This window comes from Rana temporaria, chromosome 4 (genome assembly GCF_905171775.1).
Source record: "Rana temporaria chromosome 4, aRanTem1.1, whole genome shotgun sequence".
Taxonomy (NCBI): domain Eukaryota; kingdom Metazoa; phylum Chordata; class Amphibia; order Anura; family Ranidae; genus Rana; species Rana temporaria.
Genome location: NC_053492.1, coordinates 237,859,464 through 238,145,611, shown reverse-complemented (window position 1 = coordinate 238,145,611; position 286,148 = coordinate 237,859,464). Strand labels below are relative to the sequence as shown.

Here is a 286,148-nt window from a genome sequence, read left to right as displayed (position 1 = left end):
GTCCTGGGGACCCCATCCTCCGTGTGCTGGGCCGTCTCTCCCCATCGCCGCCACGCCAGGGTGCGGGCGGCTGTATGGTTGGAACTCTGTGTAGATCTCACTGATCTATGCGAATCACGTTAGGCCGTAGTCTCGCAAGACTACGGCCCCGAGCCTCACGTCTAGCTCCCCTTGTGGTGGGGAATATCTCCCCTCATCTAACTTCTGTCACTCACACCTAGCTGGTGGGGAATTCCTCCCCTCCCCTGCTTCTGTCACTCCTTCACCTTCAGTTACATTAAACATCAGTTCTTGTTCTGGGAATTTATTCCCCTGTAGTCTATTCTACATATAATGAATATATTAATACATGTAAATAAATAATAAATTTGAATAATTATACGAATGAATAAATTATTGACTTATTAAATAAATATAAATAAATCAATGAACATAAATGTCTATAAATAAATAATTTATACAATCTATATGATTGAATAAATAAATAAATATATAAATATATATAATAAACAAATTTTAAAATATAAACTATTGAACTATACTTTATATATAATTGAATAAATAAATACATATATATATATAAATAAATAAACAAATTATAACAATAATTGAATGAATTATAGAAATTACTATACAAGTTATAGTACATAACTTCCGTATCTTCCTGTGTTGCACGGCCGTGCTGTCCGTAGACAGCTGACTCCTCTCCTGTGGCTGGCGACAGATCCTTTACTCCCTACTGGTGCCACTGAAGTGGTGGACGCAGCCCTGGAAGGCCCTACCTACCTCAGTGCTGCACTGGTTCCTGAGCTGGTCGGTAGGTCCGTCCAGACTACCAGGGCATCGGTTGTTCCAACCCACATGCACCCCTATGTCCGGATCTCCCGGCAAGGATATAACGCCCCTGAGTAGGGCATGGCGTCCCATATGCGCCGTCACATTAATGTGGCCTCCGTCTCCACGGCAGGGGAAGTAATTAACATGCCCCAGGCAGTACCCTCCCAGGACTGCCGACCCATTGACTCCCCGACAGGGGAAGTAAATAACATGCCCCAGGCAGTACCCTCCCAGGACTGCCGACCCTCTGACTCCCCGGCAGGGGAAGTACATAACATGCCCCAGGCAGTACCTTCCCAGGACTGCCGACCCACGGACTCCCCGGCAGGGGAAGTAAATAACATGCCCCAGGCAGTACCCTCCCGGGCCTGCCGACCCACTGCCTTCCCAGACTCCAATCGACCCCCGAGCCTCGGGGAGATGCACATGCAGAGGCAGCGATCCGCTAGACGGACTGAGCCAGACTCCTCGTGGACTCTTCCAGAGTCGTCCGCGGAGTACGAGGCGGCTAACACCTTTGAGTCTGAGGATGAAAATGATGATGATAATGATGATGATTATGTGAGCAGTGGGCACATGGCGCTCCATGACGACGCCAACCCTAGGTCCCAGGGTAAAACCTTATTGGACTCTTGTGGAGTACCATTTTTCGATCAGGAGGTGATTGGCCACCCACACTCCGGTGACTGGGCACCTCTACCTGAGGTGATCCAATAGATCGAATGCTGGACCCGGAGATCGATCGGTACGCTAACCGGACAAGTTGAGGGTGGAATACTCACCCTTCCATTACCAAATATGGTGGTGCTCACTCCAGAGGTGGATCCCATAATCATTCAGTATTCCAGGAAGGGAATAGAGAGGGCCGTTGGGACCTCACAGTACTGGGTCTTAGATCTCTGGACCTATCACCTAACCCTACGCCTTAGTGAGCAGGCTACCGCCTCTGTAAGCCGGTTGACCTAGCACAATGGGATCACGCTAATTGATGATATCTTTAAGACGGTAGGACAAATGGAGTTATATTACCAGGCGTATACCTGGTTCACCATCCCATTCGGTTTTTCAAACCTAAACACCGTCCTAATGGACAACAGGTTGCTAGACCTTGGACCAAACAGCCGATAGTAGAGATGGACCGACTCTCTTTGAACTTCCTCAACAACATCTTCCCGATCAGGAAGAAGAAAGGCGGTTTTTCGTCCGGTGGGAGCTTGAGAAATCTCTCCAACTTACTGCCCTGTGGAACAAGGGTGAGGTTGAACATCTACTTGAACGACCTACTTCTAATGGCTGGTTCCCCTCGCCTAGCGAGCGAACACGCCTCCTGGATGGTCGGATCGCTTCGCGATCTGGGACTCCTCATAGATCACGAACACCTATTATCTCCCCATTTCAGGAGATAGAGTTTTTTTGGGGTTCTTGGTGGACACCAACCGAGCGATCCTTCGGCTACCCATACCCAATTAGCCGCCATCCGCAAAGACATCAGTATCATGCTGGGCAGCAGCAGGTGTCCTTACGTGGACTGACTCGCTTAGTCGGCCTGTTCCCGGTGTCAATCCAGGCCACTCTCCAGCCCCTCTTCACTGTCGAACCCTCCAGAGACTCGAGACTCTACATCTTCGCTAGGGGCTTCGCTATACAAACTAAGTGAAGCCATGGTGGACCTACGGTAGTGGTTACGTCATGCCGTCAAACGGAACGGTGAGACATTTTCAACTCCTCACCGGATTTCGTCATAGGGTCGGATACCAGCCGCCTCGGCTGGGGTGCTCGGTGCAGTCCCTCGTCCTCCGGTAGGACGTGGTCCGCAGAGAACCCTCGGCTGCACATCAACACGTACACCCCTGACGGCCTTTTTTGCCATCGGAAGTCTGTTGCCACGCACGTCCATCTGCTGTGTGCTATTGTGTTCGGACAACGTACCCGCAGTCCGGTACGTCGATCGCTTGGTGGGCCCCTGATCCAGAATCCTAGCGGATCTAGTAAGACTTCGGGCACTTCTGCCTGGAATGCAACATCGTCCCGATTGCGGGATATGCCACAGACTATCCCTATAGGGTGGCAGATTGGATTCTCGTTACCTGACCGATTCCAACGATTGGCGACCGCACCGGTCAGGGTCCCTGATCCTCGCTCACTTCGCGGATCCTTCTCTATGGACCTGTTCGTTCCCCGTATCAACCACCAGTTTCCGCGCTCTTACAACCGGAGGCCGGATCCGGAGGCGCACCATGTGGACGCCCTCCACCAAACGTGGTCACAGGGGACACATTACGCGTTCCCCTGTTCCCGGTGACCCTCAGGGACCTCCTTCACTTAGCGAGCTGGAGGGCATCAGTCGTGCGGTTCACTCCGTGGTGGCCGACGCAGCCATGGTTTCCCCTCCTTCTGAGGATGACGGTGGAACTCCCCAGGTTGTTCCTCATTCCCCCCACCTCCTCGCTGGTCCGAACGGGGATCTGCAACCTCTACTCACGAAGCACATCCTACCTCTCCTCACATGGTTAGTATCGGGGTTCCGGTCGCAGACTACGACCTTTCGGGAACAGCTAGGGATTCCCTGCCTTGGACTGGGCCCCGGGACTAGATCGGCATCTCGATCTACCTGGGGACTCTGGGTTACTTGGTGTGATCAACGACGGGTCGACCCCGTTCAAGCGCCAGGGTCTGTAATAGCCAATTATCTGGCGGACTCTTTGGATCCGTTGGTGTGTCAATTTTGAAGGCGTTAAGTTTAAATCGCCCAATGTACCAGCACACTTGGGATTTTTCCAAGGTCATGATCATGTTCTCGGGCTGGGGGACGTTGACACTCTGTCTTGAGGTTACTGTCTTTCGAGCTTACTGTCTTCTTGTGTCTGATTTCCATCATCGTGGGTCAGACGTCAAGGCTTTGGACATATCCAGGCGTCATTCCTCGCCTCAGAGACTCAAGTCTTTTTCCGTCGTGCGTTGGACCAGACGGTACTTCGATCGGTTTTCTACCCGTTCTTCCCCGCACATCCACAACTGTATGTGGTCCGCTGTCTACAGACTTATATGTCCTTGACAGCCTCGCTGCGATCTTCGCAAGTCTTTCAACTCCTCGTTTCCTACGTTAACCCTCTCTTCCCGGTTTCCTCTGTGACTTACTATAGCGGCGGACTGTTGTCAGCGACCGCTTTTCCGCCAATCCCGCTTTGAACAGGAGGTACACATATCTATGTCAGTGTTGTGGATTATTTTGATTGTTATTGGTCATATGCATTGTTATAGCTTTGAACTTGCATAAGATATGAGCCTCCTGTCTGATGTATAATTCGAGATTTTCCTAGCTTGTGACGGAAAATATTAATTATATGAAGACAGGAGGCGAGTATCTTCCCTCCCAACCCAACCCTGTCACGAGGTTGTCTCTCTCTTGTTCTAGACTGATGAACCACGCACCCTGCAAGTCGGAGGCTGGTACGCCCCGGGAGTTCGTTTTCACTATCCCCGTTGGGATTGCTGTCCGTTTCGATCCATGGGTTTAGTTCACCGCAGATGGAGGTTCCTACTGCATTCCAGATCCGGAGTCGGGATGCTGTTGACTGAATCCGTTGGTCCATGTTCCTGAGGACAACTGACCGGTCGGCTCCGAATGGTTTGGGTTTCCTATAGTCCCCGTTGGGATGAAGTTGGTCCGTGTTGGCCTTGTCCTTTCGTTTCCTCCAGATTCGGATGTTGTGTTCCGGTCGGAAGGTTCCCGGCAGCCGCGGAGATGTCTAATTGGACTTTCGGTTCCTGTTTACACTAATTCGCATGAAGAAAGAGGAATAGGTTACCTCAGACAGTCCCTTATATAGGCTACGGTCTGGGAGGGGCTACACTGGCCCAGGGACTGCTGGGAAGGGTAGTTCTTTGAATTTTTTAAGTTACAATAAATGTTTACTGTATTTCTGCTATGGGCATTATTAAAGAAAGATAATGCATAAGATACTCGCCTCCTGTCTTCATATAATTAATATTTTCCATCACAAGCTAGGAAAATCTCGAATTATGGAAGGGACATGAGAGAGAGACTGGTATACTAATGAGGGCACCTTATGCTCGGTGATGGAAGTTGAATGCTACAGACTTAGTATACATGAGGAAAAATTGTCTGAAATCTATGTCACTGGAATGGTCAGCACCTTTCTGGACCTATACTTTAAGCCCCCCTACCAATATCAAGATTTGACCACACCTGGATTTTGGTGGCGCATACAAAGTGCTTAGCTTCCATTATCTGTTCTGACATTCAATCAGCTTCTAGCTTTTATTTTCAAAGCCTTAAAGTGAATGTGGACATCTTCTCCCTGGGCTTCTTCTGGGTTCCGAACTTTGACCCTCTTGGTTGGTGGAGCTCAGATGACATCATTACAACGCATGCATGGTTATTCATTCATTTTGCCATATGTTAATATTACACAAGCTGTGCAGTGTGAACAGGCAGGTAAAAAACTTGAATGAGGACCCATAGAGGGGAGTTTATTAAAACTAGAGACAGTCCAACTTCACGGCATATGACCTTGATGCAATCCTCCTCACCATACTACCTAGAAGATTATATGTTTTATACATGTCCTTTTGAAATCCTGATCTTAGCATCATTATTCACATTGGAGTGCGATTTTATTTTATTTTTTTCATCAGATTGTACTTTGCAGATTGTAGGAACTGGTGTTATATTTTTTTATTTATCTTTTTTATTTTTTATTTATCTCTCCTAAAGAGACAATGCACCATTGTATTGATTGTATCAATGATCACAATGTGATTTGTCATGCTATGTGACGCTGGAATTATTAGTTGTATATAAAATATTATATTTTGTTTTATGTCCAAATTATACCGGTAATCACATTGTACCATTGACTATCAGAATTCCCTGTTAACCATTTGTTCCACCTGCATGTGGATAGTATTTGGTGAAATCTTGTAATATTTTCTGTGGAGATAAAGAATTTATTTAAAAAAGTGGTGGAGTCAGAATCTGGAACAGCTTTGCATGGTAGTCAATTAGCTTCTAGTTTTAATTTTCAAAGGTTAAAGCGGTAGTAAAGTTTGCTTTGTGATTTTTACCTACAGGTACGTTTATAATAAATCTTACCTGCACGTAAAATGAATATCTCTTAAACGTGCACTGTTTAGGAGATATTTGCTCTTTTGGCAGCCGGTGTCTTCACTGGTGCATGTGCACTGAAGAAATGGCATACCTGTGTTCTTTCAGAGCGCTGTGCTGTGGCCGTGACTTTCGCACACATGGCTTTTCCATTCCAGCTGCTGGGCTTTGTTCTAAGGTAAGTATTTCAGAATGTGCTAGAATGCGGTGCACATACTAGCACAGTATGCCATTGCCTTGCAGTGGATTTTTATTATTATTATTATTATTATACAGGATTTATATAGCTCCAAAAGTTTGCGCAGCACTTTACATCATTAGGACAAACAGTACAGTTACAAGACAATGCAATACAGAACCGAACAAGCTGAATATAGAAGCTGATTGGTTGCCATACACTGTCTGCACCAGTTTCCATTTTTTTGCATTTTTTTTTGTAATCAATTCATCTCCACAGTATGTCTCGTCTGCATAAAAAAATCAATACTCAAAGTTCACAGTGGAAGCACTTAAGTTATTTAAGTTGGATCTCAGCACTCTGCTCTCTACTCCCATTCTGAGGCCATAGTGTACAAAGAACTTCTCCACTAAGATCTTGGCCACCGTTGATGCTTGCTGATCCTTTGAGGGAAACGCTTGGGCATATCTAGTGAAATGGTCAGTCACCACCAGAATATTTCCCTGCCCACTCAGATCAGGCTCCAAGCATAGGAAGTCAATGCACACCAGCTCCATGGGTCCCTGAATCTGAAGATGGTCCTTTGGGGCGGCTTGTGAGGCAAGGTCTTACTCTGAATACATTGAATACAGGATTGCCAGTAACCCTCGACTTTAACCCACAAGCAGGGCCAGTAGAATCTGTTTCTCACTAAATGAAAAGTCCTCTCAGGCCCTAGATGACCATGGTTGTCATGAAGAGCAGTTAGAACAGTCTCTCTGTGTTTTCTGGGTAGGAACAGTTGCCATTTCTCTTCAAAGCCATCAGAGAGGTCCCCTTCGTTAGGCCACCCCTTGATGCAGCTGCAGCCGATCCCACTCTCGATGCAGTAGACAGGCCTCCTTTGGGGAGTCGGTGAGGAGCATGTTGGGGCACTGATTCTCCAGGGCCTTTAAAGCCAAGTTACCTAGGGGGTCTTCCATCTGATCCCTTCTTAGATCCTTCTTCGAAAGTTTTGGCAGACCTTCATCCCCGACTTGGGTTGCATTGCAATAATACTTAGGGACACCAGCAGAGGAAACTCCAATGTCTCCAATGTCTTCAGCCCTGGATCCTCCCCTGGCTTGATGTTAGGCTCCCTGATATAAGGCTTGCACTCCTTCATGTGTCAGCTGGGTCCACTTCGTTGGGGTCACTAGAACCATGAGTGTGTCTGCATCACTGTTCCCTACACCCGGTCGGTACTTCAAGCTGAACGTGAACCCCGATAGGGCAGCTAACCACCTGATTCCTGTGGCATCCAGTTTGGCTGTGGTGAGAAGGTAGGTGAGTGGATTATTATTGTTCTTTATTATGAACTCTGCCCCGTAGAGGTAGTATCCAATTTGTCCACCACAGCCCACTTCAAGGCCAGGAACTCAAGTTTATACGTGGGGTAGTTCCTTTCAGCTGGGGTCAAACTCCGACTCACATAGGCAACAGGGCGTAGGTGACTGTCATGTTCCTGATACAATACCCCCCAGCCCATCTCGACTGCCATCGACATGTAGTTCATAGGACTTGGTAGTATCTGCATAGGCCAGTACTGGGGCGGTTGTCAGGCTCCATTTCAGCTGCTTAAAGGCCTCTTCACACTGGATATTCCACAGACACGATGTGACCCAGGTAGTGGACCAATGGCTGATAAAACTGTCACTTTTCTATGGAGAGCTTTAAACCTTTGTCGTGGAGTCTCTTCAGGACTTTTTCCAGCCAATTCCTCATGTTCTTCCAAAGTCCTACCAAACACTATGATGTCATCCAGGTACACCAACACCTCGATCAGGTTTATGTCACCTACTGTCTTCTCCATCAGCCTTTGGAAGGTGGTCAAGGCCCCAGATAAGCCTTGAGGCATGCAATCAAATTTAAAGAAACCCACTGGGGTAATAAAGGCAGTTCTCTTTATCCTCGGGAGGCACAGGAATTTGGTAATACCCACACTTCAGGTCCAGTACACTGAACTACTTGGCCCCTGACAGCCTCTGCAAAGCATCTTCTATCTAAGGGGGGGGGGGGGGGGGGGGTGTACTGATCAGGTATAGTACTTCTGTTCAGCGTTCTGTAGTCAATACACAGCCTCAGTGACCTGTTCTTCTTCCGTACCACCACTATCAGAGAAGCGTATGGACTCCTGGACTCTCTGATGATCCCTGACCTTTTTAGTTCTGCCAATTGTTCCCGTAGATCTTCCAAGTCCCCTAAAGGTACCCGTCGGACCCTCTCCCTAAACGGCTTGTCCTCTTGTAGGCAAATCTTCTGTGTGGCACTCTTTGCACACCCCACATCGAATTCACTCTTGGAGAATGCGGCCTGCCATCTGTGAAGCTGGGTTTTAACTCTTTCTCTCCATTCTGGAGGGAGAGTAGTGTCCTTCGGGTAGAACTCCTCCACGCAGATCTTATTCTGTTCTTTCCTCATCAAATCAGACGGTGCTACTGGTGTGGCTGTGCTCACTTGACCTAACAACATTCGGGCCGGTATTTTCACAGGTGAGGTGGTCATGTAGCAAACACTCACCGAGACCTTCCCATGATTCCTCTGCAAGGCCTTCAGTGGAACCATTTCAGGAATCATCTCCATTCCCTTGTCTTCCTTCTGTCTGACAGCTGCAATAGACAGAGTCCCACACAAGATATAGCTTAACCAGTGGTAAGATGTTTACTTGGCATAAGTGTAGCACTACCCCCGAAGGAGCTGCTGGTTTGTTTTGGGTATCTGTACTTTGGCTATCAACCCCTCAAACTGGCTCGAACCCTCCCTTGGCACAACTGGAATCAGTGAGAATCGTGGACCCCAATAGATGTTGAAGGGCACAATGTCCTATCACACCACAATAAATTATGTAAACAAATGGTTACCTTGAGTTGTATTGATCCCGCAGGATGACAGATGGACTGCACACAAATTCAGCTTAATGAATGAATGACTTGTATAGCGCAACGCATGCGAACTGAATCGCCTCTGGGCGCTTTTTCCAGCCAGCTTAACCAATGTAACTCTTTACTTGGTAAGATAAAAGCAAAAGGAACAAGGGTAAAACAGTAGTAGATTTCTCGCAGAGCCCTGCGAGAGTCAGAATCAGTGATAATGGATAAATACAAATTAAATTATGATAGCTATGCAGACCTGTGTAAGCACCCAGCAAAGGGATTCCCTCAGTAAGATATCCACACTGAAGTACCTCCTCGCCAAGCCTCACCCAGCTCTCTTTAATAACAGTGCTACACAGTCTAATGGAACAACTACCCAGTTAAAGAGTATGAAACCAGATATCAAACAGTTTACTATAACTAAACAGGCAGTATTTGGATAATACACCTAACTAATGTGGTTCGGTTGATCAGACCAAATCTCAATACGAATTATCCCAAAGTCCGTGCACTTATGCGTTGGCATGCGTTGGCCCGCAAAGGGGCAATTTGTAATCCAGAAAGGGAACAAATAACTGGTGGAAGATGCCTGAACAGTTAAAACACAGTGGTGAGTGTAAACAATCCACCCTCCTGCAGCACAGTCAGTAGGTTTAGGCAGGTGCCCGTTTCACCCAACAAGATTAGGCCTTGTCCTCCTGAAACACTCCGCTTCACAGTCTTTCAGGATGACAGTCTTCAGTTCTCTCACAAGTCACCGTTGTGCTGGGACACCGTCCGATCGCTCCGTCAGGGATGCTCCCTCTGTCGCTGGATGGTGATCCACTCGGGTCTGGGTAGGCCTCAGGCTTCGGCCTACACTCTAGGAGACAAGCCTCACACAGGCCTTCTTCTTGCTTGGAGAGGCGGTCCAGAGAGAGAGAGCCAAGGATGTCCTCCTCCTTAAATTACCTCCCCCAGCAGTCTGTGCGGGGAACAAAGCATTCTGGGGTTGGACAGTTGCTCTCTGGGCATTGTAGTCTGTAACTAAACCAGGGCAATGTAGTCTCTTTCTCCCTGTACTCAATTTCCCAACATTTCTTGTTGTAACAATGCAAAGTAAATAGAAGGTGGCTATATCACAACTTGACCATTGGAGGGAGCCGAGATCCTTCTTGATCAGCAGATGATAGTCTTTAGATCACATAAAATATGATGCCCCACTACATAAGAATAAAACCATGGTTACACAGATAACATTGACTACACACAGCTCCCTGTAAAAGTCGATGGGCCACAACTGGTTTAGGATTTCTGATTTCTATCAGACCCAAATAACTTGACCTGGGGTCAGACCTGAGTGAGTGTAAGGTGGAGGAATCTCCCAATGCAATAACATCAGCACTGGGACACCTCTCCACCAAGTCCCACACAACTCACCCAAACAGCAAAACAACGAAGAAATATAGTTATATCAAACCCATAAATTCACAACTGTATGACTCCCTCTAGAAAACAGTTCAACTTGTTGCGTGTCCGGTCGTAGCACTTCTGAGAATAGAAAAAAACGTGACTGTTCCTTTAAGTGTCAGTTAATCTTCGGCTAGCTCCATTGGTGCACTTATCTATTTGTATTCCATTAAACAGGGTGAAGAGAAAGAATAATCACTTGATGCATACAGTGTAGTGGTAGAATAAACGCTAGTTCTCCCAAGTCGTTGTATCACTCCCGGGGGCAATGTGTCCCTACTTGCGGCGCTGCAGACGCCAGCAAGTACAAGTGGAACTATAGAAACCACGCTCCTGCGACCCAGTTAACTATGCTGGTTGGCAAGTGCCCTCTCACCAAAGGAGGCCTCGCTGGTTTCCTCAGTCTGAAACCTCCCTCCAGTTTTTAGTCTCTCTGCAACATGAGGTCCCTGGTCCTCAGCGCGGCCGCTCACTGGGTACCGGTGGATGGGTGACCCCGGATGCTGTGAAGTGTAGACCGGTCCCTCTCGGGCTAGGTGATCCGCTCTCTCTAACTTTGGGCCCAGGCTTCCTCGGCCTGGGCGCACTCACAGCAGGCCTCTTGCCTGTTGAAAGATGGCATCCCGAGAGAGCGGGCTGAGGCCTCGCTGGTCTTAAATAAGTTATAGCAGTGACATAGTATGAAAGGAAAACACAGAACAGTCAATCAGTTCAACAAGGAGCATGCTGATAGGAGGATACAGCAGAGTAATAGATAACCTGAGCCATCATTGTGCTTTTTCTACTTTCACTGGCCATTCAGGGGGGAGGGGTCGCAGACAGCCTGGGCTCAGAGGAAGTGAGTTAAATAATGATGGATATCAGTCTGATGCTCTCATATAGCAGAAAATAAATACTGCCAGGGAGAGCTCTGGTTTCAAAGTGAGTACTGTAGCAAAAGTACACAGGTCAACAGTGTGTAACATAGTAAGCCTACTATGTGTAGAGGTTGAGGTGTATGTTAAATAACAAAAAGCTCCCACAGAGGCACCATCCCCTAAGAATATGCGACTATGTTTCAAGAAGAAGGTTGAACAGGGTGGGACTTTGTGTGTGTCTCAGAGGAGTAAATAAATATATAAATACTAGAATTATAGAAAAATAAACAACTTTTATTTTTTCTGCCATAGGGCAGTAATACAAAAAAATCAAAGCATGAGATAAAACCAAGTTACAGTTTAGAGCAGGGGTGTCAAACTCTATTTCATCGGGGGCCGCATTAGCATTATGATTTCCCTGAAAAGGGCCGGTTGTATCTGTAAGATTAGATGTCCAGCGCATCCCCTCCCCTTACATTAGATGTCAAGAGCCACCCCACCATCATAAATTCAGTCCCCCCACTCTCCCTTACATCACAGTGCACCCCTTTTCCTTATGCTGCTGCTGGAAAGAAGCTGGATGCATTGCTTAAAAGCAGAAAGTGAGGGTCCGAAAGGAGGACCAGAGGAGGGCTGGAGGTGCGAGGGCCACAGGAAATGGCCTGGAGGGCTGGATTCGGCCCGCGGGCCTTGTGTTTGACACCTGTGGTTTAGAGGTTTCAAATTCAGGGTGTGCGATTTCCAAGCATAGAAGATAGTAGGGCCCTATGCTTGGGAATCGCACACCCTGAATTTGAAAGCTCTAAACTGTAACTTGGTTTTATCTCATGCTTTGATTTTTTTGTATTACTGCCCTATGGCAGAAAAAATAAAAGTTGTTTATTTTTCTATAATTCTAGTATTTATATATTTATTTACTCCTCTGAGGCACACACAAAGTCCCACCCCATTCAACCGTCTTCTTGAAACATAGTCGCATAGTAAGCCTACTAAAAGCAATATACACTTAGTAATAATTCATTGAAAAATTTGCTGCAACATAGCTTTAATGCACCAAAATTGTATGTGATCTTTTAGAGAGAAAAAAATCTTGCTTGCAAAATTTTTTTTTTAGATTGTGGATAAGTTCCACTTTAACTGAATAAGCTGAAGCTAGTGACTGATTGGTTACTGTGCCCTGTTGCTCCAGATTCTGTCTGCTCCAGGAAGGCTTGTTTTTTATTTTCTAAATAGGTTCCTTTAACCACTTGAGACCCGCGCTGTGGACGAAAGTGCCGGGTGGACGTCCCTGGACGTCCTGTTGTTTACATTCCCCGTGCGCGCGGCTGGGAAGCCGATGCGCATGCCTGGCGGTCGCGATGTCCGCCAGGTACCCGTGATCGGCGGTGACAGCAGGGACATGGAGCTCTGTGTGTAAACACAGAGCTCCACGTCCTGTCAGGGAGAGAGGAGACCGATGCTGTGTCCCTTGTACATAGGGACACAGCATCGGTCACCTCTCCCAGTCAGTCCCCCTCCACACACAGTTAGAACACACCCAGTGAATACATTTAACCCCTTCCTCGCCCCCTAGTGTTAACCCCTTCCCTGCCAGTCACATTTATACAGTAATTAGTGCATTTTTATAGCACTGATCGCTGTATAAATGTGAATGGTCCCAAAATTGTGTCAAAAGTGTCCGAAATGTCCACCGCAATATTGCAAGCCTGACAAAAAAATCGCCGCCATTACTAGTAAAAAAAAAAAAAAAAATTATAAATCTATCCCCTATTTTGTAGGCGCTATAACTTTTGCGCAAACCAATCAATATACGCTTATTGCGATTTTTTTTAACAAAAATATGTAGAAGAATATGTTTTGGCCTAAACCGAGGAATTTTTTTTTTTAAATTGGGATATTATTATAACAAAAAGTAAAAAAAAAAATTTTTTTTTTCAAAATGTTTTGTCTTTTTTTGTATATCGCGCAAAAAATAAAAACCGCAGAGGTGATCAAATACCACCAAAAGAAAGCTCTATTTGTGGGGAAAAAAAACAATACCTTTTCACTTACCTTTTCCTTCGATTTCCCTTCTAAATGTTTCTTTGTTTTCTTTGTCTGAATTTCTCACTTCCTGTTCCTCCCCAGTAAGCTGTTCTGGCTGACTAACCACCAGCCAGAACGGCTCGGATGAGGGTGTCAAGTTTACTGAGGAGAAACAGGAAGTGAGAAATTCAGACAAAGAAAAAAAAACATTTAGAAGGGAAATCGAAGGAAAAGGTAAGTGAACCAACAATGCACTAGCTTAAAGGAACCAATTTGGAAAATAAAAAACGAACCTTTACTAAATTCCCCACTGTGTGAATAATATCATAGGATGCTATACCCATATTTAACCAGAAGAGGGCACACAGCCACACCACATGTTATATCACTAATCGTAAATCTTCTTTATGACATTTACAAGGCAGTGCTGATCGGAATAAATAAGAAAGGTTCTGGGGGAAATCGTAAACTTTGAGAAGCTGAAGTTGTTCTGGACCTAGCAGATATTTTTTTAGCATGCAGTAAGAAGTTGTTTACAACAAGTTTTTATTTTTATTTTATTTAGATAGCTGATAGCAGAGCAGTATGCAAAGATTAGGGAATAGGGCATTCATAAATTCGGTCTGATTCTTGCCCCCTAATGGTGGGATCAGTCCTGGCTTAGATCAGTCTTGGCATAGATCAGTCCGGGCATAGATCAGTCTTGGCATAGATCAGTCCTGGCATAGATCAGTCCTGGCTTAGATCAGTCTTGGCATAGATCAGTCCTGGCATAGATCAGTCCTGGCATAGATCATTGTGAATGTCAGTAAAATCCACACACAAGTAGGTGACACATGCAGAGGTGACAAAGCTGTCAGTGGTGTGCTGAGTGTACACATGGCTGGCTGTCATTCTGCACACCTCCAATGTCAGACACGTGCTGGGGGCAGATGGCTACAGCCTTCATCTGCCCCTTTTGTTCCTTTTGCTGCAACATGCCACAATTGGATTTTTTGTCAGCCTAAGGTCATACTGTATGACACTGGATACAGACATCATACCAGCCATGGATCTGTATGATTGTGTGCTTTGAACCAAATCATACCTAATCTCTCTTTCCAAGTTTTTCTTCTTTTTGATCTGATATATAGTAGTAATATATATTTGTTTCAGAAATTGCCCCCCCTCCCTGAAAAGCAATCCTGAGCTGATCACTTTTCAGAGGTGGTTGCATGAAAGTGTGCCGCCTCCTGAATGCCTGTTTTTTTTTATTTTTATATATATTCAAAGGGGGATTAACTGTAACATTAAAATACTGTGCTTCAACCTTGTGGCAAGTGTTTGACATGCAATTGTGGCATGTACCCATTGACTTCAATGGGCATGTTTGGCGAGCGGTACCACATGCTATGTTAAAGCAGAAGCAGCAGCAACGAGAAACGACATGAGTGAGCGCCATGTTGATTCGGAGATAGGGGGTAAAAACGGGGTTCACCCACCTATTTTTTACTACCCCATTGGCATCTGTATGATCTTAGCCTATAAATGCACTATTAAACCATATGTGAAGGTAATACATGAAAAGAACTGATTCTATTGAAATAAAAATTAATCTTCATTAAACAATTATAATTGACTGACTGTATTTTCTTATTTGTGTTTTCTAATTAATTAAACCTGTTTACAGTCTGATCCTATTTGAGGTGACAGGTACTATTAATGTTCTGGTTGTATAAGCCTAAGCATGTTGACTGGATATAAATAAATACAAATATATATAAATAAATAAATTATAAAAAAAAATTATATATATATTGTAAACGTTGGACATTTTTGTCCTTTTCCTAAATCAACCTTTGTAGTTTAATATTTGATATTTATTTATTGTAATAAAAACTATTGTTTAGTAAAAATATATTTAGCAACTTATTTGTATTTTTTAACTTTTTAATTCCACAGCCCCCCTTTTCTGCAGATTTGTTCCGGGGGGGGGGGGGGATGTAACTAATACATATACAAGAGAAGACCTCTATTTAAAAAAAAACGATTTTAGGTGGGTATACAAGCATCAAAGGAAAAGAAACACAGCGTCTCTACTGCTAAACCGTTTAATAAGTCAAAAGTGAAACTACTGGGATAACGTTAAAGGGTTAACAAGGATGACTGATATCCCTTACCAATCCCTGCCTGAAGCTGCTGTACTCTACCGTGGAGAACTGGACAGAGGCATGACAGCTGTATTCAGACTACAGGACTACAGGCACATGATGTGTAAGCACAGCGTCCTGTATCTCCTTTATCAGAAGAAGAAATGAAAACTGATTATGAGTACCGTATTTATCGGCGTATACCGCGCACTTTTTCCCCCTGAAAATCAGGGCAAAATCGTGGGTGCGCGATATACGTCGATACCCGCTTTCCCGCGCCGAGTTTGAATACTGCGCCGGCATATACCGAGCGCAGTACACTCGTGTATAGTCGGGCAGGCTCGGCTCCTCTCGCGCTCACGTCCTGGACGTACAGGACGTGAGCACGAGAGTAGCCGAGCCTGCCCGACTATACACGAGTGTACTGCGCTCGGTATATGCCGGCGCAGTATTCAAACTCGGCGCGGGGATCGAGTGGGGAGGACGCCGCAGAAGGACGCCGGACTCGAAAAAAGAGGACACCCGAAGCCGCAGACGGACGCCGGACCCGACGAGGCCGCCGATGGACGCCGCGCAAGACACCAGGGCCCAGATTCACATATAATTACGTTGCTCCTGGGCAGCGTAACGTATGTGATTTACGTTACACCGCCGCAGGTTTACAGCGTTAGTGCCTGATTCTCAGAACACTTACCTGTAAACTTGCGGCGGTGTATCGTAAAAGCGCTCGGCGCAAGCCTGCCCAATTCAAATGGGGCTGGCACCATTTAAATTAGGCGCGTTCCCCTGCCGAGCGTACTGCGCATGCTCCGTCGGGTAAATTACCCGACATGCATTGCGCTAAATGACGTTGCACCGGCGTCATTTGCTTAGACGTTAACGTAAATGGCGTCCAGCGCCATTCACGGACGTCTTACGCAAACGACGTAGATTTTTTAAATTTCGATGCGGGAATGACGGCCATACTTAATATTGGCTGCGCCTCATAGACCCAGGGGCAACTTTACGCGTTGCGAAGGCTACGGAAACGTCGTAAATTCTCTGCGTCGAGCTCGCGTACGTTCGGGAATTGTCGTCATTTGCTAATTTACATAAGCGAGGGGAAAAACGACGTCGGCGACACCTAGCGGCGGGAAAAAAAATTGCATTTAAGATTTGACAGCGTAAGAGCCTTACGCCTGTCAGATCTAATGGGTATCTATGCATAACTGATTCTAAGAATCAGTCGCATAGATACCCGGGGCCAGATTAGGACTTACGACGGCGCAAATGGTGTTGCGCCGTCGTAACGCCTTTGAGAATCTGGGCCCAAAACTGTAAGTACTAAAATCTTTTTTTACAGGAATGTCGGGTCCACTTTAGGGGTGCGCGCTATACGCGGGAGCAATACCCCGATAAATACGTAAGTGAGTGAGTGAGTAAATTGTATAGCGCTACAAATGCAAACTAAATCACCTCAAGGCGATAATAATAGGGCCAAGTTGCTTAGCGTGGTTAGTTACAAACAGGAACGGGCTGTTTCCTGAGAGAAGTGGAAGGGTAGTCAGGTATTTGATGACTGTAGAAATGAAAGCGGTAGTAAAGACCACTTAGTTATTTTTACCCATGGTAAGCCTATAATAAGACTTACCTGCAGGTAAAATGAATATCTCGGAAACGTGCATCATTTAAGAGATATTCACCCTGGATGCAGCCAGTTACGTCACCGGCACATGCCCTCTGAAGGTTGGGAATACCTTGCCCGACCTTCAGAGCTTCCTGCCGGAACCAAGGGCTCCCGCACGCATGGACAGGAGTGATGTCATCGCGGCTCCAGCCAATCACAGACCCGGAAGATGGGGGAACCTGTCAGCCCTCTCAGCGATGACAGCACAGTGCTGGAGGGCTTTGTTACAAGGAAAGTATTTCTTAATGTGCTAGTATGCAATGTATACTAGCACATTATGCAATTGCCTTACAGGTGTTTTTTTTTTTAGACAGCCATGGTTTACAACTGCTTTAACTTAGACATTCCTTAGAGGCTAAATGAATTAGTAGCCGAATTTCATTTATGCTTATTGCTTAACATTATACTTTAAAGCAAACCTTCACTCTCCTGTTACACATTACATAACCCTAGCCCTCCCATCTCCCCTGTACGAATTTGGATTTTTATTTTTATTTTGGAGGGTGGGGAGGAGGGCAAGTTGCTTTTTCAACAAGTACATGCAGATGCAACTAACACCTCTTTATTTGACCTATGCACCTTACTGTAAAGGCTAGTTATAGATTGGGGTGGTTGCCTTCATATGCACAGCTTATTGACTGAATTGTGCATAGGGACACATTGCATGCTTTCATCTGCCCATAGGCATGCACTCAGGGTGTGCTGGGTGTTCCTGCACACACCCTAATCACCCTGTGAGGTGCAGATCCCCCCTGTTTCCTGGTGTCCCCTGTGTTTCCCCTGCAGTGCTGGCAGCTTCTCTCTTCCACTGGCTGCTGCAGGATGAATGTTTCAGGATGTATGAATAAATGAACAGAGTGAATGATCTGTACCGATCGCTCTTGTGTTCATTCTTAACCGAAGCATAGCAAACTATGTTTACTATGCTTCCGTTTGTGAATAAACAGGAAGCCACTCAGCAAAGAGCACTTCCTATTTGTTCCCTGTTCAGTGCAGCTGAGGCTGAGAACATGTTCTCTATTTTCTCGTTGTTCTATAGGAGAAGGCGGCCCGCCGAGCTCCTCGGCGGCTTCATCCCAGAACTCGACGAGGAACTCGACGTGTTTGGCACGTCGAGTTCCTCGGCCGTGTGTACGGGGCCTCAGGTGCACTTCTCTGCACCTGTGGATTAGTTTAAAAGCAGTCCAGTAACCACTGCAGATCATATATGCCCATATATACACTGTGGGCCAGATTCACAAAGAAGTTACGCTGGCGTATCTATTGAAACGCCGCGTAACTTCTAGGTTGCTCCGGCGTATCTTTGTTTTGTATCCACAAAACAAGATACGCCTGAAGCTGGGCTAGATCCGACTGACATACGTCTTAGTACGCCGTCTGATCTAAGGTGCATATTTACGCTGCCCGCTAGGTGGCGCTTTCGTCGATTTCCGCGTTGAGTATGCAAATTAGCTAGATACGCCAATCCACAAACGTACGTCCGCCCGGCGCATTTTTTTGCGTCGTTTACGTAAGGCTTTTTTCGGCGTATTGTTACCCCTGCTCTATGAGGCGTACGCAATGTTAAGTATGGACGTCGGGCCACGTCGTTTGCGTAAATCGTTCGCGAATAGGGCTTTGCGTAAATTACGTTTACGTCGTCTAGGCATTGAGCGGGCGTAATTTAATTTGAAAATTCGACGTGATACTGAGCATGCGCGCGCATGCGCCGTATGAAAAAAGCGTCAGTTACGTGGGGTTAAGCTTATTTTACATAAAACACGCCCTTTGAATTCTACGCCCTTACGCCGGGAGATTTATGCTACGCCGCCGTAACTTTAGAGGCAAGTGCTTTGTGAATACAGCACTTGCCTCTCAAAGTAGCGGCGGCGTAGCGTAAAAATTATACGCTCTGTGATTTTAGTAATAAACTTACCCAGAGCTTTTTTTCTCAGAAAATAGGTGCAGGAACTCAACCACGACCCCGTTCAAATTCCAAAAACAGTAGAAGGGTCTTAAAGGGGCATTAAATACCAGAATTGCATTACATACAGAGTGCAGAGTTTAGGGGGTTACACACAGAGTGCAGAGCTGTCACTTGTAAACACAGAAACCAGACTTTTGTGTTTACAAGTGATTGTGGTGAGCAGGCACCAAAGGGTCTGAGCCAGAGGTGGTGGAACTGAGTTCCCCCAAGTTCCCCCAGAATAAAAGCCCTGAACTTACCTTTAATAACAGTACTTTATTCTATTTTATTCCATCCCAGAGCAGGAGGCCGCAGGCCACATCCTGGGCCACTGGTTGGGCACCCCTGGTTTAGACCCTTGATATTTCACCAAAGCCCCCCCAATGGAGCTCCTAAATAAAAAAAAAATTATATTTAAAATTAAATTAAAACTACTGACACGGTCCACTGCCCTACTGACACCAATCTCTGCTCTCCTGACACCGCCCACAGATCTGCTGATATACACACGTGGGTGTTTGTACTCTGATGCAATAGGCTGCGCACACCAATACATCTGCCATTGTGCTTTTGCTGCGCATCCAATGTGTCCCTGCGCCTTTAACCACTTCAATACTAAACACTTTTATTCAGTCACGCTTTGAATGACATGTGTGCCGTCATGCAACACTGTTCCCAAATTATTTTTTTAGCACTTTTTTGAGAAAGAGAGAGCTTTTTTTTGGTGGTATTTAATCAACACTTGTTGTTATTTTCTTATATATAAACAACAAAATGCCCACAATTTTGGGAGAAAAAAAAAGAATTTTAGTCTGAGTTTCTGTTATAACATTTTGTTAAAGCGGGAGTTCACCCATAATTTTTTTTTTTACCCTTAGGCCCCGTACTCACGACCAAACATGTCTGCTGAAACTGGTCCGCGGACCAGTTTCAGCGGACATGTTCGTTCGTGTGTAGGCAGTAACGTACAGGATTCCAGCAAACAATCGTCGGCCAGACCGTTTTCCAACGAACAACTGTTTCCTGGTCTTGCTTTAAAACAGTCTGCTGGAATCGTGTCCGTCAGACATGTTCGGTCGTCTGTACACAAAAGCAGCGTACAAAAACCCCGCGCATGCTCAGTCCAAATGAGGAGACGGGAGCGCTCGTTCAGGTAAAACTCGCGTTTGTTTGGGATATGGCACATTCGTCATTAGAAACCTTTTCTTCTAGCAAGAGAACAATGTCTTAAAAAGGCGCACTAAACCACATTTTCTTGCCTCGTTTTATTAATTCTTCTCTTGCTAGAATAACCCCGTTCTCTTGCTGATGCAATTTCAATAGAGTTGTCCCATACTGAAATGTCACATTTCTTGCTTGTGATGTAATCCTTTAATAATGTTTTCTATGCCAGACGTGTGTTTTGGTTGGTGGTCCTCCATAATTTATAGTAGTCATTTTTGTAAAGGAATGTGCATATTTTTTTTTTTTTTTTGTTGTTTCTAGTTATGTCACCATTTAAAATATTTTTTTTTTACATGTTTTTTTTATTTTTTTTTTTTAATTTATTTTTTTTGTGTTTCATTAGAGAATATTAAACCATGTTGGCACACCAAATGTCCCCCCCCCCCCCAAGGAGTGTGTCCTTTGTAAATTACCCATTGTATATTTATTAAAGGTTTGCTGCCTAATAATCCCCACAGTATAACAAACAATAGACATGTTTTCAAATGAAAGCAAAAAGCCTTTTATTCAGGCAAATGTCATCACAAAAAATAAAAAGAACGGCAGCACTAGAATAGATAGCAAACTATATGCAAACTTGCATTTCCAACATGGTGAAGGATAAACTTCCAAGCCTCAGGAGCCAAACACAAAAATATGAAGCAGCAGCACACAAACAAAGGAACCCAAACTGTGGTAGTACAAACAAGATGTCCTTTATGTGGAAGGAAATGGAAGGCAGAAAATCAACGTTTCCTCCTCTTTCCAGCCTTCCCTCCAGGCAGCCTTCCAGCGGATCTAACACGGGGTCTTGCAGGTGGGGTCGATGTGGCAGCAGGAGGATGGTGTTCCGCAAGCCGGGCCGGGTCACATAGCCCAGTCTCTGGGGTCAGCAGGCCCCTCTGCATCCACCAAAGGACCTGGTTCATCAGGGCCTTTGCCAGTCTTCTCTGGTCCTCCTCCCCTTCATTTAAATCATGGGCCAATGAGGCACTGAAGGCCTCTGTGGGGTTGAGGGCGGCCCTCATGATGGCGCTTGCCTCCTGTATCATGCGGAGGCTTGCCTCCTCCACAGGCCTCAACTGCCTCCTTCGGCCTGATGGCCTCACCTGGGGGGGAGAAGACTGGCTGGTGGTGGTTCTCCTGGCCGGGGGGACCTGCTGCAGGCCACTGGGCCCAGCCTCCTCCTGGCTGCCACTGACCCCGGCCTCCTCCTGGCTGCCACTGACCCCGGCCTCCTCCTGGCTGACAGACACCTGAGGATCTGCCACCTCCTGGCTGATCTCTTCTTCCTGTGTGCAAAAAAAAGGACATTTTTTACAATTTCGCTAAATAAAACCACACTCATTTTCATGTTTTTCGTTTAGTATTTTCTGTTCATTATTACTTGAATACACTCTACTTCTGACCCCTGCAGTTGTCATCTCTGACACCTATTTGTCTGAACACCTTTTTTTTTGCTTTTTCCCAGCTTGGCTTTTTTTTGACAATATCTAATCATTAATCCACCAAGAATTATTTACGCAAGAAATATAGAGGAAACTACTATACCTCCTCATCGAAGGGTGGCAGATCTGCATCTCTGTCAGCCAGGCCCTCTTCCTCCGACTCTGCAGGGCTGTGGTCATCTGGGGAAGGTCCGCTGGAAGGTAGCATGGAGGAAAGGTTGGAAGAAAGACTCGACATCGTTTTCCTGCCTTCCATTTCGTCCCGCAAAAAAGCCATCTGTTTATAATACCACAGTTTGGGTTCCTTTGCTTGTCTTGCTGCTGCTCCCGATTTTTTGCTTTTATTAGCTTTGTATGCTCTCCTGTATGTGCTTCTGAGGTTGGCAAGTTTATCCTTCACCATGTTGGCAGTGCATCCTGGCACCCAAGTTTGCATATAGTTTGCTAGCTCTTCTAGTGCTGCCGCTCGTACCTCTTTATTGCAATATAATGCGTGTTTGGAATTCCACAGGATGGGCGTCTCCTGATATTTTTGGAGTAAGGCCTCTATAGCTTCCTTGGTTTGTAGGAGGTCCATTGAATTGTTTGAAAAATTATATTTCTTTTTGAGTCTAGATTCCAAAAACATAAACCACAGAAAAATAAATATTCAAAAGGATCAGCGTTGACCTTGATCTAATATGTGTCTTCAAATTTATTACCTATATCTAATTACAAACACAGTCTCTCTTGTTTAAACAATGATTGGCAGCTCGGCCGCATTGCTTGTACCAAACATTGATTTGCTAGATGCAGAGCCATTGTTAACATTGCAGTAAATATTTTTAATATAGAAAAATAAACAATGCTTACAAATGACAGTATTCATCTAGGCACTCTTTCATGTGTAAATCTCATGCCCCTGACAATGGATGACATAAAAGACACTTCCTAATGACCTCTGTACAACCAACACTTGAACAATACTTTGCCTGATCTGAATACACCATTCAAAAACTTGTCAATGAGGTACAGCATTGTTCACATCTCTATTTTGTGAGGTGTCCAAAAGCATTTGGATACCAAAATAACATTGTGGTACCCCATAGACAGAATAGCTTAAAAAGGGTGCAACCAACAGCCCAAACCCCCATCCCATGTGTCTACATTTTCAAGGCCTCTGCTGATCACATTTTTAATTTCCTTACCTTCCTGTCTCTCGCTCCTCGTTTCTCACGCTCGCCTAATTACCGCGTAAGATGCGTAATCACGGCGTGCACCTTTTAAACACTCCGCGTATTTATTAAACCCCGCCCTCGTCACCTTTGCGAGGCCCCTAATCAATGAGTTTAGGAAATATGGCGTTAACTGTGTATGTTCTGGATGCGCTCGAAGATTCTCCGCGTAACCGACGTAAACACGTTGTTTGCATTCTCTACACTCCGCGTATGTATTAAACGCCGCCCTCTTCTCCGCCCATGGCGTAAGAATTCATCTTTTCCACGCCCATAATCTCTGTGGGAAAGGAAAGATGGCGATGTCACACGAGCGGGCACGATGCTCTCATGCCACAAGTGAAGGGACAGAGGCAGGGACGTCCCGATCAAGGCAAAGAAGATATAAAGCCACTAATATGCGGTTCCAGGAAATGGTGGAGTTAGTTTACATCATGCGAAAGAAGGACTATGATGGTGAATTAGGGCCATACAAGACCCCTAACCGCCGAAAGGCACATATTATGGACAAGGTGGCGAGGAGAATGCAGAGGATGTTTGGGATCACCAGGTCCAAGGAACAGCTGAGGAAACGATGGTCAGACTTAAAATTGAGGGAGCCACATCAGATGAAGAAAATACTTAAAATTCTGCGTAAAAGTAAGTAAATATATATTGGGGTTGGGGGGGGGGGGTGATTGTCTGCAATAATGTGTTGCCATGTATATTTCACCATCTGCCTCCTTGGCCTGCTTGTAATTTTAAAGACATGTTGTCATTTATTTTTTATGACCTAAATACCGACATATTTACAAATAGTGTTCTTAGTAAACAACGTAACATCACATAGTTTCTCAGAAAGGCTCGGTTATTCCAGGAACAACACACCTGGACATGGCTCACTGGCCAAAAACTTTGTTTGTAAACATTGTGTAAATGCTAGTTCTAAAAAATAGAATTAGGAGAATGGGAAAGGCAAACAGGATACATTCTAAAAACAGTGGTAATAAAGCAGATGTTTTCACATCTGCAATGCAGAGCACCTGTGTCTCCCCAAATCAAAAATGGGTTTTGGTAGGGTCTCCCAGAAATACAGTTTAGGGGGGACATCCATGTGTGTCACTTTGCTAAAAAGGGGCAGGATCAGAGCTTGCCATATAGAAGTAATTGCAAAATGTAGGTTTGGTGAAAGATAAAAGTAACTAAATGAAAGCATCTTCTAAGCAATGTGTGTGATTTATGCTCTCCAATATCTGTGTGCTGATGAGTCTACATTTTTTTTGGTTTATTTCAGGGGAAAGAAGTCGCCAGCATTTGGAGGAGGCAGAGAGGGCCAGACAAGGCCAAAATCTTCCATCTCGCCATGTGGAGGAGGAGGAGGATGTGGAAGGAGAAGAGGATGTGGAAGGAGAAGAGGATGTGGAAGGAGAAGAGGATGTGGAAGGAGAGGAGGAAGGAAGAAAGGAGGAAAGAAGAGAGGAGGAAGAAGTAATTTTGGACTTAGAAGTTATAGCAGATGAAGGGCAAGTGGCGGAAGAACAATTTGGCGAATTGAAAGAAGGTGGATTGATGGATGAAGGAGGAGTCCAAGATGATGGGGAAGTGGTGGAAGAAGGAGGAGTGATAGAAGATGATGGGGAGGTGGTGGAAGAAGGAGGAGTGATAGAAGATGTCGAAGAGGTGGAAAGGAGAAGCCCATCAGGTCAGTGTCACCCTAGCTTGATTCCAAAAAACATATGTAGATAGGCCTCATCGAAAAATAATGTTGTAAATGCCATTTTGTATTTTTTTTTTAGGGGAGGAGGATGGTGTGCCAATATTTTCACGTGCAAGTGCTGCTATAATTATTCAGCAGGTAATGGAGTGCAGCACTGAAATGCACAATATGCGTGAAAGGATGGTTGTCATGGAAGAGAATTTAACAAATGTCCTTTTGGAATGCTGCACGGAAATGGACAATATGCGGCAAAGAATGATGGTCATCGAATCGAATTTTAAAAATATTATTGACATGATGGGCCGTGTCAAAGACTGAAACACCCCCCGCCCATCCCCCGCCCCCACAAACATTTTTACAGTTTTAATAATGAATACGCCAAAATTTGAAGATACACACACAGTGTGCCAACATGTGCTATCTGCCATCACAGAATATCTAGTGTCTGTGCTTTGTGGGTCCAACCCCCTCCTCCATCCTCAAGTAGTTGAGAGGAAGGGTTTGCTCCCACAAAACACAGACATTGATCACCCATGATGTCAGATAGCACATGTGGCCATTTGTCTGTTGAACCAATGACATTTGGCGAGTTTGCACTGAATGTGTGTATCTTCAAATTTTGGCGTGTTCCAGTGTGAAAGCACACCATGACTGACTGCTGTTGTGAGTTTTTATATTTTTTGAATTGGATTTTGTTACTTTTTGACCATGTTGAACATTTTGGGATACTATAAAGTTTAGACCATAAAGAATAAACAACGCCAAAAAAATTAAAATATATATATATAGAATTAGAAATCTCTCTAATCACTGAATTTAGTGAAGTCGAGATTTTACTCCAAAATCTCAATAAGAAATTTTCTTTTTGAAAAACACAACAAAAAAAAAAAAATGGTTAAAAAAATAATGGTTTTTGTGCATTAAAAATATGCCAAAAAAAAAAAAAAATAAGGCGGTAAACACCACACCAAAAATAGTCTATATATATATATATATGTAAACAATAAATCTAACTATATTTGATAAACAAAAATGTGAACTTGTTAAAAAATGTATAATCTGCATAATATTTTTGGTTGAATTACCTGAAAAAAAAAAAAAAAAAAAAAAAAATTAAAATTTTTTTGTAGACTCCTAAGTACAAAAGCAGGGAGTAATGACAAAAATATACAAACATTTTTGGGGTCATGAACAAGCAAAAATTAAAAAACTTGACCTCAAAATTTACAAATGGAGTTGCTTCTTATTTCTAGACTCAATACCCTGTTTGTAGATGAGTGAATACTGTGCAAAATGTGGTTAGTTACTAAAAGTGGAGAAATCAATTATGCATTAAAATTGAAGAAGTTAGTTAGAGAACCAGGAAGACAGATAAAAAGAGAAAAAGCATTAATGACAAACAACTGTATAAAGTCCAATGGTCTAATTAGTTTTTATTTGAGAGAATATTCCTTTCTTTGGGGGCCGAATTAGAAAGAAATATGATCTGGCATAGCAATGGCCCCCCGAACCCATGAAGTACTCAACATATTTGTCGCGTACCTCACGAGCTGATTGGGGGGCCAAGCCAGCGCGACCAGTGTCCAGCCCGGGAAGGGGATCTGAGGGTAGTCTTGCCTCAGAACCGATGTCGGGTAGGTACGTCTGGGAGTGCCTGCGTAAAAAGTTGTGCAAAATGCAGCAGGCAAATACAACGGTGTCCAATTTATATTCCGCCAGATGTATCGATGTCCTGAACAGGCGGAACCGGTTGGTGAGTATCCCAAAGGCATTCTCGACTACCCTCCGAGCCCTGGCCAACCGAAAATTAAACACACTCCTCTCTGAGGTGAGGGTCCTCTGGGGAAAAGGCCGCATGAGGTGAGGACCAAGCCCGAAAGCCTCGTCCGCTAGGAACACAAACGGAAGTCCTTCCACATTATCTTCATCTGGTGGCAATGCCAGACCACCAGCTTGGAGACGATCATAGAAATCAGTCCGTGCGAACACTCCCCCATCAGACATCCGGCCGTTCTTCCCCACGTCCACATATAGAAACTCATACTGTGCCGACACCACCGCCATCAACACAATACTATGATAACCCTTGTAATTATAATAGTAGGACCCCGAGCGGGGTGGGGGCACAATGCGGACGTGTTTCCCATCTATTGCTCCACCGCAGTTTGGAAAATCCCACCGCTGGGCAAATTGGGAAGCCACAGACTGCCATTCCTGTGGTGTGGAGGGTAGCTGTGGGGACAAACAAAAAAAGAGATTTAGTACTTTGTAACCAAAACATCCTACAAGCATCCTTGTGACAGTTCACAGTATTAAAATTGCATTAGAAAAATGTGCATGGAGAATTTGGGAAATGAAATATATAGGGCCACTTCATTAAGAGACTCCACAGCCCTCTGATGGGGACAATAAAAGTTTGAAGGGGGGGGGGGACACAAAAACCAAAAAGTCCTGTTGTAAAAAATGGCAAGGTGGGTTTGTCCCTAGGATAGCATGCTGGACAGGTTAATATTGGGTAAGGGACAAATATGCAGGTAGGTCAAGAATAAAACATGTAAAGCTTATATCAACATGCATAGGGAGAAAAGGGAACGTTAGTTAAACACACAGCATATCTGGGAAATTAAAAATTTAGTTAGTTAGCAACATTATTACAGCCAGGAAACTTACCTTAATATACTCCTCATGCATAACTTTGATGATGGCAGCACACGTGTCCGGTATGATGACCCCAAGCGCCTGCGGAGAGATGCCTGTCGAGAACTTGAGGTCCTGCAGGCTCCTCCCAGTCGCCAGGTACCGCAACGTGGCAATAAGCCTCTGCTCGGCCGTGATGGCTTGGCGCATCACAGTGTCCTGCCTCGTGATATAGGGGGACAGAAGTTCCAGCAGACTGTTGAATACGGGGTCCGTCATGCGGAGAAAATTCCTAAAGTCATTAGGATTATTCTCCTGGAGTTCCCTAAGCAGAGGCATATGTGAGAACTGGTCACGCTGGCGCAACCAATTCTTGGTCCAGAAACGCCTCCGCCCCCTGTTTCTGGCCAAAGTACTGGACAAATGAACATATCCAGCAGCCATCCCATAAACAGCACCAACTCGCGAAAATTGACGCTGCTGCTCCATCATGGCTTCAAACCGGCCGGCTGGTCAGTCAAGAACACACTGAAACAGAAAGCACTCGCAAATCCAGCACTACCTGCGACAAACGCGTGACAAACAGATACGAGCGCACAGGATGCAACTGCTAAAGCAGAAACAACCTGCTAGCCTATAGCCGAATGACAACTACGTTACCGCAAGCACACGCACTGAACCCTTGAATACACGCTGTCAAAGCCTGGAGACCGAGAAGCGCGAATCAGCTCTAATCAAACCTTCACTAACACGAGCAAACCCGTAACTAGCAAAAGAGGAACAGAGGGCGGCGCCATTAAGTTTGATCTTCCCCTTTATAGTGACGTTGTACGTAGTTTACGTGCACGCGTTCCGGTACGACGGGAATTTGGTCCGCTGGTGTGTACACGCCAGCGGAACCAAACACAAATCAGCCTTGTACGCCGGAAACTGTCGGGCAGACAGTTTCCAGCGCACAGATCCGGTCGTGAGTACAAGGCCTTAGATTAATGCTCATTTTGTCTAGGAGAATCGGCTAGTACTTACCATTTTAGAGAGCGATCTTCTCCGCCGCTTCCGGGTATGGGTCTTCGGGAGCGGGCGTTCCTATTTTGATTGACAGTCTTTCGACGGTCGCATCCATCGCGTCACGAGTAGCCGAAAGAAGCCGAACGTCGGTGCGGCTCTATACTGCGCACCGACGTTCGGCAACTTTCGGAAAATCATGACGCGATGGATGCGACCAACGGAAGCCTGTCGGAAGACTGTCAATCAAAATAGGAACGCCCAGTCCCGCAGCCCATACCCGGAAGCGGCGGAGAAGATCGCTCTCTAAAACGGTAAGTACAGCTTCGATTTAAAAAAAACTAGCCAATTCCCCTAGACAAAATGAGCATCAATCTAAGGTTAAAAAATGTTAGTTCCGGGTGAACCTCCACTTTAAGTGCATTTCTGAGCAGAGAGAACATTCACCTATTCCCAGGGTTTTGCTCCATCACTGGGCAAACCAATGAGGTCTCAATTTGTAATGTAGCTTAACCTTCTTACAGGAATTCGATTCTGCTATATTTGGTCAGAGAGAGAGAGAGCAATGACTACAGGAAGTACCGTATATACTCGAGTATAGCCTGACTTTCTTATGCTGAAAAAAGCCCCCCTCGGCTTATACTCGAGTGAGGGTCTCCCGCTGTGTCATGCAGTCTTAAAGGGTCACTAAAGGAATTTTTTTTTTTAGCTAAATAGCTTCCTTTACCTTACTGCAGTCCTGGTTTCATGTCTTCATTGTTCGTTTTTGCTTTGATGTTGCTGTAAATCCTCTCTGTTCTGGACACTTCCTGGTTGTCTGTTTCCTGATAACCACAGTACTGGGAGATTTCCCATGGTGGTCACTAATCAAGGAGGTGTGATTACTGTGTGTAAAACGAAACTGGATTGGTGCTGAGGAGTTTTAGACAAAGTATCACTGCTCTCTATTGGCTGACTGCCCTCTAGTGGCTCTCTGTACATCAGAGAACCAGGAAACAACAGCAAAAACGAAACTACACTGCAGGCACATTATATGATTGTTTTGTATCTATTTTTAATCATTTTTAAAAGGAATCAGTTAACTATTATGTCTATATGCCCTGTAAACAGTCATTTCAGCTAAAAATTTTTTTTCCTTTAGTGACCCTTTAACTGTTCGGCGGCCGTCCACTGTAACAAAGCCCTGCCTCCTCCTTGTCCATGATAGACGGAACACTGAACAATGCTGGGAAACTGAATCAGTGTTCCGTCTATCACAATTAAGGAGGAGGCAGGGCTTTGTTACAGTGGACGGCCGCTAAACAGTTAAAACTGCAGTTGCATGACACAGCGGGAGACACCTGCTGTTTGTAATCAAAGGTACATGAGGCTGCAAATGGGCACAGTGAGGCTGCAGATGGGCACTGATGACACAGGTGGGCACAGGGAGGCTGCAGATGGGCACAGTGAGGCCGCAGATGGGCACTGATGATACAGGTGGGCACAGTGAGGCTGCAGATGGGCACAGTGAGGCTGCAGATGGGTATTGTTGACTCTCTTTTCCACTTACAGAGCTAGTTTACTGTTTTTCTTTGAAATAAATATTCAAAAACATTTAACCTACTGATGCCTCAATTAATGTCATTTTATTGGTATCTATTTTTATTTTTGAAATTTAGTAGCTACTTCATTTTCCAACCTAGGCTTATACTTGAGTCAATACGTTTTCCCATTTTTTTGTGGTAAAATTAGGTGCCTCGGCTTATATTCGGGTTGGATTATACGCGCGTATATATGGTATTTTCTTCAGAGAGCCTGTTTCTGGTTAGGTCTGAGAAGCCTCAAAGACAAATGCACCCAAGCGGTCCTTCCATGGTAGGGACAGGTTTCTGTGAGCTGCATTTGGTAACATGTCATCTCATGCCCCGTACAGACGACCAAGTTTTCCAGCGGGAAAACTGCAAGGAGAGCTTTTGGCCAGGAATCCCGGCCGTGTGTATGCTCCCTTTCAGTTTTTATGATGGGAAAACTGCCAAACACGCTGGCAAAAAAAAAGAGAACCAGCTTTTTTTCCCGTCAGGATTCCCGACTGACTTTTTCCCGTCGGAAATCCCGAGCGTGTGTACAGGGCATTAGAGTTTCAAAAGACATTGGTGCTGGAATACCTACCTCTGCGAGGTGCTGTGACTGTAAGAGGATTGAAAGGAGAGCAGGTAGCTATATAATGTCCACCATCATACACTATATTACCAAAAGTATTAGGACACCTGTCTTTACCTTTACAGTCTTAGGCCTCGTACAGACGAGGGGTTATCCGCTGCAAACGGTCCGCTTGTACACACCATCGGATCAAAATCCGCACGGAAAACATCCGCGGTCACGTGTCGCGCCATCGCCGCGACGATGACGCGGCGACGTGCGCGACGCTGGAAGGTAAACACTTCCACGCATGCGTCGAATCATTACGACGCATGCGAGGGATGGGAGCAGACGGACTGATCCGGTGAGTCTGTACAGACGACTGGATCAGTCCGCTGGACTGGATCCCAGCGGATAGATTTTGTAGCATGCTACAAAATTTTTATCCGCTGGGAAATGTCTACTCGGACGTACAGACGACCGGATCTATCTGCTGGAACTGATCCGCAGATCAATCCCAGCGGATAGATCCGGTCGTCTGTACGAGGCCTTAGGGGCAGATCCACAGAGCAAGTACGCCGGCGTATCTACTGATACGCCGGTGTACTTTCAAATTTCCCGTGTCGTATCTTTGTTTTGAATCCTCAAAACAAGATACGACGGCATCTGGGTTAGATCCGACAGGCGTACCTCTTCGGATCTAAGATGCAATTTTTCGGCGTCCGCTGGGTGGCGTTCACGTCGTTTTCCGCGTCGAGTATGCAAATGAGCTATTTCCGACGATCCACGAACGTACGAGCGGCCGTCGCATTTTTTTTACGTCGTCTCTAGTCGCCTTTTTTCAGCATATAGTTACAGCTGCTGTTTTGTGGCGTATAGTTAAACCTGCTATGTTAAGTATGGCCGTCGTTCCCGCGTTTAATTAGAATTTTTTTTTTTAGTTTGCGTAAGTCGTCCGTGAATCGGGATGGACGTAATTTACGTCCACGTCAAAACAATGACGTCCTTGCGACGTCATTTAGCGCAATGCACGGCGGGTAATTTAGGGACGGCGCATTCGCAGTTCGTTTGGCGCGGGGACGCGCTTCATTTAAATGAAACACGCCCCCCTACTCACCAATTTGAATTAGGCGATGTTACGCCGCGAGAGATAGACAACACCGCCGTAACTTACGGCGCAAAATCTTTATGGATTCGAACCAAACTGCAGTAAGGTACGGCGGCGTAGCGTATCTCAGATACGGTGCGCCGGGGCAGATCTTTGTGGATCTGCCCCTTAGTTCGTAGGGTTCAATATTGAGTTGGCCCCCCCTTTGCAGCTATAACAGCTTCAACTCTTCTGGGAAAGCGGTCCACAAGGTTTAGGAGTGCATCTATGGGAATGTTTGGCCATTATTCCACTATTGCACCATTCGATGCATTAAGGTGAAAAACCTTCTGTGCTGCAGCTCCCCCTGAGCTCCTTATTGGACTATCCTTATCTCTCTGCTGACATTTCTGTACCTAACTGTAAGTGATACTATTTTTTTAATAAATATCCATACGATATCACGCCATGTGAGTTCTCTTTCCTCCCCTTATACTTTGGATTTACTGCATCTCCTGTTCCAACATCGGCTGAGACGCTCCATTGCTGCTCACTGTGTATGTTCCTTATGCTCTGACTGATCCTGATGGATCCTATGCTCTGGTAAGGGTCAGTGTGTGTACTGGTGGTGGTTTTTATGTTCACACTGTCTGTTACCAGTCACAGGGTGATACACTTAGGTGTATATTTCAACACAGATTTACACTATATGAGTTTTCTTTTTTTTCTGGTTACTTTAATTATGGATTTATGACCTCGGGAGGGACCTTCTACACAGACTAGTCCTTTCTTCAATACACTCAGCGATTCCAGCTTGACTAGGTCCGTTGGGACCTTCGTTTGTGGTAAGGGTCAGCAAGTTGCATTTATCCACATTGGAGCCAGATCCTATTTATCGCCTGGGGCGTCACGCTCCTATTTTTGTTTTTCACTTGGACTATTGATCGTTTGACTAATTGACTTTATTCACATGTACTACAGTATCTTGATTGACATTTTCACAACAGCCTTTTGTCATTTGGAGGCCTTCAATTATTATTGTTGTAAGCGCTACTCCACATTTTTTTGTATAAGATTTTATGTTAGTATAACATTTTTGAGTTAGCAGCTTGTTCACTATTCGTATTTAATTTTATTGGTAAGCGCACTTTTTCCCTTTTTTCACAGATTAATAGCAGCAGGAGGCTGTATGTGTCAATGGACCTAGCATCGGGACTCGGGAGATAGCACGCATGGAACGCAGCTTTCTGTGGGGGCATCTGATGAATAGGAGGGGCTTGGAGCATCAAAGAGGGGACCCAGAAGAGGAGGATCGGACTGCTCTGTACAAAAGCATTGCACAGAGCAGGTAAGTATAGATACGTTTGTTATTTTAATCCTCCCCAAAAATGGAAACACCAGAAGCCTAATACAGTTGAAACAGCACCTGAAGTCCTCTGGTGTGCAGAAATACAAATAAATATGGCAACCACTCAGATCCATGTCTTCTCCACACAGAGACACCAGTTCAACATATAGTATCTTATTAGTACTGGCCTGGAGGGGGGGGGGCTATGCCTGCTTCCCCCCTCCCTGCCCAGTCCCCTCCTGGTGTCATGGCATGGCCCTAAAGCAGTGCTTGTGCAACTCCATTTGGGGCCTTGCCCAACAGGTTGTGCTAATGGAGTTTAAACCATGAGACTATGCAGTTTTTTTCTGGTGGCACATGGGCAAACTTGTTTTTGTTTTTTCTTTTACTACCTACGTTATTATACTTTTCTTAAAGATAACAAGTAGACTTAACCATTTAATATTTTATTATAAATAATATCTTACAACATAGAAAAAGTACAAATTAAATAAATACGTATATATATATATATTTACATTCAAGGCAGAAAGTGCTTGCTGACGATCAGCTGCATAGATTGTGTTGGCATCTACACATGTCGGCATAGTTCTACAGTGGAAGACTTCTATGTTCCAGCAGTGGGAGAAGACTATTCCAACAACTCATAGAACATTATATTACAATCAATGTACATTTGTTTTCCCACCACTGTCTGTTTTAAGACATTAGTAGAGGTCTATAATTCAGGCATATGTGCTTAGATGGCATAGCCGCCACACATGGATCCATCGTAATACAGGATGACAGCATTTGTGACATTCATAGATCAGATATTTACTAAAATAAACATCCATCATTTTTGCAATAACACAGAATAAATAGGAGGCTATTATTTCAGTAAAGGACAGCAAAGAGTCTTGGTATATTACAAAGAGTTTATGGAGATGTATTTAATCAGATTTCTTTTATAGTAGTAATCTCATGACTTAATGAGTGGAAAGTAAAACAATGCAAAAATGAGACAGCTTTCGGGCAGTGTTGCGGTCAAATAATGATGGCCTTGACCAGGTATCATGGCAACTGTCAGGCCCCGTACACACGACAGAGGAACTCGACGTGCTTGGCACGTCGAGTTCCTCGTCGAGTTTTGGGATGAAGCCGCCGAGGAGCTCGGCGGGCCGGCTTCTCCCATAGAAGAACGAGGACAACGAGAAAATAGAGAACATGTTCTCTATTTTCTCGTCGAGTTCCTCGGCGGCTCCATCGAGCCAAAACTGTACAGACGACAGAGATTCTCGGCAGAATCCGGGTTTTGACCGAGTTTCTCGGTGAATTCTGCCGAGAATCTCTGTCGTGTGTACGAGGCCTCAGAGTATCTGTTTTATAGATTCATCCATCATTAATAACTTGAAAATAGAAATAAAAGTATGCATATGTCGTAGCCCTCAGGACATTAGCTGTCAAACTCTGCTTAAAACATATACTGTCAAATGTGATAATTAGGCCTTAAAAAGGAAATAGGCGACAGAGTTTACATGCCCCGGGCATCTGTATCTCTTGCTGGTCTAACTGTTACATAACAGACCATCCCACTAATTGAAATCCCCTTGGTGCCAGTAATCTGGAGAGTTGTTGTTAAGATTTGTGGATTTTGGTATTCCCAATCACCCCCTTTGTTGTCTCTCACAAAGAGAGAGAGAGAAATGGGAAGGAAAATGCATAGCACAGATCACTCAACCGTCAAATACAAACTCATGCTGAGGTAGATATGGTTACTTCATGGAATCTACTGTAGATGCAGTGCATTTTATAATACTACGATTAAAGGCTCATTCTTCCTTTACTACTCAAGCCATCACTGACCCAGAGGAAGAACACACACATCAGGTGTCTTAACATCTCAACATGCTTTTTTTTTTTAGGTCAGTGATTCACATGGTAATGAAGGGAAGATAGATATCACAACCCTAAAGTGTGCACCTTTCAAAATAAGTCCACAATGGCATTGGCCATAATTCTGTCTTGAAATTTGCATTTATGGAAAACTGAGTGGACTTTCTGATTTAGCACTGCTACAAGTGTTTATGGATAGTGATTCACTGCTTACATAAGGTTGATGCTTGGCGTTCTCCTTTAAACCTACGTCCACCATCCTCTGTATAGTATCATCTTGGTTTTTATACGCTCCCAAAACTATTTACATTGTTTACTATTTACATTACTCAGGTACTTCATTAGGGGCCCATTAACACTTGCGGAGTGTGTTAATGCACGTGTGTTAACGTTCCTTATGAGTAGCATTGTGGCAGTCCATTGAAATCAATGCGCTTCTGACACACAACATCCCAGTTATTGAACAGGTCACAATATGTTTGAACTATGCACTATGGCAGGGATCTGCAATTAGCGGACCTCCAGCTGTTGCCAAACTACAAGTCCCATGAGGCATAGCGAGACTGACAGCATCAAGCATGACACCCAGAGGCAGAGGCATGATGGGACTTGTAGTTTGGCAACAGCTGGAGGTCCGCTAATTGCTTATCCCTGCACTATGGTGTGTTACCATGTGATGCAGCTTTAGCATAAATGAAACAAAGTGTTGACACATGTAATTGTTGTGCATTGTAGTAAAGCGCCACAATGCATAGACATACATCTGCCCTGAGACTTGAAGTATAATGGCCTGCAAGGACCAGAACTGCATCCCTGATTACAATATCCTGTAGCTTATAACATTATAAATTGAATAGGTTTAATTATCAAATTCTTCATCCTCGCTGCTGCTGTCTGATTCTTCATACAAGGAGATGGTAGCCTGAACTGGGAAGTTCTTCAGCAGTTCCTCTGCCTCCTGGTACAGAAAATCATAACACTTTGACTTGGGCCAGAACAACCTGGAAGGTAAGACATACAGAAAAAATGTTATATAGCCTGTATATGAAAAAGGGAAAGAACATTCGGGAACTAATATCATCATAATTAAATATATATTGTAACACATTTATTAACAAATTAGTGGAAAGTGCATCAATCCAAAGCAACCAGATTTTAAGGAAGCCTGGTTGAAATTTGGGTCCTTGCTGGTTTCTCCACCCCAAATGCGCTCACCCGTGTCTTTAGGGAAGAATGGTCAAACATTGCCATAGACCATGGGTCTTCAAACTGCGGCCCTCCAGATGTTTAGGAACTACAATTCCCATCATGCCTAGTCATGTCTTTGAATGTCAGTGTGTTACAATGCCTCATGGGATGTGTAGTTCTACAGCAGCTGGAGGGCCGTAGTTTGAGGATCCCTGCGGCATAGACACAGGCCTCATACACACGTCCGAGAATCTCGTCAGGAAAAATCCGTCCCTCACGAGACTCTTAGCAAGAAACTCTTGCCGCCGGAGTGTACTGACTTTCATTTCAAAAGAACCGCGGTTCTCTTGAAAGGAAAGAATGCGGTGACGTCATCGCGTATGACGAGCATGCGCTCGTCACATTTGATGCCGTCGCCGCCATCTTGCTTCACCCTACCTATGCCGTGGAAGATACTGCGCATGCGTTGAAGTTATTTCAAGCATGCGCGGGTTTCCACAGCGACAGGTAAGTATACACACTCTTGGGTTTCTCGTCGGGAAACAGGCCGACAAGAATCTTAACGAGAAAAAAAAGAGAGCAGGTTCTCTTTTTTTTCTCGTTGAGATTCTGGCCAGATTTCCAGAAGAGAAACCTGAATGCCTCGTACACACGAACGGGAATTTTGGCAAGAAGCAGTTTTCTTGCTGTTTTTTGCCGAGAAACCCGAGGCCGCACTCCTAAACCTTGTGGACAGCCTTCCCAGAAGACTTAAAGTTGTTATAGCTGCACAGGGTGGGCCAACTCAATATTGAACACTACGAACTAAGACTGGGATGCCATTAAAGTTCATGTGCGTGTAAACGCAGGTGTCCCAATACTTTAGGTAATATAGTGTATATACATAATTATGCTGTCCTATTCGTCTTACTGCCCCCCCCCCCCCCAAATTGTTCAGTAAACTCCCACTGTAAATTGACTCAAACCTTACAGAGGGCTACAGACCTGCTCCCATGTGAAATAGCTTGATTCTAAAAATGTTCCACAAGGCAACACTGCGCAAGGAAAAAGAGTTGTGTGCTTAGCCATACCAGGAAGTACTGAATATTTCTTAAAGCAACTAAAGGCAACATTTTTTTGTTGTTGTTGTGGATGAAGTGGAGAGGAATTAGAACACAGATTAGGTTTTTTACTGAAGTCTGTGATTCACCCTATTTGTCTTGTTTACTATTATAATCAAACGTGAAAGTAAAAGAAAATCCCAAATTTTGGGTTGACATCAAAACACTAACAGAAAGGGAAATCTTCCAATGGAGAGTTCTGGCAACCTTGGCGACACACTGGGATTCCCTCACTTTGGAGGAATTTCATCTCACTTCCAGTGTTGGCTATGTTACAGGAAGTGAAAGGAAATCTCCCCAATGGGCTATAACCCTCCCTTACTCTATCCAAAATGAAAAATATTGTTTTGCCTTTAGTAACACTTTAAAGCTAACCATACTTTATATGTTACGTATTTGTGTTATCATTTAAATCAGTTTGAAGGTTGCCCCAATTTGATAAAACAACTGTCACTTATAAATGCATGTACTTACTTAACAGGATGCTGAAAAGCTGGCAGTTTTGCTTTTTCAGTGATGGCTCCCTGATTTGAACTGTGTGACTAAAATATAAGATAACAATTCTTAGATCACAAGGAAATAAAGGAGTGACCCATAACATAGTAAATAAAATATTATTATTTACAAAAACAAATTGTTTACAATGAAAATTGAGAATGATAAATCTGCACATAGTAAGGGAGAAGTAAATACCTTAAAGAGACCACTTCCTGTTTCTTTTCTGGTAAAAAGCCTAGGCTTATGACATCATGCACAGCCTCTCTCTCACTCTTGTGAGAGTTTGCCAGGAAGGGGGTGGGGGGTAGTCATAAAAGGGCCAATAAAAGCTGCGGAGCTGGAGGTGTGCCTCTGTGTCTGTGTAAATACAGGAAGTGAACAGGCCGCAGATTCAGCTGCCCACAGTTGCAGCCAGACTCAGTGGAGGGATATTTCTGCAGCATATTTGGCAAGTACAGAATCACAATATATATATATATATATATATATATATATATATATATATATATATATATATATATATATATATATATATTATGCAAAGTGGTTGGAGGGAAGCTTCAGAATGGAAAAGATTTTTTTTATAACAAATTAAGTGAGCAGAATGCAGTTCCTCTTTAATGCTTTTGCTGCCAATTTTACTTTTTTATACTTCAATGGGAAATTGTTACTTTGTCAGGGAGGGGGCCAAAACAGGCACCTGCACAGCTAATTTTAACTGCTTTATCAAGAACATGCTGACATTTTCACAGTGTATGGCCAGCTTAAAGTGGAACTAAAGTTCCGCTGTCACAAACAGCAAGCAGGCACACTGTCTACAGGCATGCCCCACTTTTAAGTACACAATGGGGCTTGTATTGCAGAAGAGAGATGCAATGGCGCTTCTGTAATAAAATGTACCTAGCTGACTGCTTTTTGTCTTCTCTGGAATGTAAACTGAGCTGTGCATGTGCAGCTCAATTTACACCACTGGCCCAGAGTGACATCACCTTGCAGCAGCCAATGAAGATGAAGGAAGACTGGCACACAGCAGGAGGATGCCAGGGCCATTGAGGGATGGGACCATTGAAGCAAAGACAAGTTTAGTCAGTGCCGTCGCTATGGGGGTGCGGACCGCATCAAGTAGGAAGGGATATCCAAGCACGTTGGTGTCACCTCCATCCATGACAGCGTACAGAGCCACCATCACTTACAGGAGACAGTTTGGGGTGAGCACCACGACTGTGCGCTACCGGGCCGAAACTAGGCTCCTCCTGCAGGGCACTGTGGTAGGCTAGACAGGAAAAAGTCTGATAGGGGGAGAGGGTGTGTGTGTGTGACACCCTGTTTTACCGCACCAGGTGACACCAACCCTAGTGACGCCACTGAAGCTAGTTCCACTTTAAGGCTGTATAATTGTGTTAGAAGCAAGAAATAAGCAATTCTATAAACTAAAACAAAAGGTAAAAGCACTGATAATGATATGGTCTGTATAGAGGCCTCAGAGATATTGCCATTACAAACCTCTTTAATACAATAATACATAGGAGCACCACTTTTTTGGGTAGTTACCTGCGGTATATTGTTAGAGGTTTGCTGGGCAGGCGTTGAGGTCACAGGGGTTTCATACCAGGGTCTCCACATCCTCTCACACCTGGAAAATACACAAAGGGCTCTTAGTGTGACCACATACAGAAGACAGCAAGCAGATTAAGTACTTCTTAAAGGGACTTCTTAAAAATTGCAGGTAAAGGCACAGAAAATCTTTCACATGCTTAAATGTCCCTTTCAATTTGTTAGAAAATGTGACAGGACACTTCACACTGCCATATGTGAACTGTTGGGAGTGTCAATACAATGTTAATGACATCCCCACTTCAGTTCCCATATCGCAGAACGAACTGACAGTTTGGACAAGAATCGGATTGCATAGGTGTTAACACCCATGCAATCCGATTCTGGTGCGGACCAAAAAAAGGGTCCTGTACGAGTTTGGTCCAAATGTGATGCAAAATCAGCCATGCAATCTGTATAGATGAAATCGCATCGCACAGACATAGTTTGTGATGTGCAGTGCGAATCACATGCGATCTTGCACAGCGCACCAGTGTGAACCCAGACTGAATGGATTGTTTACATGTACTTTTAATGTAGCTGCTGGGGGAGAAGGGAAAGGGAATAGTGTAGATTTAGGCGACAGCTCAAGGTCTGCTGACATCACATCTAAGATAGCAGTGCCCGGCAGCAGTCTCTGGGCTATTGGATGTCTACAGGATATTACAGGAAAATAACATGCACAACGTGACTGGTCTGGCAGCAGGGTGAGAAAATCAGGTCCTGCAAGATCCCTTCAGGCTGACCACTTGCAGGCAAAGCTATGTAAAACATAAAAAATAAGTGCCTATTCTGTTTAATAACAGATCTGCACATGCTCAGTTGCTCTCCCATTTTTAGGCCCTGCCCAGTTTGTAGAAGCCGATCTGCCCTAAAGTGGAATTAAACCCTCCTATCCTTTACAACCAAGGAAGATGCTTCTGTATGATCTGTAACTGCCATGGTGCTGCACATGTGATCAGTTAGAACTCCAGCCATTTGATGGTGTGACAGTTTGGTTGAGTACACAAGCAAATGTGACAGTTAGCAATCCCAGCATTCCAGGAATGTAACCATTTTTTAAAACAAATAAATTAATGGGTTTAGTTTCACTTTATGATTTACTGCTGTTCAGGGGTTCTGGGCTTCAGCAAAATGGAAGCCTCCAGCAAGAAGAATCAGGGGCAGTGCTGGGGGAAATTTACAGCACAAACTAATTTTGGTGGCATAATTATGTGGAATGTATGTTCCTTCCTAAAGAACATCATTTTTTATCAGGTTGTTATGAGTAAAGTTCAGCTTTAAAGTGGGGGTTCACCCTAAAATACAACTTTCTACCATGCCATTCAGCATACTAGCGTGAGCTACAGTATGCCTTTATTTTTTGCGCTGTACTCACAGTTTAATCGATTAGTTTCATTTCAGACTCCCCGCGGGGAGTAGGCATTCCTATGAAGAGGGGAACATGATTGACGGCCGGCTATGGCGCGTCACGCTTCCCGAAAATAGCCGGAGTAGGACTCGGCTCTTCACGGCGCTATACGACGCCTGCGCACAGACTAGGAGCTGACTGCGCAGGCGCCGTGAAGAGCCAAGTCCTATTTCGGCTATTTTCGGGAAGCGTGACGCGCCATAGCCGGCTGTGAATCATGTTCCCCTCTTCATAGGAACGCCTACTCCCCGCGGGAGTCTGAAACGTAACTAACGGATTAAACTGTGAGTACAGCTAAAAAAAATAAAATAAAGGCATACTGTAGCTCACGCTAGTATGCTGATGGCATGGTAGACAAAAAACATTTTTTTTTTAGGGTGTAGGGTGAACCCCCGCTTTAAGGGGAAATACAGAGGTTACTATTGCTGATCCTAACTTCTGAACATACTACTTCCCTGGCTGTGATGTAGATTTTAGTATTTTCCAAGTCACTAATTCAGAACAAGAATGCTGAATAGGTACCCTTACTTTGCTCTGGTTTTCAGGTCAAAGTACTGAGGCCAGAAACAGCCAGGCAACATACATTTTCAAAAGTGGATTAGAAATGGCAGCTCCTTTATTAATCACACATTCAATTTCCTATAAGCAGCTCACAGACATAAAGCTTGTCACACACGCTACAATCTAGTTATGCAATCTCATTTAAATCCACCAACAACTGTGTAGTACAAGGGCCTGCCTGATTGGATACAAATTGATCGGATAGATTAGGCAACCCCTGAAAATACATATGTGTAGAAAAGCTAAAGCTGATTTTACAAAGACTGCATACTCATATTGTAATATTTACAAATGTTACAATTTGACGGTACAATCTTGCAATTAGCTTTAGGCCCCTTTCACGCGATCGGCCCGCTCCGATCCGCCTGTCTGTTTTTCAGGCAGATCCAAGCAGGGCACCCATTAACTTCTATTGGCAGGCGGATGTCAGCAGATATGTGTCCACTGACAGCCGCTTGCCATCTGTTCCGACAAGATCCACTCAAAACGCACGGATGGCGGTATGTTCACCAACCGTCCAGCGGCTTGAATTGGATGAAAACGGACCGCCTGATCTCCCCATAGAGAACAGCAGGGCTCTGACAGGTCCATCCCTGCACAGTGAGCAGACACAGACCTGTCACCCGCCTGCTCAGCAGAGATCAACGGAGCAATCTCCCACTGAGCTAGCGGAGTCCGTCCAACAGATCCACCCTGTGTGAAAGGTGCCTTAGATCTACTAAAACTAAAATGTACTAAGATCCACCTAAAATATCCTGTCTATTTATATTTGATCAGGCACTACCTGGGTGTTGGTAGATCTAACTGAGATTACACAATCAGATTGTAGTGTGTGTGGTGACCCTAACAAGGGAACACAACACACAGCTATTGTAGACACTTAACAGTCATTTTAAATACAATTTTACAAAAAAAAAAGAACTAAAGCTGTACAAATCATAGCATTTTTGTTAGATTTTTTTTCTAATTGTGCAATGACAGCTGAATGCTAACTATTGGTGTTATGGGTTACACAACATCATCACATAACAAATACTTCTACATCACACTGATGTCTCTATACACAATAATAATCAAAGTAGCTGAACTGTCCATGCATTTCAGTCTATACAGTATAACAATAGGGTGTAGGACAGACCTGGCAGCATGAGAAGTGTGCTGGGCTCTCCTCTGATGAGATTCCATTGTGATCCTGTCTGAGTGTATTCCTTCTCCTCCAATGCTGTGTCTGTATAGTGTCCCAGCTCCTGTCATTATATCCTGGCTAGGAGGCCACGCCCCCTCGTGCAGGGGGAGACACCGAGGTGTCAGTGCAGCCAGAGAGTACACATGGCCAGGTGTCAATGTACACACATGGGGATCAGGAGGACACGTGCTGGGGCAGATGGCTGGGAGAGAGCTGCCCCCCTCCTCCTCCTTCACTACAACTGACACTGATCAGATCACAATTACAGCACTCTCTGCTATCTGATCTCATTGCATCTTTTCTACATTGGATCTGAATTCTATATTGTCTACAACTCTACATACTTTATTTCCCTGAAGTTCAAGCTCTTTCTATATTATAGTTGAGTATCGCAATTAAACTCTTTCTATATTATAGTTGAGTATCGCAATTATGTTTATTATAATTAGGATATATCTTATGTATATATAATATATATATATAGTAGTGTGACAATTGAATTCCCAATGTTCTGAAGTGCCCGCACATGCGCAGGACGGAGCCGAACTCCAGCTGAGTTGCCGATCAGCTGGAGTGTGACGTGAGCAGGGCGCAAACGCACATCGTAGGAGGTATCTCTCGATGAGAGAGCCCAATTGGAACCTATACAAACAGCAGGGGGAGACCATAGGGCCAGATTCACAGACAATTACGTTACTCCGCGGCGGCGTAACGTATCCCATTTACGTTACACCGCCGCAGGTTTACAGCGTAAGTGCCTGATTCACAAAGCTCTTACCTGTAAACTTGCGGCGGTGTAACGTAAATGCGCTCGGCGCCTAATTCAAATGGGGCGGGCACCATTTAAATTAGGCGCGTTCCCACGCCGAACGTTCTGCGCATGCTCCGTTAGGAAATTTCCCGACGTGCATTGCGCGAAATTACGGCGCCCCGAAGTTTTTTTAAATGCGACGTGCGTTACGGCGTTTCGTATTCCCGGACGTCTTACGCAAAAAAATAATAATTCGAAATTCGACGCGGGAACGACGGCCATACTTTAACATGGCTGATCTAAAGATAAGCCATGTTAAAGCAGGTGTAACTTTGCGACGGGTAAAAACGACTAGCGACGACGTACAGGATTGCGACGAACGTGCGGATCTTCGTGGATCGCCGTAACTAGTCATTTGCATATTCTATGCCGACCGCAATGAAATCGCCACCTAGCGGCCGGCCTAGAATTGCATCCTGTCGGATCTTAGGGCTATCTATGGGTAACTGATTCTATGAATCAGTCGCATAGTTAGGACGGGCGGATCACAGAGATACGACGGTGTATCAGGAGATACGCCGTTGTATCTCTTCTGTGAATCTGGCCCATAGTTCTCACATTGTGGCTCGCCACTAGCCGCCCTCCGGCAACAGCGATGCACAATCTGTATATCGGTATATATACACAAAATAAAAAATCTTTATTGATGTGCGCTGATGAGGCTGCAATAATGGGCACGGATAGGCTGCACTGATGGGCTTTGATAGGCTGCACTGATAGGCACTTCTTTTAAAGTTGGACCTCATTATTGTCCAAATCCTATTTTTTATTTCTGCATTCATATCTAGACAGGGAACTGCCTCCACTATTCTTAACCTTTGTGTTTATATTTTAAGGCACAATTTAATTATAGAACTTATTTTAACCACTAGCTGACCAGCCGCAGTCGTTATATGGTGGCAGTTTGACTCCCCTGCGTAAATCGGCGTAGCTGTACGTCAGCTCGCACAGGCGCAATAACAGGCGCGAGCGTGCCCACGGGTCGGGGGCTGACTCAATGTCCACCGGCGACCCGCGATCACCTAGTACAGAGGCAGGATGAGTATCTGCCTTTGTAAACAAGGCAGATCCCCATTCTGACAGGAGAGATGACAGAGATCTACTGTCCCCAGTAATCGGGAACAGCGATGTCTGTCATGTCCCTGCCAGCCCATCCCCCCTACAGTTAGAACACACCTAGGGAACACAGTTCACCCCTTGATCGCCCCCCCTACAGTTAACCCCTTCCCTTCCAGTGTCATTTTTACATTAATCACTGCATTTTTATAGCACTAATCAATGTAATAATGTCACTGGTCCTCAAAAGTGTAATTTGGAGTCAGATTTGTCCGCCACAATGTCGCAGTCCTGCTAAAAATCGCAGAACGTCACCATTACCAGTAAAAACAATAAAAAATTAATTAAAGTCCCTAAATCTATTCCATAGTTTGTAGACATTTTGCACAAACCAATCAATATATGCCTATTGTGTTTTTTTTTAATCAAAAATATGTAGAAGAATATATATCGGCCTAAACTGATGAATACATGATTTTTTTTCATTTTTTTGGGGGGGGGATATGTATAATAGCAAGAAGTAAAAAAGACCACCAATAGTATTCCTGCAGTTTTTTTTAACTGCACTTAAAGCGGTTGTTGACCGCAGCTGGGTTTCTTTTTTCTTTCTTCTGGGTTTGCGCACTTCAGCTGTGTGATTGGCCGGAGCCGCGATGATGTCACTCCCGTGCACGGGAACCCTCGCTTCCGGCATGAAGCTCTGAAGTTTCAGCAATGTATACTGGACCTTCAGAGCGCATGCGCCGGTGACGTAACTTGCTGCATTTAGGATGAACATTTCCTAAATGGTGCAAGCTTAGGAGATATTCATTTTACCTACAGGGAAGCCTTATTATAGGCTTACCTGTAGGTAAAAATGACCAAGCTGGGTTTACAACCATTTTAAGGTGAAAGGTTCATTTAGGTGAGCTTTGAGCCCTATATAAGGTATTATTAAAATGAGTACTTTTAACAGCAAGGAGAAGAAGTTGGAGAGAAATAAGTGCTTAATTTGAAAGTAAAAAAAAATAATTCTGATGATTGTAGTTGAGAACGCTGACATGGGGTGGAAAAGGAAGGATCCAGTTAGGGCCTGCTAAGTGATGCAGTCTAGATTGACCAAGTTACAGAAAGAGTTTGAAGAGGTATAAACCAAGTAGAATAGTGGATTCCATACAAAAGATAAGATAGGGCAGTAAGGTGAGAGAAGGCCTGTGTGCTGATTAATGTGGTCCTATAGGGTAAGAGAATGTAAGTGCCCGGGCTTTGTGACCGTCCCATGTACTTCCTGGGCCAGCCAGAGGAGATTAGTGATTGCTAGGGATGAGCTTCGAGTTCGAGTCACACTCATGTTCGACTCGAACATTGCCTGTTTGCCGAACAGCGAACAATTTGGGGTGTTCGAAAAGCTACGGAACACCCTGTAAAAGTCTATAGGAGAAATCTAAAGTGCTCATTTTAAAGGCTTTTATGCAAGTTATTGTCATAAAAAGTGTTTGGGGACCTGGGTTCTGCCCCAGGGGACATGTTTTAAAAACGGAAGTTTTTTCGGGAGCAGAGATTTAAACCACTTAAGCCTCGGACCAAAATGCAGGTAAAGGACCAGGCCCCTTTTTGCGATTCGGGACTGCGTGGCTTTAACTGACAATTGCGCGGTCGTGCGACGTGGCTTCCAAACAAAATTGGCGTCCTTTTTTTCCCACAAATAGAGCTTTCTTTTGGTGGTATTTGATCACCTCTGCGGTTTTTATTTTTTGTGCTATAAACAAAAATAGAGCGACAAGTTTTTTTACTTTTTGCTATAATAAATATCCCCCAAATATATATATAAAAAAAAATTTCCTCAGTTTAGACCGATACGTATTCTTCTACATATTTTTGGTAAAAAAAACGCAATAAGCGTTTATCGGTTGATTTGCACAAAATTTATAGTGTTTACAAAATACGGTTAGTTTTATTGCATTTTTATTATTTTTTTTTTTTTTTACTACTAATGGCGGCGATCAGCGATTTTTTTCGTGACTGCGACATTATGGCGGACACTTCGCACAATTTTTACACATTTTTGGGACCATTGTCATTTTTACAGCAAAAAATGCATTTAAAATGCATTCTTTATTGTGGAAATGACAGTTGCAGTTTGGGAGTTAACCACAGGGGGCGCTGAAGGGGTTATGTTTCATCTAGTGTGTGTTTACAACTGTAGGGGGTGTGGCTGTAGGAGTGACATCATCGATTGTGTCTCCCTATAAAGGGGATGACACGATCGATGCAGCCGCCACAGTGAAGCATGGGGAAGCCGTGTTTACACGCTGCTCTCCCCGTTCTTCAGTTCGGGGGACCGATCGCGGGACCCCAGCGGCGATCGGGTCCGTGTGTCTCGCGGTCCCGGAGCTTCGGACCGGGTCGCGGTCGGGTAGATGTAAAGGACGTGCCGGTACGTCCATCTGCCCAGCCGTGCCATTCTGCCGACGTATATTGTCGTGCGGCGGTCGTTAAGTGGTTAATACAAACAATAAAAGTGAAATATTCCTTTAAATTCGTACCTAGGGGGTGTGTAAAGTATGCCTGTAAAGCAGCGCTTTAAAACCACTCGCGGCTATAATGAATTGTCGGCTCCCGGCAATACAGAGAAAAGGCATTGAAAGTCATTGAGAAAAAAAAAATGCGTGGGGGTCCCCCCAAATCCAATTACCAGGTCCTTCAGGTCTGGTACGGATATTAAGGGGAACTCCACCTCCAATTTTAAAAAGTAGGTTTTCCGTTACATCAGAGGGGGGCGGGTCACCCGTCACGTCACTGGGAAAGCCTGGGTTTTCCCTTGCTTCAGAGGGTGACGGGTTCACGTGACGGGTGGCCCCGCCCTCACCTACATAAGAGCTGTCACTGGCTGAAGCCGCATCATTCTTATTGCTGGATCCTGGACCTGGATGAAGAGGAGATCTTCTCATCACTGGACCCCGGAGAGGAGTTTACCCATTGCAGGATACCAACAGCGTTGGAGCGGAGAACGAGAGTGGATTACCATCGCTGGAATCTTTTTTTAATTTTTATTTTTAATAAAAGGACTTTCCCAACAGTGTCTGTGGTTTTTTTTACAATTGTTACACTTTCTTTGTGAAATGGTAGGGGTACCCCATTACCAATTCACATAGGGGGTGCCGGGATCTGGGGGTCCCCTTTGTTAAAGGGGTCTTCCTGATTCCGATAAGCCCCTCGCCTGCAGACCCCCACAACCACCGGGCAAGGGTTGTGGGGATGAGGCCCCTGTCCCCATCAACATGGGGACATGGTGCTTTGAGGGGTCACAGATCCCCAAAGCATCCTCCCAATGTTGAGGGCATGTGGCCTGGTACGGTTCAGGAGGGGGGGGGGCGCTCTCTCATCCCCCCCTCTTTTCCTGCGGCCTGCCAGGTTGCGTGCTCGGATTAAGGGTCTGGTATGGATTTTTGGGGGGAACTCCACGCCATTTTTTTTTAACTTGGGGTGGAGTTCCCCTTAAAATCCATACCAGACCTGAAGGGCCTGGTAATTGAATTTGGGGGGACCCCCACGCATTTTTTTTTTTTTATCAATGACTTTTCCATGTATTGCTGGGAGCCGACAATTCATTATAGCTGCGAGTGGTTTTAAATTACTTTTTTTCCTTCAGAAATTACACTTTGTGCAGGGACAGTTCTAAGCACGGGAAACAAGTGCTACTTCACAGGCATACTATACACCCCCCAGGTACGAAATTTAAAGGAATATTTTACTTTTATTGTTTCACTTTAAGCATTATTAAAATCACTGCTCACTTTTTTTTGCATTGATACATGTCCCCTGGGGCAGGACCCAGGTCCCCAAACACTTTTTAGGACAATAACTTGCATATTAGCACTTTAGATTTCAAACGTTCAAGTCCCATAGACTTTAACAGGGTTGCACTGGTGGCACCGCTCCAAAAGTCCTGCCAGCAGCGGTGAGAGGAGAGGTGTGTTTATGGCACCTAAAAATAGTGGCACTATACCGCCACCGCACCTCCCGCCCTGGTGTGAAAGGGGTCTAAGTCCCCTTTCACACTTATACGACTCGTACCGCGATTTTGGACGGTAAAATCGTATGACAAGTCATTCTTCATGATTTTCAATGACTACCATTCAGACTGGCACGACTTTAAGTCGTGTCGACTTCAAAGTAGTTCCTGCATTGCTTTTTTTCTGAAGTCAGCTCAAAGTCGGATTCCGTATTAACAGATCTGAATTTGGCATGCGACTTGTACATGACTTGTGCATGAGGGGGAACTGCATGCCAATTTTTTTGAAAAAAAAAACAACAACATGGGTTCCCCCTTCATGAGCATACCGGGCCCTTCGGTCTGGTATGGATTTTAAGGGAAATCCATACCAGACCCTTATCCGAGCACCAGCGTGGCCGGTCAGGAAAGGGGGTGGGGACAAGCGAGCGCCCCCCCCCCTCCTGAGCCGTACCAGGCCACATGCCCTCAACATGGGGGGGTGGGTGCTTTGGGGTAGGGGGGCCCTGCACCCCCCACCCCAAAGCACCTTGCCCCCATGTTGTTGAGGACAAGGTCCCCTTCCCGACAACCCTGCCCGTTGGTTGTCAGGGTCTGCGGGCAGGGGGCTTATCGGAGTCTGAGAGCCCCCTTTAATAAGGGGGCCCCCAGATCCCGGCCCCCCACCCTATGTGAATGAGTATGGGGTTACATCGTACCCCTACCCATTCACCTGGAGGAAAAGTGTCAAAAAAATAAACACACTACACAGGTTTTTAAAATCATTTATTGGTCAGCTCTGGGTGTCTTCTTCCGACTTCTCCGCTCTCCAGGGGTCTTCTTCTGACTTTGGGGGTCTTCTCTTTTTAAAAGAGGGTATAGATCACAGTAGAAGTAGTGTTAAAGGTTCTAATTATCAACCTATTTTTATTTTTATCTTCTTCCATGCCTGGGGTATGGCTTAGCAATATTTCCCTTTTAGAGGATTTTTCCTGATTATAATCCAATTTAAGTGTATTCATTGGATAGTTTTTCTCAAAATCTTCCATTCTGGAGTAGTTGTGTCTTGCCCTGATAAATTGTCCAATTGAGATACCAGTCAAAGAAAACTTGTGTGATGACTGTCATAATGTTATGTAGTAGTAGATTTATAATATACACTTATTACAAAAGTATTGTGACGCCTACCTTTACATACACATGAACTTTAATGGCATCCCAGTCTTAGTCCGTAAGGTTCAATATTGAGTTGGCCCACACTTTGCAGCTATAACAGCTTCAACTCTTCTAGGAAGGCTGTCCACAAGGTTTAGGAGTGTTTTTATGGAAATATTTGACCTTCCTTGCAGAAGCACATTTGACAAGTGACAAGGGCAAAAAGATACATAGGAATATGGAGGCAGGATCTTCAGATTTTCCCTTCACCGCATTCCTTACCTTTCTGAACACAACTTTTGACTAGGGTAAATAAAATGAGTCAAAATATTCAAAAGGTATACAAACATTTTTAAGAAATTTTTTAGACAAACCCTCAACACGAAATGGAAAGTGCCATTTCCTTTCTAAGTATTACATGTATACTTACTTTATAATAGTTACACTGTTTGCTAGAAATTAGCATCTACATTTTATTTATTATTAGAAATTGATTTTAGAATGTGCATGGTTAATGTATTCTTCGAAAATAGGCAACATAGTGTGGTGTAGTGTCCTTATGGAAAGGGTGTGACCTTGTATTCTCCAAACTGTTTTTTACAGCATAGCATGGCTATGTCCAATAGTCTACGGGGATGAAAATTGCTCGATTCCCCCATCAACACAGTCAGTGTTGATGGGGGAATCTCTCCTATGTAGCCATTGTGTTCTCCCAGCAGGGGGGAGGGCAAGAAGCCATCCCTGCAGGGAGAACACAATGATTAATCACATGCTAGAAATCAGGCATGCTGGTTGTACCCAAGGTGATCGATGGATTGACTTTGGTACAATCAGCCTGCCCATAGATGGATTGAATCTTGGCTGAACTGGCCGAGATTTGAACCATCTGTGGTCAGCTTAAGAGAAAGATGAAAGATAAAGCTTAGTCCATGAAATCTTTGGCTACTGAAATATAGTATGGGACCATATGTGGACCAGACAGTATTTGTATATAGCACTTTATCTGTGAATGGAATTAGCGATATCTATGTTCTTGTCCCTTTAGGAACAAAGTAATCGCGTAAAACGTTAAAATCCTCTTTTTAAAGAGGACATGTAGTAGCAGAGAAAAAGTACACAACTTTGCACCTCCTCATCCTCATTATAAATTTATAGAATATAAAAATGTATAGAATATAAGTATAAGCCTCAGACTCAAACATTCGTGGCTTTTTTTTTTCTCTTGAATTTTTTTCGAAAATGTCAAAGAAAATAGGCACTTGCGCAAACGCAAGGTTCACTCAATAAATCAGGGCCTCCCCATCTTTTTAAATACACATCTAACCACAGTGTTCTGCACTGCAGGGAATGACTTTGCTTTTCTCCTGGATGTTCCTATCTTGGGGAACTCTGAGTACCCTGAATCTCTTCAGATGACACTCCAGCACAGTTTGGGAATGTCTTCTTGTGAGATTTGGGATTCTCATCATTCCCTGTATCTCACCAGAAAAACTAGGACATCACCCTCTCCTAGGTGCCAGAAGTCAGGGGGTAAAGTAAGTATATTTTCTATCTTTTTTTTTCTATCACATGTAGATTTTGGTATTAGTATTATACAGTGATTTTAGTAAGGGGTTGGGGTCTTGATCTAATCTGCTTTTAGTACAATGTGCACATTAAAACAGAAAGCAATCATATGCCACCATTTCTATCATAAATAGCCATAAGGTGGCTGGTTATCTTGTCTCCCTGAACACTGCTGCAGTTTACATGTATTTTTCGAATAAATAGTTTTATGATTAAAAGAAAAAATCTAAAATATTGCGCCAATCCTCTAAATATACAAAAAAAAAAAGCTGCCAAACACAACAGACAGACTAGTTTTGTAGAAAAATAAAATAATAAAAGTGTGGCGCTGTAAGGCCTCGTACACACGATAGGATAGCCAGAGGACAACGGTCTGAAGGACCGTTTTCATCGGTCAAAACCAATCGTGTGTGGGCCCCATAGGGTATTTAACCTTCGGTTAAAAAAATAGGAACTTGCTTTAAAATGTTAGTATTGTATGCAAAAGCATCGGTTAAAAACCCACGCATGCTCAGAATCAAGTCGACGCATGCTTGGAAGCATTGAACTTCGTTTTTTTCAGCACGTCGTTGTGTTTTACGTCACCGCGTTCTGACACGATCGGTTATTTAACCTATGGTGTGTAGGCGTGATGGACCATCAGTCAGCTTCATCGGTTAACCTAAGACAACGGTCCTCCAGACCGTTGTCCTCTGGCTATCCTTACGTGTGTACGAGGCCTTACATTAACAAAACAGATTATAGCGCACACATGCAAAAATGACATTTATCCTGCAAGGCTAGTTACAGTAACAGCGCCACAGTTTTATGATTGTAGCCATTATTTAGTATAAACCAATTATTGGCCACAGGAGGGAATGATCTGCACGGCTGAACACAAATAGGCAATAATCTGCCCCACCCCCTTGTTTTTTGGACAATACTAAACTTCTAATGTTCGCTAGTATTACCGTTTTACAAACTCATTTGAATGATTTCATCCCTTAAGTATATTTAAACCCAAAACTTTGTTTATAGTTTTAAATCTGAAAGATTTACCCCCACCTTTATGACCAGGCCATTTTTTGGGATGCGGCACTGCGTTACTTTAAATGACAATTGCGCGGTCATGCCATGCAGTACCCAAGTAAAATGTATGTAATTTTTTCCCCACAAATAAAGATTTTTTAATGCATTTTTTTTTGCGCTATAAACAAAGAAAAGGCAGATTTTTTACTTTCTGCTATAAAACTTATCCAAAAAAGTTATCACATGTCTTCATAAATTTAAGCCAATATGAAATCTTCTATATATTTTTGGTAAAAAAAAAAATCAAACATTATAGTGTCTACATTCTAGGTTAGATATTGATGGAATTTTCATTTCTTTCTTTTTTATATACTAGTAATGGTGGTGATCAGCGACTTATAGTGGGACTGCAATACTGCGGCAGACAATCAGACAATCAGACACTAACTGACACTTTGCGGGAACCAGTGACACTAATACAGTAATCAGTGCTAAAAATAGGCACTGTCACTGTACCGATGACACTGGCTGGAAAGGGGTTAAACATCTAGGGCGAACAAATAGTTAACTGTTTGCCTAGCCAGTGTCATCCCTTCCCCCCTGTGAGAACAAGGATCTGCTGTGTTTACATGGGCAGATCTCCAATCTGTGTGTTTTACCGATGATTGGCATGTGCTGGCGGACATCCAGTGCCCGACACCCGCAGATCGGCTTCTGCTGTTATTACTCACAGCATAAGTGGCCAGCTGCCAGTTTCTGCGCGCCCCTTGTAGGCAAAAGTGCAGAATCACATATATATACATGATCCTGCACTGGGGGGCCGTCCTGTAGCAGTAAATCTGCTATAGGGTGGTCTGGAAGTGGATGGAGTAGGGCACAGTTAAAATCTCTGACAGTTAGTTTTGCCATCTGTGTCCCATTTTGGAGAACTATTTTTGCTATCTCTCATAAGGATAACAGAAAGTAGAAGGAAATCTTTCTAAAACAAGGGAATTACTTTCACCATTGTCACTGAAAGCCCCAATAGAAAGATTTTCTATTCTGGTGTTCTGATGAAAATTCTGAATTTGTGTTTTCCATCACAATGGTCAACAGGACACATACAGAGGATGAATCTCACTATCCGAGACAACCTTTTGTATTACTTGGGTTCTTGAATTGTATTTTAACTGTATTGTCTCACATTGTATTGTAAAGTGTTGTGCAGGCTGTTGTAAATCCTGTATACTGATAATGATAACGTGTTTGTATTATGTACAGAACTAAAGAATTTTTTTTTTTACATTAGATACATTTTATTCAGTGATTATCATTTGTATTTTCTCCAGACAGAAATTTCAGTTTGTATTATGGCATCTGATTGTAAACTTGCTGTGACTCTAGCACATATGTCTGGCATAAGATGCTACTACTGTGGCGTCTTATAACTGTCTTATTGGCATTCCCTGTGATGTTAAATGGGCAGACATTCTGCAGGATGGGGTGAATCTTGGTATCAAATTTCTAAAGAGGACCCAAGTAATGGAACCTTGCTATGAAAAACCCTTTGAAGGGACACTAAATGACTCTTCATATAGTGACGCTGCTGTAATTAACACTTCTTTGAGGATTCTTCAAACTTGACATTGCCGGCAAAGTACTTCACAGATCTACCAAACCTGAAAACCCCCTTGAGGACACTGTGGAAGACTTTTATGTCAGAGATTTCAACTTAAAGTGAAGCTGCAAGGCAAAATTGTTGGTTGGTGAAACACAGAAGAAATTATTTAATTTTTAGATGCTGCCAATGCTGAGTGATCAGCAATGAAACGTTATCTGTTTCAAGGCCTTTATTTAAATTCTCAAAAGCAAACCATCGGCTGCATATAAGCTTCATGGATTCAAACAGGGCTTTGTTCTTGAACACTGCAAATAATTATATGATATTGACCACACCAAGAACACATTTGGGATAATAAAGTGTTTGAGATACTTTTCTGATGGTATGTCCCTTTAAAACATCCTGCAATTAAAGCGGAAGTAAATTCATCCATAAAACAGTTACATTTGCGGCACAACCAATTGGTTGTGCTCTCAACCAAACTGTCAAATCATCCAATGGCTGGTGTCATAACTGATCACATGTGCAGCATCATGGCAGTTGTAGATAAAACAGAGGCCAAGATGGCAGCTTCCATGGCTAAAAAAGATACAAGAGTTTACTTACACGCGCTCGGTTTTCTCGGCGGCAAAAATTCCACAGAGAAAACTGAGGGGAAAGCCAAGAACCCGGCAAGAAAACTGCCATGGAGCTTTGGCCGGGAATCCCGGCCGTGTGTATGCTCCATCGGCACTGCCTCGCAGTCTTTCTCATAGGTAAGTAGTAGATCTGGCAGAAAAAAAAACCGCTGGGTTCTCTATTTTCCCGACAGGATTCCCGGCTGTTTTCCTGATGGGAAAACTGCGGGGAAGCATACACACGTCCGGTTTTCCTGGCCAAAAGCTCTCCTGGCAGTTTTCCTGTGGGGAAAACCGGTCATGTGTACGAGGCTTAATTCAGTAAAACTGTGACTGTGGTTTAAGGATTTCTTACAGAGACAGGCTAGATTTCTCAGAGTTGGGCCACCGATTAATGTAAAATGATAATAAAAGTAGTAGCGTAGATATATGCAAAAATAAAAATGGTAGATATATTTAAATAAAGTATTCATATTTTTAGATTTTAGTTGAACAGTTTTAAGCTATACGGCCCTGAAAACTACTAGAAGCGTTTAATAGTTGGATAGGCTTGCTTCCACCATAACTCACAGACGAACATGTGGTGAGTTGACAAGTTTGCAATACTTCGCATTTTTTATTGTGTTGTTTGAATGGAAAACTGCAATTCAATACACCCAAATACAGCAAATATGGATGAATAAATATACCTGCAAGGCTAAAGTGCTAAAGTATCTACAAGAAAGCAATGAAGCACATCCCACATTTGTCTAAATAAAGTTGTATTGCTGTTGTGTACAGATACTAAAGCTACCAATCCATCCAACTGACACCTGGCCCTCAAATCTTACATGTAAGGGACAGGCATGGTTGGATGGGATGGCAGCTATCTTATCCATACACAAGGAGAATACACATGTAAATGCTGACACAAATTTGATCTACAAACATTGAGCACAGTGATTAAAGCCTGTCATAGATGGAGCGATTTCCTTTCCTGCAACCATGGGTGTTGATAGGAGGTCTCCCTCCCATGTAGTGGGGGGGGGGGTGAAGGGTTGGGGAGCCGTCCTCACCAGGAGAACACAGTGATTACTGCTATTGGCTATAATAGCTGCTAGCAATAATCATATTTAATATCTGACCCAAATTGATCATTCAGCCTGCACATACATGGTTTGAATCTTGGCTGGTCCCTGCCGAACTGCCCGAGATTCAAACTGTCTATAGACGGCTTTATTGATTAGCACTTCTGCTTTGCAGCATTGGGGTCCTCAGTTCAAGTCCTGATCAGGAAACTGTCTCCGTTGAGTTTGTATGTTCTTCCTGTGCTTCCATGGGTTTTGCTTCCATGGGGTTTCCTTCCGCATTTCAAAGACATGTAGGTTGATTGGTTCCTGTCTAAAATTGGTCCTAATGTGATCTGCCCCAACAGCAAGCAGATAAAATATCTTTGAGCCCACATGGAGAAAAGCGCTATAGAAATATGACAATAGTTAATGTAGCGCTACCCCTCCAGGAGCCGCTGATTGTTTTGGGATCTACTCTCTTTACTTGGCTCACCCCTATTTAACTGGCTCGAACCCTCCCTTGAAACATCAAAAGTCTGGTGAGTGTATTGGAAGCCTCTGCTTGGCTGGGGTCACAATAGCAGGGGCATGCAACATGCAATGACAATGTAACAACAATATTACCTGCTTTTAGGGATGGTCCCTCCAGACGAGAATAATACATTTCACACAGTCGTTATATTTAAACCAAAGAGAATGAGTTTACTTTATGTAGACTAGGAAGAGCAAACATAGGTTTAAACCACAAGCAAACAACAGTTATGCAATGACACAATATGATTCTGCAAGGGCACTTGCGGGAATCAGTAAGTAATAATAATGACAAGATCTAAGCTAAAGAATGGTACCATTCAGCTAAGCTAATGTAGGCAGTCTATGCTCGCGTGCTCCCTCTAGCGGGCGATTCTGCAGAACAGCTGAAGAACGTCTCGAGACTAAAGTCCATGTTGCGGCCGGTTGGTGCACATTAGGTTTATAATCCGCAAGTGGCAAACGATAAAAGAACGTTAACTAGACAAAGTATCTTGAACAACGACGTGGGTGAACTGATCGCTCGTCAGCTTCAGTCACTTCTGCATAAACAACTATGAAATAGAGAGGGCCTCTAAGTTTCAGCTAGAGGCCAAACACGTGTCTCCGGCTTGTAGGGCGGCACTAAGTTAATCGTCAGAAAGGGAGGATTTGAGGATGAGCATGTGCTCTCTCACCCGACAGGCCCGATCCGCCCGATTGAGTTCTTCTCAAAAGGATACATTGGTAGATCACTACTCCCCAGCAAAAGGTCTCGGCATCAGGTTCCCCACAGTTTCAGACGTCAGCTGGGTGGTCTCTCCGGTCTCCTGGAACACGAGCTGGGTATGGTGGTCTTGCTTCCTTCTGGATGGCTGGTCTCTCGGGGAAGTTAGGCCCAGACTTAGGCCTAGCAGTACGGCGGTGCTGTCCTCCACAGTTTCCATAGATTTGTATGAGCTGTCTGCATGCAGCACTGGGCAGTTCCAACCGCATAAACAAATAGCCAATTCACAGTGAATAGGCCTAAAGCCCTGTACACACGATCGGATATCTGATGGAATCTAATCCGATGGATTTTTTCGTCGGATATCCGATGAAGCTGACTTTCATCAGTCTTGCCTACACACCATCAGTCAAAAATCCAACCGTGCCAAAACGTGGTGACGTAAAACACAATGACATGCTGAGAAAAATTAAGTTCAATGCTTCCGAGCATGCGTCGACTTGATTCTGAGCATGCATAGATTTTTGACCGATGGACTTCCACACAGACGATAGTTTTTTTCTATTAGTTTTGTATCCATAGAAAAAATGTAAAACATGTTCTATTTTTTTTCACCGATGGAAAACAAACCGATAGGGTCCACACATGATCGGTTTGTCCGATAAACGGTCCATCGGTCCATTTTCATCAGACAAACCGATCGTGTGTACAGGGCTTTAGTGTTCAAGTGAATCTGTCTTATACTATGTTTGAGGCACCATAGCAGGTGTAGGCAACCTCGGTCCTCCAGCTGTTTTGAAACTACAAGTCCCATGAGACATTGCAAGACCCTGACAATCACAGGCATGACTCCTAGAGGCAGAGGTATGATGGGATTTGTAGTTTTACCACAGCTGGAGTGCGGAGGTTGCCTACCCCTGCACATGGGTGTCCGCAGAACTTTTTTCAGGGGGGGGGGCATCATTTTAAGGTCACCCATGCTCTGCGCCCTTTTGACAACATCATTAAGGGGAGGGGCTTAGCCGCAACTCGCAAGTATTTATTTTTAAATGGAAAATGGCAGACTTTATTCCAGGCATGTGCTATGTACAGGGTGCAGATTTTTTGCGTAGTATGCACATTGCATGCACTTTGTTCATGGTATATGATATCAATGTATGATTTATATTAACATGTCATGATTAATACTATAGCACGTTATATCACATTGATGCGAGCGTGGTTTGAATTATTATCATTTTTTTCTTCTGTTGATACACGCTGCAGGCTTGAGCGGCTGTGTGGATAACCCGCCCCGCCCCCTCCTCTGTTGTATATGCAGAGCTGGGAGAGCAAGAAGGGTTTCTAGTGTGCTGACTCCTGATGCTAGAGGCCAGCGCTGGAGGCGGCAGAAGCTCTGGATGATGAAAAGCCTTGCCATCTGCTGCCCACAATGCAATCTTCCTTCCTGTGCCAGGTGCTGGTACATGGAGAGTATCCCAGCGCCTGGCACCCGCTGACAGTCTGCACGCTGTGCTCAGGTGATTAGGGTGTGCCTGGGCACAACTCGTGCGTATGACTATGGAGGACACCTTGCTGATCCCTGATTCCAGGGGGGGCACTTGCCCCCCGTTGCCCCTACCTGCGGACTCCCATGCCCCGGCACTATAGAGACAAAATACTGATGCTAATAATGCTATAAAACCACCCAGGTTAGCAAAATGCATTCACAAATCAAAGAGGTTATCTTCCTTTCTGTTTGCTGTTTTAAAAGCACCAAGTACAGACAAGGATAAGGGCTGGTGCTACTATGTCAAAAGTACTACACATGAGTTGCTTCCCTGGGTGTAGTAGGGATACAGTAAAGAAGTGGAATTATTACCAATGGGGAGGGTACCATTTAATATATTGCTATAATTCTAATTGTATCATTGTGCTGATTTTCCAGTACAGGAACTGAAAATCAACACTAGTGTTAGTAATAGCTAAACCTTGGATGTGCCAAATGCAATGCTATGTTGTCTATGCATTTAAAATTTGTAGGGTCCTGATGAAATTGGCTGTGTGTCATTTGCAATATATCAAATATTAAATCTTGCTGTTCCGGGCTCCCGCGCGCCGTACCCCCTGACCCCTTCCATGCTTACCACCCTGCGGGCGTGGCGGACAGGACTGGCCATTGAAAAGTGCAAACCCTCCGAGGTTTCCCCCAATGCCCCTATCTGGCTGAACTCTACCTTGAACCACTTTTATAAGCTCTTAGACCCCATTGCGTGGACGAGGTGCGGTATCAAACTGATCTCGCACATCGTCTCGCAAAATAAACTGATACCCTTCGCAGAGCTCTTATCCACATTTAATTTACCCCCACATTATTTTTTCAGGTACCACCAACTGTCACATGCGTTCTCGACACAGTTCCCGCTGTCGTCCTGCATCGTGGCCCAGTCGGAGTTGGAGAGAACACTTAGATTTTCTTGTGAGGCGAAGCCCACTTCGCATTTGTACTCATACCTGATCTTTGTCTCTCTCCCTCCCCTGGACGGGCTGCGATCCAGGTGGCAGGGTGACATTCCTACGTTAGACACAGATGACTGGGATGATGTATGGGACCTTCGCTTCCGCACGCTGGTCTCTATTCGGGACAGGCTGGTGCAATTTAAGATTGTCCATAGGGCATATTTCACCCCGCACAGACTCCACAGGATGAACCCTGCGCATTCCCCGGAGTGTTGGAGATGTAGCGCCTCCCCTGGCGACTTCTCTCATATTTTCTGGCGATGCCCCGCAGTGAAACAGTATTGGGAAGCGGTGCTGGAAATGACTAATAAGATTGCGGCAGTTCAACTGCCCTTGGCAATGGAAATCTGTCTCCTGGGTATTATTGAACACATTGTTCCGACCTCTGCTAAACGCACATTGATCAGCCTGCTTCTTTTCTATGCACGTAAGAATATTGCCATGCACTGGAAGAAATCCACGCCCCCCTCCCTGGTGCAGTGGAGGCGTCTGGTGAACACTAGCCTTCCCCTGTATAGGGAAACGTATATTAACCGGGGCTGCCCGCAGAAGTACGACAAAGTCTGGCGCGCTTGGCTGGCGGAGTCCGAAACTGCTGGCTGATTATACCATGTAAATGCTATGTCTGTCTTGTGGCCTGTGTCCTGTTATTGGTTTATGCCGAGCTGGTGTGCCGGCACACTGAGGTTATGTCATGTTTGTGATTAGATGCTCCCCTGCCCCCCCATTCCTGTGCACTTGCCAACGGAAGCACACTGTTACACTATACTGCGCCACGTATTCTTATCTATACAATGTATGCATTTGAGCTGTGTTTTTACGTCTTGTCTGATGTGTTTTTCTTTTTGTATTGTTTGAAAACTTTAATAAAAATAATTTGAAAAAAAATATATTAAATCTTAGTAACCAATGTTATCTATAGTTTGGTCAAATGTTTGCCTTTGTATCCTATGGTACTTATATACTTATATTACTTCATATAAGGTCAGTACGGGTTCACAACCTCAGTTAACAATTCCAAGTACATATTTTTCCCACTGGTCCTACCATGCCATGTGAATTGCTCATCTTTCTAACTGTCAGTTTTCATGGGAAACCATTTTGCAAGTGTTGCATTTGCTGTCTCTGTGCTTACACTTTGCTACTTGTCACGTAATAGTGTGAAAAGTGCTGGGAGTCACAATGAAAAAAATTAAGTATATTACAGTGCTTTGGCCAGATTTGGCAAACATTCACACTCTATGCAGATCTCTAAGCAAATAATAAAATGGGAATGCAGGTCAGGACCAATCCTCTAGGTGTTAATGTAAATAGCACAGCTTAATCTGTTCTTGCTAGCACTCCATACTGGTGACAAACAGGCGAGTGTTAATGACACCTTAAGCCTGAGAATAAGGACTAATGCACTCTAGGAGCACACTTTCACACTTCACAATATGAAACAATAAAACATTCTGCATACATGGTTCATTTTTGTGATCTTTCAATTCCTTGCAGATAAACAGTCATTGTTATTCTATTTGTAGCAACCTAGTCATGCAAATATAGAATTACTCAGTTGGCAGCAAAATATATATGCAGTACTTTTTTTTTTTTCAAACCTAAGGCCCCATACACACGAGAGGATTTATCCGTGAATACGGTCCAGCGGACCGTTTCCGCTGATAAATCCTCTTGAGGATTTCAGCGGATTTCCATGCGATGGAGTGTACACACCATCGCATTGAAATCCGCGCCGAAATCCTCTGGCGATGACGTGTCGCGCCGTTGCCGCGATTATGACGCGGTGACGTGCGCGACGCTGTCATATAAGGAATTCCACGCATGCGTCGAATCATTACGACGCATGCGGGGGATCCCTTCGGACGGATGGATCCGGTGAGTCTATACAGACCAGCGGAGCCATCCGTTGGGATGGATTCCAGCGGATAGATTTATTTAGCATGTCAGCAAATATTTATCTGCTGGAATCCATCCCAGGGGATAGGATCTATCCGCTGAAACCCATTCGCTGGGATTTTTCAGCGGATGGATTCTATCGTGTGTATGGGGCCTTAGAATATGTCATTTAGAATAAACAAAATAATATAGAAAACAAAAAATGACCGTAAATTATTTCTTTTGGATTAATTAAAGGTAAACTCTAAAATTAAAATAAGATTAGGACATTTAACAGTTTTCCACATCCAAGGACAGAGCAGTTTCTCTATACTATGCAGTTTTCTGCAGGACACATCATTTAATAAAAGAGCCAAAACTGATGATTTTCCACAACAATTAAAATCTTAGCAGAAGTATTTACACTTCCCAAGGCTATTGAAAGTTACAATAAAAATTGGGCTGCTGTTGGGCTTTTAAAGTGGTTGTAAACCCAAGGAAAAAAACCTGCGATACAAAGGCATATTGAGCTAGTGGCATAGCCTACTAGCTCATTATGAAATACTTACCTTAGATCGAAGTCCCCGCAGCAGTCCCGGCACACCGTTGTGACCGGCGTCATGTAGCCGCACGGTAGCCACCGGAAATGGCACAGCAGCTGAAGAAGCGGCACGAGTGAGCTGTTTCTTCATTGCGCATGTGCCGATGACGTCAGCACATGCTGATACAGTGAATATCTCCTAAACGGTGCAAGTTTAGGAGATATTTACGGTACCAACAGGTAAGTCTTATTATAAGCTTACCTGTAGGTAAAAGTGTTGTGTAAGGGTTTACAACCACTTTAAGGAACCTGCAGTTAGGAACCCAGTGCTGATATCTCCTTCTGAACATGTTACTGTCTGTCATGCAGAGTCAGTATTCTCTTCTGAGCCACTGGGGTTCATTTACATTTAAATAGGCTATTCACTTTGCAAGGGAATTTTTCCCAGAGCTTAGTGAATGTCGTGAAATTTCACTTTGTGAAGAATACCCTATCACACAACCCAGCGCAAGGAGAAAGCAAATAGCATTTTTTGCTTACACATGATTGGATGATAGAAGTCAGCAAAACTTCACTTCAAAGAGAAGTTTGGGATTTTCTTTTTCTTTTTAAGATACAGTGAAGGCAGCATTGGTCTGATGCTGCATCTGTCGCCTTCCGACTGAGAACTGAGTGATCAAAGACAGCTATTCACTCGGTTTTTAATGCTCCTTGAGCAGACATCTAGGGACTGTCAGTCTCCCTCTCTCTACTCTGCCCCCCACAGAGCGCTGGGCTTTGGAGGGGATGGGAGCAGCTGGCTCAGGCTCTCTGCAGCTCACTGAGAGGCTGAATCAAGTGCTGGTCCAGGGTCCTGGATGGATCCCGACCATGTAGTCGCAATCTTTTCCCAGACTGGACTAGCTCTGTGATATCAGCCGACAGCGGGCTTCAGCCCACTGTTGGCTGAAAACAGATCACAGGAGTACAGAATGTACCGCACTCCTGTGAACCACAGCCAAATGAGCTTTGACTGTACTTCTCCTTTCAGCCACTAAACTCTGGGGAATATATCTTGAAAGGTGCAACTTCCCTTGCAAAGTTAACAGCCTATTCGCCCTTAGGCTGCATTCACACCTTGGCGTATTTACGCCCGACGCTCGTGCCGCTGGAGGGGTGATTTTACATTCTTGTCTATGGAGATGGTTCACATCTCACGCCGTACGCCTGCCGCCGTACGCCTGCCGCCTGAAAACAAGTCCCGGACCCTTTTTTTCAGGCAGGTTTCGGTGTTCGGCATAGACAACAATGTGTTGTATAAAAAAAAAGGTTTAAAATGACCCGTTTTGTCGCAGCAAATCGCGGTACAATACGCCGCAATTTGTCGCAGCAAAATAGGCTGCGTTATAGTGTGAATGCAGCCTTAGTATATCAACCCTGCTGACCTAAAACAAGTATGCACATCAGATTTTAATGTGGATCAACATGCTAGTCCCAGATCAGTGAGTCACACAAGAGGGATTTTTTAGAAGGTCTAAAGACAGCAATAAAAAAACTTGAAGGGTATATTTATCCTTCCGAAACCCATACAAAACTAGAAAAATATATTTTTTTATGAGTTGCAAAGCAAATCGGTCAAATAATAAATCCTACAAGGCTTTTTTCAGAAAACAAATCAAATAAAGGGTGTTTCAAATTATTACTATTATTATCATACAGGATTTATATAGCTATACAGTTTGTGTAGCCCTTTACCAAACAAATATAGGTGTACAGTTACAATAAAATTCAAGACAAGAGGGTTAGGAGGCTCACTCATTATTAAAACAAGAAGTGATAAATGTCATAATTAAAATAATAAAGGATATTTGTCATAATGTTTGTTATTACTGTAAAGCGCCCCCAGCCTCAGGAATAAACTGCTATCCTTGTCAGTATGTTGTAGACTTTGGAAGTTGTTGCTAAATATTCACGATGGCTGTGATCACTGTGAATTTACATTGTAATTATAAGCCTGACACCAATAGGCGCAACAAGAATCATACTGCTTTTTCTAATTAAAGATTGGCAGATTAGGCACTTTTACACCCAGTCTGGCTGATAATTGGACTTTATATGGATAGATTAACTGGAAAACATAACAATGAAGAAAGATTTGAGGATCCATAAATATTTAACATGGCCTTGTTTACACCTATGATATAGGTATAGGGTGCTGTAGTCTTTTAGGGTGTATAGGGTGTTTAGCCAGATGACGCAATTGTTAATAGATGCGGATTGTAAGATTGTATTTATGTGGCACAGAAACTTTCCGTTGACTTAAGAGGGTGGTTGGATATGCAGACCTTATTCTACATAAGACAAAAACTATGACAGAGTGGGGCACAAGTCTGCAAGTTTGACTCAGAAATGAAAATGGGTGAACGTATGTGCTACTCAGTGTGTGGTTAAGGATGTGCGTATTATCCAAAAAGTATATAATAAACCAAAATTTGTACAGTGATCAATAGAATAAAGCTGCCAACTCCATGTAGTGTCACCACGTACATCAACAGTATCAGCAGCATCATTAATATATTATTATAAGCTTGACTCTGTGGCCCAGATTCTCAAAGGGCTTACGATGGCGCAACGCAATGTACGCTGTCGTAAGTCCTAATCTGGGCCGTCGTATCTATGCGACTGATTCTTAGAATCAGTTACGCATAGATAACCATTAGATCCGACAGGCGTAAGGCTCTTACGCTGTCGGATCTTAAATGCAATTTTTTTTTTCACCGCTAGGTGTCGCCTCCGTCGTTTTCCCCGTCGAGTATGCAAATTAGCAAAATATGCAAATTCCTGAACGTACGCGCGGTCGACGCAGTGAAGATACAATGTTTACGTTAGATTTGCGACGCGTAAAGTTGCCCCTGCTATATGAGGGGCTACCAATGTTAAGTATGGCAGTCGTTTCCGCGTCGAAATTTAAAAATTTACGTTGTTTGCGTAAGTCGTCCGTGAATGGGGCTGGACGCCATTTACGTTCACGTCGAAACCAATGACGTCCTTGCGACGTCATTTAGCGCAATGCACGTCGGGAAATTTTAGGGACGGCGCATGCGCAGTACGTTCGGCGCGGGAACGTGCCTAATTTAAAGGCTCCACGCCCCCTACCCGGATCATTTGAATTAGGCGGGCTTGCGCCGCCGCAACTTTACAGGCAAGTTCTTTGTGAATAAAGCACTTGCCTGTAAAACTTGCGGCAGCGTAACGTAAATGACATACGTTACGCCGCCGCAGTTTTACGCCCATCTACGAGAATCTGGGTCTGAGTTTTCAGTTTAGGTGTATGAAGAGGGGAGAGGGAAAACAGTTGACAATAGTTTGTCACTGGCAGCGACAATAGTGATCCAGCAGATTGGCTGGATTGGTTTGATCGATTTTTTTTTTCCTCCTGAGCATCATCACACAGCACTCCACAGACATCAGGTTACCAATGACTGGTATAGTATGTCTTGTCATGGCCTAATAGGACCAATTCTCACCTCCACAAGGTATTGACATTCCTTCAGACATGGTAAACAGCAGGTTCAATTCTTTGAGCAAACACAGATTAGCACTAATCACAATTTAGTGCTGTGCATTCACACTTCTTAATTAAGAGCCAAACCCAAGATAAATAAAAACAAGATAAAATGAGCAAACTTATTAACACACATCAGGGTCATTAGTGAAAATAAAAGCTAGTAGGGGTAAAAAATACAAATTCATAAGATACAGATTTAAAACAATTCAGACACATGGCAAGGTGTCATCTACAAAAAACAAGAATGCTTGATAACAAAAATAGTTGTGTCTTTGTTTTGTGAAGATTAGCAGTAAATGTTTGTAACGCAATTTCCATATCTAAATGAATAATTGGTTGCTCTGGAAAAAAACTAAATGTTTCTGTAGCTTAATGTAGAACTCCTTTAACCCGGCCACATTAGTCAATTTCCTGTATTAAAAATGACTGGAAGGATTTGCCCCCTTAAAGGGGTTGTAAAGGTAAAACATGTTTTCACTAAATAGCTTCCTTTACCTTAGTGCAGTCCTCTTTGACTTACCTCCTTCCATTTTGCTTTTAAATGTCCTTATTTCTTCTGAGAAATCCTCACTTCCTGTTCTTCTGTCTGTAACTAAACACAGTAATGCGACACTTACTCCCTGGTGGGGAGAAAGCCTCTTGAGGGGGGAGGGGGCGAGCAGGAGTGTCAGGACGCCCACTAACACACAGCTCATTTCTCTATCTGCAAAGTAGATGTAGTGTCCTGACACTCCTGCTTGTCCCCTCAAGAGGCTTTCTCCACACCAGGGAGAAAGTGTCGCATTACTGTGTTTAGTTACAGACAGAAAAACAGGAAGTGAGGATTTCTCAGAAGAAATAAGGACATTTAAAAGCAAAATGGAAGGATGAGGTATGTGAACGAGGACTGCACAAAGGTAAAGGTAGCTATTTAGGGGGAAACAAATGTACCTTTACAACCCCTTTAATGACCAGGCCATTTTTTGCGATACAGCACTGCGTCACTTTAACTGACAATGGCGCAATCGCGCAAAACTGTACTAAAACACAACATTTATGTTTTTTTTTTTAGATGTAGTGTCCTGACCCTCCTGCTCGCCCCCTCAAGAGGCTTTCTCCACACCAGGGAGAAAGTGTCGCATTACTGTGTTTAGTTACAGACATAAAAACAGGAAGTGAGGATTTCTCAGAAGAAATAAGGACATGTAAAAGCAAAATGGAAGGATGAGGTAAGCGAACAAGGACTGCACTAAGGTAAAGGAAGCTATTTAGGGGGGGGGAAATGTACCTTTACAACCCCTTTAATGACCAGGCCATTTTTTGCGATACAGCACTGCGTCACTTTAACTGACAATGACGCGATCGCGCAAAACTGTACCAAAACACAACATTTATGTTTTTTTTCCCCCCACAAATAGAGCTTTATTTTGGTGGTATTTGATCACCTCTTTGCGGTTTTAATTTTTGCGCTATAAACAAAAAAAGAGCGACAATTTAAAAAAAATGTATAAAAATAAAACAATATTTTTTTACCTTTTGCTATAATAAATATCCCCTCCAAAAAAATAAAAAAAATTCTTCTTCAGTTTTGGCCAATATGTATTCTGCTACATATTTTTGGTAAAAAAAAATCACAATAAGCGTATATTGATTAGTTTGCACACAAGTTATCACGTCTACAAAATAGGGGATATATTTATGGCATTTTTATTATTATCGTTTTTTTTTACTAGTAATGGCGGTGATCTGTGATTTTTAGAGGGACTGCGACATTGCACCGGACAGATCGGACACTTTTGACACTTTTTAGGGACAATTGACATACAGGTGGTTCTCAAAAAATTAGCATATTGTGATAAAGTTCATTATTTTCTGTAATGTACTGATAAACATTAGACTTTCATATATTTTAGATTCATTACACACAACTGAAGTAGTTCAAGCCTTTTTATTGTTTTAATATTGATGATTTTGGCATAAAGCCCAAAATTCCTATCTCAAAAAATTAGCATATCATGAAAAGGTTCTCTAAACAAGCTCTTAACCTAATCATCTGAATCAACTAATTAACTCTAAACACCTGCAAAAGATTCCTGAGGCTTTTAAAAACTCCCAGCCTGGTTCATTACTCCAAACCGCAATCATGGGTAAGACTGCCAACCTGACTGCTGTCCAGAAGGCCATCATTGACACCCTCAAGCAAGAGGGTAAGACACAGAAAGAAATTTCTGAACGAATAGGCTGTTCCCAGAGTGCTGTATCAAGGCACCTCAGTGGGAAGTCTGTGGGAAGGAAAAAGTGTGGCAGAAAACACTGCACAACGAGAAGAGGTGACCGGACCCTGAGGAAGATTGTGGAGAAGGACCGATTCCAGACCTTGGGGGACCTGCGGAAGCAGTGGACTGAGTCTGGAGTAGAAACATCCAGAGCCACCGTGTACATGCGTGTGCAGGAAATGGGCTACAGGTGCCGCATTCCCCAGGTCAAGCCACTTTTGAACCAGAAACAGCGGCAGAAGCGCCTGACCTGGGCTACAGAGAAGCAACACTGGACTGTGGTCCAAAGTACTTTTTTCGGATGAAAGCAAATTTTGCATGTCATTCGGTAATCAAGGTGCCAGAGTCTGGAGGAAGACTGGGGAGAGGGAAATGCCAAAATGCCTGAAGTCCAGTGTCAAGTACCCACAGTCAGTGATGGTCTGGGGTGCCATGTCAGCTGCTGGTGTTGGTCCACTGTGTTTTATCAAGGGCAGGGTGAATGCAGCTAGCTATCAGGAGATTTTGGAGCACTTCATGCTTCCATCTGCTGAAAAGCTTTATGGAGATGACGATTTCATTTTTCAGCACGACCTGGCACCTGCTTACAGTGCCAAAACCACTGGTAAATGGTTTACTGACCATGGTATTACTGTGCTCAATTGGCCTGCCAACTCTCCTGACCTGAACCCCATAGAGAATCTGTGGGATATTGGGAAGAGAAAGTTGAGAGACGCAAGACCCAACACTCTGAATGAGCTTAAGGCCGCTACCGAAGCATCCTGGGCCTCCATAACACCTCAGCAGTGCCACAGGCTGATTGCCTCCATGCCACGCCGCATTGAAGCAGTCATTTCTGCAAAAGGATTCCCGACCAAGTATTGAGTGCATAACTGAACATAATTATTTGAAGGTTGCCTTTTTTTTTAATTAAAAACACTTTTCTTTTATTAGTCGGGTGAAATATGCTAATTTTTTGAGATAGGAATTTTGGGTTTTCATGAGCTGTATGCCAAAATCATCAATATTAAAACAATAAAAAGGCTTGAACTACTTCAGTTGTGTGTAATGAATCTAAAATATATGAAAGTCTAATGTTTATCAGTACACTACAGAAAATAATGAACTTTATCACAATATGCTAATTTTTTGAGAACTACCTGTATATACAGCGTTCAGAGCTAAAAATAGCCACTGAATACTGTGTAAATGTCACTGGAACTGCAGATCTCACTCTACTCCCCTGACAGAACGGAGATCTGTTTGTTTACACTGACAGATCCCCGTTCTGCCTGTCTCTGGAGAAATCGTGGGCGGCCGGCAGACATCGAGTCTGCTGGACCCGCTGGTTGGCTCCCCCACTAGCGAATGGGTGTGTGCGCACGGCCGGAGGCAGATCACTGTGTACGCGCCTGACGTACAATGATGACAATTTACCCAGGGAAGCCAACCTGTCGCAGTACAACTGCAGTGGCTGATTCGTAACTAGTTAATAGCAGTTTTTTTGGTCTAGTAACAACACCTTAAATTATAAGCATAGTGGCTTTTGGTCAATTCTATTTACCATTTTTGTAAGTTGGTTTGCAAAGCATACTATGTTTCCTGATAAGCCCAGCAGAGCCATATGCTTGTGGACAGACCATGTAAACAGTTCTACCTGTGCTAATAGAGAGGCAATGCCTTCTATCAATTATGTGATGTCATCTTGCTGCTTTCTTTTTCTGCTCTGGGTGCAGGAGGTAAATGCAAACATGCACTTTAGAATTTTAGGCTAAAAGCTTCATTTGCAGGGTATTAAGTGTACTGTGAATTTATATGTAGAAAACGAAAACATTATGGACTCATATGTGATTGGTCTCAATGGGAATAATTTATACAGTATATTCAATGTTTTTTATTTTATTACAGCAAATGTTTAAAAGACAGACAAATGTAACATTATATAAATGTGCACCATGGGATTTTAGGATTATTGGCTTCTTGGGTATTTTGCAATATAAAGGGAACAGATGTGCAGGTAGGTGTTTGTGCTTTGTAATAAATGTACTGTGCAATCAAGGGGGCCAAGTTTTAAAAACACTACACAGCTTTTAACATTGGTTCGTTTTGAGGTGTTAGCCTAGAAACCAAAATAACCACACTTACTTTTAAATGTTCCTGTAGAGTAAAGTGCAGACAACTAGGAATGAGATGAGGTCCTTCAAGAAACAATGGGCCAAATTCACAACCAGCGGGCGCAACTTAACTTTTCCGATTTAAGTTACACCGCCGCAAATTTTCTGCCTAAGTGCCCGATCCACAAAGCACTTACCTGGAAATTTGCAGCGGTGTAACTTAAATCCGTCCGGCGCAAGGCGGGCCCAATCGAATGGGGCGAGTCCCATTTAAATTAGGCGCGCTCCCGCGCCGGACATACTGCGCATGCTCCGTGGGGTAAATTACCCGACGTGCATTGTGCTAACTGACGTCACACCAACGTCATTTGCTTAGACATTAACGTAAATGGCGTCCAGCGCCATTCACGAAAGTCTTACGCAAACGACGTTGATGTTTAAATTTCGACGCGGGAATGACGGCCATACTTACCATGGCTTAAGAGAACTAGGGCTAAGCCCTAGTTTTACGCGGCGTAACTCGACGGAAACAACGTAGATTTAGATCGACGGGCCGTTCGGGACGTTCGGGGATCGCCGTAAGTCTTCATTTGCATATTCTACGCCGGCCGCAATGGCTTCGCCACCTAGCGGGCGGCCTAGAATTGCATCCTTAAGATCCGACAGTGTAATTCAATTACACCTGTCGGATCTTAGGGCTAGCTATGCGTAACTGATTCTATGAATCAGTCGCATAGTTAGAAACAGAGATACGACGGCGTATCAGTAGATACGCCGTCGTATCTCGTTTGTGAATCTGGCCCAATATTCCCTACTATAATCCTATCATGTGTAACCTGAGTGAGGTCTATGTTGTGTTTAGTTAGGCATTTGTAGTTTAAGTTGTACTGTTAGTTATATCTTGTTATGCATGTGGCTACGTGCAACGGTTGGCCGGGGTATGCCCCAATGGCCCTGTTTTGTACCTCAGTAGTAAAAAAGTTTTAATAAAGAGAATCCCCCACCCCCCCAAAAAAAAATTGGTTCTTTTTAAATGCCATACCTGTAGGTGAATGGTCGGCTTCCCCACAGCCTGGCTAAACAACTGTTATTCAGCATCTGGAACACACCATATGTTAGGGGTGCCCCAAGCATTACATAAATGAGAGCTCTCCCTCTTTCGAGACCTGCACATGTGCAGTGCTCCCCGTGCTGCTACTGTAGCTGGGATCAGTGCTACTGTGATAGGAGACTGGGGGGGGGGGGGGGGAAAGCAGCCTGCACATGCACATCTCTTGAAAGAGGGAGATCCAAGGCAGGATGGGGCAGATCATGTAAATTATAGTTTTTTGGCCAGGCGGCGGGGAAAAAAGCTGGCCTACAAGTATGGCATTTAAACTAAGCACCAATTTTGTAAGCTGCACAGTGTTCTAAAAACTACTAGGGATCCCCTCCCCCCCCCCGTATTTTTTTTTGTTTTCCCTTCCCCCCTCTTTCTTTACTTTTTCTCTTGCTCTCCCTTGTTGCTTGGCCTTTGGGCCATATTTATTCTTTCAGAATTTTTTATAAAATAGTGTTAACAGTCAAAAACTGTGTGGATGCAGAGACTTCCTAGGCCCTGAAGCCCACTGTTGGATCTGCAACTATATGTTTATCTCATTTATGATATTGTGATATTTGTGCATGTGGTCTCGTTCGTGAAGGTACTCCACTCCACTATTGAGGTTTCTATATTACTGTATGCCTTACCTAAATAAAGAATTGGGGGGAGGGAGGGAACCACTAGGGAATCTTGACTTTTCAATTCAGATTTTATTGGAAATGTTCAAATTTATATAACAAAAATAACTTTATCCACATCCTATGGGTAATTATAACAAATATGCCACATTATAATAATATCTAAAACATAAGACATATAAACATATACCAACGCACTGCAGGGCTCCCTACAAAAAGGGAGAGAGAGAGGGGAGGAAATAAATAAATAAATAAAAACATGGTGATACTCTAGACCATTCAGATTTATAAACCCTAATAAGAATATCCCTTCATCCAATTAAATTAAATATATAATTTCCTACTCCCTATCTTCAACTCCCACAGTGGTGTTAGATATATCACACAAAACAAAAAATAGTTTTTATAATAATATTCTAAACAAATAAATTAAACTACCAGAAGTAGCTACTCAAACCATAATTGCCTCACTCAACCCAACTCTGAACCAGTTTCATGTCCTACCTCCAACCTATATACAGATTCCGTAGTTCAAGGGATTCCCTTAGTATCTTCCAAGGGAGACAAATTTGGCAACATGTTATGTTCATAAGTGTCCAATTCTTGCGACAGAAGAATCTATATCCTTTTACTATGATCCATCTTTGAAACCCACTCAATCAACAATGTAGCATACACCGACTGCCAATGGCGTGGTATAACCACTCTTGCAGCTGTCAACCAGTGTCTCAAAAGGACTTTTTTAATGCTTTTATATGAGCCTGGTAGGATGGATAGCAAAGTAATTTGTGGCGTGTTGGTAATAGTTACCTCAGTTGCACGAGTATGAAGCTGGAGTATCATATCCCAAAAATTATACAGGACATTCCCACCAAATATGCAATAGTGAACCTTTGGCAGAATGGCAGGACCAACACAGGTCTGAGACATTTGGATGAATCCGGTGGAGCAACAATGGGCATCTATACCAACGAGAGAGAAGCTTGAAATTTGTCTCATGTGCCTTAGTTGCTAACGACATACTGGGCCAGATTCACAAAAGAGATACGATGGCGTATCTTCTGATACGCCGTTGTATCTCTGTGATCCGCCTGTCGTAACTATGCGGCTGATTCATAGAATCAGTTACGCATAGATAGCCCTAAGATCCGACAGGTGTAATTGACTTACACCGTTGGATCTTAGGATGCAATTCTAGGCCGGCCGCTAGGTGGCCATTCCATTGCGGTCGTCGTAGAATATGCAAATGACTACTTACGGCGATTCACGAACGTACGCTTTACCCTTCACTCTAAATTTACGTTGTTTCCGTCGAGATACGCCACGTAAAACTAAGGCTGCCCTCTAGGTGGCCTAGCCAATGTTAAGTATGGCCGTCGTTCCCGCGTCGAAATTTTAAAATTCACGTCGTTTGCGTAAGTCGTCCGTGAATGGCGCTGGACGCCATTTACGCTAATGTCGAAACCAATGACGTCCTTGCGACGTCATTTAGCGCAATGCACGTCGGGTAATTTGCCGGATGGAGCATGCGCAGTACGTTCGGCGCGGGAACGCGCCTAATTTAAATGATGCCCGCCCCATTTGAATTAAGCGGGCTTGCGCCGAGCGGATTTACGTTACACCGCCGCAAGTTTACAGGTAAGAGCTTTGTGAATCAGGCACTTACGCTGTAAACCTGCGGCGGTGTAACGTAAATGGCATACGTTACACCGCCGCAACGTAACGTATTTGTACCTGAATTTGGCCCACTATTTGTAAGGATAAACGCTTTTTCCCATTCCTCTGATTTAATTTGGACACTCAAGTCCATATTCCACTTATTTGTAAACTCCGGGAGACATAGAGACATAAAAATAAGAACCCTATACACTGTAGACAAAATGTGTTCTGGTACAGTTTCTTGTAACAGAAGAGACTCAACAGTATCTGGCTCTCTATTAAACACATCCATGGAAGGGAAGGGAAGGAAGGAAGAAAAGACGATAATTGCCGAAATTCTAGCCAGTGTTGAATTGATTGCTGCTGTATAGAAATCAAATTTGATAGCAGTGGAAGATCTCCCTGACAAAGAATTTGAGATATTCGACGATTTGACTCCTTACTCCAGGTGTGGCCAACCAGTGGCCCAGGGGCCACATGTGGCCCGCGGAGCTCTCTGATGTGGCCCGCGACCTCCTGCTCTGGAATGGCGGGTTGACAAGCAAAGATCGCAGGTTGCCGACCCACCATACCACAGCATCAGTGTTGTGATAGGAAGCTGGTGGTAGAGGAAGAAAGCGGCTGCGGAGCAGAGCCCCATAAGCCAATGCTTCCTCTACCTCGCCGGCTTTTGCCACAGGCGGAGTCTATAGCAAAGTTCAGCTAACTCGCAGGATAGACATAGCTGCACTCGCGGTATGGGTAAACCACAACACATCAGTATGAAAGCAGTCTTAGGACCTTTTCACACGATCAGCCTGACCAAATAGGACCCTCAATTCACCTCTACAGAGCGACAGACGTCTGTTTATGCCTGCATACCTCCATCCGAAAAACATTTGCCCCCTTCCATCTGGATGGATCGGAGGGCCTATAGAGTAGCCGTGACTTGTCATCCGTCCAATCCGCTCATTGTGGCCCGCGACTGGTTACCAAGTTGCTTAAGTGGCCCCCGCTCTTCAAAAGGTTGGGCACCCCTGCCTTACTCCATACCAAAACAATCTTGACTGCATGGGACATTTTATTACAAAAGTGAACTAACCCTTTAAGCTTTAGAGAAAATTTTAATTGGAGATAAACTCAAATTTGCATGCAGCCGTGCATAAACTCACCAACATGGGGACAAGGTGGGGACAAGGTGCTTTGGGGTGGGGGGTGCATAGCCCCCCTGCCCCAAAGCACCCACCTACCCCCATGTTGAGGGAATGTGGCTTGCTATGATTCAGGAGGGGGGTGCTCGCTCCCCCCCCCATTCTGACCTGCCAGGCTGCATGCTCGGATAAGGGTCTGATATGGATTTTGGGGACCTCACACTCATTTTTAAAAAAATATATATATATATTTTGACGTGGAGTTCCCCTTAAAATGTGAATAAAATGTAGCTCTAACCCAGGATCTCCAGTGGACACTCCAAAGGACCTTGTGGTACTCCGACGATTCCAAAGCAGCCGGTGGAATGAAGAACCCCTCTCAGACTTAAATCTCACAACAGTATATGGAAAAAAGGAGAGCGAGGCTCCAATAGAGTAGGTCAAAACAATGGGTAGGTCTATTAAAACCAACAAACATTAATGATAAAAGTGATCACATATAAAAAAACAGTAATACGAGGAGTGATGAACCTAACCCTACGCGTTTTGTCCTCAAGGACATCTACAGGGCCTGGTATGGACTGGGGATAGGGGAGACCCTACGTAATTTTTTTTTATATATATTTTTTTCATCTATATTACAGGGAGCCAGCAATACATTACAGCCACGAGAAAGTTTAAATGAAATGTTTTCCTTTAGAAATGTCATTATTGCATGATCTAGACATCGCACAGATGTGCCACTTTACAGGTAGACCAAGGGGATCCCCCAGACACGATATTTAAAGGAATATTTCATTTTTATTGTTTCACTTTGAGCATCATTATAATCCCTGCTCTTATAAAAAAGATTATTTTAAAAACGTTTTGTTCCCTAGGGCAGTACCCAGGTCCCCATACACCTTTTTTGGCAATAACTTGCATATAAGCCTTTAAAATTAGGACTTTGGATTTTTCATGTTTGTGTCCCATAGACTTTAATGGCATTCAACATCTTCGCTAGAAGTTTTTTCTCCCTGCAATAGGCAAATGCCTATTAGACAATGCCACATCAGCATGGGCACAGATGTTTCCATAATATTAATGCCTCAAATGCAAAACATTATTGTATAGAATTAAAAGAATCAAACATTAGTAAATGTAGTTTCTATGTGCTCAACTCGGTAGCCTAGTGATCTGCACTCCTGCCTTGGGTTCAAATCAAACACATGGTATCACCTACTGAAAGCTTGCATTGTACTCGGCAGCAAAAGCCTAATAGCCAAAACCATGTTAGGTTGGTTGATTTCATAATATTAACTCTTCAAATGCATGCAATGGTATGTAAGTATTCAATAATACTATGGTGTGAAATTCCAAAAATCACACACTAGTTGACATGCAAGGTGTTAGTTTATATATTATTATTTTGTATTTCCTTGTGCACTGGAAAAATCAACACAGCTACTTTAGGTGGGTGGTAGGTTGACTGGGATTTGAACTCATAACCTGAGTGCTTTGTAAACATCAGTGCACACCACCAAGCCAATGTGACTGTCACTAAATGCAGAGCGACCATTACTTCCCATTTTTCTTACCGTGTTTCCCCGAAAATAAGACCAGGTCTTATATTAATTTTGGCCACAAAAAAAAAAATCACACTAGGGCTTATTCTCAGGGGATGTCTTATTTATTTACAGTATGTACAATAATCTACATTTATTCAAATACAGTCATGTCATCATGACGATCTTAGAGTGGTTGTAACCCCAAAAAGAAAAAAATATTTCCTGATCCTTTAAACCATGATAGCCAGCAGAGTGACCCGCCGTATCTCTTCTTCTCCACTGACGTCGGAAAGGAGACGATCTCCAGCCGGTCACGTGAGCGCCCAGTGGCGCTGTAAGTAAGGTATTTTCCAAAACAAAGTTAGAAAAGGAGACACACTGCACATTATATAATCTTTTTACCAATCAGATTACATGTTTTTACGACGACTTTAACTAGGGCTTATTTTCGGGGCAGGGCTTTTATTGCAGCCATCCCCAAAAATAACGTTAGGTCTTATTTACGGGGTAGGGCTTATTTTTGGGGAAACAGGGTAGTAAATCAACCCCTCTGTGATGATTGAGGATACCCTGTTTTGTTTGCTGTCACGTATGAAATTAAATAACAGTATATTAAAAAGAAATAATGAAGGATAAAATCCATTTACCTAAACCAATGCATTACCATATGCTATCTGTATTTTTAACTGCAAAGCGTTGCTTGTTTTCAGCAGAGAAAGAAATTTGGTCTCCTGCCCTGCCAGACAGGGCCGTGCTGCATGGAAGAGCTGGATAGACAGAAATGCAAATCCTTTTGCAGGTAAAACAGCTCCTCTAAATGCATTTCATCTGTGTATTTTGTGGAGTTCAGCTTTAGGAGGGCTGCATGTAGCAAAAAACAAAACAAAACAAAAACTCCCTTTTGCTTTTTAAGGGAACAAACTGTAACATTAGATCACCATGCAAAGAAATGGAAAGTTTTGGGAGACAAGTAACAGATCAGCGATCCCCTGACACCACATGATAGGAAACATGTTGATGGAAGAGATAAGGAAACAATAAATCAGTTCCTTCAATCAAAATAGCAGTAAGGTATTATACTGTGTTGGACACTGATAAGAGAAGGACAATGTGACATTAAACTGGCACCTATTATTATACAACACAGTACATGCAAATAAGTAACAATGTTTTAACATTGCTAAGGAAATGAATCCTGTACTTATATGTATATCATAACATTCTACCACCATGCTCTATAACTTTTTAAAGCTTGTAGCTAAATTATTCCCTGTTTGTTAAAGCGTGTTATCATGTTTGCAGCCAAACAGAGATCATCAACTTTTTATTTGTTACGTTTTCACTTACCTTACTTTACAGAACATTTTTTAAATTGCTGCTTACCTTTTTACTTGCTAGACATATTTAGTTTGCCCCTTTTATATTGGGGATGTAGGAGCTATGGGCCAAATCCACAAAGACCCGGCGTAACGGCGAAATTCTAATTTAAGTTACACTGCCTTAAAATTTCTACCTAAGGGCCAAATCCACAAAAGGGATACGACGGCGTAACTGCTGTTACTCCGTCGTATCCCTGTTCCTAACTATGGAACTGATCCACAGAATCAGTTTTCCATAGTTAGGGAGAAGATCTGGCATGTGTAATTGAATTACACTGCCGGATCTTAGGATGCAGTACCGCATCCGCCGCTGGGGGCATTTCGTGTCGAAATGCCACCTCGGGTATGCAAATTAGCACTTACGGAGATCCACAAAGCTTTTCAGCTTCGTTTTTTTCTCCGTAAGTATTAAGTTGCATACGCAAAATTAGGGCTGCTTTTACAAGGTGTAAAGTTAGTACACCATGTAAAAGCAGACCCTTCTGTCTAGCGACGCGTTTTTTTTTCGAATTTGAATATTTTTTTTCGCGGCCGTATCTTTTTTTTTTCCCGACGCAACTAGAAATTTCTAGGTAAGTGCTTTGTGGATCGGGCACTTAGGTAGAAATTTTAAGGCAGTGTAACTTAAATTAGAATTTCGCCGTTACGCCGGGTCTTTGTGGATTTGGCCCTAAGTGCCCGATCCACAAAGCACTTACCTAGAAATTTCTGGCCGTGTAACTTAAATTCCGCCGGCGCAAGGCGTTCCTCATTTCATGGGGGCGATTCCCATTTAAATAAGGCGCGCTCCCGCGCCGGCCGTACTGCACATGCTCGTGACGTCATTTTCCCGACGTGCATAGCGCGAAATTACGTTACGCCGGGCTTTGTGGATTGCGACGGGTCATTAAAGTTGTGTCGGGAAAAAAAAAAGATACGTCGCGAAAATAAAAATTCAAATTCGAAAAAAAACGCTAATTTGCATACCCGAGGCGGCATTTCGACACGAAATGCCCCCAGCGGCGGATGCGGTACTGCATCCTAAGATCCGGCAGTGTAATTCAATTACACATGCCAGATCTTCTCCCTAACTATGGAAAACTGATTCTGTGGATCAGTTCCATAGTTAGGAACAGGGATACGACGGAGTAACAGCAGTTACGCCGTCGTATCCCTTTTGTGGATTTGGCCCTATGTTTACCATAGTTAAGGTAGAACTAAAGGCAAACATTTTTCTCAGTTTGGATAAAGTAAGGGAGGAATATACTGTAACTTCGGGCAGTTTTTATTGTCCCATAGCCAAAACAAGAAGTGAGAGGAAATCCTCCAAAGTGAGGGAACGCCTGGCTGTCACTAGGGTCATCAGAATTAGTGTCCCCATAGAATGATTTCTCATCTATTTCTCTTCTGGTGACAACCAGGACAAATAGAGAAGGTGAATTTCCCCAACAGGGACAAAGGCAGTAATACAAATTTGACATTGGTTCTAATTCCTCTCCAAAAAAAAAACCTACAACTAAAAAAAAGTGTACAAAAAAACGTGCATGTGAACAAACACAAAAAAATGCTTTAGTCCTAACCGCCTGTAGCGCAAGTCTTTTGACGAGGACATGGGTTTACATTAGGGTTGTCCCGATACCACTTTTTTAGGACCGAGTACAAGTACCGATACTTTTTTTCAAGTAGTCGCCGATACCGAATACCGATACTTTTTTTTAATGTCATGTGACCGTTTTCAAACCACAATACAGACCAAAGATATTTTCTTTAGAATTATGAAGAACTGGTACATCATGGTGTGGGGCTGTTTTTTAGCATACGGTACTGGAAAACTACATATCATTGAAGGAGTGATCACTGTCAGTGCAGCTCATCGGTGCCAGTGCCCAAAAGTGCAGCTAGCCAGTGCCACCTATCAGTGCAGATCAGTGCCCATTAGTGCATCAGTGCAGGGAGGCAGCTTATTAGTGCATCTCATCAGTGCCACCCAATCAATGCCAGTGCCACCTATCAGTGCCATCCAATGGTGCCATCCAATTTGTGTTCGATGTCACAAAAAATAAATAAAAAAAAAGTATTCTATTTTGGTATCGGGAGTATTTGCGCGAGTACGAGTACTAGCGCAAATACTCGGTATCGGTCCCGATACCGATACTGGTATCGGTATCTGGACAACCCTAGTTTACATGATCTGCCTAGTCATAAGGCCTGGCAGCTGAAGCCATCGTCAAATACTAGGTCAGGGGAGCTCCCCTGAAGAGACCCCCCCAGAAGTAGGGGAGGAAGGAACCTGAGGCCTACACATCCTCCCCCTGGACGTCAGTGATCCAGTGAAGAAAACACACTCAAAAGGGAAGAAGTGACAAACATGGGAGAAAAAAATAAAAAATAAATAAAGTGGCCGTTCCAAATAGTGCATTGGCCGGGCCCTGGTGCCTGGTAAGCAAAAAGCATCCCGGACTTAAGCCAGAAGGCCCAACCCTGAAGGCCCAGTGCAGAAAAAGTGTTTGGATCTGTGTCCATGTGCTATTTTCACACAGTGGGTTCCCCCACCCATAGTGTTACTAAGAGCACCTTTGGGCGACCACTACCAGAGGGCACAGACACTGCGGACGCTCTGCCTTCTCAGCCCATGGCCAGACAAGGTAAGCTGCTCAAACCAGGAGGTACTAAGCCCTTCCAGCTTTCCCAGGGAGAATTTTTTTTAAAGCCCCCAATTACGTTTGGGTTTCAATTCCTGCCAGTACTAACCTCCCAGGCCCCCATTAGTCTAACAGGGTTGCATAGTCACCACTGGTATGGGTCAGAATGATAACACAGCGCCCCCACTAGAACACTGATAAGATCAGATACTACACTTGATCTTAGCCAAAAGGCTGAGAATCTTGAAAAAAAAAACACCTCTAGATTACTTAATGTGCATGGACACTATAGGATAACATGAGTTGCTTCTACAGGCAAAATGCTAAACCCCTCTAGGGGCAGCGTTTTTTTAAACTAGTGTTAATGGAGCCTGGATTTTGGAAACTTGTCAGCCAATTGTGAATCTGCAGAGTTTGAAACCTGACAGGCGGTATAATTTAGTTACCCTTTTATTTAATGGATAACTACATTTTTTTCTTTAATACACTGTTTCAATCGTATTTTTATTTTCATTTTTATATTTCATCATTTCCAATAAAAAATTTAAAACAGGTTTAGTCCTCATGTAAAAATGCACTATAAATCATAACATACTTTAACCACTTAAGGACCCCTTCACGCCGATACACAACGGCAGAATGGCATGGCTGGGCACAATCACGTACCTGTACGTGTCTCTTTAAGCCCAGCCGCGGCACGCTCGAGACCCGGTCCTAAGCTCCGTGACCGCGCCCGCGGGACCCGTGGACCCGATCACCGCCGGTGTCCCGCGATCGGTCACCGGAGCTGAAGAACGGGGAGAGGTGTGTGTAAACACACCTTCCCTGTTCTTCACTGTGGCAGTGTCATTGATCGTCTGTTCCCTGATATAGGGAAAGACGATCAATGACATCAGACGTCCAGCCCCACCCCCCTACAGTTAGAAACACATATGAGGTCACACTTAACCCCTACAGTGCCCCCTAGTGGTTAACTCCTAAACTGCAATTGTCATTTTCACAGTAAACAATGCATTTTTATAGTACTTTTTGCTGTGAAAATGCCAATGGTCCCAAAAAGGTGTCAAAATTGTCTGATGTGTCCGCCATAATGTCGCAGTCACGAAAAAAATCGCTGATCGCCGCCATTAGTAGTAAAGAATTAAATAATAAAAATGCAATAAAACTATCCCCTATTTTGTAAACGCTATAAATTTTGCGCAAACCAATCGATAAACGCTTATTGCGATTTTTTTTACCAAAAATATGTAGAAGAATACGTATCGGCCTAAACTGAGGGAAAAAAACGTTTTTTTTTATATATTTTTGGATATTTTTTAGAGCAAGTAGTAAAGAAATATTGTTTTTTTTTTCAAAATTGTCGCTCTATTTTTGTTTATAGCGCAAAAAAAAAAAAACGCAGGAGGTGATCAAATACTACCAAAATTATAGAATTATATACATGGTTCCACCCACTGTCCTAAAAAAGGCAATTAACTTTATCTGGATTTAGTTTTGCCCAAACTGACAGATTATCTTTATTATTTATAATTTCCTATATTGTCTTGGCAGAGTTTATTATCTGTGTGAATTGTGGTCTGTGAATTGAGATGATGGCACTAAATCAATCATAATCTTGATAATAATATTAATAATAATACAGTAACATTAATTGAATGTACAGAGAGATTTCAGCTATGAAGCCTATGCTCTCCACACTACATAAAAAAAAAATGTTTAATTGGAGTATAACGGTATCCACTGGTTTGTAATGTACCTGTTGCAAAGCTTATGATTCCTGGACCCTGCAAATCTCAATTTCTCGCCACTGGGATTTTTTGAAATGGTGTAGTCATTTAGCACTTTTTTTTTTCTACCAGAGGAACGACGCAACGATTGAGATGTCTTAGGGCACAATTATATTAGGGCAAGCAATATTCCCTTGGATAGAAATGTATGCAAGTGCCTATTGTGAATGGATTACATCAAATTCATGCATATTATAAAGGGGAGGGGCCATAAATCTGCATCTCACAGGAACTTAGTTATTGCTAGTTAAATATGTGTTTCTAATATATATATATATATATATATATATATATATATATATATATTTAAACAAGGGTCTACTTCAATCAGCTGTACTAAATTGCCTTTAAATTCGATAGTAATTGCTGCCATCTAGTGGCTTTCTTGGATTGGTACAAGTATTTAAAAAAAAAAAAAAATTGTGAATTTTTGATGTCAGTAGTTTCATTTATTTGAAGGCAGCTTTGAGAAGGCTCCCCAATTTTGTTTTTGCACTTCACGTTTTTGGAAAAAAGCAGAAACACAGGACAAAGGAATTATTTTTTAACACAAATAATAAAATATTAGGGGCATAATCTCCATTAGATTACAGAAATATTGAATATGAGGACCTACCTAAACAATCCAATCAAGCATAACCTTGCAATACCCAAGTGATAGTAGATGTACAAGAAATTGTACAATCAGTGCAGCTGAGCTTCCTCCCTTACCCCGCAGCTGGCACGTAGCAAGGAGGGCAGAACCTGAGGATTCACAGACACTAGTTTCCCATCACATCCACTCCCCTTATTATTGACAGAAGGCAGTGGGTGAGTCCATAGCCAATAGAAAGCCTACTATTGTCTATAGAATCAGCTTGCTACCTGCTGTCAATCACAAGGAGAGAGTGGACATGATAGGAAACTAGTTCCTGTGAACCCTCATCAGGCTTCACCCACTGTCAGTTTCACCAGTTGCTAGGAGGCTGTAAGCTGTAAAATCAACAGTATCCTTAAAGCGGAGGTTCACCCAAAAATCCACTTTTTGACATTAGCTGTAGCATACTGCTAACATCTGCAGTATGCTGTTTTTTTTTTTTTTTTACTTGTACTTATCGTTATATGAGCCCTTGTTTTCCGGCTCTGAGCGGGGAATCCTGCGGGGAATGGGCGTTTCTAAGCGAAGAGGAGTTGATTGACGGCTGCTAAGGCGCGTCTTGGCCTCTGTTTAATCTTCAACTGCCATGATGCTGCACATGTGATCAGTTATGACACCAGCCATTGGATGGTTTGACAGTTTGGTTGAGAGCACAACCAATGTGACAGTAACTGCTTTTTCAAACTGTTAAATTGATGGGTGAACCCCCGCTTTAAGATGTATATAAATCCAAAACAAAATGCAATGTATTGCAGCTTACCAATTCTTAGACATTGTGGTGATAATCATTTCCTTTCCCAGGCTTTTTTCCCTCAAAAAGGTTTTTCCAAGAAAAGTAACTAAAGACTAAAATGAATACTAAAGAGGTAATGTAGATATATCTAAATGTACAACTTTAAATGACAACAGTACAAGGGTACATGAAAACCACCTGACCCCAATAATGGACCGGTTCCATCAACATTCTCCAAGAATATACTGTATGTTAGGGATGAGCCGAACACCCCCCAGTTCGGTTTGCATCAGAACCTTCGAACGGACCGAATGTTCGAGCGAACTTTAGAACCCCACTAAATTCTACGGGACTCCAAAGTTCGAAATCAAAAGTGCTAATTTTAAAGGCTAATATGCAAGTTATTGTCCTAAAAAGGGTTTGGGGACCTGAGTCCTGCCGAAGGGAACATGTATCAATGCAATTTTTTTTTTTAAAAACTGCCATTTTTTTCGGGAGCAGTGATTTTAATGATGCTTAAAGTGAAAAAAAAAGTGAAATATTCCTTTAAATATCGTACCTGTTGGGTGTCTATAGTATGCCTGTGAAGTGGCACGTGTTTAGAACTGTCCCTGCTCAAAATGACATTACTATAAGAAAAAAGTAATTTAAATGTGCTTGCGGCTTTAATGTAATGTCTGGTCCCTGCAATATGGATGAAAATCATTGAGAAAAATAGCATGGGTTTCCCCCCCTCCCCCCAGGTCATTACCAGCCCCTTTAGCCCTATATACTTTGAACAGCAGTATACAGGCGGTGCAAACAAGACAGGGACTGTAGGTTTGTTGTTAAGTAGAATCCGATTGTAATTTTGAACTGGTACTTTTTAAAAGTGTAGCTCCAGCCACAAAATTTATTTTTAAGCTTTTTGGAAAACATAGAGAAGGGTTATCAACCCTGTAACATTTGTTTTGCTGTCTGTGCACCTGTTCAGAAGTTTTCACCTCACTTTCTGTCCCAATGACAATTTATTTTTTTAAATTAGTTTTTTTTTAGTGAAACAAGGATTGGTGATAAAGCATCAGTGGAGAGGAGACACCTCTTATGCCTCGTACACATGGGCAAACATGTATGATGAAAACGGTCCGCCGGACCGTTTTCAGCGGACATGCCCGCCCGGAGATTTCTGCATGATGGCTGTACACACCATCATACAGAAATGAGAGACAATCCGCACGGACAGACAGCGAGGTGACGCATGCGAGGGATGGCGGCCGCTCGGACATGTACGGTAAGTCTGTACAGACGACCGAACATGTCCGACGGACAGGATTCCAGCGGGCATGTTTCTAAGCAAGTTTAGAAACATTTGCCCGCTCGAAAACGGTCTGGCGGGCAAACGTACGCTGGAATCCTGTCCGATCGGCCGTACACACGACCGAACATGTCTGCTGAAACTGGTCCGCGGACCAGTTTCAGCAGACATGTTCGGTCGTGTGTACGGGGCCTTACAGGAGAGAATTTCCCTTCCTAGGGGTAGATTTCCTCTTACGTCCTTTTGTCTCCTTCCGTTTGCAAGTAGGAGTCGTTTGTAAGTTGGATGTTTGAAAGTAGGGGCCTGCCGTATATACTCTGCAGAAATTTGGGCCTTAGGGGTTGGTGTTGCCACAACACTGTAAGCCCTCAGGCCCCATACACACCATAGAATCTATCCGCAGATAAATCCCATCAAATGGGTTTGAGCGGATAGATCCTATGGTGTGCACACGCCAGCGGATCTTTATCCGCGGATATATCTCCCCTGGGATGGATTCCAGCAGATCGGATATTCGCTGACATGCTGAAGAAATCCATCTGCTGGAATCCATCCCAACGGATGGATCTACTCGTCTGTACAGACTCACCGGATCCATCCGTCCAAAGGGATTCCCCGCACGCGTCGTAATGATTTGACGCATGCGTGGAATTCCTTATATGACAGCGTCGCGCCCGCCGCCGCGTCATAATCGCGGCGACGGTGCGACACGTCATCGCCAGAGGATTTCCGCGTGGATTTCAATGCGATGGGGAGTACACTCCATCGCATAGAAATCTGCGGAAATCTTTGAGAGGATTTATCCGTGGAAACGGTCCGCTGGACCGTATCCGCGGATAAATTCTCTCGTGTGTATGGGGCCTCACAGTTAGTCTTGGTGGGCGCTGGAACGCCCTGCTGTGAACTATTATATGACGAATTGTAATTACATGCCATTGTTGAACAGTGGTAGAAAAATTGGGCCTTTGGTGGTGGTGCTGGTGCCACAACACTGTAAGTTCTGACAGTTAGGCTGCATTCACACCTGAGCGTTTTGTAGCCTGAAGCCTGAAGCTATAAAATGCTAGAGGGGAAAAAATACATTATTCTCAATGGAGATGGTTCACATCTCCACTCTAAAACGCCTGAAGCCGAACGCCTGAAGCTCAAACAAGTTCTGGACCCTTTTTTGTCGGGCTGATTTTGAACGTTTGTATTCCCATAGAAACTAATGGAAACGCTTGATTTAAGCGTCTAGCGCGACAACGAGCGTTTCTACGGGCGTTTTGTCGCTTTAATCTGTTCTGTGAAATAGAACATTCACCCAGGAACAACTGGAAGTCCCTGCCTGTATTTTTATGAGAAAACCAGCAATTGTATTTAGGTTAGCTTTTGGTGCACACTGTGCAAAGGACACTAAAACAAAATACTGGAGGTCCCTACCTGTATTTGTATGACAACACCAGCAATTGTATTCAGGTAGCTTTAGGTGCACACTGTGCAAAGGACACAGTACACTAAGTGAAAATACTTGCAGATCCCTGCCTGTGGTATTAGTATGAGAACACCAGCAATTGTATTCAGGTAAGCTTTAGGTGCACACTGTGCAAAGGACACTAAATACAATAATGGAAGTCCCTGCCTGTATTTTTATGAGAAAACCAGCAATTGTATTCAGGTAAGCTTTAGGTGCACACTGTGCAAAGGACATAGTACACTAAGTGAAAATACTGAAGCTAGCACAATCATCTGCCTGCCTGTCAGTATATTATGAAGAGAATAACAGGAACGGTTCTAGCTAAACTGAATACAGTGTATAAATATATATACACAACACCTGGGATGCATATATATCCTCTACACACTTTAACTGCAGTTAACTGACTCTCCCGCCTGTCTGCTCTATCTAATTCAAATGAAATGACACTGTCTTTCTCTCTCTCTCTATCTCTCAGCACGCCGGAACACACTACACAAGGCCGACTTCCAGACGGCCTTATATAGTGTGGGGCGTGTACTAAATCTCCTAAGACATAATTGACCAAAGCCAATTTTTAGGAATGTCTGTGGAACTTTTAAGAGTTAACAAAAATAGTAGCTAGCTAGTCGCAGGTGTTGCAATTTTTATTGAATTCATTCCTTTAAACCTTTGTCTTTATAGTAAAACTCTGGGGCCAACATTGAGAGACATGATTTGGTTGTTGCATGGTTGGTTATTCCACCATGGCATTGTAATAATCCTCCACTATATAGCTCATTGTACTGTAGATGAAAGCTGTGTTGACATTTTCTTGTGTCCTAAAGTCCATGGTGTACCAGGATCTGATTTACACAGTTTTGAATAGAGGATGTATGATAAGTTTTTATATGGAAGCTGTCATTAGGGCTACCACCTCATCCCTTTAAAACCAAACACATATGAATAAGGCTGGGTTCACACTTGTCCGACAAACGGTCCTACATTGGGAGCCTCATGTAGCATGACGTGTGAAAATCAATGTTTCCCTATGAGAGCCGTCTTAACTGGTCCTACACAAGTCGGTCCGACTTTGAAAACGCTCCCTGTACTACTTTTGGTCTTACATTGATCCTACTTCAGCCCATTGAATATCATTGAAGTCGGACCAAAGTAGTATCCTGTTCATGAAAGTAGGATGGATGTAGGACCAATGTAGCAGAGCAAAGTAGGATGAAAGTAGTGTAGTAGTGTGAACCCAGCCTCACACAGGTTCTGAGGCTGATTAGGTGGTAATTAAACTCACCTGGTGCCTCATCTGCATTCAATTAGCCTCAGAACCTGTGTAATTCATGTGTGTTTGGGTTTAAAGGGACGTATATCTACATATACAATATATATACTGTATATATTGCAGTGTCATTTTAATGAATACAAACATACAATAACAATTAAATGTCACATATATTGTAAGAGCCGGTTCACACTGGGGCGACCTGTCAGGCGACTCAGCCGCCTGACAAGTCGCAGTCCACAGTAGTCAATGGAACCGTTCTAATAGGAGCGACGCAAGTCACTCCGACTTAGAAAAAGGTTCCTGTACGACTTTGGGGGCGACTCGGGGGGACTTGCATTGACTTCAATACTGAAGTCATTTTGCAAGTTGCCTCTCAAGTCGAATTGAGATCGCCTTGCCGAGTCGCCCCTAAAGTTGTGCCGCCTGTGTGTGAACCGGCTCTTAAGAAACATTGGAAAAATAATGTATTTTACAATAAAGTAATACATTTATGTGTATGAATATTGAAGTAATTGTCCAAACAACAAATATACTATTATTTCCGAATTCATTCAAAAGTAGTGAAAATGTTTGTCACTGTTGATCAGACAACATAATATAGTGCATGATATTGTCAGGTTCAACATTTTAATTTGTTCACACAGCAGGTCTTATCTACAATAAGGTTAGTAGGTAATCTAAGACTACAGCTATAACCACAGGCAAATGTGCACACAGATATTAACAGACACAGAAAATAGTGAGTTGAACATGAATCAGGCTATTGACATTCTCCAGCTATCTGTATTCTACAATATAACTGAAAAAGCAAACAGTACATATGAGATATACTCATACCTTAAAAAAAATAATAATAATAAATATATATATATATACATATATACACACACATATATACACACATATATATATATATATATATATATATATATATATATATATATATATATATATATATATATATATATATATATACACACACACACACATATATACATACACACAAGTGCATCTCATAAACTTAAAATATCATCAAACGCAAAATTTTTATATAGATGCGTTACACACAGAGTGATATATTTCAAGCATTTCTTTCTTTCCATTTTAATGATTATGGCTTCCAGCTAGTGAAAACCCCAAATTCTGTATCTCAAAAAATTAGAATATTACATAAGACCAATAAAAAAATAATAATATAGAAATGGGGCTTACTGAAAATCAAGTCCATGTACAGTATAGTATGCACTCAATATTAGGTCGGGCTCCTTTTGCATGAATTATTGCATCAATGCGGAGTGGCATGCAGTTGATCAGCCTGTGGCCCTGCTGAGGTGTTATGGAAGCCCAGGTTGCTTTGATAGCGGCCTTCAGCTCGTCTGCATTGTTGGATTGTTGCATTGTTGCAGTGTCTCTCATCTTCCTCTTGACAATACCCTACAGATTCTCTATAGGGTTTAGGTCAGGCGAGTTTGCTGGCCAATCAAGCACCGTGATACCATGATCATTAAACCAGGTATTGGTACTTTTGGAAGTGTGGGCAGGTGCCAATCCTGCTGGAAAATGAAATCAGCATCTCTGAAAAACTGGACAGTAGAGAAAAGCATGAAGTGCTCTAGAATTTCCTGGTAGAGGGCTGTGCTGACTTTGGACTTAATAAAACACAGTGGACCAACACCAGCAGATGACATGGCTCCCCAAATCATCACAGACTGTGAAAAATGTTGCATTTCATTTGGAAATCAAAGTCCCAGAGTCTGGAGGAAGAGTGGAGAGGCACAGAAACTAAATTGCATGAGGTTCAGTGTGAAGTTTACACAGTCAGTGATGATTTGGGGAGCCATGTCATCTGCTGGTGTTGGTCCACTTTGTTTTATCAAGTCCAAAGTCAGCACATTTGTTTAATAATCTTCTTGTATAGTCAGCTTAGACTTTCCCTTAAAATGAAAGTTGTGCTTATCCACCTCCTGCTCTTCTATTCTAACAAAATGGGTGTTTTTTTTTTTTCTGGGATTGGGTATCTTTTTCAGACCAGTACCCACTCTCACTTCCACAATTCTCATCTAGACAAAAATTACATCAGCTTAGCCCCCCACCTGCCTAAAACCTCCTGGGACACATTACATGTCTGCGGGACCAGTTTGAAAGTGCTCCGCAGTGGTGGGCCAGCTGTGAAACATTAGGAAGTCAAAGTTCCTCTTTAAGGCACTTCCGAGCATATGCATGGTCTATGTGGCTTGTATGTTCCCTTGTCTGTCAACTTCATTGAGTACAAATGTCTTTCCTGGTATTCAGATGCTGGGATGGACTCACAAAGATGGAAAAAGAACCTGGTCTGAAAAGTTTCTCCCATACTGCAACAAACAGGTAATGGTCTGAGGATTACCCAACACACACACACACAAACAGGAGGGGCCAATCCCCGTCAGTAGCCTTTAAGAGAACACATTTGACATGTTTGAACTAGTTGCTATAGAGACTTTTCGCAATACAAGCTGCCAAAAGTTTGCAATTGTGGCCCTTTAAGGTTTAATTTATAGGGCCCGATACTGAGATACACACTGGAAGACTTCAGCTGCCATTGAGTGGATTTGGACTTCTGGTGTGTCTCTGACTCCAAATCTGCTCACAAAGCATTATTTGCTTTATATGTCCCTCCCCAGAACACATTGACCCGCCATTGGCTGCGAGCGCTGATTGGATGCTGATTTTCCAGCATGCTCATTCGACAGAAGCTAGTTGCGAGACCAACTTCTGTGGAATGAGAAGTTGTAAACACGGACTAAATGTGGGATGGTATCTTTTGACTTGCCTGGGTACTGTCCAATATTCGGCTCATGTGTACCAGCCCTAAGGGGGTGAACACATTAGGGCACCAGCAGGGGTCATTTAGCGGTATTAGTAGGGTAGGAAAGCATTGTCAGGTGGTGGGTTGTGATGGTGATGGGAATGTCATTATGACTGACTCTGGATTTACATTGCTGGATGACATGATTGACATTAGATTTAAATTGGGGGACATTGCTCATGCTGAGGGTGTCTTTATTTACTTTTAATTCTGGGGTAGGTATCTGGGATATCTGGGGGCCTTCTAATTATAAAAGGGGCTTCCAGAATCCTATAATTAACCCCCCACCAACTGGTTTGACTTGGCAATGTGGCTTCACATTTATTTGCAAATGTATGCAACAGTAATCTCTGTTTTTAATTCAAATTGTTGGAACAGTATAGATTTCCATTTAATAACTAAATGTAGGCTTTATGTAGCACCCTCTAGTAGTGCTAGGTTGTTCGTGTGGCTGTCACTGTAGGAAAATTTAAGTTTGTCTCAGGGCTAATCCTGAGCTATGAATCTGGGTCAGGGTTTAGTGACTCAGGGCTGGGTGACTCATCTTAGCAGCTTTTCTGGTACCTCCCCCTGTTTTCTGGGCATTGGAGAATTTTCTAGACATGGATGGAGGTTAGGTGAAGCTGCTTATGAATGCCTCATCCAATCCCCAGTAAAGGGCTGGCAGGGGGCAGGCCACCTCATAAATAGGCATGAGTCATGCCAGGAGGGGCAGTCAGGTGGAAGATGGAGATGGAGTGCTGAGGAGGCTGTAAGTGGCCCTTGATGGTGCCCCCTAGTTTGGGCTGTGACATCGGGCTGGGGCTCGGGTGCTGGAAGGATCCTGCCAAAACACATAGTGGAAGCCCTTTCTGGAGGCAAGGAAGCAAGGAGGGAGAACAGCAAGTGCAGGTCAGCAAATCTGGAAGATCTCCTGACAGTCACCCGAGTGGGCTGGTAAACGTCAGTCTGGAGGACTGTGGGGAGAAGTTAGCCTGGAGAGCTAGTGAAAGAGGCAGCTGCAGCCAGGTGGGTTAGCAGTGCCTGAAAAGGCCACAGGAGTGATGCAGGCTGGACAATGAAATTCTGCTACACAACTAAGGGCCTCGGATACCCTCATGGAATGGGCCATTGCTTTAATCTGACTGAGTGACTGTTAGATATTCACAGTATTCCAGCTGGGTTCTGCAAGCAATTGTGTGCAAGAAGAAGAAGAGGAGCTGTATAGAGAGACTGTATATAGGAAGTTGTCCCTGAAGTTGTTGAAATCAAGTGGGCATCCCATAACTTCCCATCCCTATCCAAGTTATTATCCTCAATAAATAACCACAAAAAAAATCGAAGTCACAGACTGTTCTCTGCCCAAAGTGTGCCTTTGAATATTCGGTGTGCTTGGCTGTGCAGGGTGGGGGATCCCAATCTACTGGTGGCTCGTTAGGGGGTTCGCTACATTTGGGGGCTTGTCTGGGATATTGCCCATGGCAACCTGCACAGCCATTGCACCTACAACTCCAGAAACCATAGTTCATCGAGCCAGAGGACTGTGCTTCAGGATCACTGTGAGGGTTATAACCGGGGAGAGAGACTTATGTGCTCTGCCTTTGTGTGACTGTGTGCCCAAACCAAGTGCAGTTGTCCATAGCAACCAGCAGAAGTTGCTGTGAAGTCAGTATTGCACCTCATACGAAGTTGACCCAAACTGAGGCTGAGACGGAAGCTTGTGTTACAAATCTGCTACTCTACTCAGTAAGAACTGTGCTGTCGCTGTCAGGGGATTACAAAATGTCCAGCGATCTGCATAAATCTGGAAAAAGTGACTGTATGCTACAATGTCCTGCTGAGAACAGTAAAGAGTGCACCAACATATCTGCTGTTGCCCATGGTGATCCGGGTAAGACAGCGGTTATCTGCAGGAGGGGGTCTATCAGTTGCCCAACCACGGCTGTTAAGGACTGTCCTAACCCTGCTCAAAACAGTCAGATGTGTGTTACAGACTTGCTGTTGCTCAGGGCAACCACAGTAAACACCTGCCACCATCTGCTCCCAGTTGATCGGGCACAGTTGTTGCCGAGCGGCATGTCCTGACAAGTTCTGCAAATTTAAGTGTACACGTATCAACCACCAGCATACTGTCCATGCCTGCAAACCTCAAGTCAGCCAAGCAGGGGTTTTAGCCAAGCAGGGGTTTCTGCAGAGCATGCAGGAACAGGTCTGCTTATCAGAGCTATGGGCACCAGCCAGCCTGGAAGCTTGGGGGCTGAGCCACACCCCAGAGAAGACCCAGTGGGCTCTGATTGCGGAGAGAGAGGAGCAAGATGGAGGATGGTGCGTGTGTGTACCCAGCGCTGACCTGGTTGTCTGACATACGGGAGGTGACATTGGTGGACACCGGTATCTGGTTGGAGCATCCAGGGTGTCGCCCTTGGATTGGTCGAGGGGACAGAGAGGCTGTGCTTTATCTGTCCTGGCTGCAGGAGGCCTACCACAGTAGTCAGTGCTTAGATCTAGTGTGGGCACTGCGAGGAGTTGCTTACCAAGCTGATGCCGAGCGAGCATTAGCTCATCTACAGAGTGGATCTGCAATCAGGTCTCTGCCAGGAATAGCCGCAGAAGTCCTGGAAGAGCAGGGTAACTCCCTGCAAAGGCAAGAGACATCAGGGAGGAAATCTGGAAATCTGCATTGGCCTGCAGCCTGGTCAGGGAGCTGGTAGCTGTAAGTACTGCCCAGAAGGTGCCAGACACTGTCCATGAAATTCTGGCTGCGCCTGTACACCCTGTCAACCCCACCTGGAAGAAACCAGTGCTAGAGGGCAGCTCGTCTTCAGGTAAGCCAGTGTGGAGCGGCAGCGGTAGGGTCATAGATAGGGGGTCGCCCAGACTGCAGGCGGAATTTGGGACCCTAGAAGAGTGATTAACCCATAGTAGCTTGGAGGAGTGGAAGTGGGGAAACTCCCAGGAAAATGTGGAAGTGCTGTGTGAGGAGATGGGTGTGCCAGACTCAGCTGAAGGGACCAGCGGAGCCGTGCAGATCCCAGTCTGTGTGAAGCAGAAATTCCAAAACAGACAATCTACCACCAAGACCAGAGCTACTGCATACAGACAATAGGTAGCGAGGTCACCCAAAGCCTTTGTTCTCCCTGGAAAAGGCAAGCCTCGGAAACTGCCAAGGTTTTCAAGATTCCAGCGGGAGGTGCAGTGAAGAAGAGCTCTGGAGTGGGGTCTGGACTACTCCTGTGTCCCCCCAGACATGATGGACGTCACTCTCGGGCATAGTGGGAGGATGACATGGAGTGGGAATATATGCACATCCCCAAAACATTGCAAGGATCTGATAGTGAGGAGGCTTTAATCTTGGCAAGAATGGTGGCTGGGAAGAACCATCTACAAAGAATAACTCTTGGAGAATAACCTTCTTGATCGCGTTCAGTCTGATTTTCCGCCCTGAACGCTCTATGGAAAATGCTCTTCTAAAACCTGCAAATGATTTGCTAACAGCTAAATCCAATGAACACACTATTCTGTTATCCTACTCCTGGAAATTTCTGTTGCCTTCAACACAGTGAACCACCCCCTCCTCCTCAAAAAACTCCACACCTTCGGTCTCTGTGACTGTACTCTTTGCTGGTTATCATCCTATTTATCCAACTGCACCTTTAGCATTACATCCAATTCTACTTCCTCCTCCCTTTCTCTCTTGGGGTCCCCCGAGGGTCCCCCAAGGCATGTGGGTCCCCCACGTGCCTCTTCCCCTGATTTCTCTGCCAAGATTGATAGCACTACTATCAGCCCGTCCCCTCATGCCAAAGTTCTAGGTATAATCCTGGACTCTGAATTATCCTTTCAGCCCCACGTCCAAACACTGTCCAAATCTTGCCGCCTCAACCTCCGCAAAATATGCCCCTTCCTAACCAATGACACCGCAAAGCTCTTAGTTCACTACCATGTCATCTTTTGTCTCAACCACTGCAACTCCCTCCTCACGGGATTACCTTTACATAGGCTATCCCCCTTCAGTCTATCATGAATGCTGCTGCAGGGCTCATCCACCCCTCCAACTGCCAACTGAGTCTCAAAATACCAACCTACTTGTTCCCTTTGTTCCTCCCAGGACCTCCTGCTCTCTAGTTCCCTTATTACCTCCTCTCATGCTCGCCTCCAGGACTTTTCCAGAGGCTCTCCTATCCTCCCTCCTAGATTGTAAACTCTAACGAGCAGGGCCCTTTGATTCCTCTTGTATTGAATAGTTTTGTAACTGTACTGTCTGCCCTCATGTTGGCGCTATATAAATCCTATATAATAATAATAATAATTTATTTTCCAGCTTTGAAAGCAAACCAGTGTTTATAGCCTACCCAATAAAACTTCAAAACACTTAATGACCTGATAAACACAAATAATGTGACAAATTTTAGCACATCTAAATGCTATGATTTTCTGATATAATGAAATGTCGATCACAGATCAATCCCTTTTCTACATAGAAAGGTATACAACATTACATTCATAAGAAGACTTGAGAAGAAGATCACCTTACGCTTTTTAATTTAGGAAGATCAGAACAGAAACAAAAACATGATGATGGCCAAAGGAAACATTTCAACAATGAGCAAACTATGGACTAATGCCAAAATAGAGGTCAAGAACAAACATCAAAATCAAGTAAGAAGAAGAGGCATTTCCTTAAGAGCAGAAAAACCCCTCTGTTATAGAAATTTGAAAAGGAAACCACCTTTCACCTGCAGTTCCCACAAGCTTAAAAATAACTTTAACAATTCCAAATATATAAAAAAAAAATATCTAAAGTGCTCCGTGTACTCGAGGGGCTATCACACTTCAGGCATGAATACTCAGAAGTGCTAAATGCCAATGTATATGACTTGGTTAGGATCTCACTGGCTAGAGTGATTGCTTAAGCTGGCCATACACTAGAAGATTTCCAAACAAACGTTTGTACAAACATTCTTATGAAAATTCTTCTTAGTACATTTGCTGATGTGAGGAACATTGGTCAAAAGTGCTTTATATGTTTTGGAGTGAGTGGCCTTTCCCGATTAATGCGAACCGCCGCAGGTGTGTACGTTAGGTTAACAACACCCTGAAATCGGTTGGCAAAACACAGTGCGATTTTTAGAATCATATGAAATGGGTGTGAACACCCATGCGATCAGATTCTGGTGCGGCAAAAAAAAGTCCTGCACGATTTTGGTTCAGATGCGGTGCGATCTGAGGCATACAGAATGAACATCTCAAATCGCACTGCTGCAGAGTCGCATATTGCACCGCATCCAGTGTGAACTGGGCCTTAACATTTCTGATGAAATTCTACTGATGTACTGTATGTATGACCCTAAAATTATGAATATGGTACAAAGCATTGTAAATCAATTTACAAATTAAATAAATGTTTGTTTGTTTTTCAATTTTTAATGTGGCACTAAAACAATTATTGAACAAAATAACAAAAAAAATTAAAATTGACATAGTTAAATTACATGTTAACTACTTGCCGACCAGCCGCCGCAGTTCTACGGCGGCATGTCGGCTCCCCTGCGCGAGAGCCCGTAGCTCTATGTCGGCTCTGGAAGCGGGCACTAGGGGCACGCGCCCCCCGCTCGTCCCTGACTCCCGTTTGCGTGCCCGGCGGGCGCGATCGCCGCCGGGCACCTGCGATTGCTTGTTACAGAGCGAGGATCAGGAGCTGTGTGTGTAAACACACAGCTCCCGGTCATGTCAGGGGAGAAATGTCTGACCGTCTGTTAATACAATGTATGAACAGCGATCATTCATTTCCCCTAGTGAGGCCACCCTCCCTACAGTTAGAACACACCCAGGGGAAAAAATTAACCCCTTCCCCGCCCCCTAGTGTTAACCCTTTCCCTGCCAGTGGCATTTTTATAGTAATCCAATACATTTTTATAGCACTGATCGCTATAAAAATGCCAATTGTCCCAAAAATGTGTCAAAAGTGTCCGAAGTGTCCGCCATAATGTCGCAGTACCGAAAAAAATTTGATGATCGCCGCCATTACTAGTAAAAAAAAAAAATATTAATAAAAATGCCATAAAACTACCCCCTATTTTGTAAACGCTATAACTTTTGCGCAAACCAATCAATAAACGTTTATTGCAATTTTTTTTAATGAAAAATATGTAGAAGAATACGTATCGGCCTAAACAAAGGAAAAAAAATAGTTTTTTTATATATTTTTGGGGGATATTTATTATAGCAAAAAGTAAAAAATATATATATTTTTTTAAATTGTCACTCTATTTTTGTTTATAGCGCAAAAACTAAAAACCGCAGAGGTGATCAAATACCACCAAAAGAAAGCTCTATTTGTGGGAAAAAAAATGCCAATTTTGTTTGGAAGCCACGTTGCACGACCGCGCAATTGTCAGTTAAAGCGACGCAGTGCCGAATCGCAAAAAGTGCTCTGGTCTTTGACCAGCAATATGGTCCGGGGGTTAAGTGGTTAATGGTTGTTTAAATAGAAATAAACAAAAATAAATCTATAAATAAACAAAAAAATCAGTAGGAAAAAAAACATGCTAAAGAGAGTGAGTTATTTAAAGCAGAGTTCCAGCCTGGGGAAAAAAGGGACACTTAGGCCTTGTACACACGATCAGTCTAAACAAAACGACGTGCTGAAAAAAACGAAGTTCAATGCTTCCAAGCATGCGTCGACTTGATTCTGAGCATGTGCGGGTTTTGAATCGATGCTTTTACGTACTAACCATCGGTTAGGCGTCCATCAGTTCAATTTTAAAGCAAGTTCTACATTTTTGGACAGAAGGATAACTGACTGATGGGGCCCACACACGGTCGGTTTGGACCAATGAAACTGAACTTCAGTCCGTTCTCATCGGTTTAGACTGATCGTGTGTACAGGGCTTTACCTGTCTAGGGAGTCCGCGATGTCGGCACCCCAAGCCGATCCATCCTTCAGGTTTCACAGCCGGTTTCTTACTGCGCATGTGAGAGTCACACAGGCCTTTCTGAATGGTCCCGTTGTCTTTTGGGACACACACAGGTCCAAACCGGGGGAAAGAGGAGGGCACGATGCGATCGTGGAAATGACGAACCTCGCCGCAGCGACATAGGACAGAAGTCCAGAAGAAAAAGCCACAAGAAGAGAATTTGTCAGGCCCCAAGATTATGGTGTATGTCGTCATGGTACGTTATTTGCACAAGCTCCCTGCCCCTTTGAGGAAGGTGGTCAGCCATGGGGACCCTAAGTCTGCAAACCAGCTGGTGGACCTGGTGGAGAGATATATGGCTGCTGAGGACTTGTTGAACCCATCCGTGCTCCAGCCCAATGTCTCCAGGGGTGAAAAAATGCCCGGAGGATCTGGTAAGATGGTTCAAGGGCTCAGGGGAAAAACTGTGGCTACAGATAATGAGACTATGGGCTCAGGACCTGGAGACTGGCCAAATAGGTCAGGGAGGTCTCTGAAGCCGTTTAGAGGACTGGGTACAGAACACAAAATTTGTTATTGCTGCCATGTGGTCATATTGCTGTTAACTGTTCCCTAAATGAGGAACCAATGCAATGTGATAATGCTTATTTGAGAAAATGCATGTCTCTTTTTTGCACAGGTGGCGTGTACTGCATCATGTTAGGGATGCATGGAAAAGAGTGTTTGTGATTTCAGTTGATGGAAAGCCAGTCACTGCTCTGATATATTCTGGTAGTGTTGTGACATTAGTTAAAGCGGAGTTCCGGCCACAATTTCACTTTTTAAATATAAATACCCCTGTAATACACAAGCTTAATGTATTCTAGTAAAGTTAGTCTGTAAACTAAGGTCCGTTTTGTTAGGTTGTTACAGCATTTAGACATTTTATAAAATAGAAATTGACTGGGGCCATCTTAAGTGTGGGCATCATGAAGCCAGACTGTATGGACTTCCTGGATTTCAGCCTTGCAGATCTCGCACATGCTCAGTGCTGCACAAGCAGTGTAATAGGTTTCAGATCAGGTTTCAGCACCTGTACTGTCCAAGTCACATGATTCTTCGAGACTGGGGAGTGCACAGACTCCTGGAAAGTTACACCCACTACATTCCCAGGAGTCTGTGCGGTGTAGGTTAGGAAGCTTAAGCACCTAGGTGCAGGAAGAGGGAAGATTAACTATTCTGCCTAGCAACAACACTTTGAAGGCATCTAAAAAAAAAAAAAAATTTCTTAAAGGACTAATGACATTTTTTTAAAACTACTGATGGAATGTTATATTTATGGGTGGAACTCCACTTTAAAGGTGATTGTGTAAATCCTGCAAAGTTACACCCTAGCACTATTGGGGTTATACACACACGTGACTACCAGACCACTATGGTTGAGGTTGATACCCCTTGGGGCACGGTGAAACATTCAGTGGGGGTGCTACCCTCACTGCTTCATGAAGCCCTAGTGGGGAGAGATTTTCCACAGTTTTGGAGTTTGTGGGAAAATAAAAAGTGTCAGGAGGACAGAGCACCCCTGCTGATGAAACACTGGAACTCACTCCAGACCCTTTTGATTGCAAGATTGAAGGGGAAACTGTTGGTGTGTTATTTGGGGGGTAGATCCTTTTTCTGTAATGGCTGTGGAGCAGGAGGTGCTGGAATCCTACCCCCAGCTTGAGGATAATGAACAAGAAATTATCTCTGACTCTAAAGCCCTGTACACACGACCGGGATTCCTGGCGGTATAAAGTCCACTGGGAATCCTGACGGGAAAACCGAGAACCTACTCGGTAAGTTTCCCCATGTACACAAGGTCGGGTTTGCCGTCGGGAAAACTGTGGGGAGAGCTTTGGCCGGGAATCCTGGCTGTGTGTATGCTCCCTCACAATGTTTAACCACAGGAAAACTGCCTGGTTTAAAACCGCCGGGAATCCCAGCGGTAAAAAATAGAGCAAGTTCTCTATTTTCCTGCCGGGATTCCCAGCAGTTTTCCTGTTGGGAAAACTGCGAGGAAGCATACACATGGCCAGTTTTCCCGGCCAAAAGCTCTGGCTCTGGCAGGAAAACCGGTTGTGTGTACGAAGCTTCATAGTGAGAGTGGGCAGTGGTGCCTGACTTAGAAGTCAGGAAAGATGATTTTTGGATGGAACAACTAAGGCCCCGTACACACGAGAGGATCTATCCGCTGGAATTGATCTGCGGAACAGTTCCAGCGGATAGATCCGCTGGTGTGTACAACCCAGCGGATCTTTTTCCGCTGATTTTTTTCGGGCCAACCGATTTCCAGCAGATAAAAATTTCTTAGCATGCTAAGAAATCTATCCGCTGGAATCGGCTTCAGCGGATCGATCCGGTGGTCTGTACAGACTCACCGGATCGATCCGTCCGATTCCCTCCCTCGCATGCGTCGTAATGATTCGACGCATTCGTGGAATTCCTTATATGACAGCGTCGCGCACGTCATCATCGCGGCGACGGCGCAACACGTCATCGCGATGGGATTTCGGCGCGGATTTCGATCCGATGGTGAGTACACTCCATCGGATCCAAATCCGCGGAAATCCTCGAGAGGATTTATCCGCAGATACGGTCCGGCGGACCGTATCCGCGGATCAATCCTCTCGTCTGTACCCGGCATAAGGCTTCGTACACACGACCGAACATGTCTGCTGAAACTGGTCCGCTGACCAGTTTCAGCAGACATGTTCGGTCGTGTGTACGGCCGACCGGACAGGTTTCCAGCGGACATTTGTCCAGCCGACCGTTTTCCGGCGGACACATGTTTCTTAGCATGCTAAGAAACATGTCCGCTGGAAGCCTGTCCGTCGGACATGTTCGGTCGTCTGTACAGACTCACCGTACATGTCCGATCGGCCGCCATCCCTCGCATTCGTCTAAGTGATTAGACGCATGCATGGAAGCATTGAACTTCCATGGCCACGCACGTCGCCGCGTCATCGTCGCTGTGACGGCACGGACACGTCACCGCGGATCGTGTACGCGCGGATTTCTGTCTGATGGTGTGTACAACCATCAGACAGAAATCTCCGGGCGGACATGTCCGCTGAAAACGGTCCGGCGGACCGTTTTCAGCAGACACTCCGTCCGTCTGTACGAGGCCTAAGAGACACCGCACTCAATACAGCAAGGGAAAACAATGATGGATGGGGAACCTGCTAAACCTAATGTAGTGGTGTCTTTTCCCTACATGGCTCTTAAAAATAACTTGCTGTATCAGGTGGTAAAGCAAGGGAAGGATTAGGTAAAGCAGCTAATGGTTCCCAAACCCTATTGCCAGATGGTATTAGGTTAAGCCTATGGTCATGTAACATGCGCTCCCAGCGCGGTAATGTGTTCCACGCTGGAACGCATGCGGCGACCGCGCGATGATGTCATCGCCCAGGGCCTCATGCGTTCCAGCTTGGAACGCGGAAGTGCGCCACGCCTCACTGCTGCACTGGAATCAGTGCTTATGCACTGCACCTGTTTCCTGCCTATAAAGGCATTCAGGTTACATTTAAAGTCCGTTCTATTATTGCCGGCCGTAGCCGGCTTGGCTACCTTTTAACCACAGCTACTACTCTTCCTAAACGGGAAACCATGCCTTGCCTGGATCTGCGCTGTCAACCTCACAAGAGTTTCTGCGGACACCGCAAGATATCCCCCACCAGGAGACCCTCCATAGAAGAATACCTAAACTACGGAACTCCATTGCTGCTAAACTACAACAAGACTCATCTTCTGCAAACGGATAAGTAGCCATTGTTTCACTTGTAGTGCCTTTAGATTAATCTACTACATATATTGCTTCTAATCAGTTGCTGTATCGAACTCTGTCTTACTAAGTACTAGCATACTGCTTGAGATTGTCTGTTGTGTTCTCGGCTACTTGTTGTGGAGTATCTTAAAGGGACATACACTCTCAAATTACCTGAGCTATACAGTGCCTTGCGAAAGTATTCGGCCCCCTTGAAATTTGCGACCTTTTGCCACATTTCAGGCTTCAAACATAAAGATATAAAACTGTAATTTTTTGAAGAATCAACAACAAGTGGGACACAATCATGAAGTGGAACGAAATTTATTGTATATTTCAAAATGTAACAAATAAAAAACTGAAAAATTGGGTGTGCAAAATTATTCAGCCCCCTTAAGTTAATACTTTGTAGCGCCACCTTTTGCTGCGATTACAGCTGTAAGTCGCTTGGGGTATGTCGCTATCAGTTTTGCACATCGAGAGACTGAAATTTTTGCCCATTCCTCCTTGCAAAACCGCTCAAGCTCAGTGAGGTTGGATGGAGAGCGTTTGTGAACAGCAGTTTTCAGTTCTTTCCACAGATTCTCGATTGGATTCAGGTCTGGACTTTGACTTGGTCATTCTAACACCTGGATATGTTTATTTGTGAATCATTCCATTGTAGATTTTGCTTTATGTTTTGGATCATTGTCTTGTTGGAAGACAAATCTCCGTCCCAGTCTCAGGTTTTCTTCCAGAATGGTCCTGTATTTGGCTCCATCCATCTTCCCATCAATTTTAACCATCTTCCCTGTCCCTGCTGAAGAAAGGCAGGCCCAATCCATGATGCTGCCACCACCATGTTTGACAGTGGGGATGGTGTGTTCAGGGTGATGAGCTGTGTTGCTTTTATGCCAAACATAACGTTTTGCATTGTTGCCAAAAAGTTCGATTTTGGTTTCATCTGACCAGAGCACCTTCTTCCACATGTTTGGTGTGTCTCCCAGGTGGCTTGTGGCAAACTTTAAACGACACTTTTTATGGATATCTTTAAAAAATGGCTTTCTTCTTGCCACTCTTCCATAAAGGCCAGATTTGTGCAGTATACGACTGATTGTTGTCCTATGGACAGAGTCTCCCACCTCAGCTGTAGATCTCTGCAGTTCATCCAGAGTGATCATGGGCCTCTTGGCTGCATCTCTGATCAGTCTTCTCCTTGTATGAGCTGAAAGTTTAGAGGAACGGCCAGGTCTTCGTAGATTTGCAGTGGTCTGATACTCCTTCCATTTCAATATTATCACTTGCACAGTGCTCCTTGGGATGTTTTAAGGCTGCATTTTGGGGAGAGACGCAAGGCTGCATTTTGGGGAGAGACGCAAGGCTACATTTTGGGGAGAGACACACAAGGCTGCATTTTGGGGAGAGACGCAAGGCTGCATTTTGAGGGAGAGACGCAAGGCTGCATTTTGGGGAGTGACGCAAGGCTGCATTTTGGGGAGAGACGCAAGGCTGCATTTTGGGGAGTGACGCAAGGCTGCATTTTGGGGGAGACACAAGGCTGCATTTTGGGGGAGACACAAGGCTGCATTTTGGGGACACATGGCTGCATTTTGAAAAAAGTATCGGTATTCGGTATCGGCGAGTACATGAAAAAAGTATCGGTATTCGGTATCGGCGAGTACATGAAAAAAAGTATCGGTACTTGTACTCGGTCCTAAAAAAGTGGTATCGGGACAACCCTACTTACAGGCCCAAGCCCTACTAACTCAGAGTTGAAGTCTACTTTGAAAGAAGTATAATTAGCTATTACCAAGTGTAACTCCTCAGTGGACCAGCTTAAAATTCAGATTGGGGTGAATTAGAGAAACCAAAGCCCTGCTACACCAAGATCTAAAGATAATCAGAGAGATAACTATGGCTATAAAGAGCAGAGTGGGTGATGTTAAGGACAGACTGGTTCCCCTTGTAAACTATTCCTCCTCTGCATTTTTGTTGGCGAGGGTGAATGCCCTTAAAAATTATAAACCGTATGAGACAGAATAATACTGTAGCTGGATAATTGGCCTGCCTAAACGTGCAGAGGGCAGTAACTTTGCCAGCTAAACACTCTGTTTAACATTATATTTCGGGAGCTCCAGAGTTAGGGACAGCCGAGTAGAGTGGGTTACAAGGCATGGTGGGTGTAATGCAAGGTAGATTGATGGGCGCCAGGTACTTCTTGAATGCAAAGAGATTTATTGTCTCTTAAACAGAACTGTGGGGGAGAGGGTTAGGGCCAGGACACCCTTTAGTGGATGCAATGTTAATTGGCAGACTCTGAAGCCTCGAACACACGATCAGTCCATTCCGATAAAAACGGTCTGAAGGACAGTTGTCTTAGGTTAACCTATGAAGCTGATTGATGGTCCGTCGTGCCTACACACCATAGGTTAAATCAGGGCTGGACTGGGACAAAAATTTGGCCCTGGACTTTATCCAGACTGGCCCACTTTGACAGGTCTCTCCCAGGTCAACTCATACCCCCCCCCCCCCCCGGGCCACCCAAGCCCCCTCTCCCCCTTCACTAGCCACTAGCCATTCTACTTTATTAGAGTAGAACGGCTGGTACTGGTACTCTTATAGGCAGTACCAGTGGGGAAGCTAGACATTTTTTCACCCGGGGCAAAGAATCAGTTCAGTGCCCCCCCTTATGGGACAAGATTAGGCAGAAGTGAGAAACTCCCAGGCCATAGCTGTTGAGTCAGCTGTCTGTCCTCTCCCCCATGCTCCTCTATTGTCCCCCCTGCTCCTCTGGTCCTCCCTCTGCTTCTCTGTTCCCCCCCTAGGTGAGCGCTGCGGGGAGGGAGAGGAGGTGAGCGCTGCGGAAAGGGAGAGACAGAGGAGCGGAGAGAGGAGGCGGTCCGCTGTCACTGAAGCTGGCCCACTGAGCCATCGGCCCACCGGGAAACTCCCTGTAGTCCCAATGGCCAGTCCATCCCTGGGTTAAATAACCGATCGTGTCAGAACGCGGTGATGTAAAACACAACGACGTGCTGAAAAAACGAAGTTCAATGCTTCCAAGCATGCGTCGACTTGATTCTGAGCATGCGCAGGTTTTTAACCGATGGTTTGGCATACTAACGATCGGTTTTGACCTATCGGTTACCATCCATAGGTTAAATTTTAAAGCAAGTTGCCATTTTTTTAACCTAAGGTTAAATAACCTATGGGGCCTACACACGATCGGTTTGGACTGATGAAAACGGTCCTTCCAACGTTTTCATCGGTTTAACCTATCGTGTGTACGAGCCTTGAGACTTCTATAGATAGACAGCCATGCAGGGAAAGGCATCCAGCTAGACACCACCTCTGCATGAGTAGGGCCTCTATCTCCTATGACAAAAATCTTGTAACAGTTTCTAACACGGTTGCAATGAACTCCTCCACTTCTACAATCTCCTATTGTAGAACTAGCCACTAGACACTGGATCTCCTGAGCTCTTCCAATCTTCTTATTCAATATCTTCCTCAAGTGTCACCCCCGCCATCCCTGTTGGGTCTCTAGCTTGGCACTCACAGATAATCCTAAAGCGTCACCCCGCTGACCTGCTTGGTCCCCGGCTTGGCACACAATAATGCTCCGCAAGCATCACCTCCACTAGCTGGGTCCCTAGCTTGGCACCTGCTGAAGTTTTCCCAATTATTCACTACCCCCAGCTGATGAGAATGCTGTTCAGGTACTTGCTTTAGCTACTCACAGTGGTCTGCAAACCACAGTCCAAACGCTACGCTGCTCTCTTGCTTCTGGATAGGCCCTCAGACAGCCTAGCAGCCAGATGTCCCCGGGATAGGCCCAAGGCTTATGGCCTAGCAGCATTACATCACACGTCCACCCAGACAGCTGTCCAGATGGCACAGAACCCAGATCACCTGACTCCACCCAAATAAATAGGCTTTCCCAGCAGGGCAAGGGACCCAAGAAAATTCCTGCCCATTGCCTGGGACACCCCATTCATTCCTAATCTGTCCTTGCAATGCCCTTGTCTTATCTAATGACACCAGATACCTGGCCATCCAGTGACAGAAGAGAGAAGTTCTCTTTTTTCCGATGGAAAAAAATTCTATCAAAAATTGTATTCGTCTGTATGGAACTTCCGATTGTGTGTACACGGCATAAGGCTAAAAGAATAAGTTCACCTTTTAAAATAATAAATAAAATAAATGCACAGCTTTTTGCACATACATTTTTTTAGCATTTATTACATCTTTACTAGGAGCCTGCAAAAAAACACGCATGCTCAGTATCAAGTCGACGCATGCTCGGAAGCATTGAACTTCATTATTCTTAGCTCATCGTAGTGTTGTACATCACCGCTTTCTTGATGGTTGGAATTTGGTGTGACAGTGTGTATGCAAGACAGCTTGAACGGAATTCCGTCGGAAAAATCTGTCAAAGTTTGTCCCAACGGAAATTCTGATCCTGTGTACAGGGCATAAGGCCCCGTACACACGAGAGGATCCATCCGCTGGAATTGATCCACGGACCGGCTCCAGCGGATAGATCCCCTGGTGTGTACAATCCAGCGGATCTGTTTCCGCATAGTTTTATCCCCTGGGATGGATTTCAAGCGGATACAAATTTGAAGACATGCTTTAAAATCTATCCGCTTGAATCCATCCCAACAGATTGATCCGCTGGTCTGTACAGACTCACCGGATCAATCCGTCCGAATGGATCCCCCGCATGCGTCGTAATGATTCGACGCATGCGTGGAATTCCTTATATGACAGCGTCGCGCACGTCGCCGCGTCATCATCGCGGCGACGGCGTGACACGTCATCGCGATGGGATTTCGGCGCGGACTTCGATCCGATGGTGAGTACACTCCATCGGATCCAAATCCGCGGAAATCCTCGAGAGGATTTATCCGCGGAAACGGTCCGGTGGACCGTATCCGCGGATAAATCCTCTCGTGTGTACTAGGTCTAAGGCTTATTTTCATTTTGAGTATCATTTTTGGTAGATTGAAGGGCATGCTGGCGACTGGACTTGTATTCTCTTTTACTTGCTTTTCCTCATTTTACATTTGATGCTATCTACATGGTGTATGAACGTAATGGTTATAGATTAACATGACATACAGTAAAGTGCTTTAGTATGCCAGTCCAGTTCTGTGTTTTGTTAACTAAACAAACTATTTGCAAACTTCTTCAAGATATGTTGTATCAGGAAGTCTGTATTGTGTGTATGTTATGGAACATTTAATAATGTTTGATAAAAAAAATCCGCTTTTTGGAAATATCATAATTGAAGGATTATAATATGACAAAGTATTAATTCAGAAAGATATGGGCAGATATTTGACTTATATCAGAAAAATAGTTCCTGAAGATTGGGATTGGATCACAGAAGTGTAATGAGAGACAGTTCTATTCGTATTCCAAAAAATACTGTAACTATCTGTTATGCCTGAATGGATGTGTTGAAGAACAATACATGTTGAAGTGAAAGCAGAGCACCACCCAAAAAGGGAAGCTCCGCTGGTTTGCAACCTCCCCCCTCCACTGCCACATTTGACACTTTTGGGGGGGGGAGCAGGTATCTGGTTTTGACTTCACTTCCAGCTCAGAGCGTCGCAGCGTAATGAGCCAGAAGGTTGGCCCCCCTCCATAGGTGTGCACAGCCTATTGTATTAGGGTGTGCACCCCAAAGCTCAACATACTACCGATCACTCACCATGTTCATTCAGAAAGGGAAGGGGCTGATAAATACATATTTACCAGCCCCTTGCCTCACTCATCCTAAAAATCCCTGCAGCAACAGCCGGCAAGAGAGGAAAGGAGGGAAGCCGGTAGTGCTGCGGAGGGGGGAGCCTGGGCAGTAGGGGGAATCTGTGCTGCACCGGGTGATTAGGGTGTGCCTGGGCACACCTGGCACACCCTGTGCGCACGCCTATGCCCCCCTCCTTCCCCCACATCACAGGTCCCAGAAAACTATGGTACCATTTACAAGGCTCAGCGTGACGCATGCACAGTGGGAAACAGGTTGATCTCCTATCTGTCTGTGAAATGGCCCTGCCAGAATGCATTAGGCAAGAAAAAGGGGAACCAATTTATCACAACAATAACAGCAGTAACTGAGGTAGATATGGTAAATAGCAAAAATGTGCTATATGTAGACATAAAAACAAACACCATAACATGATATGCCGACATTAAAGTCGCTTATAATTATAGTCCCAATAAAGTGATCATGCTCAAAATTATGAAATCCGTGTTTCTTTGGTGCTCAGACAAGGTGCCCCCACATAGATGTGAACTCACCCCTCAATACGGACCAACTATCTCTAGTATGGTCAGATGCCCCTGCAGATTTTCTTTAAGCTGACAATTCCTGGGATGGATGTGCCTCATACAAATAAATATGACAGAAGAAACTTCATTGCGCAATACCGTTTTAAAAGGTTTATTAAAATCTAAAATCAAAGTATTCAACTCACATGAAAGAGTGCCTGTGGCCTGGCCCCCGGTGTGAATAGCAGGTGATTATTCGGGAAATCAGCCCATAAACAATGGCTGCTGGTGGGCGGAAGTGTGTCACGTGTTTTCATTGGAAGTGGTTAAACCATGGAAAGTCTATGGAACTAAAAAACAGAATAAAGTCCCTGGCCCTCTTAGATAGAATGCACAGACGTGAACTACCTCCGTAGGAAACCATGTTACATGGACTGTAGTGCGTTTCTGCAAAACTGAAAATGCACTAAAAAAAGCATAGGTGTGAACCAGGCCTAAATCAGTCACATGGCACAAGGGGCGTGGCTTGCATAAGTCAGTGTCATCGTTCAGGTGTGCTTAGAGCTGAATGAAGTCTAATTAGAACCCTGCATACTTGATTCCGATTGAAGGCTCTGAACAGTGAAGCCATTCCTTCAGCATTGTTAACTGGACAGCAAACCTTTTCAGGATGAGAGGTCAGTAATGGCAGCCAACATCGTTTTTAAGTATCGGTTTCCTTTAAAGAGGCGATAGCATTGCTGATTAACCACTTTCCCAGTCTGGCAATGGTGACATTCATTTAAATAAAGTGGTGTATACATTGTTTCAACCTGTTACACAGCCCTGCTTGGATGAATAGTGAAACACCTTCAATGTTACAAAACAAGTCCAATTTAATGTGATTTACTACTACAACCCTGTAAGAGTTCCTCACGTGACAGAATCATATTAAACACTTAAATTATATGTGCATAAAATATTATTTTCTTAGGGTCCTTTCACACAAGCTTTCAGTCTGGATAAGTCTCCATTTTTCTTTTACTTAACTACAGTGTATGTTTATGAGCAGGCAGATTTAAACAGACGTCCGTCCATCTGCTTACATCTGAGACCATTTAAGTCCAATGGAAAAAAATGGGAGAGGTTTCTGTCCTCTTCATTTGGCGGATGTAAACAGATGTGAATGAACGCTCTCTATGTTCCTTTTTATGTAAATTTTTGGGCAAGAAGCAGTGTTTTATACTATTGTCCACCTGGGACTTCTTCTCTCCCACCCCTGGGGTTTGCGGTTAAAAGCGCCCAGCTGAAACACGCTGCTTAAACAGCGCTAAAGCGTCACTTGTACCAGTGTGAAAGGGGTCTTAGGGCCCATGCACACAGGACGTTTTTACAGCTGCTGTTTGGGGCATCTGATGTTTTTAACTGCTTCTAAATGCCCCTTAATGTTAGCCTATGTGTCAATGCACATGGAGGCATATGCTTTTAGGGGCAGAAGAAAAAAAGAGAGCCTGTGCGTCCAGGAGCAGTAAAAACGTTTTTAGGCCTTTTTTATGTTATAGGGAGTGTTTTTACGGAATAAACGCTATTCAAAAACGCAGCCGACGCTGCTTTTTCCTGGCAGCAACGCTGGCACTTTTTTTAAATGTCGTGTGCATGAGGCCTTGTGGTGGCTCAAATTCTGTCTGATTCCTGCCGAATTGGTCAGCATTAAAGCCGAGGGTGGCCCTGCAAGCACCCTTTTGGCTCAACAAAAGCCAATTTGAAAGTCAACTGGGAAAATATGGTTGACCTAACAGTAAGGCTAGGTTCATACTACAGCGGACAGCTATCTGTTAGCTGCGGTAGGGGGCAGTGTGTATCATATGTCTGCCTTCTTCGTTTGTGTGTGATTTTTTATTTTTTTTTGTACAAACTTTGTGTGAAGTTTACAAAACGTACATTGCTCTATAGTGCCATACTATGCGTCATGGTGCACCGCAATGAAAATGTCTGCATTTTATCACAGTATGCTGCCGTGCAGCCTTAAATGGTTTGTAAAGGAATTTTTTTTTTATCTTAATAGCTTCCTTTACCTTAATGCAGTGCTGTTTTCATGTCCTCATTGTTCGTTTTTGCTGTAATTCTTTTCTGATCTCCACACTTGCTGGTTGTCTGTTTCCTGATAACCACAGTGCTGGGAGCTTTCTCTCTGTGGTCACTAATCAAGGAGGTGTGATTACTGTGTGTCTAAAACCCCTCAGCACCAATCAGTTTCGTTTTCCAAACCATCACTGCCCTGTATTGGCTCTGTGGCTCTGTACATCACAGAAGCAGGAAATGGCATGCAAAAACGAAACTGAAACTACAGGTACATTATGTGATTGATTTTTATCTATTTTTAATCATTTTTAAAAGGAATCAGTTAACTATTACGTCTCTATACCCTGTAAATAGTCATTTCAGCAAAACAAATTTTTTCCTTTACAACTCCTTTAAGCTGGGTTCACACTAACGTATTTATGTATTGCAACACAGTGGGTTGCAAGAAAAAAAACTGACCGTTCCAGTCGGAACCGCTGTACTAACCATGTGAGGTTAGTTCAGCAATCTCCCCCGCTGGGCTGTTTTGTTCTGACGGGGGGATAGCCACCCACCAGAACACTCCGCTCAGAACTCTCTGCCATTGGCTGAGAGCGCTAATCGGGAGTTGGTCGGCTGCTGGTTTTCCAGCAAGCACGTCTGACAGAAGCCAGCCAAATGGCCACCTTCTGTTGGACGGGCCGAATATGTGTGCGTGTGTGTGTGTGTGTTTTTTTTTTGTTTTGTTTTTTTACCACTAGTTGTCTACCAACATTCAGCCTGTGTGTATGGGGCTTTAGGTTACCGTATTTATCGGCGCATATCACGCACAGAGGCATTGCTGGGGGGGGTGCAGGGGGTGCGGTCCGCACCGGGTGACACCCGCTAGAGGGGTGACACCATCCCATGTGTTGTCAGCTAAAAAAAAAAAAACATGCCCAGCCTGCCCTGTGCCACCCATGCCTGCCCTGTACCACCCCAGCCTGCCCTGTATCACCCAGCCTGCCCTATACCACCCCAGCCTGCCCTGTACCCCCCCCCCCCCAACAGCCCTGTACCACCCCAAACTTTCCCATGCTACCCCAACTTGCCCTGTGCCACCCCAATCTGCCCTGTACCACCCCAATCTACCCTGTACCACCCTAACTTGCACTATACCACCCTAACTTGCCCTATACCACCCCAAACTACCCTATATCACCCCAACATGCCCTATACCACCTTAACCTGTCCTATACCACCCCACTACACCAACCTGCCACTATACCACTCTATACTACCCTAACCTGCCACTATACTGCCCTATACTATCATTTACAGGGGCTGGTTTGGGGTGTGCCCCGTGCCCTGCCTGCTTGGTGCTGGGCAGCCTAGACAGAGGGGGGGGGGGTAACGCCATGTTTTACCGCACCGGGTGACACCAACCCTAGTGACGCCACTGATCACGCACAGGCATATAACACGCACCCTAACTTTAAGAGGGAAGTTTCAGGAAAAAAACGTTCCACAGACCCCTGCATATAACACGCAGGCACAGTTTACCCTCTATTTTCAGGGTAAAAAAGTGAGTGTTATACGTCAATAAATACAGTACATTGCAGTATGAATGGGAAACATAGGCAGTGCCGATCCTGACCTCCCTGGGGCCCTAAGCAAAATGACATGGCACATTAAAAATGAGAAGCAGGGGGCACTGATGACCGTGACATGTCACATTAAAGAAAGTTGAGAAGCGGGGGAGGGGGTGTTCTGCTGTCGGAAATGACTCAGCCAGCGAGTTTAGAAGCTGGGTGAGGGGGCGAAAATGACTTCTCACCAGACGGGGCCTCTAGTAATTTGGGGGGCCCTTTGCAGCTTTGCGGGGCCCTAAGCGCCTTGCATAGTGAGCCTATAGGGAGGATCGGCCCTGAACAAAGGAAATAATTGTTTCCTGTGTGTCCTTACTGTGATTAGACGTTTTACAATGCAATAAAATGTGTGAATTGGCCATAACTGTATTCTATTGGTGGAGTCGCTGTATGCAGGTAGCTGCTGAATACAATATCTGCTAGTGGAGATTCCTCCATCCACTGCATTTAGCATGGATCAGGGAGCCGATAGAGAAAATTGATCTGTGTATGCCTAGCATTAGGCTACAGGAGACATTTAATAATAATCCTACAGACTGAATGTCAGCCTTTCTTCTTGGAGTGTATGGTAATTGCATAGTCTTGCATGGCAATAATTAGAAAACCTAGCCAGTTTTGGTTAAAATAAAAATCATTAACTGTCTGCATGGCTTTCATCTCCCACCCATAAGAAGTGAAAGAGTTAAGAGTTTGTGTGTGCCGCAAGGGGTTAATCTAAGGCTGCATCACCTGATTAGAAGAAACCATTGGGCAGAGCAGGGAGATTGTGCTAAGGATCAGCTCCTTTTCTACTAGTAAAGCTGCTAGAGAGCCTGCACTTGCCAGCTGACTCCATTCCACCTTCAGGACATGTGTCAGCTCCAAGGACACAATAAAGGAAAGGGAAGAGGAAAGGGAGCCAGTGTGATCAGCAGGCAGAGGACATCCCTTGGGGTGACACACTGGGTAGGATCCATTGGGATATGACACTGGGGATGCACACAGACTGATCAGATGCCACAAATAGACCTGAGTGCACAAGGAATAGTCAGCAGCATTTGTTGTGTGCTCTGCTTACTGTTATATGTCTGCATTTCTTTCCATTCATATTAAAGCACCCCCCCCCCTTATAGCTGTCACTTGGAGGTCTGTAGCTCCACCCACATTTAAATGGACTGTTGTCAATGTGATGCTGCACACCTAAGATCTATGCACATATTTGCAACTAAATTGTACTGTGCAATAGTAATGGAGATGGTATAAGAGTGAGACACCCTTCAGCAGGTCTGGGGGTGATATGGGGGGTACCCTAATAGAAGGTGATCACACCCCCACCCCCTGGATTGGGGGAGGGAAGAAGCTTTAGTCTCTCCCTTCTCCAGCATCACTTCTTAGGAGGAAGACGGTGAGGGAGTGACAGCAGAGAATAACCCGCAGAGGCACACACAGGTCTGAGCACTGATGATCCTGGCACCCCAATTCCATGTGATCACTCCCATGCATTGTATGGAGCTGTCATGGCAGCAGTGTATGGCGATCCTCTATGTGCTGGGCTATGTGCAGCCATCAGATCAGGCAGCATTTTGTCCCTTTAATAATTTACAAGAGAGATGTGAGAGTGCAGGTGGGGGGTGGGGCGGTGATATTCTAATCCCAGGCTGCCAGGGAGGATAACAGGAGGGAGGGGGAGGAGGAGGATGGGTTGTATTCTGAGGGACCAGACCTCGCTGCTGCTACTGCCACCACTGCTCATCTGAAGGAAAGGGGGATTGCTTCATCGGAAGGCTGACCAGGTGCCTTATTCCCCTCTATATTCTGCAGCATGTGTGTGGGGAGAGGAGGGCTCTCTGGTTCGCAGTAACTAGGATACCAGCATTAGGGGGGGAGGATGATAATGAGGAGGGGGAGGGGGGCTCCTTCTGCACCATCCATGTCACTGCTGGAAATGGATGGGAACATGTCGGTGTAGCTGCAGGGTGCTGTCATCAGATTAGGGGGGCTTGCCATTGTACTGATCAGTGTTGTGGATGTCTCTTGTCACAGGAGAGAAGATGTCGGGACAGACGCTGACAGATCGCATTGCGGCCGCACAGTACAGTGTCACAGGATCGGCCGTGGCCAGGGCAGTATGCAAGGCGACCACTCATGAGGTCATGGGGCCAAAGAAGAAGCACCTGGACTGTAAGCATGCACCTACCTACGTAATCTATCCTGTCCTATCTATGTGTGTGTATAGATCATCTGCATCTATAGATCTTCCCCTAGGTCTAGAATAATGGATGAGATCATTCCCAGTATAGATCACCACCCCCCCCCCCCCCCCCATATATCCAGTCTAATTGATCTTTCCCAATGTCCAATATAATAGATCACCCCCCATGTCCAGAATTATAGATGTCAAGTACAATAGATCTTCCCTGATGTCCAGTATAATCACCCCTATGTCCTCTATAATGTCCAATATCGTGATCATCCCTGATGTCCAGTATAATGGATCCTCCCCTATGTCCTCTATAATGTCCAATATCGTGATGTCCAGTATTATAGATCCTCCCCTATGTCCTCTATAATGTCCAATATCGTGATCATCCCTGATGTCCAGTATAATGGATCTTCCCCTATGTCCTCTATAATGTCCAATATCGTGATCATCCCTGATGTCCAGTATAATGGATCTTCCCCTATGTCCTCTATAATGTCCAATATCGTGATGTCCAGTATTATAGATCCTCCCCTATGTCCTCTATAATGTCCAATATCGTGATCATCCCTGATGTCCAGTATAATGGATCCTCCCCTATGTCCTCTATAATGTCCAATATCGTGATCATCCTTGATGTCCAGTATTATAGATCCTCCCCTATGTCCTCTATAATGTCCAATATCGTGATCATCCCTGATGTCCAGTATAATGGATCTTCCCCTATGTCCTCTATAATGTCCAATATAATAGATCATCCCTGATGTCCAGTATTATAGATCCTCCCCTATGTCCTCTATAATGTCCAATATCGTGATCATCCCTGATGTCCAGTATAATGGATCTTCCCCTATGTCCTCTATAATGTCCAATATAATAGATCATCCCTGATGTCCAGTATTATAGATCCTCCCCTATGTCCTCTATAATGTCCAATATCGTGATCATCCCTGATGTCCAGTATAATAGATCCTCCCCTATGTCCACTATAATGTCCAATATCGTGATCCTCCCTGATGTCCAGTATAATGGATCCTCCCTGATGTCCAGTATAATGGATCCTCCCTGATGTCCAGTATAATGGATCCTCCCTGATGTCCAGTATAATGGATCCTCCCCGATGTCCAGTATAATGGATCCTCCCCTATGTCCTCTATAATGTCCAGTATAATCACCCCCATGTCCTCTATAAAAGATGTCCAGTACAATGTATCATGCCCTATGTCCTCTATAATTTTTTGTGTAATCACCCCCGATGTCCTGTATAATGGACCATCCCCCTATGTCCTCTATAAAATGTGTCCAGTCTAATGTATCATCCCCTCTATAATGTCCAGTATAATAGATCCTCCCCTATCCTCTATAATGTCCTGTATAATCGTTCTCTATAAAATGTGTCAAGTCTAATGTATCATCCCCTATGTCCACTATAATAGACCATCCTATATGCCCTCTATAATGTCCAGTATAATCGTCCCCTATGTCACTCCAGTGTTCAGTATAACAGACCACCCCCTATGTCCTCTATACTGTTCATCCCCTATGCTGTCTAGTAGAATCATCCCCTATAATGTTCAGTATATTAGACCATTCCCTATGTCCACTACCATGGTGACGGCCATGCGTGGGCTTCAATCTGCCAGCCTGCTATTTTTATAAATATCTATTCATTCACATTCCAAAATATTTGTGTAAAATCTGTCCTTGTTGATGCTCTCCTTTTCCTAGGCCTGCATAGGTTAACAGTAAGCACAGAGGGGGGATGATGATGATGACTGTTTAACTGCAAGGCCTTTTTTGTGTAAATGGTATTGACATGGCATGTGCAATGGAGGAAAATAGCATCCATTCTACCTTGGCTTATTAAATTAACGTGACGCTGATTTATTCATTCATCATGTTGTTATTATTAGTGATGTTGATCCTTGTAAAAGATTTAATTTGGTAGATGCATTCTTTAACCAGGATTTTTTTTTTTTGCTTTTGTGAATTAAACTAGCTGCATGCATTTTGCGCTGCTGGTTGTAATTTTTTTTTTTTTTTCCCCTGGTTTTGTTTCTTCTGACCTTCCTGTAACCTTCTATGTATTAAAGAAATGCTGATCAGAAGATCGGCTGGTAGCATTAATGTATAGGAGCTGGTCTGCCACACCCCTGGTTCCTCTATAATGTTTGTCTTTTTTTTACTGCTTGATTCCATTTCACATCCCGGGCTTCAATCTGTATTGAGCCCTCAATCCATTGTCCAGCGGCCTTATGTGTTGTAGGCATGGATGTGATGTGTTCTACCTAGGGGTGAATATTCTCTTCTATGATGTGATTCAATATACTGTATATACATTGAGTGTGTATGTAAATATAGACTATAGTCTGCGTGTGTATTCTGAAATGGCTGTATAAATAAGGGAGATATGTGTAATTGTTGAGCAGACATTGCATGGCAATTCTCAAGTGACCTATCTGACAAGTGGTTTAAGCTGATGCTTTAGATTTTTCAATGAGAAGCTGTGAAATTAAAAAATGAGAAGCCAGGCATGAATGAATAACCACAATCTCTTGCTAGGCTAAATGATTAAAAAAAAAAAAAAAGCAAAAAAGTGCGAATTTGGGGGGAGCTGCATTGCCTATGGCAGTTAACATTGCTCACAAAGCAAGCTGTACTTTTTAGTTTGGTGAATTGGCATATGAGAAAATATCTAATGCAGACAGGCCTTGACTTTGTTGCTTGGTTGTAGAGCAGGGGTCTCAAACTGGTGGCCCTCCAGCTCTTGCAAAACTACAAGTCCCATAATTGCCTCAGCCCGTGGGAGTCCATGCTTGTATCTGTCAGCCTTGCAATGCCTCATGGGACTTGTAGTTTAGCAACAGCTGGAGGGCCTCCAGTTTGAGACCCCTGTTGTAGAGGGTATACATGTGTGGGTGTTCATCCTGTTACTAAGGCAGTGGATGAAGCTGACCTGCGATTTTCATGTGGTTCACTGAGCACAGAGGCTGCCATTGATGACCACCCTCTGAAAATGCTAGTTGCCTGGTAGCATCTGTACTTTTCTCACTAGATCTCACACCAAACTGTGTGTAGAATTTTTGTATTATAGGGCTTATTCACAACATAAAAAAATAGAATTCTGTACAAGTGTTTGCATACAGCTCATAAAACAATGAGAGGCAACAATTGTATGCTGGTAAATGCATATTCCAGCGTTTTCATGCATACTGTGACGGCTGTCCACCCCTTGACACCAGTGTACATCCAGAGCTGCTTATCCATTCCTGTACACATTTAAACCCTGGAATGTGTTTTTTTTTTTGAGAAGGCTAATTTCCGTGGTCGAAGAGGGCCTTACACCATAATAAATGCATATTTCTGTGTCCAGTGGTTACAGGTGTTGGCGTACAGCCACCTATACAGATCAGTGACAGGCCGCAGCTGCACACCAATAAACTCGCATTTTAGCGTCTGCAGTGATGGCTGCGATTTTCCAGGTCCTGCTCAGATTCTTTGCGCAGCTTCCCCTCTACACACTTTCCACAAAGGAATGCTCATTCACCACTGCCGGCATTTATAGAACTCGTGGTTTTTTGATGAATACAAGGCATTCTCTGCTTGAACAAGGTGGAGATCATGACATTGCCACTCCACCTCTGGACCTCTTTTAATCAGAGAACACCTTGTATTAACTGGAAATAAGAGCATTCTGTGAATGGCAGCAATCCTGAGTGAGAATTCGCTGTGGTCAGTGTGCAGAGGTGAAGCTGCTTGCACACAACCTGGAAGTAGTGCCAACTACTACAGTCATTTTTCAGCTTCTCCAGTGAGTGTAAGTAATGCATACTTTTTGCCAAGCTGGACTAATGTAAATACACAATACAAATATAATTCCTTGAGTTCAGCTTTAAAGTACTATGTTTCTGCTGAGTAGTTTTGCATATGGATTAATGTTGTAGAGAATTACTCACTGGAATCTATTATGAAATATGTTTTGTATTGTTCAATCGGAGAGCTATAAATTGACTCCAAAGCCACGGACATCAGCAAAAGTATCCTAGTTGCAAGGATAAAAAAATGCATATGTAATATCAACTATCTGATGGTTGCTATTTGCATGAACATATGCAGGCATCACAGTGAGACATTTGGGACACCAAATCATCCCCAGGAACTAGCATTCTGCAAAGGAGAAGCCAGCCTACATAATTCTCACGACAGGTGGACGGGCATGTTATGGGTTAGTAGCAGATAATGGAATTTTGAATCAAGATGCATGCTTGTCACAATCTCACTGCTCCTGTTTTCTATTACTTTGCTTTATAGCCATGTGTATGCGCTTCCTCAGTTATGAGAGCAAGTATCAATTTGTAATTCAATTCTGGCTACTTTGTTTCAGAGACCCCTGTGTAAAATATAAACTAAAATGGATTGGTCACATGCGACATAAGGTCAGAGTTTGAGAGCTGAAACAATGGAGGAATCGCCTACGGCTTTTAAATAAACAGGTCCAGGCAAAAACAACTTAAAGGGGGTTGTAAACCTTCCTGTTTTTTTCACCTTCATGCATCCTATGCGTCTTAGCTCTTCATTGGATAGATCGATAGCAGCACATCCATTGGCTCCCACTGCTGTCAATTAAATCCAATGACGTGGGCACTAGGGTCGAGTCTGCCTTGCTTTGTAAATTTGGGGTTGGGATACATACTTTATTTCTTCCTATGAAGTGGAGAGGGAATGGGCTGTAGGTGATGTAAATGTTAGAGTAGAAGGTGTGGGCTTAAAGTGTCTCCCTTCCTGCTCTTAATTAAAGTGGTACTAAAAGGTTTGAATAAAAAAAATAACAAACATGGCTTGCTTATCTCCACTGTGCAGCTCGTTTTGCACAGAGTGGCCCCAAATGCAGTCTTCTGGGGTCCCTCGGCAGTTGTCTTGGCCCCTCCCCACATCAGATAACCCCCTCTGTGAAGCTCTCTCCCAAGGGGTTTACCTTGCGGGCGTGCTTTTGAGTCCAGCATTTGCATCCATAGACCTGAATGTCAGACTCGACCCCCGGCACCCGTGTCATTGGAATTGATTGACAGCAGTGGGAGCCAATGGCTGCGCTGCTATCAATCTATCCAATGAAGAGCCGGGAAGCACAGGCCGAGATTCATAGCGTTCTCGACGCAGGACTTTCAAGGGCTCAGGTAAGTATAGGATGCATTAAAGCGGAGGTTCACCGTTAGAGAGCACATTTTCCCCTTAGATTAATGCCTGTTTTGTCTAGGGGAATCGGCTATTGGTTTTAAAATATGATCCGTACTTACCCGTTTACGAGATGCATCCTCTCCGTCGCTTCCGGGTATGGGCTGCGGGAATGGGCGTTCCTTCTTGATTGACAGTCTTCCGAGAGGCTTCCGACGGTCGCATCCTTTGCGTCACGATTTTCCGAAAGAAGCCGAACGTCGGTGCGCAGGCGCAGTATAGAGCCGCACCGACGTTCGGCTTCTTTCGGCTACGAGTGACGCGATGGATGCGACCGTCGGAAGACTGCCAATCAAGAAGGAACGCCCGCTCCCGAAGACCCATACCCGGAAGCGACGGAAAAAGATGCATCTCGAAAACGGGTAAGTACGGATCATATTTTAAAACAAATAGCCGATTCCCCTAGACCAAACAAGCAGGAATCTAAGGGGAAAAGGGCAACAATTAAATAAATGGGTGAACTCCCGCTTTTAAGGTGAAAAAACAGGAAGGTTTACAACCCCCTTTAAGTTGTTTTTACCTTGACCTGTTTATTTAAAACCCGTAGGCGATTCCTCCATTGCTTCAGCTCTCAAACTCTGACCTTATGTCGCATGTGACCAATGCATTTTAGTTTATATTTTACACAGGGGTCTCTGAAACAAAGTAGCCAGAATTGAGTTATGATTACAAATTGATACTTGCTCTCATAACTGAGGAAGCGCACACATATGGCTATAAAGCAAGGTAATAGAAAACAGGAGCAGTGAGATTGTGACAAACATGCATCTTGATTCAAAAATTCCATTATTTGCCAATAACCCATAACATGCCCGTCCACCTGTCGTGAGAATTATGTAGGCTGGCTTCTCCTTTGCAGAGTGCTAGTTCCTGGGGATGATTTGGCGTCCCTGACCTGCAGCAAGTGTAGCGAAGGAACAACACCTTTCTGGCATTCTTCTGCTGCATGCTTTTGGAGGTCTGTGACTTGATTTGGCATTGTTGGAAGGGTTGGCCAAAACGGTGGTAAATCCAGTTCAATGTTTCTAAATGTACAATAATGCATCTGGGGGTAAGGGGAATCCCTTGAGTGAGTACAACATTGTAGGTACAGTATTGGCAAGCACTACAGAGGCAAAAGATTTGGGGTAATTATTACAAAGTGTGACTAGACCGTGGAGAAAGTCAGTAGATCCTATATCTAGGATGTATCACTAGAGGGGTCACCAGTCGGAGGTCCTGATCCTCTATATTGATCTATAGTTATTACTAGAGGGGTAACCAGCAGGAGGAAGGAGGTCCCGATTCCCCCGGTGTAATGCCCCATAGAACTACTGTCTTGATAAATGTTTTATTTTTTTGGCTTCCCTGTAACCAGGGAGAGCACTATTTGATTAGATAGATCTGATATTGGCTCATACCCTGGGACATAGTGGGAGGGAGGATATGACCTCAGCCTGCATTTTTAAAGTGGAAGTAAAGTCCTACTGGTAAGCCTATAATAAGGCTTGCCTGTAGGTACTGTGAATATCTCCTAAACGTGCACTGTTTAGGAGATATTCACACAGAATGTGGTGCATACTAGCACATTATGGCATAAATCTGCAGGGGGTCCATTTTTTTTTCTCGAGGTAGTTTACTACCGGTTTTAATATCTCCCCAGCCAATCCCTGGTCAATATGGCAAGTGACCAGCAGGGAGCTGAGTGGGGTATAAATGTAGAAGAGTAGAAGTCTGTCTGGAACTGCAAGCAATTTTATTAAAATAAAATTGTGGGGTTCCAGTTATGGTTTGGCTGGGGAACCTCTTCTATTTACCTGGAACATTCTATAAAAACTTCTAAGAAAGATCCAGGACACAGGCTGCTGGAGCACAGAAGTTGACTGACCCTGCACATGGCTTCACTGAGATTCGGGAACGGCGAGTACCAGCCCTCCTGGACCTAAAGACTTTCCATTGCTTTTCTAAGAGATCAACAGCTTCTACTTTGTGCATTCCTGTTGACGGATTCCCGTTTGGTACTGTTCAGCCATATACTTCAGACTGTTGGGAAATTGGCAGTTGCTGTTTGTACTCTCAGGATTACATTCCTGTTAAGGGATCCCTGTTTTGTACTGTTTATCTTTACACTGCAAAGGGGGTGCCTCCACCCTGAAGTCTTGGTGCAGAGTAGTGTTCTCATTTTTCACATTTGTAACTGGAGTATCCCTATGTTCACCCTACCCTATCCAAGTTCTACCCAAAATATAAAACCAAAAAAAGACATGTACAGCCTGTTCTCTGACTCAAGTGATTGGAAAATGTGTGCCTATTGGGGAATAGAACCTGGGATCAAATCGCCAGACCTGTCTTGTCTGTGGGCTACACCTATATAGATCTTTAGTGAGACCTAATTTGGAATACTGTGTCTTCACTTGCATAAAGATATTTAAAATATAAACTATCCAATGGCTGGCGTTATAACTGATACATAACTGATCACATGTGCAGCATCATGTCAGTTGAATAATAAATGGAGGCCAAGATGGCAGCTTCCTTGACTGAAAACGATAGGAGGGTTTAAATCCACTTTAACTTGCTGCATGCTTGTTCTGGGTTAGTGACTGAGAACACACTGTAGTCAAACAATGGATCTGTCCAGTGACAATGTCGAGCTGGTAATAATTGGTGACTGGTATAAGGATGTGGGTGTTTTTTTTTTTTTTTTCAAAGTTTTATGTATTAAGGATGGGAGATGTGGTGCTGGATCTCTTTTTTTTTTAATAATATAGCAGTCCATTATTCTCACATCCCAACTCAATTCATGGGAGTCTACTTGCTTTGGTTAGGCAAAGTCCAAGTTAAAGATGTTTGAGCGCCACACCAATGGTGGTGGAGACAGATGACAAAGGCCCACCACTTATTTGCATCTGGTATTAGGTGCTAGATCATTTTTTGCTGAGCCATCAATCTGGATGTACACCAGTGATTGAATAACTAGTGTTGATTAAACCACATTGAGTCCAAGCATTCCCAGCTTATAGAGTTCTTAAGCATTGACGAAGGGTTAGTGTTTAGGCCTGTGACATGTGTTGGTAGTTTTATATTGTTGTTACCCTGATATAAAGTTAATAAATCCTCTCTATTACCATTGCTGTAACACTTTTACTATGTTCCCAACTCTTGAATGTTTTTAATGTAGACATTTTACTATTTTTAGATTAGCTACCTGCGACCGTTCTCCGCAGTCAGACTGTCTTTATTTTCTGCCACTATAAGGCTTCATGTACACTACACTTGAGTTTAGGAGCTTTTGTCATTTTCTTGCCGAAAGCTCCTAAACACCACTCCATAAAAGTATGTATGTGTATATGTATGTGTGTGTGTGTGTGTGTGTGTGTGTATATGTATATATATATAATATATATATATATATATATATATATATATATTCAGCCCTCAAAATTTCCACTCGCCTACTAGCATTTGGCGAGTGGATTTAAGCTGGGGGCGAGTGATGACAGGGCTGCATGACCAATCTCCCTCCAATCTGTGCCTACACTTAGAGTCCAGATGAGATTGGCCGCCGAAGAGGAAAGGTGCATGCTCGGGAAAAGTAGTCTGGTGAGCCGCGCACAGGCAGAGCAGTACACAGGTGCTCTACTTACAATTCTCATTAAGCCATGGGACCTAACAATATGACCTCTCTGAGCCTGCCCCCCCTCCCCGACCAATGTAGCTGGAGAGCAGAAAGTAATGAGTGAGGTGGAGGATTGCAAAAATTACCACTCCGGTGCAGCGCTCACTGAAAGTTGCCCTGACTTGAGAGCGGCAGCCTTCCAGTTTGTACAGTTTTCTTCTCCTTGTGCTCTATGTAAGTGTTCAGCCTGAGCACTGTGAACAGACTGGTCTCAATGTGTGCTGTGCGCTGTCAGTGTGCGTTGTGCTATGGTGTCAATGGCTGTGCAGTTGTGTGGATCTCAGCGCTGGATTGTACTTCCTCCCGCTGTGCTGCAGCTCCTCTCCTCTCTGCCAGCCTGAATAAAAGGGGGAAGTGGGGACATGCAAGCGTGGAGCTGCACACACAGGCTCCTGATGAGATGAATGGGAGAGAGAGAGAGAGGATGGATGGGAGAGGAGACAGCAAGAGAATGGGGAAGAGACCCAGTTCTAGTGCCCTGTCCCTCTGATCTGCCCCCAGTGCCCTGTCCCTCTGGTCTGCCCCCAGTGCCCTGTCCCTCTGGTCTGCCCCCAGTGCCCTGTCCCATTTTGTTAAAGTTGTTGTTGGTAATATTTAATTTTGTAACTTGATTCTGCATAAAACATTGTCATTCCATGAGATAATCTATGAGGGCGTGTTTATAGGTGCAATTAGGCGCAGGGCAGTGTATGAATTAGGTGGGGCAACTGATGGCGAGTAACTCTTGAGGCCTGGCTAGTAGCTCAGGACATGAAATTTTGAGCCCTGTATATATTTATTAAAGGCAAATAGACTCTGCACTACAAATGCACTTGTAAGTGCAATAGCTGTAGATCTGAGGGGGACATGCAAGGGAAATAAAAACAGCGTTTTTGCTTGCACATGATTTAGATGTTAGAAATCACTTGTAGTGCACAGTGGATTTGCCTTTAGTAAATAAACCCCTATGTGTCTATGTACACATAGGCTTTTAGGATAGTTTAGGACACAGGTGTCAAATGCAAGGCCCACGGGCCGAATCGGCCCTCCAGACCATTTCATATGGCCCTCGCACCTCTCCTGCAGCTGCAGGAGAGCTCCAGACCCCTACTTTTTGCTTTCAAGCAATGCATCCAGCTTCTTCCCAGCAGTAGCATAAGAAAAGGGGGTGCACTGTGATGTAAGGGAGAGTAGGGGACTCAACTTCTGATGGTGGGGTGGCTCTTGACATCTAATGTAAGGGGAGGGGATTCTCTGGACATCGAATCGACCCTTTTGAGGACAATCATAATGCTGATGCGGCGCACAATGAAATTGAGTTTGACACCCCTGGTTTAGGAGCTGCTGCGGTTATGGAAAGTTCAACCTCCCTCTCCTGAAAGTGGAACAATCATGTTCAGGATAAGATGGGTCATTTTATAGAAACCTGGCGGCCATGGACGACCTTTACTTGCACACCCCAGTATGCTGATTGTTTGTTTTCTTGTTTTAGTCTTTAAGCCTTATAAGGGTGGGCCTGTCTGGATTGGTTATTTCTGGGGGGACTGGGGGAAGGTGTTGAAAGTTGTTAAGTTCCTTAGCTAGTTCGAGTTTTTGTTTTTGTTTTCTTTTTTTCTTGGGAACCCTAAGTGATGGGGGTCAGGGGAAAGGTTTTAGTAGAGAAGAAAAGGTGTAATAAAGGAAGAATTTAAGCAGCGATATAAAAGTAATGCATCTCAGGTTAAGAGTAGTTGTAATATTCACTACACTAGTAGGCATACTGTGTGGCCTTACAATTTTTAATTTGATTTTTTTATGTATTCTATATGGGATGCTGCTGGTTTAACTGGTTTGATTATATTTTTTTTATATCCAAAATGTGAGTGAATAGCTTGTATAGCGCTACAATTGCGAACTGAATCGCCTAAAGGCGCTTGGCATCCATTTTCCTTCTGTTTATCCCTCAGAATAGGTGGGTCTTGAGTTTTTTCCTGAAGGCCAGGTGATCAATTTCTGTTCGGATGTTAGTTGGTAATGCGTTCCACAGTCGAGGTCCTTGGACTGCAAATCGATGTTCTCCTTTGGTCTTTGTAGCGGGCTTTGGGGATTTGTAGTAATTTTTGGTTAGTTGACTGAAGAACTCAATTGGGGTTTTGGGGTTTTATGTTCTCACTTAAATATTGGGGCGCGCTTCCGTGTACACATTTGTGCATTGGGCATAGGGCCTTGAATGTGACTCAGTCCTTTACGGGCAGCCAATGGAGGGAACTCAGGGACAGGGTGATCGATTCCCAGGGTTTTTTCCCTGTTACCAGTCGTGCCGCTGTGTTCTGGACGACTTGGAGACGGGCAAGCTGGTATTTTGGGAGTCCCAGGTATAGGGAATTTGCATAATCTAACCTGGAGTTAATAATTGTCCCTACCACTACCGCTGTATCTTTTTTCGGGATGAAGGGAACAACTCTTTGTAGGAGACGTAGAAGGTGGTGGGATCCACTAACTACTGATCCTATTTGTGCATCCATTGTCATGTCAAAGTCAAAAAATTACGGGAGCTGCGGTGGCTCAACGCGATTGGCACTGCGCTGACAAGCCATTCACCTCTGCAGCTAGGGGTTCAGATCCCGGTCTTGGCTACATGTGAATTGAGTTTGGTGGTCTCAGCCCGGCTCCCGGTGGGTGTGCTATGCGAGGTAAGCCTGCGCTTAGTACGCCCACCCCCCTCCCACAAAAACCACCACACCTACACACGCACTCGAAATTGGGTTAACATGCACGCACTTTGACCACGCGGCCTCTAAAAGAGAGGCGAAGGACTAACGGGGCTGGTTGAGCGGGCTAGATCCTCTCACTCCCTTATAGGGAGTCCCTCTGCCCCGTTGGGCTTCAAAGCGGAGCAGGTAGGGCTGGCTGTGTGGGAGGACCCCCTCACACACCCGCCATTGCCACCTGGGGCATGGAGAAAGGTGGCAGATTGCCTCTGGGGGAGGCCTGCCTACTCCCAACTCCTGCAGTCCGGCTCCTCTCTCGAGTACACGCACAAAAATACACTTTAAAAAAAAAAAAAAAATGTGAAAAATGACTCAGAGACTTTTGACTATGGTGCTCGGGGTGATGGTTTGTCCCAGAATGGGTGGTGGTGTCCAGGTAGTCCTGGCCAGTTTCTTTCGGTTTGCATGGAGTTGAAGGAGTTCTGTTTTTGCTCCATTGAGTTTGAGGTGACTCTCCGTCATCCAGATGTCTATCTGAGTGAGGCATTGTTCTAATACAGAAAAGTGTTCTAGATCTGTTACTCTGTATCAAAGCCAGTGTGTAAGCTGGTTCAGCTAGCTGGCTGGCCACAATATGGTTCTGTTATTCCAGTATGGGAAAGGGAAAATCTATAAGCAAGTGCTAGGTTCCTCTTTTAGAGAAGCCCCTCCTTAGTAATGTCATGTGAGGCAAAAGGCCTTTTAGCCAACCAAATGTTCTCGGTCATGAGTACTAATACCCCTGGGACTTCTAGTGGCACCTGGGCAAAGTGTAGATAATCTGTAGGTACAGCTGCAGCAGTCCTGTTTCTGGAATGACGTGTAGGGAGTTGTGAGCTGGACACATGGAGCCTAATGGGACAAGTCAGAGCCCCTTTGAGTGAGTACTAATGACTCTGGAAAATAGGAAAGAAAGATAACAAGAGAAGATGGCTAATCAGTGAGGTGCAATACGTGGCTTGGTCTGCAGAAGGACTGCTTTCACATATTGCCTGCTTTGGTATGTCCATTATGTGGGATTGGCGATGTATGCCTAGTGACCCCTGATAGTCTGTCTGTGTCATGTGATTTGTCACTGCCATCTTTGAAGAACATCAGTAAAGTGCAGAAATTATGGTAAGTTGTGTAGACCTTTTATTCTTGTGAATTTAAAGTTCAATTGCTAGGGATGTCATAGGAAGGCCTATGGTAAGGAGTTGGGCACAATATGGAAAAGACTAAAACCCCCACTATCAGCAGGGGGTTGTGCTCCTATACAAGAAGCGGGGTGGGGACATTAGCAGGGTGACACCAACACACAGCCAATAAGAATATACAAGTGGGGTCAGCATAACAAGCATTTTCAGAAGAAGATCTGCAATGACAGCTATCTTATTTCTCTTAGGAAACCTTTTATTGTAGGGAGGGAGGTTGTTTGCTCACGTAAAGCAAACTCCCAACATGTTGCTGACTCATTCGGTACAATCAACTAAAATGTCGTTCTTTATAATTTGACCATTTATCTGTTTGATCCAGAAAATGACATCGACATTGTTACTTGCAGAAATCTAAAGTAGTCTTGCGTTTAGTGTTTCGTATTTAAGGCATGTATCGTAGAAGTATAGCTTATATTGGTTTGTTCAATGGACCATTCCAATTCTAATCTGGAATGTAATACCTACATTACAGTACAGAAGCACCCATAGAGATAAGTGGAATGTGAATCATTGGTGTCAGCGCTGTACGGTTGATAAATGTTTTTAATTTTTGAATAAGAGCATATATACTGCAAGTGTAATTCTAGCAACTGTACTTCAGAATTATGTAGCCCAAATAATTTTTATTGATGTAATTTAATGGACTAAAGGAGAATTTAATTATGAGCATAAATGATGACTTGCTGGCACCTTGGTTGCCATTTCCCTGAAATACATTTTAAAGCAACTAGTGTTTGTTTATCCATAACAAGTTGTTCTTTGGTCTAAGTTGTGTGGGTGTTTTTTTTTTTTATCGCTAGAAAAATTGTATAATCCGGTTGCTATGACAAGAAAAACCTTTCTTTCCTCCTAAATTTATCTTTAACATGATCCTGTGCTTTGCCTCTGCAGGGCAAAATAACGAGTTCTCCTAAAAGCTAGCCCCAAAGAGCTGTACAGACTCCCCTTCCAATTGGTTTGGCCACTAGGATCAATAAGAGGAAGCCCTGAGGATTTTCTCTCTGGGTTTCTGATGCCTTGTACACACGATCGGTTTTCCCGGCGGTAAAAAGTCCGCCAGGAAAACCGAGAACATGCTCCGAAGCTGTTTCCCGGCAGGAAAACTGCCATGAGAGCTTTGTTCTAATTTTTCCCGCCGGGATTCCAGATGGTTTTCCTGTCGGGAAAACTGCGATGGAGCATACACACGGCTGGTTTTCCCGGCCAAATGCTATCATGGCAGTTTTCACGACGGGAAAACCAGTCGTGTGTACAAGGCATGAGCCAAGTATCAGAACGATCATATGGGAAGAAGGCGAGTGAATGAAAGGAACAGGATAACTTTCTTCCACCTTCTTCTCTTTTTTTTTTTTTGCTGCTAAACTAAGTGGCAGCAGAGCTAAGTTGCAATGTGCAGCCGATGGGCCCACAATTAAAGTAAACATTTTTTGTTATCCCTGCATGGGCAAAGCACAAATTCACTTTAGCACTGGGTAAAAAGTTCAACTCAAACGTCGTCCGTTCACCGAACACCCACACTTTCTGTGCGTTCGCGGGATGTTCGCCCTCCGAGCGCACAGTTAATATGATAAGGAGAATGGCCAGGAAATGGGCCACCGCATTAACAAATGAGTCCCGACAGCTGAAAAAAAAAAAAATTCCGGCAATACAAAATCACATCACAAGGGGGCTGGGCCACAAGGTGACAACTCCAGGTGGCCCCACCCCTTACCTCTATAAGAACTGTCAAATGATGGAGCCTGCAGTAAGTACCCAGCCTTCATTGGCAGCTGAATTTTCATTATTTTTTTGGGGTCCGGTTGTGGTGGCGGTTGGGGGTGTGTGTGTGTGTGTGTGTGTGTGTGTGTGTGTGTGTGTGTGTGTATATCACCATGCATACTGGTGTGTGTGTGTGTGTGTGTGTGTGTGTGTGTGTGTGTTTTTTTTTTTTTCTTAAATTCCCGGCATTAGCTTGCAGCCGCAAAGTACATTTTAAATGCGTTTTTTTTTCTTCTTCTTTTCTTTCGAAATTTTATTTTTGCTGCAGCATGTTCTATACATGCTACAGATGTGCCACTTATACAGGCAGACTAAGGGCTCTAAATTTAATGGATTTTTTTTCCCCTTAAGCATCAATAAAATCCCTGTTCCTTTTTATAAACTTTTGTTTTAATAAAATAAAAATTTGCATTGATAAATTTCTCCCAGGGCAGTACCCAGCCCCCCCCCCCCTTTTTTTTTTTGTCCAATAACTTGCACATAAGCCTTCAAAATGGGGAGTTTAGATTTTTCAGGTTTGGGTCCCAAAGACTTCAACGGGCTTCCGTGTTTGGGTCTTCACTTTTTTGCGATGTTTGGCTGTTCTGGTGCGAACCGAACTGGGAAATGTTCATCCCATCTCCTAATTTACTTTAAGACCATAAAAATAAAATTTGTCCTCCCCGTGTGTGTGTGTGTGTGTGTGTGTGTGTGTGTGTTTTTTTTTTAATTTATTTATTTATTTATTTTCTTCCATATTGCGAGAAGCGCAATTTAAAAGCAGGTCTTCTGTGTACATCAGCATCTACAGACTGCAGTTTAGGGACACTGATCTCCTCAGTTTTTTTTTTTTTTTTCTGAAGAAAAAGCCATGGAGAATTTTGCATTTGTGATTCTTTTATTGAATGAGGCTGAAGAAAAACTTGCCAACTCTATGTATAGTCTGTATGTTGTCTCATTAGGTGTCATGCAGTTGTGGGAACATATGGGGGAGGTGAGGATCTCCTTGCAAAAGGTGTTAACAAATCCATACTAGAATATTGTTTTTCCCGGGGGAGGGAATGTTCTTTAGAATGTGGATGTGTAATGCCGCGTACACACCATCACTTTATGTGATGAAAAAAAATGACGTTTTTAAAAACGTCACTTTAATTGACTGTGTGTGGGGGAAAACGTTGTTTTATGTCTTGTAAAAAACGACCAAAAAAAATTGAAGCATGCTTCAATTTTATGTGTCGTTTTTCAAAAGTGCACTTTTTACTTCACAGAAATTGACCGTGTGTAGCAAAAAACGTCGTTTTGTAAGACGTTTTTTCCATCCACGCATGCCCAGAAGCTACTTCAATGGTAAAACGTGGTGGAACGTAACCTCACTTTGCAAGAACATTGTGAGAAAAACGATGGTGTGTAGGCAACTTCGTCTTTGAAAATTGAAGTTTCAAAATCGTCATTTTTTACTTCACAGAAAGTGTCGTTTTTTTTTCATCACATAAAGTGATGGTGTGTACGCGGCATAAGAAATGGTACTTGATCATTTATCTCATGTAGCTTTAAATTAAATATTATTATTATAAAGCTTTTTTTTGGGGGGGGGGGCAAAGGCTAGTGGTCTAGGAGCATAAACCCTGCTTGCTCCATTAGTGCCACTGCCATCTCAGACTTTTGAACCTCAGGGACTGAGAGAGGACCTGTATCATTGGTCTTTTGCATCTAAACTACTTCCCTCCCCATAGAAGTCAGCTTTAGGTTTAATGCACCCATGAAGAACTCTGACATAAAAGCGCGTATTCATTTTCCCCAGCTACGCAAGCCTAAAATTATTATAGGTTTTGAAATGATGAGCATGCAGAGATCTTCGTGATAAATGTGACACCTCCACCAATATGAATAAAGATGGCCGCTCACCTCACAGCATAGACCCTATGATGAGAAAGGGTCAGAACAACCTTCCCTTATGGGTGTAATGGGTGATAAATGTTGAATCCAGATCCCTTCTATGAAGGCAGCGATATCACAAATGGTGACGCTCTCTCAGAAATGGCATGAATCATGTAATACAAAAAGTGATACCATAGTGCTCTCCGATAAAAGAACCATTTATTTAGGTAAAACAATAGAAAACGTACAAACAAAGCACTCGGCCAGTGCTAGCTTGAATGACCTGTAGATAGATCAGCGATGGCCGCAGGTGACATCACGACGCTAACCTGTGTTCCGTACGTGTTCTGTCCCTATATTCGGGGACTTCTTCCGCTGATCTATCTACAGGTCATTCAAGCTAGCACTGGCCGAGTGTTTTGTTTGTGGATGCCCTGGACAAACCTGGTAGAATGTGGGCACCAGTAGATAGCGTGTGTGGCATGTTGCTCAAACTGTCGACCTTAGCCCGCCAAAAATAGTTCTTTGTTTACGTTGCTCCAGTCTGTTACTACCTGGCATTGAGCGAAAATGGCTGCGGCCTTGGCAGAAAAGGAGCTATAATCTTAGAGTATATCTGACCCAACTCCACTACCGTGTAAAAGTAGAGATCAAGCTCCCCCTTCCTATGTGAGCTCACAGAGCAAAGTGCATCCCTGAATATACTGAACGCAAGAACAAAATGCAGGATGGAGAGTTTACAGTTAAGCTTGTGGTCCCTTGTCTTGACTACCACGGAGACATCACTGAAAGCATATGATTTGTTGTCGGCTATATCGTGAGCAGTTATTAAAAGGGAAGCCAAATTGACATCTTTACCATCTAAAATGTCTTAATATTCACTGGTATGAAGTGTGCCGGGGTGACAGAGGGTACCATCACCCTTACCGGGGGCTAAAGGTACAGGAGCTGAAACCGAGGGGGTCCTGGGAACTGCTAATGTCACAGGAGTGGTTTTCCGAAACCTCGACCCTGGTTTGCAACTTATGACAGAAGGTCGCCAATGAGCTCAGGGTGAAGTGAATTTTGTGAGAGGGATGTAGCAACCGTGCATAGTGCGACCTGCTCAGCATTCGTGCCTAGTGCACTGGGGAATAAAAGTCTGAAAAGTTCAGCTTTGCCGGCCAAAACTGGGTACGATATACCCCATGTGCTACAGTTCAACCATGAGTTTGAGGATGGTCCAGGATCTCAGGGAGGGCGTGCTACCATGTTCTGAACCCCTGGCAGGAGAAGGGATGGAGGCAAATTCTTCAATATCCGCAGCCTGCGGCATCACCTATGTAACCAAGAACAAATCTGTATATATTTGCAAATAAATTTGTGGTGCAATGAGTGCACTCACTATGGTGATGGTGGGTCAATTAACGAAATTCATGTTGTATGGAACTGAAAATGTGTCTATCCTTGAGTGTGATAGAGGCTGACTTGCCTGAGGAGTAGCAGGCAAATTAAAAATGTACACTCGGGCCTTGGGTACCTGGAAAAACATGGCAGGCAAGAGATATGAGAGTTGTGATATGTCGTAACGGATGAGGAGACTTGCCATGAACAATTCACTTAATGACTGATCATCTCAATCCGTTGATGCCCTTAAATGTGACGGGGAAGAACTGTAGCGGTGTAACGCCGTGAGAAACAGAAAAAGTGATTTATGTACAACAAAAATTGCCATGTAAGTGATAAAACGAAATTGGTGAAAATAGTATACCAACCTGTATTGACTACACCAAAGTTGAGCATTTGCTATGTAGCAATAAGAACTACAGCAAAGTAAAACGAGAATCTATCAACCAGAAGTAAATGTGAAAGTAATGGCTATTGCTAATTTAACCAGAGTTGCAAGTGCTAGCTGGCATGTTATGCTACCAGATGATATGCTTGAACTCAACAGCAACAACTAAACGAAAATTGTAATAAAATATATATCCCTATAACACCTACCCCTGTGTATATCTGTACCTCTAGGACCTGTAACTAATGGAAACTACCTAAAACTTGCGTGAAACAATCTAATCAAGCTTATTGATGTCATACATTAAAGATGTAACCTGAATTTTATTTGAAAGGCTATCTAACACAAAGAACCCCTAATTAAGCGACCTACAGTCGCGAATTACATAATTTCTCATGTTGTACTTATGTGACTGTGCTGTATTCTGATACCTAAAACCACCCATATAACTAGATGTAAAACGTATATACTGCGGCACATATCGAATAGAGCGAATGTAGCTACGAATATACAACAACATAATGGGATAAGTGAGATGCAGATGCAAAAAGTATGAATCGTAAGTAATTTGAGAAATTAAATCGTACAAATATATCGCTGTGGTGGCTAGGCTAAAACAGTATTTGTGTGGACTTAGACAAAACTATAAATAGTATGGAAAAGGCAGAAGAAAACCCTGCGAAATAAATAAACCTTATAACATACCGATGCTAAAACGAAACCCAGTGGGATGAAAATGTGCCAGGATCGGAATGATTCGTTAGGAGCGACTTATGAAATAATGACACCAGCGACCAATTTGGGGGACAAACTAATTATTCGTAGAACTTGTACTAACTACAGCGGTGTAGGAAAACCTTGTGGTAATGTCAGAGTCCTGACGTTGAGAATCTGGAAACAATAACTTGAAAGGTACGATGAGATAAGTGGATTGAGGGCATGTATTTACGAAGCGAGATCCCTCCTAAAAATTCAGGCTGACCTGCGATCAGACGTCACAATAGATAGATTTTTTGCAAGGCAATGTCACCAAAGCAAAAGCTTTGTTTGGCATAGAAAAATAAATAATATTTAGTAATTACCAAGTTAATACTAAATAAACATGCCCACAATAGAAACATAATGATAGCTCTGGTCCATAGGGTGTATCGGTGTGAAAACAGGTAAACCGAAGGAAACTTTTTTTATAAACTTTTTTAATAAATATATAATATATATATATATATATATATATATATATATATATATATATATATATATATATATATATATATATATATATATATAGGGAGTGCAGAATTATTAGGCAAGTTGTATTTTTGAGGATTAATTTTATTATTGAACAACAACCATGTTCTCAATGAACCCAAAAAACGAATTAATATCAAAGCTGAATATTTTTGGAAGTAGTTTTTAGTTTGTTTTTAGTTTTAGCTATTTTAGGGGATATCTGTGTGTGCAGGTGACTATTACTGTGCATAATTATTAGGCAACTTAACAAAAAAAAATATATACCCATTTCAATTAATTATTTTTACCAGTGAAACCAATATAACATCTCAACATTCACAAATATACATTTCTGACATTCAAAAACAAAACAAAAACAAATCAGTGACCAATATAGCCACCTTTCTTTGCAAGGACACTCAAAGGCCTGCCATCCATGGATTCTGTCAGTGTTTTGATCTGTTCACCATCAACATTGCGTGCAGCAGCAACCACAGCCTCCCAGACACTGTTCAGAGAGGTGTACTGTTTTCCCTCCTTGTAAATCTCACGTTTGATGATGAACCACAGGTTCTCAATGGGGTTCAGATCAGGTGAACAAGGAGGCCATGTCATTAGTTTTTCTTCTTTTATACCCTTTCTTGCCAGCCACGCTGTGGAGTACTTGGACGCGTGTGATGGAGCATTGTCCTGCATGGAAATCATGTTTTTCTTGAAGGATGCAGACTTCTTCCTGTACCACTGCTTGAAGAAGGTGTCTTCCAGAAACTGGCAGGAGGACTGGGAGTTGAGCTTGACTCCATCCTCAACCCGAAAAGGCCCCACAAGCTCATCTTTGATGATACCAGCCCAAACCAGTACTCCACCTCCACCTTGCTGGCGTCTGAGTCGGACTGGAGCTCTCTGCCCTTTACCAATCCAGCCACGGGCCCATCCATCTGGCCCATCAAGACTCACTCTCATTTCATCAGTCCATAAAACCTTAGAAAAATCAGTCTTGAGATATTTCTTGGCCCAGTCTTGACGTTTCAGCTTGTGTGTCTTGTTCAGTGGTGGTCGTCTTTCAGCCTTTCTTACCTTGGCCATGTCTCTGAGTATTGCACACCTTGTGCTTTTGGGCACTCCAGTGATGTTGCAGCTCTGAAATATGGCCAAACTGGTGGCAAGTGGCATCTTGGCAGCTGCACGCTTGACTTTTCTCAGTTCATGGGCAGTTATTTTGCACCTTGGTTTTTCCACACGCTTCTTGCGACCCTGTTGACTATTTTGAATGAAACGCTTGATTGTTCGATGATCACGCTTCAGAAGCTTTGCAATTTTAAGAGTGCTGCATCCCTCTGCAAGATATCTCACTATTTTTGACTTTTCTGAGCCTGTCAAGTCCTTCTTTTGACCCATTTTGCCAAAGGAAAGGAAGTTGACTAATAATTTTGCACACCTGATATAGGGTGTTGATGTCATTAGACCACACACCTTCTCATTACAGAGATGTACATTACCTAATATGCCTAATCGGTAGTAGGCTTTCGAGCCTATACAGCTTGGAGTAAGACAACATGCATAAAGAGGATGATGTGGTCAAAATACTCATTTGCCTAATAATTCTGCACTCCCTGTATATATATATATATATATACCACAGAGGTGATCAAATACCACCAAAAAAAAAGCTCAATTTGTGGGAAAAAGAGGATGTAAATTTTGTTTGGGTGTAACGTCGAACGACCATGCAATTGTCAGTTAAAGTGGCGCAGTGCCGAATCGCAAAAAGTGCTCTGGTCAGGGAGGGGGTAAAATCTTCTGGGGCTGAAGTGGTTAATGACCTGGTTACTCAGGGCTGGCACTCGTGGGTAAGTATCCTTGTTTGTACTGATTTGGGGCATATTTTACACGTTGCTCATATGCTCTGGAAAAATAGCCTGTGCTATAGCTAAAATATTTTAAAAATGCCATACATTTCTGCAACTAACAGTGTGTCGATGACCTTGAATAGACATTGGCTGAACTGTGAAGATTGTTGTGGTAACCCCTAGCGCATTTTGCACAACGGCGTCCTCTAATAATTGCCCCCGCTACCCATTTTCATTTCACTCAGATTAGCAGAGTAAATGTTGTTCTGCGTTTTTATGGAGACAGGTAGTCAGTCATTGCATAGAATGACATTTTGTAAAAATTAAGTTTTGCTTTTTGAAGTAATCCTAATGAGAGTAGCTAAATTGTTACATCTTGTGTTTTACATTTATGCAGAGGAAACTTTGTAACAATCTGGCATATACATTAGTCTGTACAATCTTTTAGATTACCTAATAACTCCATTAAATTTTTATCTGAGCATACTATTGCACATTTTTGATAAGCAAGTAAAATGGTACAGCTAAATGTGTAATGTATAATCTCAAAAAGTAATTCATAATGTGACGTAAATATGTGGTGGCATGGTGCAATGTTTCTGTATCTATAAATCTGGAGTGGATTTATTAATGCGACATGACTGAATTTCATATTGTTTTTCTCCCTCCTTTCTAAAAACAAAATCCAGCCTTCCTTGCTTTATAGGTAGGTTGTGTGGGGTGTTTATTAAGAGGATAGCTCTCACAATTAAATCACTACATGGCACAAAGACCAGGTTAGTTTGGCGTTGTGTCTTTAATAAACCTGCACTAGCATGTTCTCTATAGACCTGTGCCTGATGGCCACATGCCTTCCTTTTGACACTTGGTGGGCAGCCTGAGGCCCCCAGCAGTTAGGCCCCTTTCAGACTGAGGCAGGATCTGCGGTTGCGGTATAACGCCGCTAAATATAGCGGCGCTATACCGCCGTGATTACCACGGGATTCGGCCGCTAGCGGTGCGGTATTAACCCCCGCTAGCGGCCGATAAAGAGTTAATACCGCCCGCAATGCGCCTCTATAGAGGCGCATTGCGGGCGGTATTGCCGCGGTTCCCATTGTTTTCAATGGGAAGGAGCGGTATACATGCCGCTCCTCTCACCGCTCCAAAGATGCTGCTGACAGGAGATTTTTTTGTCTCCCGCCAGCACATCGCCTCAGTGTGAAAGCCCTCGGGCTTTCACATTGAGTCTGCAGTGCAGGAGTTTTTCAGGCGGGATAGCAGCGCTATTTTTAGCGCTTTACCGCCTGAAAAACTCCTCAATGTGAAAGGGGCCTAAGTGTTTTTCTTGCTTAGATAAATGGGGATGGCAAAAGAAAAATTTCCATTTACCTGGTTAAATTAGGTTTATTTCTTTCAGATTTCCTTACTTTTTTCTGAGATCTTTTTTATAATTTTGTGGAAAGTGATACCAAATGAAGTAGGAGTCATGAGTAGGTAGGTGCACATACATACTTTTTTTTGTTCTTTATATCTATTTTTTTTTATGAGTCCTTTGGGAAAATACTACTTTACGCTGAGCCAGATGTATTGTTTCATTCCAATATTGTGTGGATGCGAGCCCAGATGTTGATGCAAATGTCTTATTCCCTAGGAGACTAATATTTCTAATTGGTCCTTTAATTATTGTTCAGGATAACAATGGACTCCACGTCAGAGGTAATTGGTAGCATGTTGCACTCTGAATGACCCTGTTACTATTGTGCATCTTTGTGGCTTGACCTTCTGTTTACAAGGTACGGCAGAGAAATATGTAGGTCTCTTTTAGCAAACATATCCTGGATCAGTTGCAGATTTCTTGATCCTAGACATCGGAGAATGATCAGCTGTACATTCATGATGTGACCAGCAATGTATTTTGCCTAAGCTACTCCATGAACAGGAAGTAAAGGAGAAAAGATAAGGTGAGTGTAGACCAGGGATCCTCAAACTACGGCCCTCCAGCTGTTCCAGAACTACACATCCCATAAGACAGTGAATGTTTTCCAACCTGACCAATTGCTGTGTCACATGAGAATAGTTGTTTCAAGGCTTTTGGAGGTCTGTCCATGGACATTCAATCACTGATAAAGCCAGCCTTAACTGGTAGAATTGGGTTCCTGCCATCCAATATGTATGGCCACATTTGCAGTACAGCACCCACAGTGCTCAAGAGGCTTGTGGGCAGTTCTTAGAAGAATGATTTAATGTAAATGATTGTTTCTACATTAGACGCTACTTTAATTTGCTATAAATTGTACATCTGAAATTGGGCTTTCAGGTACAACAAACATGCACTGTTCTGTACAATTGTTTGACCATTTTAAGATGGTCAAAACAAACCTGGGGAAAAAATTATAATTTTTCCCAACAGAAAATGGCTATAATTTGCAATTCTGAAATTCTAAACCACTGTAAGAAAGATGTATTAACTTGCCTATTTTTAGCCCAGGCTGGGTGATGGAAAGCTTATGGGTGACATCACTGCTCCAGGCTTCACCAGCCATTGTTGCTTGCGCCCTCCCCTCTCTCCAGCAGCCACTGCTGACTGACACAGGCTCAATGCCACTGTTAGAAATCATAGATGTAGCCCCCCCACCTACAAAATGGTGCAGTAGAACGGTGACACAGACTTGATACATCTATGCCCCAAAAATGAAAAACAGTCCCTCCTCTGCTCCCACTTTACAGTCAGGCATTATCCCTTTATAATCCCATTATAATCATCAGCTATAGTATTCTGCTTGTGTTCAATAGAATGTCAGATTGTTATATAGTTTAAACATAAACCTAAGTTTGCAAGTGGTTTAAATACTATACTTAACTGGAGTGCTTATGAATTGGAATTCCAGATGAAACATGAATTCAGTTAAGATGAGAAGTTGTATATGTACTAGTAAAAACATTCCATATGCTTGGCATTGTAGCAGGAAATAAAGTATGTATCCAGCAACATCCTGCTTCTGTATGTTCCTGTTTGGTCTGTACTTTTGATGTAATTCCTTACCAGCAAGAGGCTTAACCCAGATAACGGGGATCTGATTTGTGAATGGTAACAATCCATGTGGACCTTCAAACTTCCTGTTCACTGCCTTTGTGTACCAAACTCTATAGAGCAAGCTGATTATCTTGCATACACAAATGAATAACTTGTATTGTGACTTATCCCTTATTGGGTTCTAAAAGAAAGAGGGAGAGAACTTTTTGTTGATTGTAGTTGATCAGTTTTGGGTCTAGCATCTGGATATTAGCCACTTAACAATCGCTAGCCGTAAATTAACGGCATGGGCTTTGTGTGGTGATATCAGACTGATGCCTGCAGCTACAGACATCATTCAGATATTTCCGGTTTCTGCCGGCGATTCTGCACACCATAGGAATGATCATAGCAGCTTGTCCACCACTTGATCATTCTTACCGGCGGCGAAAAGGGGCGCCCCCCCCCTCCGTCATGTCATATTCCTATTACAAGGGATGTTTACAATAATTAGTAATAGGAATAAAAGTGATCAAAACGTTTTGATTTTTTTAGTGTCAAAATACATTTAAGTAAAATGAACAATAACTTTTTTTTTTTTTTTTAAAGTCCCCCTGTACCTGTGTGCTCGCACGCAGAAGCGAACGCATATATAAGTCCCGCCCACATATGAAAACTGTGTTCAAACCACACATGTGAGGTGTCGCTGTGAACGTTGGAGCGAGAGCAATAATTCTATCCCTAGACCTCCTCTGTAACTATTGGGGTTCTTATACACCCCTTTAGCTCATCACTTTTTTTTTCTACATATTTTTCTGTATGTTTTGTGCTAGCAGCTGCCCCATTCTCACTTAGCAGCGCGGTATTTTTCCCCTCCATCTACAACTCAGAACATGTAACCAGTAAAAAAAAGGTAAAGTGTCGCCTATGGGGATTTTTAAGTACTGAAGTTTGGCGCCTTTCCAAGAGCGTGTGCAATTTTTGAAGCGTGACATGTTGGGTATCTATTTACTCAACGTAATTTCATCTTTCACATTGGGCTAACTTTACTTTTTTTTCTTTACACAAATACCATGCGAGATAAGTTGCAATGACCGCCATTGTATTCTCTAGTGTCTCTGCTAAAAAAACATATATGTCTGGGGGTTCTAAAAAAAAAATAGGATTTTTACATGTAAGAGCGAAGTGTCAGAATTTGCCTGGTTGTCAAGTGGTTAAAAGCGTCTGAAAACTTAATCTTCACTATTGTTCGAATTACAGCAAGATTCATCAGCTTTCTCACAGTCAATCTAAAGTCCCCTTGTGTTTAGTAAGGTTATTTGTGTAGTTTCACTATAGTTACAGATCCCTTTATTGAAAGGGTCTGTCCGGTTTAAAGTAGAACTATAGGTAAGACTTTTTTCATATTGGATAGAGCAGTTTGCCTTTTCAGAAGGGGAAGTCAGCATTGTTGGTCTATGCATTTTGGTCAGCACAGGTTTCCTTTTAATGATTTTGGCACTTCTATTTTTTTAATTCGTTTTTACTGCAAGCTTGCATTTGGTACAGGAGAGATGAGTACAGAGTTTACTGAGCATAGAGACCAAAAGTGTTCTATAAATATTGCGTACATCTGCAAGGGATCGAACACAAGAAAATTTTTTGAATTTTTTTCTTTTTTTTTTATATTGGATAGAGCAAATCGGGGGTTATAACCCATGTATGGTTTATTTTTGTCATCTTTGTCCCATTGGTGAGGTTTATCTTCACTTCCTGTCCCATAGTCAAGCAGGAAGCGAGAGGAAATCCCTGCAAGTTAAGGGAATTTCTTGGAGACTCCCAGGTCACCAGAGCTTGTGTCCACATTGGAAGATTTGCCCTCTATATTTCTTTTCTGGGAACAATCCAACATTTTGGGATTTTCTTTTACTTTCAATGATGATGGTAAACGGGACAAATGGAGAGAGCAAATCTATCTAATGGGGGGCACAGACATCAATAAGAACTGACATATTCTAATCCTTCTCCCCTCCTATCCAAAACTAAAAAATGTTGCCTTTTTAGTTATACATTAAGTCAGACAAAGCTATCCAAAAGGTAGGCAGCTGTTTTTGGCTAACCTATAGCAATCTAATTTATTATGTAATGTTTGTTGTTAAACAAATTTGTGTGTATTATTTTTGCCAAATACCCTGTGTTGTAGTGTCAGAAAAACGGTGGTTGTCTGTTTTTGTGCGTTGGTAGCGCATACTCATTCATTACAACAGACCTACTAGGTGTAAATGGGCCCTCTTAATTTTCCCTTTTAAATAAGGGTTTGTTCTATTTTGTAATTAGTTTTCATAATAAAGGATCTTTTCTCTTATAGAGCAGTGAGTAAGGGCCCTTTCAGACATGCATACCGTATGTCCGCATTTTCATCTATCCGTTGCGGATGAAAACGGGACATATATTGGTCCCTATGTGATTGCGGGTGTCAGCGGATGACCATCCGCTGACACCCGTAATCGTCCACCTCCGCAAAGATCCGATTTTTCGGACGGAAGAAAATCCTATTTTCCTTTCGTCTGGTGGATCGGATGAACACGGACATAGGTCCGTGTTCATCCGATCCCCCATAGGGGAGAGCTGAGGAAAGACAGGACAGTCCCTGCACAGTGTGCGGGGACCGCCCTGTCAGCCGACGGCTCAGCAGGGATTTTACGGAGGATCCCCGCTGAGCTTTTACGGACGCACGGAGCGGATCATTACTGATCCGCCCGTGTGAAAGGGCCCTAAGTGGCTTCCAGGTTAAAGCTTGGTGAATGATGTAAATACATTAGCAAGGGGACTTGGTTAGCAATGTTCTAGTAATGCATTTCCATTTTTTTTTTTTTATCTGAAATTTGAATGCAACATTATCCGTCAGATATGCATTAAAAGTATATTTGGTCTGACCAGTATTTTATTTGACTTCTGACTCTAATAAACAAATAGAATTCTGTAACAGGCAACATCACAAGGTGTCTAACTTTTTTTTTTTGAAGCCCAGATCTGAACTAGGATATCTCTTACATGCTTTCCTAAGCCTACGGTGCTTGTTAATATGCTACATTCAGGCTGTGTTGCATCTGTTGAAAATAAATGCAGGGTCTGCAAGTGCTATGGCCAAGCCTAAAATAAAGTACATGCTTTCATTTATATATTTTTATTTTGGAAAATATACGATTATCCTTACCAATATAGAATAAGAAATATTCTATACCGGAGTCTTTGTGGCCTCATATTTGCTTAAGTTACATCTTTAGCACAAGGTTGCAGACTGGAAGTAATCCTGCATCCCACAACCTAAATCTTAATAAAGTGGTTGCAGTGATAACTGCAGTAAAGATGAATCATTTTCTGGAACTGTTCTCGGGACATTACAGGAGACCTGAAGGAGAACAGAAATTGTCTGTTCCCTTTGCAGGAGGCATTGTTGCTTTTAAATCTCTAGCTAAATAGCTTCATCATGCCTTGTTGAGGAACCCTGTGCTGCAGAGAAAATGTTTTCCTCCCAAAAAGATGCCATGCTGATGGGTAGCTTCAGCAGTTTGCCTTTTCAGAAGGTGAAGTCAGCATTGTCGGTCCATTCATTTTGGTCGGCACAGGTTTCCTTTTAATGATTTTGGTCGGCACAGGTTTCCTTTTAATGATTTTGGCACTTCTATTTTTTTTAATTAGTTTTTACTGCAAGCTTGCATTTGGTACAGGAGAGATGAGTACAGAGTTTGCTGAGCATAGAGACCAAAAGTGTCCTATAAATATTGTGTAAATCTGCAAGGGATCAAACACAAAAAAAATAAAAATCTAGAATTGCAGCTGGCAAGTGTGCATGAGGGCAATATCTAGTCGCAATGCTACAGGTGGTCTCACAAGAACAAGTAGTGTCTACCATAAGCATAGCAGAGAAGGATAAGAAAAACGGGGAGCAAGAGAAGAAGAGGTCAGATATTGGATAACAATCATATAGCAGAAGTAAAACCCAAGTAGCAACGATAAGCCCTTATTTTATGTTGGCGTGTAGCACTAACCCTGAAGGTTCCTTTTGGACTCCGGGCCTCTTTCCCCCTCACAGCCAGGCAAAAGTAACAAGAAATTACTCAAACAGTCAAGGGGTTTTGTTTTTTAATGTTTATTTTGGTAACGTAGAATTTGGATAGGATTTAGGAGTTCAAACTCCAATCGTTTGAGGACATGCTAAAGTCTTTGGCTGCTATAGTCCAAACTGAACTGTGCTGCACAACAGTAGGGAGTAATGGTGCAGCTGTAATGGGATACAAGTCCCAAAAAGTAATGCTGAATAGACAGCGCCTGGCTATATTACACAGCACCTGGCTGCTTTAGGCCCAAATTTAGGGAGGTTCTGGCTGTCTTGCACTTCTCTTAAGCTACCTCTAGTCCCACATTTGTGGGGTATTTCACTGTCCTGTCCTTCTTTTGGGTGTATAGCTGGCTTGTACTCTATCTCTAAGCTCCCCCTTAATCCAGAAGGCTGTGCTGGGCTTTTGCTGAACAGGCTGCTTCTGGCTTGGCTTGAATTTTGCAGCTAAGCCTAGCTGAAACTGTAGCTGAATGATGTCCTGGAGCTCTTTCTCTCCTTCTATCCTTCCCTAGGAGGGCATAGCCCCCAGCACAATGGTCACCTATAGATGGATGGACCCTGGACTCTGCTCCCACACTGCCAGGCTTAAGTATGTTCATTTTTGTATGTTCAGGGACTGGTGGAAGCTCCATGAATATTCCGGCTATAGCCTCTGTCTCTTCTGTCCCTTCACCCACTATGTTCTCGTAATTTCCAGTGAGATCCATAAGACGGGAAGGTAACCGAGCCACAGCCTGTGAAGCACTGCCCAGTCTCCTAAACACAATCAACACATGCTCCATTGCCTACAGGGGAGACAAACTAAATTTACCTACACTAGTAACTGTGAGGGTGCTACAAGAGGAACCTGGAATATTGAGTGATTTTAATCTCGAACCAATAGGCCCATATCTAGGTGTCTGGGGAAAGAACGTGAGATGAGTTCCTCCATTAGACAAATGTCATCTGCTTTGCAAAGCCATTGGGTAATATGTGGAGTAGATTTTTTTTAATTTTTTTGTCCCCTCCCAAAAAAAGGATAAGAGATTTAGCTACATTCCACAGGTGTGGACTTTTATGGACTGTTTTTATATCGGCCAGTTGATGTACTATGAAATACTGTTTAGATTTAACTGTAGAACTTCTGTATCAAAGCTATAAACCGAAGCACTTCACACCAGTATGGTCAAATGAGATGCCGATGACAATACCCACCATCTATGAGCGAGTGAGGCTTCCTCGTCACATTTTCCCTAATATAGAGAGGAATAAGTAGGGAACGTAAGCCAAGATTTTATTTGGTGTGTAGTGCCTTCTGGATAGAAGTTTGCAGTTAAGATCAGCAATTTTTCATAATGAGATGTGCGATAATTGAAGAATTTTGTCTTTCTAATCTGTAATGGCGAGTTGAATGTCTGCCTGATTCCCAGTGAGTGAGGTAATCTTGGTCTGCAAGTCATCATACCCAGGATAGCTCTGTAAAAAAGTGAGGCAGTGGTAGTTTGGAGCGGAACATAGATTCAACAGGGTTTAAATCCCTAAGGAACCTTAGGGGTTGAGGAAGCGAGCCGCCAAAGGGTAAGAAGAAGTGCAGTAAATAAAGCATTAAGGGTGAAGCCTAATGCCAGTCATAAGGAGTATGAAGAATATCCCAAATAGACAAGGAGGATGAAGTTAAAGGCGAAGTAAATGATGGGAGGGCCCTGTGGCAGCGAGGGATCCATGGGATGACCAAAAGATCAACATTACACAAAACAAATTCCAGTTTGAGCCTAGGTTCACACTGGGTACGATTTGAGATGCGATTTCACATGTCAAATCGCATCTCAAATCGGCGGCATTTGCCGGCAATTGTCGGCAATGGCACCGTCCTAATCGGTGCGACGCCGCATCTGCGGTGCTGCACCGATTTCAAAAAGTAGTCCCTGTACTACTTTTTGCGATTTCGGGCCGCGAATTACATTGAACCCTGCACAGATATCTCTTTAATCGCGGCCGAAATTGCGGTAGAATCGATTTTGAATTCGCAGCAGTGTGAACCTAGCCTGACCCACAATTTGGAGCCACTGGCATACTTCCAATTGGCAATTCTGGTTAAGGCAATGGCTTGATTAATATCATTTAACCACTTCAATACAGGGCACTTTCACCCCCTTCCTGCCCAGGTAATTTTTCACAGTTGTCACATTTTGACAATTGCGCAGTCATGCAACACTGTACCCAAATAAAAAATTTTCCCCACAAATATAGCTTTCTATTGATGGTATTTGATTACCTCGGTTTTTATTTCTTGCGCTATAAACAAAAGAGTGAAGTTTGTAATTGGCCAAGCGGCTTTTCTACAAGCTGTCTTCAAACTATAAATAAGCATATGCATTGGCTGCTTTTAATGTGGGTCGATGCGATTCTTTGCAAAAAAATTTGCATGCACCATTTTCTACAATGAAGTGGTAGTGTGTTACCATCCATTGTGGTAAGCTGCAACACGGGTGCATTTGGAAGGTGTGTTAGAGTGGCAATCCTGAATGAATCATACTGAAATGTACATTGCAGTTATGTGTAAATTTATAAACGCAATAGTGTGAATCCAGCCTTAATATTCCAAACCTTGAGAAACCGATTTTTTTTAAATTCCCCTTTTATTAAGTATTGTACAGTATATTGATGCCCTTAGTGTCTCGCAACGTGCAAGACAAAAATATACCATCTTTAAAATCCACTTTTTTTTTGTTTTCAAATTAAAGTTTTATTGTTAACAAATCTACATACCAAGCTCCTTTTTTTTTTTTTGGACAAAAGATTAGTGACCTTGCAGTCTGTGATGTGCATTGAATAATAAAAAAAGTTTTTTTTTATAATAAAGAAAAAAGTATATTCAACTTTTTTTTTTTGCAGTTATAACTTCTTTTTGCAACAGCAATGTAAATTTAAAGTGCCCCTTCACTGAAAAAGGTCCAAATATGACTTTGTCTCTGTGTCTTACTGGAATAATCAAAAGACATTTCAAGGGTCCAAGAACTCTCCCTGCATAAAATTCATTGGATACTCTTTGGATTCTCCACCGGATTTTTTTTTTTGGAATAAAGTAATATCTGGATCGAACAGTGGTGTGTGTATATTTAAATTTTTGTTACATTATACGTCAAGGAGGGTGTAGAAACCACATGCCTGGGAGCCAGATTATGTACCTTAGCATCAAAACTTTAAGATAACCATACTAATAAGATGACCTTTATTGAAAAGGCACCATTTCTCTACTCAACCATGTGAACTTTTTTTATTTTTGGTGGCTCGCACTTAATTCCATAGCTGTATTGTTGCCAAAGGAGTACTTTTTACTTTGAACAAACATGTAGGGTGCAAGTAACGATTATTTTCATAATCTATTAGTTGGCCGATTTTATTGTTTCGATTAATCGGATAATAACCTTAAAAAAAAAAAAAAAATGTTGTGTATAATTTAGTAAATATGAAAAGTGTAAAAGGAAAAAAAATAAAGCAATTTTATTCTTAAATATCTCTATGCAATAGTAAATATTAACAACTTCATGGTTAGGGAGAAAAATCATCCACTGAGAACAGCCATGTACTGTATATACTATTGGAGGGTGAATCAGGTAAATTTCATCAGACTCGAGATAAGATCAAATGTTTTTGTTTTGAAGGGGAATTTTTTTTTTAAATTAAAGACGGTCTTGCCGATTTTTTTATTATTTTTTCAGACAGAACTAATTTATTATATGCTGGCCGTAGAACAACTATTTCTATCTTTAAAAAAAAAAAGATTTAACGATTTTCGAATCATTAGTGGGGTCAAATCGACTTTCGTCTTCGAACACAGTGATGGGAAAGTTCGAAGGGGCAGAATAGAAAACTTATTGGTCAAATTTTCAGGCAGTGTATGTGGATTTCGTTCAATTTTAAAACTGAATGTTAAATGCAAGTGAATTTTTTCAAACAACATCCTTTCATTCAGCGAATGTACAAAGATTTTTCATATGAATTTTCTCATCCGAAAATCGATGCGTATATGGCTAGGTTCACACCTATGCAGTTCGCTTTTTATAATCGTAAATGCACCCAGAAGTAGGGTATATGGGCATTTTAACTAGGCTTTTAACCACTTGCTTACTGGGCACCTATAACCCCTTCCTGCCCAGGTGAAATTTATTTCAGCTTTCTGCACTGTAACGAATGAATGAATGAATGAATGAAAAATTTATATAGCGCGGCACATGCGAACTGAATCGCTTCTGGGCGCTAGTTGTTTGTGTCTCATGCCTTCAGAAAAGCAGGGTTTTGATCTGCCTTCTGAAAGACAGGTGGTTTTGCTCCAACCGAATGCTGGTTGGTAAAGCATTCCAAAGCCTGGGGCCCTGGAAAGCAAGTAACGCTTTGAATAAAAATTGCGCAGCCGTGCAACGTGGCTCCCAAACTTTGTGTCCACAAATAGAGCTTTCTTTTGGTGGTATTTGATCACCTCTGTGGGTTTTTTTATTTTTTGCGCTATAAACAAACATTTAGAAAAAAAACACTATTTAACTTTTTGCTATAATAAATATGCCATTTTTTTTTTATCAGTTTAGGCTGATATGCATTTTTCTACATATTTTTGGTAAACAAATTGCAATAAGCGTATAGTGATTGGTTTGCGCAAAAGCTATAGCGCCTACAAAATAGGGGACAGCGTTATGATTTTTTTTTTATTTATTTATTATTATTTTACTAGTAATGGCGGTTATCTGCGATTTTTTTTTTTTTTTTTTTTTTTTTTTTTTTTTGTGACTGTGATATTACATCAGACACTTTTGACACATTTTTGGGACCATTCACATTTATACAGCGAACAGTGCTATAAATGTGCGCTGATTACGGTATAAATGTGACTGGTAGGGAAGGGGTTAACCCGAGGGGGCGAGGAAGGGGCTAAATGTGTTCCCTAGGAGTGATTCTTGCTGTGGGGGGAGGTGACCGATCTGTGTCCCTATGTACAAAGGACACAGCATCGGTCTCCTCTCCCTGACAGGACGTGGATCTCTGTGTTTACACACAGAGATCCCCATCCTTGGCTGTGTAACTGGCGATCGTGGGAACCTGGCGGACATCGCGGCCACTAGGCATGCCCATCGGCACCTCAGTAACGTGGCAGGCACGCGCGCCTTGCGCCCCCTTGTGGCCGGAGGAGCCGAGGACGTCAATGGACGTCCTCCCGGACCTGAAGATCCACCTTGTGGCCATGAATTGACAATGGCCCGGGTCTCAAGAAGTTAACTAAGATCGACCCCTTACTCCGATCAGTTGAGTCTCATAGCCTCGCTGATCACAGAACGCGCATCCTACAGGGGGCGCGTAGGCCGCTCGAGCACAGGAGGACATCTATTGACTCCCTGGTTTTGTATAATGGCAAGGCTGAATTGACCAGATGTTTCCATAAATTTATTGATGGTGCGGAGGAAGATTTCCATCGCATGGAATAGCGATAGCCTTGCATGCATAATGTAGTATCCCCAAAAGAGTTCTACTTGCTCGACTAGGAGCCAGTGGATCTACAAGCCCCAGCAAACATATTTCTACCCTCAATGTATTCTGAACCGTATTGACTGTCTGACTGTAGTAACCTCATTCCAAAAGTCTCGACCAGGGAACAGCTCCAACAATTCAATGGTATATTTTAAAATGCCAAACGGAAACGAATACCGTATATATTGTGTTTGTTTTGGTTACAGTTTTAATTCTTTCAGTAGGAATTATATATTTATTTGTTATACATAATGTCTAACCGCTTGCTGAGTGCGTATTATAAATTGTCACGAAAAGTAGGCTTTAACACACAGCCACTACGCACGCATGCATACGCACACACACGTGCCCACAATGGCAGAAAGTTGTGTACTGTGTGCGCCCCCAGCATACTGACAGAGTTGTCACCAATGGCTTTGAATCAAGGCTTCTGGTAAGGAGCCAGTGGGATGGGTTTCCAATAATGTGACTGCTGTGAGCCACACAACCTCCTAGGCCAGTGTTTCTCAACTCCAGTCCTCGAGGCGCCCCAACAGGTCATGTTTTCAGGATTTCCCTCAGATGAAACAGCTGTGGTAACTGCTAAGGCAGTGAAACTGAGCAAATCACCTGTGCAAAATATTGGAAAGCCTGAAAACATGACCTTTTGTGGCGCCTTGAGGACTGGAGTTGAGAAACACTGTCCTAGGTAATAAAGTCCACCTTAAAGGGCCACTGGGAGGTGGCTTTAAGGGGTTAATGTTGGAAAGTAAATGATGCTGCTGTCATTGTACTATGGTTTCATTACTCCTAAAGGCCTTGTTTACACTAAAAAATGTGCCAGTAAAGCCACGTTGTGAACACCAAGCAAAAGCACCTCACATTTTTTTTTTTACGCTGACCAGACCACCTATTGCCCTCTATGGAGCGTCAGGTGTCAATGGACATGTGTCCCTAGATGCCCGCTGACATCTGATCCAATCTTGTCCACGAAAAACAGATGTATCGCCCATAGGGGCAAGCAGTTTGTGTCCGCAGTCCTCTGTCTGCTCAGTGGGGATCAGCAGACAGATTCCCTGCTGAGCAGGCAGATCCGCTGGCGGGAACCGCCCATCTGAAAAAGGGCCCTACACACTTTTTAATGTGTGTTACTAATCAACTCAAGTGTAAACAAGCCTGAACAATAAACACATAGATTATTAGTGATCTATTTTCTCTGTCCCTATGTCTTTTCCACATAGGCCATAACATGTCTAATGCCATCTATCTTTCGAAGTCTCATTAAAATTGCACGACAGACCAGTGAGGCTATTGTGCCCTAGTTCATTAAAACTATTCTAGATGACCCATGAGGTCCTAGACTCTTTTCGAACTCTTAAGACGTTTGCATAGTGATAACTTCATAAAACCGATTTTGTGAACAGAAACCTTTTTAACTGCATAAGAACATGTCTAACTAGCATTAGATAATGCTGACTGCTAAAAAAAAAGAAAAAAAAATTCTAAACCATGCTGGGGAGCATTATTTCAACTGAACATTTTTCTCATTCTCTGCATTTTTGTCTAAAAGAGAACCTATTTGATTTCATATTCTGGTCAGATTCTCTTGCCATCTAAACATTTATGCATATTATGTGTAGACTAACATTCTATACCTGTAGCTCTTAAAAATTTCAAGTGAATCTGAGGTGGAAAAATATATTTCTAAAGCACTCCTGATGCTTATTCATTGGGTCTCTTTTTTGGTCTGGTTTAGGTCTGGTGAAGAATGATGCCCATCAAATGGGGCAATAGCTGTCCTAGTATTGTCTATCTATCTGGTATGAGTGATTGAGTGAACCAGCATCTATACATCACTAAAATGATAAATTCTGGATAATGTAAATGTAACTACAGATCATTGTCTGATCTTATGTCCTATTGCAAACCATTATATAACTATAGTCTATGCCCTCTGAAGACACCATGGGAAATGATTTGGATAATGCTTCAGGATGATTTAATATTCTTCCTCTAAAAAAAAAAAAAAAGAATAAGTCCTGGCTTTGAGACTGTCTGTGTGACCAATACTCACGTTACGACTTCCCGAAAGAAGCTCGGGTCGGCTCGGCTCTATTCGGCGCCGGTACGCAGGCGCCGAATAGAGCCGAGCCGACCTGAGCTTCTTTCGGGAAGTCGTGACGCGCTGTATGCGCCGTCGTTTAGCATGTCAATCAATTGGCATGTCAATAGGAACGCCCACTCCCGCGGGATTCCCTACCCGGAAGCCGCGGTGAATTCTAACGATAAACGTTATCTACGGCGACAAAAAAAAAAGGTCAGTGTAATTTTATTTGCAGAACTGGGCTGGATGTAGTGTTAGAAATTTTTTATAGGGTGAACCACCGCTTTAATATGCTCTTAAAGCAAACCCATCTCTCCTCCATGTTCTCTGTTCCTAAAATTTTATCCCAATTTATATATTCTAGCAAGGTTCGTAGTTTAGGGAAGTTGGCTCTTTTGAAATTCAGTGTCTTTTTGTTCCCCTTTTTTCCTATTTGTGTGATTTATACTGAAGCCAATTGACCTACGGTCGCTGTTTCTTAAATTCCCCTGTACAGGGAGTGCAGAATTATTAGGCAAGTTGTATTTTTGAGGATTAATTTTATTATTGAACAACCATGTTCTCAATGAACCCAAAAAACTCATTAATATCAAAGCTGAATATTTTTGGAAGTAGTTTTTAGTTTGTTTTTAGTTTTAGCTATTTTAGGGGGATATCTGTGTGTGCAGGTGACTATTACTGTGCATAATTATTAGGCAACTTAACAAAAAACAAATATATACCCATTTCAATTATTTATTTTTACCAGTGAAACCAATATAACATCTCAACATTCACAAATATACATTTCTGACATTCAAAAACAAAACAAAAACAAATCAGTGACCAATATAGCCACCTTTCTTTGCAAGGACACTCAAAAGCCTGCCATCCATGGATTCTGTCAGTGTTTTGATCTGTTCACCATCAACATTGCGTGCAGCAGCAACCACAGCCTCCCAGACACTGTTCAGAGAGGTGTACTGTTTTCCCTCCTTGTAAATCTCACATTTGATGATGGACCACAGGTTCTCAATGGGGTTCAGATCAGGTGAACAAGGAGGCCATGTCATTAGTTTTTCTTCTTTTATACCCTTTCTTGCCAGCCACGCTGTGGAGTACTTGGACGCGTGTGATGGAGCATTGTCCTGCAGGAAAATCATGTTTTTCTTGAAGGATGCAGACTTCTTCCTGTACCACTGCTTGAAGAAGGTGTCTTCCAGAAACTGGCAGTAGGACTGGGAGTTGAGCTTGACTCCATCCTCAATCCGAAAAGGCCCCACAAGCTCATCTTTGATGATACCAGCCCAAACCAGTACTCCACCTCCACCTTGCTGGCGTCTGAGTCGGACTGGAGCTCTCTGCCCTTTACCAATCCAGCCACGGCCCATCCATCTGGCCCATCAACACTCACTCTCATTTCAGCAGTCCATAAAACCTTAGAAAAATCGGTCTTGAGATATTTCTTGGCCCAGTCTTGACGTTTCAGCTTGTGTGTCTTGTTCAGTGGTGGTCGTCTTTCAGCCTTTCTTACCTTGGCCATGTCTCTGAGTATTACACACCTTGTGCTTTTGGGCACTCCAGTGATGTTGCAGCCAAACTGGTGGCAAGTGGCATCTTGGCAGCTGCACGCTTGACTTTTCTCAGTTCATGGGCAGTTATTTTGCGCCTTTGTTTTTATAAAAGGTTCTTGCGACCCTGTTGACTATTTTGAATGAAACGCTTGATTGTTCGATGATCACGCTTCAGAAGCTTTGCAATTTTAGGAGTGCTGCATCCCTCTGCAAGATATCTCACTATTTTTGACTTTTCTGAGCCTGTCAAGTCCTTCTTTTGACCCATTTTGCCAAAGGAAAAAAGGAAGTTGCCTAATAATTATGCACACCTGATATAGGGTGTTGATGTCATTAGACCACACCCCTTCTCATTACAGAGATGCACATCACCTAATATGCTTAATTGGTAGTAGGCTTTCGAGCCTATACAGCTTGGAGTAAGACAACATGCATAAAGAGGATGATGTGGTCAAAATACTCATTTGCCTAATAATTCTGCACTCCCTGTATTTCCACATCCATGATCAGGTCTGTATTGGCAATCAGTAGATCTAGTAACTCCTTGTTTCTATTTGGTGAGTCTACCATCTGACCCGTGAAATTGTCCTGCAAGACATTTGGGAACTGGTGAGCCTTAGACAAATGCGTGGTTTCCTCCGCCCAATCTGTCTGGATAAGTAAAACCCCCCATTATGATAACATTTCCCATCTTTGCTGCTAATCCAAATTGTGATAGGAGGTCTGTCTCCCCCCCTCAGGTTTGGGGGCCTATAGCATACTCCCAGTATTTTCCCTTTGGTAGCTTCATCCTTTCTCTTGATGTCATCTCTCACATTCGCGGCTGACGCTTTCTAGTAGAATTGGCTGAACATTTGTTATGCTGTCCTATCATAGGGCAGTATAGCCTGAAACATCCTATGTATAAGTGGGCGTGCTTGCATCATTGGCCACGCCTCTGATGATATCCATTTAGGATGAAACCTGTCGGGCTGGCTGATGCAAGCACGCTAAGAGCCGCAGAGTTGTTATGAGCTATGATGTCCTTTTTTACCTGTAAGTAGATTACCAAGAAATCTTACCTTAAGGGCTACACTATTTGCTTTCCTCTTCATATTGGTTTTATGCCCTGTTGACTGCATTACACATCCATCCTTTATGTGAGTTCTGATGATCTTCTGGTACCCGTGTTTTTGGATCAACCCAATTCTGTATACAAAGTTTTGAAGTGTTGCCATTCACTACTGAACCTCTGCATTGTATGATTACATGCTTGTTTTCATGTCTATCTGGTAAGCAGATTGATTGCACTGGGTGTTGGTGTGCTTTTGTCTTTGTGCACCCTGAAGCTTGGTGGAAGTTTTTCATCCTCACTTTCCATTGGAATCCGTTATTTGGACTATCGCATATCTATTACCATTTATCGCGCTGCACTTTGGACTATTATCTCACATTCACTTGTAAATTTTTCTTGATATATAGCATACTCCTCCCCAATTTTTACCCTCTAATTAATTTACTGTAGTGTGCATATGGAATTACAAAAGTTGTTTAGTTTTGATTAATTTTATGAATAAGATGGAGATCAATTCGTTCAACTTTTTTTTTTTTTTTTTCACATGAAACACATTTTTAGGTTCACATACTGTATGAACATAATATAAGCAAGATTGACAGCTACACAGAGGCTTATTTTTTAAGCAGTTTGCAGACCACATTTCTCCCTGCCTCGGATTCCAAAGAGTGTTTTATGCAGATTTCTTAAAGGAAAAACCTTATTTTTTGTCTGAGGACAAGTAGATGCTCCATAATGGTTTCAAAACTAAGTGATACAACTGTTCAAAGTAAACCTATTAACAAGCCTATTTAATGAATCCTATGTATTTGATAAAAAATAAAGCATACATCTCTCCTGCCTCCTAAGGGCACTTTCACACTGGTTCACTTAAAAACTGCCAGTAAAATGCCTATGCATTAATGGAACACTTTTGCAGAGTTTTTAAAAAAACCTGGTACTCAAACTGAAGTGTGTGTGTGTGTGTGTGTGTGTGTGTGTGTGTGTGTGTGTGTGTGTGTTTTTTCTTCACTGCAACAAAAGCACACAGCATTTTTGAGGGGTGTGTTTTTTTTTTTTTTAGCACAAAAGCGATTCGAAAAACTCTGCAGTTTAAAAGCGACCTAAAACCTCGTACATACGATCCAATTGTTGGCCAATTGAGCATCTGACTTTTGTCTTAAGGATGTGTGCCAGGATCTTGTCTTGCATACTAACGGTACACAATTGTTCAACAAACATGAACGTACTACAAGGAATTTCATCTCTTGAGCGCCACCCTTCTGCTAATTTCATGTTTGGTAAAAATTTACTAGCATGTCATCCAACATTTGTTGGCTGAAAGTTGGACAACAATTGTCAAAAGGAGCATACTAATGGTCAGATTTTAGGACAACAGTTTGTCAACAGACAATCCCCTGCCAACAATTGGATCATGTGTATGAGGCTTTAGCTTCCCTGCTGGTCATATAGAGCAGGGATCTCCAAAGTTTCTAAACAAAGGGCCAGTTTACTGTGCTTCACACTTTAGGGGGACCAGACCATGGCCAGTGGGAGGAAATAATGTCCCATCTCTGGTGTTGGAGGAATTAGTGCCCCATTGGTGCAGAAATGATTGACCCATTGTTTTTGTCAGAGGGAGAAATGGTGCCAGAAGGGCTGGACAAAGGCAAGTAAAGGGCCGCAATTTGGAGACCACTGATATAGAGTAAAGTTTTTACTAAAATGCTTATTTATTGCTCTGTTAAGATCTTGCTAGGATGGGTAGACAGTATAAAGACAGTTGGCAAAAAATTGCGCTAGGATACAAAAAGCGGGAGAACAGCTATTGTCCTTAGCAAAATATCAGAGAAATCTTGCATTTTAAGCCTGCCTTAATATCAAGCCTCATGTATCTAGGCCTGTGTTTCTCAACTCCGGTCCTCAGGGCATGCCCCAACAGGACATGTTTTCAGGTTTTCCATTATTTTGCACAGGTGATTCGATCAGTTTCACTGCCTTAGTAATTACCACAGCTGTTTCATCTGAGGGGAATCCTGAAGACTTTGAGCACCTTGAGGCCTGGAGTTGAGAAACGCTGATCTAGGCCATCCCCGTGTGTGCTCTGTCATACAGTGAATAAAGCAGCACCGTTTTTCTTTGTAGTGCCAACTCAAAAATTCCATGTAGCAGATTTAAAAAAACAAATCCGTAAAAGTGAAACTTGCTGCACAAAAGCACCCACTGGGTTTTTAAATTTTTAGAAACCAATATAACTATATACAGTGACTTCACTTGTCCTCCATTTGCCTTTTCAGTTCTTAAACTGCTAGATATGGGGAGAGCGCATAGCTAGACAACTCCGGTGCCAGGTAGCCAACATGCATAAAAGTACAGACAGGTTGTTCCTACTCCCTCCCTCCTCTGGAAGCTGTGCAGAGCTTCACCCGATTTTTGCATGCCCCAGTTTTAGTAAATCAACCCCTTAATGACCATGGGGCTGAATTTAGGCAAAGTTATGTAGTTCTTGGCTTGAGTACATGTTTTTTTATTGCACTAAAACCGCATATGCACTATACATTAGTACCAAATACATATTGTTGATCAAATTTTACTTGGGTATTTTTGACTGGTGGTGACATGTCATGTGACAGAAAACTTTCCACCAATCTTCCAGCTCAAAAAAAAACCAATAGTTTCTAAAGCCAAATAGTGGTGTGAGGCATGTTAAGGAATGGTGTTGCTGATTCACTAGCATTCTGCTGCTCCTGGCAGGATTCTGCTCCACATGCCAGGGAATTGCGTACACTGTGTAAATGGATTCTGTATTATGTAGTTATTGAAGGCTGAGTAATGGATTCAAAGTCTATGCAGAGAGACCCTGCTTGAGCCTTTAGCATTGAAGGGGGATATTGAAAGATAAAAGAAAGATTTAACCAATGTTAACCTTGATAAAACCCCTCAGGTTTCATGCACATTTTCTAATATTTAATGAGCGTGTTTCCACTGAATCACATTTCGGGCTTCTAGTAAATCAGTGGGAAGTCCTGTTGCTTTTTAACAGCACTGAATAATACTTTGTCTTCAAAGTACGTATATGTGTAGTCGGTGGGTGGATGGGGAGTACTGTGTGTAAATTCCTTTTTTATTCAAGCATTAGTGGCATCCTTTTTACCAATATAGCCTAATTCAAGCCAAAGGTGTGTGTTTGTTTTTTGTTTTTTCCCAGTAGGGATGAGGTTCAACATTTTTATATCTCTATCCTTCAGGAGATTTTTCCTCTCTTCTAAACATAAAGTGTAAATACATCAGTAAATGCACTCTTGGGAGTAAAGAGAGGTTAACATTACTGTTGTAATTTTCTTACTATTGTAGTGATCTCCCTCCACACATTGTCTCACTATTACCAGGACAGAAAATAAGCAAAAACAAGCAAATGTCCTTTTTTGAAGAAAGCATAAGAACCACTTTGGGTTTTTATTGCAGTCATGTTCCCACCCTCCCCTTCCACAGATGCATACTTGCCTTGATATGATAATCAAAGTTCAACTGTTTAACTGGTCGCACCTGCTGCATTACAGTCCCGTAGACTTCTATGGGACCAGCTCTGGCCTCAATACGCCACTCCATGTAAGTCTATTTGGCACTAATGCACCGATGCTGCCATAGTGATGCTTTCAGAGCTGGATGTAAACAAACAGGAGAACCATGGCTATTTGATCATGGTAAGTATGCATCCATGGGAAGGTGAGTTGGGTTAGGCCCAGGGAAAGGGGGCAAAAAAAATTGTTTTTAAAGTGCACTTCACCTTTAAACTTGCTTCAATAATTGCTTCAATTTGCAGAATGCCATCCACCTACATTATTTGAGTTCCCTTTATTGGCTTTTCATTCCTATCTATATCTGTAGTTGACTCCTATAGCCATGGGTACTTTTTAGGCACCAAGAGGTATGCATTTGCAATGCCTCTTGAAGATTAATATTTGCAACCAATGTGAAATCTTTAAACTCCTTTTTTTTTTTTATTATTATTTTTTTTTATTGGATTGATGGTGGAATTTTTACCATAAAATTTGTATATGCTGTTCCTGTGAAATGTTCTCATTATTTTGTTCAACTTCACTGTAATCTATCTTTGTTGTTTTTCCAGATTTGATACAAGCTACTAATGAGACAAATGTGAATATTCCTCAGATGGCAGACACATTGTTTGAACGAGCAACAAATAGCAGCTGGGTAGTTGTGTTTAAAGCCTTAATCACAACTCATCATTTAATGGTGCATGGAAACGAGGTAAGTTTCTTGGGTGACAGCTTTGACTAGGAAAAGCTGCTTGTTAAATGCAGTCATAGAACATTGAATGTATTTAAATTAATTTTAACACTGATCAACAAAAATTTACTCCTAAAGGGTAGTGTTTATACATTACAATACATCCTTTTTACAATGACCACAAATAATTACTAATACAGCCATTCGTATAATTAGGTTAATGAAGACCCCTGTGTAGTCAAGGGGTTTTTAAGTGATTGTAATGTAAATACATTTGTGTCTGTAAAGTCCAGTGTCTGTAGGCTAAATGTCTACCAGGGCACTTTTTTTATAATAATTATTTTTTAATAATTCACACTGTGAGCAACCATAAAGCATAGGCTTTCTAACAGAAGCTAGAGACCCAAAGGAGCCCTATTAAAGTTTGAGTGGACGACAATGCTGGACTAGTGCCGCTCGCGGCTGCCTAGTGGTAAGTTACTATGTGGAGGGTATAGAGGGAATTGCTTCCAATAGGTTGTATCCCAATTATAGGTGATGGCTGGTGGACTCCATTTGGGGTCTAGGGCCCATACCTTTCTGGTAACGAAAATGAAAGCGTTACCGCATTGAAGACTTGGGTGATTGGAGATCACGATCTCACTTGATTAATTTTATAGTTTTATTTTAGATAAAAGTAAACCAGTAGCACCAATGCATTTCAGGGGCATTGCTTCCCCCCTTCTTCAGGGCTTGTATATACAGAAAGATATATTGAACAAATTCTATGGACTGGATATGGTTTTTACCAAGTGCAAAGCAAAATATGTGTTTTAAATATAGTTTCAATATAAATTGGAATCTTCAATTAGTCTCTAAAATCATATTGCAAATGGTATATAAAATTAAAACATATCCACATTGAATCTTAAATGATACAAGACAAAAAACATTATTTTTATCTAAAATAAACTACTATAAAATTCATCAAGTGAGACTTGCAATTAAAGTTACATTGACAGTGTATCATTTGTATTAGAAATGCAAACTGTTCATATACCAAAGAATGGCCATACAAACCTCCCCTATGAAAGCAATACATTATTGGTGAGAGTTGGGATGGGTACTGCTTCTTGCCTTTTCCGTGGAGGTAATGGAAGAGTATCACCATAGTGCATCATTGGAACTTTTCTGCTAAATTGGGAAGAATCTTGCAGTAGATTCAGCAAAAGTTTAAGAACAGGCAGTCTAATGTCCTCAGTAAAAGATCTGTCTGTATATGGCCATACTAGGATGCAAGTACTATTTTTGTTTTGTCTTGTGAAACGCATTACATTTTTCCTTTTTCCCTTTTTTTTGGGGGGTCTCGGCGGGCATTATATATATATATATATATATATATATATATATATATATATATATATATATATATATATATATATTTTTTTACAATCTCAATTACATTGTTATGAATATTCATTAAAACATATTAATAAAGCACGATCGTTGCAAAAACGTACCTGATATCATCTTAGGGATCTTGTGGCCATTTCCATCATAGCTGTGGGCATTGAAAAGCCCAGTTCATGTTTATTCCTGTATTTTCCGAGAGAGATGCATGCTGGGATTTTTAGGCACAGTAATGCCCAGTGTCATCATTTCCCAGGAGGCAATGGGGTCTTAGGACGGAAGTTCTACCACCTTGGACTAGGAACCAGGCAGATTACGAAATCTGCCTAGTAATGGCCATATTGAAGTGCGGAAAAAAACGTTTTTTTAAGAATTTGTTATTTTCACATTAAAAGCAAGCTGTTCACAAAGTTTGTTTTTAGGGAGAAACTGCCGTTTTTTTTTTTATGCACATGTTTTATATGCATGTCAAGGTAGGTCTCCTTGAGACATCTGAGGATTTTACTGATGTTACTAATTTTGTTATTACAAACTTGAATGCTTTATGACCTAATGACTTTACCACTTGTACAAGACATTCCTAGTATTTCTGATGTGCCAGGAAGTGAAATCTATCTGGTAGCTTCTCTTAGGTTCTCCCAGCTTTTGCAATGGGTTCCTTCCGTATAATTTAGAAATTGATACTTTTGTAGATACGAGAAGAAGCTGTAGCAAAGGTCTGATAAGATTCATGGCAATGGCTTGATGCATAAAGTTCATGGCGGATCATGGGCAAGACTGAATTGGTCTTTTAAAACTGCAAAGCGCAATTCAGTCTGCTGGCCGATGAGGGAGAACAGGACAATTCCAGCAGTATGCTTTTTGTCTTGGTTAAAGACAGTTACAACAGTTTATTAGATGCCCTTCTTTAGATGCAGTGTTGGTAAAAGTCTGTTTATTGTATAGAGCACATCAAACATTTTGGGTGTTAGCAAATTTAGTAAATGCATTTTTTGAATGTTCTTTTACTTCCATGTTCAACATATAGCACTGTGGGAATATGTACATGTAGTATAGCTTTTTATTTGTGTCCTTAATGCTGGGTACACTTAAAATGAAATGTTCTGTTTTTGTGTCTTAGAGATTCATCCAGTATCTGGCCTCTCGGAACACACTATTTAACCTAAGCAACTTTTTGGACAAAAGTGGATCACACGGTAAGAATGTGTGCTCTTTATTCCGGTCTTAAGTATGTTAACAGTTTGGTTTATTGTGTTCATCCATGCAGGAAATATAACTATTTTACTTTGTAACCTGTTATGAAATTCTACACAGCAGGCTTTTCCTAGGGAAAAATAGAGTCTGGGTGGACACTGTTCTACTTCTCAGAAATATATTTCTGCGGTTATATTCAGCTTGCAGATAAAGAGTAACATTTCTGGATGGTGTTTTAATCTCTACATCTACAAAGGATGTTTTTTTCCTTGACCCCTCTGGAAGGCTCATAGATAACATTTCTTTCAGGGATTCTCTTCTATTACCACACAGCTCACCATTAAAGTCACATACTATATCGGTGGAAGACTAAAATGGGTATACATTAAAAAGTTTATACAGGCTTATTTTACAGTTAACATATGATGGCTGTTATTTTATGTTTTGTACTTTTTTAATGGAGTTAATTCTTAAAAAATTTCAAAATTAGCGTTTTAAAAAATGCAACACTGGGTGAATTTTATTTGAATTTAACATGTCTAACATGGTATTGTGTTGTCTGAGGTATTTTTATGAAGAAGTCAATCACAAAGATTAGCAAAGTAGCATAGGACGTTGTGCTCCTAAAAATGACAGCTTCAGAGTGTCGCTAACAGTTTTTATGAGGTGCATATTGTGGACAATACTAATGCAATATTTATTTAAAGTGAGATGAGCTTCTCTGCCGCTGCATGCAGAAGTACAGGATCTGGCAGAGGAGAGTTCTGTCCACCTCTCTGCTGCAGACTGCTGAGACAAGGTGGGGCAGGAATAAGGGGGGTGGCGCAGCTTCAGGAGAGAAATACGAGGGCCACATGAAATGGCTTGGCCAGCTGGATTCGTCCTGATGGCCTTGTGATTGACTTTTGTCCTTGACTATTCATTAAGCCAATGTAATTCCTGTGAATGTGTCTCTGGCTGCGGGTGCAACTACGGCAAAAGACCCTAGGGACATTATACTGCTGGCTCCTGTGGGAGTAAGTGCTACAAGTGTAAAGCTACTTCTATGGTTTTCCGAATCTATGCTAGTTTACCTCTGACTGATACACCTGAAATGTCTAGCTGATTTTGAAGGTTCATTTGGACTTTCATGTATATGTTTGCAAGAGCATCTCATGAGAAATTATTAGCAATTGTTTTTTAATATTTTTTTTTTACATTTATTAGTCAAATCAAAAATACATAATGTGGATGTTTAGTCTGTTGGACAGTGGCCATAGTGCCTCCTGCCAGCAGTTTCCATTGTTTGCTGGATCCCATTCAGGTCTGCTGATTCATTCTGATGGAGATGGGATAGGAGGAGTCCAGAGGATGATGATGATGATGCATTGACCTACACCATTAACTAGAGCAGATATTTTATTTATTTATTTATTATTTATTGATGTTTAAACCATTTTTGGTTAAAGCCAAATACCAGAAATTAAACAAAGTCTACTCCTTCAGTTATCCCTCCCCCAAGTATTCCCTAATACTTACCTGAGCCCCATATCTATCCAACAATTGTGCATGAAAGTCTCAGCTTTTCGGGAACTCTCCCTCATTGGCTGAGTAAAGGAAAGGTGTGTGTATGTTTTTTTTTTTTAATCACTGTAACCCCTTCACGCTCGTGCTATAGCTGAAAGGCTGCTACAGCGTAGGCTTAGATTGGGACTCAGCTGATCAGAGTAAAGGCCAATACCTTACCACATATATAGCTGTCAGCCAATGACAGATAATCACATGATATAAACAGAAGGCGGTAATTTTTTTCAGTTGCTGACTTCTGCAAGGGGGACATTGGTCCCACTCGGTAAACACAAGTGCAGTGCCCATCAGTACTGCTAACCAGTGCCACCTCTCAGTGACAGCCCATCAGTGGCGCCTCACCAGGGCGCATCAATGAAGTAGAAAAAATTACAAAATTGTATATACTATGAAAACTTTGTTTTATTTTTTTTAAAATGTCAGACTTTTTTTTTTTTCTTTTCATTTTGTTTTAGCAAAAAATAAAAACCCAGTGGTGATTACCACCAAAAGAAAGCTTTGTGTGGGGATAAAAATGTCATATGGGTACAGTGTAGCATGACCGCGCAATTGTTCAAAGATTGACAGCGCTGAAAGCTAAGAATTGGCCTTGGCAGGAAGGGGGTATATGTGCCCAGTAAGCAAGTGGTTATATCACAAAAATGGAAAGACCAATAGTCCAAAATATGACTATGCAGTACAGTAGGCACCAGAGTTTGACCCAGTGAACTCGGTAATCAGCAGTAACACCCCTGGTCTGCCTTGCTCTCTCTACTCAGCAATACAAGTTTGTTCAAGGATTTATGAGGGGGTCTGTCAGCAGAAAATGGCATGGTCACTGAAGTGTTTTTTAGGCAATTCTAAGCAAATCGTGGCCATTAACCCGTATTGCAGATGCACAGGGCTATAGAAAGAACAAAAAGTTTGAGACTGCAGCTGGGCCTAATATTGCAAGAAAAAAGCACATGAGTTTTTTTTATATAAAAGGGGAACTGTAAGGGCAGATTTTGGAAGTGAAAAATTTACTTTTTTGATTTTCAAAGTAACAAAGGCATAAACTGCAGTTTACCCATGACAGCTCCTATAATTTTATCCTGACAGGCTGGCATTAAGCTACAGCAGGTTTTGTGACACCTTTCAGAAGCCCCATACCTACCTGACATTCATTCAGAAAAAAAATCATCAATGCACCCTGGGCTGCAGCAAATTCCCTTGTTTGTTTGGGGGGGGGGGGGGGGTGTTTTAATAAAAATGTTGTGCCGGTGTATGTGATGAGCAACTCTCCTTAAGTGTACATATCTTGTGCCAATTCACATTCCATTATAGTGCTAGATACACAAATCTCCTCCAAAGATTCACAGAAATGAATCAAAATATATTGGAAATGTTGAGCTTTGCTGTCCTTATCCGTATTTGTCCAACCGTTTGTTTTGTTAGATTCCACAAAGAATGAGTTGTGAATAATTCAATACATTTATCAGTCTTTTTGTTTCTTCCTCCAGGTTATGACATGTCAACGTTTATTAGGCGCTACAGTAGATATCTCAATGAAAAAGCCTTCTCCTACAGACAGATGGCATTTGACTTTGCCAGAGTAAAAAAGGGGTAGGATTAATTCCTTGCATTTCAGAATGTCTTGCCAACTCAAGGGAATTGTTTTCAATTCAAAATGGGGGGGGGGGGGGGGACAATATATTGTATGTGTTAATTTTGAATAATTAAGAACCAGTATGAATGCTACATCAGGAAGTTATTTGATATAACCTGCAGCCTTGGCTTTTTTCTAGCTTGTTGTCTGGCAGCACATTTTCTGAAGCTAGAAAACTCACTGCACAGCTAAGCTAATCATTTTATTTTTTGAGAAAACTTGGGTGTAATGGGAAAAAATGCATTTCTACTTCTTGGCAGCCGTCAAAGGGTGCAAAGTAAGGTAGGTCTGTAAACAACCACAACCTATGACATGCCAGGTTCAAGATGCTTACCTAAAACTATGCAGAAAAACAATGTGTGAAATTATGTAAAAATGTTATGTGCCTTTTTGGGTTTGCCTCAAACCCAAAAACCAGACTGTTGCTTTTTTGAGATGCATGTCATGACTTCTGTCTGGGTAGTATCTTTATTTACTGATGCTGCAAATCAAGTATTTCTTTAATTTTATTTTTTCCCACAATGTCATTTAGTAATTCAATTGCGAAGGAAGCAAAGACTGCAGGGTTTCCTTTTTTGTTTTGTTTTATGACTCGGACCTGGTTTTAGTTGTGTCGAGGAGAGAAAGTTACCAATGAATGCTTCATATTTTGAATTGTATTGCTTTGTAGGTACTGCGGGGGCGTGTGTGTGTGTGTGTGTGTGTGTGTGTGTGTGTGTGTGTGTGTGTGTGTTTTTTTTTTTTTTTCCCTTTTTAGTGTAATTTCTAAATTGCAGTGAGATTTTGTTCTAGGGCTATTTCATTTATGCTCCGTCTGGTTTCAGAGCTGAAGGGGTGATGAGGACCATGGTACCAGAAAAGCTACTAAAGGGCATGCCTATACTACAAGGACAGATTGATGCTTTGCTGGAGTTTGACGTAAGTTGAACCTACCCATTTCATATATGATGGTGCCTCCAATAAGAAATAAACTATTAAATATAATTACACTGACCAAATCCCTGAAATTCATGTTCTGTGCAGAAAGTTTGGATTATGGCAATAGAAAAATAAAGATTTATTTTGCAAGTTATTCACTAACCATCACATATAGCAGAAGGATTAATAGTATAACCTAGACCATGGGTCTTCAAACTACGGCCCTCCAGTTGTTCAGGAACTACAATTCCCATCATGCCTAGTCATGTCAGTGAATGTCAGAGTTTTACAATGCCTCATGGGATGTGTAGTTCCACAACAGCTGGAGGGCCATAGTTTGAGGATCCCTGACCTAGACACACAAAATTGATATCCCACGACTAAAGCCAAGACTTGAGCCTAGTACGCAAGGGCCAAATGTCACGACACCGGGCGATTTCAATAAAAGCTATCTGACTTTGTCCCATGTGTATGGCAGGCGGTCGAACAGAAAACCAGGTCCAACAGAAAACCAGTGACTGACTCCCTATCAGAGCTCTCCGCCAATGGCAAAGAGCGCTGACCAGAGTGTTCTGGCACCCCTGTGTTCCAATTTTTATATTGACCCTTTTAGACGACTCCTGCCTTCTAGGTACATTGGGTCTTGTTTCTCTCTCAGCAAATGTGGCATGGTTTTTAGCCCAGACTACATGTCCCAGCATTTAATGTTCTGTACTTGTAAATTGGGAGCACAGTATGTCCACCAGCTCCATCTTGTGATGGAAAGAAGAAACTTTTCTCAGGCAACATTCGTAACAATAAACTTAAAGTAGAATTGTAGGCAAAACTTTTTTGTTATTTATTTTTTGGGATAGTTTAAGGGAGGGTTATAACTCTTGTAAGGTTGTTGTGGTTTTTTTTTCCCCCCCAACTTTGTCCCATTGGGGAGATTTACCTTCACTTCCTGTCCCATAGTCAAAACGGGAAGAGGGGAGATCCCTGCAAGTTAAGGGAATCTCTTGGGGACCCCCGGGTCACCAGAATTGGTGCCCTCATTGAAAGATTTCTCCTCTATTACTTTTCTATGGCTAACCCAAAATTTGGGATTTTCATTTACTTCAATGATGATGGTAAACGGACATATCGAGGGTGTGCATCTCCCTGCAAGGGACACGGACTGCAATAAAAAGTGACAGGTATTCCAATCCATCTCCCCTCTATCTGAAACTGAAAAAAAACACGTTTTTGCCTTTAAGTTGTACTTTAATATTCTGCATTACTTAGTAACAACATGTATGGTCACGATGGCTTTCTCATTTTCAACCTGGTGTGAACATTTTGGGGGAAACCAAATTAAATATATTTTTTGTCTGATTTTTTTTTAACCACTTAACGCCCGCCGCACGACTATTTACATCCACAAAATGTCACGTACAGGCAGATGGGCGTATATATACGTCCCTGCCTTCTAGCGGGTCGGGGGTCCGATCAGGACCCCCTCCACTGCGTGCGGCGGGCGGCTTACCTGCGGGAGCGATCCGTCTTGAGGGGGCGGCTGTTCGTTTCTGTCTGCCCCCTCGTGATCGCTCCCAGCCAATCCCGTGAGCCTCCGCCGTGTCACTTCCTCTGCCTGTGTAATGTAAACACTGGCAGAGGAAGTGATGCAGCTCTCCTTTCGGCGGTATTTTCAATCCGTGGAGAGGAGAGAACACTCACAGTAAGTCGCACCTAACACTACACTGACACCAGTACACATAGGCACATTTAACCCTTTGCGATCACCCCACCCCCTGTCACACTGTCACTAATGGCAGTGATCATATATTTACTGATCACTGCATTTAGTGTCAGTGTGACAGTTACTGTGACAGGCAGTTAGTGTTAGGTTCAGGGTAGCCCCGTACCCCCCCAATAAAGTTTTAACCCCTTGATCACTGCCCTAGTTAACCCTTTCACCCCCTATTACCAGCGTCACTATGCGATCATTTTTCTGATCGCTGTATTAGTGCGACTGTCGCCGCTAGGTAGCTAATTTTTTTTTTATTGCAATTTTTTTTTTTTTTTTTACTAAATACATGTGGCTGAATAAATTTTGGCCTAAATGTTTGACTAAAATTTAGTTTATTCGATTTTTCTTATAACAAAAAGTAATAAATATTGTTTTTTTTTCAAAAATGTCACTCTATTTTTGTTTATAGCGCAAAAAATAAAAATCGCAGAGGCAGTCAAATACCATCAAAAGAAAGCTCTATTTGTGGGAAGAAAAGGACGCAAATTTTGTTTTGGGAGCCACGTTGCACGACCACACAATTGTCTGTTAAAGCGACGCAGTGCCGAATTGTAAAAACGCCTCTGGGCATTTAGCAGCCTATTGGTCCGGGGCTTAAGTGGTTAATGTATACTAAGCTTAAATCTGAAATATCTAATTGCAGGAAAATGTAATCTGAGAGGCAAACCAGTTTATACTTCACAGATACGTTTCTTTCACACTTGCACTCCTGCATTTAGAAAAGCTAAAGCCGCGTACACACGATCAGTCCATTCGATGAGAACGGTCTGATGGACCGTTTTCATCGGTTAACCGATGAAGCTGACTGATGGTCCGTCGCACCTACACACCATCGGTTAAAAAAACGATCGTGTCAGAACGCGGTGACGTAAAACACAACGACGTGCTGAAAAAAATGAAGTTCAATGCTTCCAAGCATGCGTCGACTTGATTCTGAGCATGCATGGATTTTTAACCGATTGTTTTTGCCTACTAACGATCGGTTAAATTTAAAGCAAGTTTTTTTTTTTTTTTTAACCGATGGTTACAGAACCTATGGGGCCCACACATGATCGGTTTTGACCGATGAAAACGGTTCATCAGACCGTTGTCGTCTGTTTTAACCTAGCGTGTGTACGAGGCCTTAGAGGTGTGATTTGTGGGTACTGTTTTACTAAAGTATATTTGCCATAATCGTTTTTAACACACAACACTTTACAAGTCTAAATTGCATTCAGGGATAATATCCACATCCAATTTTATGCTGTATGCCAGTAATCTAGAGAAATCTGCTGAACAGCCTTTGTCTGAGGCTTTCTTTTTTTTTGATGGAGAACAAGAATCTAGAAATAACTACAGAGATTGCAGAAAACTGCAGAGTCGTGAAAATGAACAAACGGCTAAACGATTTCTGACTTGCATCTGGTTAGTATGTTTTTTTAATGCCAATTAAAATGGTTTTAATGCAGATTATGGGTAATCCTATGATTATGAAAGATGTCAGCCAAATCAAGACGGGTTTTAAAGCTCTGACCTCTTGCTGTTATGCTTTGCTACTTTTAACAGTTAAGCACTACTTATAGAACATTACATAGAGACAAGAATTTGTGACAACATGATATTTCCCAAACTTTGATCACTCGGCGTAGACTGAGGACTACCTGTGCTGTGACCTTGTATAAGACACACACAGCTGCATTGTTTTATCACTGCTATAGCTGGATGATATGCCAGTGGAGTTTTATTTCTTGACTAAAATCTGCTTTACAAACTGACTCCTATTGAAACTTCTTTCTATCTACCCCCTTCACTTCAGTAGGAGCACTTTACTTTTTCAGAAAGTTAGCCTACTCCTCTGTTCAAGATGACTATGGACCCTATAGATGCAAATGTATCCAGTGTACTAAAGCAGAAATGTAGATAAATGCTAAGTTCACATAAGTTTGAACTCTTGTACTCAACAAAAATTCTGTTCTAATCCAGACACCTGCCAGACAGCACAGCCAGGTCTCTGACCTTTTTATACGCTGCTGTAATTAAAGTATAACGAAAGGAAAACCTTTTTTCAGTTGTGGATTGTGTATGAGGATTAGAACATCAGTCAGGTTTTTATTGCTGTCTGTGCCGCCATTCAGGAGATTCACCCTCTATTTTTCATGTTTACAGTTATAACTAGAGTTGAGCGGACACCTGGATGTTCGGGTTCGGACCCGAACTTTAAAAAAAAAGTTCGGGTTCGGGAACCCGAACTCCGAACTTCATTGAAGTCAATGGGACACGGACTTTTAGTAAAAAAAAAAATGCGCGGAGGTCCCCCCAAATTCAATAACCAGACCCTTTAGGTCTGGTATGAATATTAAGGGGAACTCCGCCGTCAAAAAAAAATGACGTGGGGTTCCCCCTAAATATCCATAACCAGACCCTTCAGGTCTGGTGTGGATTTTAAGGGGAACTCCAACCCAAATAAAAAAAAATGGCGTGGAATTCCCCCTAAAATCCACACCAGACCCCTTATCCGAGCACGTTGACCTGGCCGGCCGCAGAAAAGAGGGGGGGGGGACAGAGTGCGGCCCCCCCCCTCTCCTGAACCGCACCAGGCCACATGCCCTCAACATTGGGAGGGTGCTTTGGGGTGCCCCCCAAAGCACCTTGTCCACATGTTGATAGGGACAAGGGTCTCATCCCCACAACCCTTGCCCGGTGGTTGTGGGGGTATGCGGGCAGGGGGCTTATCAGAATCTGGAAGACCCCTTAAACAAAGGGGACCCCCAGATCCTGACCCCCCCTGTGTGAAATGGTAAAGGAGGAACAAAGTACACCTACCATTTCACGAAGGAAGTGTAAATAGTAGTTTTCAGAAAAAAAAACACACACACCGTAGAACAAATTACTTTATTAATTAAACCAAATAAAAATCCAGCGGTGAAAATAGACGATCCCTGCTCCAACGCTGTCTCTATCCAGCGCCGGGTGATCTCTCCAGCACCGGGTGATCTCTCCAGCACCGGGCGAAGTCTCCAGCGACGGACGATTGGTCCAGCGATGAGAACATCCATCCATTCAGAGCACAGCTCAGCGAATGACGCGCCAATGCTTAGACGTTTCTTTTATCGGGGAGGCGGGCCACGCATCACGTGACTCCGTCCCCCTCTGGCGCACACTCTGCTACGTCACTGGGACAGCCCAGACAAGGGGCATGTCTGGGCTGTCCCAGTGACGTAGCAGAGTGTGCGTCAGAGGGGGACGGGGTCACGTGACGCGTGGCCCGCCTCCCCTATAAAAGAAACGTCAAAGCATCGGCGCGTCATTCGCTGAGCTGTGCTCTGAATGGATGGATGTTCTCATCGCTGGACCAATCATCCGTTGCTGGAGAGATCACCCGGCGCTGGATAGAGACAATGTTGGAGCAGGGATCGTCTATTTTCACCGCTGGATTTTTATTTGGTTTAATTAATAAAGTAATTTGTTCTACGGTGTGTGTGTGTGTGTTTTTTTCTGAAAACTACTATTTACACTTCCTTCGTGAAATGGTAGGGGTACAGTGTACCCCATTACCATTTCACACAGGGGGGGTCAGGATCTGGGGGTCCCCTTTGTTAAAGGGGTCTTCCAGATTCTGATAAGCCCCTGCCCGCATACCCCCACAACCACCAGGCAAGGGTTGTGGGGATGAGACCCTTGTCCCCATCAACATGGGGACAAGGTGCTTTGGGGGGCACCCCAAAGCACCCTCCCAATGTTGAGGGCATGTGGCCTGGTGCGGTTCAGGAGAGGGGGGGCGCACTCTGTCCCCCCTCTTTTCTGCGGCCGGCCAGGTCAATAAGGGGTCTGGTGTGGATTTTAGGGGGAACTCCACGCCATTTTTTTTTTTTTTACATTTGGGGTGGAGTTCCCCTTAAAATCCACACCAGACCTGAAGGGTCTGGTTATGGATATTTAGGGGGAACCCCACGTAATTTTTTTTTTAAAATTGACGGCGAAGTTCCCCTTAATATCCATACCAGACCTAAAGGGTCTTGTTATTGAATTTGGGGGGACCTCCGCACATTTTTTTTCCCCGAACTCCGAACCCGAACTTTCAGCAATTATTCGGGTTCGGGTCCGGGTTCGGGAAAAACCCAAAGTCCGTACCGAACCCGAACGTTACAGTTGGGGTTCGCTCAACTCTAGTTGTAACCAAAAGTTAAAAAAAATCTCAAAAGGTTGTCTGAGCCAGAACAGCGGAAATCTTCCAATGGAGTCACTAGTTCTGGTGACAACCAGGGAATTTCTCCAATTGCTATTTTGTTTGTCTCTTTCTTTTTTTTTTTAACCATGTCTGAAGTATAGCTAAATTCAAAACTTAGAGAGAGATTAGAACACCGGGGCCCATAGCCACCCCCTAGTGACACCACTGGCCTGTGCCCATGTTGGGGAAATCCACCTTCTCTATACATCCTTTATACAGTTCTAAGCCTCCCTTACTCTATCCAAAATGAAGTAAAATGTTTTTGCCTATAATTCTACTTTAAATTCTTTTAGATTTGTATTGCTTAAAATAACAGCACGCTTCCATAAAATGAATGAAATATTTTATTAATGGCTAGCCCTCGTTACATATGCAGTTGTAGAATGTACTGCTGCACATTTGAAGCATTGAGCTAGTAGTTGTGATTAATAAATACTACATACTGCTGTTCCCAATCAGTAGCAAATTTAACTGCAGGTTGATTATGGAATATGATTGCAAAAATTAAAACAAAAAACAAAATAAAAAAACCTTCAGTTCATGTCTACAGTAAACAAATACTTATGGGTTAGTTGAGACCTAGGATCAGCAAGTCTGTTTTTAAAGAAGGTAATTGATGGGCAACAAAATCCTATGTGATAAATGTTACCAGTATTGTTTTGTGGCATCTTGGAGGACACATCATATATGGAAAAATGATAGCTTTGTAGCAAAATTTGTTTAGTGATGGTATATACTGGTTTGCTTTGTTAACAGGTTCATCCAAATGAACTGACAAATGGAGTTATAAATGCTGGATTTTTGCTTCTTTTTAAAGACCTCATCAAACTTTTTGCTTGTTATAATGATGGCATTATTAATTTATTGGGTGAGTATAGGTCTAGTTTCTTTTGGGATGAGTTTGTGTGTGTGTGTGGTGTGTTTAAAAAAAAAAAAGTATATTCACGTCATGGATATTGGCATGGACTATATATATATATGTGTGTGTGTGTGTGTGTGTATGTATGTATGTATGTATATGTGTGTATATGTATATATATATATATATATATATATATATATATATATATATATATATATATATATATATATATATATATATATATATATATATATATATATACATTTTTTTTTTTAGCAAATCTGCTGCCTTTTTCCTGGAATTGCTATGGTAGTAGTCCTGGCTAGTGGCTTTAGAGGCATGGCCAACAGCAGCAATGCTAATCTTCTTTTCTATACTCCTATTAGATCATTTAACATAACTGCACAGAACACTTTATCTACAGTTGTATTCAAAATTATTCAACCCCCACTGAAATTGATTGTTTTGGCCAGTTTGACATTGATTTTGATCATTCAGTCATCCTGCTTAGAATTAAATCAAAGAGGCACGTGTAGGTCAGACAAATATAACATAACATTTATAATGAAATAACCACAAATGTCTTTTCTGTGCTCACATCATTATCAGTTTTATTCAACCCCCAAGTGACTTTCAATCTTAGTACTTAGTACAACATCCTTTTACAGTTATAACAGCTTTTAAACTTGAAGCATAGCTTGACACAAGTGTCTTGCAGCGATCTACGGGTATCTTCGCCCATTCGTCATGGGCAAAAGCCTCCAGTTCAGTCACATTCTTAGGCTTGCGCACTGCAACTGCTTTCTTTAAGTCCCACCAGAGGTTCTCAATCGGATTTAAGTCTTGTGACTGCGATGGCCACTCCAAAATGTTCCAGCCTTTAATCTGCAACCATGCTCTAGTGGACTTGGAGGTATTCTTGGGATCATTGTCCTGTTGAAAGGTCCAACGTCTCCCAAGCCTCAGGTTTGTGACGGACTGCATCCAATTGTCATCCAATATCTCCTGGTACTGAAGAGAATTCATGGTACCTTGCACACGCTGAAGCTTCCCTGTACCTGCTGAAGCAAAACAGCCCCAAAGCATGATTGACCCCCCGCCATGCTTCACAGTAGGCAATGTGTTCTTTTCATCATAGGCCTTGTTCTTCCTCCTCCAAACATAGCGTTGATCCATGGGCCCAAACAGTTTCATCAGTCCACAGAACACAATCCCAAAACTTCTGTGGTTTGTCCACATGACTTTTGGCATACTGCAGTCGACTCTTCTTATTCTTTGGAGACAGCAAGGGGGTGCGCCTGGGAGTTCTGGCATGGAGGCCTTCATTACGCAGTGTGCGCCGTATTGTCTGAGCAGAAACTTCAGTACCCACATCTGACAAATCTTTTCTCAGTTCCTCAGCAGTCACAAGGGGACTTTTCTCCACTCTACGCTTCAGGTAGCGCACAGCAGTCGAAGTCAGCATCTTCTTTCTGCCACGACCAGGTAGCGTTTCAACAGTGCCCTTTGCCTTGAATTTGCGAATGATGCTTCCTATGGTGTCTCTTGGTATGTTTAACATCTCTGCAATCTTCTTATAGCCATTGCCCTTCCTGTGAAGAGTAATCACCTCTTCTCTTGTCTTCCTGGACCATTCTCTTGACTTCACCATGTTTGTAACCACACCAGTAAATGTCTAGAAGGAGCTGAGTATCAGTCATTTTAAAGCTGCCTAATTAATGCTTATTAGGCTTTATTGCTGCTCCCTGACATCCACAGGTGTTTTCAATACCTGATTGAATACACTTCGATGAACCTCTGTTCTTCAGAGTGGTAGTCTTTAAGGGGTTGAATAATTGTGTAAATGAAGAATTCACAAAATAAACATTTACTACAGTATTACAAAACCAATTGATGTCATTTTAGTTGCATATGGTTCTTTAAGAAGTCCTTGTAGGATTTCATTCTGAATACAATTACAAATGTACACTAAATTCCCTAAAACCCTTTACAGCATTGGGGGGTTGAATAATTTTGACCACAACTGTATATCATGTTAAACCGCTGTTGCCTTTGTTAGTAAGTTGCATAACCAGTTGGATAAACTACTACTGTACCTAAAATATGTTTGCTGTTTTTTTTTTTTTCCCTATGCCAGAGAAATTTTTTGAAATGAAGAAAAGTCAGTGTAAAGATGCTCTAGAAATCTATAAGCGATTTCTGACGAGAATGACAAGGGTTTCAGAATTCATGAAGGTTGCTGAGGTAAGAGGTTTTTCAACACTAGTAATAAACTTACTGTTGAAACCTAATGACATTTCTATTATCAAGTGTTATTTGAAGGAGGATTCCACCTTAATTCAAATTTGTACTCCTCCTATTTTAACCTTATCTTGTCAACAACATAAAGATACTTGACCTGCTGTTGCCTACATGGATTTCATGGGCTAATTTATTTAGTACTAGTATATTTCTATGGAAATCCCACTTTAGGGGCCAATGCACACCACAGTACAATGCAAGTCATGCATTTTTATGAGTTACAAATCCATTTTGAATGGGTTTTTAGTGCATCTTGGCACACCAAAAAATTGTGCTGCCAGTTTTTCAAACCACAGTACACAGACCTTTAAATTGTGTTGCACCATGTGTGTGTCGAAAATCGTAGTGCTCTGCCATAGCTCACATTGTGGTGTAAAATAATTCTAATGGTGTGTATGAACAGTGATACTAGGTCATACGATTGATAAATGAACATGACCAGCAAAGGAAAGATCTAGATCTGCTTTTTGATTTGTGTTGGGTGCACCTATAAGGAATGCTGATGGACCTCTGCAGAAAGAACACAGAGAAAGGGTCCCCCTCTGCAACTGGTTAAGGTTTTCTTCTCGGGCTGTAGCTGTTTCAGAGAGAAAACAAACTGTAGGTGTGTTTTTGATTCGCATGGCCTACGTTTAGCTGCTTAAACCTTCCATTGGGCTTTAAAAGTTGTAGCAGGGGCATAACTACAATTCTTGGGACCTCCTAGCAAAATTGTGGGGTCCTCTGGCTAACTCTGTGACAACAATCAAAGACAGTCAACAGGAGAGCTGTCTTCATAGTCAGTACTAGGGAAGGGCCGAACACCCCGGGTTAAGCTTGCACCAGAACATACGAACAGGCAAAAAGCTTGAGCGAACATGCAAACTTTATTAAAGTCTGAGACACAAACATGAAAAAACAAATGTTCATTGTAAAGGCTTATATGCAAGTTATTGCCATAAAAAGTGTATGGGGACCGGGGTACTGCCCCAGGGAACATGTATCCATGCAAAAAAAGTTTTTAAAACCACAGTTTTTTTCAGGAGCAGTGATTTTTAATAATGCTTAAAGTGAAACAATAAAAATGAAATGTTCCTTTTAAATATCGTGCCTGGGGGGTCCCCTTATTCTGCATGTAGAGTGGCGCATCTCTGCCATGTCCGGAACAGTGACGCAGCAAAATTACATTTCTAAAGGAAAAAATGTAATTTAAACTTGCTCGCGGCTGTAATTTATTGCCGACTCCTGACCATATAGATGAAAAATCAAGGAAAAAATTGGTGTGGGGTTCCCTTCAAAATCCATACCATGCTCTTATCCGAGCAAGCAGCCTGGCGGGGGGGGGCTCAACCATACCAGGTTACTTGCCCTCAACATGTGGAGGCTGCTTTAGGGTCCCCTCAAAGTACCCTGTCCCCATGTTGTTGGGGACAAGGGCCTCATCCCCACAACCCTGGCCCGGTTGAAGTGGGGGTCTGGGGGAGGGGCGTTTATCAGAATCTGGAAGCCCCCAGATCCCCCCCGTGTATATTCACCCCAAAAAAGTGTCAACGTAAACCCCACAATAGACAGTTTGACCATTCCTTTATTTAAAAAAGTGTCTCGCGACGTACATCCATTGTCAATTGCACCTCCCGACGGACCCAAAAAATGGAGAGAAATAAGAAAAAAAACCCTGCCTCCATGTCTTTTGGCTGTGACAACTGTTACCGGCAAGGGCGGGGCCACCCGCTGATGTAAACCAGATCACGTCAGACGGGGTGAGGCCACTCGGTTACGTCACTGGGTGGCCCCACGTCCTTGCCTATATAACAGCTGTCACAGCCCCTTTATAATAGAAACTGCACAGTTAAATTTACTTGAACTCTGTTTTACTATACAGCACAGTATCTGTAGTATTATGCTTTTCTGCATTCACAAATATATGAATATATCCACTTATTTTATTTTAGCAAGTTGGCATTGACAAAGGAGACATTCCTGACCTTACACAGGTAAGCACTTATTTTAAAACGTTGACTGTATAATATACAAAATTACTTGTAATTATTTATACATTTATTGACCATCTCATTCAAATATAAACATTGTTCATTTTTAACAATAGTCATATTTCAGTTCTGTCAACGCGCATTCTGATAACATACAAAAATATTAGTAGTTGACTGTCTGATACTGCTAGTTATGGGCAAATGTAAAATGCCACCTTGTAGCAACATGGAAGGCTTATTCGCACCTATGCATTTTTTTTTTTTTTTATCTTCTGATGTGTTTTTCCATTGGAATAAATGGGAAATTTGCAAAAGTGCTCGTCAATAAGTTGCAATGCCTTTTGTAGGAATCTAAACACGTGTCATAATGCACATCTGTTGACCTGCATCATGACATGATTTAATGCACATTGGCAGGCATCATATTGCATCCAAGGGCATTTGTTTTGATGCGCTTCTCCTTTTTTTTTTAAAGAGAAGTGTAAAAAGTGCCAGAGTCTGAACCAAATTCATCTGGTGCCAAATAGGAAAGTGTTATAACCATATTCTTAGATAATGTCTATGGGTCCCTTGACATTAGATTACAATTGAATAGTTGATTTGATCTGCCTGAAAATATTTTTATTGAAACCTTTTACTTACACACGCATATTTGCGTTGCGGCTGTCTGAAAAATAGACAAGAATTAAACTATTGGACAAACTAAGCTGCAATATTAATTGTTTCTTTTCTTTAAGGATGGTACCATCGATGAACCGGTAACTTTTTTACTTGTGAAATACTTTGCCAACATCTCTTCATGCTAAATCTCTATTCCCTATTGAGATCATGGCTTTTTTCTTTTATTTTTTTTGGAATTGCATATACTCTCCTAATAGTGCCTATGTCTTATTACAATTAAACAAAACGCTGTATAAATATAATACATGATTTAATTAAATGATTTGGTTGAAATGAATGCTGTGGTTTGCTTACAATCATTACACTTTGCACTGTTAGTATTTCCAAAATCTTCTTGATTTAAAGGAGAATTCCATGCATTGGTTTGGGTGTAAATGTCAGTAGTTTTTCGTTGCTCATATAGTTCCATCTTTTTGAATCTCCCAGGCTTGGTACTTTTAGAGCTCATTCTACCTATACAGAGTTAGCAGCAGAAAATGTTCCTGGTGACTTAAAAAATAAAATAAAAAATTATCTGATAAAAAGAATGCAGAGGAATGAATGACGAGGTGCTCATCTTCAAGGACAAGGGCAACTAAGATTTTTGATTGCATCTTTTGTTTACTTTCCACCTAAAGACCAAGGTGGACTTCTCCTTTTAAGAATCTGCTTGTTTTATGTCTTGCTTGACATGCTAGGACCTCAATTTTCCTGGGAGGCTATGGATCTTTTCCCAAGCACTTGTTCTATTCACGGTTTCTGCGTGGCTTTTCAGCAGAGGGAGACTAATCCTTGTGTGCCTTTATGTTTTAGTAAATTTCAAGTATCAGTTGGCTAGAAGCATGTATTTGCATTGTCCATTGTTAAGATAATCTGTTTTTGATTCACAGGCTCCCAGCAGTCTCATGGAAACTCTGGAGCAACATTTAAATACACTGGAAGGAAAGAAAGGCAGCAGGTCAGTACCCATAAAAGGATTTGTAAATAAGAGGTTTACTTATCGTATTGGTTTGTATTTTTTGGCAATGGCTAAATCCCCTTCAGAAAAAAAGATGGGCAGAGTAGGCACCGGCCCCATGACGTTTAAAGGCCCCGGTGGATCAAAATGTGGATTTGGTGCTGAAAAAAAATTACAATGAAAAGTTGCTCACAAAAGGACCCTAGAGCAGTGGTCCCTCAACACCTTTTTGGCACCATATCTGGGATCGGCATTGTGGAATAAAATTATGCCAAGGCCGGGCATGCGTTTTTTAAAGGGCAATTTGTTGGGGCAATGGCTTTTGTTTCGATCCTCATGACACAATGGCTGATGGGGTGTCAAGATGATTCTATTACATTGTAAAATTAAATGGTTCAACTCGCCATAATACAGAATCTGCTACCAGATGCGGTTCGTCACTTGCCACGTCGCCTGCCACCAGCTGTGGATTGTCACCTGATGCAGATTGTCACTAAGGTGTGTGTGCTTTAGTCCACGCAAAACAGAGGCAGGCAGGCCTGGAGTGGTGGGTTCCAAGTGAGGGAGAACAGCGGGGATGCGGGGCAGGCAGTGAGATCTAATCTCTGTTCATCCACCCCACCATTTCAGCCTTCACAGCCCAGCTGCAAACAGACCACGCCTGAGGAGAAACAAATGTTGATGCCCAAGCACAATTTTTTAACTTTTGGCATGTGTAGGCAAAACCTTACATATCACCACTATTTTGTGCATCCATATGGGATTATATCTTATTTTTACCAGGACAAATTGGGCTTTCATTTAGGTGGTAAATGGTAATGGACATCTCTTGATGGTGTAGGTGTTTTTTTTTTTTTTTTTTAACCACTTAAGGACCCGCTCACGACTATATACGTCCTTTTTTTAAAGATGGATATCTCGGTAACGGCAGCAGCTGCTGCCACAACCGAGATATCCATCTTTTCCTGTTAACGATAACGGTGGTCTCCGCGACGGATTAGCTGCAAGATCACCGTTATAGGCTGCGGGAGAGGGCCCCCCCCCTCCCTCCGCCGCTTACCGGAGCCGTCTGCAGCATCAGAGGCGATCGGGTCCTCTCTCCTGCTTGCTGTGGATGCGAGTGAGGGCAAGATGGCCCCCACCCGTCCCCATAGCATAGCAGGGCGGAAGTGACGTCAAAATGTCACTTCCACCCATGCTTCTTAAAGCAATATTTTTGTCATTTTTTCAGAATTGGAAATTACCGATTGTTCGTATGGGACCAGGAACTCTCGTGAGACTCCAGTCCCTGTGCTAGGAGTGCGCTGTGGGGCCTTCTCGTCCACATTAGTGTCTGACCTCACAAATGCGATTATGGAAGAATGGTGAAAGATTCCCATAGACGCACTCCTAAACCTTCTGGACAGCCTTTGAAGAGTTGAAGCGGTTTATAGCTGCAAAGGGTGGTCCGACACAATATTGAATTCTATGGACTAAGACTGGGATGCCAATAGAAGTTCATGTGCGTGTAAAGACAGGTGTCCCTTAATATAGTGTATTAATAGGATACTTTTTAACACATACATGGTACAGCAGGTACATATCAGGAATATAAAATGGGGTGACACACAAGATTGACTTTTTAATCTCCTAGCCTGAAAATGTGTTAACAGAATCATCATACATTTCAGTTGACTTCAGGTAAAACATGTCTCATGCAGTGGCGGCTGCGCCCGTATGGAGCGGCCGCCAATGGTCTCAGGTCATGTTAAAATAGGTTTGTGTATTAGGCCATTTTACTGCTAAAGCTAGTAGGAAAATATCATTCTACCACTATTGTCATGTTAAATTTTTTATATATATATATATATATATATATATATATATATATATATATATATATATATATATATATATATATATATATATATATATATATATATATATATATATAGGCCCGGATCCATGAAGAAGTTACGCTGGCGTATCTATTGATACGCCGCGTATCTTTGTTCTGTATCCACAAAACAAGATACGCCGGAATTGTGCTAAGATCCGGCTGGCGTACGTCTTAGTACGCCATCGGATCTAAGGTGCATATTTATGCTGGCTGCTAGGTGGCGCTTCTGTTAATTTCCGCGTCGAGTATGCAAATTAGCTAGATACGCCAATCCACAAACGTACGTCCGCCTGGCGCATGTTTTTACGTCGTTTACGTAAGGCTTTTTTCGGCGTAACGTTACCCCTGCTCTATGAGGCTTACGCAATGTTAAGTATGGACGTCGGGCCAGCGTCGAATTTTCCATAGTTTGCGTAAAACGTTCGCGAATAGGGCTTTGCGTAGAATTATGTTCACGTCGTCTAGGCATTGAGCGGGCGTAATTTAATTTCAAAATTCGACGTGATACTGAGCATGCGCGCGCATGCGCCGTACGAAAAAAGCGTCGGTTGCGTGGGGTCAAGCTTATTTTACATAAAACGCGCCCCCCTGTTCACCATTTGAATTCCGCGCCCTTACGCTGGGAGATTTACGCTACGCCACCGTAACTTTAGAGGCAAGTGCTTCGTGAATACAGCACTTGCCTCTCAAAGTAGCGGCGGCATAGCGTAACTACGATACGCTACGCCTGCCTAAAATTTGGATGCGCTACGTGGATCTGGCCCATACAGTACAGACCAAAAGTTTGAACACACCTTCTCATTCAAAGAGTTTTCTTTATTTTCATGACTCTGAAAATTGTAGATTCACACTGAAGGCATCAAAACTATGAATTAACTAACATGTGGAATTATACATAACAAAAAAGTGTAAAACAACTTAAAATATATTTCATATTCTAGGTTCTTCAAAGTAGCCACCTTTTGCAGCAGACACATCTCTAGAACTGTTAAGAAGAGACTGTGTGAATCAGGCCTTCATGATAGAATATCTGCTAGGAAACCACTGCTAAAGAAAGGCAACAAGCAGAAGAGACTTGTTTGGGCTAAAGAACACAAGGAATGGACATTAGACCAGTGGAAATCTGTGCTTTGGTCTGATGAGTCCAAACTTGAGATCTTTGGTTCCAATCCCCGTGTTTTTGTGCGACGCAGAAAAGGTGAACGGATGGACTCTACATGCCTGGTTCCCACCGTGAAGCATGGAGGAGGAGGTGTGATGGTATGGGGGTGCTTTGCTGGTGACACTGTTGGGGATTTATTCAAAATTGAAGGCATACTGAACCAGCATGGCTACCACAGCATCTTGCAGCGGCATGCTATTCCATCCGGTTTGCGTTTAGTTGGACCATCATTTATTTTTTAACAGGACAATGACCCCAAACACACCTCCAGGCTGTGTAAGGGCTATGTGACCAAGAAGGAGAGTGATGGGGTGCTGCGCCAGGTGACTACCTCTTGAAGCTCATCAAGAGAATGCCAAGAGTGTGCCAAGCAGTAATCAAAGCAAAAGGTGGCTACTTTGAAGAACCTAGAATATGAAATATATTTTCAGTTGTTTCACACTTTTTTGTTATGTAGAATTCCACATGTGTTAATTCATAGTTTTGATGCCTTCAGTGTAAATCTACAATTTTCATAGTCATGAAAATAAAGAAAACTCTTTGAGAAGGTGTGTCCAAACTTTTGGTCTGTACTGTGTGTGTGTGTGTGTGTGTGTGTGTGTGTATATGTATGTGTGTGTATATATATATATATATATATATATATATATATATATATAATTTTGTATTTATTTTTTTAGCTGTGTACATTTTGCTAATTCTATTTAATGTTTGTTCCCTGTAAAATATGCTGTATTTATAGAGCAGCAATAGACTGTACTAATGGTTTTATTTTATTTCTTGGCATTCTGGATCATCAGTGACGGGTAGGTATATAACTGTAAATGCTTACTTTTCTATAATAGATCTGTTCTAATTTTCTATAAATGGTCAATAAGTGTACCCCTTTTTTGTAAGTGAAACCTTTTATTGGCTGTGTTGTTTTTTTCTCTTTTCTATTATATAATATTGTGTCTATATTATGTATGCTTGTGGGCAACTGGAACTAATGCATTTTTCTGGCTCCGTTTTTTTTTTTTTAATGCCATTAAAAACGATCGTGTGTGGGCTTCAGAGCATTTTTCGGGTTCTGAAAAACAAACAAAAAAAAATTCGTACATGCTCTACTTTTTAACGACATCTTTAACGTTGTTGTTTTTCGAGTTGTAAAAAACGGTCATGTGTGGGCTTTAACGACGTGAAAAATCAGCGCATGCTCAGAAGCAAGTTGAGACGGGAGCGCTCGTTCTGGTAAAACTACCGTTCGTAATGGAGTAAGCACATTCATCACGCTGTAACAGACAGAAAAGTGTGAATCGTCTTTTACTAACACGAAATCGGCTAAAGCTGCCCAAAGGGTGGCGTCATCCGCATGGAACTTTTTCTTTATAGTGCCGTTGTACGTCACTGCGCTTTGCTTGAGCATTTATTTTTTTTCTCAATCGTGTGTAGGCAAGGCCGTTTTAATGATTGGGTTGAAAAAACTTTTTTTCTAGACCCTTAAAAACATTGTTTTTTTACAACCCGAAAAATGATCGTGTGTATGCGGCATAAGAATGAGGTCTTATTACCAGGCAAGATGTGGAGGAATGGAGGTTTTATTCTTATGCCGCGTACACACGACCATTTTTAATGGTCTAGAAAAAAACGTTTTTTTCAACTTGATTCTTGTTAAGCCTACCTTGCCTACACACGATTGTGAAAAAAAATGCTCGAGCAAAGCGCAGTGACGTACAACACATACGACGGCACTATAAAGGGGAAGTTCCATGCGGATGGTGCCACCCTTGGGGCTGCTTTTGCTGATTTCGTGTTAGTAAAAGTTAGTAAAAGTTTGGTGAGAGACGATTCATGCTTTCAGTCTGTTACAGCGTGATGAATGCTCCATTATGAACGCTAGTTTTACCAGAACGAGCGCTCCCGTCTCGTAACTTGCTTCTGAGCATGCGCATTTTTTTCACTTTGTTAAAGCCTACACACTACCATTTTTTACAACGTTAAAAACGACAACGTGAAAAACAACGCAAAAATTTAGAGCTACATTTTTTAATGCCATTTTTAATGTCGCAAAAAATGCTCTGGAGCCCACACACGATCGTTTTTAATGACATAAAAAAATTAAATTTTTCACATCGTGAAAAATTGGTCGTGTGTACATGGAATTATACTCATAAGCTTTACAAAGTCTCTGGGCTCCAGGATCCAGGACAGATCTAAGAATTTTGAGTAAATGGGAAAACATTTTGTTTACTGCACATCCGTCATAAACCCCAGCATTTCACTATGTGTATGTGGGAAACCTAGGTGACCAATTCACCCCTCCCCCACAACCCTGCCAGCCAAAGCACCATGCCAAATGCACTATGCTGAGAAAAAAAGTATATGTGAACTAAAGTACTAGGGAACACTTGCTAATTGTGCTTAAACTATGGGAAATCTAATGCCGCGTACACTCGATCGGAGTAAACCGTGGATTTTTTTCAGACGGAATTTTGGCTCAAACTTGTGTTGCCTACACACGGTCACACAAAATTCCGACCGTCAAGAACACGGCGACGTACAACACTACACTGAGCCGAGAAAAATTAAGTTAAGTGATTCCGAGTGTGCGTCAAATTGATTCCGAACATGCATGTTTTTTTGTGCGTCGGAATTGCATACAGTCCATCGTAATTTCCAACAAGAACTTTTCCCGTCCCAAAATTTGAGAACCAGCTCTCAAATTTTTGCTGTCAGAAATCCCAACAGAAAAAGTCTGATGGGGCCTACACACGGTCGGAATTTCGGACCAAAAGCTCACATCAAACTTTTTTTTGTCGGAATTTCTGATCGTGCATACACGGCATAAGAATCTCTATTGCTTTTTTTTGTATAATAAGTGTTTTATTTTATAAACGAGATACAAAAATAAAATGCACAACAAATACATAATACAGTGGCATTTGGGCAACATCTCATTAACATAGTCCGAGCACAGTTATGCATTACAGTTATGGTGACATCCCACCTACTCCGGACATTCGGTCCACTTGAGCGGGCATCCCCCCCAACAGGTGGGGAGCGGGATGGCCCCGAACCCCCGTCTCTGAACAAAAACTGACGATGTTCCCATAGTGACATCAATACATTCCCTGGAGTCCGCCAAGGGCGCCTTAGGCGGCCCAGTAACAAGCGAAAAAGAGGAACCTTCCAGGGACCCTCCTGAAAGCTCGAGGCAAGGCCGGGTACCGAGGTACCACATGCCTGCCTAACTTTAGCCGTATGCCACAACACAAAGGCAAAACAAAAAAAATGAAATTATTAAAAAATTAACAGGGGACACACAAACTGACACACATTAGACAGACACACAGAGAGAGAAAAGACAAGGGAGTCAGGGTAAGAAGAGGAAACAAGAGAGCAAGGTATAGAAGGAAAGAAGCGGAAGGATCAGCCCCCACCAACGTCCCATGCGGGGTATAGTAGTATTCAGGAGGCCTCCTGATTAGACCGTTGGCGTTGCGCCTGGACGAGTCTCCCAAAGGAGGGGTCTGCCAAAGTGAGCAGGGCCTCCTCTAAGCTGGACGATAAAGGGGCAGTATCGTGGATGTGCGCCCTCCACTCACCCCATGTATTATTGAAGCGCTCCCGGGTGTCCCTACACTCTGCGAGCCAGCTCTCGGCCTCCATGATCTCCCCCACCTTCCCCAACCAGTCCTGTTCGCTAGGGATTTGTGAGCTCTTCCAATAAACTGGGATGAGACGTTTGGCTGCATTGAGGAGATGGGGGAGAGCACTTTTCTTATATCGGGACAGTGAGATGGTAGGAACGTGAAGCAGAAAATGTTGAGGCCGGGCCGGAATATCCAGCCCCAGGCCCTCAGAGATATGCTTATGGACAACATCCCAGAACGGCCGGAGCACCAGGCACTCCCACCAAATGTGTAGGAACGTGCCTTTCTGCCCACATCCCCTCCAGCACACCTCAGAAGCGGTAGGGAAAATCTTTGCTAGCGTAGTGGGGACTCTGTACCATCTTGTTAGTAGCTTATAATTGTTTTCTTGGGTCCTAGAGTCCACAGAGCTTGAGTGGGTCAGTCGGTACAGATGGTGAAGTTGTTCCCCGGTAAAGTCTATGTGTAAGTCTCTCTCCCACTCCCGCACAAAGTGGGGGGTGGGGGAGGGTGATGCCTCCCCCAACAGCCCATATAATGCTGAGATCGCATGAGGCAGGGGGTCCGCAGCGAACCACATGTCCTCAAATTCAGTCAAAGTGGACCTAATCGGAGCTGCCTTATGGCTTTTGGTTATAAAGGTCTCCAGTTGGCGATGTCTCCAGAAATCAAAGGGGTAGCTACCGAATCTCTCTCGCAAAGCGTCGAGAGACAACAAAACGCCCCCCTCCGCAAATTTTGCTATACTACATAGTCCGTCACCTACCCATGTACCCAGAGATGACCTGAGCTCCCCAGGGGCAAACCACGGGAACCCACAAATCGGCGCCAGGGGAGATGTCCTGGGCGCCAAGCCTAAGCTAGTATTCAGCCTATCCCACAGACTCAAGGAGTGTGCCGTCAATGGGGACACCCACTCCGAGAGCCCCCGCTCTTCAGCCGGTACCCAAGGCGCATAGGACAGGTCCCTCCCAGCCATAGTCTTTTCCAGGGGGACCCATAGTTTGAGGGATGTGTGGAATTTCCAATTCAAAATCCGTTGCAAGGCGACCGCTTGGTAATATTGTGGGATGTTCGGTATGCCCAGGCCCCCTCTGATCTTGGCCCGCTGGAGTATGGACATTGCCAATCTGGGTTTTTTGCCCCCCCACACAAATTTAGTAAAAAGGCTACGGAGATCAATGAAAAAGCGCTTCGGTAATCGGATCGGTACCATTTGCAAAAGGAATAGGACGTGTGGCAGTACTACCATTTTTAGAATATTCGTCCTACCTACCCACGTGAAAAGGGCCCTGTCCCACGTCTGGAGGTCCTGTGTGATGGAACTGAGAAGGGGTATATAATTCAGTTTAAATAAAGAGTCATGATGGTTAGTGAGCTGTATCCCTAGATATTTTATAGAGGAGGTGGACCACCTAAAGGGGAAGGAATCTCTCAGGGAGGATATCAAGGTCTGCGGGACAGTGATTGGCAGAATTTCGGATTTTGTAAGGTTTACTTTAAAGTTGGAGACCTCCCCGTATGCAGTTAGTTCCCTCATAAGGCTTGGCAACGAGAAAAAGGGGTCGACAACATGAAAAAGTATGTCGTCTGCGTAAGCAGATAATTTGTGTTCAAGGGAACCCGCCTGCACCCCCCTGATGTCCGGGCACTCCCTAACCTTCTGAAGCAATGGTTCCAAGACCAGAGCAAACAGGAGGGGCGAGAGCGGGCACCCCTGTCTCGTGCCATTCCGAATGGGGAACACCTCAGAGAGGCCGCCGTTTACCTTTACGCGGGCCGTGGGTGAAATATATAGGGCAGATATCCAGCGTAGCATGTGGGGGCCTAGACCTGTCCTCACGAGTACCACGCGGAGAAAGTCCCAGTCCACGCGATCGAATGCCTTCTCCGCGTCGGTGGACAATATCAAATAAGGAGGCATCCGATCCTGTGTGTGCGCCCAATGTATAAGCTGTAGGGCCCTATTGGAATTGTCTCTGGCTTCCCTACCCACCACAAAGCCAGTCTGATCGGCATTTACCAAGTCGGGGATAAGGTGTTTCAGTCGGTTAGCCAGGATTTTAGAGAAAATCTTTAAGTCCGTGTTTAGGAGGGATATTGGCCTGTAGCTCTGAGGTTGGGTGGGGTCCTTGCCCTCTTTAGGGAGCACTGTAATGTGTGCCAACGAAGTCTCCTGCGGGAGGCCGCCAGTCGTCGCCAGGGAGTTAAGGAGGGCACAGAAGGGGGCCTGCAAGGTGTCAAAAAACTTCAGGTAATAGGCCCTAGTGAACCCGTCCGGTCCCGGACTTTTGCCAGAGGGCAATGATTTGATAGTGGCCAGCAGTTCGGCCATGTCAATAGGACGTTCTAAGTCTGTCGCCTGTTCCGAGAGGAGGGAAGGGAGCCCAATCGAAGAGAGGTATTCCTCGATTCTGGCCCGTTTGAGAGTCTCAGCTGCGGGAGAGGAGGCGGAGTTCAAATTATACAGAGACTCATAATAGTCTCGAAACAGCGAGGCGATTTTTGAGGTATGCTGTGTTTGTTCACCCCCAGGGGACAATAATTTGTGCACGTGAGCTAGGAGCCTCTTCTTCCGAAGAGCACGGGCCAGCAACCGGCCGCATTTGTTACCCTGCTCGTAGTAAGTATGGGCCATATATCTCAATTTGCGATTGATTTTGCGATCCAGTAATTTCGCAAAAAGCACTCTGAGCTCAGTAAGACGACTAAGATCTTCGGGACCAGACGTCCTCTTATGACTGAGCTCCGCCCTCCGCAGCGCCTGAAGCACTCGCTGGAAGTCCGCCTGCCTCTCCCTATTAAGCTTAGCACCCATAGCAATAAAGGTGCCACGGACCACTGCCTTGTGACCCTCCCACAGGGTGCCCCCGCTTACCTCCTCGGCGGTGTTTTCCTGAAAATAGTGCGTCAAGGTCTCCTGTACCCCCGCCACTACCCCCAGATCATCTAACAGGTTCTCGTTGAGCTTCCAAGTCCTAACCCTGGAGAGTGCCTGAGATAAAGAAAGCGTGAGGGTCACTGGGGCATGGTCAGATATAGTGATTTGGTCGATAGTTGCCCCCAGGAGAAGGTCCAGTGCGTCCTGATCCACCAAAAGCATGTCAATTCTAGTATACACCTTGTGGACACTAGAATAGTAACTATAGTCCCTTTCCGTAACGTGGAGGGCCCTCCAGCAGTCCACCAACGTGTGGTCCTGAAGTGTCCTCCTAAAGTGTCTTAAAAAAGCATTAGAGTGGGTGGTCTTACCCGACGAAGTATCCAGCATAGGGTCCGGGCTGATGTTAAAGTCCCCCCCCAGAATGAGTCTACCTTCGCGGAAGTCAGCTAGCTGGGCAAGGGTCTGGTCAATAAATGTAAGTTGTTGCACATTGGGGGCGTACAAGGTCGCAAAAGTAAATTTCTGTCCCATAATCAAGCCCTTTAGAAACACATAGCGTCCCTGGGGGTCCGTCTTGTGGTCGATGGGCTGAAATTGGCAATGCTTATGGATAGCGATGGCCACCCCCCTGGACTTGGGTTTTGGGGAATTACTAAGATACCACTGCGGAAACAAATGGGTGGGAAGCTTCGGGAGAGATAAGTCTGTGAAGTGGGTCTCTTGCAAGAACAGCACTTGAGCCCTTAGCCGTTTCACTTCTAACCAGAGCCTGTTGCGCTTATTAGGGGAGCACAGACCCCGTGTGTTATAAGAAACTACCTTAACCGTAGCCATGGGAGAATGAGTGTGGTCGTCCAGGTACCATTCCGAATCCGCAGGGGCTGATGCGCTTCTCTAGAAGAGAGAGAGAGAAAAGAGGGGAAGGAAAGGAGAAAAGAGAAAAGAGATATAGGGATAAAAGGACATTAATGACACAAAATACACAACAAATAAAAAAAAACATTTTCGGGTCCACTAATGCCAAAAGGGCATAAGAGAGTGCGACCCTGTACTGCTTGCCCGGCCCAGGTGGCCCCCAAAAAAATGCGGGGTCACAAAGGTGGGGCAAGGTGCCCTTAACAGGGCATATACCCATAACAGGTGGTCCTAAGTGGGAGTCGTGATCAGACACCGAGAGCCAGGAAGCTCCCGCCCCTCACACACACTAGTAGAAATAAAAAAAATAAAAAAAAAGAGAAAAGCAACATATTCCGGCACTATTCTGCCCAAGAGGGATCCCAGGCATACTAAGGGCACCCAATCCTACAAGCCCAGACCCCAGGGAACCCCAGGCCCATCAACCACCCCGGGCCCGCCCCCCAACCCACAGTCCCACCTCCTCCTCCTCCTCATCTGAATGTACAGTTCCCCATTGGCATTGGATGGGTAAGGCACCGCAACATGGGCCTGGCTGTGGGGCAAGGTCCCGCAAAAAACAAAACGTGCGTAGTTTCAGGACCGAAAAGGAGTAACAGCCACAAACCCCCCCCCCCTCACCCGTGTGCCAACAAAAGAAAAAAATATATATACAACTGAGAAAAAGGGGACCCTCAGTTGGGCCTCTTCATCAAACAGTCTCTGGAGGGTGGTGTTGGGGATATCAGAGTCGGTCAGTGATACCAAAAAAGGGACAAGAAGAACTCCCGGCGGCCGCCGGGGTTCTCCGCCTTCGGATGCGAGAGAATGCGACAGTCCTCAGTCCCCTGCCGGTGATCCTCTTCCAGCCCCAGTAGATGAGGGACGCTTACGACCACGGGAGCTTCGGACCTGCTGCCAGGGCTGGGGTGCTGCCACTGTCGGAATAGCATAAGTCATTCTCCAATCTGTGAAGTCTACCGGCTCTAGCTGTAGCTGCGTCAGGAAACGTGGGAGATCATCTTTATTGCGTAGGATAGCAGACCTGCCACCTCTGCTAGCTTGCAGCCTGAACGGGAACCCCCAGCTATACTTGATATCTGCAGATCTCAAAGATTCCAATAGGGGGGAGAGAGCCCTGCGCTGCATCAGGGTGCGGCGTGATAAATCCTGATAAAAGAAAAGCCTGGCACCATCAAAATCAAAATATGGGGGTTTGCGCATGAGCTGCATGATTCGGTCCTTAACAGTATATCTATGGAGCTTGCATATAATGTCCCGCGGGTTCTCCGCGTCCTGTGACGGGGGTCTGAGGGCCCTGTGAGCTCTGTCAATCTCCACTTTGTCATTCGGGGAGAGGCCCAGCAGTTCCTTAAAAATGCCTTGCAAGGTGGGAACAATATCACTAGCCCCTGTAGCTTCAGGCAAGCCCCTGATACGAATGTTGGACCTGCGGCTGCGGTTTTCGTAATCGTCCAGCTGCGTGATCAAGGCCTCAATTTGAAAATCCTGAGCAGCACATTTATCTCTGAGTAGTGCAATAGTAGGCAAGGCCTCATCTACAACCTGCTCCAGCGTTTCCAGTCTGTTACCAAGCTGAGTAGTATCGGCTTTTAGCTGATCAATGTCCTGTTTAAACGCTTTTTCCACCCTGGTGGCAAAGCGATCCACATCTTCCCGTGTGGGGAGAGATAGCAAGTGCTGCCTCAAGTCCCGGTCGCCCAGCACCTCTGCAGCGTCAGATGCTAGGCCTAATGAGGCCACAGAGCCAGGGGAGTCAGGGGGGGTCGCATCCCTTACCAGATTCGGCGTGTGGATGGGGGATCCTCCGTGCTGCGACTGCGGGGAGAGTCTGGCCGCTTCCTTCCCCTGTTTCTCAGACCCCTTGCTCTTCCCGGGCGCCATCTTGGAGGGCTCGCCGCGTGTTTGTAGGCCGCAGCCGAAATAAGCGCCGATGGACCCGGTTCCGAGCTGTGCGGGAGGCTTGTTTCTGGAGGAGGTCTTCCGGGATCGGGACATGCCGTTCAGGGCCCGTTAGAAGGCGGCGAATCCGCCGGATTGTGCTGTTTAAGCTGCGGTGTGTGAGGAGCTCAGGAGATCAGCGTCCTTACGCATCCATGTCCAAGCCACGCCCCAAGAATCTCTATTGCTTTTGATTGCTAGTCTTTGGCGATTTGGAGTATGATTTGGGGATGTGATCACTGATATGAGGAAGCAGAGCCCTTCCTCTCCTAAGGCCGGCCATACACTGTTCGAATCTGAGTCGGTTCAGCAGGAACTGGACAAGATTTGAACAGGACTGGCGCCGTCCACTGACCTAAAATATAAGAAATGCCATCTTCCAAAGTCATTGAGAGCAGTAAAGACCCAGCAGAGGACTGAATCTTGCCCAATACCAAAACAATTAATTGGAAGTCGGTTTTGGGCAGGGTACTTCTCCACCAAAAACATGTATGCTCATTATTTTACCAGATTTTCTACAAAATGGACTGGAACACTCTCTAGGGTTGATGTTTGAACTGCGTTTAGAATTGATGCATTAAGAAAATGTCCATACAGCCGGAAAAAAAAACCTATGCCCATTCACATACCTTTCACCATTTTCCATATCTTATATTATGTGTAAGTGCTATCAAGGTCTGCACTAAAGATTGATAATTAAGAACCATAGTATATTGGCCAGAACTTCCAGCTCATTTTGGTTTGCTGTGCCATTTCTCTCTTCTACTTATGTAATTGTTGAACGATAGTATGAACTATCTTTAGTAAACTTCTGCCAGTGATTTGTAAAGCCCTGTAGATTTTGCTTAATTGTTTTTGCTTCCAATTGTCCTCCCAGCACTGCTGTGATATTTACTAAAATGGAACTCCAACCAATTTTTCAACTTTTGTGTACTTGTAGTGTGCTTTGGTTAGAACCCCTGTCAGATTTGTATCACTATGTCTCTGTTGGAGTGCTTTCTCCTTGTCTTAAACACAAAATCTGAAGTGTTAACTCCTTTCACCATATCCAAAAATGAAAATAAATTATTTTGCAAGAGCTCTAATTTATTGGTTAACTGTGAAACTCGGTTGTAGTGTTTCATAGCCAACGGTGCGCTCTTTACAACACCAAGAGCTATGTTGCGATATAACTTTTTATTAACAGATCTTGTTTTCTGATTTCAGCTCTGGATCACCCGTGGGCAAGGTAATGATGTTATGCATCATATTATGTAAATGTGTGTGTTTTACATATTTTCCCCTTATCAGCTAAACTGCACAGTGGTTTTGCTATTAATATGCACGACTAGTGGAGTACTACCTAAAAGGTCTTTAAAATGTTCATAAATTACCCGTTATATTTTATTTTGTCCCAGAAAGATGCATTTTTAATATGTGAAAAAAAAAAAAAATATATATATATATATATATATATATATATATATATATATATATATATATACCGGTATTTATTTATATATGTATTTATATATGTGTGTATGTGTGTGTGTGTATATATATATATATATATATATATATATAATATCTCTATCACTACCCCCGGAGGGGATGCCGGTTAGATTTTGGGTTTTGCACTTTACCTCCAAGTTTCTTGTCCAAGGGAAGAAAGTCTATAGAAATTGCAATGTCCACACTAGATGTAAAACCTTCAACTGTTCGGTTTTATTTTTGTTGCATAAAACTTATGAAGAGAGAAGGGGAAGGTTCAGATACATGGTACAGAATGCACAAAGTATTCAAAGTTCCAGTATTGACCACTCACTCCTTAATGGGTATTGCTCACCTGGATAGACCCCTCTCACATGGCCTAGCAGCCAGAATGATGCACTGACAGTATGGAAACAGTCTCTGCCACAGACCGTCTGAGAACAAAAAGATGGCCCAGGATTTAAGTCCCGAAGTTCCTGTCTTACAGTAAAAGAGCCTTTAAGCCGATCCGGTGGACCGTAAGACAAATTAAGTAGTGGATCCCTTTAGTTAACGAGTTTACCAGGCCTATCCCGAGACATCTTCTTGCCTTGCTTGGTCTCCTCCAGGGCAGGTCCTCCCCCGGTTTCCTTCGTTAAAAAGCTTCCCCCACTTGGATGGATAGCTTGAGATTCCTTCTAGAACCATAGGCCCCAGCCAGCATAACTGGTCCTACCGAAATACAGCCTCGGACCAACGTGGTCCCGGGGCTGGAATCACGCACACTCGCCTTGCGCCAGGAAGGCCACGAGGCGAAGGACCCCGAAAAACGCCATCTGCCCCTTAAGTATCCCCTCCCAGGATGCACAGCGGGGCACAACTCCCACTAAGATGCTGCCGAGAAGGGTCACTCAACACACCATGGTTCGCCTGAGTTCCAACACGGGCCTAAGGTGGTAACGTAATTTACAGGCAACAAGGGAAAACTTCCACCGAGCACAACCACAGCCAGAACAGAGGCTAATTTACATAGAATTAGTAAAGTCTGAGCCCAACTATTGGCTCGGCCACCCCCTAAATTTATAGTTGTATTTATTTGTAGACACCCCCTAAACATATTGTACTTGTATGTCTGTGACATTTCTCATTGATCCAGATCATGGTATAGCTAGTAGTAGTTAGTTACTTTTAATTTGTGCTTGTTCTGTAATACTAAATGTTTTCTATCTTATCCAAGCTGAAAATAAGTAACTAGGATAAGCTGTGAAATGTCTTCAACGTTGTAGAACAAGTCCATTTGAATGTGACTAACTACTACTAACTTTACTTCTGTGGAATGTGTAAAGTTTCACCTCTCTGTTCTGAAGAAGTCGTGGTGCATATTTTGTTGTAGCTTTTTATTTTTATTAGTTGATGGCTTGCATTGTTTTATATTACTCCACCATACTAGGGCTACATATTATTCCTTGTTGAAACATGTTGGGCCTGGTTACATATACAATTGGAGCAAAGGAAAAATACAGGTGTACCCAGAGAAACAATAAAGCTTTTTTCTACCAGAATTCGAGATGGGATGTTAAATACCTGTTGACATGTAATAGAATGTGCAATGTGTTTTGTCTCTCTCAAAACAGGGGGAAAAGTGACCCCAAAACATTATGCCATTTATGCGTTGGCCCAATTTTTATGCTATGTACTGTAAATACCCAAAAAATTGCTTGATTTCTACTAAGATCTGTAAATTGGCCTGCTTGAGTCAATATAGAATGACCTTGAAGCGGGGTGTTATTGCATGTATCCGAAGAATTTATGAAATTCATACACCCAAGTGAAAGACTGATTGTTTACAGGTAACATACAAATTTGTTACTGAATTTTGGATGCTTTCATTACAATATAGCCAATGCTCCAGTCATCCTATTTTCCAAGCACTGGTTAGCAGACACAATCTTGTTAGTTTGCTCGTTGACATAAAGATTGTTGCTAGTGCATTCTGAAGTTTGCTAAATTTGCTAAATTGTTGCTTTATAGAAAAGTGACTTCTATTTTATATCTTATCTTTTCTTAGTCTTCACCGGCTACTACAGTCACATCACCAAACACTACACCATCAAAAACTGTAGACACATGCCCGCCTGTTGACCTTTTCTCAACCCCAAGTACAGCATCTCCTATATGGTAAGTCTGTTCCAAATGATTTTGTTTCTCGTATATGTATTTGGTTTATTGGGTCGCCAATGTTTAGTTTCGTTTTATTATGTTATAGCAAAGAATTAAATTTTTTTATAAAGTAATAAAAACCCCTCTCCCCATTTCCCTTAGTTACATTACACTGTTATGGGGTCACTTCCTTTTTCACCCCTTTTGTTCTAGGAGCTTAAATGGCAGAATGTTTTTCCATATAAAAAACAAAGATTTAACCTGTAATTTGATAGCCAATACTTTCAAATTCTGAGTGCCATATATAGCAATGATAGACCTATACTAAAAGGTTCAACTTCACCCTAAAGGGGAGGTTTGACTTTATGCCCCCCCCCCCTCCCCTTAGCTAAAACTAAGATTGAAAAATGCTAATTTAGAGAATGCAAAACATGTATTGCTGATGTTCGTTGACTATATAGTTTGTCTTTTTTACAGTTCAGCTAAACTCTCAAATGATCTTTTGGATCTACAACCAGATTACACCTCCACAGGTGGGGCAGCTGCTCCTGCAGGTGCTAGTGCATGGGGTGGTAAGTTGAATCATGTAAATTTTTTTTTTTTTTTTTTTACTCCATATTGTAATTGATTAGCTATTATGATTAAGCTATGCACTTTTGACATTTTTCTAAAATGTTACTTTTTCCTGTTGGATACAGGATTTGTATTGGAAGCGATGATCTATTTTTAAAATGGCAAAACTTTACAGTGTTTTTTTTTTTATTGTATAGCATTTTGATAAATATTGAGCCCCATCAATGGAAGACAAATTATCCTTAACCACTTCATTACTGGGCACTTAAACCCCCTTCCTGCCCAGACCAATTTTCAGCTTTCAGCGCTGACGCATTTTGAATGACAATTGCGCGGTCATACAACACTGTACCCAAATTATATTTTTAGCATTTTTTTCCCCACAAATAGAGCTTTCTTTTGGTGGTATTTGATTATCTCTGCGATTTTTTATTTTTTTTATTTTTTTTGCGCGATTTTTTTATTTTTTGCGCTATAAACAAAAAAAGAACAATTTTGAAAAAAAGCACAATTTTTTACTTTTTGTTATAGTATCCCAGTTTTTTTTTTTTTTTTTTTTTTTTTTTCCTTAGTTTAGGCCAATACGTATTCTTTTACATATTTTTGTTAAAAAAAACCCGCAATAAGCATATATTGATTGGTTTGCGCAAAAGTTATAGCACCTACAAAATAGGAGATAGATTTATGATTTATTTTTTTATTTTTTACTAGTAATGGCGGAGATCTGCAAATTTTTTTTTTTTTTTTTTTCGTCAGGCCTGCGATATTGCGGCGGACATATCGGACACTTTTGACACTATTTTGGAACCATTCACATTTATACAGCGATCACGATCAGTGCTATAAAAATGCACTGATTACTGTATAAATGTTACTGGCAGGGAAGGGGTTAACACTAGGGGGTGAGGAAGGGGTTAAATATATTCCCTGGGTGTGATTCCTACTGTGTGTGGAGGGGACTGACTGGGGGAGGTGACCGATGCTGTGTCCCTATGTACATGGGACACAGCATCGATCTCTCTCCCTGACAGGACGTGGAGCTCTGTGTTTACACACACGTCCCTGCTGTCACTGCCGATCGCAGGTACATGGCGGAAATCGCGGCCACCAGGCACGCGCATCGGCATCTCAGCGATGCGCCGGGCACAGTTTTTCCCCGCTGCGGGCCCCCAGCGGCAGGCGCGGGGAATGCAAATAAAAGGACGTCCACCCGGCAGTTGAGAGCAGCGCTGTGGACGTCTTTCGTCTACAGCACGGGTCTCAAGTGGTTAAATACATTTTTGTTTATATTCAGTTAGGTTTTTATTTTATTTTTTTATTTTTTATTTGCTGGGTAAGCTACTATTTCATGTAATTTAAAGGAGTAAAGAAAATACATCACGGAATTGATGAGCGCATAATGATATAGACCTATTTCAAACTGGATGAAATGCAACATCTGCGTATTTTACATTTTCTTATGTGCCAGTTGCCAGACTGTCTTGGCATTCTCGTTATGCAAACCCTCTGTCATTTGCCAGCCTGCAGCAGTTGGAGGAAGAACCGAAAGATGGTTTATAAAACGTAGAAAGATGAACTATTACCAGCACTCTGGTGCAAATAATATACTTTTGTTACACATATGTCATGTGTAACCATTGTTTCAGGATCATGCAGGGTCCCGTCCTCAAGGCAATATAGTGACACAGAGGTCACTATATATAACATGTAAGAAAAACGAAATTGCTATGATTGGTCCATTTTCTAGAATGGAGACATGGAATGACTGCCATGTTGGAAATGAGATGGAATGCCAACAGAAAACAAGGCAGATCTGTAACCTTTTCCTTTGCAGTGATAAATCTTTGCATAATAAGCACTCCTAAGCATTTGTTTTCACTAATGAATTGGAGCACAGATTATTTGTTGCAAGAGATAATTGATCAGCAAATATCAGCTTGTCTGTCATAAACATCTTGGTGACAGCAATGCTGTAGTGCTCCTGATTTGTGATAATTAGACCATCTTGGATCTCTCAGGAACACAGAGTGCCTCCGGCAGCATAAATGGGAGAGATCATCCAGTTTGTTGGGACCGTTCTGTAATCTGGCCCATAAATACTTATAAATGTAAAGCATGAAAGTGCTGTTTGTGACAGAAGGTACTCATAAAAACCTGCACGAGTTAGGCACGTTGCCCACAGATGTAATAATTTACTGATGTTTATACTCAGGATCTTATTGACCGATCCTGAGTAAAATGTTCTGTAAAGGTGCATATACACGTGCAGAATTCTCCTTTAGTGCCAGTTAATGCACGTATACATGCGAATAGACGAGTAAATGCGTGTACATTACTGCAAACGTGAAATTTTTGGTTTTACAGCTATGTACTCCTTGCTGGATTACAATTATTCTTATTGGTCTTTACGCAGCTGTGTGCATTGTTCCATAGACAACAATGTTCTATATTAAGATCAGTAAAAAAGTGGCATTTGTACGGCTCGTGTGCAAGAGGCTTTAAGTTGGCCATAGATAAATCAAAATGCGATCAGTATAAGGCTGCTCCCACTCCAAATAGAAGTCTATCTAAAGCCCGGTACACACTAACCGTATTCGATGTGCTAATTGCTGTAAAAGGGACTAGGAGAGGAATGCCACATCCCCAAATAACCAATCTACAGAAAAACCCTCTGGTGGGACTTTTAAGGGCATGAACTCCAAAGAAGTAGGATTTATAGTTGAAGGTCCAACATTTTATTTGTGAATATTAAAAGCCAAAAAATTATAGTGCAGAATTAAAACAATACAATTGAACAAACATATTTGATATAACATAGTTTCATTATGCAGGTATTTTCTCAAAACTCATTGGGTGTTGCTCTGATCTTGGATGTACCATTGACAGAGAACTGTAGTTGTTCATGTTGTATTCATTATGTATGTACTGTAACCGCATCAATTGTTTTAATTCTGCACTACAATTCTTTTGGCTTTTTATATTTACAGATAACATTTTGGACTTTTTTTTTTTTTTCATGCCCTTAAGTCCCACTAGAGCAGTGGTCTCAAAGTACCGGCCCGCGGACCGGTTTTAAATGGCCCGCGGGTGCCGCGGAAGTGTGGATCGAGGTGCATGAAGAGTAGCGCAGGAAGTGTCTGTCATAAGTTCACTTGTCTCTCATGTCACACTGCTACTCCCCGGCGGCCCCTCCTCTCTTCTCGTCCATCCCCATTTGCTTGTGACATTATCTGAGATGGACGAGAAGAGGGGGGGGCTGTCGGGGAGTAGCAGCGTGGCATGAGAGACAAGTGAACAGACGCTTCCTGCGCTACTCTGCCTTTGAAGAAAACGACAAGTAAATGCTGACATGTGCCCTGATGTGTCCTCATGTGCCCTGATGTGTCCTCATGTGCCCTGATGTGTCCTCATGTGCCCTGATGTGTCCTCATGTGCCCTGATGTGTCCTCATGTGCCCTGATGTGTCCTCATGTGCCCTGATGTGTCCTCATGTGCCCTGATGTGTCCTCATGTGCCCTGATGTGTCCTCATGTGCCCTGATGTGTCCTCATGTGCCCTGATGTGTCCTCATGTGCCCTGATGTGTCCTCATGTGCCCTGATGTGTCCTCATGTGCCCTGATGTGTCCTCATGTGCCCTGATGTGTCCTCATGTGCCCTGATGTGCTCTCATGTGCCCTGATGTGCTCTCATGTGCCCTGATGTGCTGGGCCCTGTACCCTGATGTGCCCTGTCCCATGTGCCCTGATGTGCTCTCATGTGCCCCATGTTCTCTGACTGTGCCCTGAGTGTGCCCTGGTGTGCTTGTATGTGCCCTGATATGCCCCATGTGCTCCGATTGTGCCCTGATGTGGCCCATGTACCCTGATGTGCCATGGGGCACATGAGAGCACAACCAGGGAACATGGGGCACACCAGGAACATGGGGCACATGAGAGCACATCAGGGCACATGGCACATCAGGGTACAGGACATGGCACATCAGGGCACAGCGCATATGGCACATCAGGGTACAGGGCACATGAAACGGCACATCAGGGTACAAAGCCCAGCACATCAGGGCACGTGGCACATCAGGGTACATGGCACATGAAACAGCACATCAGGGTACAAAGCCCGGCACATCTGGGTACATGGGGTACCCTGATGTGCTGTTTCATGTGCCCTGTACCCTAATGTGCCATGTGCCCTGTCCTGATGTGCTGTGCCCTGATGTGCCATGTCCTGTACCCTGATGTGCCATGTGCCCTGTCCTGATGTGCTGTGCCCTGATGTGCTCTCATGTGCCCCATGTTCCCTGGTGTGCCCCATGTTCCCTGATTGTGCCCTGATGTGCTCCCATGTGCCCTGGTGTGCCCCATGTGCCCGTATGTGCCATGTGCCCCATGTACCCTGATGTGCCCCATGTACCCTGATGTGCTGGGCTTTGTACCCTGATGTGCTGTTTCATGTGCCCTGTACCCTGATGTGCCCTGTCCTGATGTGCTGTGCCCTGATGTGCCATGTCCTGCACTGTGCCATGTCCTGATATGCCCTGCCCTGATGTGCCGTGCACCCTGATGTGGCCTGTTGTGCTGTACCCCTATGTGCTGTGCTCTGATGTGCCCTGTACCCTGATGTGCTGGGCTTTGTACCCTGATGTGCTGGGCTTTGTACCCTGATGTGCGCTGTGCACTCATGTGTGCTGTGCCCCGTGCCCTGATGTGCTGTACCCTGATGGTGAGTGGTCAGTGTGTAGTGGTCAGTGTGCAGTGTAGTGGTAAGGGTTAATAATGTGTTCGTTGACACCAGTACTGTTGTTTTTGAAGTTTGAAAGTTTGCATGCGGCCCCCTATGGGATATGGAAACTTGTCTTGTGGCCCTCAGGTAATTTGAGTTTGAGACCCCTGCACTAGAGTGTTTGTTTTTCTGTAGATTCACTAACGGTATTATCTAGTGCATCCCACATTGGCACAGCAATCTCCCCCACTTAGCTGTTGTGTTCTGACAGGGGGGTGCCCCCCCCCCCGCCAGTACACTCCGATCAGCGCTTCCTGCTACTGGCTGAGAAAGCTGATTGGGAGGTGGTCGGCTGCTGGCTTTCCAGCGTGCTCTTCTGACAGAAGTTGACAAAATGGCCGCCTTCTGTCGGACAGACTGACACATGGGACGGATGTCGGATCATTTATTTTTTTACTGGCCAAAGTCTTCCAACTTTCAGCCCGTGTGTACCTGGCTTAAAGCGGAAGTAAACCATCCATAAAACTGTTTCGTTTCTGGCACATGCCAGAGAGGCAACGCTCCCATTGGTTGTGCTCTCAACCAAACTGTCAAACCATCCAATGGCTGGTGTCATAACTGATCACATGTGCAGCATCATAGCACTGGTAGATTAAACCGAGGCAAAGATGGTAGCTTCCTTGGCTGAAAACGCTAGGAGTGTTAAAAATAAATTTTAAGGCTAGACTTCTGTTGAACTGGCTTGTTAGAAAAGTTTCTAGATGAGCAGCTGCTGATCAGTGTATCCTAACAGAGGAGTTGTCCCCACTATCGGAATACAATTGCTCAACGAGGAGGACTTTTCCATCCACCTGGTTTGTGGATTGAGGAATTAATCTCCCCTTGCCTGTTAATGGGTTTTGGCCACTGTTGGTCCTAATTTGCCCCCTCACTAATGATTCCAACAGATTTATAATTCCCAAGGCCAGTACACGTGATAAGAAAAATGGACCAACATTTCCATACGAGAACTAATCAATTGATTATCCGATCGTTGGTATAGTGCTTTTGACGGCTGATGCCAACTGTTCGGACGACAATAAACTAAGGTGCAATCTAGAAAAAACGTCCTTGTACGTGAACACAACACACAATAATCACTAAATGTGTACAGTCATCGTATGGCAATAATAGAATAAAAAATACTGTGCCCGACCAAAAACAAAGAATGACCCAAAACAGTACATAGTTACCCTTGCCTTTGTCCAAGAATTGTTGTACAAGTTTAATATAACTTTTGGTTACATCACGATGCGCACATTCGTGAAAAATTGCCCGATCAGTCGTCCAATTTTTGTTCATGGTGTTTACTAGACTTTAGAGCAGACAAAGATATTTACTATCAGCTGACTGCTCAAGACAATCTCTGGAATGATAATGCATGTCATACAACTGAGGAACACATACACAGGGTTATTTACAAAAGGCAAATCCACGTTGCAGTAAATCTGAGGGGGTAGATCTGAAATGAGTGGAACCTCTGCTGATCTTATTATCCAATCATGTGCAAGATAAAATGTTTTTTTTTCTTCCTTGCATGTCCCCCTTGGATCTACAGTGCCTGCACTTTCAAGTGCATTTGTAGGGCAAATTGGATTTTCCTTTAGTAAATGACCACACAGTGTATGTTCTACTACTGCAGCTCGGTTTATTTTCATTGTTGCTATGTTAAGCTACCCATAGACATTGCATAAGATGAACTGGTCATTTTCAGTTGGATTAGGAAAATGGGATGGGGAGGGAGGGGACAACAATCAGTCTGTCGAGTATAGTGTGTTTTGTTTTCTCTTAGGGCCAGTACTACACCATAGAAATGCAGTCCGGATACGTTCCAGATGCTTTTCTGCATGCACGTTTTTGATACAGTCCAGTGCATCCCCCCCCCCTCTTTTTCTTAACCTTAATAAGGACATGTGTGTTCCAGTGCATTTAGGTGTGTTCCAGTTTTTGATGTGCTTTACAGGGTTACAGTGCAGAAAAAAATGCAGCATGTTCTACTTTATTTTTTATTTTTACTGAAACGCACTGCAACTGCAAGCACTGGTGTGAACTATGCAATTGAAAACCATTTAACCTACTTTCCATGTGTTTTTTGATGCAGAAAAAAAAACGCACTGAAATACATGTGGTGTGAACTGGTCCTCAATCTAACAGTTTCTAGCTCACCGACAATTTGTACTGATGAAGGGGGCATGCTGAGCCCCTGAAACATGTTGGCTTTTTGTAAAATATAAAAAGCGGCACTAAAAAAAAAAAAAAATTCCCATGCATTTAATGTGTGAAGGGTGGATTGAAGCAGCACATCTTTCAGAGTGGAGCACGGTCACAAGTGAATTGGAGCACATATTTATATAATTTTCAGAATGTGGGTGAAGTCACATGCATGGTTTATGAACTGTGTAGTTTTGTTTTCATATTGGATTATAGCATATGCACTTTTGAAATGTATATCATTGGTATATGTATATAATATATTTTCTTATAAGGAAATGGCAACTTTTTTTAAGGGTGCTTTTTTTATATTTATTTTACACTTTGGTATTGTTCAATATAGGGAAGCACATTGAATCAGCAGCTGGGGGGGTCATATATAGGGTAAGGCTCTTTTGGGGAGTGCAGTTAATATTAGTTACTGATGTTGGTTGTTTTATCTCGCGCTACCTTAATAATAAAAGTAATTAAAAAATTAATCTTGAATTTTACGACCATTTGTATAGCACTTTTAATAAATCTTCAAACTTTGAATCTTACCCAGGGTTCAATGGTAGAAGAAAGCAGCCTAACCAGAACCTTTGATTTAGACTTGACTTTGCCAATATAGTCCTTCAATATACACTAAAATGCACGTGAAATGCATAGTAACCACATGCTTTTTTGAACAGTAAATGTGTGAACAGGTCCCTATTTAACTAATTTCAATTAACTGCGACACAACCAAAAAGCTGTAATGACATTAACTTTATAAAAGCATTTATTGTATGTAATTTAGTGTTGTGATAGTTAACATTTAAACTGCGTGTATGTTTAGACATCCATTAACATGAATAATCGAATTACTGTGTTTAGTATGTGGTGTAAATCCACTGACATTTTTTTATATCTCTCCCGGGAATATATAAAGGCCAGTTCTTGTACCTGGGGGCACAGTTGTTTTGCATAATCAGTCATTTGGAAGAGAAAAATAAGCGTTTTAAACCAATCTCTAGTATTTCTTCTAAAAAATGTTACTGGTAGAAACTCTACGTAGATATTTACTTGTGCTGTGTTCCAAAAGCAAAAACTTTTTTATGCCGTTATGTACTGAAAATCTTCTTGGATGTTGGTGTACCAAATGTTAGATTTTATGATTTTGAACAGTGATCGATTTGTTGCTTTAATTCGGGCCTGAACTACCACGCTGGCCATTCTGCTGTTAAATAAAAAATTACAAGCCAGAGTGTTTGGTGGGACTTCTTACTCTTCAACACGTTTTCCAGTGCATCTTGGCTTTCACATGTGGCAGAATGCCACTAGAGTTGCAATGGTGAATTTACGACATTAAAATGTTCTCGAACGTTTTCTTTTATGACATTCTTTGCTGTATTTTGAAATATACAGGATATGTTTCTGTTGCTCCAAAAGAATGACTGCTCTTCTTTCCCCATATGCTTCTGTTGTATTTTAAGTTGATGATAACTATCAAGCCAAAAAATGGCGAACCTACAGAAAAAAAAAAATCTGACAAAGTGTGGGAGGGCATGAGAAGCCAATATGTTAACGGAATATGAAAAGCGATGAAACCATTTGTTTCATATTGAGTAATCTATGGTTTAAAGGGAGCAACAATGATAAGAGACACTTGTGTAGGACAGTTCATTTTATTCTAGATAGAAGAGTTCAAAAAGAGTATCTCCTCCTCCCTGACTTTTCCTCTCTGTACTAGACATAATGAAATGGATTGTAATAATCTGTGTACTGAGTAGATATTACCAGCAATTCAACCAGTCATTCCATCACATGATGCTGTTTGAAATGTGGCCTTTCTTTTCCCATTCACAGAACAGCACAGTGTTTGCTCAGTGGTTTTACAAGATACAGTGAATTCATTGATTTGTGTCTTTTTGAATTAAAGCAATATTAAACCCAAAGCCCAAACTGTTATATATTGCAGTGTACCAATCTTTAGATGTGGTTGAAGCAATAGTGTTGTGTTTTTTCTTTTTGGCATTTCCCCTCTGTTATCACCCGGTGATCTGGTCAGTAGCCCACATTCTGTATTGGAGTGCCCCGACTCTGGATGAAGGAGCACAGGGGGCACCTTTTGGAAAGTGGCATTGTCAGTCTGGGGGGGGGGGAGAGTGTTGCCTATACTAGCAGATTTAAATACACTAACAAATTGAAGCTAAACTCCAGGTGATGTATAAGAAGTTACAGCAACAGTGAGTTGGTGTGTGTGTGTGTGTGTGTGTGTGTGTGTGTGTGTGTGTGTTTTTTTCTTTTTTTTTTCTTTTGGGTTAAGGGTTTCACATAAATAAAAGCTGACTATTCTAAGCCCTCTGTCGGTGGTAATAGGTTTGTCTCACTCCAATAAACTGATACATTTTGGAAGAGAGCTTTTTTTTTTTTTTTTAAACTGACCTACTGACTGGCAGTGGCGGCTGGTGGGCTTTTCTTTGGGGGAGCGGGCAAACAACCAACACACCCCCTCCCCCCCGGTGGCCGGCGACACTGCACTACACCTCTAACTGCCGGTCGGCACTTGCCCCATCAGGGTGGTGGATTGCGGGCAGCGGCTTTGGTGTCCTCAGCACGACGGGCTGGGAGCAGTGGCATCCAGTGTCCGCATGGCTGGTGGCTGGCTGCGGGCTGGGAGCAGCGGCATCCAGTGTTCTTTTCTCCACGGCTTCTGCCATGCATGTCCTCTCTCCTCCTCCTCCTTATTCTAATAGTATCGCCTGATGTTTTGACCAATTGGAAAATGGGTCTCAAACCCGCTTCCTGATTGTGTGAAAATTGGTTAATATTCATTCACTATCGTCACACAACTGGGTGGGCTCGGAGCTCAGTGCTCTGCGCCCCAATCTCAGTTTATTTTATTTTATATTTGTATAGCCTATTAGAGCCTCTGGCTCTAATTACGTGCTTCAATCCCACCCCACTCGTTGGAATCCATGTGTCCTGTCTGTAGATCAGGATGCTGGACGCATGGATTAGGGAAGGGGGTATGCCCTCTATGGACAGGCCGCCACTGCTGAATGGATCACCAGATGAAAGTAAGGAAAAGAAGGTCTAACAAAAAACAAATGCAGCCATCACATCTAAGAAGTGCTAAGCTGCAATGCCATAAAGGTTTGCTTCTGGGTTTAATACTGTTTTATTATGATATGTAGCATTGTAATGGAATACAAAAATCCTAGTGACCAACCGCTATTCAGGAAAAGATGCCATGGTTTGTCCTATTCCACTTAAGATTATTGCATACATATGTACACAAGTGTTTGGTTATATATACATACATGTAGTTGAGCACAGTTATTTTGAAGTGGTTGTAAAGCTCAGACATGAAATATGAACAAAGCATATACCTCTATAGTTTGTACTTGTCTCAATTAAGAGCACAAAGTGAAGCAAGAAAAAAAATGGGGAGGGAGCTCCAGCTGATTGATAGGCTCAGCTCTGTCCCCTGTGAGCTGCGTGAAAAGGGATGTGCCCCTTCCCTCCAATCATCTCTGAGCTCTTCTCACTGAGGCAGCTCCCCACTTTCTGCTTTTCGGAGCTAAGAGATTCTGTGTAAATTCTGCACTTTGATCGGGAGAAGAGAAACTGAAAATAAACGGGTACAACTTGTATAGGAGGATTTGCTTTATCTGTGTATCACCTGAGCCCAGTCACTTCACTGGGCTTGTGTAAGGGTTTACAACCACTTTAAATGCCACTAAGACCTAAAAAGTGTGTGTGTGCACGACTCGGGCTCAGTGAGGAGGGGGTGTATAGGCGGTGCATCTGCAGCTGCTATTAGAGTGCTGTCGGGATGGAGCTTGCCCTGGCTCCTACAAGAGTTCAAGGGGGGAAAAAGGGGTAGCCCCTGGAAGTAGCACATCTCAGGTGTCCAAGAAAGGTGAATGGAGTGGCAACTCCACCCTGGACTCCAACCAGGACACGTTTCACTCAGCCCCCCCGCAACTTAGTCATGCGGTATTGCCTGGTCGGAGTCCAGCCTGAGGTTGCCACTCCATTCACCTCTAGGACACCTGAGATGTGCTACTTCCAGGGGCTAGATGGGTGACTTCAGAGGGCTACCCCTTTTTCCCTTAAATGCCACTAAGCTGGTGAAGTAATATGATTTGGATCACTCTATATATGCCTTATGTTATGTTGGGGTGTAGAATGTTACTGCAGTTTCCTGTTTTTCCTGTTTTTTTTCTGTTTTTCCTTTCCCACACTCTGCAGGTAACTTTCAAAGTCCCTTGTCTTACATTTATTTTCTTTTTAATCGCTTTCTTATTGGATCACATAACAGATCTTTTGGGCGAGGGTGAGTAGTTTCTTGCTATCTATATGTGATTGTCTTGATACTTAGGGCTCTTCTTACTTAGGGTTAACCTTTCTTCTCATTCCTGATTCTATGCAGACTCTCTTTCTGCACCTTCTACATCTCTTATCTCAGAGGCTCCTCAGCTGTCTGACCCATTTTCAGCTGAGCCCAGTGCCCTTACTGCTGCTCCCACTGAAACTCCAGCTCCTAATGTGTGTCCCGCTCCTGCGTCTATTAGTACTGCCAGTGCTGAGGTCGATCTTTTTGGAGGTTAGTAAGGTTCTATAATTTCATGTTTTGTGAAAGTATGCCATGTAGTTGTGTCGCACGTTCTGTTCTAAGCAATACATCGCACTTTGTGGAATATTGTCACATTGATTATTATAGGTTCTGGCTGTTCATGGCTAGCCTAAGGACTGTACAAAAGAATTTTGCTTGTGTCTGAGCTGCGTTTTTTTTTTCTTTTTTTTTTCCTTGCATGTTATTGTAATTACAAAAAGGAAGCTAAGAACAATTCCTTGAGTAACAACAAATGCAAATCGATGTAAAGAGGGATGGATTTCCCTTTCCTAGGCTAGCTGTCTTGTGTGGCAACCCTTCTACCATAGTTGATTGGCTAGCCTTAATAAAGCAATACAAGATATCCTAAAGCTTAGGGCAGACCAACTGGGAAACATTTTTCCTACTCTGCTTCAGTACGTTATGAACCAACGAGTTCAAGAGTTGGGCTAAATCTCATTCTACTCTGGGTTCATAAACTTAAAACCAAATTACTAGCAAAGTGGGTGAACTGTAATTACATCAACAAAAACTGTAAGGACAGCAAAACGGGACCTGGACAAATTGCATTGGTAGGTAGGACAGCAGTCTAGGAGTGTTTTGGTAATGTGTTGCTTACAGTTGGTACAATTTTTTTTTATTATTTTTTTCTTCAAAATTGTCGCTCTCTGTTTATAGCGCAAAAAATAAAAACCGTAGAGGTGATTAAATGCCACCAAAAGAAAGCTCTATTTGTGGGGGAAAAAAAGGACATCAATTTTGTTTTGGGTACAACGTTGCAATTTGTCAGTTAAAAGCCACGCAGTGCCGTATCGCAAAAAATCGCCTGGTCAGGAAGGGTGCAAATTCTTCGGTGGCTGAAGTGTTTAATGAGTGAAATAAGTGTTTGACCCCTTTGCAAAACATAAATTAATACTTGATGGCAAAATCCTTGTTTGCAATCAGAGGCCAGACGTTTCTTGTAGTTTGCTACCAGGTTTTCACACATCTCAGGAGGGGTTTTGTCCCACTACTCTTTGCAGATCCTCTCCAAGTCATTAAGGTTTTGAGGCTGATGTTTGGTAACTTGAACCATCTCACCAAGCTGATTGGCGATGGTCTTGTAGCCCATTCCAGCCTTGTGTAGGTCTCCAATCTTGCCCCTGACATCTTTAGACAGATCTTTGGTCTTGGCCATGGTGGAGAGATTGGAATCTGATTGTTTCTGTGGACAGATGTTTTTTTTTTTATACAGATATCAAGATATTAGGAGCACACCCTTTAAGAGTGCCCCTAATCTCGGCTCGTTACCTGTATATAAGACACATGGGAGCCAGAAATCTTGCTGATAGGGGATTATGAGACTGGAGCACTCGTTCTGGTAAAATTAGCGTTTTTGTATTGGCGATAGCACATTCATCACGCTGTAATAGACTGAAAAGCACGAAGACTGAAAAGCGTGAATCGTCTCTCACCAAACTTTAACTAACACAAAATCAGCAAAGCAGCCCCAAGGGTGGCGCCATCCGATTGGAACTTCCCCTTTATAGTGCCGTTGTACGTCACCGCGGTTTGCTCAAGCATTTTTTTTTCACGATCGGGTGTATGCAAGGCAGGCTTGACGAGAATCCCGTCGACAAAAAACGTTGTTTTTTCTAGGACATTAAAAACGTGTGTACGCGGCATTACACAATAGTGACCTCTGCTTCAATCCACCCAGATGCTAGCACATGGGCCACAAATGAAACCAATTGGCACTAGTGCAACTGCATTTCACCATTAAATTAATACAAGTGCATATAGCCTAATATTTTGTAGGTTTATTGCCTTTTTTAGCCTGCCTGAAGATTAAGGTCAGTCGAGAACAAAATCATTCAGGCAGGTACAGACCTGTCAGATAAAATATCAGTCTAATTAAAGCCTGTAGGGAAAAGTACAGATGGAAAATATTACTTTCTATGATTCAGCACCTTATTGAATGTGGTGGATGTGCAATGTCCCATATCCTAAGCCCCTGCCACTCCATAATTGTGTGCTCTGATTGGAATGCAAAGACTTAGGTACTCATCTGCAGGTACGCTTCTAAAAGCAGTTGTAAAATGAGGAAGGCGTAACAACATAGAGCACCTGCAACACCTTTATCAAGCAGGTAAACCATTTTATTTTCAAAAAATCTTCCCACAAAGGAAGTTAAACTCCTAAATTGATAAACTGAGCACGAAAAACAGATGAGGACATATCTAATTGGGTACATTATAGGACCTGATACTAAGGCTGCTTTCACACTGAAGTGCTTTGCAGGCGCTATAGCGTTAAAAAATAGTGCCTTGAAAGAGCCTCTCCTTTCACTCCAAGGACTTTCATACTTGAGTGGTGCGTTGGCAGGACGCTGTAAGAGCCGTGTATACGCTGCTCCTAAAGTGCCTCCTGCCCATTGAAATCAATGGGCAGCGCGGACGAACCGCCGGCAAAACGCTGCAGCGGCGCTTTGTGGGCGGTTTTAACCTCTTTCTTGGCTGTTAGCGGGGGTTAAAAGTGCCCCACTAGCAGCTGAAAAGCACTGCAAAAACGACGCTAAAGTGTCTTTCGCCGCTCAGTGTGAAAGCAGCCTTATGCCCTGTACACACAACCGTTTTTTCCGTCTGAATAAATTAGGATGGTATTTCTGACGGAATTCCGCTCAAGCTGTCTTGCATACACACGGTCATACCAAATTCCGTACAATACTACAACTAGCCAAGAAAAATGAAGTTCAATGATTCCGAGCATACGTCAAATTGATTCAGAGCATGCGTGTTTTTTTGTGCTTCGGAATTGCATACAGACGATCGGAATTTCCGACAAGAACTTTTTCACTTGGAAAAATAGAGAACCTGCTCTCTAAGTCCGACGGAAAAAGTCAGATGGGGCATACACACGGTCAGAATATCCGATGAAAAGCTCCCATCGGACTTTTTCAATCCGAAAATTAGAGTAATAAATTAACAAGTAGTCACAAAAGTACAGCACTCTCCTTCAATATAGTGCATTCAAATGAAAGTGCACAATTAAAAATCTGAAAACAAAAAACAAAATTTAAGCAAGTCCATCTTTTTATATATAATAATTTTTCTCCATCATAAATAAATGATTCAGTGTCCATTAAAAAAAGTGATTGCGGTCATACGCCAAAAACTCTGCAGTAATTGCATCTGGTCACCATAGTGCCCTTTACCCAACCTATTGGTGTCTTCTCACTAATGGACCTTGCTAATTACAGGAGGTCTATATGCGTTTTGCAGTGTTATAAGTGGCACCGCTCCCACTGGCTGTACACTCATAATCCGAAGCTCCCAGCGTGGTGTCAAGCACCATATTGCGAACCGCTAATAAGTATTTATTTCATATAAAAATCCAGTAAAAAAAACTGCATTTCACAATAAGATCCTCAGCATACACAGCGCCACCTAGTTCCACCGTGCCCCCACCCACCTCACGCATAGCGCTCAATGGGCTTTCTTAAAGGTTCAGGCAAATTTTTTACTTCTGAAATGCAATACATTTTTATATGGGGAAAAAATATACTTTTTATTAGCAATTTGCACTATGGTTTGTTCCTCTTGCCTCCTATATGATGGACACCACGCTGAGAGTTTTGGATTAGGAGTGTACAGTCAGTGGGAGTGGTGCCACTTATAACACTGCAAAATGCATATAGACCTCCTGTAATTGGTGCGGTCCATTTAAGCAGGTGAAGACGCCAATAGGTGGGGTGAAGGGCACTGTGGTGATCAATTACTGAAGGGTGCATGGGACTGCAACCTTTTTTTTTTACATTGAATAGTTTATAGACTGTGTGTGTGAATTTATTATAATTATATTTTCTTGCACTGTTTTCAGATTTTGCTTTAGGCCTGATTCACACTTATGCATTTTCTCATGCTTTTTACAGATTTGCACTACAGTCTACTTAACATGGTTTCCTATGGAACGCATTCTGTAGTGCAAATTTGCAAAAAGCAATAAAAATGCATAGGTGTGAATCAAGTCTTGTGCACTATAATCTGAATGCACCATATTGAAGGAGAGCACTGCATTATTTTTGTGACTGTGTATATTGCATTTTGTACAGGTGGTTGGATACATAGTGGTGCTAGCTGTTTCCTATAGTACATATTTAGAGTTGAGCAATTTGTGGTTTATACATGGGGATGGCGCGGAAAGTTTTTTTCACATTTTATAAATTGACAAGTATTAGCCTGCACTTTCTGTGGAGTTTGACATCCCTGATCTGAGACATCGAGTGTGGTATTGTACTAACAGGATGATTACTTAATTTCACATAAACTTGCATTTGCATAATATGTACTATATATAACATTTATTTTGGCGCTGAAATTGTGCAAAAGTAAACAGCTTTTTTTTTTTTATAATCTAAGGTCTGCATTTTCTGTAAAATTGCATGGTACATGACCACTAGAGGGAAGCCTCTGATTAGGAAAATGGCTGGCAGGATTTCTCTGGACATAACTTTTGAATGCAGTATAAAGTTACCAACAACCATGTGTTAATAAACTTCTATTTTCACTCCTTTTACACAGAATAAATTTAATACAAAATTACATCTTTGCTTTTATGAGGATTATCAATTGTATTTGTAAATTTGGACTTCACAGTAACACATTTGGAACTGTTCTTGCAATTAAAATACAAATCATTTTCCACAGTTCAACTTTCCCAGTAAATCAAATTAGAACAATTGGGGTTCAAAACTAGTGCATTTCCAGAAGGCAGGTGACATAAAATAAGTGACTGGCAGTGGCATCACTAGGGTTGGTTTCACCTGACATGGTAAAACATGGTGTCGCCTATATACCCCCTCCCTTCTGCCTTAGTACAGACTCCACTCCTTCCCAGGCCACTTCCTGAATTCTGGATGTCGCACTGCACCCAAAACCTGCCCTGCGATCTAGTGTGTAATATCTCAAAACAATCTTGAACTCCTAAAATGGTATACATTTCATATCAAATGATGCCTGTTTTGTAATTTCACATTGCACATGTGAATGTTACAAATGTATGTAGTTTTGCTAAATTGTGTATTTTCTCTTGCCCTTTTTTTTTTTCTTTACCTCTAATTGAGTAACCAAGTAGCCTATTTCCACAGAAATACTAGTTGCAATCTGCAATAAAGTCAGATTTTTTATTATAAGTTAACAAGTTGGTTATTGCCATATAGTTAAAAATGTGGCCGATATAGCTCACCAAAATTTCATTCTTCAAGGCTGTAGAATAGGTAGGGTATTTTTCTTTGGTTGACTCCCTCTAGATTCTTTGTTTTTTATGCTTTACATTTTTGTTCTAGTTTTCCAAAATCGAAAAATATGTTCTGAACCTTATACTTAAGTTGCTGTTTTCATGCTAAACCTTGAATATCCTTGTGTGAGTACAATAATTAGATACAAAGTGCACTGCAGAAATACATTTTCCTTATTCAAACAAGGATATCCCTAAATGTAGTCTTCTTGGGGGGGGGGGGGTGTCTCATTAATTGCTGACGTACCTGCATGGAGCCCTTATACAAAATAAGCAGTTATCATTCATATTTTGCTAAATGATGATTTACTTATTTATGGTAACGCTTGTTGTATAAGGGAGGGTACCCACCAATGTAATTTTCTTATTATTTACTATTCCTTTTCTCCCTCTTCTTTTGCTTCACTTACATAAAAACCTCACCACAGATGCCTTTGCTGCTTCTCCCGGGGAAGCACCTGCAACACTAGATGGGGCTGCAGCGCCTCCCACCCCTGTCCCTGTTGCAGCGGCCCTTGATGCATGCTCTGGACACGGTGGGTTTCATGTCTGCTACCTGTCATCTGTCAGCATGCTTTGTATTGACTTTTTATTTCTAGCTGGCTAGTATTTAGACCATCCTTGTTCTTTTGTAGTTTGTATACTATGTGGCATTTCACTACATCAATGTATTTGCAATAATTTTAGTATAGATCTTATTTTTTTGTGAAATGCTACCTTCAACTGTATGAAGATTGTGCTGTGCCGTGTTCAGTCTTTTAAAAGAAAAAGGTCTATATTTTGTCTTTATTGCCATATATAAAATACAGTTTTGTAGTGTAAATAATGTAAATTAATATTTGATTCTCCTGCTAGGTAAACTAATGCATGGGGTGTTTGTTCATTGAGTGCTCTGAGTTCCTGAACCTGTAGTCCTTCCTAATTTATCCTTCTGTTCTCCACCTTCTTCTTTTATAAGACCCCTTTGCCCCATCCGAAGGTAGTGCAGAAGCTGCTCCTGAACTGGACCTTTTTGCTTTGAAGCCAGCTGAAAGCAGTACTCCTGTAGTTACCCCTACTACCACTGCAGCTGCCGCTAGTGCTGCTCTTGCAACTACTCCTTCTCCTCTTCCTCCTACACCTGCTACAGCAGTTGCTCCTACTACTACCACTACTACTACTACAACAGCTGCTACTACCACTACCACCGCTGCCACAGCATCTGCCAGCACTACCACAGCAACTACTGCTGCTCCTGCTCTAGATATCTTTGGTGGTAAATGTCTTTGGGTATTTTTTGTCTAGAGGTGAATTTCTGTTCATTGTCTTAATTGTTGGTTTCCAGTTAGGGTTAACCTTTTCATTTATGCTCTCTATCCTTTATTTTCAAGAAAATTTTGATGCGGTGTACATATCGTGTAGAAGCGTTTTTACACACACCACTAGATTTTGTTTAATACTTTGGTTACTGTTTCTTAGCATATTTTCTTATGGTGTGTTTTTTTTTTTTACTTTTTTTTTTACTTTTTTTTTTACTTTTTTTTTTTAATTCCTGTAAGCTACGCTTTCTTCAGAAGTAAAAAAAAAAAAATGCAATAGTAGTGTTCCAGGAGATTCAAAGCAGATGGCAATTAAATACAATGTCTAAGGATTTGAGTCTCTGCAGACTCCCCCCCCCCCCCTTTTTTTTTTGAGAAACTGACAACAAATGGATTAAAATCTCCACATGAAATGTCAATGTCAAACTCTAAAAATGTTGCTATTGCATGCTACTAAGTGGCTTTTCATATCTGTCAGCTTGTAGCTAGAATGCTCTGATGCCTTGCTGATTTGATCAATTTCCAGCCTATATATATATATATATATATATATATATATATATATATATATATATATATATATATATATATATATATATATATATATATATATATATATATATATATATATATAATCATTTTTGTTAATAAGCGGGTACAGGAAGAGGAAATATACACTCGGTGGTTGCTTTTTTAGGGAGCCTTGTCTCTTACAAAGTGGTGCACCTGATCAGCAACAGTGCGGAGTTATGCTGTGCCATTCAGATCACGTTCATTGGACATTGTGTGTATGTATGTATGTGTGTATACATACATACATACATACATTTTTATTTTTATTTTTTTCTCACACTATTACATTACGACCACCTTTTGTCCAGAATTGTGAACAAAATGACCCTGATGATTTCTTGGATTCGTACTGCATTCTCCAGATTTGGGCTCTTTTTTTTTCTCTCTCTGTATATTACAACAGAAATCAAGAGTCATTGGGCCGGGCATTATTTTTCCAAACTCTCATTGTCTCTTTTTGATTATCCCTTGCCCAGAGTAATTTCATTTTCCTGTACTTGGCTGACAGGAGTGACATCTTTCATGATCCTCTGCCCATCCTCTTTCAATGTCGAGAGGTAGAGAGGATTATAATCCCTAAAAGTTTATTTTTACGGAACTCCTTCAGCTTTAATAGGTTTTTGTTTTTAGGTTGTTGTTTTTTTGGGTCAGTGGAACTTCCATTTAATTGTCTAGGTTTCTCATCAAACTCTTCAAACGCTAGAAACCATTGTACCTAAAAATACTAAGTTAGAAGTGTCTGAGATGACTCTTCCACCTCTTCTACCACCTACAGACCTTCCTGGCCTTGTAATATTATCATACCTGATCATATATATTTTTATCATCTGTTTTTATTACTTAACCTAAAAAGGGGCCACTGAGTGTTTGCGTTTGTACATCAAAACCATGTCTACTGTTACAGATCTATAGAAGGAACATTTTCTAAAATTTCAAAGAGAAAATTTTATAATATTTTTTTTCTCCCCCGTTTACCTGATGCGCAGCTGTTCACATTTCAGATACTCCCCTACACAGTGGATCCAGCGTCATCCTGTTGAGATCCTCTTCTCAGCAGTCACCGCCGGGTCCCACGCTGCCATGTTGCTCTGTGTTGTCATTGGGAGGGCTGCATCGGCTCTGATGATGCATCGCCAGTCCCACACCCTGCTCTGTTAGTGAATGGGGTGATGTGCAGGGCTCCCAGTGTCCCCTGGGGGGATATAAACATCACATATCCTAGGAGGCGTTGGGGGCACTGACGTCATTTGCCTAGGCAAAAGACGATGGATGGATGGAGGGGGGGGGGGCAAACTAATTTTAGTTTAAAAAACAAGTAAACAAGGAAGAAAACTGTCTAGTTATTCATGACAAACCAGTCCAGCATAGACTTTGCATCCCCTTTCTTTTTTGTGAAGAATATGCATGCACCTAGTAAAGGAATATAGCGTACTATGGGTTTAAACATCAAGCCAGGCTTATAGAAGACAGTTAGACATTGGTAGTGCATTTTCTGCCAGTTTTAGCACAACCATTGTTTACAAAATTGCGGTTTCATGTTTACTTGAAACAATCATTTTTTCTTAGCAATGAGCTGGAACTTGAGCGGCTGTGTCTGGATTCATCTGTATGTTCTACTATACAAATGAAATCTGCTTTGTCCTGTGTTTGAGTTTTTGTTGCATGCTTATTTTCTTCATGAAATGAAAAAAGATTTATTGATCATTGGAAGCTATTCTGCGAATTGTTTTTATCAATAACATTACTTGTATTTGGTCTTAGATTTGTTTGAGTCTGTTTCGGAGGTGGCTGCTGCTCCTAAGCCAGATGTTACACCTAGCATAGACCTGTTTGGCACAGGTAATGCATGAAATCTCACTGACCATTCTAAGCTTCATTATTTCTACTACAGTTCTGATTTTCTCATTGCTTAAACTGACTTGGCTCTTGTTTTCCTCTTGCTTTGGGAAGATGCTTTCTCATCCCCACCGCATGGGGCTTCTCCTGTGCCTGAGACTTCCCTCACTGGAGACCTCTTGTCTGGTGAGTGCTTTTAATACAAAGCACTTGAGTGATATGTAGGCCTTGTGGATGAGTTGCAGTTAACTCTGCCTGAATAGCCTTGGGTTCTTTTCGTTATTTTTATTCTGAATGAACTTAAGGTGGCTGGTCAACTGTATGTGTTGCTGATTGCTGCTATGCAAGGCTGTGTCTCCTCAAGTTCAAGCTTTACCTGCAGTAACATTTCATTACATTTGCATTGAGATCATCTAATGCTCAGGATTTTTAGCTGCATGTGCCTAGTTTTTTCCTTTGACAGTATGTTATTGCAGAGTTCCGTGTCTTGTGAGATTTGCCTGTAATGCCCAGTAGTGTTTTGTGAGGAAATATGAGTGTAATGTGTGGTAACCCATGGAAACCAATCAGAAATCACATCAGTCTGCCAAAGCTCTGGTTTTGAGGTTTCATTTTGATTGGTTGCTCATGATTACATACTGGTTCTGTTCTTGATGTTGTGTATGTACCACTCACTGTAAAAAAAATAGGTAAAAACAATAGGTTTTGTCTAATGCATAAAAAACACTTGTTCTTAACATGTTTCCTGTAATATGTCTCCAGGCTACTGTAATGCCGCGTACAGATGATCGGACATTCCAACAACAAAACTGTGGAATTTTTTTCCGACGGATGTTGGCTCAAACTTGTCTTGCATACACACGGTCACACAAATGTTGACGGAAATTCCGAACGCCAAGAACACTGTCATGTACAAAACGTACGACGAGCCGAGAAAAATGAAGTTCAATAGGCAGTGCTTGATTCTGAGCATGCGTTGAATTTTGTGCGTCGGAATTGTGTACACGATCGGAATTTCCAACAACAAAACTCGTCGGAAAATTTGAGAACCAGCTCTCAAATTTTTGTTGTCGGAAGTTCCGACAGCAAATGCCCGATGGAAACTACACACGGTCGGAATTTCCGACATTAAGCTCCCATCGAACATTTGTTGGAAATTCCGATCCTGTATCTGCGGCATTTCAGTACTGTGAAACCTTTAAAATGGAACTCCAGACATGTTTTTCTTTTCTTTCCATGTTAAAGCTCTGGATAGGTTGGGGCAGGGTTGGTATCCTACTTCCTAGTTTTTGTTGCTCTCTGTGTCCATGAAGAAATAATTTCCCCCATATCCTGTCTGATGCTTAAGTGTATCTAGGGCATCACTGGGGGCTGAACCTTCAGTTCCCAATTTCCTGGAGTGCAACCTCTTTATTCTGTTGACACTGGTGTCTTAGTGACCCTATGAAAATTCTACTGGACACAAACGGCTTCCGCATGTTATCCAAAATGAAAAAGCTTCTTTTTTTTTTGGGCTGGTGGTCTTTATTGTTTTTAGCTTCTCATATTTTATCACAATAAAACCTTAATGTTTATTTAAAGTATACCTGTGCCCAGAGTAAAGTATTTACATATTAACATACAGTAAAAGCACTTTAAAAGATGCCCTTACTAACCCCTCTAGCTGCTGCTTCTGTGAATTTATTCATTTTCAAAGATCACAGTAAGGGCTCTTTCACATATGCGGATCCGTTTTCACGGACTCGTCTTGCTCAGCGGATGACGGGTCAATCTCTGCTCGCTGTGCAGACACAGACCTGTCAGATCTCTGCTCTCCTCTATGGGGAGATCAGATGAAAATAGACCGACTGTCCGTTTTTACATCCGATCCACCAGGCGGATCGAAAAAATACGGTTTCCATCCATCTGGATTTAGCGGATCAGATTCGGCAGACATGTCACAGCTGACATCAATCGCTCTATAGAGGTACATGGAGCGTCTGTTCAGGTCCGCCTGAAAAAAATGACAGGTGGACCTGAACAGTCCGCATGTGTGAAAGGGGCCTAAGACTCTATTTGGTGTCAGCATTTCTAATGGCTTAGGAAGTGGTTCTCAACCTTTTGGCAAGTGTACCCCTTGACAGTCAATTTCCATAACTTCTACCCCTAAAAAGGATAATATCTTATTTCCTCAATAGATTTGGTAGAGGTAAAACTAATGGCAATACATGTAGGGCACTGCCTTGAATAATAGATGTGACAATTTGCAGAGGAGGTGTTTATTTGGGAGGAAAATATTTATGCATTGACTGTGTTGGTGAGATGAAGAAGGGAGCTAGGATGAGGGGGTTCTTTGAAGTGCACTATATTGCAGCGGTGTGTTCACTGTTATCCTGGGGCCTGTCTGAAATGCAGGTTGTGACACTTTGTCAAATACCATTTGCTATAGCCTTAGCGGGGCAACCACCCACTAGAAGGATAGGTACACAGGCAGTCACCCTGGCGGATGACGCAGGCTCATCTGAGGTGTGGAGTCTAAGCATGAACCGGATTTTGCCACATGCTGGAACTGCCATGTTGCAGTCAGTCCCCAAGATTGCCACACCAGGAGGTGAACAAGCTGGAGTCCAGAAACGGATAAACAGGTTAAGGATCAAACAGAAGCGTAATCAGTAAAATAAACCAAAGGTCAGTAACGAGTAGTTGCAGGTTGGGTTCAGGCAGAAGTATGGCTAAGAAACACGCCAAGGGTCGATAATGAGTGGTAGCGCAATATGGACGGCAGGAGAGAAAGATACTTCCTGAAGAAAGCATGAAAATATGGCAAACAAAGTGCAGAGACATGACTTAAATCAGGAAGTTCATGATGGGAGCAAAGAGTTCAAGGTGCAGCAGAAATTGAGGCACAAGGCGGCGTTGTCCAATTGTTTCAGGCAGGGCACTGTCCAGCATCTCCGGTAGCTCAGTGAGAATAGTCTCCACTGTTGGTTAGAGGACTAGACATCCCTCCTTGTTGAGGGGGGGTGGGGGGTGTCTAGACCATGGAGGATGCAGAACGGGGGTACAATCTGGTGACACACCTGTATGTTGCATATTATGGAGAGTCATTGCACTTCCAATCCTCTGTAGAGTGCATATTGAAGGGGGTTGATGCTGTGGAATAGTGAGCCTCTTTAGATGGAGGCTCCCAAGTGGACTGGTAGCATGTGCAACCCTAAGGAGGGGTGGATTGGGCTGATTCTGGTGCAGCAGTGTTTGGGCCAGAACACCCAAGTAGGACTTGGGTAATTACTCTTGTTCCAAAGCTTCATCAGGCTTCTGCCCTCTGGCTCCAATTGGAAAGGTATTGTGTAGGACTGCTCACTCCAATTGTCCCTTGCTCATGTTGACAAACATGTACTGCCTTTTTCCCTCTGTTTGATGTTTTGGGATACCCCAGGTCATCTACTGCTTGCTTTAATGTAAAGGCTGGCAGGCTGCAAAGATTCTGCTCTCATAGAAAAAAAAGTTACGATTGAAAATTGATATCTCCGTAGTACATATTCTGTAGCTACAGAGGTCAATGAGGGCTTGTTTTAAAATGCATTTTCTACTTATTCAGCATATGTAAATGCTTTAGTGCACATAGTCTGGACACAGGTTTGCAATAAATGTACGTTCTTAAATGGTTTTAACGATTCACATTTTAGTCACACGTGTAGGAATTGAATTCTCCTTTCTTAGTATCATACTTTTACAAATTATGTAATGACACTGTGCGATTCCTTTTTACACAGAAATTATAAGCAAGCATTTGTTTTGTGTAAAGCTGTTAGTCTCTGTACTAAATGACTACAGAAGGAATGTATGCAGTATTGATAATCTCTGTACATATAAGTATGCTCAGCATTATGATTATTGTTGTTCTGTAATCATTGTAGTGGATGCATTTGCAGCTCCATCCCCTTTGCCTACTGCTTCACCTGCAAAGATTGAGTCTTCAGCTGTGCTCGACTTATTTGGAGGTATTTAATTCTCATTTGATTATTTGCTGAACCTCTCATTTACAGATTCCTTCAGAAAAATCTTTGATTGGAAATGGCTATTTAATGGCAACTCTACTGCACAGTACAATACCTAGGAGATATTGGGCAAAAGGGGTAGCAGTGAGAGGAGTGTATAAATTACTCGCCCCTTTGTCCCCTATATTTTGATTTTGCAATTTTACATTTCCAATATGATTGACATTTTTGGGTCATGAAGTCTGATGAATTTTTTTTCTTGTCTTATTTATCCATGGACTTGCATGAGTTTGACATGTAGAATAGGGAAGATGAAGGAGCGGACTCCATGGCCTGTCACTTTAAACAAAAATTTCAAGTAACTGATTAGAGGGAGAGAGGAATGTATAATAGGCAATGGGGTTGATTTACTAAAGGATAATTGGCTGTTCACTTTGCAAGAGAACCTTTAGGCCCCTTTCACATGGGCACCTCCGTGGAACAGAATCCGCTTGTTCAGCGGGGGATCTCTCCACTGATGCCTGCTGAGCAGGTGAGTGACAGGTCCATCTCCACTCACTGTGCAGAGCAGAGATGGACACAGTCCCACTCTCCTCTATGGGGAAACCGGACCACCTGCCTGTTTTTCATCTGATCATATCTGATTCGCTCTGTCAGACGGATGGAAAGTAGGAGCACCATCCATCTGGATTTTGAGTGCAGGATCTGATAGCGGTGGATGTCAGCACTGACATCTGCCGCTCCATAGGGGAGACTGGAGGGTCTGATCAGGTCCGCCTGAAAAACCTGATCGGAAAGCCTGTGGGAAAGGGTGGGAAAGTCTCCAGAGGTTGGTGAATATGGTGACTCTTCACTTTTTGCAAACAATACCCAACCACATGCAAGTAAAATAAACTGCAAATTTGCTTGCACATGATTGGATGATGGAAGTCAGCAGATCTTCACTTCTTTCACTAAGCTCTCTGGATAATTCCCTTGCAAAGTGTACAGTCTATTTGCCTTTAGTAAATCGGCCCCAATATATTAATGCCCCCTCTTTCCTTTAGTTTTCTCCATTGTTTAAGGCCGGGTTCATATATGTGCGTCCAGTTCAGATGTGATTTTTGGTCTTAATTTTTGCCTGAATTCGCACCTGAACTGGACCCAGAGATGCACAGGACCCTTCTGCAGACTGCAGCCTCCCTGGACCCATTGTGACCTGGTCACACTCGCCTGTCATGTGAATTGGATGGAGAGAAATTATATGTGAACCCAGTCTTAAGGGGAACATGTGAGCATAGAAATGTGGGCGCTGCCATTGCTTTGCTAATTCAGAGCTTTTACTACCTTTGCTGTCTGGAACAAGCATGCAATGTCGACAGAACCCCTGATATGCACATACCTGTTCCAGGTCAGTGACGCAAAGTGACAATAGAAGGATGAGAATGGCAGCTCTGGAACCTTTTTCTACAAAAATAAGTTGGCATTGACATTGTATTTTTATCCTGACATATTCCCTTTTAATGGAGTGCTAGGAAACACCTACAGCTGCTAATAATTGACTATTAGTTTGTGTCAACTTAGCCACTTTGACTGAGAGTGGGTATACTACTGTTGTCTGGTATCAGAATAAATGGTTTAGCTGATACTAAACTGGGAGTATGGGAAAAGAATAAAGCAACATCTAAACTCCAAATATTATTGCAAGTAAAATCTAACACACAATGATCTGGGCAGTGCCATGATCCAAATCGGTCTTTTATCAAACTACTGGTATAGAAAAATGCCCTTGAAATAAAGAATTGCCCTGTACTAGGGGAACAAAATTCCAATGTTGTTCAGTTTTTTTTTTAAAACTGATGCACTGGTAGCAAAAGCAGCATATGGTCCCTAACATTCTCTTAATATGTTCCTGAAAGACACTATAGCCAAGTGATAAATATAGTGGGTAAACTTTGTTACTGTGGTCTTCTGGGTACTAAGGGGCTATACTATAATAAAACAAATGAACAGTGACTGTTATTTCAGTTTAATAGTTTAAATGCAATAGGTTTGTTTGCAAAAGTATGTTCGCTGCTGAAATAACTAGGAAAGTGGTGGAATGATACATATATCAATTGGCGCTTAACATGTGAATATTGTAAATGCATTCATATCGTATGTCAGTTTTAAGAATATCTTTAAATATGTTCTAGTTTTATTTCATTTTAAAGTGGCGGTAAACCCTTACATATACCCAGGGAAGTGACTGGCCTCAGGTGTTGCATTAGAGATTAAATCTTCCTTTAAATCTTCCTTTACCAGTTGTACCTTTCTTCACTACATATGTTCAAATCCCACAATTAATAACGCTTGCCTGAGCGGTCAGAAAAAAGGGGAGGAGAGCTGAAGTTGCACTCTTCAGAGCTCAGTGAGGAGAGGCTGTCAATCAGCTGGAGCTCCCTCACCTGTCACCCTTTCTTTATCAGAGTCAGGAAAATTTGCCAGAGGTGACTCCTATTGATAGAGGAATGATGCAGCAGACAGAAATGACACTTGGTGCTCTTAACTGAGACAAGTACACCCTATAGAAGGATATGTTTTGTTCATATTTATTGTCTGAGGTTTACAACCACTTTAATTCGCCTAAATATGAAATGCAAAAACCATTAGTTCCTTCATAAAAATACATTTTTAACTAATTTATATACCGTATGTATCTATATGTCACATTTTCATGCAACATTACTGTGGTGACATTGCATTTATTACCCCTTTTTGTTGTGACCTATGTCACATACTTGTGACGTATTCTATTATTTAGTCCTATGCAAATGCTAACTTTCAGAAAATATAGTATAGGAAGGGTTAAAAGCCCTGATCAGGGGTCTGCGACCCAATGTTCTCTCCTATTCCTGTTCCAGAGAAGCAAAGGAAAGTATTGAGAAGATCTTTCCAAAGGGCGATTTCCATTTGACAATACCACCAAGAGCAGTTGTCCAATAAAAAGATTTTCTGTTAATCCCAGTTTTACTGAAACAGGAGGTATTTGGGTTTCTTGTCACTTTCTGTACAAAGACAGAGGATAAATTCACCTCCCCAATAAAAGCCTGACAGGAGTTCTAACTCTACTTTAATGGAAAAAAAAATAAGTTTGCTGTAGAGCTAAACTAAATCATAGTGATTGCTTTCTTTTTTTTATTTTAAATGTTTTTACTTTATTATTATTATTATTATTATTATTATTATTATTATTATTATTATTATTTTTATTTTTTTTTTCTCTCTTCACAATACAGATGCTTTTGAAAGTGTAGCTGAATCACAGCCTCCAACGTTGGCCCCTACTGGTACATCCTCTTCTGCAGATCTGTTGGCTGGTAAATTTATTGTATCATTTATTGTAATGCAAACTCCATACTGTTGCAGGTTTAGATTTAAAAAGTATTATTAATTTAAAGCGGGGGTTCACCCTACAAACAATTTTCTAACATTACATTGAGCTCAGTCTCGACAGTATGCCGATTTTTTTTTTTGCTGTACATACCTCGTATAGCTATTTTCTTAGCCGTCTTCCGGGTAGTGAATCCCGCGAGAGTGGGCGTTCCTATGCAGCAGTTAGTGATTGACATGATGACAAAAACTCCCCCACCCGTCGCATAGGGAGCGTCACGAGTTGCCGAAAGAAGCCAAATGTCGGTGCGCAGGCGCCGTATAGCGCCGACTGGACGTTCGGCTTCTTTCGGCAACTCGTGGGGGAGTTTTTGTCATCACGTCAATCACTAACTGCTGCATAGGAACGCCCACTAACGCGGGATTCACTACCCAGAAGCCGGCTAAGAAAATAGCTATACGAGGTATGTACAGCAAAAAAAAAAAAATCTGCATACTGTCAATGTCGAGACTGAGCTCAATGTAATGTTAAAAAATTTGTTTTTAGGGTGAACCCCTGCTTTAATGTAGCCAAAATCGCTTTCTTTACTGAAGGTCAGCAACATTTTCCACAAACTGTCAATTTACAAGCATTGGACAACAATCATGCAGGTGAACAATAGTGTGCCGAAGACACATAGAGGTTAATTGACTAAAGGCAAATAAACTTTCTCTAGATCCGAGGGGAAGCTCTGCTGATTTTTATCCAATCACGTACAAGTCAAAATGCTGTTTGTATTCTTTGCAAAGTAAAGCTCTACCTCATTTGCTAAGCTACTGGCCTATAGTAAATTAACCAGAGTTAAAAAATTTGCACTCATAGTTAGGAAAGTTGAAGGAAATCTATGGTCACAGGATACATTTTCATGTATAACATCAGCATTGTAATCGCAATACATGCAATAGTTAACAATTCAGTATACGTTTTTATATGAAAAATCTTTTCATTGAGAGTGCTTAATGTCTTCTGGTCATCTCTTCCCACAACTCCCTGGATTCCCTGCATGCTTTGTAGCTTTGCCTCTGTGGTTTACGTTCTACTTCTAAGGACCTCATATCCCATGGTACCTTGCTGCCTGAAAACAGTGATTCCTGTACTGACTCTGCATCCTGAATCTCCTTCTCTCAGCACATCCTTAGCTCAGAAGGCAGGCTCTGTGAAATGTGTGACGCAGCCGTGCCTAACCACAGGGAATGGTGAATACATGTCACTGAATTCTAGATATTTAAATATATGGGGATCTTCCCATAAATTTAAAAACTTCAGAATTGTTCAGATTAGGAGTAGGCTAGTAATAATAATTGAAATACAATGTGGAAATATGTTTTTACATTTTAACCATAAATACGCACTCAGTTCATTAATTGGGTGCACACACAATATAGTTTAAATTTACCATTAAAGTGTATTGAACCATAAACTGGAATTCCAGTCTACAGAATTCCTGCGTTTCCTGGCATAGTTGTTCTGTCCTGTTGGATGTTGGTTTCAGCTGCACGCCAAAAAAAAACAATATTTTTATTATTATGGTTGTAATCAAGTAAAAGTACAAGAGTACATACAAAAAAGAGAAAAATCCTTAACAGACCATAGAAAAGATAGAACATGTAAGATCAGGACATAAAAAAAAAATATCAGGATCAGGCCCCAAAATCTCTATCAGTGGGTAACCATAACAATACAAGGGGCATCTAACCCTGAGGCTGGGTTCACATCAATGCCATTTGGATGTGGGCACTCTATATTCTCAGAGTACACCTTAAGAAGGGTATATATGGAGCATCATAAAAAAAATGAAATGTGCAACAAAGGAATGGAGAGGTGAAAACAAAATTTGCAAGAAACCTAAAGAGTAGAGGGAGCATGGAGGAGGGATCACAAGACATAATTATTGGGAGGAGAGTCCTGAGAACGTTACCCATCCCTAAATATCATTATGAATCTATCTTGCCCATGGATTCAAAACTCCTTCAAAACATTTGTAACTATCCATTTTGCTGGCTAGGTTGTTTCCATGAGTGGGCTATGGTAAACTTGGCAGGCAATAGCATAAAGAAGATCTTTGCGTTGAGCGGGATATTTTCTCCACTGCTTCGTTTAGTAAAGCAGTTCTGATAGTTGGGGTACTGGGACCCCAAAACCCTCCTAATTAAGTCAAAAACCCAGTTCCAGAAGCATTCCTTTGGGCATTTCCAACAAATATTGTACATAGTGTCAATAGAATGGCAACCTCAGAAACACAAAGGCGAGGTATTCAGAAAAAGCCCTAAGAGACTGGAAGGGACCATGTACCATCTAGTCAAAACTTTTGCATTCGCCTCTACCAAAAAGATATTCTACACTCCCTTGTATGCTGAGTGGAAGCAAGTATGCAAATAGTCTGAATCTCTGCCCAACTACAAATCCCAGACCCTTTATATAAGGCAATTCGTCAGCGGTAGCCTATAGATAACCAAAATTCCACTTCTCTGACTTGTGTCCTGGGAACACCAAGTTTAGTCCTAGAGACCAAAGGAAGTGAGAGTAAATCTCAGAGGTGGGCATTTACAGCTCGGAATGACAATGTTGCAAGGTAAAGGGACCCCTAGGAGTCAAAAAGTGGCCAATCGTATAGAGACCATTATTGAGCCACTATCTAAATGCCTCCAGCTCTAGGCCTGGCAGGAAGGCGGGATTAATAAAATTATGGGACAATGGAAAGAAAGGAGATGTAAGATTACGATTGTCATGCACCCCATCCCACACAGCCAAGGAATGAGGTGTGGGAGCAAAAAATGCCAGCCCATGCCTTGCAGGTTGCCGTTTGATAAAAACCAAGCTGACCGTGCCTCTCTTCATAGAAATCCACTCAGGTTTCTCACAGCTAGTATAAACTGTTGAGAACTGAGCTAATTAAGCTGCCTGATAATACCTTGCAAAGTGTGGGAGACCCAGACCCCCCTTTGTCGTATGAGCAAAAAGAACCCGTTTAGACAACCTAAAGCCCTTGCCCCCCCAGACATGGCGTAGTATCCTGGATTGGAATTGAGCTAAATCTGACCGTATAATCAAGATGGGTAAGGCATGAAAACTGTAAAGGAGGTGTGGGAGTGGAGTGGATTTTACCTAACCAAGACCGACCATGATCGGCCCACCCCTTAAGGACCTCTACTAGTTTTATATAAAGAGGTGGATAATTTACTTTAGGCGAACTCCCAAGTATGAAATAGTCTGTCCCCCATATGAATGGGATCAAAACCTGTAATGGAGACACCACAGTTGGGGGAAGATTAATATTTAGTATACTATATGGAGAGGACACATATGATAGAGATGGAAGAGCTGCTCGCCCCGGAATTGCATAATAAGGAAAGGTTCCCCAGTGGGGCTTTTAGGCAGCGATGTCAGAAAAGTCAAATTAATTGTTACTGTATAAAAATAGTATTTATTACCGAGAATCTCGGATGTCACAATGAGTAAAAATGCAATATATAAAAAGCAGGTACAATAGTAAAATATCACATTCCTTGATACAGTAGACATAAATCGTTATACATATCGTTATATTCCATGTTATTGTACAATGTTGAAGCCCGACGCGTTTCGACCTGTTATCGGTCTCTTCAGGGGGACAATTGTTTCTAAAAAATATTTATTACATAAGTTCAAAATTAAAGAAGGAGAATATGTCAACATACATCACATTAAATCTGCCATAGTGATATATTTACTGCTAAAACAAGGAGTCAAAGATATTTAGAGCCGCTGGATAATCAGGAGGGGCTTAAGGCTACCTATGAATAATAAATAATAAATTCCAATGCGCTACTGTGAGTAAACAAAGTATGAAAAAATAGTGTGCAGATTGTACCTGGGGCAGCTATATCTAAAGTGTTCACATAACACAAAAGGGAAAAAAACAAGCTGAATAGGTGATAAGCGCTCCAGGTATGTGATGAATCACAACCAAAGTATATAAGTAAATGAATGAATCACAATCAAAGAAGAGTGAGTGACCAAACTCAAAGTGTGCAGTGCGTGTCAAAAAAATATACTAGAAAGAAATCTGTATTAGGACGCCGTGAAACCCTTTGGGGGTGTCCCGTCCCCTGTGAGTTTAAAAGTCACTGTGATGTGCACACATATGAAAAATAAATATATAAAAGGTATATATAAAATATAAAATATAATATATAATATATAAAATGTGAGTATATAGATGTGTGATAAACAACAATAATAATGTTGATGTGACAGTCTATTAACGGAGGTGATGAGATGTCCCCATGTGAAGATTCCTGTGTATAAGGCAGCAATTAGAGAATCCTCATTGATGTTGTAGTGCCCTTACCATGAAGGTGCTATATGTGCGCATATAGGGATATCCCTCCGGGTCTCCGATCACCTTTCTCCTGGGATCACTCAGTATAGGTTGTTCCAGCTGCTGTGTGCCATAAAGGTGCTATATGTGCGCATATAGTGCTAACCCTCCGGGTCTCCGATTCCCTTTCTCCTGGGGTCACTCAGTTCAAGTTGGTTCCAGCTGCTATATAACTCCAAAATAGTCCAAATAATGATGGTCCAATAGAGAAAGCAATGGGGTGGGGAGAAAAGAAGATTGCCTCCAATAGTGTAGTGGGTTAGGAATCCAAAAGTATTTATTAAAACAAAAAAACAGGTAGCACAGAAGGCGCTTTGAAATAACAAACAGCGTTTGTATATAAAGTGCAGACGTGGCGTTTGAAATTACCGCCTTACGTCCGATGGCCTCCGGCTTGTGCGAGTGTTTTCCTCGGTCTCGACTTTCGACTCCCTACGGCGTTACGTCACGCACCTCGTGACTTCATCAGGGGAATCCTGATGAAGTCACGAGGTGCGTGACGTAACGCCGTAGGGAGTCGAAAGTCGAGACCGAGGAAAACACTCGCACAAGCCGGAGGCCATCGGACGTAAGGCGGTAATTTCAAACGCCACGTCTGCACTTTATATACAAACGCTGTTTGTTATTTCAAAGCGCCTTCTGTGCTACCTGTTTTTTTGTTTTAATAAATACTTTTGGATTCCTAACCCACTACACTATTGGAGGCAATCTTCTTTTCTCCCCACCCCATTGCTTTCTCTATTGGACCATCATTATTTGGACTATTTTGGAGTTATATAGCAGCTGGAACCAACTTGAACTGAGTGACCCCAGGAGAAAGGGAATCGGAGACCCGGAGGGTTAGCACTATATGCGCACATATAGCACCTTTATGGCACACAGCAGCTGGAACAACCTATACTGAGTGATCCCAGGAGAAAGGTGATCGGAGACCCGGAGGGATATCCCTATATGCGCACATATAGCACCTTCATGGTAAGGGCACTACAACATCAATGAGGATTCTCTAATTGCTGCCTTATACACAGGAATCTTCACATGGGGACATCTCATCACCTCCGTTAATAGACTGTCACATCAACATTATTATTGTTGTTTATCACACATCTATATACTCACATTTTATATATTATATATTATATTTTATATTTTATATATACCTTTTATATATTTATTTTTCATATGTGTGCACATCACAGTGACTTTTAAACTCACAGGGGACGGGACACCCCCAAAGGGTTTCACGGCGTCCTAATACAGATTTCTTTCTAGTATATTTTTTTGACACGCACTGCACACTTTGAGTTTGGTCACTCACTCTTCTTTGATTGTGATTCATTTATTTACTTATATACTTTGGTTGTGATTCATCACATACCTGGAGCGCTTATCACCTATTCAGCTTGCTTAAGGCTACCTACCCCGATCCTTCCAAGGATGAAGAGCCCTCCCAAGTTTGCTTACAAGGAGCCTCATTAAGGACACCCTCTAGGCGATGTATCATAAATTAGCTTAAAACCATTCTGTAAATTTTTTGCTTCACCAGGCAGCTAGATTTGTTTTTTCCCCTCTAAATACTGTATACCCCAGTCAATTTCTGCCTTGATAAATGCCCCCTATGTGCTCCCATCATAGCTTTATCTAAATCGTGTTGCTTTTGTTTTTAATGAAAATCTATTTGCACTTACTAAGTGCTGGCCATGTAGCACAGCAACTCACTATTCTTATTTTGAGAACAATTGCTTGCAAAATGACTTGAATGAAAATATCAAAGAATCGCTGTTTTTATAAGCAAGCTGTTGTATAATGCACTGTATATAAGCTCTATGTAGTTGTCTGTTTTACCAATTCTAAGTGTGCATATTCACTGACCATTCTGCTCTATAGGATTTGGAGGGTCTTTTATCAGTCCAACTCCTGCACCAATTGCCCCAGCACAGAATAACCTCATTCAATCTGGCTTTGATGCAGCATTTGGAGCCAGTCAGCCTGCTTCTGCCTCTTCCCCTGCTGCAGCTCCGGCTCCTTCATCAACAGGCGGCAGCTCTTTTGATACATCAGGTAATTTTTGTAGATGTAAGATGTCCTCGCATCAATGTTTTCAAACCTACTGTTTTGCCCAGGCTTACACTGCACAAAAACTGAGCTTGCTCAGTTTCAGAAACAATGGTTTCATAATTGCTTTTTTCTGTTACCCAGAGCTTTGACAGATGGCAGTTGATTGAATAATGTCCTACGACTTTAATTTTGTGTTATGATTTGAGCACACATCTCATTGAGGGCACAATTTAGACGGTGGATTATTTCTGCACGACTCATTGCTAGAATGCTGAGCACTATACTGAATTGGAGCATATTTTTTGGAGTCCATTATTGTGCTGTTTAACTGATAGATGCTTTTTAATGTGGCAGTCATTTTTGCATGTTTTCTGTGCCATGTTTTCATCATTGTATTTTATGCATAGAATTGTAGATTCCCCCCCCCTTTTTTTTTTATTATATGTCAAATGCGACCAGCAACCCTTCTGGTCAACTGCTGTGATAAAGTAGATTATTAAAGGGGTTGTTTTTTATTTTCTAAATTGGTTCCTTTTAAGCTAGTCCATTGTTGGTTCACTTACCTTTTTTCCTTCGATTTCCCTTCTAAATATTATTTTTCTTTGTCTGAATTTCTCACTTCCTGTTCCTCCTCAGTAAGCTTGCCCCCATCATCTAAACCGTTCTGGCTGGGGGTTAGTCAGCGAGCACACTGACTAACCCCCCGCCAGAAAGGTCTGGATGATAGGGGCAAGCTTACTGAGGAGAAACAGGAAGTGAGAAATTCAGACAAAGAAAAATAATATTTAGAAGGGAAATCGAAGGAAAAGGTAAGTAAACCAACAATGCATTAGCTTAAAGGAACCTATTTAGAAAATAAAAAACAAACCTTTACAACCCCTTTAAGGGTTTTAAAGGAGGCAAATAGGGGTGATTTTGTTTTTAATATTGATATTTAGCCCAAACCTTAGAGCACATTTTAATATTATTCACATTGAGTGGCTATATGCACTTTTAAATCAAAGTGCTGCTAGAGTACAGAAATTGTACACACTGTTCTTTTGGAACCAGTCATAAAACCATAAATGAACCTCTAGTAGTGCCTTCCAAAGAGTGACGTTCGGGTACAGACACTCAGTCAGCAGCTCTGTCTCAACTGTAATCCTCTGCTGTAGAAGAGGCCACGCTGCTACATCAAATTAAGCTTTGACAATAAAACCTGGAAGCTGATTGGTTTCAATGCAGAGCTTCACCAGATTTTGCATGCTCCAATTTTAGTGAATTGCGCCCTATTTGTTGGGTTTCTAACAACTCGAAAAATAGCTGTTGTGTGTTTTTTATATTGGAATTCTGTCAGGCTGCCAAGATGTGTTCTCCAAATGGAGATATCTGTGCCCCTGTTGTGAAATTTGAAGATTAATTTTTCCACTATGACCATTGCTACAGAAGTGAATGAGGTGTTTTTTTAAGCGCTTTTTCTGCTTGTTCAAAATATATAAAAACTTAAGTGTGCATAGTTCGGATTTAAATGCATTCTATACGGCTGTCCATCAAACACTGAGAACTTCCAAAAGGTAACAGAAATCAGTTTGCTCTTTAACTGTAATCTACTGTTTTTCTCCAATCTAAGGCTAGGGAGTATCTTTGACTAGGTTATATTGCTCAGCTGCAGTATAGGTCTTCATAGCGGTCTTGGGAAGTGCAGAAAGTAGTTTTGGTGTTTTTTAAATGGGTGTTTTGTATCTCAAGGCAGGCGTCACATAATCGTAAACCTTTTGCAGCAGTTAAACGGTTCCCATATATATGTATTTGAACTGTGTATCTGATAGCTGTTTGTGTTTTAAGCCTTAAAACTGAACTCGTGGCAGACATGTCACTTGCAATATACTATGCATCTAGTAGATAGGGCAGTGCACTGCACACAAATGCTAAGCTTTTCTGTACTTGCTGTAACTGCTAGGTACCTCCTGTGCTGTTGTTTTATTTGTCCGTTTGTTTTGTCATTTTTGACACTTTCCATGCTGGGCTGTGCTGCAATATTTCTTTGGTGAGTTTTTTTATTTTTAGACCTGTAAATAAGCAACCTGTAGTGCATCCCTGGAAAGCAGAACCAATGTGCTGTGCTATGCCACTGCATGTCTTGTTAGAATGCCTATTCTTTGTTCAACGTTGACATCTACACTGCAAAGACATATATATTTGTATACCGCACAGTGAGAAGACTATCCTCTTACAGGCTAAAAAAGCTTATAAGAAGAATATGAGGGCAGAAGTAGCCTAATATGGCTAAGAAATATTTATTTCACTTTTTCAGAAAAAAATATTAAAAGGTGAACTAAAAGGGTATACCCTCTCCACCCCCCCTGGCCCCCACTGTACTGACCTCTGTCAGTGATGAGCTGTCAGGCCCCGTACACACGTCCGAGAAACTCGACGGGCAAAACACATCGTTTTGCTCGTCGAGTTCCTTGTGCAGCCGCCGAGGATCTCGGCGAGCCAAGTTTCCTCATTGACTAACGAGGAAATAGAGAACATGTTCTCTATTTGGCTCGACGGGTTCCTTGTCGGTTTCCTCGGCCAAAAATGTACACACGACCGGGTTTCTCGGCAGAATACGGCTCCGATCGAGTTTCTGGCTGAATTCTGCCGAGAAACTCGGTCGTGTGTACGGGGCCTTAGTGTCCACACAGTGAGTGTAGCTGGATTTGAAATCCCTGCTCCTTCTCCCTCTTCTCTGTGCAGCGCTTATAGGATAGATCAGTTTGATGCTCTGTACTGATGTTGACCAATCAGAATCTCTCTGATCTGTCTCGAAAGTGCTGCACCGAGAAGATGGAGAAGAGCAGGGATTTCAAATTCCCTGACCGCTACACGGGCTGCATGGACAACGACAGCTTCACACCCATTGAGGTAAGTACAGCAGGGGTCAGGGAGGTGGGGAGGTTGTACAATTTTAGTTCATCCTTTTCATTTTCTTCTGAAAAGGTGAACTAATAATAAACGCAAGGATTCTCCCCAAAAAGGGGTTAAAAAATCCCAGTTTTGCAGTGCTTTTCAGGCACTGTTAAAGCGCTGCCTATTCATTCCAATGGGCAGGGCGTCTTCAGAGTGCTAAATACAGAACTCCCAACACGCCACAAAGACGCTGTTTGCAGGACTTTTCATCGATATGGCGCCTTAAAACAGCCCCAGTATGAAAGGGGTCATATTTTAATATACCAAGCTGGTCCAAGCAAACTATTACCTTCAATAACAGCACCTTGCTATCGGTGCTGTATACACTGTATGTAGCATCCGCTAATTGCATTATACAGTGCTGTGTTCCGACAGAATAAAGTCACAGGCAGCTTGGTGTTTCATCAATTGGCTGAGGTGGAAAGGCGGGCAGATGACATAAGCTTCATCTCGGCCAATCAAAGCTCTGTATATTTGGAAATAAAAAAATGTGTTTCTAGAAGCAAATGTAACTGTAATGCTGGAATTTTTCTAAATTATATATAAATTTAATATTTAGGTTTTCTCTTTTTTTTTTTTTCTTCTTCCTGCTTTAGTATTTGATGGCCTAGGAGATCTTCTTATTCCCACCATGACCCCTTCTTCGCAGACCCCATCATCTCCCCTCGCATCAGGAAATAATGTCAGTGGCTCCAACAGAGGTCTCGTTAGTGACCTTGATTCTTCTCTTGCAAGCTTAGTTGGTAGTAAGTAAAAATATGTGTTTTTTTTTTTTCAAATTCTTTTTCTTTTTCTTTTTCTTTTCTTTTTCTTTTTCCCTTTTCTTTTTCCCTTTTCTTTTTCCCTTTTCCTTTTCTTTTCTTTTTCCTTTTTTCTTTTCTTTTCTTTTTCATTTTCTGTTCTTTTCATTTCTTCTTTTTTTTTTTTTTTTTTTTCTTTCCTGTTAACACTTTCAACAGCTAGTCAAAATTGTGCCCATTATATATTTATTTATAGTACGAGACTGCCATCCAGCTGTTCTGATGGATATATATATATTCTACTTCTTTTTTAGATCTTGGAATTTCTGCCACCCCTGGTAAAAAGTAAGTACTTTAGAGTATAATTTGCAAATCTAGTTCAAAACATTATTGGTGTACGTAATATATATTTTTCATTTTTAAAAGTTACAAAGAACCATGTATGGTCAAAGTCTGCCAGAGAGTAAATTTAATTGGTCTCTGACTCTCTTTAGGATGTTTTTAACATGTTTTCAGAAGATGACAACTCAGAAGATAGTAGTAGTTGAATGCAACTGCACTTGTTCTGTAATGTTTAGTTGAAACCTCTACACTCTGTTTGGACTGCAACTTTGCATAAAAACATATTACACTAGTGGACAAAATATGTATAGCTTTGCCATAAGAATGGAAACTGAGGTCATTTTACATGTTTCTCCTGGAATGGTAGTAGAGGATTACAGAGACATGCTAAAAATCATTGCAATCTTTATTCATTCCAAAGTCAAGCCAGCAAAACAAATGTTAATTTTCTGAGTAATGACAATTGTATTATACAATAATGCCATATGGATGAACACCAGTTACACTATATAGCTTATTCTGTACAGACTTGTTGCTCCGTCAATGTGTGTAATGTACAATTGGACAGATTCCCTTGCATGATGGAACTAAACAGTGGGACAACTTAAAATGTGTTTTCTTGCTTGTAGAAAGGAAAATAACATTAAAAAAAAATTATTCCATAAGCAACCTGTTTGGACAATGAATTTTATACATAAAATATTTTCTTGTTCTGTAGGGGAGATCTTCAGTGGAATGCAGGAGAAAAAAAACTCACAGGTGGTGCCAACTGGCAGCCAAAGGTAGCTCCAGCAACATGGGCAACCGGTGGTTCATCAACTGCTAATATGGTAATTTATGTCCAGCATCTGTATTAATAACGCTTTAGTTTTCCAAGTTTGCTTGACGGCAACTTTTTCCATTTCCTGTAAAGTGCGGATAAGTTTGGAACTGTCATATATTCCTTTCTTTGATTCCAGTAAGAAGACTGCATGCACTAATATGCTTACATATATCTAAAATGCTCTCATAGAAAATTAGAAGAGGTTACTTCTCCCCCCCCCCTTTTTTTTTGTGTTTAAACCATTGGTTACAACTGGTATAGATCTACGTTTTCTCAAGCATGTGTTTTAAGGTCTACTTCCAGGGATACAACCCCACAGTGGGGTAACCGCTAAACTGTACACACAATCGGACATTCCGACAACAAAACTGTGGATTTTTTTCCGATGGAAAGTTGGCTCAAACTTGTCTTGCATACAAACGGTCACACAAATGTCGGAAATTCCGATCGTCAAGAACGCGGCCACGTACAACACTACGACGAGCCGAGAAAAATGAAGTTCAATGATTCCGAGCATGTGACGAATTGATTGAGCATGCGTAGGATTTGTGTGTGTCGTAATTGCATACAGATGATCAGAATTTCCGACAAGAACTTTTTTTGTCTGAAAAATTGTTGTTGTAAATTCTTACAGCAAATGTCCAATGGAGCATACACACGGTCGGAATATCTGACCAAAAGTTCACATCGAACATTTGTTGTCAGAAATTCCGATCGTGTGTATGCGGTTACATGCTCATTTATGACTAGAGGAACAGAAAAACACTTGCCAAATCCCTGGCTCCAGCAGCTGGTGGCATGACAATCTTCTCCCGTGTTGTGGACGGTCCCTCAGCCTTCTGATGTACAATGCATTGTTTTAGCATGAAGGGAGTTTGCTGCAGTGAAGGATCATTCAAGTAAAAATTCCCTTTTTCTTGGTGCTCTGGGCAATGAACAAGCATTTAAGTCTTGTAGTGCAGGAGTTTCCTACCACAAGAAGAGTTTTACCCAGAGTTCAGCTTTAAATTCACGTACTGTCGTTACATGACTGCAGCAAACTGTATATAGTGGCCTACACAAGGTAGCTTCAGTCCACAGCTAAGAACATCACCATTCTTTAGGTTTCCATCCAAAAACAAATGATTAAATTCTGGGTAAATATCACTTAATACATCATTGCCTTCTTAACCACTTAAGGACTGCCTCCTGCACATATACGTTGGCAGAATGGCACGGCTGGGCACAAGCACGTACAGGTACGTCCTCTTTAAATGCCCAGCCGTGGGTCGCGGGCACACGGTCCGAAGCACCGTGACCGTGGGACCTGCGGACCCGATCCCCGCTGGAGTCCCGCGATCGCTCACCGGAGCTGAAGAACGGGGAGAGCTGTGTGTAAACACAGCTTCCCCGTTCTTCACTGTGGCGCCGTCATCAATCGTGTGTTCTCTTATATAGGGGACCACAATCAATGACGTCACACCTACAGCCATACCCCCCCCTACAGATGAGGTCATACATAACCCCATCAGCGCCCCCTTGTGGTTAACTCCCAAACTGCAATTGTCATTTTCACAGTAAACAATGCATTTTAAATGCATTTTTTGCTGTGAAAATGACAATGGTCCCAAAAATGTGTCAAAATTGTCTGAAGTGTCCGCCATAATGTCGCAGTCATGAAAAAAATCGCTGATCGCCGCCATTAGTAGTAAAAAAAAAAAAAAAATTAACCACTTCCCGACGGCGGTACGACTTTATACGGCCGCAGGGTGGTTCTACTTCTCTGAGTGGCCGTGTTTTTACGGCCTCTGCTCCTCCTGGCCACTGGGGGGTGCGCGAGCGTACCCAGCCGCATTACTGGGATGCCGATGCGCGTGCCTGGCGGCCGCGATGTCCGCCAGGCTCCCGCGATCGGCGGTTAGAAAGACAAGGACGTGGATCTGTGTGTGTGTAAACACACAGATCCACGTCCTGTCAGGGAGAGAGACCTATATGTGTCTCTTGTACATAGGGACACAGATCGGTCACCTCCCCCAGTCAGTCCCCTCCCCCACAGTTAGTAACACTCACTAAGGTACACATTTAACCCCTCCCTCACCCCCTAGTGTTAACCCCTTCAATGCCAGTCACATTTATACAGTAATTAGTGCATATTTATAGCACTGATCGCAGTATAAATGTGAATGGTGCCAAAAATGTGTCCGATGTGTCCGCCATAATGTCGCAGTACCGATAAAAATAAAATAAAAATAATAATTCTGTCCTCTATTTTATAGGCGCTAAAATTATTGCTTATTGCATTTTTTTTTTTTTTTTTTTTTTACCAAAAATATGTAGAATACGTATCGGTCTAGACTGAGAAAAATGTATTTATTTTTTTTCAAAATTGTCGCTCTATTTTTGTTTATACCGCAAAAAATAGAAACCGCAGAGGTGATCAAATACCACCAAAAGAAAGCTCTATTTGTGGGAAATAAAGGACGTCAATTTTATTTGGAAGCCACGTCGCACGACCGCGCAATTGTCAGTTAAAGCGACGCAGGGGAATACCCCCTTCCTGTCCTCTGGTCAGGAAGGGGGTATATGTACCCAGTAAGCAAGTGGTTAATAAAAATGCAATAAAACTATCCCCTATTTTGTAAACGCTATAAATTTTGCGCAAACCAACCGATAAACGCTTATTGCGGTTTTTTTTTATACCAAAAATAGGTAGAAGAATACGTATCGGCCTAAACCGAGGAAAAAAATGTTTTTTTTATATATTTTTTGGGGATATTTATTATAGCAAAAAGTTAAAAATATAGTTTTTTTTTCAAAATTGTCGCTCTATTTTTGTTTATAGCGCAAAAACTAAAAACCGCAGAGGTGATCAAATACCACCAAAATAAATCTCTATTTGTGGGGAAAAAAGACTGCAATTTTGTTTGGGAGCCACGTCGCACGACCGCGCAATTGTCAGTTAAAGCGACGAAGGGGAATACCCCCTTCCTGTCCTCTGGTCAGGAAGGGGGTATATGTGCCCAGTAAGCAAGTGGTTAATAAAAATGCAATAAAACTATCCCCTATTTTGTAAACGCTATAAATTTTGCGCAAACCAACCGATAAACGCTTATTGCGGTTTTTTTTTATACCAAAAATAGGTAGAAGACTACGTATCGGCCTAAACTGAGGAAAAAAATGTTTTTTTTATATATTTTTTGGGGATATTTATTATAGCAAAAAGTTAAAAATATATTTTTTTTTTCAAAATTGTCACTCTATTTTTGTTTATAGCGCAAAAACTAAAAACCGCAGAGGTGATCAAATACCACCAAAATAAATCTCTATTTGTGGGGAAAAAAGACGGCAATTTTGTTTGGGAGCCACGTCGCACGACCGCGCAATTGTCAGTTAAAGCGACGCAGTGCCGAATCGCAAAAACTGTCCAGGTCCTTTAGCTGCCTAAAGGTCCGGGTCTTAAGTGGTTAAAATAAAAATAAAGTTGTACTAATTTATCTTTTCTTTTTCTAAATAGTATAAATGCTTTAAATGCATGTCAAAAATCTAGCTACTTTTTAAATTCTTATTATGTACTTATTTATTTTTTTAAGCAAGGAACTGTTCCTCCAGGAAGTGGGGGACCGTCATCAACAACTACTTCCAGTGCACAGCCAGCAGCAACAGCAGCAGCAGCATCTGGGTTTGGTCTAGTAAGTGCTTTTGGTTGTACTAAAATGTACTTTTAAACTGAATGAATGTCTTAGTAAAGCTTGTTAGGACAGTGTTATTTTATTACCTGCTATCAAAGTTACATAGTAGGCGAGGTTGAAAAAAGTCCAACCTATGTGTGATTATATGTCAGTATTACATTGTATACAATGATTTTTGCTCCCTGCTGAAACCACTGCCTGTGAAAGAGAATTTCGCATCCTAACCGCACTTACAGTAAGGAACCCATTACGCAGTTTAAGGTTAAACTGCTTTTCTAATTTTAGTGAATGGCGGCGTGTCTTATTAAATTCCCTTCCGTGAAAGTTTTATCCCTATTGTGGGGCCACCAGTACGGTATTTGTACATTGAAATCATATCCCCTGTTACGGCCCCTTTGGCATCGAATAAATAACAAGAGGAGAGCTTCTGACGGGTGCAGTAGTTTTATTCTTTCGGAACAAATGTGCGCAGCAGGGTTGAATATTATTTTCTTTATCTCCTTGAGCACCGTAAACCTGAATATCGTAAGCACCATAGCACCGTGAAAACTGTAAATGACATACAACACACTTATTTACAGTTGTCACCAAAAAGGGGCCGTAACAGTGAAAACTCGATCCGCTTGCCAAGGGGGGTACAAACTTTAAGCTTTAGGGATTTTCTGCAGACATCTTCCATGAAATCCTATGCAGACAGCTAACATGTGGCATCTGAGATACAGGAAAAGGCTTTCTTTCTAAGACAGGAAGAAGGAGTGGTCTTGTAATCCTGCTGATCAAAACATTCCCCAGGGAACCAAAGGGAGGCAGAAAGGTTCCACCCAGCAGTAAGTGCTGAACAAGATCCACAATGATAAGCGGACAGTTACACTCCCACCAAATTATGTTATGATGAATATAACCTAAAAGTCATACATAATTTACAGAACATAACCTTGGCCGCTATAAAACATGGTACATCATACACAATTTAGCTTATAGGTACCTCTGTAACTGGCTACTGTTGTGTGGTGGTATGCTAGTGTATCACTAAAACTGAACTTATTTGCTTTCTATGAGGACTACTAGCTTTTGAATAGGACGTTCAATAATTGAAGGTTTTGATACATAGTCCTTCTTATCTTGCAGTCTTTTGTCACCTACTAACACCTTGACTCGACGAACTAGATCATCCTTTTCTATTGTAGTTTCAATTACACGTCCTAGTTGCCACTGGCATCTGGGAGACATATCATCTTTGATTATGACAATGTCATTTACTTTGAGGTTACGTCGAGGTGTGTGCCATTTCTGTCTTGTGGAAGCACTCATGAGGTATTCTCTTTTCCGCCGACTCCAGAATTGTTCATTGGCTTGTGATGCAAGGGTTGTAATGGGTTTGACTTTAGGATCGTCTACAATTAGTTCTGCTGAAGAGCTTGAAGATGCGTGCACTTCAGATCTCCAAAGGAAACTAAGCCCAGATAACCAACTTGAGGTGGAGATATCCGCTACATGTAGACCCCTGGATGCATGGTCGGCTGGGTTTTGTGTCGTATCCACATAATGCCACTGGGTTGGATCTGTAATCTCTCTTATGAGTTGAACACGATTGGCTACAAACACGTGAAACCTTCTTGCTTCGTTATTGATATAGGCTAAGACTACTTGGGAGTCTGTCCAGAAGAACTCTTTGTCAACTTCTATTTCAAGTTCTGCCTTCAACATGACACTCAACCTTGCTGCAGTGACGGCAGCTGAGAGTTCAAGCCTTGGGATGCTCACAATCTTCGTTGGTGCGACTCTTGCCTTGGCCATTACGAAGCTGCAATGGACTTGATCTCTGTCATTTTTGTACCTAAGGTACGAACAGGCACCATATCCTATGTTGCTGGCATCGGAAAAGTGGTGTAGTTCCACTTTCATTCTGTTACCAAAGTCTGGGGGATGGTAACATCTGGGTATCTTGATTTCCCTTAAAGCTTGCAGACTACTCTTCCAAGCCTCCCACCGTGGACATAAGTTCTCAGGAAGTGCTTCATCCCAACTGATGCCTCTGCGGCAAAGCTCTTGGAGAATGCACTTGCCACTCAGTATGAAGGGGGCTATGAAGCCTAGAGGATCATAAAGGGAGGCTACGACTGACAGGATACCACGACGAGTTGAGGGTTGATCCTTTATGTCAGCACTGAAACTGAAGGTGTCGTTTTCAATTGACCACTGAATGCCAAGTACTTGTCCTTCTGTTGTTGAGTCTGGGCTAAGTTTGACAGGTACACTAGTTGTTGCTCTTTCTGACGGAGCTATACAGGACAGGACATCCCTTTTATTAGAGTTGAACTTATTCAGTCGTAGGCCAGCATTTTTACATAATCCTTGAGTTTCGAGGATTAGATTCGAAGCTTCGCTGACTGTTGGAACGCTAGTTAGGCCGTCGTCGACATAAAAGTTCTTCTCGATGAAGGCTGATGCTGAGGGATGTTCTGACTTGTGTTGTCGTGCAAGATACTTAAGGCCGAAATTGGCACATCCTGGAGAGGAGCTGGCACCGAAAAGGTGAACTGCCATTCTGTATTCTTTCGGTTCTGTTTCCAACTGACCGTTCTCCCACCAAAGGAACCTTAAGTAATTGCGCATTTCTGAGGGGATATAGAACTGATGGAACATCTTTTTAATGTCGCATATCACAGCAACTGCCTTCTTCCTGAAGCGACAGAGGACTCCCACTAGAGAGTTTATCAGGTCGGGACCTGTCAGCAAGGTATCGTTTAGGGAGATGCCTTTGAACTTTGCTGAACAATCAAAGACAACTCTCAACTTGTCTGGCTTCTTGGGGTGATAAACCCTGTGATGTGGGATGTACCACACTGTCTCTTCCTCTGATAATGAAGGGGCTGGTTCTGCATCACCTTTTCTGATTGTTTCTTCCATGAATGCAGTGTAGTGTTCATGGTACTATCTATTTCCCTTTAATCTTTTCTTTAGATGATGAAGTCGAATAAGGGCCAGCCTCTTATTGTTTGGTAGTGCCAGTTGACTGTTGTCTTTGAAGGGTAACGGCATCTCGTAGTGTCCATCTTTCCTTTTTATTATAGTTTCCGAGAGAAACTGCACGAAGCGAACATCATCTTGAGACACGTACTTATCTTCATAATTTCTTTCAATGAAGTCCATTTCTAAAGCCTTTAACACATCAGCGACCAGCGGCATTGGCATTTCTTTCACTGCGACTCTGTGTACGAAGCTCTGGCTACCCTGTCTATCAGGATGTGGATTTGCTGATCCTACAATGCTCCAGCCGAGCATAGTTTTTTGAGCGAAGGGTTCATTTTCGGAGCCGATAACAACCTCCAAGGGAGCCAGTGCTGATGGGCAGTCATAACCGATCAGTAGTCCTACTTCGCAATCTTGAAGTGGCTGTAACTTGTTTGCCAAGTGTTTGAGGTGTGACCACTGGAGTGCAGTCTCCTTAGTGGGGATGTGAGACTTATCTACTGGAATGAAATCTCTTGTATAGGCTTGACGGATTTGGACTTGAGCTTTAGAGTTGAAGCCACGCACTTGCAGACCGTGAGCAATTTGGCTTGAAATAACTGTGTCAACCGCTGTCATTGTGCTGAGCCTTAGCTGTAATGGCTTGGTGCTCACACTTAACTTCGATTCCAGGTCTGCCCAGTGCTTTAAGTGGGCCAAAAGAGGTGCCGGTACTCTATTAGGCGCCGGTGCTCCCCCCCCCCCAATACTGAACATGAAAATACCCTTGGCTGCGTGTGATGGGCACAGTGGCTGCATTAGATGGGCACAGTGGCGACAATTGATGGTGGCACAGTGGCTGCGTGTGGTGGCACAGTGGCTGCGTGTGATGGCACAGTGGCTGCGTGTGATGGCACAGTGGCTGCGTTTGATGGGCACAGTGGCTGCATGTGATGGCACAGTGGCGACAATTGATGGCACAGTGGCAGTGTAAGTTGGCACAGTGGCTGCATGTGATGGCACAGTGGCGACAATTGATGGCACTGTGGCTGCGTGTGTTCGCACAGTGGCTGCATGTGATGGCACAGTGGCTGCGTTTGGTGGCACAGTGGCTGCGTGTGATGGGCAGAGTGGCGACAATTGATGGCACAGTGGCTGCGTTTGATGGACACAGTGGCTGCGTTTGATGGGCACAGTGGCTGCGTTTGGTGGCACAGTGAGGCTGCAATTAATGGGGGGTTTTTTTAGTTAGAGAAGGCAAGCTCAAAATAACTCAAAAATATTTTTTTCTGCCATTTTTTTATTAAAAAACTGATGGTCACCTCAGTCCAACCCCCCCTCCCTCCAATACAGTCAATTATTTTCTTACTTTCTTCTGTTGCAGTCCTGAGTCCAGGATCCAGACAGTAGCAGCACTAGGAACTGTAGACGCAGGCTGAGCTGAGGCTCCTCGTGACTTGGGCTTCTTTCCTTGCCGCCGACACAGCTCCCTGCGCGAGTCCTCCTCTCACCTCTCACCTCGCCTCCGGCGTGACGTCACGCGGCGCACGCCGGGGAATGAACCAACTCTCCTCCATGGGGGGGGGGGGGGGGGTCGAGGAAACGCACAGGACAGGAGTGACAGGACAGAGGAAAGGGAGCCAGGAGCGCACTCGGCAGCAGTGAGTCGGCTCCGGCGGGGCGGCATACAGTTTCTTTTGTGACTGCGCTGCCTGTCTGACACACATTACTGGCCCGCAACTCGACAAGCCCACCGGCTGCGTTCCGGTACTGTAAACCCACGTACTGGGCGCACGGAGAGGTGCTGGTACTCTCCAGGGCCATTTTTGGAAGTGGCGGTACTGAGTACCGCCGCGTTCCGGCCCAGTTAAAGCACTGGGTCTGCCAGAATAAAGGTTGAATCACTCTGTGTGTCAAGTAAGGCATAAGTGAGGATTTCCCTCTGAGGCTCCGTAGTAGCTGACAACAGAACTGTAACAATGCAGGATGTGGCAGACGTATGTCTTGTCAAAGTATGGGACATAACTTTGGGAACGTTATCGTTTGCCTTATTTCTCATGCCTACTGAATCATTGTTTGATGCCTTGACAGGCTCAGTGTCTCTCTGTATGTGCAAACAGGTTGGATGACGTCGACTGCATATGCTACACGTGTGTCTTCCTTTGCAGTCTTTTGTAGTGTGGCCCTTTCTTAAGCAACCAAAACAGAGATGGTTTTCGTGAATAAAGGCCCTCTTTTCATCGATGGTCTTTGCCGCAAAAGTCAGACATTTAGCGACACCGTGTGTTTCGTCTTTGCAGACTAGGCAAGGTGGTTTCGGTCTTGAAGCTGAGATATTTGGAACGTTGAAGGTACAGGGCTTCATTTGAGTGCTTGTGTTGAGCGCCTTGGCTCTCTTGGGAATTCTCTCATCTGTAGTCTTGGTACTGAGGAGAAAAGGAGAGGCAATGGGGTTGCATGCAATCTTAGCTTCCCTTTGCAGGAACTCTGTGAAACGAGCAAAGGTTGGGTATTCTTGGGACTTGTCCAGCTCGTCCACGGCGATGCGACTCCATCTGCGCACGATCCATTCAGGCAGTTTCTTGAGAAGCTTGTGGTTTTCTTCACAATCATTTAGAATAGCTAGGCCTTTAACATGAGGAATGGCCTCCACACAACCTTGAAGGAAATCCGCAAACTCTCTTAATGCTACAGGGTCATTTGCTGATATCTTTGGCCATTTAGCCAACCTTTCTCTGAAGGCTCTTTGCACTATGAATGGACCTCCATACCTGTCCTGTAGGATTCCCCAAGCACCTAGATAGGCATCTTCTGAATTTCGGTAGAAGAACCCTTCCACTGCCTTACGAGCTTCACCACCGAGATACCTCTTCAAGTACAGCATTTTTTCGCACACAGGGAGTGGTTTCTGATCAATCAGCGCCATAAAGGATATCTTCCAATCTATGAACTTCAAAGGATCACCTGTGAATACAGTTGGTTCAGGTATAGGGAGACGGTTGGAGATAAGCAGACTTGCAAGTCCTGGGGTTAGACTAACTTCTTCATTTGGTCTTGACACCCCAAGTGGTGTATTTGAAGGTTGAAATGGCACAGCCTTTGGATTCAATGAGTTTCGTGGTTCATTATTTTGGCAGAGGTATTGCACCTTGTGGTCTGTCTCCTGTTCGTAAATTTCAAGACTATCATAAGCGTTGTAGGCTTTCACTCTTGCTGCAGCTACCTTGACTTCATTTTCTGCTTGTAGCTGTTGTAGTCTTGTCTTTTCCTCATCCAACTTCAGTTTAATTTCTGCCTCTAGTTTGTTCAGCTTAGCTTGCTCCTCGCGCATCTGTTGCGTCGCCTTTGCCTGTTCTATTTTGGCTGCAAGATCTGCTTCTGCGTCAGCGCGTTTGCTAGATCTGGAAGTGGCTCTTGAGCTTGCGTTGGAGTCTGGTAATGACTCTGAGAGGACAGTTTCTGTTTCTGAGTTTCCAAAGACTGACTCATGCTCTTCTTTATTAAGCACCATCCTCACCCTTTCCTTCTCAAGTTGATCGTTAAAGATTTCATCTACATTCTCTAGCCGCTTGCTGATGAGGTTGCAGATTTCAGCCGTTAACGCGGTGCATGCATCCATTTTCTTAACAACGTACGGGGTAGTGGAATTATTTCGGCACATGGACTCATACTGTTGGTGCACTAACGCTTCTTTGGCTTTAATCTCTTTCAATCTTGTATTAAGGTCTTCAGTTGAGCAGAAATCTTTTAACTTTGTCCTACATTCCTTTGCTAGCTCCTTCCAAGAGTTGCACACCTTGTTGAATGCCTTTTCATTTTTCTTAACTGTTTCTTCGTGCATTTCTTTGCCCTTTTCTGTTAGGCTTCGCTCTCTAGAGCTGGATCGTACCTGTTGTGACTCTGTGGGTTTGTCTGTTTCTTCGGCAGGTGACAACATTTTGTTCTAGTGTGCCTTTGCCTTTCAAGTGTGAGTGTGCCTGAAACCTAACTTGAATGAGTGTTGGCTCAAACTTGCTACTAAGGGCTACGACAGATAACAGGTGTTCACACTTGTAACTAAAGATTAGCAAACAATGCATACAGTACTACAAAATGTTTTAAACGAATATACTGCTGACACTTTCTAACCAGACAATTAACCCTTTACGTAAATAACTGCAGTTTAGTGGATTAGGAACTTGGAAGATAGCATTGCTTTAAATCTGACACTAGGCCTCTAAACACGAATATAATAACTTGATCACTGGTTTAGCAAAATATTAACTATTTGGCTCGCATAGTAGTTGAGGGCGGCTTCCGGATCACATATAAAGAGCCCGCTATATTTAAAAGTCCACGTGACACGTTTACTTTTTTAGCCAAGTCTCTGTTGCCAAGATGGCATCCGCACGTGTCTTGCGAGGTGTTGGGAAGCCTTTACTCACAGTTCGATGAAGAAAGCGACGCAGCCGGTGATGTCGAGTCTCCACCGCAGCGACGAGTTTTCACTGTTACGGCCCCTTTGGCATCGAATAAATAACAAGAGGAGAGCTTCTGACGGGTGCAGTAGTTTTATTCTTTCGGAACAAAGGTGCGCAGCAGGGTTGAATATTATTTTCTTTATCTCCTTGAGCACCGTAAACATGAATATCGTAAGCACCATAGCACCGTGAAAACTGTAAATGACATACAACACACTTATTTACAGTTGTCACCAAAAAGGGGCCGTAACAGTGAAAACTCGATCCGCTTGCCAAGGGGGGTACACACTTTAAGCTTTAGGGATTTTCTGCAGACATCTTCCATGAAATCCTATGCAGACAGCTAACATGTGGCATCTGAGATACAGGAAAAGGCTTTCTTTCTAAGACAGGAAGAAGGAGTGGTCTTGTAATCCTGCTGATCAAAACATTCCACAGGGAACCAAAGGAAGGCAGAAAGGTTCCACCCAGCAGTAAGTGCTGAACAAGATCCACAATGATAAGCGGACAGTTACATCCCCTCTCAAGCGTCTCTTCTCCAGAGAGTATAAGTTCAGTGCTCGTAACTTTTCCTAATAATAATATCCTCCAGTCCCTTTTTATTCGTTTTGTTGCCCTTCTCTGGACTCTCTCCAGTACCAGCACATCCATATCCACTTTATGAAATTTATTTTCAGCCACTTTCTGGCATATTTTGAGGTTGCAAGTCAGAAAAAGTAGGTTTATACACGATACTATTGACATGCAGGGGGTTGCAAAAAGTAAAAGAAAAACAGAAACCACATTAGTCCTTCTTTGAATTCTGCCCTAGGTATCGTAAACTCTGTGTTGCGTGATTTTGTATGATTATTCAACAAGCAAATTCTGAAAGAAATTGGAGTTGTAAACCTGCGTTCTACCTTGTGCTTCCTTTACCCTTCTGCAGTCCTGTTTTCATGTCCTCATTGTTCGTTTTTGCTATGATGTTGCTGTAATCCTTCTCTGTTCTGAACAGTCTATTTCCTGATGAAAAAAGTCATGGGAGCTTTCTTTCTGTGGCACTAATCAAGGAGGTGTGATTACTGTGTGTCTTAAACCCCTCAGAACCAATCACTTTAGTTTTACAAACCATCACTGCCCTCTATTGGCTCTGTGTCTCTGTACTTCACAGAAGCGTGAAAAACGAAATTGAAACTCTAGGTACATTATATGATTGATTTTTATCTATTTTTAATCATTTTTAAAAGGAATCAGTTAACTATTATGTCTCTATACCCTGTAAACAGTCATTTTAGCAAAAAATGATTTCCTTTACAACTCCTTAAACATACTAAATTAGCTGACTGCATTGCCTAGCATGGTTTGGTGTATAAATTTACATTGTACTCTGTTAAAAGTTAAGTTCACTTTTTACAGAAAGTAGCCTATGCAGTCAATGGGCCCTAGTAGTTATTGTCACAGGTACATTAATTTTGTCATACCTGTAGGCTATTTGGATCTCCCTCGAAGCCTCTTCTGTGGCCCCCACATCCCCCCCGCCGGCGCTCTGGGTTCCTTTCCTACTCTGTGTGCCACCATAGGAAGCTGCTTCCTATGGTGGCCCACCCGTGGGCGCAATCCCAAAACGCGTTCTGTATGTTCACTGACACAGTGCATCTTGGCCCTACCTTGTCATTCCATTTGACAGCAGCAGGATCAAATGGCCCCCACTGCTTTCATTGATTCCAAGGAGAGAGAGAGAGAGAGAGAGAGAGAGAGAGAGAGAGAGAGAAAAGCACTGGGTCGAGGGTGGGACTCGGGTAAGTATTTAGGGGGGCTTACAATAGAAGGGTTTTTACCTTATTGCAGGTAATGCATTAAGATAAAAAAAAATCAGCCTTTACAACCACTTTTAAGTGAAAATATTTTCTCTTACTTTTGGATAGAATGAGATCAGTACAGCTACAGAAGAGTTGGAACCACTTTCAAAATTCTACTGCTGCCAGGGTGATGCACTGCTGTATTCATTTAACTACATAATAATGAAGTACGAAACTTTTATATATTAAAATAAAGGTTTTATATATATATATATAATTTTTTGTGTGTGCGTGTATATATGTATGTTTCATTTTTATTTTTGATTCATACTTGCCTCGGTGAATGGAGCATCAGACCGATGCTCCATCTGTCCCCCGCCGTCTCTGCACTGAGAACCGAGCCACTGAACACCGCCGATGGCTCGGTTCTCTCCCCTCCCTGAGAGGAAAGCTGCTGACTGTCAGTCAGCGTCTTTTCTTTCTGCTTCGCCACGTTCATTGGAGAGCTGAGCCGTAGTGGGGCGAGGAGAGGCTGTCTCAGCGGTTCGCTGAGACTGCCATCAATCGGCAGCTGGCGGATCCCGACTTGGAAGTTGTGATGACGCGCTGCTCCGACTGATGGCAGTGACGTCAGCGGAAAGTGGACTTCAGACCGCTCTCCACTGAAAATGGGTCACAGGAGTGCAAAACTAATTGCACTAAAAAGCTCAGGCTGGACTTCTCCTTTTAATTTCATAACTTGAGAGAAGTATGGCCAAAGCTTTTTTTAGCCCTATTTCTCTTCTGGGTCACAGCAGTGATCCAGAATCAGCTGACATTGGGTTAATTGGAATGAGAACTGAGTGAACAGTGGTCATGTGATCGCTCATGTCTCAAGCTTAGAACTGGCGGGGGGCAGCTGCAGCATATGGATTTTAGTATAGATGTTAAAACATCTTCAATGTTCATATGGAACTCCTTACCCCAATCTATCCGCCTATCTCCTTCTCTATTAGCTTTTAGAGGATTCCTAAAAACCCTCCTCTTTAGAGAAGCCTACCCTTCCCACACCTAACAACTGTATTTTCATTTGAGTCCATCTGATCATCTCCCACAGCTATTACCCTTTGTTCCACATGACCCTTCCTTCTAGATTGTAAGCTCTAACGAGCAGGGCCCTCTGATCCCTCCTGTAATGAATTGTATTGTGATTGTACTGTCTTCTCTGATGTAAAGCGCTGCGCAAACTGTTGGCGCTATATAAATCCTGTATAATAATAATAATATATGCCCCCTCATGTACAGAGCAGACAGGTAGATAGGTTAAGTAATTTCTCTATCAAATGTCATTGTGTGTAGTTTAAAATTCTATGAATGTAAACATTGGGCTGGTAAATTTGTACAGGATCTAAACGTTCATATGCAATATTAATTTGCAATAGTTCATACTAAACGAAAACGATATTTAGTCTTGAGTATAATCCAGAAGGAAGATGTATACAATATTACCAAAACCATATATATTGTTTTTAAAAATGGAGAATCCCATTTTTATATTTTGGTGTTTTTTTTTTTTTTATCTAGGCTTCATCAGGGACAGGGGTACCAATGATGCCCCAACAGCCAATGATGTATGGCCAGCCTATGATTAGGCCGTCATTTGCTGGAGCTTCTGTTCCTGGTGCTCCGGTAAGGTTCTGTTTGTAACATATATGATTGGTCGCTGTTTGTTTTACAACATAAGTTAACATTAATCTGCAGGCTTCTTGTATTAGTAACTGACCGTTTTAACTTTCCATTTTACGGTTTTGCAGCTATCTCCAAGTCTGACTCCTGCTTCACAGAGCCCCAAAAAAACCCCACCAAAGGATCCCTTAGCAGATCTGAACATTAAGGACTTCTTGTAAACTTGTAAGGTAATTGCGTTATCTCTGCATTTCTGGACTGTTTATAGTATTTTGATCTAATTTTTAAGGTGACAAAGGTAATTCTTACAAAAACTGCCAGCACCATCTTCAAGCAATGCATTTTAGAGTACCATTAGAGACTCTATTTTAAAAACATTATAACCTTCTTTATAACAACTACCTCAGGCTCATCTGCATGCTTGGGTTTCGAAGCATGCAAGGTCACTTATTAAAAGCTAAAACCTGCTATTTTCTATTGACTTGCGGGCTATGCTCTTATAGTGCTATAGAAGGCAAGGATGCTAAGGGATCACCAAGATGGTTGAGAGCAATTGGTCCGTTTTATCACTTTTGAGGGATACTCCATTTTAAAACGGGTTGCATCAATTGAATCTGAGCTCCACTTTCCTGAATGTTGTATGGAAGATATACCGTATTTATCGGCGTATAACACGCACAGACATATAACACGCACCCTAACTTTAAGGCCCCGTACACACGACCGAACATGTCTGCTGAAACTGGTCCGCGGACCAGTTTCAGCAGACATGTTCGGTCGTGTGTAGGCCCGAGCGGACAGGATTCCAGCATACATTTGCCCGCCGGGCCTTTTTCCAGCGGGCAAATATTTCTGGACTTGTTTTAAAACAGCCCGCTGGAATCCTGTCCGCTCGGACATGTTCGGTCGTCTGTACAGACCTACCGTACATGTCCGAGCGCCCTCCATCCCTCGCATGCGTCGAATGACTTTGACACATGCGTGGAAGCATTGAACTGGCAGGGCCGCCCACGTCGCCGCATCATCGTCGCGGCGACGGCGCGGCCACGCCCCGTGTATTGTTTACGTGCGGATTTCTGTATGATGGTGAGTACAGCCACCATACAGAAACTCCCGGGCAGACATGTACGGTGAAAACGGTCCGGCGGACCGGTTTCATCGTACATGTTTGGTCGTCTGTACACGGCCTAAGAGGGAAGTTTCAGGAAAAAAACTTTCCACTGCCCCCTGCGTATAACACGCAGGCACAGTTCACCCTCTATTTTCAGGGTAAAAAAGTGAGTGTTATACGCCAATAAATACAGTAGTTCTGTTCCCCTTCTCCACACTTTCGTAACCTTGGGGTACAAGGAGAACAGTAGACTTTCCATTTTTGAGTAACAAACACAGTAACAATAATTAAGGGAATCTGAAAATATCTACAAAACCCAAATACTTGGATAGAACCAAGCCCCCTGATGGGACACTGGTTGAGCTTCTACCCACTTGGGAGGCATCCATGTATGTACACAGTGGTGTATCTACTGCGAGGCAAACAAGGCGTTTGCCTAGGGCTGCATTTTTCAGGGGGGAGGCGCCGCCCCCAGGCAGTAGGGACACTGAGGACTGCAGAGAAGCTCCTAATATGTAATATGTGGCACTTGGACAAATCATGCCTCAGGGTCTGATGAGGAAGCCGCAGCTGTTCACTGTGAATGGCTGCAGCTTTCTCATCTGACCCAGAGACAAGAACAGTAGAGCTGCATGCCCTTTTTTTCTGCACCTCCCCAGGGGCCATCCACCAGCCTGCCTACTGGCAAGGATAACTGGGGGCTTCAGTGATAATAACATCCATGGACACCTGCAGCTCCAAGCCATACTGGTGCCCTCAGCTCACCATGTGAGTGGATCAGCAGCGTAGAGCAGCCTAGTAAATTGCCCATGTGATAGCCAGGTAAGAGGGTTAATAACTGTTCTCTAGTCCTATCTGAGCTGACTGACTCACACCAGTAATACGAGACTTCATATTGAGGCCCCGCACAGCCACCAGAGAGGAAGGGGAAGAGTTTACAGATGAATGGGTGAATCCTAAACAGGAAGGAGTGAGACCAACTTGGGGGGGGGGTGCCCGATTTCAGCCTTGCCTAGCTAGGGAAGCACAAAACCAAAATACACCATTGCATGTTAGTGGACAGAAGCAAACGGTTTACTTTTGAGTTGAAAGACATTTGGAATTGCCATAGAGAACTCTTTGGAACCAAGAAATATATGAACAATACTAATAACAATTTATTTTTCTTCGCAGATGCTGTTTTTTTGACATGAGAAATGTGAGTCTGGAGCCTTTGAAGAACAGATTGCTGCTCAGAGTTTCAAAGTGAGCCACCAGTACCAAACCCAGTGCTTAGTTTTATCTCTTCTGAAACGCGTAGCACAGCTGTGAAAGTAACCATTAGATTGTGTATTAACCTTAGCAGTTACCCGCTACTATATATCATATATTTTGTTTTTTGTTTCTTTTTCTTTTCGTGTATCTTGGTTTTCTGTGTTTTTCCAATTTTCCATGAGTGGATGTGAGTTCCCCATGCCTTCAAACGCTTTTCTGGTCCTACCTGGTGGGGGCAGAACACGCAGCTGTTTGTGTGCTGAGCAGTCTTGAGCGATGTCTGTGTTTTATGACTGTTTTGATGTATATAATGTTTGGACATCCTCTGTTTCTTCTATGAAATATTGTGTGATCACACCAGAAAAACACTCCAATACAACCCTTTTGTTTTGTGTCTGTGTGAGAATTAACCCACAGGCCTATCAGCTGTGAAAGCAAACAGTTTTTTTTGTGGTACTTTATATGTTTATTTATAATTTAAAAGATATCTGAAAAAAATCTCTCCACATATGTAAATATGTACTCCTAGGACTATAAATCATATCAGAAATATATTTATCTTTTTGTTTTTAAATTTAAGTATACATATATTTTCATTTATTTTATTTTTTTTGGAAGCAAGACTAGCATACTCATCCATTTTCAAAAAAATGCACTTAAGTATTTATTGTAGTTGCAGCAGGATAATAAGGTTTATGTGGAGTGTTTCTTGTCAAAAAATGCAAACTTATGTATTTAATTTTTTTTTTTTCACATTTTAAGTTTTATTGTACATTCTTGTTTTGTGTTCATTTTTAGCATGTTTTTTTTTTCTGAGTTTATGGTGGGTAGTTTTTGTACTGTTTGTGGCTGAACTTCATGCAGATCTCTATGGTCTATGGTCTGCCCCTCTGTACATAATTTTTTTTTTGTTTTTTATTTTTTGTTTTGCTTTGTTTTTTTTTTTGTTTTGTTCCCCACACTTAACTTTTGTGCTGACAGCTTGGCTTTAAGGTTTTGGTGCATACAAACAAGGTCACTGTTGATCAGTGTTACAAGTGGCTTGGCAGCTGTCTGTAAGAGTTCATTGGATAGGGATTATGTTCACCTGTTGTAAGTCTTAACATTTAATTATTTGATGGTTGTATCTGAATTTACTGTGGGGATAATATACACTCTAAATGAGGATAAAAATATTTACAATTTCAAAATGGCTATCCTTTGTATCTTGGTTAAAAAACCCAGTGCATGTATGCCCTGTGAGATGCAATAAACACCTTGAACAGAAGCAAATGAAAACTAAAGTTTGAGCCTGTTTGTTATGGAATTATTTTATGACTATTCATGGTTTTCCACGCATCTGTTTCTAGCACATTTGTATTTGGAAATATTGGCAATAAATGGGATAAAGGATTTTGCTATATCATCTAGTCCAAATCAGAGGAGATGTGTGTTATGTTTTACATTAATGCAAGCAAAGCTTTAATTTCTGATGATTCCTGTTGAATTGGCTGAAATTCAAGCCTGTCTGCTCCACCGGGTTCAGCAGAAAGACAGGTGGAAATCTGTCAGTCTTACAGTGAATGCATCCAATCACATGCGATCACTGTCCGTGTATTAAAGTAGAACTTTGGGCAAAACTTTTTTTTTTTCATTATGGATAGAGCAAGGGAGGATTATAACTGTCAGATTTTTTTTTTCACCATCTGTATCCTATTGCTAAGATTTCCCATCACTTCCTGTCCTATAGCCAAACTGGAAGTGAGAGAACATCCCTAAAATATGAAGAGAATTCCTTGGGGCCCACTAAGTCACCCAGAACTAGTGTCCCCATTGGAAGATTTCCTTCTCTATTACTTTTCTGGGGGACAACCCAAAATTTGGGATTTTCTATTCCTTTCAAAAATGATGGTAAACAGAACAAATTGAGGGGGTGAATCTCTTTAAAGGGGTTGTAAAGGTTCGTCTTTTATTTTCTAAATTGGTTCCTTTTAAGCTAGTGCATTGTTGGTTCACTTACCTTTCCGTTGATTTCCCTTCTAAATGTTTTTTTTCTTTGTTTGAATTTCGCACTTCCTGTTTCTCCTCGGTAAGCTTTCCACCATCAGGAAGTGAGAAATTCAGATAAAGAAAAAAAACATTTAGAAGGGAAATAGAAGGAAAAGGTAAGTGAACCAACAATGCACTAGCTCAAAGTAACCTATTTAGAAAATAAAAAATTAACCTTTACAACCCCTTAAACCCGGCCTCTGTGTAGAATGGCAAACTGTAGGCTTGCTCTTATGTTCTTGTTTGGACTTTTCCCACACATACCTGCCACGCAGGTAAATTGGTGCAATCTCTTTCTGATTATAAATTATAGAGTTTAACAGCGCTTGCAGAATATTAAACCACAATTGAATAATGAATAAACCATATACAACTTGCGCTCCATGAAAAGGTGAATAGAACAGCTGCTGTTGCAAAGGTGCTACAACCTCAAATTTGAAATAAATATATAAACCGCGTTTGCAAATAAATAACAGTTAATGGCGCGATATATGAAGTGATAATCAAATATAAAAGGACACAATCTAAAGAAAGTGCATTCGTTCTCCAAAATTGCATCACAAATAAGTGACGACATATACTGTGATATAAAAAAAGAAATAAAAAAAGGCGTATATAAATGAATCCACAGTCTATAAAGTGCTGGGTGCTCCTAAAAAAATTAATGCATCCTTGCTACAAAATTTTTTTTATTTGTTTATCCACCTATCGCAAGTTTTATTTGGTATACACTCTTTCTGAAATATCGGTGCATGTACTGACACCAGTTTTTGCAAAATTTTAAATGCAGATCCAGCGATTTAAAATTGTGGGGTTCTTGAAGGCTTATTTTAGCATTGTCGGCTCATAGTTGAAGTCAGCTCTTGAGCCAAGTTGAATTTGCTGGCTGTGAAAGCCCTGTACAAGTTTATAATCCACAACACTTTTCAAAATTTTCTTAAAGCTGAAATATTCATTTCAATGTGGTCGTGTGTTTTTTTTTTTTTTTTTTGCTTGCCTAGCTCAGGCATCGACAACCTCCATTTTTGTAAATATTTTATTTTAGTGTGACAACGCTGAAGAAATTACACTTTGCTACAATGTAAAGTGTTGTGTGTGTGTGTGTGTGTGTACAGCTTGTATAACAGTGTAAATTAATAATGTCCCCTTAAAATAACAACACACAGCCATTAATGTCTAAACTGCTGGCAACAAAAGTGAGTACACCCCTAAGACAAAATGTCCAAATTGGGCCCAATTAGCCATTTTCCCTCCCCAGTGTCATGTGACTTGTTAGTGTTACAAGGTCTCGGGTGTGAATTGGGAAGCAGGTGTTAAATTTGGTGTTATCCCTCTCACTCTGGTTACTGGAAGTTCAACATGGCACCTCATGGCAAAGAACTCTCTGAGGATCTGAAAAAAATAATTGTTGCCCTACATAAAGATGGCCTAGGCTATAAGAAGATTGTCAAGACCCTGAAACTGAGCTGCAGCACGGCTATTTAACAGAACAGGTTCCACTCAGAACAGGCCTCACCATGGTTGACCAAAGAAGTTGAGTGCACATGCTCAGCGTCATACCCAGAGGTTGTCTTTGGGAAATTGACATATGAGTGCTGCCAGCATTGCTGCAGAGGTTGAAGGGGTGGGGGGTCAGCCTGTCAGTGCTCAGACCATACACTGCACACAGCATCAAATTGGTCTGCATGACTGTTGTCCCAGAAGGAAGCCTCTTCTAAAGATGATGCACAAGAAAGCCCGCAAACAGTTTTGTGTGGACAAGCAGGCTAAGGACATGGATTACTGGAACCATATCCTGTGGTTTGATGAGACCAAGATACATTTATTTGGTTCAGATGGTGTCAAGCGTGTGTGGTGCCAACCAGGTAAGGAGTACAAAGACAAGTGTGTCTTCTTGCCTACAGTCAAGCATGGTGATGGGAGTGTCATGGTTTTGGGCTGCGTGAGTACTGCTGGAACTGGGGAGCTACAGTTCATTGAAGGAACCATGAATGCCAACATGTACTGTGACATACTGAAGCAGAGCATGATTCCCTCCCTTTAGAAACTGGGCTGCAGGGCAGTGTTCCAACATAACGACCCCAAAAACACCTCCAAGCTGACCAATGCCTGCTAAAGAAGCTGAGGGTTAAGGCGATGGTCTGGCCAAGTATGTCTCCAGACCTAAACCCTATTGAGCATCTGTGGGGCATCCTCAAACGGAAGGTGGAGGAGCGCAAGGTCTCTAACATCCACCAGCTCCGTGATGTCGTCATGGAGGAGTGGAAGAGGACTCCAGTGGTAATCTGTGAAGCTCTGGTGAACTTCATGCCCAAGAGGGTTAATGCAGTGCTGGACAATAATGGTGGCCACACAAAATATTGACACTTTGAGCCCAATTTGGACATTTTCACTTAGGGGTATACTTGTTGCCAGCGATTTAGACATTAATCACTGTGTGTTGAGTTATTTTGAGGGAACAGCAAATTTACACTGTTATACAAACTGTCCACTCTAATTTTATTTGTATAATGTGAAAGAAAATGTTACACCGCGAGAATCGTTGGAGAATCGTGATCTTCTAAGCAAAAAAATAGTGATTCTCAGTTTAGCCAGAATCGTGCAGCTCTGCAAAAAAAAAAAAAAAAGTGTGTGTGTATATATGTACTTAAATCATTGTTAAAGGACCACCGTTTTGAAATACATTGTTCTATAACTGTATGTTAACACATGTAATGCTAGTAATTGCAGCAACAGGCATACATCAACCACAGTCATTAAAATACAATATTTTTTTTTCTTTTTTGGCTACATTCAGTTATCTTGTAAACCTGTCCTGTTAGAAGACCCTGAGGACAGGTTTGATGACCACTGACATAGCAGGAAAGCTTGTACTTGGTGCTTGCGCTTACATTTTATATATGCTCCTTTGCCACCCCATGGATCTGACAGAGCGCCATCAAAAACAAACTACATTTGGGCCCGGGGAAGGGGTGTTGTAAATTACTCATTGTCATGTTTTCCACAATGCAAGGCTAGGTGCCAGAGTGGGCAATTCATCTTTTTCTGTTCTGATGACCATTTTTTTTATTTTTCCCCACACACTAGCGTCGGTGATGGTAGTCACCAAGACAATTATAGTGATTTTTCCCTAGACAGTGATAAAAACCTGACACAGGTTTCAACACTAGAAAGTATTGCCTTTTTAAAAACACTTTTTTACTATCACTTTTTTGAGGAAGTATTTTATGATACATCATACACGAATGGGTTGCAATTTTACAGACATAACAATGATGTTTGTTCTGTAGAGAAGAGGAAATTGCCATACTGTGTTTTGTTTTTTTGTTTTTTTTTCTCCCAAATCTCATAAACTGAATTATGTCTCTAGTTTTGAAAATAGATGGGCTTTTGTCTTTGTAGAGCACCTGGAAGATAAAAGGATAAGTACAGAAGTAAAGCTCTTTCTTGCAGGTCCCGTGCCAATCCCAGCCATCTTTGATTGGCTCTGTCAACCTTATGATTTAGTAGAACTGCTGGGTATGATGGCGGTGTTCATTTTAACCTGGACACTCTTGGCATAACTTTAACTCAAGGAATCCCTATGTATTTAGAAACAAGTCTAACATTTCTAGATGCTTTAATTTTGCTAACATAGGTCAGTTATGACAGAAATGTCACTGTTGTATGTACAAAAAACACTGTAAGACACAAAACATGCAAAGGCCCATTTCAAATAACATAAAGACACAGGTCTAGTCATATAGAATGTGTACTTTTAAAAAACATAACAATTCTTCAAATCAAACAAATTCCTCAGGTAGTTCTGTTTGAGCTATATAGTAACCGGAAATGTTGTTCTCTCCTGAATCCAGGCGCAATTTAAACTTAGACCCCTTTCACATTGAGGGCGTATAGCAGGCGCTATAGCGTTAAAAATATCGGCTGCAATCCGCCCTCAAACCGCTGCTTCATTGTCTCCAGTGTGAAAGCCCCGAGGGCTTTCACACTGAAGCGTCGCGCTAGCAGGACGGTAAAAACTGTCCTGCTAGCTACATCTTTGGAGCGGTGTGTTTACCGCTCCTCCACCGCTGCTGCCCATTGAAATCAATGGGACAGCGCGGCTATACAGCCCGCAATGCGCCACTTCAGCAGTGCATTGCGGGCAGCTTTAACCCTTTCTCGGCCACAAGCAGGGGTAAAACCGCCCCGCTAGCGGCCGAAATGCACCATAAATCCGCCCATAGCATCAGCGGTAAAAATAGCGCAGTTTTCACAGGGCCGGATTCCCGACAAGGCCACTGAGGCCAGGCCTCTGGGCGGCAGTGGGTGCAGGGGCGTCGCCGCGCCCCCCCCCCCCCTCCAAGACCCGGCATCTCCCCCTGCACATCTGGCTGACCGTTTAGCGTGCAGTGGGGAGAGGTGGACTGGTAGGAGGCGATCGGCAGCTCTATGGTGCCTGTGTGGGCGGCGGGATCTCACTGGGGCTTGTAGTACTTTCTCGAGTGTCAGTGTATACAGTGGAGAGAAGAGGGGAGGGGCCTCTGACCCAGGCAGGTATCACTTTCACTCTGCTTGTACACTGTTGCTGATTCCCAGGTCAGAGGCCCCTCCCCTCTCTGCTGTATACATTCAGAGAAGAACTACTAGCCCCAGGGAGAACCCCCTGCCTGTGGACACCATGGAGCTGCCGATCGCCGCCTCCCACCTCCACCTGCCAGGTACAGGGGAATCTCTGCAAGGGAGGAGTCAGCTATTTGGGGACCCTGATGTAAGAGGGGGGCTTTCTGGGGACACTAATGTAAAGAAGGGGCCCTCTGGGCACACTGATGTAATAGGGGGGCTCTCTGGAGACAGTAATGTAAGAGGAAAGGCTCTCTGGGGATCCTGGTGTAAGGGGGGCTCTCTGGGGACCCTAGAGTAAAGGGGGCTCTCTAGGGACCCTGATGTAAGTAGGGAGGCTGTCTGGGGACCCTGATGTAAGGGGAGGTTCTCTGGGACCCTGATGTAAGGGGAGGTTCTCTGGGGACCCTAATGTAGGGGGATGCTCTCTAGAGACCCTGATGTAAGGGGAGGCTCTCTGGAGACCCTGATTTAAGGGGGGCTCTCTGGGGACCCTGATGTAAGGAGGGGCTCTCTGGGGACCCTGATGTCAAGGGAGGCTCTCTGGGCAGCCTGATGTAAGGGGGGGCTCTCTGAGTACACTAATGTAAGGGGCGCTCTCTGGGGACCCTGATGTAAGTAGGGAGGCTCTCTAGGGACCCTGATGTAAGTAGGGAGGCTCTCTAGGGACCCTGATGTAAGTAGGGAGGCTCTCTGGGGACCCTGATGTAAGTAGGGAGGCTCTCTGGGGACCCTGATGTAAGTAGGGAGGCTCTCTGGGGACCCTGATGTAAGGAGGGGATCTCTGGCCACCCTGATGTAATGAGGGGGGCTCTGAGGACCCTAATATAAGTAGGGAGGCTCTCTGGGAACCCTAATGTAGGGGGAGGCTCTCTAAGGACCCTGATGTAAGTAGGGAGGCTCTCTGGGGACCTTGATGTAAGGGGAGGCTCTCTGGGGACCCTGATGTAAGGGGGGAAATCTGGGGATTCCCCCATGTGATTGTGTGTGTGGGGGGGGGCGGCATTGAAGGACCCGGCCTTGGGGGGCGGCAAAGGGAGTAAATCCGGGCCTGACCGCCAATGCTATGGGCGGCTCAGTGTGAAAGGGGTCTTAAAGTGGAACTTTCCTGGCACATGTTGGGAATGTAACTGTCACATTGGTTGTGCTCTCAACCAAACTATCAAACGACTGGTGTCATAACTGATCACATGTGCAGCACAGTGGCAGTTGAAGATCAAACAGAGCCTAAGATGGCATCATCCTTGGCTGAAAACAATAGAAGGGTTTAGTTCTGCATTAAGCTGGACCATCATTCTTCTTTTTTTCTTGCATTGCTCAATGACTATGCCCTGTCAGATGAAACAAAATGGCATTATGTTTAAAAATATCATTTGTTACTAGTTATCTCATAGAATTTCCAATTTGAAGTGTAGAAGCAATTGTATTTCTAATAAAATATTTGAGATCTGGAAAATTACTCTCTGCTGCTGCATGTTGGAGTTAAAAGCAATGGTTAGGTTTTTTTTTATATTTGGAGGACTGCTTTAAAGGAAAGCCAGTTGCTTACTATAAAGACCCCTATAAAATGTTCTATATTCCTGATAATTTAGGTTTTCATTTCACTTGAATAACAGTTCCTTAATGTCATATTTAGAAAAAAACTCAATGCAACATTGAAGCGCTGAAAAGTACTGTCGGCCAATCAGAACCTGCGTAGCCTGTCCGCTCAGTGGGGAAGAAGAGGAGAGAAAGCTGAGAGGCTTTTTATGCGCTGGAGCCGTGAGGCGGCTATACTGGGGCTCAGAACGGGCGATCGCCGCCATGCAGGTTAGCGTGGGGTGGAGAGGAGGGGGTCCTGTAAGTTCACCTCAGGGGCGGATCCAAGAGGGGGGGTCAACAGGGAAATTGCTCCCCCGAGAAAATGGCGAGCGGGTGACCAAGTGGATGGGCAGGCCGGGGAGCAGTGAGCAATCATGCCGGCAGGCTAGTGTGTGACTGAGCGAGCAGGTGTTCGGAGTCAGGAAGCCGCTCTCCATCTGAATATGCAGCTAAAGTAACGTTGCGTCGCGGCCATCTTGGTACACCCACACTCATCCATAGTAAGCCTAGTTAGTTAGAAGTCTGCAAGTGGACATCTTTATACACCCACACGGAGTCTTGTTTTTCACAATTATTTTTAACAGTGAACCCAACTTATATTTCACTATATAAGCTGAGTTTACTGTTAAAAATAACTGAAAAGCAAGACTCTAGGTGGGTGTATAAAGATGTCCGCTCGCTGACTTCTAACTCTAGGCTTACTGTCAACAAGTGCGGGTGTACCAAGATGGCCGCAATGCAACGTCACTTTGGTTGCATATTCTGATGGGTAGCAGCCTTCTTACATCTTTCACCGGCCGCCCTCACTCTGGGACACAGCTACTGGCAAGTGACAATCCACATCTTGTGGCAAGAGACATTGACAAGTGACAATCCACTTCTGGTGGCAGGGGATGTGGCAAGTGACATGACAAGTGACAATCCGCATCTGGTGGCAGGCGACGGTAGGAAGTGACACACTCAGGGCTCCCACTGATTCTGCATTATGGTGAGTTGAACCATTTAATTTTATATTACAATGTAATAATATAAATAATGCGCTTCAATCATCCTGACACCATATCAAACATGGCGCCGTGATGATTGAAGCGACAATACCAGCCATTGTCCCGACAATTTGCCCGCAAATGACAGTGCCTCTCCCGAGACTAGACTCTGGGTCCACCCCTGGTTCACCTTACAGATTTTTCTGTAAATGTGAACTTGCACTTTAAGTCTTGTTTTGGACTGACAACACACAGCATTTTTGTGGACTCAGTGGTGTCAGCCATGCCCAGTTTTTTTTTTTTTCTTGCAAAACTACATAAGCCCACCTATCCTCCCTGCTCCATGACATAGTCTAATCATTCTGTAGTCCACGGCTAAGGACTGGGTGGACTAATTACTCTCATTAAGATATAACACAGGTAGAAGACACAGGGAAGCTCTGAATTTCTCATAATCTGCTGTTTTTTCACTTTTAAAACGGATATGACAAAACACACTTTCAATGGCTTATTTAACAGACCAAAAGAGAGTGAATGAGAGAAGTTGAGTGTTGAGGTTTAAACACACTTTAAGCCAACTAGTTCTGTCTAATTTGCCAAGCCTTGGGTCTCGTGCAGCCAGTGTGAGAAGAGACCAGTTCTCTTCTCACAGGAACAAAAAAAAAAAAAACATATGAACTCACCTAAGCTGCATTATTTCAAACCAGTTTAGCAGAGTTTAGAGGTGTTTGGAGTTTATTTCATTAGCCAGAATTTTAATGTTTTCTGGCCATTGAAATAAATAAACTCTGAAGTGCTAAATGCGCCTAGTGTTTACACGCGTTTAACCGTGTTCTGAGTTTTTTTGTGGTCAAAATTCTCTCTCCTGAACGCGATTTTAAGGAGTTCATTAAACATCCTCTAAACTCCCCTACTGGTAAACTGCTAAAAACCTCCATGTGTGCATGGACACATATAATGACATAGATGGGAGTTCAAGGGCAGAAAAAAAAAACCTGCCTAAACTCACAAAAACCATAGTTTAACAGCAGCATGAGGCCTTGGAGCAGTGTCATCTTAAGAGCATTATAGGCCCCCGGGCAATATAGTGCACTGGGGCCCTGTCTACACAATCATGCACGAGAATTTACTGACAAAAATCATAAAATTTATTGGCAGAACCACATCTTTTACTGCCAGTGCAAAAAAAGTACCTAAAATTACAGTTTTCAGTGCCGAACAATGCAAATGTCAGTATTTAAACTATAAACATATACAGTAGCTAGTGCTATTAGCAATGTGTTTAAGTTAAACAAAAGTAAAAAAAAAAATGTCTTCATTGACATGAAGGTCAGGTTACTATAACCCAGCCAGCACAGAGTTTCCTCTTACATCGGAGTCTGCAGGATTCCCCCTTACAGTGAAAGGGAACTCTTATGTAAAGGGGAACGCTGCAGATCATGATCTAAGGAGGGAACTCTGATCTGGTGACCAGAGACCACCTTCCGTAGAGTAAATACACTAAGGTAAGGGGGGTCACTAATATAGGAGGGGGAACCTTTATATCAGTGCCCCCTTACATTTTTGCATTCACTCCCCCCTTACATCAGCAACCCCCCGCACTCGTGGAGGATCGGATCTTCTCTGTGATTTCCGCAAACTGGGCATGGGCAGTTCTAACCCGTCACTCTCCACAATTTTTTACTGGAGTTGCTGGGCAGCCGGTGGGGCCCCCCCAGGCAAGCGGGGGCCCCCGGGCAACTGCCCAGCGTGCCCAATGGAAAAGATGGCCCTGCCTTGGAGTCCTGTTTTAACTACTTGCTGACCAGCCACTGTTGTTATATGGGGGCAGGTTGGTTCCCCTGTGCGAATTGACGTAGCTGTACGGTGGCGGCTTTAAGGGCTGTAGGGATCGTGTACAACGCTGGAGCCGATGCACGTGGTTGGCGGCTGCGATGTCTGCCGGCAACCGTGATTGCTACTCAGAGCCAGAATGGGGATCTGTCAATGTAAACAGACAGATCCCCGTTCTGTCAGAGAAGTAGAGAGAGAGAGAGATCTGCTGTTCCTAGTGATCAGGTAAAGCGATCTCTCTCTACTGCCTGTCAGTACACTCCCCCCACAGTTAGAAACACCTACCCCCCCCCCAGTCTTGACCCCTTTACTGCCAGGGACACTTGTACAGTAATTAGTGGCTATTTTTAGCTCTGATCACTGTAATGGCACTGGTCCCAAAAGTGTCAAGTGTCCGACTTGTCCACAGCAATGTCGCAGTCCCGCTAAAAATCACTGATCACACCATTACTAGTATAACAAAAAATTATAATATATATATATATATATATATATATATATATATATATATATATAATTTATTTTTTAATTGGGGTGGATATTATAGCATAACATTTTCTTTTTTCAAAATTGTCAAAAAGTTAATGAAGGTGGTAAATTATAATAATATTATATAATAACTACATTATAAGATGAAGAAACTGCTTAATTTGGGGACGCAGGGATAAGTGTACAAATGGATCCTTTCCTCCTGCACACCCTGTGCATTCATTAGCCTACAATTATCCATAAGTGGCTATAATAATGTCATGCTGAAGAGACTGAGGAAAACCAACAGTGAATTATGCATCACTCTCTAGTGACAATATAACATTTTATGGTTAAAATAAAGATGTAGTGTTTCAGAATACTAAAGCAGCACCATGTGTGACATAGAAGTGGATTATATTTGTGTGACAAGAGCATTACACTTTTACTGCTGGATAGTAGTAGTAAAATACATGTGAGATTTAAGACTGTAGTGTGATTGTCATAACATTTTTAAGTTCTGATTTTCTGCTTTAAAGATTCTTGTTAATATGGTAATCCTAGACTTCATACCAAAGTGTATTTATAATGACTTCAAGTCTACACATTGTTCTGCTCCTGGCAAAGTACCCATACATGTGAAACAGATGTCACATGTTGGACAGAAGTTGTTTTCTTTGCAGGATTGCCAGAATATTAGAGAGTCCAAAATTAACAGAGTGAGCAGGGAAATAAAATAACAGCCACTAGCACTGAAAAATATATTTAATGAATGGCTAACATAGCACCATAACCATTCTTTACATGTATGTGTTAAATGACTATACAAATATATGTAAAGTACATATATAATAGTGTGTGCACAATTATAAGGCAAGTGAGTATTTTGACCAAATCATAATTTGTATGCACATTGTCCAACTGCAAGATGTAAAAACTTGAATGCTTATTGGATTTAAGCATATTAGGTGATGTGTAATGATGGAGGGTGTGACCTAAGATCAACACCCTAGATCAAGGTGTGCATAATTATTAGGCAGCTTTTTTTTCCTCAGGCAAAATGGGCCAAAAAAGACATTTAACTGACTCTGAAAAGTAAAAAGAGTCAGGGATGTAGCACTCTTGAAATTGTTAAGATATTGGGGCGTTCTCACCGAACCATGAAACGTTTATTTGCAAATAGTCAACAGGGTCGCAAGAAACGTGTTAAAAAAAAAAGACGCAAAGGTGTTTATTGCTCAATCACATGGACGAGGTAATGGAGAATAAAAAATGTGACCACCACTGCGCAAGACACATACATTGAAATGTCAAGACAGAGCCAAATAATATCTAAAGATTTCTGAAGAGTTTTCAAAGGTTTTATGGACTGATGAGATGAGTGAATCTTTTAGGCCCCTTTCAGACTGAGGCAGGAGCTGCGGTGGCGGTATAACGCCGCTAAAAATAGCGGCGCTATACCGCCGGGATTGCCGTGGGATTCGGCCGCTAGCGGTGCGGTATTAACCCCCGCCAGGGGCCGATAAAGGGTTAATACCGCCCGCAATGCGCCTCTATAGAGGCGCATTGCGGGCGGTATTGCCGCGGTTTCCCATTGTTTTCAATGGGAAGGAGCGGTGAAGGAGCGGTATACATGCCGCTCCTCTCACCGCTCCAAAGATGCTGCTGACAGGAGATTTTTTTGTCTCCCGCCAGCGCATCGCCTCAGTGTGAAAGCCCTCGGGCTTTCACATTGAGTCTGCAGTGAAGGAGTTTTTCAGGCGGGATAGCAGCGCTATTTTTAGCGCTGTACGGCCTGAAAAACTCCTCAATGTGAAAGGGGCCTAACAGACCAGATGGATGGGCCTGTGGCTGGGTCAGTAACGGGCACAAAGCTCCACTTCGACTCGGATGTCAGCAAGGTGGAGGTGGGGGTTACTGGTATTATTAAAGATGAGCTAGCTGGACCTTTTTCAACTCCCAAACCTACTGACAGTTTTTAGAGGACACTTTTTCTTTAAGCGGTGGTGCAGGAAAAAGTCTGCATCTTTCAAGAAGCCCATGATATTTATGCAGGACAATGCTCCATCGCATGCATCAAAGTATTCCACTGCATGGCTAGCCAGTAAAGGCCTTAAAGGTGAAAGAATAATGACACTAGCCCCCTTCCTCACTTGACCTAAACTCTATTGAGAACTTGTGCGCCCTTCTCAAATGGGAGATTTACGGTGAAGAATACAGTACACCTCTCTTGAACATTGTCTGAGAGGCTGCGGTTGCTGCTACACAAAGTCGGTCTTTAACATATCAAGAAACTTACAGACGCCAATAAATGCAAGGCTTATGACCATTATTGAAAAGAAGGGTGGGCTATAATGGTCACTGATATTTTATTTTATTTTTTTATTTATTTTTTATGTCAGATGTTTATTTGAGTTAATTTTGAGTTTTTGGTTTATTATTATTATCACTTTAACAGATTGAAAATCTACCCATCTCACTTGTTTTCTTTTAGTTGCATAATAATTCTGCACACTAATAGTTGCCCAATAATTGCGCACACATAGGTATTCTCCTAAGAAAGACAAAACCTCACTTTTACTTTCTTACATATTCAGGTTTGAGGTTTATTTACATTTTGGATTGACCGGGAGCACTGTAGTTCAATAATTAAATGAATCCTCATAAATACAATTTGCCTAATAATTTTGCACACAGTGTACATATACACAAGGTATTTAGCACCATTTATTAGAACTATAACGTTTTTAATAAAATGAAAACTATTTCTATATGAAAACATTCATGTCCACAAAGCAGACGTCATCTCATGGATGAGAAAAAAATTGTAACTTAACGCCCTTTGCTGACATACTGTACAAGAGATTATATTAAACAGTAAAGGCTTAAATTCTGCGCCAAAATGATCATGAAATCAAGTTTAATTATCTTTACACAGTATTTAAAGTGGAGTTCCATCTGTCCCCCCCCCCCCCCCAAAAAAAAAATCTTAAAAAAAAAAAATGATACTCGCCTGAAAGGGCGGTTGCAATGCGGAAGTAGCTCTTCTGCCTATTCTTCCACCGTGGTGGATCTTCTGCCTCATCCTCCGTTGCGGTGTCTTCTGGTGAATGAGCCGTGCTGCCTTCTGTGTATCCCAGGAGGCAGCCGCCCATTCACAAAGCGCTACACGAGTCGCACATGCGCAGTAGCAAACGGGCAGTGAAGCCGTAAGGCTCGATTCACACCTATGCATGTTGCTTTTGAGTGATTTTGCAGTGCTTTTTGCGGTGCTTGCTGCGTTTTTTGACGTGCGTTTTACCGCGATTTGCATTTTAAATTTTTTTTTACATTTTTTTACATTTCATTTAACAACCAGCTATAAACAGGTTAAAAAAAAAACGCAAATCGCGGTAAAAACGCAGCAAAAACGCGGTACTTGCTTGATTTCTATTACATGCAAAACGCTGCTTTTTGCGGGGAAAAAAGTCCCTGACCCTTTCCAAAAACGCAGAGGACACAAAAAAGCATTGATGTGAACATGTTCCATAGGAACCCATGTTAAAAAATTTCCCTGCTTTTCTGCAAAATGCAAAATGCACCAAAAAACCCATTAGTGAGAATGGAGCCTAAGGCTTCACTGCCGGTTTCCCTTAGTAAGGATGGAGGTGCCAGGACCGATCGATCGCCGTCGGGGGACCGACATCGCGGGCGACTAGGACAGGTAAGTGTCCCTATTAAAAGTCAGCAGTCAGTGTTAGTAGCTGCTGACTTAAAAAAAAATAAAAAATTGCGGGTGGAATCCCGCTTTAAGGAAAAGCTTTTCTGAAGTGAAGTGTTTCTGTTCATGTATCGAACTATAACCTAATATATATATAATTTTCTTAAAATTGGATATTTGCTAACAGGCAGATTATCTGATTTCCTAGTCCAGACACCAAAATGCACTTTTGCTCAAAACTATACAGAGAATAGACAGAGTACGCCACCTAAAATGCATAAACAAAAGCCTTAGGCAGGCCATCAACACAGTCAATGCGGACAGGAATCTCTCCGATAAGTGAATCCGGCAGGCTGGTTTTACCCAAGCTGATCAATCAACTTGGTACATTCAGCCTGCCCACACACATGGTTCGAATTCGCAACAAGCCCTCTGAAAGTGCCACTATACACTTCATTAAATCAAAGCTGTAGGCAATCGTTGATGTTTATATGTTGCATTATTACTCTGAGTTGTCTATCAATGATAATACTGAATACTAACTACAATCAGTGTTCTGAACTTCTCAATACAGTATTTGACATTAAAGTTGTTCTAAAGCCTAAAGTTGTTGTTTTTATTTTTTACCTGATTTTTTTAACCTAATTTTTAAATTCCGTGTTCAAGGATCCCCCCAGTCCACCCATATACTTGACCTGAGCCTGATTTTTGATCCAGTGCTGTGTATGAGGGCAGTGGCTCTCCTGGCTCTATTCCTTCTCACTGGCCAGATTGATAGCCATTGGCTCCTGCTGTAGTCTATCAAATTATGTGGCGAAGGAGCAGGGGGCAGAGTGAAGCCACCCTGTCTGTGTCAATAGAGGCGGTCTATGGGGGCACTCAGTGGGGGGGGGGATGAGCCAGGACCCCCGAAAGCTTTACAAACAATTTTAACTTCTACCAGAGCTCCAGCAGCACCAAGATGCATATTTGTCCACAATAAATATGATCCAATAGTATAGATTAACTTCAGATAGATTTAAATGTCATGTACATACTAAGTTTCTCTCTGTGCACACATACCTAATGTGGAGTTTAATGCTAGAACTAACTCTGTTTAAATTTGCTACCTCCCACCTTCTAACTCCTATACTAATGGCCCAGTAGAAGGAAAATGCATATACAGTACTTGCCTAGTCTCAATGTGCTCTGGTCTGGTCATGTGATCTCCCCAGTGGCCGGCTTCAGGGGAGAGACGAAAGCGCCGGCAACATATGGAATGCCTGGGCGGTGACATCATCCATAACCGTACCATTGGGCATTAGTTGCTGGCTGTCCCTCCTCTCTCAAAGCCAGCCCATGGGAGTCGATCACGTGACTGGACTCAAGCACCCTCAGAATAGGTAAGTATTTGTATCTTCCTTCTAAGGTCTAGCTGGTATAGGTGTTTTAGGGGGTGAGAGCAGATTTAGACTTTGTTCTAGACTTTCCCTTTAAATAATCTTATGCCTGAACCAAACCTGTAGCCTTTCCAGCGATAGACAGACATTGTGATTTGGTGGTGGGTTGGGTGCTTTACCTTAGAAACAACACAGCGGGATGCCTATACATCATGATCCTAATGCAGGGGTAGGAACTCCAGCTGTGGTGAAACTACAAATTTCATCATGCCTCTGCCTCTAGGAGTCATGCCTGTGATTGTCGGGGGCTTGCAATGTCTCATGGGACTTGTAGTTTCAAAACAGCTGCAGGACCGTGGTTGCCTACCCCTGTCCTAAGGCTTGCCTAAAGCTGGATGGTCTGCTGGTGTGCTTAAAGAAATCTTTGAAAGTCAGTGGGATGGTTTTTTTTTTCTGTGCCAACCTTACCAGAATATATAACCTGCTGGGGAGCCTAAGTGATAAAGCACAGCTCCATGTTTCTTGAATTATGTGTTGTGTAAAGGCATAGACATCCCATATCCTATGAGATTTTATTTAGGGAGATAATATTAAAATTACACTAAGATTATTTTATCAGTTTAGATCCGTGGTTCTCAACCTGGGGGTTGAATGATGATTTGCCAGGGGTCATCGAGTCCTGGGATGTTCCTGAAGCCCGCACTGCTCTCCCAGGATTTTTGTGGCCGTCCAGCAGGGCTGTCCCTGGAGCCTGTGGCCACTAACTCAGCCTCTTCACAGCTGCCCATTCAGTTCAAGGCATGGCTGGAGGGCAGAGACTAGAGGTCAGCTCACTGGTGAGGAATGTGAAGTGGGAGGGGCTGGAGGAGACTCCATCTCCTGATTTGGGCATAGGTGTCACTGCTACGAGACACCACAAAGTCAGAGACACGGTGCAGCCAGAGACCTGTTAGTATAGTTGCCATTAATAGTCCCCACTACAGTTCTCAGATCAGCAGATGACCTTGATCAAGAGCACCTACGTTGGCTGATCAGAACTCCCCCCATTATTGCCACTCATCCCAATTCACCGCCAGCGCTACCACTCATCCCATTCCCCCCCCCCACCACCACCAAGGAGAAGGAATAAAAATAGAGAATACATGCAAGGGAGAGGAAAAGAGGGGGAGGAATTAAGAAAGGGGGAGAAAAAGAATAAGAGAACAAGAAAGACGGCTAGAGAGGAGGATGGGGGGGGGAAAAGAAATAGGGAAAGAAAGGAGAACAAAGAGAAAGAGTGGTACATCCTAAAATGTACCATAATGGGTTTTAAAATTGTACGAGTGGAAGGGACTCAGGGAGCACTAAATGTCCTTGGGTTAGGTGCGCAAATTACTTGTCTTGCAATTACTTGCCTTGCTATGAAAATAATTTTACTAGTGGGGGTCCCCACAACTTGGGAAATTTTATCAAGGGATCATGGCACTAGAAAGGTTGAGAACCACTGGTTTAGATGAATAGTTTAGCAGAGCCCTTTATTTAATTTTTATTTATTTTTAACATTAAAAGAGTTTATTTAGCAAAATGTACTGAACTTTTCCTTATCAAGGAATCAGTTTTACAGCAGAAGCCTGAATGTATGCTTGAAAGCCATTGACTAGGGAAGGTGTGGCTATAAATCCCTATTCGAGTCAGAGGATATCTAGTTTCAAGTGTATGGTGGCATTTCTAATTTTCTCATTTCATATACAGACAACGCTTGGTTTACTGCGTGTAAGATGAGCCATGGGCCATAAATCGCCAAAAGGCCCAGTGGAAAACTGTACTTTAAAGGGAACTTTCTCATGGATATGCATGTTCAGAATTTTGTGTAGAACACATGTACCGAAGCGATCACTGTCTCTTTTGAATTAGTCAAATCAAGTAAAAAAAACTTTTAATCGATTTTCATTGTGCTGATGCACGGAAAATAAACAATATAAACAATGCATTTCTGCAAACCTAAAAAATGTGTATTACTGAACTCAATACTATACAAATATTTCCTAAACATGCATCAGCACCAAGAAGTGAAAAGTTCCCATAGACATTATTGGCTTTTAAATTGCCCAAGTGGAAATGAGTCCTCATAAGCAACAGCTGTACAATTTTTGTGCACATTAATTCTGTAAAAGTTGGTTTCCATAGTAAATATTGCAAGCATTGCTGTTTAGTTATATTGCATCAAGTATTTGTACACATTTACACAAACTGAAAAACACTCTAGCAAGGTAAACTTTACTGCTGATCCCATTCTGAAAATGGTTGTTGCCTTACTATTAGGCCGATCCACTGGTTTCAAAAACTTTGGAGCCACTGCACTGGAACAAGTATACAGATAAGTGAAGTCCGTGTATAATCAAAAGTCCTTATTTGTATACTTATCTCGAGTTTTGGGTCAAAAGGGTCAATTTATTAAAGACAAATTGGCTGTTCACTTTGCATAAGAAGTTGCACTTTGAGTGAGGTGAAGCTCTTCCGACATCCATCATCCAATCATGTGCAAGTAAAAATGCAGGTTTTTTTTTAAAACTTTCCTTGCAAATGGTTGGTATTCTTTGCAAGTGAAAATTTCTCCATATTGACTAAGCTCTGGGGCAAATTCCCTTGCAAAGTGAATAGTCTATTTGCCTTTAGTAAATTAATCCCAATATATTGAAGCTAAATGATCAGCACGAAGGCTGATTTCCTTCTCTAATTTATACAATAATTCCCTGTGTTTGTGTATCCCCTCTAATGATCACAAAATGCATGATGTACATAGATACAACATAGGTGAATTTGTCCATCCAATTTGCTTAATTCTACATATATCTTTGTTTTCAAGCAAATGAATAATAGAAGCCTGTTTCCTTGTTATTTTTACTTTAAAATGTACTCAATTGTGTTTGTGAATATGTCAGATCTTTACCAGCTAGAGTTTGAAGTTCATTTGAAGTTAATGAAATCACTTTATAATAGCACCAAGCTTAGCTTTCCAACATCCTTCTGCCACAAAGTATGTAATACTTTAAATATTTTAACTCAATGGGGTTATGGTGTCCACTATTACAGGAATCAGATGACCTTATTGAGCTTCGAGATGCAATGGTAAAACTAAAGCACAGAAGAAGGGTTTTTCAGAGTTTAAGTATTTCAGTAAGTAGAGGTACAATAACGATGGCCTATTTATGTGGCTAACTGCAGAAGGCAATCAGCTATGTGCATACTGGTGCACCTACTCTGCTCCTATAATTTGATAACCTGCTTACTTGTAAACAATATATTTTTGTGTTTTTGTACTCCTTTTGTAGAACTGCTGAGCTCAGAACAAGCCAAATTGTTTAGGGTGAACTTTATAAACCTTCTTTAAAATTGTGTGAAGAAATGCAGTAACAAGAATAGCTGTCCTGAGAATACCACGTGTCTTAAGTGGAGTAGTTGATTGCCTTCCAATAAATATAGAGCAGAACAACCTACAATGTAGGGATTGCATACTTCATTCAAAATCCAAATCTGATGACATGTAGGTAGCAGTGTATCAATTTTATCTAATAAAGTCTTGCACATTTTCATGAAGTGCTTTCCTCTAAAAAATCTCCTGGACCCATGTTAAAGCAGTGGATGGCCTTCTCCAAGACTTTTATTTCTGTGCGGCTCTGAGTTTTCAACCATGAGCTAAAGTTTATCCTTGAGAACAATCAGCATTGTTTCCATGTACCCAGAGACATATCTGTGCATACTTCAGTGGAGTAATTCTGATGGCAACATTGTAATCCTGCTGTTCTCCGCCAACGTCCACCCACTGGTGACCAGAATAGATGGCAATGATTTTCCTGCTCCACTTCTTCTTATTTGGCTCTTTGAGACGGATGTAAATACCAGAACCGCTAGAGCCAGGTTCTGCATCACAATACTGATAAAATAGATCATTTGATTCCACTGAAACGCTGCAAAACCGATATACCAACTGCCCAGCCCTGTCATCATCAAATCCTGAGAAATGTACTCTGCTCCCTGACATCTTGTCAATTTCTGGACTAATTCCAATCTCCATAAACGTCTTCTTTTGCTTGCGCTTTAATTCCAGAACTGCATAGTCATAGTCAAGAGTCATGTTTTTTGATACATCCTTCAACCAGCCATTAGGAATCTGAATAGCTTTTACTCTTGTCCACTGGAAGGAAGGCTTTCCAGGGATGGAGCCTTTTTCTTTCCCAGAACTTGTGAATTTTTGGTCTACATCTGCTACGGACCTTTTTTGCATGGACTTTCTTCTTTGTTTTTTACCATCCTTTGTTGAACTAGCATCATCAGAGGTATCTCCTTTGTTTTTCTTTGATCCTCTATTTCTTTTGCCATCCCTCTTTGTCTTAATCTTAAGAATCCCAACGCGTAGTTTTTTCGAATTTTTAACATAATCATTACCATCATGTACACAATGGGCAGCTGTTAGAACATGTTTTGGTGAAATAAGGATACCACTGCAGCCAGAAGATAATTTAACTGCAGTACTAAAGGGGTAGTTGGTCATAAAATGTTTGTCTGATATACTAAACCTACTATCTGTGCCATAAACTTGTCGCTTTTTACGCATGTTGTGTTTTGCTGATACATTACTCTGATGGAGACTTCCAGAAAACCAGGTTTGGACATTTACTTTTGTCATGGTACGTGTACCATTGTCATACACACTTTCAAAAGACAAATAGTTTTCAAGATCTTGTAGAGTAGGTGGTGGCAGTTTCTTCTGGCATTCAATACCACAGGTTCCATGGAGTTCTAGATTTGGTTCTGCTTCAAATTTTGGGCTGCTTAGGTGGACAACATCTGAAGTGACTATGTGAGGTATTTCCTTGTTGTGCCAAGTTATGCCCTCCTGATCGGAATCATCTGCTTTACTGGTGTTGGATAATAAGATCAATAAAAATAGGAATACTAGATGCAGGCAATCCATTCTGCCCCGAACTCTAGAACTAAAAGAGAAATAAATATAAATAAGTAGAAATCAATCAAATAGGTTTGCATGGTTTATATACATGTGCGTACTAGATTTGGTGTAAGCATGGTGTTGGCAATGCCCATATCAAGCAGGAAGATTCTTTGTGTTATTTTTAGCATGTAAAATTGGTGATTATGGGCAACATTTTTTTTTTTTATGATGCCCAAGACTGGTGATGGAAACTAGAGAAATTAATAGCTGTGTTTTTTTGTCATATATCACCAGTCATAATCTGTGCAGCATCTTTACAGTGCAGGCTTAGTAATGAAAGCTATGGGCAAAAAAAAAGCTGTATTTTTTTGCTCCAGTAATTCTTACAAACAGGCCCAGTATAGGAACAACATTTAATGGAAGTAAAGCTGGTCATATACCATACAATTTTCTTATTCAAATTTCTTTAGATTTTTCTTCAACTATGTAGTACAAGGGCCTGCCTGACTCCATAGAAATTGAAAGTGTTTAGGTCTGACCTCATATTATATAGTTTTGGTAAAACTAAACAAAAGTTGTACAAGAAAAATTGTATAATGTCACACGTTTGGAAAGAGATTTTAGGTTATCAAGTGGAAAATTGATATGGCGCCTTTTTTGATAAAACCTTGAATGCCACAAAATAAATGGAACCATGCTTTGTGGTTGTCTGGAGTGAACATAATCTAAAACTATCTTTTTGGTGACAGTTGGTGGAGTCTTATCCTACAATGACTGACTCAGATGATGGTGGTGGCGATTTCAAATAACTATAGCAAGTCACTTATATCAGTGTAAGCATTAGGATTAATGTGAAAATGTTCCAGTAATGTCTGGTTCTATATGGTATAACCCTATATGTCATTGTAAAAGCCCTTTTGTACATCTTAATTTTCACGTAGTGCTCATGGGAATTTTAGAATGTTGGTACATGGGGTGAAACATTCCAGACTGCTCTCACTTCCCTGCTAATTCCAAATATTTTGCTCTGTGTAACTTTTTAACTTCACAGGTTGTCCGACATATCACCGGTCACTGATTTTCAAGAGGCTTGCAATCAGATATTTTTCTTTTAAAATGTATATCCACAGATAATAAAGGTGTAGCCAATGGTAAGGAGCCAAATAGCTTATAACAAGTCTCTGTTCTGTAATGCAGTTTGTATGGAAGTAAATTCCATGGTATCGTATTTTTTTTAGAGGAAATCTGTGCTGAGAAAAATATAGAAGCCCCTTTTGCTTGCTTGGCTGACATGTTCACCAAATTGTTATGCTTTATCCTGGAACCAGTATGTACCAGTACTATACCTCAGCATTGTGGCTACTGGTTCAGCGTGACAGTCGGAAAACTTTTTTTTTTTGGTGGGGAGTTTAGAAAAGCCTCTGCCAGACTTTCACTGTCATCTGTTTCATTACAGTTGGGATAGGAATTTATGAAAAGGTCCACGGGCAAAAACATATTAAAGTTCTGTTCACATCTGAAAAACACGCAACGCCATCATTTTTTAACTCCACTCCAAACACAGGTAGCAGGCGTGTAACAAAACATGCAAAAAAATTGGTGCCAAAATCTGGTACATGAGTTTCCTTAGCACTCTTTTCAAGCAGAGGAAGGCCCATTCAAATGAATAGTGCCGCTCCAAAAATATCCCAAAAATGCAATGCAGTGGTGTCCCTGAGGCCGGGTTCACATTATTGTGAATTGGATGCGGGTTCCAATATCCAATTCGCAATAGCAGGGGATTTTGACTGGCTCTCTGAGGAGCTGGTTCAAATATCTACGCAGCTGTTTCGGTGCGAATTTGCACAGGGGTCCTGTACGTCTTTTGGTCCATTTCAGGTCCGAATTCAGCCCAGAATTTGGGCTGAAATTGAACCTGAAAGTGTGAACGGGGATGCACCGGACCCCTGCGAGCCGCATTGCGAAGATGTCTTTAATGTTTTCTGAACCACTGATGACCCAGAAACAATATGTAGATGAAGAAAGTAGAAGGAAAGTCAGAAGCCTTTATCTATGTGTGTACCACAGTAGTGAATTCAAGTGCTGAAGGAAGAGGTTAGCATAACAGCCGGCAGACAGTGATTTCAAGAGAGAGTACATTTTTCTCCCATGGCAGGCTTACACGCGCACTCTGCATAAATGCCAGGTACCTGGTATTTTCATGAGGTCAGAAAGTGACAGGCCCCATACTTAACCCGTAGGCCTCGTACACACGGGCAAGAATCTCGTCAGGAAAAAAACTTTATTTTTCCAGACGAGATTCTTGGCAAGAATCTCTTGCTGCCCAAGTGTACACACAGACCTTTCAAAAGAACCGTGCTTCTCTTGAAAGGCAAGAACGCAGTGACGTCATCGTGTACGACGAGCATGCGCTCGTCACATTCAATGCCGTTGCCACCATCTTGCTTCACCCTACCTATGCCGTGGAAGCTACTGCGCATGCGTCAAAGTCATTTCGAGCATGCGCGGGTTTCCACGGCGACAGGTAAGTATACACACTCTCTGGTTTCTTGTCGGGAAACAGGCCGACAAGAATCTCAACGAGAAAATAGAGAGCAGTATCTCCATTTTTATTATCAAGATTCTGGCCAGATTTCCAGACGAGAAACCTGAAAGCCTCGTACACACGCTTGGTTTACTCAGCAAGAAAGCTCTGCCAGCAGTTTTCTTGCTGGTTCTTGCCGAGAAAACCGAGCGTGTGTACGAGGCTTCAAGAAACCTTTTTTTAATAGAAGAATCAAATTGAGTTTTATACCAAACCAGATCTGCAGGTACCTGTAGGTGACAGGTAAATGTTGCTAGTGTGGATACTAGTTCCCTAGCTGTCACTGACCCAGAGCATAGTATACTGATCCAGAGTTCTGACTTTCCAGATTTGCATGCTTGATCTAAGTTAGTGTCTCAAAAGTAAAGCCTCGTACACACGACCAAGTTTCTCTGCAAAAACCAGCAAGAAACTTGCTGTTTTCTTTTTTTGGCCGAGGAAACCGGTCGTGTGTACACTTTTCGACGAGGAAACTGTTGAGGATCTCGTCAAGCCAAAAAGAGAGCATGTCTTCTTTTTCCTCGACGGGAATGGGGAAATTTGGCTTGCCGAGATCCTCGACAGCCTGACAAGGAACTCGACGAGCAAAATGATGTGTTTCGCCCGTCGAGTTTCTCGGTCGTGTGTACGAGGCCTAAGACAGAGACAGCCAGGCAGTTCAATGATAACCTACATAGTCTCCCCGGTAAAGTTTTCTTTTAAAAATGAAATGTTTAAGTGAATTTCTGCATTTACATATTTTGAACAAGCAAAAAAACACTTTAAAACAAGCCCTTAACTGTGTAGCTATAGGTATTGCAGAGGAATTCATCTTTAAAGCTGAAAGCTCTCAATCTTGCATAGAACACAGCAAATGAGTAATTGGCACTGCTGCCATTTATAGAATGTATAAATACAAGGCGCTCTTTGATTGGACGAGGTGGAGAGAATTTGTTGTGATCTTTCATGAATAACTTCATCATGCATGCAGCTAGAAAGATCAGTGAGTGAGGTCTTGTTTTAAAGCTCTTTGTTATAGATATATAAATAAAGTGCCCCTGTGCCCAGACTATGGCCAATAAATCTCAGGTTTGAGTGTTAAAGTTATAATTCAGAGAGTCTTCACAAATACATTTCTGACATGTTGCATTATAGGGCAATACTATATTGTGTAAAAAGAGAAACAAATTCCATTTAATTATTAAAAGCGGTCCTTGCACTCCAAACAAGTTGACTGTGCCTAGTCAGTAGGAGATCGTATTCTTGAATGATGTATTCAGTCTGCCGCAGACTTTGCCAAAACGCACAGTGTTAGCCTACATTTACACTAGCCTCCTGCACATGAAATTGACCTGGTGTGTATAAACAAACGCTATACCTCCCTGATTACTTTCTCATACCTGCCTTTACACACACCTGGTCCACACCAGTTAGACTTTTCATGCGACTTTACAAGTTCAAAGTTGCATTCCAATGGAACCGGTCAAATAACTGCGACTGTGAAAAATGTTACTGCATTATTTCTGTGCGACTTCAGTGCGACTTGCATTGACATCTGTTAAATGAAGTTGAGCAGATGTAAGCAAGCCACACATGAAATTGCACTGATTTGCAGTTGTGCTGAGGTGGCACAACCTCAATGCCACACTGGTGTGAACCAGGACTCAGAGTATCTTCTCTGCTCCTGGATTTACAGAGTTCTATTTTCTCTGAATGCACCTAATTAGAGGTAGGGGCATAGTATGAATTATACTATTCAAAATCATTACATGCATGTATATGCACTTAGAGATGTCCTATAGATCAGTGGTCATCAACTCTATCCACAGGGCCCACTAACAGGCCAGGTTTTATGTATTACCTTGGGGAGATGCAGACTAGAATTCTGCAATGACTGAGCAGCAAATGATATCACCTGTGATGTATTTCAGTTATCTTGCAAACATGGCCTGTTAGTGGGCCCTGAAGACATGGTTGATGACCACTGCTATAGATGCATGTATGTCATTGCCTATGTTTCCAGCAGGTTACTACTACAACTTCCTACCAGCTCACAAGGTGAGAGGTAGTATCGCATCATCCCTGGGTCATCATTGTAGTCCAGGAAGTAGATACTGACCTGTTATGATTCCTAAACAGAGATGGTGCAGACTTACTGCAGAGAAAGCAAAATTAATGCATTCTCTGGTAGAGTACCATGATCTCTGTGAGAAGTAATAAATGCCAATAGGTTTTACTTACACATTACTTGGCATGCATGCTCCTAATATAGGAACATATAAGGTTCTGTCTTTTTAGAGCAGGGGTCTTCAAACTACGGCCCTCCAGGTGTTCAGGAACTACAATTCCCATAATGCCTAGTCATGTCTATGAATGTCAGAATTTTGCAATGCCTCATGGGATTTGTAGTTCCGCAACAGCTGGAGGGCCGTAGTTTGAGGATCCCTGTTTTAGAGTATTAGGCAAGGATTAAGTAATGTAGGATGAAGTTTTAGGGTTCAGTCTTACAGTTGAGTTAAAAATGAGCAAATTGTGTGATGACACTTCACTGTTTTACTTGCTTTTAAACAAATATTTGTGCCAAGAATGAATATCATCATACTCTTGGCGTCACAAAACAATTTGCCGTGGTCTTAGAACATCCCTGCTCTTTGTACGATTACTATTATTTATTAATATTGAATGTATTATTGATAATACTATATTATAATTATTATAGCACAGAATTTCAATGCATTTTACACTAAAAGAAACCTTCTTCTGCAGGTCTTCGGTGCGCTGACTAGGTGTAATATTCACCAAGTCCAGTAGATGGCAGACCAGGCCAACTAAAGTAAAGTGATCCTAAAACATATTTATAACCAAACTGTAGATTATTGCATTTATTGGTTGATTGGCAAGTGTTGGTGGAAACCCTGAACATTCCAGACAAGGGAAAACCTTTCTGGCATTTTTCAAAAGTAAATCTTGGCTTCTCTTTTTCCTCTGTGGCAGACATTGGCAATGATCACCTAGATATATGATATGACATTGTTAAATTATAACACAGATGGTGAATTGATTCAAATCCTGGCTAGGGCACCATCTGCATGGAGTTTGCATGTTCTCCCTGTACTTGTGTGGGTTGCCTCTGGGTACTCTAGTTTCCTTCCACACTCCAAAGACATGCTGGTAGGTTAATTAGCTCTTGTCTAAATGTTTATAGTATGTATGTATGTATTAAAACATGTGAGCAAGGGACCTTCGATTTATTTATTTTTTGTTCAGCCCTGCGGGCTGAAGGGGCCACCTAAGGCTTCAACTTTGGTCAGTTAATCAAGAACCAAGTGAAATTCACTCCATGTATGGACAGCTTAAAGGGTAAGTTAATCTTTTCTCCAAAAATGAATATTAATACATAGCCCTGGAGTGTGTATCCATCATAATGCATTGCAACAGCCTATTGCATTAGGGTGTGCACCCCAAAGCTCAAACACACATTTTTCTTTGCTGCCACAGCTGCATGGGGCAGTGAATGAATAGGGAGTACTCTGCGCTGAGCGACTTCCTGTTCATTCACAAACTGAAGTATAGTAAACACATGTTACCATGCTTCAGTTATGTATGGACACAGTGAGCGAGTGTGTTCACTGCTCATTTAGAAAAAGAAGGCACTGGTCAATGACATATTTACTAGCCCCGCCCCCCCCCTCACTCTCCATCCTTAAACATCCCCTGCAGCAGCTGGGGGGAGAGGAGGGAAGCCAGCAGCACTGCGGGTGGGGGGCAACATAGGGGGGAAGCCAGGGCAGCAGGGGAATCGGTACTGCACATAGTGATTAGAGTGTGCCCAGGCAAACCTGGCACACCTATGACTTGCTATGGTATTGGTCAGCACAGACACATGACCAAAAATAGATGGATTTGAGGCTGCTTCTTCTAGTAAGGACCCTAGAAGAAAGGAGTGCTTCTCATTGGTCAGCAAATTTATTAGGTTTTACTTGCCATTGAGCTCATTAGACCCCTTTCACGCCGTGGCATTTTTTTAGGCGCTTTGGCGATAAAAAAAAGCTCCTGTAAAGCGCTAGAAAGAAGCCTCATCTGCAATCCCAATGTGCTTTCAGAGCCCTTTCACACTGCCAGCACCCGAAAAACGCTGGTGAAGCTCCGCTAAGACCCCCTTTCACACCGGAGCGTTTTTCAGGCACGTTGGCGTTAAAAAAAGCTGCCTCAATGGGAAGGGCGCTTTAGGAGCGGTGTATTCAACACTCGTAAAGCGATGCAAAGAAGCTGCTTGCAGGACTTTTTTTTGACGCCCTGCCAGCACAGCGCCTCAGTGTGAAAGCACTCAGGCTTTCACATTGGGATTGCAGATGAGGCTTCTTTCAGACGCTTTACAGGTGCTTTTTTTAACGCTAAGACCCCTTTCCCACTGGGGTATTTTCCAGGTGCTTTAGTGTGAAAGCACTCGGGCTTTCACGTAGGGATTGCAGATGCAGCTTCTTTCAGGCGCTTTGCAGGTGTTTTTTTTTTAACGCTAAAGCGCCTGAAAAACACCCCAGTGTGAAAGGGGTCTAATGATGGATACTCATTCTGGGACTGTGTATTACGGTGTGTGGACCACTCCAGCAGCAGCATGGGGCATTATGTGTGTTATGGTCCAGAGGGGTAACCAGGATATTTACAGTTAGTTCACATTTTCATTTTTCGTGAAAAGGTAAACTTGCCTTTTTAGTTGTCAGAGCTACATGAATGTAAGAAATAAATCCAGGAGCTGTCATTGTCCTTGTCACAGCTCTGTTACCTAGTGTACATCATGTCCTCCAGCTATCACATATGGTAGACTTGGATCCCATCCACTGCAATAAATAGAAACGTGTCCTATATAATTCTAGTGGTCTAGGAACAACAGATTTTCTGAATCCTTCCCATTGAGTGACCTCACAAGCTTAGTAAAGCTCCCCTGTGTCCTATGTTGATTTAATAGGTTACAGTCCTACTGACTGGGAAGACTGCACTTTAATTCCAGCAATTAGCAGACAAAAGGCTGAGCAATATGGGAACCACATTTTTGGGTCAAATCCTAAAACTACAATATTGTTTTGTTTTCTAGCTCATTGATTTTAGAAATAAAGAATTGGAACCCCTGTTAGGTTTGTAGTGATCTAAGATGTAGTGACTGGTTTCTGCTACCTTGTAGTGTGCTGCCTGCTTCATCCAGGATAAGAAATCCTTTGTCAGCAAAGTTCTTAGTGTACTCCAATGTATCCCTCTCACTTGCTTCACTCTTGATTTGCTCCAAGTGTAGCAGGGAAATCCTGTATATCATGCAGTTCTATGATGTGATGGAATGTGTCTTCTATGTATGATTGACTTATACCAAGCTGTCAGATCTGCAGCAGCAACTAAAGTGCACTGGCTGCACAATGAATACCTGGCATGTAGTAGTTGTAGGATGCAATAGATCAGAGAGATTCTGCAGCTATCTGTGGGCTTACCTACTGATGAATAGATGGCCCTCCAGCTGTCAGATATGCAGCAGCACATAAAATGCACAATGGATAAATGGCATGCAATGGTTGTGTAATCCAATGGACCAGAAACGTTCTGCGTGGGAATATCTGCTGAAGAATAGGTGAGCTCCCAGCTGTCAGATCTGCTGCAGCAAGTACGCTGTACTGGCTGTACAATGAATGCATGGTATGTAGTAGTCTTAGAAAGCAATGGATCTATTATGCATGAGCTTATTTACCGAAGAATAAGTGAACCTCCAGTTGTCAGATCTGCAGCAACAAGCCAGATGCACTGGTTGTAGAATGCATGCATGGTATGTAGTTGTCTTAGAAAGCAATGGATCAGAGATATTATGTATGAACTTATTTACTGAAGAATAAGTGAACCTCCAGTTGCCAGATCTGCAGCAGCAAGTAAAGTGTACTGGCTGTAAAATCAATACATGGCATGTAGTAGTCTTAGAATACAAAGGATCAGAGATATTCTGCTGCCATCTGTGAGTTTACCTATAGAAGAATAGGTGCACCCCCAAGCTGTCAGATCTGCAGCAGCAGTGAGTAAGGTGTACTGGCTGTACAATGAATCCATGGCATGTAGTAGTCTTAGAATACAATTGATCAGAGATATTATGCTGCCATCTGTGAGTTTACCTATAGAAGAATAGGTGTACCCCCTATAGAAGAACAGGTGTACCCCCTATAGAAGAATAGGTGTACCCCTATAGAAGAATAGGTGCACCCCCTATAGAAGAATAGGTGCACCCCCTATAGAAGAATAGGTTCACCCCTATAGAAGAATAGGTTCACCCCTATAGAAGAATAGGTGCACCCCCTATAGAAGAATAGGTGTATCCCCTATAGAAGAATAGGTGCACCCGCTATAGAAGAATAGGTGCACCCCTATAGAATAGGTGCACCCCCAAGCTGTCAGATCTGCAGCAGCAGCAAGTAAGGTGTACTGGCTGTACAATGAATCCATGGCATGTAGTAGTCTTAGAATACAATTGATCAGAGATATTCTGCTGCCATCTGTGAGTTTACCTATAGAAAAATAGGTGCACCCCTATAGAAGAATAGGTGCACCCCCTATAGAAGAATAGGTGCACCCCCTATAGAATAGGTGCACCCCTATAGAATAGGTGCACCCCCTATAGAAGAATAGGTACACCCCCACCCAAGCTGTCAGATCTGCAGCAGCAGCAAGTAAAGTGTACTGGCTGTACAATCAATACATGGCATGGGATTACCTGCTGAATAATAGGTGAGCTCCCAGCTGTCAGATCTGCAGCAGCAAGTAAAGTGCATTGATTACACAATAAATACATGGGGTATAGTAATGTTAGGATGCAATGGATCAGGAATATTCTGTATGGGATTACCTGCTGAAGAATAAGTGAGCTCCAAGCTGTCAGATCTGCAGCAGCAAGTAAAGTGCACTGGTTACACAATGAATACATGGGGTATAGTCATTTTAGGTTACAATGGAGATAATCTGCATGGGATTACCTGGATAAGAATAGGTGATCTCCCAGCTGTCCAGGTCCTCATTCCCACTGAATGCAGCTCAGGGATGGAATCCTCCTCTGCACGAGGTATGGCACAGATGTCATCCAATCTTAGAGGTAGAAGCACAACTCTGAGCACCTCCAACTCATACAGGAGAGGGGAGGGCTATGTGGAGGAGGGGGTAGAGGGGAGGGGGAGCTAAAAATGAAAGAGTGGGGTGGAACACATTCATGTGCAATCTTCAGGATAAGACAGAACAAGACATGTGAGGATAAAGCAGAGGAAATGCGGAGGGGAGGATGAGGTACCAGCCAGGTCAGGGTGGGCAGAGCAGAGCACTGAGTTTGTACAGAGAGAGGACCGATCTATAGCTCTGCTCTACCTCCTCATCACCAGCAGGGGGATCCAGAGAGCAGACGATGGATGCATCTGTAAGAAGACACAGTCTAGACATGTGGATGCTTCTTCCTCTCAATTAATATTACCTGGCTGGAAATGAGGATTCTCACAGGTTTTCAGGCTGCAAGCCTTTGTATTTATCCCTCCCCAGAGGAAATAATTACATAATAGTTTGCAGACTTCAAATAGATCAAGCAAAGGCTAAGGTGTGACTAGTAATTTACTGGAAACAATAGGGTGCTAGGTTGGCTTTGATTTAATGTTACATCTGTTATAATCATAGTATTATCATAGGTAATGTATTTAGATACACTGTCAGAGTTTGTACACACTATAGCATTGCACAAATGTAACACACCACACACTATTGCACGGTGCATGGTAACACACACTAGGTGCAATGCATTTTCGTTCATTCCAGCACTGTGCATTGCAGCGCAAAACACAATAACGTGCACTGCAGTGCGCGGAAAACAGTCCCACATGCACTACTGTTTGTCAGTACAGCGCAAGACACACATTGGGGGAGATTTACTAAAGGCAAATCCATGTTGCACTACAAGTACACTTTGAAGTGCAGTCGCTGTAGATCTGAGGGGAAGATCTGAAATGAGGGGAAGCTCTGCTGATTTTATCATCCAATCATGTACTGTTTTTTATTTTCCTTGCATGTCCCCCTCGGGTCTACAGCGACTGCACTTGCAGTGCAAAGTGGATTTGCCTTTAGTAAATAAACCCCATGTGTTGTAATGCCTAGGTGCTTTAAATCCGAGTCAATGGCTTGGTATTTTGGACAGCTATTTTATCTATGAGAAATTCCCAAACATGGCCTGTTGGGAGTACTTGAGGACAGGGTTGAGAACCACTGCCATAGAGAATGGATGACAATGCAACACACCTAGTGTGAGTTGGATAGGGTGCACTAAGACCCCTTTCACACTGGGGCGTTTTTCAGGTGCTTTAGCATTAAAAAAAGCGCCTGAAAGAAACTGCATCTGCAATCCCAATGTGAAAGCCCGAGTGCTTTCACATTAAAGCGCCTGAAAAACGCCCCAGTGTGAAAGGGGTCTTAGCGTTAAGAAAAGCGCCTGTAAAACGCCTGAAAGAAGCCTCATCTGCATTCCCAATGTGAAAGCCCGAGTGCTTTCACACTGAGACGCTGCGCTGGCAGGAGGTCAAAAAAAGTGCCGCAAGCAGCTTCTTTGCAGCGCTTTAGGAGCGTTGAATACACCGCTCCTAAAGCGCCCCTCCCGATTGAGGCTCTTTTTTAACGCCAAAGCGCCTGAAAAACGCCCAGTGTGAAAGGGGTCTTAGCGGAGCTTTGCCAGCATTTTTCGGAACGCTGGCAGTGTGAAAGGGCTCTGAAAGCACTCGGGCTTTCACATTGGGATTGCAGATGAGGCTTCTTTCAGGCGCTTTTTTAATGCCAAAGTGCCTGAAAAATGCCCCAGTGTGAAAGAGGTCTTAAACAGCTGCTCCTCACACTCCAGTGTAAAATCCTGAGGGCTTTCACACTGTAACAGTGCGCTGGCAGGATGTCAGAAAAAGTCCTGCCAGCAGCTTCTTTGGAGTGCATTAGCAGGGGTGAACTCACTGCTGCTAATCCTCTCCTGCCCATTGAAATCAATGGGCAGCGCTGTCATACCCCCGGCAATACGCTGCTGTAGCAGTGCATTTTGGGCGATATTGTCCCTTCCTCGGCTGCTAGCGGGGGGTTAAAAGTGCCCCGCTAGCGGCCAAAATCCGATGGTAAAATACCGGCATTTTACCGCCGATGCTATGGGCAGCACCAGTGTGAAAGGGTTCTAGAAATGTGGAATTCAGTGCAACCCTATGGTGTTAATGGACCTTAAAGCCCACTCTTCCATTTGGCAAAGGTAATGCTTCTCTAATTTACCTACAGGTTTAGGGGAGCCCCCTCCAAAAAAAGAGGGCTACAATGTACAGCAGAAGCATGGACACTTGTTGCAACTTATGAATGACATCAACATACATGTATATGTAGCACTACCCCCAAAGGAGCTGCTGGTTTAATTTGGGTGGCACGTTACCTCTGTCTTCTCGCCGTCTAGGGTACTGGATGAGAGCTGTAATAAAGTCAATGTCTTTTCTGTGCTTTTATTACCCAGCCGGGTAAAAACGATAGGAATAGGAGTGGGTGAAGGGATAGATGAAATGGTGGATTCAGGGTTAATTGGTGCGGAAACAGTCCTGCTTCCAATGACAAAACTTTGTCGCCACTCTAGCCAGAATGGGTACAGTGTACCTGGACAGGCTTCTCTCACCAGCCTAGCAGCCAGAGTGTCACTCGGAAACTTTTAGGTTAAAGTCTCTGCCACAGACCCTCCTAAATGTGTGTAGACAATCTGAACTGGATTCAGCACCCGGATCTCCTTCAAACAGCTTCGGTTGCAACAGGTACTGACAGGCGACCATCGTCCAGCCTCTCAGGTACGAAGTGTCCTTTGGGTGAGCAGATAGGCCTCTCCTGCGACACCAGCCTCATGTGCGGTGTCCCCCAGACAGGTTCTCCATCAACCGACTTCCTCCACTTTGGACAGACAGCACAGGACCACTTGTAAATTTGTAGACTCAGTCTGCCTACTGAGCCCACGAGGCAGCTCAATGCTCCGGACCAACATGGTCCCGGAGCCAGGAACACAGTAACAGACACACACACCCCGGCCAGGAGGGCCACACACGGGGGTGGTGGGACGACTGCCCAGGTGGAAGGTGCAGGGTGGCAACGACCACAACCAATGGCGTCTGCCCCTAAATACCCCTCCCAGCATGCACAGCGAGGCGATGAACCCTCCTGATTGGCTGCCGAGGAGAAGCATCCACACAACCCTGATTCCACTGCTGCCACCTACCGTCTGGGGGTGACTGAAGTCCCCAGACAGCAGCATAGGTGCCTAGTACAACCAAGGCTGCAACAGAAGCCTTCAATTTAGCCAAATTAACCTGGTCAGAGTCAACTAACTCTCTGACCCCCTTCTAAATTAACAATAGCGCCTGCCATAAAAGTAGCCAGGCGCTACATATACTATGTAAAACACACCACAGAGAAAAATGACCTACTCAGCAGGCATTTTGTAAGTGTGTAGCACTACCCCCGAAGGAGCCGCTGGTAGATTTGGGGATCGGCCTACTAAGTTACCCTGGCAGTGTCTAGGGGTGTAACAGTGAGAATAGCAACAGTGAGTGGAGGTCCAGACATTCGATAAAGAATTTCCAATGCTTTATTGCCCAGGCCAAACACAGCCAACATCAACACAATTTGGGGAGATCAAAGTTGATGAAGGAAGAAAAGAGAACCATGCGGTATCAGGCCTGGATATAGAACTGAGCAATACACTGCTCTGCATTGAACCAATTTAGTTACACATTGCCACTCTACTCAGAGTGGGTGAAGTGCCCCCGGACAGACCCCTATGATAGGCCTGGCAGCCGGAGCATTACTTAGGATAATACTGGGAGGAACAGGTCTCTCACACAAACCTGTCTCTAGGGCCCCTGCCACAGGCCAATTTCAATAGAGGACTTGAGTGAATAAGGATAGAGAATCCTCCCAGTAGACTTTTCTATAAATGGTCCCCGGATGACAGCAAGCATACCTGTCAGTGGTCCGGACACCCGATCCCAGGCTGGGATTCTTTCAATAGGCCTTGGAACCCAGTGGAACGCTGAGGTCCCTTCTCTCATCAGGATGAGGTTCGCTGCAGATTTCAGCTCTGGCCTGGTGGGCCGCGCCTATCGAGGTCCATGGATGCGCGTACCCTGAAGGTGGGTACCGCACCTGGAACGGTAACCCCACGAAAAGGATTCTCAACACATGACCTCTGTTCCAGATATACCCTCCCCCAGCATGCCCTGCGAGGGAAAACATCCTCCAATTGGCCACTGAGAGAAGATCTGCTCCGCTGGAACCCCTCTAGGGCCAGCTGCCGGCCAGGGGTGGCATTGCACCCCCTGACCACAGACTGACCCAGTGGACATTTCCAGAATGACAAAGGTCGCAAATTTAAACAAACACTGGAAGGGAGCAAAGTAACTCTCCCCGCCCACTAAATTTAGGCGTAAAGCAGAAAGCAAGGGGGCGCTACAAGTATTTGTATACAATGCAACAACCATTTGGTCATAGTAAAAACTTGTTTTCACAATGGTAATACTACTGAAAGTAGAATTCGTGATAGTGTAATGTATGAAATAAAGGTCTACATACAGTATAAATATACACACACATAATTCAGCCATAATATTATGACCACCCACCTAACATTGAATAGGTTCCATTTTGCCATCAAAACAGTCCTGACATTTTGAAGCATTGGACTACAAAGTAACATCCACATGAATGTCAGATCCCAGGGATTCCCAGCAGAACATTGCCCACAGCATTACTCTGCTTCCGCTGGCTTGCCTTCTTCCTATACTGCATCCTGGCACCATCTCTTCCCCAGGTAAGTGATGCACCTGTACCTGGCCATCCACATGATGTAAAAGAAAACATGATCCATGGTCGACTTCTGATGCTTACATACACATTGTACATGGGTCAGCATGGGAACCCTGACGGGTCTGCGGCTATGCAGCCTCATACGCAAGAAACTGCAATGCACTGTGTGTTCTGACATCTTTCTATCAGAAGCAGCATTAATTTTTTCAGGTAAATAAGAGAACCAGATAAATTGCCTGATCACCTGTGCTACTATGTGCCAAAAAATAAAGTGCTGCTGAATGAATATTCCTGGGGACTGCTGCTATATGTGTTCCCACATATACTCAGACTGTAAGTAATAAATGGCAAAGCACTATAAACCAATAGCCTAAAATCAATGACCAATATATAATAATAATGCCCTGTGGCCAAAAAACAAAACAAATGAATAAATGATGTGAACTGTGATCATAAGAAATAACCAGTGAGAAAAAGTCATGATGATAAGTGAATGCAAACACATCAAAACATTTATATTACCACTTAGTGATAACACTCCATGTGATGAAGTTCAAAATATGAAACAGTGACCAAAGTTCATATTATAAACAAATTCTTCTGTGAATCAATTGTTTTGTCACAAATTACCTTCAGTGCCCCTTCACCTTCCAAACTATGTGCTCACTTCAAATACAGACCTTCCACAGGTCAGTGTAAGATTTCCCCTTAAGGATTGTATAATTCAGCAGCTGGCTGCCAGGATCCTAATCCAGGTACACTCGTTCCAGTGTGCAGTAATCCATATGTAAGGTGCTCATAAAATTGGAGAACTGACAAAGTGATGAATCACTTAAAAAACAGAAAATGTATTAAAAGCTTGAGGCGGGTTCACACCTATGCAAATTCGTTGCGGCTTAAACCACATCCAATTCGCAAAACATTATAAAATACATTGATTTTAATGAGGCTGGTTCACATATGTGCGATGCAATTGCAATGCGCATTGCCAAAAAAAGTGTGCATTTAGGTCTGGTATGGATTTTAACGGGAACCTGTACACCGTGCGCAACGATATATATAGGCATGGGGCGTGGTCATCGAGTAATGCCACCCGGTAACCACGCCCCCGTATGACCTCACAGTCCCAACATTCCCTGAAGAGACCCCCGGAGCTGCCTAATACTCATTCACATAGGGTGGGGGGGGCCGGGATCTGGGTGCCCCTTTATTAAAGGGGGCTCCCGGATTCAGATAAGCACCCCGCCTGCAGACCCCGTAAACCAATGGCCAGGGTTGTCGGTAAGAGGCCCTGTCCTCATTAACATGGGGACAGGGTGCTTTGGGGGTGGGGGGCCGCAGGGTGCCCCCCTGCCCCAAAGCACCCACCCCCCATGTTGAGGGCATGCAGCCTGGTACGGTTCAGGAGGGGGGGCGCTCGTCCCCACCCCCTTCCCTGACCGTCCAGGCTGTGTGCTCGGATAAGGGTCTCGTATGGATTTAGGGGGTCCCCCATGCCGTTTTTCCGGCGTACGGGTTCCCGTTAAAATCCATACCAGACCTAAGGGCCTGGTATGCTCATGGATGGGAACCCATGCCGGTTTTTTATTTGAAATTTGGCGTGGAGTTCCCCCTCATGATAACAGCGGCAAGACTTCCCTCCCCTCTCTAAGGTCATCAAATCCGCAGATAAAACACAGTGGATCCGCTGAACAGCTGATTGAAAACTTGGCAAAGGGAACGGAGCTCAAAAACGCAACGCACAAGTGGGAATCCGGCCTTAAAATACAAACTCACATTTTACTATGCACTTCCTCTAGTGCACCTAGGCATTACACTTGGCACAATGGGAGTGTATGGGCCCCTTAAAAGTCACTTGGATGTTTCAGTAACTCTGCTCTGCAAATAGAGAAAACGTACTGCTGGTATGCGATGACGCCATCACTCGTCACCTGACTTCCTCAAGGAAGTTCATCACATGGAGTGTTATCACAAAGTTGTGTTGTATTATTTGATGTGCTTGCATTCACTTATTGTCATAAGTTTTTCTCACTAGTTATTTCTTATGATCACAGTTGACACCATTTATAATTTGTTTTTTGTTTTTTTTGCCACAGGGCATTATTATTATTATATATTGGTCATTAATTTTAAGCCATTATACAATGTATTACTTTAAATACGAGAACCTCCGCTAAGTAGAAGAGTATGTTAGATAATAAAGTAGGCAGTGCCTCCACCCAGCACAGGGCTTCTGTGAACAAAGGGGATTGCCTTTCCAGGAAATTAATAAGTAATCTAATCAAATAATTGGAGGTAGAGGACCTACTGAAACTGACATATAACATTAACCATAAGTATATACTGTAGATACACACCAGTATAGAAATAATACAAGCTTTAGATAATATTGAAAATAGTACATACATCCAAAGTACAAACAGGTATTATCAGCAAAGGACCCGATACAAGTCCTGATAGAAATGTGCACATATACCTGGGTATATATAGTTTTTAATAGAGATACCTCCAGATGAATGTTACAGCAAAGTCCAGTTGCAGGGGCCCCTGAGGATGATCGTGATGCAGTATCCGTCTTTGTGTCAGAGACCAGAGACCTGAAGGTAAGATCAGCGGTGAGGGGTAGATCCTCCAGCTGTTGTCCAACCAGCCTGGAACGCAGCTGCCCACATGCAGACACTGTGGTGTGGCACTGAAACTCAGAGTCAACCTATCGCTTTAGTCCCTCCCTAGCAGTATGTAATCTGATATGCAATCGGATCTCTAACAACCAGAAGTGGACATCGGATGCTTAACCGGGCTCTACCCTAGTTTGGTTATTGAGCCCTAAGGGAAAACAATAGAATCTTAGCTGACAGTTTTAATTTTTTTTAGTTAGGAGGTATTTTTATTAGGAAAAGAAAGAATGCACTCAGGTAGATAGCTCTAACATCAGCAATATACATGTACTTCTAGCTGCATGGAAACCTCTCTCTCGCGGAGTGCTACCAAGCCAAGCCCTACACTCTTTCTGCTGCCCCTGATGATGTCAGAATGATGAAGTGCATGGGGCGTGGTTTGGTAGCACTCCGTGAGAGAAAGGTTTCTGTGCAGCTGGAGGTATCTGTATATTGCTGTGATTTATTATGTGTGTTCCTTTTTTCCTTTCTTTTCTTAATAAAAAGGTAATGTGTTACACATTAATGGTAAAAGAAGCAGCACCCCGAGAACTTGCCAAGTGAAATAGAAACAGACATTGCAGTATTGTTTGCACATAACATTTGTAGTAAGCTTCAGAAATGTGGGCTGCAACCCAATGAAACTACATTATCTGTTCCTGTTAAACCAAACAAATTCTGCAAGCACCTCATTTTGGTCTGATA

At 42.8% G+C, this 286,148-nt stretch overlaps 3 protein-coding genes and 1 pseudogene across 20 annotated transcripts; 1 reads left to right on the top strand and 3 right to left on the bottom strand.

Moving 5' to 3' along the window:
- Positions 1 to 35,389: 35,389 nt before the first annotated feature.
- On the bottom strand, positions 35,390 to 42,471 carry LOC120935365 (protein ripply2.1-like). Its single transcript, XM_040347485.1, has 4 exons — positions 42,226 to 42,471; positions 39,074 to 39,155; positions 37,499 to 37,566; positions 35,390 to 35,737 (listed from the first exon to the last, which is right to left on the bottom strand). The coding sequence occupies exons 1-4, from the start codon at positions 42,339 to 42,341 to the stop codon at positions 35,596 to 35,598; spliced, it is 408 nt and encodes a 135-aa protein (XP_040203419.1). The 5' UTR covers positions 42,342 to 42,471; the 3' UTR covers positions 35,390 to 35,595.
- A 36,897-nt stretch (positions 42,472 to 79,368) lies between these two features.
- Positions 79,369 to 79,459, bottom strand: LOC120938743 (annotated as a pseudogene).
- A 27,285-nt stretch (positions 79,460 to 106,744) lies between these two features.
- Positions 106,745 to 248,143, top strand: SNAP91 (synaptosome associated protein 91). Of its 18 annotated transcripts, none has more exons than XM_040350025.1 (31): positions 106,745 to 106,850; positions 111,864 to 112,001; positions 154,678 to 154,820; positions 157,309 to 157,384; positions 160,430 to 160,532; positions 161,400 to 161,493; positions 168,225 to 168,336; positions 170,468 to 170,574; positions 172,563 to 172,604; positions 173,339 to 173,359; positions 174,152 to 174,219; positions 178,061 to 178,066; positions 187,839 to 187,860; positions 190,150 to 190,259; positions 190,719 to 190,813; positions 202,070 to 202,084; positions 202,181 to 202,354; positions 208,066 to 208,173; positions 208,596 to 208,892; positions 211,270 to 211,347; positions 211,459 to 211,530; positions 215,244 to 215,327; positions 218,582 to 218,662; positions 224,963 to 225,136; positions 228,664 to 228,813; positions 229,122 to 229,152; positions 229,868 to 229,979; positions 233,542 to 233,640; positions 244,394 to 244,498; positions 244,624 to 244,725; positions 246,780 to 248,143. In XM_040350025.1, exons 1-30 carry the CDS (start codon positions 106,844 to 106,846, stop codon positions 244,714 to 244,716), a joined length of 2,817 nt encoding a protein of 938 aa, XP_040205959.1. In that variant the 5' UTR covers positions 106,745 to 106,843; the 3' UTR covers positions 244,717 to 244,725; positions 246,780 to 248,143. The 18 variants fall into 18 exon arrangements, with proteins under 18 accessions (XP_040205959.1, XP_040205965.1, XP_040205964.1 ...); XM_040350031.1 differs by lacking the exon at positions 106,745 to 106,850 and adding an exon at positions 110,687 to 110,786; XM_040350030.1 differs by lacking the exon at positions 106,745 to 106,850 and adding an exon at positions 111,175 to 111,269.
- Positions 248,144 to 265,335: 17,192 nt separating this feature from the next.
- On the bottom strand, positions 265,336 to 278,241 carry PRSS35 (serine protease 35). The gene is made up of 2 exons (XM_040350022.1): positions 277,929 to 278,241; positions 265,336 to 268,410 (listed from the first exon to the last, which is right to left on the bottom strand). Exon 2 carries the CDS (start codon positions 268,389 to 268,391, stop codon positions 267,120 to 267,122), a length of 1,272 nt encoding a protein of 423 aa, XP_040205956.1. The 5' UTR covers positions 268,392 to 268,410; positions 277,929 to 278,241; the 3' UTR covers positions 265,336 to 267,119.
- Positions 278,242 to 286,148: the final 7,907 nt, after the last annotated feature.

Bases quoted from the DNA above. Each gene is read 5' to 3' on its own strand.
- LOC120935365 (XM_040347485.1), bottom strand. From the start codon at position 42,341: ATGACAGGAGCTGGGACACTATACAGACACAGCATTGGAGGAGAAGGA. The intron at 37,567-39,073 runs GTAACTACCCAA...CTTATATTTTAG, and splicing joins CCTCTAACAATATACCGCAG to TCACACAGTTCAAATCAGGG. The intron at 35,738-37,498 runs GTAAGTACATGC...CTTACCTTCCAG, and splicing joins GCTTTTCAGCATCCTGTTAA to GTTGTTCTGGCCCAAGTCAA.
- PRSS35 (XM_040350022.1), bottom strand. From the start codon at position 268,391: ATGGATTGCCTGCATCTAGTATTCCTATTTTTATTGATCTTATTATCC.
- SNAP91 (XM_040350023.1), top strand. From the start codon at position 111,848: ATGTCTCTTGTCACAGGAGAGAAGATGTCGGGACAGACGCTGACAGAT. The intron at 170,575-172,562 runs GTAAGAGGTTTT...ATTTTATTTTAG, and splicing joins AATTCATGAAGGTTGCTGAG to CAAGTTGGCATTGACAAAGG. The intron at 208,174-208,595 runs GTGGGTTTCATG...TTCTTTTATAAG, and splicing joins TGATGCATGCTCTGGACACG to ACCCCTTTGCCCCATCCGAA.